Raw genomic sequence first — 273540 nt, 5'->3', positions numbered from 1 at the left:
CTTATCATTTGATCTCAAATTCAGATTTGGGAAATCCAGATATATCATTTAAGGCCTAAGGTATCCAGCAATTAGGTAAGGTTGTAATGGCCCATTTCTCAGACCTGCTGTCAGTTTCAGCACATTGTTGTTTACAAAATATATGTACAACTCAGATTGATACTCACTTGATATGATCACCTGAAAGTGTGTCTGAATAGCAAAACATTATTAAATATTACTTTGTTTTGATAAGGCTGAAAAAAAAATGAGAAAGTGCTAGTGGCAATCAAAAGATGTGTGGGAAACTCTTGGTAGCTGTTCTTCCCAACAGGAAGATTTATGTATGACCTCTCAAAGGAGTTGCAGAGGGACTTCCTAGCTCTTACATCCAGGCAACGAAACACATGGTGCTGAAAAGTGGTAGTTGCTAAGAATATCTGAAATTAAGTATTCCACATGGCATCCTTTGTGTTTCCACATGGAGCCTGTTTGACCTCAAAAAGCTAGTCCTTGTTATCACTTTTATCCCATGCAGATATAAATGTTCATCTCCATTTCATGAGCATATACACTGAGATGCATCTTCAAGGCAGCCTGTTCTCCACAGGCTGAGATGTGTAGAGCATGCAGGTCTGTGCCATACTGCACAGCTACCACATCACTCAGGATATCTCATGATATTTGTTCCAACAACATTTCAAGTACTCCTCTTAACAATAACTTAGTTTTGTGTTTTAATAAAAAAAGGCAGATGTAGGCTGCAACAGAACAATGCCCTGCATGAAACAACTTTGAACTCCGGACAAACACGCTTTAATAGACTTCCCTCACATATCATTTAACAGGATTTTCAAATGTACAGATGCTATCCAGTTACCATCACTTCGCTGGCAGCTGCTTCACAGACTTTTTCTACAGTAAAAACAAGCCATCAAAAAATGACAACGGAAGAAAAATATGGCCAAAATGATAGCATTTGGTAAAAGTATCATCTGCTTATTTAAAAGCAACAAGCATTTAATATCCTGCAGTCCCTCTTGTTTTTCAAACCTTTTACAGTTCTGAGATATTTGCAGAACAAAGGTCCCAGAAATCCCAGGCGAGGAGAGAGATCCACTGCTGCAGAAACAAACCCAGAATGAAACAGCTCGTCAATGAGATCAGCAAAGAAATGTCACTCACTCCACTGTGTCACTGCAGTTAGTGCATAGAGCTGCCTCTTTGCCCATCAAAACCCCCCTACTTAGAGAGAAGGAGGGGAACTAGCTTAAAATCCATGCAAAAAGTTTGGAAAATACTAACTTGTGTCAATTCATGCTGAGCAAAGGTTTCGCTGTAAAGAGAGCAGAGGGACCCAATAGATCTGAACATGTGGAAGTGCTTCTTTGTCAATCCAAAGGTTTTAGGGAAGCTAAACCAGGCTTATTATTGAATTTCTTTTTGTATGCTGTAAATTACTAAAGAGATGTCCCAGATTTCAAAACCTAGCCTGAATTTCAACCTCCCAAAGAGCTAGGCTGATTGATTCTGTGGTTATAGTTCAACTGCTGTCACAGAGCCAGTTGCAAAACTGGCATATTGTTCCAGCCTCAGATTTTGATTATTTTTGGACCAAAAGCCATGTGCATCTGGAGCTGGGATTTTACACTATATCTCTATTAAGTAACATTTTGCAAATGCTCAGCCCAGAAGGAGAGAGTACATACCGAGGAGCACAGACTCTTTTAGAACAAAATTGGTTTTTAAGTCTCAGGTTCCCATCTTCTGCATCCTCAGGACCTGAGCAGAACTGAGAGCTGCTTGCAGGTGAACAGTAGCCGCCTGCAGCCCACAGCTTGGGCATCAGCCTTGACAGAGCAGTCCAAGACCCCATCTGGGTTCTCCTCCTCTCCCTCTGCAACAGAAATTCTACACAGGTATCCCAAGGATGCAGCCAGGCCTCCCAAACTGCCCACATCATGTGTCTAACAGCAAACAGGACCACAGGACTGTGAACCTCTCTGTGCAATCCCACTATGCAAGCCAAATCTTCCAACCTTGGTACAAATGCCCAGCCCTGCCATGCCAGTTATGATCCAAAAGCTGAACCTTAACAAGGGACTTTCCCAGCTTAAAACCCTCTGATCAGGGTGACCCCCATAGCAACAAGCTTGGTGCAAGCAATGGAAAGAGGGAAAGTGGGAAATCTGACCTTCAAGGCTCAGTGCCTTTTTAGCTGAACTGTGTGTGATGATGGGTGGATGAGGGGAATAACAGACCTGTGGGTTTTAATTAAGCAATAAAAAAAACTGTTCTTTGATCAAAGCAATGGGAAAGACTCCACATGGCATTTATTTATCTGTAGGTTAATCTGTCTTAAGGGTCTGAAAAACACATTGCATCTGCAGTAGTTTTTACTATTTCTGGCCATGTGAGCTTTGTCACTACACGGCTGGAGCTCTCGAAAACACATTCAATATGGATGAACTAATCCTCATAGTAGCCCGGTGACTGAGTGTGGGTGACTATCCCATAAAATGTCTCATATTTCAGGAACAGGGTGGGTCCCTGGCATGCAGGCAGTGCTGTGCATTTTCTGTGTATTCAACAAAATGAGGATTTGGGGGCTACCTATGCCCCCGTGGGTGCCTCATAACACCTGTGTCATTTATAAGGCAAAAGACAAAAATCAGTAAATGGTATTTCCCCAGAGAAGGGTCACAGAGGCACAGACAAGAAAAAGTAGGTTCTTCCCCCATGGTAGCTCAAGAGAAGAAATCTCTCTGCTGCCTCACCGAGCTGTGTTAATCACCTGTCCCTGTTCCCTCTTACCGCTAATGAAGTCAGTGCCTCTAATCAAACGAGATCTTAGTGAATTATGATTCATATCTTACCTAAAGTGACTGTCAGAGTCAAGCAGCCTTTTAAAAATGGAGTTCCTTGAAATACTGATACATACAAACATCACTCAATAAAGAGCATTCTTCTAAAATTATAACCCATATTAATTACAATATTTCTTTCCCCTTCTGCCTGCAATAAAGTGCTAACAGAGCCATAGGAAAGTGAAGTGATTTTCAACTCTGGATTGCAAACTATCAACACAGCTGCAGATTCATTTCCAGTTGCAGATGCTTTCTGGCTAATGAAGTTAGAGCCAGAAGAAATGCAGTTTGGCTTTGATGTTTCAAACAGTTTATGGGTCTGATTGCTGGAAGGGGAAAAAATAACCTTTTATTTGTACATTGGGCAAATTAATTTTTGAAATGGCTGAAAGGCAGACAATGAGCCTTGCACCATCATGCTCGCAGAGCTGCTTTTGAGATTGAAGCTAAACATAAAAACTTCTTGGATGGGAGCCTGAAGTGCTCTCCGGGGAATAATTGTGCAACAGCAGAGGGATGAACTAGATGGTAGAATAAATCTTTTTTGCCATTACTGTCTCTAAAATCTGAGTGCTACTAAGGACCTGATAGCATGAGAGACTTATCAGACTCTTATAAGACTTGTGTTGAAGAAAACCACCAAAAAAATCCATTAATTGTAAAAGCCAAAGGCACTGCCAGGCCTGCTGGCACACGCTGTGTAGTTCACACAATATAGCAATTCCATGAATTTTTAGAATTCCTCAAACCACAACAAAAAGGACAGAATAACCAAGTGACAGCCTGCAAAGGGAGAAAATGCTTGGGAGCTGCCATTCACAAGTAGGAACCAGGAGCAACCAAGGTGCTGGAAAAGTAAATCTCCCACTTAGAGGACAAAACCATAGCTCTGCTCTGCTTGCTTCTGTTCATGTCATATTTTCAGTGACCAGGGCAGGTAGATGGAAAATTATCCACTGCCTGAAGGGAACTGAGTGTCTTCAGATGGCAAGGGGAGGAGATGTAGGACAAGGAGAGTGTCCCAGCTCAGAACAGAAGTCCTGCAGAACCACAGAGAAACTGTGAGGCAGGTGAGAGGGGCAGAAGTAGGAAGGAAAAGGAAAGCATGACCAAGGGCTCTGTATCATTTGCTGCAGCTCAGAAAGTCCCTGAGTGAGCTGACACCTTTCTTCCAGATATGCCACGAGGTGCCAGCAGGGACATAGGAGCCTTTTCTCATGGCCTGGTGTTCATGCTCTAACAAAACTTACATTCAAAAGACTTCTGGATCATTTTGGTGAGTTTATTACAGAAAAACAGTCTATAGCTCCTCTGAAGCTCTATGCTCCCTCTCTGGCTCGTAGGAATTTCCATTCAGCATGTACCAGAGCATCTTACTGTCATCTTTCTTCCTTATGATAAGTGAGGTAATCAAAAAGATAAGTCTTGATTTTTCACAGGTAAGAAGAGGTGAATTACAGCCAACAGTGCTCAATGAGTGTGAAGGAAACTTTCAAGAAGAAATTTTTGGCAAAGGGAGATGTGTAAACATGGAGAAAACAGTGGAAGAGAGGGAGTGGAGCTGTCCTCAGACCTCAAGAGGTGCAAACCTGTAGAAAGCAGTGAAAATAGATAAGTGACTTTTGAGAGTCTTGGATGGGAAGGTGGTGTCTGTGGAGGCAAACAGGATCCTATTGCCCAAACTCCTGGAACAAGAGTCACCCAGATATCACAGTTTTTCTGCACATGAGGATCCTCGAGAAAGTTGAAGAGTTGCAAAAAAAAGAAAAAAAAAGAACAGCTCTGCATTTCCCCTCAATGATCTTGCAATACTGTGAAAAGTACCATGAACAACCATGATTTGGTTTTGTTGAAGGTAGTGGTGGGGAAATTTCTCCACCCACAAACACAGAATCAGATCTTGCTTGGTGGTACAGTGCTTTCCTGAATCCACACCTTTAATCATGGAATCATACAATATGCTGAGTTGGAAGGGACCTACCAGAATGATAATGTCCAACTCCTGGCCCTATGCAGGAAGCCCCAAGATTCACACCGTATGCCTGAAAGCATTGACCAGAAACTTCTTGAACTCAGACTGGCTTAGTACTATGACCACTTCCCTGTGGAACCTGGGACTTCACAGCATGTTCAAACAGCACACTGCATCAGCACCAGATGAGCCTGTATGACAAAAAGCAAACTGAACTGTGTAAGGTAAAGGAGAAGCCACAGAGGGAGAACTTAGTGCTGTGAGCTGACAGGGTAGAATATACTATGGCTTTGAGATTTGTGCTATAAAATCTTGCATGGCTTTGGAAAGGTCAAACATAAAGGGAAAAGGTGTTCAGTAGCTAAATGCTGCAGAAAGCGTTTGAGAGGAAATGAGTAGACAGGAAGGGACAGATGCCCTTATAAAGGTCACAGGGATTGGGGACAGGGGCGGGGAACCTACAAATGGTGAAGGTCGAATCAATTTTCCTGTTCCTGAAACAATACAGAAGAGATTTGGTGAAAGTAGGCATCTTGTGAATGTGGTGGTTTTTGCTTGCATTTGATGTGGTCAGAGGATCAGATCAATACTAAATATGGAATAAGATTTGAAGCACAGGTTTCCTGACTTCAAGATGGTTTCCAGACCAGGTGATGTGATGCTGAACCATGTGCCCAGCAGGATGTATGCAGCATAAAACAAACACTCCTTGAAAAGAAGAAAGGGAGAAAGTATTGAAAGGGGGAATGAAAAGTAACCTTATAAAATACAACTAATAGATACGAAACCCTGTAAATGTGCAGAGTTAGTCATGGTCAACTGGGCACAATTTCAATTTTAATTTTTTTTTCCGTACTGCATCCAGTTAGAGTTTTCTTAATTTATTTGGCTTGTGGCACACTAAGTCAAGTGTCAAAAGGATAGGAGTGATTGTGCTGGGGCCCATCACAGGTCTGCCTGGTGACTAGTGCTTCACTGGATCCCAGAAAATCAGAACAATTCTCAGAGATGAGTAGGAGCCCTAATGACATGCTGTGGAGATCACATCTGACTCAAATCCCTTTGAATTTTAAGAGGAAACAAAGTGTGTTCCAGGCTGACCTTTCAAATCTATAGTACTTTGATGTTGCTAGACCAGCATCTGAACACCTTCCAAATTTAACAGTTTTAGCTGTAAACTACCTTTCCAAAACAGGAAAGTTCCATTCTCCCGTAACTGAGCTAAGAGCCCTCGGCTACTTTTAGAGACAAAAGAGAGAAACAATTTTATTCAGTGATTCATCTGACCTATTTTAAACATCAACTTTAAGGAAACTTGAATTGTGACCTACAAAATGGCTTCTCCTCTCCATTGACTGTGAAGAAGTGTTTATCACATTATAGACATCTGCATTTACTCAGCCCACATTGCATCCAGAGAAACTAAAGCCCAGACTAACTCTCTTTATTTCATTGGAGTTTGATGTTTAAATGTTTTCCAAATCTGTGTGTGGTTACACAGGCAGGGGAAGTAAATCCAGGTCTGAATTCCAGGCATTATCTTCCTTCTGGGTCTGGTATAAAACGGGAATGATTTGGTTATAGCTTCTCTTTCAGTTACAACTAAGTTCTCCAAACAGACCAATATGGTTTGAGTTCTTCTGTTCAACAGAACATAAATATCCCCCAGAAGATCGAATCTCACTGTTTCCTCTGTGTTAGAATTCTTGCTAAGAACTAAATTGTCTCTCATTTAAAACTTAATCCTAACTCTGTCTCAAATTTTCACCACACTAAATCTGTCTAAAATCACGTCTGTCCTGATTATTTTGCTTCAGTTATTTACATTTGAATCTTGTCAGAAATCTCTACAGCTGCTTGAGTTGTCATCGTCTACTGTAAGTTGGATGAAATTGTACAATGGGATGAAAATGGCTTATAGGATTTATTTGTAATTATATCATTCAGTTATTAATTTTGTTCAGTAAATTTCTCTTCTAACTTAATTAAAACATAATACTTCCCAGGGAAAAATGTCATCTTGCCTTTCTCTTCCCCTCATGTATGTCTCTTTTCCTTCATGCCAATTTTCTCTCCCTGAAGAAGAGTAGAGCAACTCTTCTTCACTGGGGAAGTAGAAAGCGGTTTTCTGTCCACTTCTAAATGGAACTGAACCACAATTGCCATAACGAACAAAGAGATGTCCAGTCCATCTTTCACATCCTTTTTGCTGCCGTAACATTCCTTCTTCTCCAGTCCTCCGACTACACACACAGCTCTTCCTGGCATTGCCTTCAAAACATTTTAAGCAGCTCAAGAACTCTTGAACTCTTGTCTTAGATCCTCTGCTCCCTAATTCCTGTCAGCTCTCAACTACAAGTCTCAGACTGCCTATTTTTGAGGTTCCCTGCTACTTTCCTTTAGAAGATACTATTAAAAGTCCTAAGATCTTGGCAAACTCAAGCTGTAAGATGGTGATCTTCCTGATGTTCAGCCTTCTGTTCACATATTTCTGAAACTTCATTCATTCCTGGGTTGAAACAAGGAGATGAAAGAGATTGTTGCGCATGTTTAAAAAAAAAAAAAAAAAAAAAAAAAAAAAAAAGGAGGTATAAAAAGACTGTTCCAGTGCTGCTGGATTAGGGAGAGAAACATATTTTAGCAGACCACATGTTTTCAGCCTTATATCTCTCTTACAGTTTTCTAAAAGTCTGCCCAAATCTGACCAAGCTCTACGCTCTCAGCAAAAAACCCCAAACCTATGTTTACATTACAGAAGCTTCTCCTGCGCAAATAACTACTGTCTTTGAAGAATGTCCTTACTGCACATGCTCAAACTTTTCATTTTCATGCCATGTGCTCAAACAATTTACACCCATGAGAGTGTGCTGCTAACCAGGGCCTGGTGTTAACCTGACTGCAAAGGCATCAAATCCACCACACCTCTGTGACTGCTCCAGTTGAAGACAGCAGGGAGAAACATTGACTTTCCCAATGATGAAGAGCAGTGGCTCATGTTGGAACCAAGGGTTAGGATCCGCTCTGCTCTGGGTGACTGGGGCTCCTAAGAGCACTGAGAAAGCATCATTTTAATTCAACATGGGAATGCTTAAGATAGGAGTAGGTGGAAATTTGGGATTAGAAAGAAGAAATGACAGATAAGTTGAGAAGGATCTAAATTTCCATGTGAGACTCTGACTTGGAGAATCTGATTCAGGACAGGTAGTCAAGGATGTAGATAGGTAGTCAATACAGAGGTGACATAGAGACTGAAGAAGGGAATGAGTGGCCAGGATATTCTCCTTTCCTATCTTTGTAGGGAGATAAGGAGCCAGCTCAGACCAGAGGTGATAGGAACCAGCCCAGGTGAAGGGATGAGCTTAAAAAGAGGAGAAAAAGTCAGTAAATGGGTAACTGGCTGTGATAGAAGATGGGACCTGGACTGAGAAGACTAGTGAGTGAGCCTTACAGAGAGCTTTTGTGTTCACTGTCCTGCCCAAGAAATTTGCAGCATTAACTTCAGTTAATGTTTCACATGTGCAGGGGAGGAGTGCATCCCACTGAAACAGTGCAGGGGTGGAGAAGTGTTCTGGTATGGCACAAACCTGTGAACCTGTGAACCATGACCTCATGATTTTAATCTCGAATGCTTTCTTTTTTTCTGTCTGGATGGACTTTTTATTGATTTATAGAACAGCTCCGCCCTATGGTAGACAGGTGGTCTCCAGGCAGAGGCCAACTCTTACCTGTCTCCTTGTCTAGCACTGTTTATAGACACCTCTTGACTTTTACCTTACTCTGAGAAGCTCTTGGTGTTTGGACAGTCATCAATCAAGAGAAAGGGCTGAGTGTCACCAATCACTTTGTGGATAGAAGGTGATGCTCTAGAAGTTGGATACCACAAGACATAAATCCCATGCATTTTAAAAGATCAGGGTCTTGTTTTCAACTTGCTGGTGTTCACACCACACAGCAGCTGGTGGATAATTCCACTTTTTACATGAAAACAGTCCTTGGGCCTGACACTGTGTGTGACACAAAACTATGATTTTGTTTGTGAAAAGGTTTCTCTCTCATCATTTGCCTCTTCTTGAGAATGGATGGTATCCAAACATATTCTTATCTTCCTTCCCTTCCTTGGCTGGGCTTGCTCATGCCCATTGGTATTTGAAGAGTTGTTCAACACTCCAAAGGAAACAGAGCCAGCTTTGTTTCCAAGCTCCTATTACTCACCTTCTTTATCTCTTAGCTAAAAGCTTTAATGGATCTGTTTTGCTGAAGCATTTGAAGTTGGAGGCTATGAAGAACTTCAAAGGTATTTAATAGCAGCTTTGTCGCTGATGTTGTAGAAAGACCACATAGCTTGATTAAAAGTAAACTCTGCTCACAATACTGCATGGAACTCTGTTGATCTATTTTTACTGCCTCACAAATAAAGCCGAGGAGAGGGGAAATCCCACTGACTAACAGGATGTTCGGGAAGGAGAAGCATATCTCCCTTCTGTATTTTCCAGGTACTCATTAACTCTCTGATAACCAGTTTAGACAACACAAAGTGGAACGTCTCCAGCACCAGATGGTAGTGATGAGGAAGAATGAGGAGTGCAGCAGACAAGATAAAACTTGGCATGCAAATACGCAGAGGAATTTCTGTTCATTAGGGCAGAGATGGGAATCTGAGAATCCTAAGTTTTACCATTCCTTTGTTGTCAGGAAATATTTGAGAAGTATAAAAACAAAGAGAACTCCTGTCCCTGGCCACATAGTTGGCCCATCCTCAAAATACCAAACCATCTAGTGATGCAGTTTGTGCTCAAGGGATGGAGTGTCTGTGCTGTAAAACCATGCTCCACGTGTGCTGCTGACTAGCATAGGTACCAGATGGATCCCTGTAAAGCAGTCTAAGTTTGGAATCTCTGAACTCTTTCTGATTTCAGGAATGTGAGGATCCTCTTGGGCCATGCAGCTTTAAGTCAAGGTTCACATACATTGATAAAACATCTTAATTAAACACTTCCATGTGCTTTCCCCAGTGTGTCCCAGAGAATTACAACATAGCTTCATTCTCTGCTACACAAAACATTCTTGTAATATTTTTTTAATAAACAAAAGGCAAACTTGGGCTGTAGTAGTGTGAAAGGCTGATTAAGAAATAATCAGTTACCTTCAATAGCCTTCTGGATGAGTGAAAGTAAGACATCGTAATGAGGAAAGCATTTTCCCAAACAAATGGGAAAAGCATTTTCCCTCTTTGAGTGAAGTAGAAGAATTTTATTGACAAGGATCCTATGTAGGCTTTCAAACCCTCACTGTGTAGATAGACAGATATTTTTGGAATGCATCTCCTGATGAGATATTAGGGCTGTTATTAATTCTGCCTGTCATTTTTACTGAAAGCCAAACAAACTGCACATAGTATATGAAAAGCAAATGTAAACCTTCAGTGGCAAGTAGCACAGGAACCCCCAAGATCAAAGCAAGCCATGCTTTCTCTTTGACATGCCTTGTAATATACCATGTTCTGCCCTGGTAAGAACATTTAGCAGGCACATAAGCACTAAGCAGCAAAAATATGCAGAGAACTCAGCATTTGCAGACTTTGATTTCCCCGTTTATTAAAGAATGTAGTAGCAATGGCCCTTGGTCTCCTGTGAAGTGTTGTGAGACCCAAAGCCACCATATGTATTAAATTCACTGATCATGTGAAATAGTTCATTAAATCCTGTAGCCTGTTTTCATTTCACCTTCAAATTACAGATCTTTCACAAAAGCAAGTGTGTGTTACTGGGTATATGGTTTCCTGTGGCTTGTACCTCAGTAACAGGACTTCTGGAAAAAAATAAAGCACTTGAAAGCAAATGATTAAGTGAAGGTGCAAGTGTTTGGTACCAATGTAACAAGAAGTTTCCCTGCACGTAAGTCCCAACGCTGCAATTCTTACTGTATCATTAGAAAAAACATCATTACAGAAATTTGGGAGCAGCTAACAACAGAGATGAGCAAAACAAAACCCAAACCAAAATAACCCAAAAATTTGCCATGGAAGTACCTTAGTCAAACCTAAGAGCGATCAAACAGGATTTTCTCAAGTCAGATGGGTACATGACTCTGGCTGTTGCATTGTGATGGTGTTGGAAAACACAAATCCCAGCTGGGTGCTGAGAAGCCAAGACTATCCAGGTTGCTCCTTCTGCCCCTTGGCAGAGGAAACAGGAGTCCTGGCAGCCCCTGGCTATTCCAGGTCACACCTGTGTGCTGGAGACCCCTCCAAGGCTGTGGCAGAGGCAAGGTGGTGATACAGGGAACTGTGACCCTCTCATCAGCAACAGCTTCGAAAGAGTAGGGGATTTTGTGACCTAGTGCTGACAATAATCCTAAATTTGATTTCTGATTCAACTCTTCCACTCAGATAAACAAAATATTTCACACCCTAAACAGAGGATTTCTAGGAAAGCCTTCCATAAACTGACTTCACAGGTTGTTTTTGTAATCTTTCCAGATTGCAAGAGTCCAAACTGGGAAGAAAAAGAGGGCAACACTATTCTTTTTATGGGGTAAAAGAAAAGAATCTTCCATTTCCAGATGTCTCACAGCCCCTTCAAGTGTAGAGGAAGATATTATGACAGCAGATTTTATGTTTCTTGGCTTCAGAATCACATGAAAATTGTGTTTTATCTAACATCAAAAGAACAAGCTGTTTTATCATCATGATGATGCTACAGATCTTGCGTCTGCTCAGATTAGTAACAATGCAAATAAGGCAGCTATAGAACAAAAACCATCCCTTTTATGTCCTTAGGCTTTATCTGTGGTTTTTCAGCTTCTAAATGATCAGCTTTATGAAGAAAGAGAAGCAACACAGTATTTATGCTCTGGATTAGAGTTTAAGAAAAATGAATGTATACAATCTTTTCCTAGGTTTGAAACCTAGATAATTTTGAAATTTTGTCTGATATGACCCTCAGTTATTTTGATAGCATTACACTAAAAGCTATGCCCCAAAATTGTAATCTTAATTGCTGTGGGTTTTTTTCTTGTGAACATTAAAATAAAGATTAGAGTGAGCATGATGAAATAGGCCATCTATTTTGCACATAATTTACTGCAGATTCTTAGCATTGCTCAAGCAAAAATTTAATTTATACTAATTGGTTTTGGTGGACCTCATCTTACTGGATTTCAGCAAAGCAATTAAAATGGTGCCGTATAGGGAATTATTAACAAAAATTTCTGGCTGAAGCAGAGACAAAAGGTGTTGAAAGGGGAAGCGTCAGGGAAGAGAGAGGTTACAAGCACGGCTTCTCAAGCATCACTCTTAGCCTGTCTGAACTAAATACCTTCACCAGCAACACTTGCCCAAGAAGAAGGAGCACATTAATGAAATTTGCTGATGACATAAAGCTAGGAAGAGCAGCATAATGTCTCACAGGAAGAACTCAGGGAGCTGATTACTGAGAAATACCCTAAAGATATTTCATTATACAGAGCTTAAGATCATGGACTTAAAAGGGGATTGTGTTTCCTGAATGAGGTCTGGTGGAAACAAGGAGACAGAAAGTCTGTTTTTATTGTGAGACCTGGGAAATGGGAATTTCTAAAGTGGATGTCTCCACACTACCCACAAGCCTCAGTCCAGCCCAGGCAGTCAAGGTTTTTAGCACTAGCAAGAACAGCAATGGCCACAGCTACCTAGAAAAAACATGAGTATTTCTAGGTACCTGTTTTAATCAGTTATTTAAGTGGTACCAGGGACTGAACACCTCTCAGCTTCTTTCAAGTTTTTCTCTCAGTTTCCATCAGTCTTCCAATTAAATAATTACTTCCTGCAGGAGACAGGTGACAGATATCGAGTGGTTCATCCATAAAGGTGAGAGTGTAGCAATCCCTCTCCTGCTCGGCTGTTGCCAGAGATATCTCTGGGCATGCAGAGGGGGCCTGCTGAGCAAAGCTGTCCTCCTTCCACCTGTACAGCTCAATAAATCGAGCTCTTTACCTCAGGGAAATGACTTTCCAGAGTTTTTTGCACATCTGATGTGTTCCCAGCATGAAGGGTTGCTTTTCTGCCACCCACACACTCTGGAAAAGTCTTTCCTGCCCTTTCATTGCCCACAATGATCCCTCAGAAGAGCTGGCTGGAGAGAAGTGCTCCCACACGAATGGTGACATTTAAGCCATGTGGCAAATCCCTTTGCGCACCAATCCTGCTCCCACCCAACACAATAGCAGCCTTGGTGGGTGCAGGATGAAGCCCAGTGTGACATTTTCTTCCACCCCACGCTTCTTTGGTGAGTGAAGCTTTTGTGAGACAGTGGAGGCCAGAAAACCCCTGTGGCTCCACCTGTTTCTGTAAGCTCCAGTCCCACGGTGGTCTGGCCCTTTGCTGCAGTGGTGAGAACCTCCTCACATCCTCCTTGGCCCACCAACAGTGAAACAAGTCCCCGTGTCCTCCATTCACAGCAAACAAACCTGCAATTAATTCAGGAAAAACAAGACTTTTGGACAAGAGAATTTTGGTAAATGCTGTTGATAAGATATAAGGTAATCTTCCAAGCAGGGACATCATCCTCATTTCCATGGAGACCAGAACACAGGAGGAAATATTAACTGAAGCAGGGTGTGATTGGAAATTCATTAGAAAAATAGACTTTTCTATGAATGGCAATTAATAGAAACCAAACCTTTGTTGAAACATTCTGATTTCAAAAGTGTTTTTATCAGAAAGGATTCTTTGACCCAGGTGGAAATTTTTGGTCAAGATCAAAGCAAGTGTGACCTCCCTGTCCCAGAATGATCAGAACAGTCAAGCTGTTGGGTAGGCTCCCTCTTTGCAGCAGGAAAGCACAAACTTACCAGTTGAACAGGTTTTCCTGAGTGCACCTTATCCCCTCATTTTTAAGGATTTCCATTCTTTTTCATCACAGGAAACTTTATTTTCCAAGGATGGGCAGGAACAGAAAAAGTATAGAGAAACTGGGAAAACAGCTAAAAGGAACCATTTTCTAACTATCTCAGGTTCAAACTCATCTAAAACACCCTACTTAAACCTACTCCTTTCTGTACGATGACAAATATAGCATCATAGAATCATAGAATAGTTCGGGTTGGAAAGAACTTAAAATCATCTAGTTCCAAACCTCCCACCGTGGGCAGGAACACTTTCCACTAGATCAGCTTGCCCAGAGCCCCATCCAACCTGGCCTTGAACACTTCCAAGGATGGGGCATCCACAATTTCTCTGGGCAACCTGTTCCAGGGCCTCATCACCCTCACAGTAAAGAATATTTCCCTAATATCTAATCTAAACCAAATCTCTTTTAGTTTGAAGGCATTCCCCCTTGTCCTATCCCTAAATGTTCTTGTAGTCTCTCTCCATCTTTCTTGTAGGCTCCCTTCAGGTACTAGAAGGCCACAATAAGGCCACCTGAAACCCTTCTCTTTTCCAGGATGAACAATCCCAATTCTCCTTGCCCTTCCTCAACTTCAGCTCAGAAGCCAGACTTCATGTTAGATGAGCCTTGACCAAACTTTTGCAAATGTGAATATTTTTCTGCTCTTCTGACCTGTCCATAGCAGTAAACACATCTGGTTTCAAAGGTAAAGGGATGCAAAAAATAATCTAAATCATCACTAGATTAACTTTTTCATGCACGAAACCTCTGGAAAATCACCAAATCTATGACAATGTGACATAAAACAGTTAGAGGAAGTTGTTTAGGATAAGCAGAAAAAAATTATTATACTTTTCTGCTTATTACTCCTACTTATTACTGCTGTCACTCCTGTATGAACTAACAACCTCCAGACTCCCAAAGTCTTGAACACACTCTTTTATTGGATTTGGCCCTCACCAAATCAGCACAAATTTCAAAAACTGAAATGACTGCAAATAAACAAACATCAGTTAACATGTATCAGATATTTTCATTACATATGCCATTTAAATGGAGTATTTTATTTTATGATTATTTGCTTGGTGAACTAATAGAAGTGTTTAACTTCTTGTTAAACTGCTGATACATACATATCTTTTAAATGGAATTTATTGTAAAAAAAAAAACATTGTCCATAAAGTTTGCAGATGAACATACACCATCTGCCCTTGAGCCATGAGCACTTAATTACTGTTAGAGATCTTCAGATAAAAAAAAGCAGTATGAGCCTGCTTCATGGCTCAACCTATGCCCACTTAGTTAAAAAATCAATCCACATCAAAAGCATCACCGATAATTTTATCCTGGGAATAATCAGTGTTAATAATAGTGTCTGGAGCATGTTAAGATGTTTCTCTTCCCTTGTATAATCATTTACCTATAAAAGCGCACACCACCTTTGCCAGCAGGCACAAAGCATGTGGAGCCTAATAGTCACCATGTGAGACAGGGAGAATCATCTTCTGGGAGGAAAAGATCAGGTTCCTAATGCTTATTTCACTGTCACTCTTCTCTTGTGTACTTATTAGACAAGCCACAGTCTAAACTTCTCATCTGTGTTGCACACTGGCTTTGGAGTTGGCACTGACATACTCATTTGGAGAGACTTAATTTACCTCACCCCTTAAGTTTTTCTTCTGTACCTAGTAGAACAAGGAGTGGAAATTAACATTATTATTTATAAAAACCCTAAACACATGCACATCCACACAGGTCCATATATACACAGCAACCAATCGAGTAGGAATCCTGCTCCTCTGATACAAATCACATTGCTCTTCTCTGCTGCTCTTCTCTGTCCATGCTTCCTTTTTACTCCTGGAAAGCAGAGAAGTTTTTACCCAACACACTTTATCCACTCATTGAAAGCTTCTCTTCTCAAGGCCTGTACATATTGCATTGGCATGCTACCAAAGCCCGCTAACAAATGGCAGATTAAGTGGAAACACGGAAAAGAATTTCAAGCATGTATTATACTTGCTTGGGGTTCAGCGTGCAACTTTAAGACGAGGGCTGCCGTCTAAACAGGCAGGCCTGGGAATTCAGTTGCAAAACAATTACAGATGCAAGGCAAATATGTTTCCTCTGAGAAAGAAACTTGATGATATTCTGCACTCTTCAGTAGGTTAAGTTCAGTGTGTGCTAGGGAAGAGCTCGGCAGGGTCTGTGTTTTCTCGAGACCTCAGCTTCCACTTCTAGCACTGTTCTCCAATTAAGTAAAATTTTTCGTATGGCATCCTCTTACAGATGCAGGAGCAGATTTTAATCCTTTCCATTCACAGCCAAAACAGCCCCTTGATATTCATCTACTGTCTAGCCTTCAGATACAAGAATAATGAGGTATTTCACTCCGTTCTGCAGGTCATTGGCAGTCACCAGTTGGACAATGAAATTTCAAGTGTCATGCCTGTAGACAATTTAGCTACTTGTGTTTCCTTGATGAGCATTATTTTGACTGCATGGGTATCTTTCTCACAGTTTGAAATTCTGGTTTTAAAGGAGCCCTCTTTGCAGCATGAAAGCAAATATCCTCAGGATGCGATTTCCAAATCTGCCTAGCAAGCCCCAGCCTCACTTGGAATGAATACACTGGCAAAATTACCACCAACTCCAGTAGGCAGATGTGAAATTACACTGAACTTCAGCACCACAATTCGGACTATAATATCTGAGATTTCCTTTTCTTTCCAAAACAATCCGGAATGTTTGCACAGGGCATACATTGGAAAGGGACTCTCCCACTCCTGATTACACTAAACTTGCTGCATACTTTAAAAAAAACCCACACAAAACCCCCAAAAACTACCTTAGTCACATTACTCTACAGGAAACGGCCTTAATTTGTACCATGGGAGGTTTAGATCGGATATGAAGAAAAATTTCTCCACCAAAAGGGTCGTCAAGCACTGGAACAGAGTGCCCAGGGAAGCAGTGGAGTCGCCATCCCTGGAGGTTTTTAAAAGACATGTAGATGTGGCACTTAGGAACACCTCGTCATGGTCAACCAGGCATTGTTTAGCGTTGGCCTTGATGATCTTTAAGATCTTTTCCAACGTAAATGGTTCCGTGATTCCATGAAAAATTCTCAGCCTACAGTCTAACAGAGCAGGATCAGTGGGTGCAAAATATGTCCAGTAAGTCAGGACTGACGCTCTCAAGCCCAAATGGTGTAGTGTGCACACCCAGATGTCAGGAAAGTTGTATGGGTAGCAATTTCAAAAAGAAAAAATTTCTGCATCCTGCTTTTCTCTAAAAACTGTGGGTCTCACTGTTAGCCTCAGAGGAACTTTTTTAATACTGCATCAACTAAAAGAAAAAGAAGATGGACCGACCTCACTTATGACCTTATGCTGACTGGGTCAAATTCCTCCAGAGTTTATTTACCCTAAAGTTCATAAAAACAATGTGGCTTTTTAGTCTAATATGTTATTTTCAGCTCTAACTAATCAGAGCTCACGACTGGCTCTGGAACTGCAACTGCTAAGATTGATTATTACCATCCAAAGGCACAAAGTAATTAAGCCTACCAAAAAACAAAACAAAAAAACCCCACCAAAACAAAAACCTCTACAGGTGGGAGCAAAAGAAAATTGAAGGAAAATAAACAGCATTGAGGATTTTAATAAATCTGTATCTGTCTTTATAGGTAAGTCACTGAAATGATATTGAAAGTGCAACCCAGTGTAGTACAAATACAAGAATGTCTGCATTGAAATTCCATAACTTTTCTTTATTCACTGTGATACATTCAAACAAAAGTGCTCCAGATAACAGCCATAGAATAAAGGAAATTAAAATAAAAAGGCAGAAAAAGACCATCAGATACATATGGTGATTATTCATATTTCAAAGCATTAGTAACTGCTTGTATCTGAGTGCACCAAAAGCCCATGAGGGTCCACATTTTTTATGCTGCTTCTATAAAAATAATAATCATAGGCAGCTCTAGCAAAAATGTTTTTCAAAACTAGAGCCAAAGCCACCACAAAGATAAAGCACCATCAGGCATATGTTTACAAATGCCATAGTAATTAGTAGAGTGTAAAAAAGGCTTTGCTGAATTAAGATCTTCCTTATATTTGTATAGCATAGGGAAGCTCTGCTTAGATTCTTTCCTTCTCAGCTTTGCCATTTCATAACAAGGACTTGCATTTGCCCCACACTAAGCACCATGGGCAACTTGGTAAGCTTCAGGAGACAAGTGAGAGATGGGTGGAAGCGAAACTGGAACTGGAGCCAGTGTCTATCCTCCTATTTAAAAAAATAATATTGGCAGGGCAGCATGTACTTAACTGGGCTACTGCAATACAGTGGCACAATCCACCAGAGAAACACTGTTTGTAAAGACCACATTGACTTCCCAATGCTGTTTGCTGAGCTGCAGTATTTGGCTGCACTGATTTTACCTGTAAAAGACAGTTCTTGTTTTAAATTCTAATTCTGCTACAGTAAAAATGTAAGTCATTGCTATCTATAAGAGACAGCAGAGGATCACTTCACAGCAAACTACGGCTGCATCCTACAGTGTGGCTCTGTTCCAGCTGCAGATTTACTGAACTGTGCATTTGCCAAGAATTATTTGTAACTCAACAGTTTCATGGGGAGGAAGATTCCTACCCCAAACAACACAAGAAACGTAAATCAAGATGCCGTACAAATTACATGTCAAAGGGATATGGTTGAGAGACACTCAAAAATCTATGGTCCCTCTACCTGATGTATTTTAGGTAAAACAGCAAGGATCTTCACCAAATAGGGGGAAAACTCTCTCCTTTTGTCCTGCTCTCTCCTTTACGTGCTCTGCAGGCAGCAATTCAGATAGCCAGCAAGACTAAAGACAGGCTTCCTCTCTGAAAATCTGAGTTGCTGACATGAGATTTTCCTTTAAGGATCTAAGTAGGTCATAAACAGAAAAGCCTCTGTCCCCACACACTTCTATAATAATAGTATATTCATAGGGATCCTGCTAGGTGGAAGGCTATGCCCCAGCTCCTGTAGATTTAATCCCATGTGCAATTTGTGTTTCCCAAAGCAGGATGCAATGGCACTGTTCATATGACCAACATCATCTTCACAGTCAAATCCTTGCAACATCAAGGTCTGTTTGCTCAAAAACCATTTTTCTTAACAATGTTACTAATAAAGTCTCAAACCACTCAGGCCAAAAGGAAGTTAGAAGTGTTATGTGGTTATTTACCCTTCACGCTATTTGTGTGGCATTCATCTCCCACGGCGCATGCTTTGCCCTTTTCACACTCCCTTTTCTCATGCAGGAACACAAAGCTTTAATGTTTGGGTTGGAAACACCATTAAATGCCCCTCTTCAGCCCCCAACAGCATAGAAATATTTTCTTTTAAAAGTTCAGATCAAAGCATTTCTACTAATCCTAGGATTTATTAAAACAAACATTGTAGGCATGAGATAGTCAACAGTGTCCCTTTTACAAGATTCTTTGGAGACGGTTCTGTTTTCATACTGTTTACTGATCCGCCTCTAATTAATCTTCAGTTGCTCAGTTGCAAATTCAGCAAGTCCACCTGCTCCTTCCCCACCCAGCAGACGTCTTTTCTCCCCAGTTTCAAGCTGTAATGATAGCACCACACAGTCCCTGTCCTAAGAACAAGGTGGCTGGCTTGAAAAGCTACATATCACCTCCCAATGTTACATGATCACATCACACACATTTGCAGCTCAAGTCTAATCTTTCCTCAGATGAGTAATTAAAACCAGTCATTAAGTGCTTTCAAGGAGTTTCATTGTCTTTATCCTTCCCTGCAGTCAAGGTAGTTGCCTTTGATCCAGTAACAGATCTGTGCGTATTTGAGGGGTGTGATGCGAACAGCTACATTGAAATCCTGTGGGGTGCCATTCATGTCCACCCACTGATGGCCTGAAAATATACCAATAATTTTACGCTCCCACTTGTGATTCTGCCTCTTCCACATCCTCACATACACCCCAGATCCACTTGCACCCGGCTGGGCATCGCACTGCTGGTACAACAGGTCGTATGTTTCATCTTTGACATCACAGAAACGGTAAACCAGGTTTCCTGGACGATCATTGTCATAGCCAGAGAAGTGAATCCTCCCTCCAGGCAAGTGTCTGGCTGGTGGGCTCACACCTATCTTCATAAACTTTCTTTTATGCGGCTTCTTCAGCTCCAGCAGGGCATAGTCATAATCCATGCCAATGTCATTGGCATTGCCTTTGATCCATCCTTTGGGGACATGCGTCCGTTTCACGCGAATCCACTGGAATTTCATTTTCTCAGGCATTGCTGAGTTGGTGATATTGGCCCCTTTGCTGCCATCTTTATGTTTGGGCTTTAGGAACCCCACCCGCAGTTTCTGAGCGCCTTTGACATAACTCTTGCCATCATGGATACAATGAGCAGCAGTAAGAACATGCTTTTCGGCCACCAGAGTCCCCGTGCAACCTGTAGACAGCTTCACCGATGTGGAGAATGGGTAATTCAACAAGAAGTCCTTCCCAAAAATGCTAAACCTGCTGTCATAGCCATAGATCTGCCTCTTAGTTCGAGATTTGCCTTGAGATCCATCAGCGCTGTTGCTCAGAATATATATGCCCACTTCAGTTTCAGTGAGGCTACCATTAGCATACAAGGTTTCGTAGGACAGGTAGTGCTTCACTTCTTCATAAGTTGGCAGCGGAGAACTTTTGTGGCATGCTGGGCCACAGGGAGATACCACTTCCAATCTGGCTTCAGCATCAAATTGTGGTTTGTCCAAGTTCAGGGTAGACTGCGGCAGGATAACAGGAACTCTGTAAGACGGCCAAGTTGGCTTCCAGTGAGAACTGGAGGGCATCACATCTTTAGCAGCACACAAAAGGAGGATTAAAGTGGACAAGCCTGCCATTCTGAATGCCGGTCTGTGGAAAGCAAAAGGAAGTACAGTTATTCACACAAACATATTGCAAGATTAACCTACCTTGCCAAGTAACGGCTTGCTAACCGAGAATAAATATAATAAGGGTCAAGCGATTTGAATGGAGTTAACTTACATTAAGTAGCTCAGATTTCTCAATGTTAAACTAATGCCTTAACCTGTACCTTGAAACAAGTGTTCCAGGTTAACACTGAAAGACAGGGCATTTAACCCTCTGAGCCACCAACTCTCAGCTGACATCGGAGGGAAGTTACAGTATTTGTCTTCACACGGTGTAAAGAAAATTCAGACTCCATGCAAATCCCTGCACTCAGAAACCAGAGCTCCTGCAAAAAGTAACTGAGTCTGCCTTCAGCTAGATTAGCGCATTCACTGAAAGCTCCCCCTTACTCTCTGACTCTGCTGAAAGAGGTCCTAAAATCTCTTCACACCATTTGCTGTATTAGTCAGAGACATCAAGGTAGGGACACGTGGGTGGACGAAGAAGGTGACCTGACAGGGGCTGGATTGCAGAACATGACCACATGGGACACTCGCTTCCCCTTGCAACTCACACTAGAGGAACGTTTCTGCTCCACATAGCATTCACTCTCCCCTAGGCTTACATGAGAAAGGGTGATTCAATTACACAGGGGCAGCTAATGAAGGAAGATTACAATTCCTGAGGGAATTTTCAGTTAACATACTGGCTTATTGCTTTATAAACTCAATTAATTAGAAATGCAAACCAACCCCCTCTGAGCACAGGGAGGCAAATGGGACTGTGAATGTGTTTATGAACCACAGGCAGAGCGACTCAGACTGCAGAGAACAGCGTGCACCAGTACTGTGTCAAGAAAATGTGTAACGTTAGTTTATTTGAAAATTAGCCATACAGCTGAATCGCTGCAGGAGGCATTGTGCCCTGGGCAAGAAGGCAGGCAGGATCTCCCTCACACAAAGATTATTCAAACAAAACTTCACAATTATGTTGAGCTTACACATATTTCAAACCCTGCTGAGGTTACACTGATCACAACTGCAGGATCATTCCTGAAATGCCTCAAATGAGTAAACCAAAGCAAATCATGCAGGAAATAACCACAGCTATCTAAGAATAAAAAAGAAAAATCCTTCTCTCCAATGCTTTTTGTAGGAATGCTCCACTCCCAAGCTGAATCAAAAAAAACCTTTAGAAGCTACAGACTGCTGAAGTCCAAAGGTGTCCAACTCAAATAGTGGGCCTAGAATCTTAGAGTTTTGGTAGCATCCTCTTTGGGAATAGAGGCTACCATTAAAGCACACAATGTCCAAAATATAAATTGACTCATGCAGGATACTAAAATATTTTCATTCCAAGAAATAGATGCAGATGAACAGAGCTGATGTTACCGATACCCACAGAGGCACGTACTGACTCTTCCAGAAGTGATCACACATTCTGTTGGCAACTTTTTCATTAACAAAAAGGACAATTTTAAAGAAACATATTTTTTTCTAGGTTAAGCTTTATAGAATGTGTTGCATTATACCTAACAAGTGAGTCATGCTGGAAAATATAAGCCATTTTAAACATGAACCAGAATTGAGTAATTTTGGATGTCCCAAAATTGGAAAATACTTGGTATTTAAGGAAAACCACCAGCTCCTCTGACTCCTTCCACAGCAAAGATTAATATTAGATGTGGCTGCATTTTGCAAGTTATGAAATGAGAGAGTTTGACATCGGTATAAGAATGGCACACAGAACACCTGCTCTGTTATCAAATACACTTGCATAGCAGTGACTAGGAAAACATAGAAAAAGAAGGTAACAGGGACAAACGATACCACTTCATCCCCACAACAATATACACTGGCATAAGTCAACTGTTAACTGTTCTACTTGTGTCAGTAAGGGGTGTATGCAGCAATGTTTACTGGTTTCACAGTTAGAAGCTGAGAACAAGCTGAACTACAGCTGTGCTGTGCATCAGGTACATGATCCGGTCATTAAGAGCACATATTTCTAAGCAGTTTGCTCTCGCCTGCTTCATATGAAAGTTATTCCCACAATTTACATCTGAAGTTTTCCCGATAGATAGAATCTCTCTAAATTGCACCACTTAAGCCATTTCTTGGGTCTAAACCTCATTCATGCTAATTGAGTCAGTGCTGGCCTTTGGCTGGTTTATTCAGCTGGCAAGGGAAAGTTAGAAGCATCTTGTCAGTTGTTAATTGCACAAGCAGTAAGATTCCCTCGTGCCTGTCAGCATAGCGACCTCATAAAGAGACTGTGTGCCCAAAAGCTTCTCTGCTTCCTCCAGGATTATCATCTGGGCCAAGAAGAGACACCACCTCTCCCTGCAACCTGCCCTCCCTCATCTCCCTACTACCACTACCACAGCAATGCCAGCACTGGAAAGGCAGATTTAGACAGCAGAGGGCAGCCGCCCTATGAAGAGAACACGACAGGAGATGGGACTCGAGTTGGTCCCCCAAAAAGGCTTCAGAAGATGGTATTTGTGTCCGTGCTGCGGTGTGTAAAGCAGTACTTACTCCACTTTATGTCTCTGAGCAAACCTTCCCACACCTCTCCCCTGCTGCTTCTGTGCTATAATCACATTGCAGCTATATGGGATAAAAAAGCCTTTACATCAGTTACAGAACTTTTATTTAAAATGTTATTAAAATCTAACAATAAAATAGAGTTGCGGGTTTACACCTGAATACAGAAGCTAAACAGTCCTCACAAACCAAGGCATTTATCAAAACTTTCAGAATTATATCTCATCTGGAGACATAACTAGTACTAAATCAGCTCTGGACAGCAATAAATAGAATAAATATGTCTTATTTACAACAAAATGCGAATTAGTACAAAGCACCTCTTTCTGTGTAGATTCTTCCTATTTTAAAAACAGTAAAGCAGAAAAATGAAGGAATTGAAAAAGCAGTCTATACGTAAAGAGTGACCTTTCAGTAAGGCTCTTCTTTCCTTTTACTTTCTCTTTTCCTTTTCGTTTAAAACAAAACCAAAAAGCTGCAAAGAAAGCTAGGGTTAAAACTCTCTATGTTCAGCTACTTACTTGTGGGTGACCCTAAAAGGTGTTCTCAAATCAAACAAACTGGTATGAAGTGAGTACTTCGCTGCACGGCTATCACAGAGCAATACTGAATGAGTTACGATGTGCTGCCCTACTGTAGTACTGCTCTTCTGTTTCTATTTAAACTGTGTCATAAACTCAATCCACCCTTTGACTCAGTACAAAGCCCTGCTCTGACATCCAGCCTAGGAACCCCCTAGAAGCGGTTTGTACATAATCACACTCGCTAATGGCATTAAAATTGTTTAGAGAATGGAAACAGTGACAGCTACCCCAGGGCTCCCCATGCCACTAAAATACTTTACAGACACATTTTCCTGCTTGCTCTGGGCACTCATGCCCTGCGATGGATGTTGGTGAAAGAAAACTGCCTTGTTCAGGATGGACATGAATCATTTTCTAATAAGCAAGTAATTTTTCTGCAAGAGTTCACTACTTCAGGGGTGGTTCTTGTAACAGATGGTTAAATAACAATAAATCTTGAATCATCCAGTATGAAAGCCTGTGAACCAAACAGTCTCCATTACATTTTGAAATGAAGAAAGTTTTTCCACTGTGCTAGAAGCCAGAATGATTAACATAGCAAAAAAATGAAGAAAGGAAACCAAGGCAGCGAGACAGAAAAACCTGCCTCAAACCAAATTATACAGGAGAACTAAATCACTGTCAGTGCTGTGCCAAAATACCTCTTCTGCTTTTCTTGGTCACAGAACTTGTTAAAACACAGCAAAAATAATTGAGTCGTGCTTTAACAATTACAGAAGCCTTACTGCCTTCTAACATCTCTATTAACCTGCCTGCAATGCTGAGGGTGGTGTGAGAGTTATACTGCTCTACCTGCTTGACTGAGGGCTGTAGGAACAGATGTCTAGGAAAACGTGAAACAGACTTCGATACTGAAAGGCCAAGGGTGTGTCTATTAACATATACACCGGGCACAGCAGGTGTTTTGACACGTGTGTCAGTGATATGGACACAGTGGAAAGGGAGAACAGTACGTGTTTCTCAGTCCAATTCCTACAGAATAATCTGACTGCCTCCTTTCACCCTCCTTTCTTTCTTCTCTCTCTTTCCCTGCATGTCAAGCAGCTTCGGTTTCATGGTACAAGAGCGAACTGCGTTACAGGCGGACAGTGGCGGTCACCTGGAATAACGGGATAAGCTGCAGGAAAGACCTGCATCCCCAGGACTATCAAACCACCTGAGTGACGGGGCAACCGCGCAAACGGGGTCCTGGCGGGATCTCACCGACCCCCCGGACCCCGCTCGGGTCAGGAGGCGAACAACTGCCCCAAGCTCCAGCAACCGCTTCACTAAAGAGCTCGTGTCATGTATTTCTTTTAAAAAAAACCACCCCAAAACACTAATGTTCTCAGTCATGGCGCGACGAAGCGAAGTAGAGGATCGCAACAGGGCACTCGCTACTCCTGACGCCTCCGAAGCGTGAAACGCAGCAAAGGCGAATTTTTTACCAGCTGTTCCCTCACTCGCCGGGAGAGTTGGTCCCCGGCAGCGGCGCCGGCGGACCCGCGGCGGGGACCGGCGGGGAGAGCCGCGGTCTCCCTTTTGTGGCCGCAGCCGCCGGGGAGGTGGCGCCGGGTGCGCTCCGGTGGATGCGAGCGGGGTTAAACATTAAGCCCCGCGGGGAGAGAGGGCTCGCCCCGGCCGGGACAGCAGCTCCCGCCGCCCGGTCCCCGCACCGCCGGGTGCCCCCGGCCCCGCGCCCGCCGGCAGGTGAGGGGCCGGCCGGGGCACGGCGGGGCGAGAGCAGCGCTCGCCATCCTCCCCGCCGCCCCTTTGTCCCCCGGGGCGACCCGCACCCCGCGGCGCCCTCCCGGCCGTGGGGACCCGCTACCTACCAGCTCCCCGCGGCGGCGGCGTCTCCGGGAGCGGCTCAGGCAGGTGGCGGGGCCGGTGCCGGTCCCATCCCTCCCGCCGCCTCCGCGGGGCCCGGGGCCGCCTCCCCTCCCTCCCGCCGGGCGCCGGCCCTCGGCGGCGCGCTCCGAGCGGGGCGGGGCGGGGCGGAGCGGCGCCTCCCGCAGGTGGATCCTGCCGCGGGGTCCCGCCGTTCCGTGTTCGCCTCGCTCCGTGTTCGCCTCGCTCCGCAGCGCTCCCGGCGGTGCCGCCGCCGCCCCTGCCCGCCCGCGGCCGCGGGGGCCCCGCCGCGCCGCCCCTCCCCGGTTGGGCCGGCCCCGGGCCCGTCCCTCCGCGCAGCTTCCCCCGCGGGCCGCCGCCCCGGGGCACCCTGTGGGGCGTCACCGCCCTGTCTGTTATTATACTGCTGTTTTCGTGTATTCCCCGAAGTAAACCGTATTCTTTTTTTCTTCATCCTTGTTTTCGTTCGCCGTGCCCTGGCACTGCGGGTTGCTCAGGGGCTGCCGTACCCTCACCCCGGTTCAGGGTGGGAGGTTTCGGGGTGCGGCCGTGGTACCTCTGCGGCCCCGACGGCGCCAGGCTCTTTGTCCCCAGTGTCCAGGTCCCCAGGCCCTTTCTCGGAGGGTCCCCAGGAGTGGTGCGAGCCCCCTGGGTCCCTACTGCCATCACAGGACATCAGCTCTGAGAGCTCTGCGGTCAGTCACCCACGTTGCCCTATCCGGCAGATATTTGAGTTTAATTGTCAAACACATTCTTTGCACGGGTTTTAATTACTCATCCTTCTTGAATTCTTATAATGACATCTGGCAAGAAAAGAGGAAACCAGAGCCAAGAAGGCAAAAATCCTGCAATGTTCTAACTCTACAAGAAAAATCCACAAAAAGTTTTGCCAAAATTCCCAGCTGATCACCATTACCCCAGAAAGGAAATATAAATTTCACAGGACTCAATTTATTTGCAGCCTTCTGCTGACCTCTGCACCCTGCTGCTGCCCTTACAAAGGATGAGAAGGGCCTGAAGCATGGCAAAACCTCTGCCTCACCCATCAACCCTCTGTGAGGAGCTGAAATATGACAAGATCTTACATTCTCAGACATTATTTTTCTAATTTGCATTTACTTGGGCCTAGCACCAGCTCCTGTCTGGCTCTGCAAATTTTACCAAATGAGTGGAAAAAGCATGTGCTACCAAAATCATAACTACTCGGACGAGTCTTTCTCAACTGTGAATGACTAGAGAAGAACTGCAGTGTGAGGGAGAGGTCCCTAGAGCACATACGGTAGTTGTGACACAAGAGGCTGCATGCCCATGGAAAGTAAACCCCCCCCCCGGACCACTGCTGCACCCCTGAGTCCCACTCTAACCAAACCCCTCAACATTTTCACCCCCTAAGCAGCATGGGCTAACCCCTCCATACATACAAAACAACAGATGTGTGTGTACAGGGCAAAGTTTCTGAGCAGTGCCTGTGCATCTAGCTGGGAGGTCAGTAGACACAGAGTCCAGAACAGGAAGGGACCTGTGTTTAGTATGGTACTGCTGTCTCTGTATTTCTCATTAGGGGAAAGGACAATCTTTTTGTGTTATGTTTGTACAGCACCTGTATTCCTGTTACACAGATTATAACTCTTCAAGGCCAGGTTGGACTGGGCTTTGTTCAGCCTGGTCCAGTGGAAGGTGTCCTTGCCCATGGCAGGGGGGTTGGAACTGGAAGGTCTTTGAGGTCCCATTCAACCCAAGCCATTCTATGATTATGTGATTCTATGAAGTGTGTCTCTATGTACAACACAAATGGATGAATAGGAACCATAAGGCTTGGTGTCTACAGTACCCCTCCTGAGAATGAAAAATTAAACAAAGTATTGGGCAAAATTTTTTTTCACAACAAAAGGAGTGGAGAAGATTGTTCAGTTTGAAATTTAGTTATGAGACATTTGGTTGCCATAAAAACTTCTGGGTTTTATTATTTTTAGGGCATACATTAAACCATAAGCTCAGAAAAGACAGTTCATCTGGCCTGTCTTCATGTCTGCCTTAAGAGAAAATGAACCACTGCCCAGTTCTATCCGGCAGCTACAGACAAAATCTGCTGTTTTAACTTTCTAATTGAAAAGAGGGAAAAAATACCAAATATAGATTTTTTTTTTTTTCCCCCTGTATGTATAATTATTAAGAAACAAGAGCTCTGGTGAAATTGCGCTGCACAAGATTTTTTTAAAAGAAAGTGAAGTCCAAGATCTGAATGTTACTGTGAGCCATTGTTGAGGCAAAGAGCAGTAAGTGGCAATGTAAGTAAGGGTGAAGAGGTATTAGCTGTACTATATTGTCAAGTGATAACACACAGGCTGACTTTTCAGCACCTTGTGAGTAAGCTGAAAATGAAACAGTCTACAGGTGGGAGCCTTAATGAATGGCACTGTCAGGAGATAATTTCTCATGGTTGAAGAAATCTTTTATTCTGCAGGGAAGTGAAGTAACCTGGCATTATGGGCCTGTGCCAGATTCCGCTGCAGACAATGGAGCGATTTCAGAGGCCACTGCGTCTGGAAGGAAGAATGACAACCCACAGTTGGCTCAAATGAGTCCCCCCATTGCTCACTGCTGATGCAATGCAGCAGAAAAGTCCTTGGAGTTCCCCACTGCAATGACAGTTCTCCAGCTGGCTCCCTCTACTTGCCCTGCGACACAGACCCCTGCTTATCAGTGCTGTTTCTCGAAGTGCTTTTGAACTGCAAGAGAAAGAAGTTAAAGGTGAGAACACTCTATCCCTTTGAAAAAAGTTTTTTTTTGAAGGCAAGGATGATGCAGACCGGCACTTTGGAGAAGCAAGTCCTATCATCATCCCTGCCCCTACTTCAGTTCAGGACTTCAGGGAGGCTCTGCTGCTGTGGTTCCCAAATCTGTGCAAAAAGTGTGAGAGCATGTCCAACCTCAATGCAGTGTTATGATGATAGTTGCAGTTGTGACTCTCCCATGACTAAATGCTGTGCTGACTGGAAGGGGAAGGGCAGACATTTGCCTCAGATGTGCTCCATTATAAGATGATACCACTCAGAAAGAAGGAACTCTCTTTCTCAGGTTCTCCCAGACTGTGATCGCAAGGGTGGTGGGTGTGGCACTTATTCCTAGTTCCCAGAAGCAAGAGGCTTTTACTGTCAAGCTCTTAAAGGAAGCATGCGAGGACTGAGGATCTGAGTTGTTTGGTTTATGAAAAAGATTGCCAAGTGGGAAAACTGACAGCTAAATATATACAATGTCCTTCCTGTGTTGGCAAAAATTTTGTCATCAGCAAGTGTGACACAATGGAGCAGCATGGAGGACTCTAGCCTAGGAGACGATTCCTCTGCACAAATAAAGACAAGTAAAAGCCAGTCATGACCACTCTAGGTTCCTTTTGCAGGTCTTTAGGGGCTTTCTCAGAGGGTGACTTATTACATCCTAAAATGGGATATAAGCTAGGCCAGAGAATCGTTCCTTAAAAGCACTCATTTCCTTCTGCTGTCTTTTAGGAAAGGTTAAATCTAACTTTTTGATGTCTACAGTTACATGAAACAAACCCCTCTCAGTGTATCCATCATCTTCCTAGGTAAATAGGGATACTTGAGCACTTAGTTGCAATTCTCTCAAACAGGAGGTTTTCTACTGCACAGTTCCACCTGCAGACTTAACTGCAAATAAAGGGCTTTGCTTGAGACAACTCAAGCTTTACAGAAAGTTTCTAAAACTATTGGAAAACTAATCTACTACTGTATGGGAAACACAAGAGGTAACACTGAACTGAATATACAATATGTTTAGTAATAGTTTTGTGGTGGTTGTTTCCCCCTTATCTTCCCCCATCCCACTACTATCACCTCCCTCCCCGCTCTGAATTCTCTATTTAAAGGCTTAATGGGATTATCTGTCAGACATGGCATGGCACTCTCTAAATAAATTGAGTATATTGTGTAGAAAGTTTTGATCAAACTATGAGGTGCATAGAAGGAAGAAAAAGATTAATATTTTGAATTCATCTTGGTTCAAAATTTGCAGCTATATATATATCATATATATGCTCTAAACTATACAGATCTTGGGAATTCCTACTATTCATATTACTGAAAACATTTCTAACAAGTGATATTTAAACTAACAGTGCCTCTTTAATTTCATAATAGTGAAAACTTGTTGAAATAAAACAGGCATCTGGACTTGCTCCAGCAAGACTGAGATTCTTGTAAGACACTGCATCTTCACCATTTGGATAAACAGCATATCAAAACAGTGAAGTAATTCCAAAATAACACCTTAAAAATAAAACATCCACTGCAACTGCATTCCCTGAGAACTTCGGGAGTTTCCTGAAAAAGGGAATCTTCAGTGTTACACAAAATTGGATTGAATTAATCAGTACTGTTTTTGTTTCCATGTCAGACTGTGTCTATCTGCTGGGTGTAGATCCTGCTATAAGTTTCATGGTTCTGTCTGGCGGTTTTGAATCCATCATGTACTCATCTAGGAATAGTGAGCTTTGTAAGTGCTGTATGTGACCATGAAGTTCCTGCATACTTATGAGGTCATTGAGGATATTAGTAGATGTCTTTTCAGCTCCCATCAGAGATCGTACCTCATGCCCAGCTTGTTTATAGAGAATCCTGTATTCAAGGCACACAGCAAAAGAGAAGGTTGTCCCCACAGTGAGAGGCCCCCTGCAGAGCAGATGAGTTGGACACAGCGCTTGGTCAAACCGTTCAACATCTGCCTGTCAGCCTCTGCAGTGATTTTGCTTGGCTAATGCTGGGGAGGGCCTTTCCTAGTCCCCTTGTACAGCCAGAATTGGTGGCATTTCTAATGAGATGCTTGAGCTCAGACTGAGTTTGATGCCTGGTCATCTTGCACCAGCATAAAGGCACCCTGAAGTTAATAGTGTGACTTGTGAGTGAGAGACCACATAAAACTTCAGACTATGTTCTAGCTATGGTCCATCTGCTCAGACAGAGCCTGTGCAGTTAAAACCTCCCTGAGGGAGAGGAATGGTTGAAGGTGGTGTTCTTGGCAAGATCATCTTGCAATGGATGTAGACCCTGTGGGGACTTCAAAAACAGGTCTATCTCCCCATCTTAAGGAGGCAAAGAAAAAGGAAAACCAGTCAGGGATTGGGACTACTTTATTGAGCGGTTCTATCTTAATTTCTTGGTCAAGTAAGCCTTTGCTGGTAGAATTTCTCTGAGTCTATATAACCCCCTGTGAATCAGTGCTTGTAAGCGGAATGAACACGGGGGGCCAGGGTGCACAGGATGGCTGTTTAGCCATGACAGCCAGCATGTGGGACCATCTGATAGGGGCCTCCGGTCTGAAACACGAAGAGCCAGGTGAGGTCAGTTATGATTAGCTTGGAAACATGTAAGCAAGATTAACCTTGGCTAATTTTAGCCATCTAAAAATGGTGCCAGTAGCCTAAGGAAGGCCATCTTTAAGCAGAGGAGAGGAGGCATCTCCAGAGGGCAATCCAGCCCACCCGTGTTAGATGCTGATGTTATTATGGAATGACCTGCAGTCTGGAATTATTTTCTGTTGGGCATCAATAGAGGCAGGCTAGACAGCTAATGTGGAGAGGATGTTTGGCTTTTAAAGTTAGACAGCAATTCAGAGTTAAGTGCTCCTCACCAGAGAATTGCACTTGGGTGGTTCTTGTTCACATCTTGTCAAGATAAGCTTGGGTTGTTTTCCAAATCTGGTGTATCCAACTATGAAAACAGTGATGCTTCTTCTCCCAAATAGGCAACATGTTTCACTAACCTATGATTCCCATATGACAGATGACATCTTTCATTTGCAAGCTACTAATTGCAATTTTATGCTTCTTAGCTGTGACTGCAGCTGCAGGACTGCACTTGATTCTGGCTACCTAGCTCCATATCAGACACAGACAAATTGGAGTTAAATTAGAAAAAAAAATACATTAAAGGTGAATGAAGAAAACTTGCATAGTTTATCACAGGATGAATCTAACAGTCTGCACTTGCAGTTTAGAGTATATAGGACCCTAATGAGGAATTATTTCAAATGGCACTAAAGAATATAATGACAAGAGCTTAATGCAGTGAGATTAGAAAAGACATATTTGGGCTAAATGTCACCAGAAAAATTTCTGACTGTGCGAACCGGTTGTGAAATAGTATCCCAGGACGCTTCCACCCACCCTTCCCCCCAAGATATATAAACTGTGTGAGGCAAAACATTAGGAAGGGGAAACTATCCTGAATATCACGTAGCAGTTTAGGTAATCCAATAGATCTTTCCCAGCACTAATTGCTGCAATCTACAGTTCAAAGCCTAAAAGATAAGGAAAGTTTATATTTGATGATATGTCTTGCAGAGACATGTCCCATAAGGAATATTTTTAGCAAGTCTAGATTTCTTATAACTTATTTGTGACACAGTGTGCCTTTCAGTGCATTTAGAATTTAACATAACTTTCTAATGCTCATTGATCTAAGACAAGCAGGGTGTAGGTATCTGCCTGCATTTATCAACAGCCCAAGGTAGTAGGTCTGAGAGGTATCCTGTGTAACTCCACGGCAACATTCCATGGACACCTTGGTAGAAGACTTCCTGGGACAGGAAAGGAGCGAGCAGTGCACTCAAACCAGACATCTACACAGATACTCCCTGAATGATAGTTCAGCTGCTCTCAAAAGAAGTAAACCTACTTACACTGCCCTCATCCTAGTTTATTAGTAGGAAGATCCTATATAACTACTGATTGGAGTTGCGGACCTAGGCCACGAGGAAAGGCCTTGTCCAGAATTACCTTAGGTTCTGCAAAACACTTCGGTGTTTCACTTGATAGTTGTTACCCACACAAAGAGGGGTTTATAGCTGGAAGGAAGCACTGTGATCCAGCCTGACATCCTGCGTTACCCATGGAGTTCTCTGCTCCGACCACTTGTCTTGTTTGAGCTAGAAAGCCATTTTAAAGAACAGTCAGTCTTGAACTAAAAATTACCACAGTGTAGGTATATGTTACAGCCTTTGGTTCATCACTGTCTAGTTATTTCTATTTATACTTCAGCTGTTTAGCAAGATATCTTATGGTCAAAGGCCTTAAAAGTCCAAGTGTACTGTATCAGTAAATATAATATATGTAAAATATATCAATGCTGTTATTCTAAAACTTGGGCTTTCATCAAAAGCAGTATTATTCTTTGACAAAATCTGTTTCCATAAATCTTTATTATACTACTTTGATCCTTTGTGAAATATATTGCCAATCTGATTATGTGATCTGAGATTGAAATCAAATAGAAAAGCCCACATTTATCTGGGTAACTCCATATATCCTATTCAAATACTCATATCACCCTCACTTTCTTCCAGATTTGTACAGTTTTCCTTCTATTTTAGGATTAATTGAAAATTGACAGTAATGGTCAAGAGATCTTCTTGAAAAGTTTATTTAAACTCCTGATTTTAAAATGTCTAATTTTAGAAAGAGCTGTAAGCAATTATATTTAACTCTTGGAACTATACCTTTGTTAACTGGCAAGGCAAATATATATTTTCTGTGTTGATTTTCAGTCTAGGAAACTGTTGTAGGTAATTTTTAGACAGTCCCACTGTTACTGTGGGAAATCCAGAATAGATCAGTCAGCCTAAGTCACTTTCTCTTTACAATACAGAGAGATGTTTTACATAGGTACTTATCCTGTGGTTCAAAAACAGTTGAGATCAATGGTTTCCCTTACCAGTGACAGAAAGAGCTGATGCCATTTTTGACGTACAGTTTCTGCTATTTTGAGATCACTGCTTGCTGGTTTAGTTATAGTAAGTGATTTAAACTGTCTGGTCAAAGAAATCATTCCACTAAATTGGTAATATCAGTTAGGCCAAATTGATGTTTAATAATGACCAGGCAAATTCTTTTTGCTTATTTTCCAGGCTGAGTATTAGCTTAAGGAAAATTAGATATTTTCTTCCTTGCAAGTCTCTTGGTTGCTTTGCTGATTCCCTTCATGATGTTTTAAATTTAAGCTAATGAGTGTGCTTTTACTCTACATTTTCACTTTCTCTTTTTCCATCAGTTTAATGCCTCAGCCTGATCCCAGAGAAGTCCGTATGTCTTTTTCTTGATTTGGAGCCCATACAACTGTAAATTTCCCTGGGAAAAGTAGGCCAATATTTCTCAAAGGTTAAACTTCAGTTATTTACCTTGCTCTTACCTAGATTCTGCCTAGCACCTTACCAGTTCTTCCAGATCACCTGAACATTCTTCTTAGTGGCTCCCTGCTGAAATCTCTGCTCTCAGTAGTACATGGGATGACTTGTCCTTAGTATTCATTTAGACCATCAGCAGTCATTAAATCTGTTTAGAGAGCCATAGAGTACTTCAGGTTGCCTCTGGACATCTGCTAGTCCAACCTCCTAAAAGCAGGACCATGTCCAAAGCTGAGCCTTAGTTTCCCCTTTTAAGTCCAGGAAAGCCCCCCTCTTGCAGAATATCCAACAAGGACCATCCACTGACTTTGAACAGGTTGTGACTTCTTTACAGAAACATGTACAGCCTCACAGGTTAAGACTTCCACAGTGATCTTCACCATACCTTCTGTTCTTTTCTAAACATTTTGTGCATATGTGGCTGAAGGAAACAATTAATAGCATGTTTAGAGGTTGTGCAATTATGTGCAATTCTTGCACATAATAATGCAAGCTTGATTCTGTTCTCAAAGACAAGTGAAAAACAATCAGAAAAACAAAAAGAATGACAGGATGGTTTGGGTTGGAAGGGACCCTAAAGATCATCTAGTTCCAACCCCCCTGCCATGAGCAGGGACACCTTCCACTAGGCCAGGTTGCTGAAAGCCCCATCCAAGCTGGCCTTGAACACTTTGAGGGATGAGGCATCCACAACTTCTCTGGGAAACCTGTTCCAGTGACTCACCACCTTCACAGTAAATAATTTCTTCCTAATATCTAATCTAAACCTACTCACTTTCACTTTGAAGCCATTCCCCTTTGTCCTATGCTACATGCCCTTGTAAACAGTACCTCTCCAGCTTTCTTGCAGAGTCCTTTAGGTACTGCAAGGCTGCAATAAGGTCACCCCAGACCCTTCACATCTCTAGGCTAAACAACCACAACTCTCTTTGCTTTCTCTCATAGGAGAGGTGATCCTTCCCTCTAATCATCTTTGTGGCTCTCCAACAGATTCACGTCTTGTGCTGGGGGCCCCAAACCCAGATGCAGCACTCCAGGTGGTGTCACATGAGAGCAGAGCAGAGGGGCAGAATTGCCTGCCTTAACCTGCTCATCACACTGCTTCTGATGCAGCCCAGGATACAATTGGCTTTCCAGGCAGCAAGCACACATTGCTGGCTCATGTCCAGCCTGACATGAAAACAAGCAACTGTTTTTTCTCATTTTCTTTAACATCTCAAAAAATATTTTCTTGCAGTTTTTCATATGTTGTTTAGCATATTTTATTTATTTATTTACCATGTCGAAGCTGACTTGGAATATCTGTGGCATACAGCAGGTTAATTTCCTGAGAGCTTAAGTTCTTTACTCACACTGAAGAGACGGGTTGGATAAAGTGAAACAGGGTGAAATATAAGAGTTTGTGATGTACAGGAGATTGACTTAGATAATACTGTGCATCTTTCACTGCATCAATCTGAAACTATAAAGGGTGTGGATTATAATAAACATGATGTCCTGATGCAAAAGGTACAACCTGTATGTGTGCCTCAAAGTACACTAACTTTACTGATTTGGAGACATACCATTAACATATTTGAAAATAAATACTTCACAAGCACTTGTTAAATATTTCCTGCATTGCCAGCATGAAGGAATAAGGATACAATTCTCCATTGTACTGCAACAGGCATGATTATAAATGGAAAGGCAGCTTTAAAATAACAATTTCTCTATTATGTTTCATTAAAAGCCAGCTGTTTGCTACCAGCAATGAACACAGAAGGGTCTGTGACAGCAACACTCCAAGTTATACTTTGTCTAAGTGTACACTACTTATAAGTATTGGTAGTAGGTATTGGTAGCTGATGACCTGTTCCATTATATGATTTTCAAACAAACTCTCTTTTACCCTTGCTACAAAGCTAAGTACATTTTTTTTTTCAAAGTTCTTAGTAAATAATTGCCAAATGTCCATTTACATAAATAGAATGGAGCAGAAATTCCTAACTGAGGCTGTGGGGCTGGACAAACGATTGCGAATGTTAAATATTTGATTGGAGAAAAGCCAAATTTTGAATGTCATGGAGAGTGGCCAATGCCAGGCATCCAATTCTTCTACAGGACCTGAATGTTGGAGCTGGAGCTAATTGTTTACCCAGTCTGTCTGCCCAGGCAAACAAGCTCCTCGAAGCTCATTGCTGTGAGTCTGCTCGGATCCCCATTCCTCAGCCTTTATGTACTTATTAGGCTTACAATAAAGGACGGCACCGAAGCAAGCACAGACGTTAACAAAGAGAGGGAAATGCCGGGCCTGGCAGTGTGTCGTGAATGCTCTTATTCTGAATGTGAATGCGGAGTTTCTGTTGTGAGGGCAGGCGAGTAGCAGAAGGAGAGTGAGATGAAGTTGAATCCCCTGTACTGAATTTGTCAGGGAAAGCTGACAGCTGACTGAGCTCTGATTAGGAGTCGATGACCTGATCCTGCAGGCAATATTCTCATTGAAATAAATGGGAGCTCTGTCTGATTAAGAACAGTATTGTATTGTATTGCTACAAATATTATTAGTATTTCTCTGGAATCCACAAGTCCTAACTCCATTTGGAACAGCACTGTGCTATACATTATAAAAATGAAAAATAAAAGCTACTTTCTCACCCTATTTTGCATTCAAGAGATGAAAAAATGGTCTATTTGTCTAAGTTTTCACACTGTGTTTCTGGCACAACCTGGAATAAAGCAAGCATCCCAGAACACCCTTCCAGTAGTTAATATTACTCTAGTTTAATTGGGTTTCTCAGCTACATCCCTAACCTTAGGACTTAACTCATTTTTGAATTTCATGCTCTTTCATATTCTGTATTCCTCTGAGTAGTTTCAGGAGACTGACAGAGATTCCATAATACAACCCCATGTGTCATTCAGTGAAGGACAAGACTTTTAATTTGTCTCTAATATGCTTGAGGAGATAACAATAAATTTGTGGAACTGAATTTCTTTCCTCCGAGAAATGTTTGAGGAACAGAAAACAAAAGAAATATGGAGCTGGAAAACAGCAGCTTTTGAGGTTAAACTGTTTTACTTTTAGAAGTTATCTGAGGAGCTGTTTGTTTCTTCATGGTTAATTAATGTCATAGTTTGACAGAGATCATGGAGTGTGGGAATTAAAGAGAGACTCTCAGTTTAGGAAAAAACTTCTGTGATTTCCCTTGGGAATCACTGGTGTGCTGCAGCATCAGACCCCTTGTGCACCAGTACCCTGCTCCTTTAGCACGTGTCAGTATCCATGTGGAGGCAAGCAGACCCTTGGGTCTTCCTCACTCACTCAATCTCTGGCCTTTCTGCTGAGACAACTGATAAATATGTAAAAAAGTGCTGCTGTTGGAAGATGAATTTAGATTACAAGCCTGTGTCTCCAAATTGCCAGCTGGCGGTAACTCTGGTTGCTGCTGCCTCGATCCTGATTTGAATGCCTGACAAAAGGGGAATGCTCCATGTGCCATTGTCTGGCTCAGTCATAATGTTCCTCTGATTCTTTTCTAACCCATTGAGCAAGACTTTAAAGTGGGTTTGTCTGTGGATGTAGATGAAATCACAGAAGAGACAGGGCCCTGGGAACGCTCTTATGATCTTCAGAGGCAGAGGACATCCTGGGAAGTTCCTGAACACTAATACACTGCCTGGGAAACAAATCGGAGGAACTGTAGGTCTGTGCATACTCTCTCTTCAGGAAATACAGAGAAGATGGGAAGAAGGCTGGGCTCAGTGTCAAGGAGAGCTCTAATGGGCAGGATGACTAGATATCTCCAGAGGTCCTTTACAAAGTAAGTTTCTTTACAATTCTCCATGACACATTTCCCTTGGAGGATTATTCTTCAGCCTCACAGATCCCTCATCAGGAACCCAGCCTACATTGTCCATTTTCCTTTGTCACAGTTTATTCCCCCTTCATTCTGCTAGAAAATTTTTTTCCCTATTGGTCACTTGCCAAAATTAATGATAAAACTTAAATTATGAAGACAAGTTAACTGCCAAGAAGACAAGTTCCTGACACACTTTGCTGAAAAATCACTCGTGTCTGCAAATATCAGTCAGTATTTAGTTCTCATTTTGTTAGTCTCACATTCAATTTCTGCTGCAAGCATTGCATTTCTGGAGGAAAACAGGGCAACTTAGGAAACTGTGATTGATTAAACACTAAGAGTAGAAGCAGGACAGGTTTTCTGCTCTAGAAGTAGGCATTTCAGTACTTTGAAGTATTAGAAGCCCCAAAGTCTGTTAAAGTACAGTCCCAACAAGAATTTAAAGCTGTGGGTTTCATGAAGGGGTGGGCTGGAGTAGAAGGTACTAAGAGAGAGGGGTGGGATAAACAGAGGGAGTTATACTTGTACTGACATCTCCAAGTTGCTTTACTCTTAATTAGACTTTCCTTTGAATGCCTGATGACTTTTTTTTCTTCCCCAGTCCTTCATGTCTCCTTCTGGCCTTCCTTCCTCAGCCCTGGAGCCTTCAGAAGAGGGAGCTTTTGCCTGTGTTGCCCAGAAGACCATAATCATTTCCATGCCCAGCTGCAGGCAAGATCATTCTCCACTGCTACAGCAAATAGTAACCTGGAAAAAAAATTCACTTTGAAAGCTGCTTTGCAAACAATTATTTGAAGGGATACTACAATCAGAGCCATAGCATAAAGAAATCTGAAACCTTATATTTAAGCTTTTCCTTAAAGTGTTTCAGAAACTACCCTGACCAATCACTTTGCATATTCAATTGTATTAATTTACAGCAAATGAAAACTTATGTGCAGGGATAGAAGCAGTTAATTATTTTATTAGACTGTAGTTTCAATGCAATGGATAGGAAGTACATAGTTCCATGCCTAACTGCATTGGGTAGTTCCTACAGCCTTCTTATTATTTGGGTGGGGGGCTTGCTAGACCCTGTCTCAAATAGCCCTCTAGGAGTTAGAGTACTGGAGAAGGAGGTCACTTTAATTCTGCAGTTATATTTTCAAGGGATTTCCAAGGTCCTTTAGGACTTAGCTGGGAATGACTGCAAAGCCTTTTTCACTCAGTGATTACTCTGTGGTCAGAAGATAATTCTTCCAGAAGAGATTCTTCTGAGAAGTGGAATGCATTCAAGTTCAAATGCTCTGTGGAGTTACAGAATTGGACACTGCTCCTGTCTGCCAGCAGAAGAAAGGGAATGGCAATAAGAAAATGTAAAAGCAAGCTATGTACAGGTAATTGTGCTGATCCTTTATTTCTTCCATCTCTGATCTTCCCACTGTGGGATCCAGATCTTCGTATGGAGAAAAGAAGCCACACAAATTAGGAATGATGCACAACACTGCCATAAGGGAATTTGGACCAAGTTACCTGCAGCTGAGAGATGCAATTTGACAGAGTCCATCAGGGTCCAGTGCAGTGCAGGGAGCAGCTGGAAGGCAAAGAAAAGTTTCTGGGATACAGCAGTCGAATCAAAATCACATGTGAACTTGAATGTCTCAAGGACAAGGAGCCAGTGGCCAGGCAGGGGTTCATGCCAACTGTTCTAAAATGTCAGCATTTCTCTTGCTCCGTGGCTCGGGGATACATTATCTTTTCTGGGTCAGGCAGCCTGAAAATATCCCTGTGGTGAAAACAGGTGATTCAAAACCTGGCATCTCAACTGGTCCTATGCCCTATGTATATGCTTCTGTGAACCTGCTGCAACACAAGGCTGAACTTACATACTTGGCTAAATAGCAAGTGGGGAAACAGATACGCAGCTTGTCTCATCCGGAGCTGAGGACAAGCTGTGGCCAGTGCTAATGAGGAGAGCAGCTGCCTCCACAGTCACCCCTAGGTAAATCCTCACTGCAAAAAGATAGCTTATTCCTCCAGCATAGATATTAATGCTGATGTCTCCTCAAAGCATAAGACTTTCTTACTGGAAGTCATTTTGCACTGTCCCTGGAAACGGGTCACTGTGGAAAATTTTTATCCCCCTATTTGTTGGATTTTACCAAGCACCAAGTGTGTTTTTACACACACACATATATATAGGTTATATAGCCCACTAGACTGGGCTGACACCGAATAAAAGCAAGTCAAAGGACATTTTGACTTAGTATCTAGATTTCACCAGGAAAAGACCTGTGCATTTATTTCATCTTTGTCTACCTACTGATACTGTAACTATAATTAAAGCATCTACGACTGCCTGAAAATATTCTGACAGCATTTTTTCCTGTTTCATCTACACTCAAAACTTCCTCTATAACAGTGCTGACTTTGATGATATTTTGGATTGAAGTCTTTGACTAATTTTTCATTTCACAACAACTTGTTGTCTCCAAACATATTTTGTTCTATCCTACATTATATTAATACTCCAAAAAGCTAAAGTCACAATAGCATTCTTTGTTCCTACCATAATAGAAGTGGCACTAAAATGTCAGCATTTCCTGTGGAATGGAAGCTTGAGGTTTCAGATGGATCTAATCCCTTTGTTCTATTCCCTTTATTATTTTAATATAGACTAAAACATTAGGGTCAGGGACTCACACCTGTTTTGTAGAATCCAGCTGTGTTCTCATAAAAGCAGGGAGACATGGTTGTTTCATAAAATGATCTTAACCTCCATGAAAAATTTGGTTGCAAATCAGAAAATGTACTTCCAGCCAAAACCAGTCAATAGAGATTCTGTCTCTGCTGTTCGGATTAATTTGAACTTCACATGTCATAGGGAGGAAAATGGAATACATTATCATTGATGAGCGAGGTTGGCAAGCTGTCTCAGAAAGTTGGATGGAGCCAGGAATGATGTGCACAGCTCCACTTACCACCCCTTTAGCTTCACTGAACGAACTTCCTCCTCATTTTCTGGGGGGATCTGTTGGAGGAATGATTCTGACCAGACTTTTTATTTCTAGCCACGAGAGAGCCAAAGTTTTTGAGCTTTTTTCATTCAGTAAAATATAAAACTCAGTGAGGAACACAGAAGTACAGAGCCTTCTAGTAGATAACCATTTGCACAGTCTTTGCTAGTTGGGAATTGGAAAGAAAAGGTTTTCCCATGCCAAGTAAAGGTGACAGGGGTCAGTAGTTTAGCTTGCATCACATATCTTTTCCACAGTCACAAGACAAACCACTGCTATAGATTTCCCCCCTCCCACTCTCTGGACTTTCTAATGTGAGAAATATCTTTCCATACAAACCAGTGGTTATACAGTCACATGGGATCCTGCCTTACTCATACTGTTGGTATCTGTTTTATGAAACAGGCTGGAGATGCCAAAGTTACCCTCAGGCTGAAATTTATCCTGTAAGCGGCAGCAGAAGTCAGGAGGGAGTAGACAGGCTCCAAAAGACCCTTACAGTCATCACAGAGAATGACTTTTATTTGACTAAACAGCAGGCAAACATCCCATTCCACGTTATGGCCCACGTACTGCCAGAAGAGCAGGGGATATACATCTGAAGACCAAACAGCCCGTGCTCCCTAAAGACTCCGAAATCTTTTCACAAGACAAAGCTGTTCAGTTCTGAGTCTTAGACAAATTCCAACCTAGTACAATGTACTTTTTTGCAATGCTTTGACAGTAGCAGTAGGACACATCTTTCAGTCTCTGACCTTGGTGGCAATATCAATGCTGTTAGAGCACTGCTTTGCTAAGCACCAACCTAGATGAGAGTATTTCAGTGCTGAGCAGAGCATGCTTTAAATATTAGATTTATAAAATGATTTGAGAATGTCACACAATAAATTGCAAGCTTACTGAAAACTATGAGCATATCCATCCAGAACCTGAAATGTGAGGAAGAGGGCTTGGAGAATCCAGATAGCCCCAACATCATCAGGCCATGAGCAGCTTGCTCACTGCTCTGGAAAATGCCAAGAGGGGAAGCACAGATCTGGGTCCTTTGACTGTCCACCAGTTCATCTGAACATTAGGCACCTGCACTGTCTTTGTGCCCAAAGAGGTGGTCATGAGCCTCAGTTACCTGTGGCTTATAGGGCTTGATGTGCTTTATGTGCAGTATCAAAGACTCTGCCATGGATGTGAATGGTCAGGTAGGACATGAGGTACAGAGACAGTAGAAGGGTCTAGAGAGTTCACTCAGGTGCTGAAAGAATGTCTTTCTACAAAGGCAGAGCTGTGTGCTTGGGCTTTAGAAGGAGATAGAAAAGAAAGAAAATAACCTGAGATTAATGTGTGGAGCTCGTCTTCTCACTTCTAGGCTGCTCTACCTTTCCCTCACTGAGCATGACAGCATTTCCTTCAAAATGTGTCCCAGTGGAGATATGGCAGCTGAGGGAGCTGAAGCAATGTGAGCTGATGTCACCCTTACCTGCAGGAGCAAAGGCAAGAAACCTGAAAGTACCAGACAGAATACGGCTATCATCATTAGATGTCATTTACCCCAAACAAAAACAACCCCAAGGGTTGTTTGCTGATGAGTGTGCTGGACATAAAGACAAAATAAGTCAATCTTTCTCTAAAAACCTTTCTCAAAAAAAAAAAAAAAAAAGGGGGGTTAAATGAGGACTATAGGCATTTGGAGAGGCCCTAGCTCTTATTTCCACTGTTCTGCCATGGCTCTCAAATCTTGACAAGATGGCTTTTAACTCTGCTATACATTAATCTTCTGCAGAGGCTGGTACAGACAAAGATAGGATATGAGACAAAGTAGCTGGCAAAAGAAAAGGAAAGCTGCAGGCCTATGCTGTTCGGCATATTAAGCCTTTAGAAGCCTTTCTTTGAGATTGAGGGAGGTGATTGTCCCACTCTGCTCTGTGCTTGTGCAGCCTCACCTTGACTCCTCTGTGCAGTTTTGGACACCACAATACAAGAAAGATATTAAGTTATTAGAGAGCATCCAAAGGAGGGCAACAAAGGTGGTGAAGGGCCTTGAGGGGAAGGCATATGAGGAGCAGCTGAGGTCCCTTGGCTTGTTCAGCCTGGAGAAGAGGAGACTGAGAGGAGACATCATTATGGTCTATAACTTCCTCACGAGGGTAAGTGGAGAGGCAGGCACCGATCTCTTCACTCTTGTGACCAATGCCAAGACTTGAGGAAACAGCATGAACTTCTGTCAGGGGAGGTTTAGGTTGGATATTAGAAAAAGGTTCTTCACCCAGAGAGCGGTTGGGCACTGGAACAGGCTCCCCAGGGAAGTGGTAGCAGCACCAAGACTGACGGAGTTCAAGAAGTGCTTGGACAATGCTCTCAGGCACATGGTGTGACTATTGGGGATGGTCCTGTGCAGGGCCAGGAGATGGACACAATCATCTTTGTGGGTTCCTTCCAAGTCATGATATTCTATGGTTCTGTGAGATCTATAAGGCAGCTCAGGGCAATGAGAACCACAACAACTCCATCACCATGTTCCCTGGAAAGTGTGCACAAAGTAGGACCAGTATGGAAAGTTAAGATACTCTTCATGAGGATACCTGTCCTGCTACACCTAATATCTGTTTTTCATTCCCATTTATTGTTATTGGTCTCTAATAGCCAAACCAGGACTGATGAGTTGTAAAGAGGTATATGACAGCAGTAAGATACATTTTCCTTCCTCATAGGGCCTCTAGATTCACCACCAAGTTCCCAGCTCTAAAACACTTCCCATGGAGACTCATGGATATAATGTGAAATAAATGAGTTTCAGGCTTCACTCAAGGCTCCCACCTTCGGCCACTCTGACTCACAGGAGCCCACAGTATTGCCTACAATACCATAGTCTTTTTCCATTGTTTTCCACTGCATTTAGGCCACAGTAATAACAGTGTCATGAGATCAGCACCAGATAGAAGAAATTCTGCCAAGTGAAGCTGCATTCATGTACAGTATGAAAGCAGCAAGGAAAGGAACTGTCCAGAGACTAAAACATTTCCATGTTAAACTTATGATTTAATACTCGCTTAAGTTAAACATTAATATGGGTAAAGCAACTTTCAAAATAGAGCCAGTGCAGAGTTGATCCAAAAGTCAAGAGGACAAAAGAATCTGGAGCAAAAATTGAAGCCAAACCACTGAAGCTGATAATGTCTGGCAAGAAAATCCATCTTGGAGAAGAGCTCGAGGAGAAAACAACTCCATTAAAAAGCACAAATCAGACCTTGCCCTTTGCTGACTGTCTCTCTGCCTTTATTCTGACCAGATGTAAAAGATTCATGGTCTTGGAGTCCTGGGATATATTTTCTAAGAAGGCTATGCAGGATCAGGATCGCTTCTGCACTTAGGGACTTAGATTTCAGCCTGAGCTGCAGTTGACCCTGCCAACTTGGAGGCACAAGCACAGAAACCTTTAAGTGACTCTGGCCCAAATGGTATATACTGACAGAGAGCTGGTCTTGAACTTACCAGCTATTAATTGTACTTTGACAAATTATAAAGGCTTCCTGTTGTCCATAAGGGTAACTATTTCCCATTATTCTGGCCTAACAGTCTGTAAAATGAAACAGCAAACAGAACTTCATTAAAACAAAGGAAGACACTTCCTTGGCTGGCTGGTTTGGAAGAGTAGGAACTGAGTCCCAGGGCCTGCACTTCCAGCTTCATCTGTCTAGCTATATAGGGGGGGAAAGGACAAACAATGCTTTCATCTATCTGTACTTCAGTCTACACGTTCATTGAGCAGGGACACTACTACTGAGAGTCCTCTTGAGAATGTTATGAAAATTAACTACAATTTAGAAATTGTAGTGACCCTGGCTGGATGCAAATAATAAATTCTTATTCCCAAACCATGCAGATTAGCTTGCAAAGTGCTACATTTTATTATTACAGTGATTGGAGAACCAAGATAGGAGTATTAAAAGCAATATTAATCATTTAATTAATTTATCATCCAGCAGAGTACAAGAGAAAATACACTCCTCTGGTCTAATTCCATATATCTTGGCTACCCTTACTTGCCCAAATTCCTCTGCTCTGACTGTATACCTGCAGCTGGGGCAGCTGCTGAGGAGGATAACACCTAAGTCTCCCAGTGCAGAGAGGTAGACAGACACCTTCAGGAGTGATTCAGATCCTGACTGGACTGGCTCAGACTCTGAAAGTGTCTTTATCTTTCCATATCTTAAACCTGATCTGTATTAGGAAGTTAAATGTGTCCAAGCTCTGACCCTGAGGCCAGATGGCACCATGCAACTGCTATCCAGGAGAGTAAATCTTCCTGCTCTCCTAATCAAGGTGTCTCTGTAGGGACCACCAGCTGGGAGCTAGTGGGCCCCCAGGTCATGACAAGGGACTGTTTGAACATGGCTAGTGCCTTCCACTACATCAATGTCAAGGGCCCTTCTGACAGCAGCAGTTCAAGTCCAGTGCCCTGCAACATTTTCTGGCTTGTTTAATTTATTAGTGGAGGTGTACCCTTAGATGTATGAGGTAAGTTTCTGAAGTTAGCAGAGATATGCTGGGACAACACAGCTATGTGAGGGACAGGGTTAACTCTTTCCATCCTCTAGCTATGTGATGATCCTACTCAGCAGGGGAGAGGGACAGCCCAACACATAAGTTATCAAGGTAAGTCTATATAAGCTAAATACTTCAAAGGAACTCAAGAGAACCTCATTTTGGTGCTCTTTGAAAGTGTCTGTATATTTATAGATTTAAACTCAGTCATTAAGTCCAGCCCTGTACTTGGGACCTTCCAGAGCCAAGCAAGTCTGGCTTGTTTGTGTTTTCAGCTGTTACCAGTTACCTGGGTCAGGGATCCTCATCATTCTCTTCTGACAAATGCAGCCTCTTGACCAGTTGGCAACTGTTATTTCCACCTTCCTCTTCCTGACCATGGTATGTTTAGGTCTGCTCACTAAAATACTTCTCTCTCATCATCTGTGTGCCAGCATCTTTGCATTTATAGTCCTTCTCACCAAAGCATCTCCCTGCCTCTACACACAGCTGGAGAGTGCTATGTGTACCCAATAAACAGGTAAAAAGGAATCTGGGTACCTGGGACTTGTCCATAGCCTGACTGTGAGTCAAACTCAGGAATGCAGGTCAGCTTGACTGAGTCACAGCCCCCTGCCTGAACTAGGAGACTATAGTAGCTCATAACTATAATATGAGCTCATTTGATCCGGCTGCTGTAACCACCCCCTAATGAGTACCAGATACATCAGCCTCCACAAAGAGACAGGGAAAAGGAGGGAGGATTTCCCCTCTAATGCCATAGAAAGAAGAGTAGCTCCTGGAATATTTACCAAGCCACTGAACCAAAACTTTGTTTTTGTATTCCAGCAGACAGTTTTTCAGAGCTTTTCGGCTCCTCTTTTTACTTGATAGCTATTTTACAGCTCAGATCCTTGAGTCTTTCACTAGAAACCCACGATGCAAAGACAACAGCTGCATCTGATGTACCATCATCCAAAAAGCTGCTAGTGGCAGATTGTATAAAGTAAGAGGTGTGGAAGTACTCACACGTCTGAGGAAACTGCTTAATCCTCAGCATTTAAAATACTGCTTTTAGTTTGCCTTAAAATATTAACAAAATTAATTTTACATGCCAATTAGAAAAAACGGCTCTAGATTTGGCCCTTGAAGTGCTTTGCTTTGATTTGAATGTAACTTTTTGGATTGCATGAGTAGCAAAAGGCACATGCCTCAGAGTGGCAGCTTTTATTCATTTAGGGCAATCAGGATTCCCTCAACGCAAAGGATTAAATCAAAACTAAATTAAGAGGCATACTACAGAGAAGGCTGGCTGTGTACTTTTTGATATGAACAAAGCAACCCTTCTCATTCGTAAAAATTCACACTAGTGCAGACACCCAGCACAAAGCCTAGACACCACTTAAACATCCCACTAAGGGTTTAAATGTTGGCTACACTTTGTGCCAAGGATCAGTAATGGAAGGAATATCACCCACAAGAAAGAACAGGCACAAATGGCATTTAAACTTTGCTTGATTCTGTGTGTGATTCTATATTTCCACAGTCCTCTTTTGGTGAGAATTTGGAGTCAGCATGAGATATAGGATGTGGCTTCACATTTTAAGTCATACCTGAAACCTGCCTTTGTAATGGAAGGGGCATACAGATACATTATCTGTAATAATATTTCTTCCGTGTAAAGGGACCCTGCACATAAAATATCTGCACACCAACTACCACCGATCAAAGGTAGTGCCACTCCTCTAAAGGAAACAGTGGCACATGAGTAATTTTGGCTCAGGGTCTCCCCTGTGGACTACACAATCCATGTCTTCTTTCCCACACTAAGAGGCATTGTGCCTGTACCATGGCCATGCAAACTGACCCATGTATGCAGTCCCCTGGCATCCTGCTACAGACGCTATTGGGACTTTGGCTGAGTTGCCAAGACTGGTTCTTCACTTAGGCATCACTATTTTTTCATAAAATGGGTATGTTTGTGTCTCAGATTCTGCCCTCGGGAAAGAGGGCACAGATGACGTTCACAGCTATTCTGAACTTCCCATAATCTATTGGTATTTCCAGCCAGGGCAATCGTACGGGTTGGCTGGTGTAAGAATGAGTGGCTGGGTCTGCCCGTGGTGCCATTTCTACACAGATGCTTCAGCCCTTTCTTCTAAGCTGCTGGTTCTCACGGACTTCCACAAAAGGAAGGTCAAGTGGAAGTTAAAACTCCCCAACTCATCACACCACAGGTATGTTTGGAACAAGATATCGAGATAAATCATGGAGGTAAGATAAGGGACACAGGAGGCAAGCCATGGTATGTGTGCATGGGAGAGACTAAATGTCTTTGTTTAGTTAGGTTTAAATAAGAAAACATGAGAAAAAGCTTAAGCTGGGGATCAGCTGAAGAATTCAGTGCAAAAATCACAACAGACACAGCTTAGACATATATTTCCCACAAGTATAAAGATATCAGGCAGTAAAACTGCCTTACAAACTAAATCCACATTTGTTTCAATGTACCATCCCAGGTGTGAAGCAGAACAGCTTCACTTGGCAGCTTTGTGGCCAATATACTCAGGCCAGCCAATCTCAGTGCTGTAATGGGCAGAAGCCAGCTGCCAGCTTCCAACTGCAGGCTTTTCTCTGTTTAGATAGAGAATGAGCCAAGGAAATCAGAGATCCTGAGAGGTATTTTCACAGTTTTTCCATAGATTTTACCAAACATGTAATATTGCATGGCAATTAGCACCAGGACTGCCATAAATAGGACAGAGGGCTGTCTTGTCCAGCATCCTCTTCTCAAAAACCTGCAGCACCAGATGTTGCCAGGGGAATACCAGAAACTCTGTGCAATCTGATCCCAGAGGAACTTAATACTTTTTCAGTTCAAAAATACCTGATCTGGGGTTTTCTTTGCTTTTGAAATATTTTTCCTGTTCCTCTGGATATTCTCACTGGTCATAAAAATGTACTGGCCCTTTCAAGAATCCTGCTAAACTCTTGATATTAATGGCTGTGTCTAGACCAGTAAAATAAACAGGGCCATGACACCAGTTCTAACACTGCTCCACACTTGTCTATGTTGTTTCATGGTCCCTTGACATGGATTAGCATCAGCTAGCAGACAATACCTGTTAGCACAGTGTACAGAACAGCACATTCTTGGGACCATTCCCAATAAGTAGGCTGGGTGTGGCCACCCTGTTTTTAGGGGGAAAAGAGTTTAGTCATGTGAGTATGAATCATAATATGCCCTTTGGCTTCATGCCAGGCAACAGTCACTGGTCTGTTGCATTTAGTAGTACAGCTGCAGACAGTGGGATTTTTTAATAACAAGCTCCATGGACCAGTTAAGCAAACTGTGGAAAGCATCACCAGGCACCTTTGAAGAAAGCACATAATATGTAGATAGTAGTCTGATCCCCGTCAGGGGAAGAAAACAACATTTCCACCAAGGACTTGGTACTGTGTCAAAGTACATACTGTGCAATGAGGATTTTGACACACTTTTCAAACCTTATCAGCAGCTAAGATTACGCATGCACAAAGAAGGCTTAGCACTGTCCCTCCCAAATACCTTCCATCCCTGTGGGCATGTTCAAGGCTTGTTCAAGACATATTGGCTTGAATCTGATCAGTCATCTTCAAGATAAACACAAAAACCTTCTAACCTGAGGTGCTTTTATGTGAGTAACGAAATGGGAGGGTTTGGATTGCCTCAGCCAGCCACCACCCTGAACACCCTGAACAAGTCTTCAGACTGACAGCACACAGATATTTTCACAGAGGCAAGGAAAACCTCTTTGCTCTTGAGTGCCACTTGTATAAAGAATTTGGCTGCTGGAAAGCATTGACTTGAGGACTCTGGTTCTTGCCAGTACTCTTTATTCTCTCTTGTTTCAGCTGTTGAAGGCCACTGAAACTGGAAATCTGTGGATACAGATTGGGCAGAAGGATGCCTCAGGGTCAGTGGTCAGTCAGTAAGAGGAAAAAAGGCAAACTAGCATCACTGTGGTTTATAAAATCAAATATTGAGATAAAAACATCCATGGCTGAGTTTGGTAGAAATGCACTACTTAATACACAAGAGAAAGTTCATAAATGTCTTAGAAACAACTCCGTAATATTTCTGTTTTGTTTCAATGTTGTGTGTTTGCCATATAAATGTCAGTTCTAGACAAGGGACAAGCAGAAATTATGCACATTGCATTTCAGAAAGCATGGGTGTTACCCTTCCCAATGAGGAATTCTGGTAACGCTAAATGTTCTAGGGAGGCGAAGTCCCTGGCAGAAAGCTGACTGAGCCACCAGTTCCTACTGAACTCCAGCCCGTGCAGAGGTCCTGAGTGTCCACTACAACTGACTGGAAAGGGAGGGATCCTTGTTAGGAAAGAGTGGGAAACACAGAAAAGCTTCTCTGTTCAGTTAGGAGTATGCAAAAACTGGTTTTCTGGAGTGCAGACTTTAAAGTCCAGGTTCATAATGGACTTCAACCACCAAAATAATCATTTAGGTAAACAAGTCCATCATGCCATGATACCACTGGCAGCCTGGGAGGCATGTCAGCAGCTGCATAATACTAAAGGAAAAGTCCTCATTAATGCTTAAGAGGAAATATTTTGTATATGAATAAAGCTTTCTACAGGCTGTCACCACCCCATTGCTCAGGGTCTTTACTAAAGACAAGGTTCTGGTAGGCTCCTTAGGGTGAACATTCCTCTCTTCTTCCCAGGGCTCAGAGCATATCTACTTCTTTGTCTAGTATGAAAACTGGACAGGACAAGACATATGGGAAATGCCTCTGTTTCACATGTGAGGCCCCTTACGTGTAACGCTTCAGCATCACTCAGCTGGGGCAGGGGAGAAGCTCCTGTTTAAACTCTTTGTCTGAATTCATTCAAATTCCAGGTGAGCGGTGCCCTTGAGGCAGGGGCTTCCTTCAATCGCTCCAGATTTTTGTAGCGACTTCCACTTTGTACAACTTATCGTACTCTACATTGGCTCAAACAATTCTATCTGACCTTAACAATATTTTTTTACTTAATAAAATATGGGAAGTAAGTGAGCTTATTACCAGTTTAATAACAACATAGATGATACTCAGCAAGTCACCAAAGGTAACAGCAGCTGGAGAGCAAGTCCCTGCTGTGAGGAGATTGTTCTTTGAATAAAAACATAGCAGATGTCAAGGGAATCCCCAATGTACATTCATTGGGAATCCCCAATGTACATACATCCCCAATGTAGGGGATTCAATGTACATTCAACTACAGGGGATTCAACCACGTTCCCCATTCAACGTACTACCTTCTTCCTTCTCACGGCCTCAAAATGCTCCCTATTCAGAAAAGGGCAGTCTAGTAAATAAATGCTGCTACTAGGAGTATGAGGAATAGCTTCATAAATGCTGAGCCACATCTATCTTGAATCTAATCAATTTTTTTTGGTTTTTGTCCTCATGATATTCCCCTAGTTTCCCTTACATGTCTGTTGCATTATCTTATGACAAGCCAATATGTTTCAAAGTACCTCAGCACTGGTATGCATTTTACTGTTATTCAGTAAAAATGCTTTGGTGAGGGAAGGGCTACATAAGTCTTTTGCTCAGTTATTTCTTAATCGCTCTGAGTTATATAGGTTATGCAGTCTGGTCCTGCAGTCCACTCTGAACTCAGTTTGAAATGCCTGTATCCTAACCACACTTGCACGTATTTTTCTAAGAACAGGAGGAAACTGTCCACAAGGTCACTGTTGACCTTTGTGACACAAATATGAAAATATTTGCAGTCAAGTTAAATAGTAGAAAATGCATCCAAAAGAGTATTGAGTAACCCTGCTTGAGGAGAGGAGTGTCTATAGGGGCAGCAGGAATTGATACTGATGTCTCAGAGGACTTGGGAATACCAAAGACAAGGCAAACAAAAAAAAAGGCATTAGGTAAATATTTAACTGAAGACTGCAAGAACTTTCCCTTTCAGGTAAATCTGAGTTCATCCCAAGGTGAAAAGAGCAGAGGGCAATTAAGTGGGCATCACCCAAATAATTCCAGAAACAAATAGTGTTGCTTATGGGAAAATCATTAACCAAGAGTGAAAAGCAGGCAGTTTGAAAAAGAATTGGAAAACCAATGACATTGTCTTATATGGAGATGAGAAGTGGATGGTTGATTAACCACGTTAACTTGAAACAGACTGCTCCCTCTGGCACATCCCTCTGCGAGCACTTTCCACCAAAATGTAGAGATAGGCATGTTTGGAAGAAAAGACCCTAAGGGATGCATCCAAATACCGTTCCTTGGGAGATGATAGTGAATTTTGCCTCCTGATATCAGTGCAATTCCAGCTTACTCTGAAGCACATGCATCTATTTCCGTCCATACATGCAATTCTGTTTGGTTCCTCTGTTGCATCCACATCCAAGCCCTGGCAAAGTGGATGGATGCTCTGAGGAAAAGAAATAGGAAGCCAAACAGATAGGTCTGTGCCTTGCCTTGATTTAGCAACAGTCACAGGCAGGTGAGCAATGTGTTTGTGTGGTCCTCTGGAAAATCAGTGCTTCATTTCATTAATCTATCAGGATGGCTTAAAAAAATATGTATGACTCTTATTAACTTACCCTTGCAGAAGAGTTTGGTTAATTTGATAGGTACACAATTCTTCCCAAAAGAATTACCAGTAGTGGACGGTAATAATTCAAGGTTCTAGAAAGTCAAAAAGTGAAAAACCTAAAAACTGTATCTCTGTGTAAAACCTGAGCACCACTGAAATCAATTGGAAGGTTATTGCTGCCTTTGATAGGAACTGGAATTCACCTTCTATAGACCTATTTCCTTTTAAAGCATTTCAGATGGAAAAAAAAAAATTAAAAATCTGAATTTACCATTGCTGGTTTTTAAAATTTCACAAATGACAATTTTATAAGAATTTTTTTCACTATAATGAAAAACTCTTCTAGTTCACTTTAAACATTTTGCAAACTCATTCTGGCTAAAAGGGTGGTCATTTTTTGTGTTGGATAGTTCTTATGACAAATAACTAAACTATGCATCTGGAGCTCTTGGGCTTGTGGGACTCAAATCATTAAAATATTTTTATGGGGAAAAAATTATGAGTACAAAATGAAAAACTACACTTTTACTCTGAGAGAAAGTTCATCCAAGGGTACAGTATTCAGGGCACATGAACGCACTATTTAAGGATACATGTGCCTCAGATGCACTACTTACATGTACATTTCCCACACATCTGTGAGCGTGTTTGTGTGTGTGGTGTTTACGTGTCCTCTATTGCATTTGGCCATATTTACTTTTGTATCCAACAGTCCAGTTTGAACTGGAACCCACTGGTATTTGAATATGGGAGGATCAAACTGCTTAAAAGTAGAAAACAGAATGATAGAGCCTTTTTCACACCAGAAAATGCTGTGTAGACCCAAAATTTGATTTACCCATAAGAAGTATTACTACTGGGCATACTGCAGCTTTGGTGCTTCCCTAAATTGAGGAACAATGCAATGATGATTTTTAAAATATCTCTCCATCATAATCTGGATGAACAGGTTAAAAAAAGGCCTAGTGCCACTCAGCTGCATTCCTGGCTCAATAAGATCCCCCACACTTTTACTAGTCCCTTACTAAGAGTGGGTGAGTGATCTCGCCATACACCAGCAATGCTGATGATTGCTTGCTTGGTATGAAGGGTATCCATGAGGTACATGAATGTTAGGAAACATCTGCTGGAATGGCTTAGCTGAACTCAAATATATGCCTAGACCAATGGAAAAAGGGAAGTTTCTAAACTACTCAGAGGACAGACCTTAAAGGGAAAGGTTAGCAGTCCCTGACTCCTCCTCCACTTAAGAGGCTTATGATTTATTTACATGGTGTGTTTTATAACACACAGGGGATGCCTTGTGATCTGGACTTGGGTTAAACCAAAAGGCTGTAGCTATTGGTATGAAACTCAATCCTTTCTCTTGTTCCCACGGCAGTTTCATAATATTCATATTTCTTACAAACACAGGATTCAAGAAAGGAAAAGTTACTTTGAGCATTTTTTCAGTGTGTCTTATAAGGAAAATCCATGGAATGTATGGGGGAAAAACTGACTGTAGACTATCAGTGCCAAAACCACGGTAATTTATATGACTATCTAAATACAAGCAATGTGGTTACTGTGGCTTTGCCATCTGTCTGATAAAATGCACCTCAGGTTTGTTTGTCTGAATAGCAATCAACATGCATTTTCTGAAACTACTCTCATCGTGCCTTGGAAGGAATCCACCCTCATGTTAGGGTCAGTTCACACATTTTGGCTTGCAGGTATGACAGGTGAAGTTGTTTTATGTTACATCAGCTGTGTAGAGCTGATGGACATTCATTAAGCTGCAGCAACGCAGCCCTCTTCTTGCATTCCTACACTCTTGGTTGGAAATGCATGAAATGGCAGCCCCATGTTCCCTCACAAACCCTAAAGTTCAATTCTTCAGTTCTAGTGTGAAACTATGGATTTTAGCCTCTGTGCAAGGATGCCAAGATGATAGAGCCCTTAGTAATACCATTGTCTAAATTTGTCCTTCCCTTTCCCTGCTCTTTCCCTAGCATTAGGATGAAGCTACTTGATATATGACAATTGACTGGTCTTCATCCGCTTGCTTGTGCTGGCTCTATATCATCACTTTCAATGCCCTACTCCTTTTTTAGGTGTTTCTACTGGATTTATCAGGGCAATATATAGAAACTTACTTTCTGTACACTTACCTTTCTTTTTTTCCCTCTCCATGCCTTCTTCTTGACATCTGTCACCATCCTCTTGTTGCTATACCCTTTCTCAGTAGGTATCACAAGCATTTCTCTAGCAAATAGGCTCAGGTTCAGTGTGTTGTTTCAGTGTGTATTCAAATAGTCATGTTGGAGCCAGGAAACAGTAAAAAGAAGAAAGGCATGGAGAAAAGTAAAGGAAGGCTACCAGTGGCTTTCAACAGTTCTGCCAAATGCTGAACCAAGATATTTGCCTCTGTGTAAATCATATCTTAGGGTTTAAAGCATGCATTGGACCTTGCTTCTTTGAGGCAAGTGGCATATGAACCTAGGAAACCATCTGTTGAAACACAATCTCAGTACCTGCTGGTCCCTTTACTCTCAAGTCTCTTAGAACAGATGTTGCCTTCAAGCTATAGTTACTTAGAATTTCACTGCATGAATGAACATGTAGCTCAGAGCTGTACCCCAGAGAAAGCAGACACTGACATACAGGAGAGTCCCTGGTAGCTGTTGGTATCATGGAACTGTGTGACTCAGAGTTCAGGTTCCATCTGGTAGGAGTTGGTGGCCTGGGCAAACGTGTGTAGCTTTACATTAATCATGGTCCTGTTTTACAAGGAGTTCCAGTGTCTGGAAGAATAGCAGTCACTATTGGAGTAAATATTTTTTTCCTCAATGAGGTAAAAGAAATCTTTTCTTAACTCTTACCTAACATAGGAAAATCTTCAAGGGAATAAATAACAAGTCTGCTTCTGACAAGTTATCTTACCAGGTAAAAAACCAGCCCATTTGTATGTGAAAATATATAATTGGGACTATCATTATATGTCCTCTTTCCACTGAATGTATTAAACCAGAATTTTCTATAGTCTGATGTTTTTCTAGAGATGGGAAAGTGATTGAGAATATGATTTGCCAGTTTCCCAGGCATATTCCTGATCAGTGTATTTTATTGCTCTGCCAAGTCTAGCTGAAACTCTGACAAGGGATGGAGTCTCCTCTCGTTCCTACAGATAACACTTTCTCAGCCTAGTAGTGCTTCTTGCATGAGAGTGAATTTTGTTATTACTTATTTTGTATTATTCACCCTTGATTTATTTGTTCATCCCTATACTATTTTCCAGTAATACATTATGCAATGTATAGAACATCTGGCATTTGGTATTTGTTCTCCCATCCCCTCCCTGTGGGTAAAGGTGAACACATTGTTCCACGCTCCAGAAGGAGTTAGGACTGAGTGGACTGAGTATGTTCATGGGTTTGGGTTATTTTTATTTTCTTATAAATGCTCATAATCCTGTGGATTTGGATGATTCTGTGCTTGTGCTTCTTTTTGTTTCCTTACATAAGATAATACCAGTTTAGCACACTTGCCTTTCGGACAATTGTGGCATTCAGGCTTTGTTCAGTTAATGAGAGAAAAGCAACATCAGCAACCAGCAGCAACTGTTGGGGCTCCACAAACCCGTGTGCAAGGTCCTGCTCTGCCACAGCTTCCTACATGGTCATGGGTGAATCAGTTTGTAATGGGAAGGGAAGCATCCTTCTTCCACACACTGCCTGTCTCTCTTTATACCCCATAAGCTTTCAGAGGACCTTGCAACATATATTTTTGCAGCACCAAGCTTAACTGCCAATCTTATCTGAGGCATTTGATCTCGGTTATCCTCAAAATGGGACAGCAGCAAGATCTTTTGGTAGCTGAGGTTCACTTCCTCAAGCTTCTTGGGACCTTCCTCCCTTCTCCTGTTAGCAGCTACATCCTTCAGTTACTGCTCCTGATCTCAGCACTTCTAAACCTTCCCACCACCCCCCCCCTCTCTAGGTAGAGGTCTCTTAAGAGGATGTGGCTCTGCTTTAAGGAATTATTCCCATGTGAGTTTTGTGTCAGAGCCTCAAAGAAATCCACTGGCTCTCCCAGATGACACACACTTAACAGACACTCAGGAGCAAAGCAAGCTCAGTGCAAGCTGAGCTCACAGATGCAAGACTAGGTTACTTACACTGACCCCAGGTTTTTATCTCCATGTAGGGGAGATGAGAACCTGTCCCAGTGACAAAGTGACACAGACAAAAAGATGGAGAGGACGGGATGGCATGTATCCCCTTCTCAAACAGCTTTGAGGAGTAAACAAAAATGCCTTCTTCCATCTTGATTGTTTCTCGCCATTGGCCTTTTTACACCTATAAAAAGAGGTGTGATCTGTCTTGCTGTATCTCTGCCAGGATTGCAGGCAGCACCAGCCACCACCAGTGTTGTTTTTCCGGATATAGCTTGTCAAAATGGAAGGAATGAGTCAGTGTTGTGCAGAACAAGAACAACACGATTAACACCTATTTCATGTGTGTTCCTGTCTCCTTATCTTGCAGATGAGGGTTTTGAATTGTTGGGGTTTTCAGCACTCACATTCCTGGGTATCCTACCTGTGCAGTGGTACTAATGGGATCCATAAACACACACATCCTGAGGTGCAGACTTGCTCTTTAGTTAGGACCATTCTCCTTGTTGGCACCTCTTCAAAGGCTGCTTCCCAGCCCCAACTTTGGAAGGCAGCTAAAACTGGTTGTGAGAGAGGCCAGTGACTGCCTCCTGCTGCAGTCACAGGTTTGTTTTCAGAAGCTTAACATTATTGTCCTGCCAAGCTGGATACCTGGCCCTGGGAATGCAGATGTGATCGTGCCCAGGGGGATGATTATGCACTACAGGCTGTTTCCTATAGATGGAGCGAGTTGTTTAGTGCTTTGTGGTGGCTTTTCACGTTTGCAGGGTAATTTGGTAGGTACAGCATCACTAAGGGCAATCTGACAAACTCATTCCAAAACAAGTTTTTCACATATAATAATAAGAAAAGAATGGTCTTCAGCATTCAGACAGTGGAAGGAAAATTTCCTGTTGAAGGAAGTCCTGAAGACAGTGAGATTGCTACAGGATTAATTAATAGAGGTTTAAAGCAATATTTCAGCTGTTTCTAATCACTCATCATCTCCATCCAGTATCCCAAGGACTCAGGATGGGCAGACTCTCTAGTCACAGCTTATTTGGAGGGGGAAAAAAAATCTAGTTTTTCAGGCTTTCTGCTCTCCAAGACTCCTCCCTTCTTTTCCTTCAAAGCTTGTCTCAAAACTCACTCATTGGCAAAGCAGTTGCTCCCACCCTCTGTTAACATCCCAAATCGTTCACAAGACAAGAATATTCTCTATCTGCTGCTAAAAAGTCCCTGATATTGTATGTTGCAGCAGAAAGTGTCTTGGGCTTAGGCCCATGAAGATGTTGTTGAGGGGTTAGTTGGGATGTGAGTTCACAGAGCATCCAGTAACTGCTGGAGCATCCCGGTAACTGCTGGAGCATACTCCATGGTAAATGTGGCATGATCCAGGGAGCTTGTTCCCTGGCACCTGGGGATGAAGCATGCAAAGCTGTTTCCACAAAATAGCTGAGGTTTTATAAGTTCACGGCTAGTGAACCTCCCAGTCAGTTGTTGTTGTGACCATATCCTGTTATTGTGCTCCCCAGGATAAATCTCAAATATTCAAGCAGGACTTTTATCAGAGAAACAAAATAACCTTGAATAATAGGTAAAACAATCCAAAGGCATCTACTGTTCTGTAATTAGCCTTAAAAAGGAATAGTTTATAAACAAAACTGTATTTTGAAACTAACTTTTGACATAGAGAAGTGACTCCAATGTAATTGTTCTGGGCGTGGACATAAAATACCAGATCTGGCTTTGGTCCTTCCACCCCATTGAATGCCTACATAAACCTGTTTCCCATGTAGAATCATACAATGGTTTTGGGTTGGGATCTTAAAGATCATCTAGCTCCAACTTCTCTGCCATGGTGTTTAAGATCCAATTAGTAAGAAATGCCTCTGCCCGAATTAAGGTGCAAATGAGACCATACACCAAAGTTCCTTGTGTACATTATCAGTGACATATTCTTCTCCCCCAGCTTTGTTAACATCTTCCTAGGTCTGAGGTAATGCCCAGACAAGGGTACCATCTTTATTTCATCTCAACTTCCTGCTGTGGTGGCTTAACTTGCAGTCCAAGTTCCAGGTATCCATGGAGACAAATTTTGGGGGGGCTTTGGTGGTCTTTGGTAGTCACAGATGCCATCTGTCCCATAACTTGGGGGGATCTTTTGTGTTACTCAGGATGTGTTAACCAGATTTCTCCTCTGCCAGGCCTGGATTTAGTGCCATATTGTCACTCCCTTCTGTGCTTATCTCATGCCAAAATCCTTCTGTGGCCTTAACAGTGTTTGAGTCAGGCAACTGTGCTCTTTAAGTCTTTACACATGAGCAGGGACACCGTCCACTAGACAGGTTGCTCAAAGCCCGATCCAACTTGGCCTTGAACACTTCCAGGGATGGGACATCCACAAGTTCTCTAAGCAGCCTGTGCCAGTGACTCACCACCCTCACAATAAAGACTTTCTTCCCAATATCTAATCTAAACCTGCCCTCTTTCAGTTTAAAGCCATTCCCCCTTGTCCTATCACTACATGCCTTTTTAGAAAGTTCCTCTCCAGCTTTCTTGTAGTGTCTTCCCTGAGGTGTGGTTCATGTCAAGTTAAACAAAAGTTCATGGGCAGGTAATGACCAACATTTTTTGGCATGAGGAAAGAGCAGATGAAAGGGCTATTAAACCAAGTCATAATAAACTATTAATTTTTTTATTAGTCTTGCCTGCTATTTTCGGTATGCAGGTTTTGCAGATGATCTTCAAGCTGAGCCAAAATATGTATTGTGAATTATTCTGACCTTGCTCAGAACAGCTTTATATGTTTGCATGTGTGCCTGTAAAAAACACTTTCTCATAGCTCATATCTGAACATTGCCAGATGCATTTGCCACATTGTAAAAAGACATAACATCATTCACCTCCGGGCATTGAAGGCAGCACTGTTTAATGATGGGGACTGAATGTGCTGCCCTTGACCACAGTGGGCCATGCCCTAAGCACTCTGCTGAAAGGGTTTTATACCACCAACAATGGCTCTAGATTAATAATAATAATTAAAAAAAAAAAGGAAGAAGAAAAAGAAGCTGCAACATCACGAGCTTCCCCACAAACCAAAGTCTAAACCCTGTATGCTGCAGGGATGTGTCTTCTTGTTTGCAATCCCTACATCAGTCCCCTTGCTGCTACCATGCTCTGTGCTATACATCAGGTTAGAGTCACCTCTTGTTACTGTGTGCAATTTCCCCAGCTTCTTGTTTAGTGCCACAAGGATTATTTCTATTTGTATCTCCTGCACTTGCAGTCAGAAGACCTATGGCACTCAGCATTGTAACAGCTTGGTGGAAAAAAGGATTATACCTGAGAACAGATTAAAAATGTGGGTGGGGAAGATGGCTTTGCTCTTAGGACACTGTGCTGGACAGGTGAAACTCCTCTGTTTTGACACAGACTTCCATGTAATCCTAAAAAAGTCCCTGTTCAGGTATGGTGCAGGTCACTTGCTGAAAAATGGGAATCACAGGAGGCTGGAGCAAGAACTACCAGGCTGAAGAGGGGAAGGATTTTGACACCATAGTTAGAGAGAGCTCCCCAGAAGGAATACACAGCTAATGCAAACAGGACCATTTCATGCCTGCAAGTTGTTTAATTACAAACTCTGGAACAAGATACTGTGAAAAAGGGCCAAGTTCAAGGTATATTTAATATTTCACTGATGTTTTGTTTGGCAGTTCCTCTAGTGATCAATATACTGTGGAGCAAGATTGTCACTCCTTCTCAGAGTCATTAGGGTAATGCACGACTCTGCAATCTTTCCAGCATGTTATGTGCTGCATAGCAATCACATATGTTCCTTATGCTTGCCTCTACAGAGTTAAAGGTGAAATACATTTTCTCCTGATAAAGGTCAGGGAACCAGTTCATATGCAGACTTTTCAGAGGATTTGAACAGGTTGGACCAGATGATCCTTGAGGTCCCTGCCAACCTGGTATTTTATGGTTCTATGGTTAATACAAATTTAAATTTAATTGTTTGGAGGGAAACTTACTGATATACTAATAGTTATGCCATTAAGTGTATTGTCATGGGTAATTAATCTCTGCATTGGAGATTAGACCATGAAAGGAGCAGATATGGTGACGTTTGACTACTGACATTTGATCGATTGTTGTAATTGCTGGGAAAAAAAACGTGTTCAGAAAGAGAAATAGAGATAAACAGGACTAATGAGGACTTACATCGTCCCTCCATGGTTCTCTCTGCAGTACCACAAATGGAGCCTCCCGTGGTTTCCTTTCCAGGGCTCTAGTTTCTCAACAAACAATTGTCTTGTTCCAAAACAGGATATCGAGGGCAAATTGAATGTCACAAACCAAGTACGATATCAGAGCACCACTGTCCACACTAGTTTAATTTTGTGAATTCTGTGACTCAAGAGATTATTAGGACCTTAATAGCTCAGCTCCAGCTCCTCCAGTGTGTCTATTAGCTTTCCCACACCTGCCACTACTTTTTGTGCCAAGCTGTTCAAGCTTGCAGCTGGGCAGATGGTCAGGAGAGGCATTTCATCTCCTTTTCATTGATTTTATGCCTACTTCATGTAATTCACTCTTTTGTAACTATTTGACTTGAAACTGCTTGATTGTGCATTCATTAGAGCTATGTAGTCCTGTGGACGCCTATAAAATCTCTTTTCTTTCTTCTCTACCTTCTGATTGCATGATACAACCACTTTCTGAAAGGTTTCATAAGTCAGGGCACAAGGCTGGAAGGGGGCAAGCATAATTTCTGACTTGGTTCTTCATAGGTCATTCCCATAATACCCAGAGAACCCACAGGCAAAGGCTGGATGTCACCTCATGCAGAGTAGGATTGGGTAATCTTCCCTGCCACAGTGCAAAGCATCTTAGCAGCTGTTCTACCTAAGCAAAACAAACAAGAACAAAAAATATTAAGACTTTTAGACTTGCTTCTTGTGCTGTAAAAAATAAGATTTTCACCTGTAGTTTGGCTGTATTGTGTTGTGAACTTACATGTTCTCATGGAGAAGGTCAACTCCAAATACTGGACTGAGAGATCCTTATGCAAGCCCTAAATGCTGCAGTGAGTGCTGAAATGATGCTGCGGGCAGTGGGGGACACTTGAACATTGTAGACTCCACTGCAATTTCTGCAGAACCTCAGAAGGAGACATACATCCAATCTATCTAATCGAAGCACCTTAGTGGTATCCATCTAAGAAGCAATCTTTTAGAAGTCAGAACCCACATGGTCTGTGCAGTCAATGAAAAGAGGGAAGTGCCTTTGGAAACCTCCAGTACCTTTGGAAATTAGTTGTCACCTAAATTGGCAATTTTTCCTAAGCTGGAAAGCCTAATAGGGATTTCACTCTGGCAGTCTTCAACAGCAGTTGAACTATACAGGACAACTAGCCTATAATGGACAAGAACTGTTACACTCAGTTTTGGAAATTTGGAGTAAGTCAGTTGCCTAAATTACCCAGACTAAACCCCATCCATGCGCGCAGTGAGTATGAGACTGAGGGGCAATTCCGTGTCAGGTAAGTATAATTTATAGTTCCTCATCCCTTCTACATTATCAGTTTTAAGCTCAGCTGCAGTGCAGATATAATGTGCTGTTAATATTTGATGATCAACACCCAAAAGATGACTGCAGATCAGCAGCAGGTGAATCCCTGTTTCATTAGTGAGGTCTTATAATAATTCATAATGATTGTACATTTATATTTATAAATAATAATTATACTAATGTTTATATTTATTAAAATATAATTTTTATTAATATCACATATCCTAAAGGTGCATCTAGCTATGTAGAAAAAAATTACTGAAGTAACTGTTTCACAGTTCTTCTCAGTGTGAAAAAATAAAAAGGCCATTTTTAAGTAGGTCACGGAAACAGTGATGGGTTCAAGTGATTATCAGAATTAATGAACAGAAATCTGGGTTTTTAATACTGTCATATCACCAGACAAAATGTCACCGGGTGTCTCACCCTGAATGCCTCCCTTTCTCTTTGAAAAAAAAGCCTGTTTTTCTCATGCTATTGTGAATCTTAATTGACTAATATTTTCAAAGCACTTTGTGCTGCTCAGATGAAAGACTTTTCTAAACAAAAAGTATTATTACATGTTAAGTTCATGACTGGAGCGAATTTTTAAAACAAACCATATGAAAAGAAGAATTAAGAGTGGAAATGCTGATCCAGCTATTAATTACTTCGCATCAGAGAGTGGGCAGAGGGTCTTTTATGTTGTTTATTTCAAACAAACAACTCTGGGAATCTCCTGTGGAAATGAAATGCAAAAACCAAAACCCTTTCATGGGTATTTTTGGTTTATCTCCACATGAATCTTAAATTCATCATGTGGAGAGAATGTAGAACACATTTTTTTCCCCTGTATACACTCACTTTCCCACAATGAATAAAATCCATTTTCTTGCACAGTTTGTCTGCTTGTTCACCCTAGGGTAACAAAATAACCCAGAAAGCAGGAACACCCTGTCCCTGAACCCTGTTGAAAACTAAATAAATAAATAAAAGGAAGAGAGTGATGACTTGAAGGGTTCCCAGGCAAACCTACCCTATTTAACATCATGTATACAGTGACCACCAACACATGAACCCCAGAGCTCCTAATTCCTGAGCTATTGCTCAGCAATGAGTAATAAACTCCTGTTCAATGACTCACATAGGCTCTGAAATGCAGCCAAGTGTCAATAAGTGTCCAGGTTTTAGAAAATGTGAGTGGGAAGGGGAAGATCTCTTGTGTACTGGAACAGGGGAGAAACCTGGCAGGCTGCGAGGATACGGCTGCTCTTTAGTTATGGATGTTGGTACACAGACTGTCATACCAGAGGCTCCAGCACATTCAGTACTCCAAAGGAATTTTGCTTCTGTACTTCGTCTTCTCTTCCACCCTCCTTCCAGCACATACGTAGACCTTCTTTTTCAGATTTAGTCTTTCAGTTATCAAGATCTCTCTGCTAGAGATACAGCATCCAACCAGGAGCTAGCTGTCAGCAGAGACCTTTCTGTCATGGCAGAAAAAGCTTAGCTTTTCCCAGGGAGTACTGATGTGGATACATAATAACAGAGGCAGCCAGCTTTAGCAAGAGGAACATAATTGTTGCTGTAACTCAGTGTATAAACTGTAGTGAACAAGGCACACAAACCAGACTTGTCGCAGGTGGTCTCTAAGGGTTAATTTATTCTGCCAGTTTAAATATTAGACAGCAGCTTGAAGATACACCTCCATTCTTTAAGATGAGAAGAGTCAGGCACTTCCCAGCTGGCGATTCACAGCCCACTCTACTCTTCACTTAGGGTGGGAGAAAGTAGCCTCTGGAAATACCTTTGCTTGCTCAAGACTAGACTCAAGATTAGACTCTGCTGACCTGTCTTAGATTATCCATCCTGTTTTCAGCAGTCTGGCAATATCTAATCTCTTAGGAGCATTTTGTATGATTCTGGGCTTCAAAGATCCTTCATTCATTTTGTTATGTTATACATTTTTTTATTATACCACATTGGCAATTTTACACTTAAGCAAGTGATAGTTTGCCTTTTCTTCAGTTTTATTATGGCGGTTCAGTTTTGAGAATCTGTTACACCAACCCTCAGTTGCTCCCTGTGCTGAACTCTTATATATTCTGCTAATCAAATGTCGAAGGAGAGGAGGGTACTTAGGAGTTGGCCATGTTGACATTCACAGCTACATTTCAGTGAAATATTCACTACTGCATACTGTCCACCCACATACTGCTGCTAGATGCAGGATGTATCCTGGGGAAATGTTTTGATTTTAACAGTCTTCAGATTTTAGAGATTATAATTTGTGAGTTCACTTTGAACCTGGAATGTCTCTACCTTTCTCTCCTCCTATTCTTTCCATTGCTCTCTGTAGTGATGTTGGGATACAGACATAGAGTTTTACATTGATTTTGATATGAGTTTTGGACACGAAGTTATTTTGTTATCATATTGCTTTGTGATTCCAGGCAAGTGATTCCTCATTTAAGAATGGCTCACTGCAATCTCTGCTGCTTGCAGATTTCTGTCTATCAGTGATGGATTGTCTCCACTCAGCCCTGGAGAATGAGCTTATTCATCAGCATTGCACATGCCAATAGGTGTTAGTAGAGTTAGTCTGAGCTCCCTAGGGATGGGCCTATGGCTTGCTTCCCTCCTAATCTAGAAGTAACACAAAGTAGTTTATCATTTAAGATTCATTATGGCATAAATTAGCCATTTTGCACAGTTCACCATTACAATAATCTATGTTTTCCCCTTGTTGTATATGGCAATTCATAAAGCATGAACTTTCACATGTGGCATTTTCTATGGACTAAAAAGCTTTTGGAAGCCTCCTAGACTTCTGCATGTATCCAGTAGCCTATATGGATGCACTGGCAGCGTTTGCACATTACAGCTACAAGTAGAGACCGTTCTTACTTTGCTCGCTAATTTTTTCATCCCCTTTGCAATGTCAGAATTCCCCACTGTGACCTAAAGAATGCCTTTTTGCAAAAAAACCCCAACACAAACTCATTTCTGCCTGGGTCAGTGTTATGATTGCTGTTTTCTCCCCCCCCCCCCCCTTAAAAACAAACAAACAAACAAAGAAACAAAAACCAACAAAAAAGTCTCCCTGACACATAGGGCTGGCAACTTGTGCTGCAGAAGTTTACAACATCAGCAGAGCCAGCTGCTATCCACCTCCTTTGCCAAAAGTTAATTTCTCAGAGCAGAGTCAGCAGAAGCACGTATCTGCCCAGTTCCCAGCAGCCTCAGTGCAAAGCTGAGCTTCAGCTGGAGCTTGGCAGGCCATGATTTTTAATGACAGGCAACAGCTCTGATTAGAAAATGAACATATTGATTAAAATTTCTACAGTTGTCCCATGCATGCAGGTTCCATGACATAAACTGTATTACCTAAACTATTGTATGACTATAGTATCTGAGAGAGATTTCTCAGCCAACTATATAGATTAATTGACTTTTAGCAGTGCAAGTTTTCCTGTACTTTTATTAAATGGCCTTTTGAAGTGTTCATTTCCTATTTTGTGGTTTTCTTGCCTCCACAATAAATACGTATTTTTAACTACAAGCACTCAGGAAAAATGCTGTGTGTTTGGAATGAAGTGATCAAGTTAGTAATACAAGGCTACTAAGCTTCTGCTGGTGTATAAATAAGAGAAACACTGATGTCAAAAAGACTATGATGATTTATATCAGTCAAAACTATAGGCCCATTGACTTCAAAAATGTTAGTCCTCATTTATTTTAAGATGCATAAGAGTCTTAAAGTCTCCTAAAATCAGACTCAAAGGCTTTTGGGAAGATTGTTTTGAAGGTTATAGAATTGATTGAAGACTTGATAAACAGATTTTTTTTTGCTAACTTTTGTATTGCCAAAAAATAGCACTTAATGAGAAAACCAGCAAACATTTCTGCTCTACTTATGTAAATAGCAGGCTTTTATGCCACATGATTTAGAAGCCTGTCATTTTTTTAAATTTATTTTATAATTGCACAGGACTCTGCAAAACATTTATGCTGACTTTACAAGCATTTTTCTAAATGGCAGCAAGACGGAGAGCTCTGCTCCAGGTACGAGAGTGTGCCAGCAGCTGAGCACATCTGTACCTGTTCAGCGGTGGTGCAACTGACCTTTCAAGCTACTTCTCACTTTCAGTTGTTTACTTTCCTTATCAGTCCTGTATTTCATCAATAGATGTCTGAAGAGCTCTGTCATGTGTAACTGAATGCACAGCAGAGGTCACTAAGAGGCTCCTGCCCTCTGTGAACTGGTTATCACTCAGAAATTTTGTGCTGGTGTTTTCCCTTTCCCAAAGAGTTTAAAGGAGGCATGCTTTTGGATACAGCACTAATTAGATAATTGTACCAGGTGGCCATGATTGCCATTTGACTTGATAGCTCTTGATTGTTACTGGTAGAGCTAACACAATTATACAGAGGCCAGTCAAGTTAAAGCAGATTTCTAAGAAGGCCTTGTACCATACCAGCACCAGTTTCTCTAAGAGCCCGATAAATCTTCCATGGGTGAATTCTCCCAGTCCTTACTCTTACTACATTTCATTTTGGAGACTTGCCAAATGAGGAAGACATCCTTTGGGATAGGGGTGAGTATAAAGATTAATACATAAATATAGCACTTGGAGAGTGCTCCACCTAACATTAGTAAGACTTGTCTTCTAGGAATGAGACTCCAAAAATGAAGGGATGACAACTGCTTTGTTGTACAAAAGGGTGAAGAAGTACTTTGCATTCCACCATGCAGGCTTCTTCATGATATTTGCTCTTTCACCATATCCAGGTTTACCTGGCTCTGCAGGCATTTTCATAATGTTCACTTATGTACAACCTGGTATTGTTTTCTCATCTTGCAGTGTTCAAAACCAGCTTTTTTTAAACCTCACCTTTACACACACACAAGTAAAAATCACATTGTCAAAGTCACAAATTTAAAAATCACATTGTCAAAAAAAAGCAAATGAATGTGTTTATGATGTATAAATTATCATCTCTCATTAAAAGTTTCTCACACTGTTTTGTCCTTTCATCATATTGATTTGTACTGCCCTAGAAGACTTAGGAATGTCAAAACATGACCTAAAATAATTAGAATCATAGAATCATAGAACAGTTTGGATTGGAAGAAATCTTCAAAGGCCATCTAGTCCAACCCTTCTGCAGTGATCAGGGACATCTTCAACTAGATCAGGTTCCTCAGAGATGTGTCCAAACTGACCTTGAATGCTTCCAGGGATGGGGCATCCACCACCTTTCTGGATAACCTGTTCCTGTGTTTCACCACCCTGATCAGAAAAAAATGTTTTCCTTATATTAGTCTGAAACTATTGAATTGATCAAATGCTAATTGCAATTTTGCACAGTCAAAAAAGATTATTCAGAAACTTGTTATGCTCACTTTTGTGGTAGCAAGTCGCTGTTTAAACCTCCTCTGACCAAACTCTCTTATGAAGATAAATATTTTAGTGCTTTAAAGCCAGGAAGGACTCTTAAACTTTAGTGGCCATGAATTGTTAAACTTCCTGCATATCAGCTGTCCATGTACATATCCCCATGCCATGACAAATGTGAGCTATTCAGAAGCAGGTTAACCCAACTGTCTGTACGCTTGCCTCAGTCAGGCTGAAGGTAACATAGATCACTGCAGTGTACTTTCATTTGTAGTTAACCCACCTCAAACTGCCTTCACAGCAGCAGTGAGTGAGGATGTGCATGGGTGGATCAGTAATTTTACCCCTCAATAACTTGTATAACAGCTCTTGTTCATGTGTCTGAGTCTTTGATCATCTCCTTGACTTCTTTTATACCACAAAGCATGCTTTTTTTTTTTTTTTTGGAAGGTCAGTTTTTCTTCTTCAGATAACAAACTGACTTCAAAGGGAAAAGATTAGCCACCTCTTTTTTGATTTCAGACCCTTCTGTTTAGATATGTATGATGCTACTCAAAAATAGTATTATCATGCTAGATGTAAAAATGTACTCTTTCTCTGTATATAGAACTATTTTCTCATTTAAAATGAGAATATAACTCAAATTTATAGCTGGACTATAGCAGTATTTAAGTCCTATTGAAGCCAACTGTGAAACCTATGCTGCCTTCTATGGGAGGAAGCTAAAAGCCTATGCCTATGAAAAAAAAAATTATATGAACATTATATGCTTGTGTATCACTATAAATTGATTCTCTTCAGTATAAATTAAGATGTTAAACAATGCATTGTCTTTGCCGTTCTGCCCATTTCACTTCCAGACTTTGGACAGTGAGGATCATGCATGTGCATTACAGGGTTAATGGACTATTTAGGATATCTGTAATAAGATGGGAGGAAAACAACGACAAAAACTAAAAGACAGCTTTTATATTAGAGAGGACAGGAGAATTTATTGACTGAAGTGTGTTTATCTCCATCCTCATTTTTCATTTTAAGAGGTGAAAGTATAAACCATCATCATTACCACTTAAAACTAGCCAAAGCCAGAAAAGAGGTCCAGAGATCTGATTAAGGCTTCAATTGCACAACTGCAGATGGTTTTTGTCTGGATAACAGTGAAGTCTCTCACTGCTGGAGAATAACAATGTGAAAGCATGTCAAGGAAGTTAACTGTGACAAAGGCAGCCTAGTGATAGATGACAGAGTAAGCAAGGGACGGACAGCCAGGACACACAGACCCTGTTCCCAGCTCCATCACTGTCTATATGACCATGAACAAGAACCCTCTGCATATCTGTCCATCTGTAATATGTATGAGAAAATATGGAATTAGCACAATGGCATTACCTCTACTTATATTTAAAAAACCACATTTGAGCTTTGCTGTGTGGGACAGGCTGCAGTAATAAAAATTTTTAACACCAGAGAGGATTGTTCTCCCATTGCAGGGATATGCGATTTTACTGTAGCATGCGATCATCTGTGGCATTCTGTCTGTAACCTGAGGTCTTGTTAGAGGTGAACAAAAGGGTTCTGGGTCTGCTGCGTCTGGAACAGACTTCTGTGAATCCTTGTAGATTAAACATCAAGTGTATAATGGGGAAAGCTGGCACAATCATCCCTATGGTGCCTTCAAATCCCAGAAGGAGCAGGGCAGTGATTGTCCCTCTTTACTGAACACTGGTGAGGCCGCACCTCGAATCCTGTGTTCAGTTTTGGGACCCTCACTCCAAGAAAGACATTGAGGTGCTGGAGCGTGTCCAGAGAAAGGCAACAGAGCTGGTGAAGTGTCTGGACCACAAGTCTTAAGAGGAGTAGCTGAGGAAGCTGGGGGTGTTTAGCCTGGAGGAAAAGAGGCTCAGGGGGGACCTTCTTACTTTCTACAATGACCTACCAAGTAACAAATGACAGGACAAGAGGAAATGGCCTCAAGTTGCTCCATGGGAGGTTTAGATTGGAAATTGGGAAAAATTTACTCACCAAGAGAGCTGTAAAGCACTGGAACAGGCTGCCCAGGGAAGTGGTTGACTCACCATCCCTTAAGGTATTTGAAACACATGCAGATGTGGTACATAGGGACATGGTTTAGTGGTGTACTTGGCAGGTTAAAGTTGGACTTGATGATCTTAGAGGTTCTTTCCAATCTACGTGACTCTATGATTCTATCTGTGATCCAGTTGGCTTCAGACTCTTCTGCAGCAGTTACAGTTTTTCTTGCCACTGTTTGTTGTATAGAGGAGTCCCAATCAAGACTTATGACCCGTGTTGTGTTAGGCTTCTTGTGTCACGATGAATTTAAATTAACAGTCTACATGAATGGGTAGTATATAGTCTCTGCAAAATTTAATAACCCAGGAGACAAACAGCTGCACAACAACAAGAATTCTCAAGGTATGTGATTTGAAAATCACTACAATGAAAGTTTATAACTGCAGCTCAATTCATTTCCTGAGAGGAAAGATAATGCCATAGAAGAATAGACACTATAAGGTCTCCCTTTATATGTCAAAGATTCATTCTTTGGTAAATTTAAAGAGTATTTCATTGGCATTCTCTTGGATGCCAAACTGTTAAATGCAAGGCAACAGCACAAAGATGTTTCTTAAATTACTGAAGGAATAAATTGGCTCTTGTAACATGCTTTGTAATTTCAATTACAACCTGCAAATCTCCAAGTGTATATAGAATCCCACTCCACAAACCATTGTTTCCTTCCTGCTGCTGAAAAATAGCTTAAATAAATTCCTAAGAGCTCAGTGATGAATATAAGTGTGCATTTCATTGCTTTTATAGTTGTTTTTTTAATGGTCCTTCTAGTCTTTTAATCCAGAATTTAACCATCTCTTCAATCAAATTTGCATTCAAGAAAGGCTTGCACATTAGACGAAGTGCATTCATTTGCATCTGACAGCAAGCACTCTGCATCTTGGAGATATTGAAGCTAAATCAGATTCAAGCTTTATTTTGCAGTGCCAGGTAAATTTTAGAAGCCCAGCATTTGTAATTTATTTCACACTAAGTTGCAAAAAATCAGTTTGACAGCTACTGTCAACCAATAGGTGGTAAAAGATGAGACGACCTCTGGCAAGGCACCAAAATAGGAAAACAATTTGTGGCTGCAGAGAAAAATTTATTTTTACTATTATAAATATGCAATAAATCCCTGCTTTGAGAAGCATATAAGCTAGAATTTTAAAATGAAGGAAATAAAGTGAGTGAAAGAGTCCATAGAGTAACAATAAAGTCACAAGCATATATATATGTGTGTTTGTATATATCCCCTGTAGCAGTGTGTGCCTGAGCCCTGTCCTATAATCTCAGCAGTCAATAGTGGGAAATTTTATATGCAGCCATTCTTGCTGCCCATTTAGGAGACACTACAGTTACAGCACTCCCCTTACTCCCCATCTTGCACTTTTTGCTAGTCCCTTGTAGAAGGGTTGTGTAGGAATTCCCATCTTTGCCATTTAAACTGTTGTGTAGCCCCAGACAAACGATTTCTCCATTCCTCTGCCTACATTCCCAGGCTGCATAAGAGGAAGCATGGCCAGCAGGTCAGGGAAGGTGATTCTCCCCCTCTACTCCACTCTCCTGAGGCCCGACCTGGAGTGCTGCATCCAGCTCTGGGCCCCCAAAACAAGAAGGACATGGACCTGTTGGAGTGAGTCCTGAGGAGGCCATGCAGATGATCAAAGGGCTGGAACACCTCTCCTATGAAAACAGGCTGACAGCTGGGGCTGTTCAGCCTGAAGAAGAGAAGGGTCTGGGGAGACCTTACTGCAGCCATCCAGTACCTAAATGGGGCTTACAAGAAAGATGGGGACAGAATTTTTAGCAGGGCCTTTAGTGATAGGACAAGGGGTAAACTAAATTGGTAGATTTGGACTAGATATAAGAAATTGTGGATGTCCCATCCCTGGAAACATTCAAGGCTATGTTAGACACGGCTCTGATCAATCTGATCTACTTGAAGATGTCCCTGCCAATGGCAGGGAGATTGGGTTAGATGTTCTTTAGAGGTCCCTTCCAATGCAAACTGTTTAATGATTCTACATTTGTCCTTCTTGCACATATAGACCACAAAATTTTGAGGGAGTGCTGTGCAAGGACCCTGACATATTTCCAGGCACTCTTGACATCATGATAATAATTCTATCAATTCAGGGTCAGGAAAAGAAAACAGACTTCTGACAGTTAACACACAGCTTTATGGTTTTGTCATGACCTTCAATCCAGCACTGATAGGGAGAAGATAGATTTACAAAGTCAAGATTTATACGGCATCTCTCTTCCAGAGATCTAGAGGGTTGTATCCCCAACCAGAGGCTGAGCGAACTATGAGGGGAGCTTTCTCAATTCCAGATTGATGCTTTGGGGGAATGTTGCCTGATAAGCTCCAAAGCAAGCTATAAGGCCCCTCTGTTTTGTTGTGCTTTGGAACAGTATTAGGCAGGAAAAGATGATTTACTTTTGAGAAAACTGTGTGAAACCATGTCAATGATAGTGAATTAATTCAGTTACCTCACTGTGCTAGTTTATGGTCATTCCTAGTTAAAAAAAGAATTCTGCTCATCTTTGTACAAAAAGAAGCAGTGGTTCGCGGGTTCTGAAAAAACACCTTGAAGAACATTAAAAAGCAGAATAAGATTCCCGAGAAGCGGAGCCCAGCCCAAAGAGGTGCCACATTTACTTTCACTTACTGAGGTTCAATATAAAGAAACACTTGCCTGCACCATTCATGAACAGATCAAAGCTGTCAGCCCAGCCAGCAGTCCTGTGGTGTGGGAAATGACTTATTTCCTTCTCTCACAGGTTCCCTGTTTTATATCAAGCAAGCATGGACAATAGTTTTTTTTCATTATTGGTGTGTGCCTTCCATGGCAGCTGTGCTGATGTCGTGCTTTTGTACCTTGTCTTTAAAACAGTACATAGTCATCTACTTCTCTACTCAAAATTAAGTAAGGTCCACCAGAAGGTTTAGAGGATTAGGAGGCTACATGGTTTGTAGATACAGCAGCCAGCAATGTCCTACCCTTTTCCCAGAGAGGGAAGTATTATATCTTTAATATTTTGCTGCAGATGAGTAAATTTAAGCAATCAATACTGCAAAAGAAGCAGTAAAAACTATCCTTGCTTAGGTTAATCTAAACATTCAAGTCTATTTCAGATGAAATTTTGGAACTTATGTTGTTAAATGCATTTTATTTAGTAAATCAACTCAAAACTAAATTCACACAGTAAAGGAATTGTTAAAAACTATGTTCTTAGTAAATTATTTTCTTATAATTGATCTTTTAATTGAAAATTGAGACTAGTTAGGGTTTCTGCTTCAATGAAAACCAGCACATTTCTGTAGAAAGGAAAATATTCTGTGATAACACCCATTTTCATCAGTAAAACAATATTACTCTAAAAAATACTATATTCATTCTTAATATTTTAGACTTTTATAGACCCTTCTGTATTTCCAAAAAGTTGGAAATTAGTCCACTGTAGATCTGAAATCCTCCCAAATTATTAGTTTCGCCTACTTAAAGTGACACAACAAGGGTTTTTATCCAGCCCTGAAATTCTCTCTCTCATGGGGCTGATGTATGTGTCCAGCTGTCACTCAGCATAGACAACGTAATATTCAACACACAAGGAAACCTTTTCTGTCTGCAGAGATTGGGTTAAAAATGTCAAAAGAGTTTGTGAAAATTTGGCATTGAATACATTTCAGGTTGAAGTGGAGATTGTTTTTAAATACTGTCTCTGTATCATGCAGAATTAAAATTTTCCTTTACAACAGAGGAAGCACTGAAGCCCATGCATCATATCCCATGTATGTTCATAATGCTGTGATGCAGGACGGTTTTGACTCCTTACAGTTCAAGATGTTAAAGCTACTAGTTTGTGAACCGGTTTTAACAAAACTAACTGCAATTTTTTCCATCGTTCATAGCAGAAATGACAAGCACACGGACGTCAAAGAGACTTTCTGCATGTAGCATAAAACAGTGTTAGTTAACTCCTAGACATACACAGTCAAATTATACTGAAGTTGAGTTCTGTACTTCTCTAAGAGCATTTTTATCACAAAATTTTGGGGCACTCTTTCCAAGACGAGATGGTATTTTACAAAACTGGCAAAGTGAACTGATTTGAGTTTTTTAAGTGGTGAATCTTTTCACTAGAAAGCACTAGACAGTGGAATTAGGTGCAGCAGATAAGAAGAGCTTGTCTACATTCTCCAAGCCACAGTAAATGCATTTACTCTGAGCCTAAGGGTGGACACTGTCACTAGGAAAGTGGATGCTACTGCCCAAGACACTTCTTTGCTGTGCAAAGCAACCTCATTGTACAGACTCTCAGCTTGGCACTTTTTTCTCTACCACATTAGCTCCTCAAACAAAATAACTATGCACTTCTGCAAAGCAGTCAGGGAAGTTTCTCCTCTGTATCTTTGCTCATTAGGTTGCAATTCAGTGATGCACATAATCCTTATCTCCACTGTCTTGGTCTCCCATTTATGACCAATTTCTGAGGGAAAGACCCAGAGACCAGACAAACAACCTCACTCTCAGCAGGCCTGAACTTCATGACGGGGATGCAAGCACAGAAGCACTGTTGATCTGAAGATGGAATTGAACATGAATCTTCCATTCTTTTGGGGAGTAATTAGGGCACTGTTTTTTTCATATGAGAAGTGGTAGTGGTGGTGATGTTTTCATTATTTTAAAGGATGAAAGAGCTCCTTTATTTGGAAAAAAAAAAAAAAGATACATGGACCTGCCTTCTTCAGTGAAAAGAATTTGTAGATTACAATATAAAGAAATATATACAATACACATAATATTACTACATATGTAGTATATACATTATATATATAGTATACGGCTCGAGCTCTATGGTGAACTTGCCACTGGCTGCCACAAGAGAGGAGCCCCGAAGAGGAGATACAAAGACTCCCTGAAACTACATCTCAGCCTTGGCCATATTGATCAACATAACTGGTCTACTCTGGCCTCCAATCGGGAGGTCTGGAGACACACCACCTATAACGCTGCTGATGCTTTTGAGAAAGCACATAGGATCACTCTCGAGGAGAAAAGACAATGCAGAAAGAATCGTGCCTTGCCAATACCATCCAAGGAGTTTTTCCACTGTGCCTTTTGCAACCAGACTTGCCTATCTCGCATTGGCCTTTTTAGCCAACAGCGTGCTTGTAGCAAGCGTGGGTAGAGCCGTTCCCAAATCTTCGTTCGCAAAGCCTAGCCATGATGATATACTATACGGTGTATATAAATTTTATACAGAGAATTCACTGTAGGTAGATTGAAATGCTTAACCACCCATGGCTGCTCACAGTCCAGGACTGAAAGGTCTGAAAAGTCCTTTGAGGGTGCTCCCTAAACACTAACAACTCCCCCGAGCAGCTTTGCTCCCCCCACCCCGCCCCATGTCCTGCTGTGGTCCCAAGTCCTTGCCCAGGGACCCCATCTCCGGGCACTGCAGCGCCCACCCTCCGCGGGGCCCGGGCTCTTCCCTCCCGATGCCCTTTATGGCGGCTCAAGGAGACAACGCGGACACAGAAGGGGCGAGGGCCGCACCGCCCCGGCCGGGCACACCCCGTCCCTCCGCAGGGCCACCGGGTGCCCGCGGGGGCGGACCCGGCCGGCTCCCCCTCCCCTGCCCTGCGCCGCCGCTGAGCGTTAACAGGTAACGGAGGAGGGGCGGCCCCGCGGGGTCGCGGTGGAATCTGCTTCCTGGGTTTCCTTTCGCTTCGGCGGGTCCGCCGCGCCGGGCACACCTGGGCCGGGCCGGGCACACCTTGGCCGGGCCGGTCCCGCCCCGCCGGGCGCTCTCTCCGCCCGCAGGAGTCCGGGGTGATGGTGCCGGTGTGCGGCGGGATCGGCGGCCGCCGCCTGCTGCGGATGGTGGGTGCGGGCCGGGGCCCGCTGCTGCTCGGCGTGGCCCGGGGCCGCAGCTGCCAGACGGGGGGCACCACCCCCGCCGGCCGCGGGCGCGCCCTGGACGTCAGGAAGCGGGGCTACGACATCACCAGGAACCCGCACCTCAACAAGGTGGGTGCCAGGGGGGCGCGGCCCGGGCGAGAGGGAGGGCAGCGGGGGTGGGGAAGGGGCTCGGCCTGGGTCGCAGGCGTCCAGGTTTGGGGGGCTTGGCGGCGTGCCCCGTGTCCGTCCCCAGCTCCGCTCCGGAAGGGCTGAAATGCTGCTGTGCGGGAAATGGTCGTGGGTTGTCCTGAGCAGAGCACGGGGCGCCTGATAGATGTTCACCTGCTGGCTCGGTATTGCAGCCTTCTTTGGAGTCAGTCCCCTGCCTCTCCTCTGACCGCTGTTCTGCTGCAGTGGCGGCACTGGAAGAGCCTGTGCAGGACAGAAGTGCCTTTGGCTGGGAACTGAAGCAATTTGCCTAAAATCACAAAAAATTGGAATGGAAAAGGCATGGCTTCTCCTCAGAGTCCAGTACCAAAACCTGGGTTATTTATATATGTTGTATTACACATGTAGCAGTGGAACAGGTGTCATTTATGCATTCATGTTAAAACAAGCATGGGGAATTGTTCTTGTTTAAAATCTTCCTAACATACCCATAGCAATGTATACTTTGCTGCCAAAGCAGTGTGTTTTACCAGGTTGAAGACATATTTGTTCTCAATACTGTGGAAACACCAACAATATAATTATAATAATAAAAATAAATAATAATGCTTTAGGCAAAAGTCTTCAGCAAGGTCTACAAGGCATGTAAAATGAGGCTGAGTAACTTAACCCTACACTAGTTTTCTATCTTTTTCTGTAATTTGAAGGGAAAAAAATAATCTGGATGCAAATTTTGGGATCAAATATGTCAGAACCAAGAATGTTGGGTTCCGATTTCTTGTATTAATATTGCTGGAAATAACTACAAATGCATCAATTACCTAAAACAAGCAGGTATTAAACATGGTATTGAGAATTGATGGGGCTGTGACTGTTTATCATCTGATGGTATGTAGTTATTCAGTACATGAGCTTCCTTTGTCTTCTTCTGGACTGGAGACTTCAGATGACAACTTTTATTTTGTGTAAGATGCTGTACACTGAGCTGCATCTCCTGGTACCATTTCACATCCATAGAGATGAATCCCTAAGGACCAAGGCACGTGATGACACAGGATGTTACTGAATGTGCAACAACTTTGAAGGCAATCTGGTTTGCATCATTATACAGTGCATGTCTATAAGGCTGAAGAGAAGAGGAATTGACAACTGTATCATAAATAACAGTAATTTGTCAGCATCAAGAGGTTTTGATGGGTTTTTCTTCAGCATTTGACGTGTTCTTTTGGGTCCTCCATGATGGATACAAAGAGTGACATAGCTAATGTTTTTAGTATTCTTACATATATAGATTTGAACTGAAAAATGAATACTTTGACCTTTTCTCAGTGTAATGCAATAATAACACTCAAACAGTTGAATCTGTCACATATTTTAAATGGATCTGGGTGCCACAGAAGTAGATTTTGAATGTCCTGTTTGATAATTTTGATAATTTTTAGAGGCTTCTCTTTTTCACCCTCCCAGTGAAATATTTTTCTTTAAGTCTAAATGGAATTCTGGTCTTTGTGGAGAGAAGGGTAGAAAACTGCTTCTATTAGAGGAAAAATATATTGTAGTGTGCCATGTTTAATTGGCCATGAGAAGTCTCCCAGCTGGTCTACAGCCTGGGTGTTTGCTGTTTGCTGTATTCCTCAGTCAGTGCAGATCTTACAGTCACCGATACAGTCATTCGTAGAACATCCCAGTGAGGACAGAAATGGCCAGCATCTGTGATAAGAGATAAGGACTGCCTGTTTACTCACCTAGGTAACTAGTCATTACTAAACGCTCAAGCCCTTTTTCCAGACTTCTCTAAACAGGCTTCTATTCCTGTGTGTCTTTTAACAGTTCCTTGTAGTCTCTAAAGAATTACCTGTGCTCCACTGAAATGGTATATTTCAGGCAGTTCATATGTTGACAGTGATTGATGGCCCTTTGGTCTGCTGTGCTGCAGTAGTGTAGGTCAAAATTAGGGATCTCGGTAGGTTTTCAGCTTTTGCACTCTCATCACATGGCAATTGCTGTTTACTCCTTCCGTAACTAAATGTGGGTGTGGGGTCATTACTGTTTTTCTGCAGTAGAGCTTACTTTAATCTAAGTTTTCAGCTGATTGAAGGTTGCTCTGCAGGGAATAGTCCTTACATCTCTCCAAGAAACTCTGAAAAAATTTATTCAGAAGTGAGACTTTGGGCAGCAAGTGTTTTGCTGCGTTATTCAATACCCTGGCTGTTTTATAGCTTTTGGATGAAGTTTAAACTGTCAGTCTAAAGCTGTGAAGTGTATGGTATTTATTCAATGAAGAAGACTGTCCCTTCAGCAGAATTGCAGACAGATTTACGGTCTGAGGTTATTGATCCAAGTCTTTGCTTGCTTACTAGGATGAAGGTGCTTTGAAGAAGAAGCAGACTCAGAAGCCACTGCTGACAGGTCCTCTGTAATACCGTAAATATTAGTAAAAGTAAAAGCAGGCTGTCCTTTGAGAAGCTCTCCTGGTTTCCAAAGCTGCCTGAGAAGAAAAAAAATAAAATGAAAAACTGGTTATGGATGTAAGAAATTTGCAGTTGTTTCTTTCCTTTGGTCATTGTTTACTATGTACTACATTGTTTACTGTTGTAGTATTCAAATACTGTTCCTCCTTGTGTTGCAAAGTGTGACAACCCATGTTCAATGCAAAGGCTGGACTCAGGAAACATCAGCATTTTCCTGAGGGGTACTTGCAGTTTTAAAAGGCAATAAGAGTTGTTCTTAGTTGATAGAACAGTCTCAGAAATAATAGGAGAGTGAAGAAGAGCTTGTTGCGTGCTTTCATGAAGTGCCTCATGAAGTAGTTCTTTTCCAGACTTTGAATGCTGCAAAATTGGAAAACCTACAAATGTTAACAATGTCAGATAACCACAGAGAACTGGTAAGAGTGTTCTGTGATGATCCAATGCAAACTGTTTTTCGGGGGGGTTGTTAGAAGCTTTGGCCATATGTGAGTGGCTTGCCAACAGGGCTGCAGCAGTGATGCACTTGCTGAGAGATACGTCTGTCCTACTGTGGGGCTTCAGCCTTGCAAAAAGCTAATTCCCTGGGAGGAAAGATGGGGCATCCCTTATCCACTACCTTATTCATCAAAGTTGCCTTGTGTTTGGTGTGGTCAAGGCCATGTTGTGTTCTCTCTGACACTGCTGTCAGTTCTCAAGATTTGTGCAATTCTGCTCATCTCAGATGTGCTGCTCGTGATTCCCAGTTCGTCTGGGGACTCCATCAAATCCATGTGCCCTTTCTGTATTTTAGCAAACACAGGCTGAGCTGGACAATTCCCAGTTTGACCACACACCTCCAGGGACTCAAAAATCTTGTCGTGTCCAAAATTGACTGTAACTTTGTTCATGACATCTGACTGGAAGGTTGACAACACTTCTTGCGCTTTGCTGGGAGTCCTAATTTTGAGATAAATCATGCCTACTTGGAGATCTGCCATCACAAACAGATGCAGGACTGGAGGTCACAGTTTGTTTTCAGAATGGCAGGATATTGCTGTATTTGAAGGGTTGAGATAATACACTAAACTTTCTTGCAAGGTGCAGTGTAGGGATCTGAGTTTGTGGTCTCTGAGTACCTCTGGATAAAACTCTCTACTCCTTTGATGCACATGCATGCTCTCCATTGTTTTTCATGGAATGTGTCATAACGAATTACAAAAAACTCCAAACTAAACCAAAAAGAAACCCCGACAACCCGAACAAAACAAATTTACTAGTCTGGATCTGTAAGAACGAAACTTCTCAGTATTGCTGTAGGTTTCTGCAGTGTCTTTGGAATGTACTGCTCTACACATCATTAAAATGCAGAAAGTCTGTTTATCCTTCAGCTTTGCAGGGATTGAAATTGAGCTAACTGAGGGTTCTTTGAACTTAGTGTCAGTAATTTGCCACTGCAGCTGAGAAAAAAATGATACGATCTTGCACATGGCTGCACTTGGCAACTGTGGTGAAACAGGCCTAAAATTAGCTGGATTTGTAAAATGGTTGGATTTAAACAAAGTTTGTAATGAGCACAAGAACAGTGTGTATGAAATGGCAGTTAGCAAGATCAAATGGAGGCAGGATTCTGTTTTCAAATTAATGAATCTCTTCTCTAAATCCACAAGGTTATATTCTTACAACTGGAGTTATTCTTGCAGCTGGAGTTTTCAGTTGGCTAACTTTAGGTCTGGATAGACACAAAGCTATCGAGCTGTGCACATGGCTTTTAGTGGCTGTGTGACTTCCAGCATTTCTTAACTTGCCACCTATTCATGTTTTGCAAAGTAAGCGTGTGAGGTGGACACAGTTTGGAGGTTCCCCTCATATTTTTCAGGAGCTCATAACTATTCGAGCAAGTTTTAGGGGACAAGTTTTAGACTGGACAAGTTCATTAAAACAAAAAAATCCACTGGGGATTACTAAATACTCTAAAACCACGCCTCGCTTAGAAAGTCCACAAAATGAAAATGATGACAGGATAGGAGAGTGCAGTGGTAGAGTATCCTATTAACCTGTGTTATTTACTCTTCTTAAGGTTTATGGAGACAGGATGAGCATCCTGTCTCCATAAGACAGGATGCTCATATAGGTGAACTGACCTGATGAGACTCTCGTGTTTCTAGGGATATTATACAAGACACTTCTGTGGGTAAACCCTGCAGCACACGGGCCACTTCAAACCCAAGTGAAACCAAAGCTGAGAGAGTGATCGTTATCAAATCAGGTTCTAACTGCCCTAGAGTTGAAATGTGAGTGAGCTAGAGCACCATCCAGTGTGATGGTGCCCGGAGCAGAGGCTGTTTTCATGTTTGTGCTTGATCAGTCAAGCCTACATGTATCACCATTGACTTCTGTGGAAGAAAACTCCAAGGAGAGAGCTTTGGCTCAGCATTTTGGAAAATGTGGTGGTGTTTGGAAATGTGATGGCTCAGTTAGATTTGCTTTGGCTATTATCCTGGCATGTGGATTTTCATTTTTGTTTGTTTGGTGTTAGTGTTAGGCGTATCTTTTTCTGAGTCCCGAGTGTCTTTTGGCAAGGGCATTTCCTATAATGTTTTCATACCAAAGAACTTGTTGTTATGGCATGGTCAGCAGACTAAGCCCAGACTAAATCTGTTGGTACTTCTGGTATTAGCAGCAGCCTGCAAAAGTCCCTTTTCTCCCCCAGCTTGGATTCCAGTTATTCTCCATTATCATAGCCAAACTAAGAGGCCATCTGCCTTTCTATCTGCCTGCATAACCTATTACCAACACTGTTGCTCTCCCCTTTGGGAGAGATTAATGCTTTGGGGGTAGAGCTCTTGTGGAAAAGTGTGGAAGTGCAGAGGAAGTCTGTTGATGTGAGGGTGAGCAGGGTGCTGATGCAGACCCTGCTTCTGTGTTGTATTAACCCTGTAATATGTTGGTTCTTATTTTGCCAATGTAATGAAAGGTCTTGGAAATATTGGTTGGGCAGCTTTTATAAGTGCTGAGTTTGTGCTTGCACTCAGTATAAGATTTTAATAAAAATAAATTGATTTGGAACAAAATGCTGTTTTCTGAGCTGTTTATGTTGTAAAAATACCTTTAGAATTGCCTTTGAGGAAATTCATCAGCTTGACAGCTGAAGCTGTTGCTTTCTTTTTATCATGCCCTTTTGTTTGGAGAAGCCTTAATCTTTACACCAGGCATATTTTGGTAAGGCACAGCCAAAAATGAATGTAGCTCTGGTTTTGTAGCAGGAACTAAGTTTTTTTTGGCACTTGCATTAGATTTGCACTTAAGTAACACAAACTCTTTGATAAATAGTATGAAAATTGAGATTGTTGCACTTAGAATGGATCTAGGGCTGAATATTACAGCTTGTTCAGCATTCCTGTTCTTTGCATCTAGTGAAATGTGTGGTACACTAGTTGATTACTTTGGAAACGCTGTAGATGTTGGCAGAAAGGCTGAGCATATTATTTGTGGGGTAAACAGTCTGCACTCCACTGACCTCAGCAGACTTTAAGCTTTGTACTATGTAAGTAGTGTGATACACGATGTTATTGATGTTAGAAACTGTGTGCTTGCTCTGTGTTGAGATGAGTCATTGGTGCTTGTCAAAATTAGTGATGATCTAACTGAACGTGCTGAAAGGCAGTGCTAATTCACAAGATGAAGTGAAAAGCAATAGGTTTATAGTTTGGTTTTGGTTTCAAATGGATTTATCTGGAAGCTTTGTAGTGCTGTGTGGCACATTTTGATGCCTGAATTTTTGATTTTGGTGTGTCAGATCTGACATTCTTTAGACAAAGCTGGACCTAGAGCAAATTCCATTTGACTTGATTTTGGATAAAGAGAGTGTAAATTGAATTCATCTTTAGCTTCTGTGACAGCCACCTCCAGAAGAACGCTAGGTGCTGTTATTGACCTTCATTCAGAGCTGAAAAAGGGAAGGTGGTTCTTTAATGAATAACTGTGCCTACGGATACCCCTTGCTGAAGGGGGAGTTATGATTGTTTATAATATTTAGGCTCCTCCAGGACTTAGGATAGTTTACTTTCTCTGACTTAAAATAAACAATGCTGATTTACCTTCCTGCCCTCATTTGCCTGGCTGATGGGAGATACTGTGCAAATATACCTTTTGACAGCTGTTCTGTGGTTTAGGTGTTTTACTCATTCTTTGCTTCAAAGAGAACCTCTGCCAGCACGTGCCCCTATGCAGGCTGCACTCTGGCATTTCTAGCACTGAGCCCCTCACAGAGTTCGGGCCTCGAGTTTGATACTGGAGCTGCCAGTGCTGCCTGCTGTAGCTGAAAGCTGGATGCTGCCCTGCATGGGAGAAGTCTTGCCTGTACCTCTCTCTGATTAGATGACATGCAGGTGTATAGATTGTCTGATTTTGTTGGGCTCTTTTTTTATGTTTGTTTGTTGGTTTGGTTTTTTGTTTGGTTAGTTGGTTTTGTTGTTTGTTTTTACCAAGGGAGCAGGGACCTAAGGGGCAATTTGTTATTTTAATTGTCATTGAGGTTCTGGATCCAGAAATGCTCTTACACTGGCAGAACCTAGGAGACAAGTCAGGCTGAAAAAATCCAAAGTTTTTGCTTTGTCTCTTTCTTTTCCTCTGTTACTTATTTTTCTCTCTTTTTCTCACTGAGTTACCAGACATGCTACCAAACCATGAACAGCCTATTGTAACGTTCACCCAAATAAATTCTTTCAGGACAGACACAGCTTTAGAACTGTTGTGAGCAGGTCAGACAGGCCTTGGTGCTTGGGGGAGAATAAACACTGTGCTATAATTCCCTCTCTTTCAATAGAAGGCTTAGCACAACAGCAAACTTGACTACTTTCTGTGTATAATGGAGAGTAGAGATGATGAGCATGTTTTTAATTTTTTAACCTTCTCTTTGAGGCCCAGGGGTGACACTTGCTATCTGTCTCCCCAAACAACATGACATTTTGATGAATGACTTATGTATTGTCAGCCTAATACAATATCGTTCTTCTAAAAATGTTTTAAATGGCAAAGCTTTTTATAGTTCTGCAGCTGCCAAACACAAAACTCAGACAAGAACTGCGAAGACTATGGTTCTGACAAAGAAAATAAGGCCAATGCAAGTCTTCTGCATATCAACATTTTCTGCTTTGCAGAACTTTGCAGCTCTCTGTTACACATGTATCCTTTTTCAACATGTGGAACCATAGAACCGAAACTGATTTTCAGTAAACTTCTGTGTTGTACGTAAAACAAAAGATTAGCTCCACATCTTTGAGAACTTTTTTCTGTATGTCTAGCTTAAAAAGTGATGTCTGTCTTGTAGTATGTCTCTATGGATTAGCTATGTTCAACCTCGTAAAACACGTAGTTAAGGCTTCACTGTGTTTCTCATCATAGGTAGGAGTTGGCTGTTTCAAATACAACAGTGATATGTTCTCCTGGACAAAACATCTTGAACTTTGTGTCTTTGGCATGCCTAATGGATTTGCCTAGTGGTTAAATTTATTGTGGAAACTGTTCAATTTTGTTTAATCTTCATTTGAATGGTTTGATGTTAAACCTGGAGGTAATTTTAACTGTGATTATTTGCAAATGAGAGAATGGATTATAGTGCCAAGTCCTGTCATTTTTGGAAATGTCCAGATTATTAAGAGTTTCTGTTGTCAAGATGATCTAAGCATGTAACCAGAGCAGGGGGTGAAGAGAGAGATAATCTTTTTTATTGCTTCAAATGATTTAGAGGCGGGGAGATGGGGAGAAGTAAGCCCAAGGATTTTTGTGTCCTTCTTCTAGCAACTTGTTTTTTCTTATCTCTAACTAGATTAGTTGGTCCAATAAACAAACAAACAAAAAGCCAACCAAAAAATCCACCCAAAATGAAAACTTCTCCCTGATAGTCATTTCCTACCTCGCAAGGAATTAGATGTCTTCATTTTGTCATTTGTGTCTGTAGCTAAATTCTGGGATAAAACAACTGCCTCTGTAAATCAGGTTCCTTGATTACAATTATTGGACAGACTCTCCCGTCATACTGTATGAAGGTTTCTAGATCTAGCCATAAAATGATAAAAATTATTTGCTGAAGTGCTAAATCTGAATATTGTGGAAAAAACAGATAAATCTAAGAATTGTACCTCCCATTGTTTTGATATTTTTTTTTCTAAAAGACTCTCTTTAAAATTTAACCAAAAAAAACCCCACTGGGAGAGCAAATAATTTGTGCTAGCGTGATGTGTGTCAACTCTGAATTTCTGTGGGCACTTTTATAGGGAAAGTGTTGTGCAACAGTCACAGGAGTGTGAAAGACACTTGTACTAGAATAGATTAGCAGTTCTAATGGTTTCTGTGTGAGAGAGAAAGTTTTCACAAGTGGATCTCAAAGTATTTGGCATGATGAGTTTGTTGGGAAGAAGAATTGAAAACTTCTCTCTTCCCCCAGTGCCTTGTGGATGGCTTTGCTTGGTGGCTGGAAGTAATGGAAAGCAATGATAAATGTGTCCATGTGCTCCAGGTAGGCAACTCTACAGAAAACATTTACGTATAAGTTACTGCTGATCTTAATGCAGAGTGGCTTTTGTTCTGCAGTGTCTGCTACTTTATATTCAGTAGTGAATTTGCTGACATTGGTGGTGTCTCACAGGCTTGTCAAGTAAATCACATTCAAACACGGAAATAGTTGCTCAAAGGTAATAAAAGAATTTTTTTCCATCTTGAGTTGGGAGGATTTTCAGTGCACATACCACTGTGACTTGCTTCTCATTGCACACGTGCAACAGATTCCTCTTAGGTTTGGTAACTTGCCCAGGTTTCGATGTGCAGCAGTATTTATTAGAAGGAGATGTGGGACATGCCTTTCACTCCATGTGCTGATGCCAGCAGCTTTTACTTTCTTATGTCTAGGGGGAAAAAAAGTGCTTGCAACAGCACAGAGGTCTGCCTGAACATTGCTCTTTGGTTTCTAAGAGACAGCATAGGCTTAAGTCATTGGGAGGCTTTCAGCTGATTTCAGTCATCTTTACATCAAGCCTTTTTGGAATTTACGAGTAAGCAGCTGCACCATTCAAGATGTAAGTTCATTTTCATCACAAAAGGGTAAGATTAAAGGTAGTATAGTGTGAAATGTCAGCATCTTGCTCTGTTAATAAATGGTAATTAAAATGAAAGCATATGTGAAAAATTGTGCTTACGGATTGTTTAAGCCAAAGTCTCAAAGCAAAAATGGAATCTACCAATAACATCAATTTTTACGACTGCAGAATCCATGAAGGGTCCAGCTGTTCCCATAGTTGTGTGTCCCGAAAATCAAAAGTGCTTTTTAGTACTCTTTATTTTAGCATTTTCTATGTTTCATCTTCTTTGTGAGCTTTGGAGTAACCAACTCACTGATGCCTTTCCAATACCAGAAGCTGTCCTCTAGCAAGCAGGCAAGAAGAGCTGGACTTCTTCACAAGACCTGCTGTAGGAAAAATGAGGGTACTAAGCGAGATACCTTGGAGAGCTTGAAGCTGTCCTGTAGAGTTCTTGCAGCTTAATAAAATTTACAAAAGGGCTTTTGAACTGTGACCTTCCAAATGTCCACTGATCAAGGGCAATGGGGTGTATGAAACCAGAATGAATACGTGACTCATGCTTGCTGAAACTGGGCCACTCTCCCTAGAGGCAAGTAATTGGTTTGGATTTAACATTTTAACTGTATTTGAAATTATAAGATAATAATAAATTTCTATTTATATTTCTCATATAAATAGAGAAGAAGTGATGCAAAGGCACTGGAAAGCAGCAGCAAGACCCTAGTTGCTGATGTAAATTGGATTTGGTGTGGGTCACTTTTAAAAAGCTCATTGCATTTTACAGATAAGCTTTAATGGAATTGGCAGTAAAAGTGCAACTGTAACCAGATCTTGTTGTTTTGTACAAGTGCCTTTCAGGTTTCTCTGCAAGGTCGAATATCCTATTGACTGGCAGCTGGAATGTTTTCCTTGTAGGAATGTAACTGGTATTTGATGCGGTTGCAAAATGAGTTTCCCACTGAAGCCAAATATAAAAGTGTATGAGAGTCCAGCAGTTTCACTTCCTGCAAAGCTGGAAACCCTTGTAGCATATATTAGGATTTCCTGCAGGGAAAGAGGGATATTAATCTTGTTTGACTTATAGAATCATAATATTTGTACTGCAATTTGTAACACGGAGCAAGAAGTTTTCAATTAGTATTTCCTGAGAATTAGTAAATTCAGTAAAGTGGATGCTTTTAATTTTTTTTTTTGTTTTGTCAGAAAATAAATATAACATCTCACAGGACCTTAAATGTTTCATAGTGTTGGAGCAGGAAAGAGCAGTGCTGAACAGGGTTACCGATCATCTAGAAAGCGATGAACAGCTGACACTGTTCTCAAGTCTTTCTCAATGTCTTTCTTTCATAATGTAATCATCATAATGTAATCTCTGAACTGTAGTACTGTATTGAGTGTGCTAGTACGAGGCATAAACTTCAGACTTGTTGATAAAACAGGCACTTGGTCAGTTCATCACTGGTTTTAATTTTCCTAGTGTTGCAAAATTTTTCTCAAGCTCTGAGCTGATTGCAATAAACCCTGATTTGGGCCCCAAACCAAATTGGCTTGAAGTCCTGTGAGCCTCTTCCCTTTCAGATTTGTACTAAGTTCATACTGTGGAAGGTGCTTTATGTTTCTTGAAAACAGGCTTCAACTTTAGCTTTGGGACAGCATTCTATGCAGGCAGAAGAATGCTGCTAGGAGAGGTGAGACACCTGAGCTGAGAATCTGCAAGTATGTAAGACTTTCTAGATCTGTGGTGCCCCCATGGTGGTGGGACCATCTGGATACATTTTGTGCATTGCAGATATTTCTCATTTCCATTCTGATGAGATGGGCCATGTAGCTGGGACTTCTGGGCATCCAGCATCTGCTTTGTATATTATCTGTACATACGCAAAGGCTAATCATGTTTTGGATGCATTGCATTTACTGTCCACCTGCAGACTAACATGTCATGTAAGACTGAAGCTCTGAGCCAGCTTCTGTATTTTCAGAAGTCATGGGGCAACAGCCAAAAATCCTTATTCTCCCTTTTTCTCCCAATTAAAGATCTAGGTAGAAACAGAGGGAATGCCTTGAGATCCCGGCACATGAGAGAGTAGATCTCAAAGCTCGTTCTTTAGGGAGGACATCTCTATACATGCTTGTTAATCCACCTGACAAATGAGAGGTGAACCAAAAAGTAGACTAGGAGTTGTAAAGGTACTTATTTATTGCTTTGCAAATTAAATTACTTTCTAGAATGCATCGCTTATGTGTCGAATTTTCTCCAACTTGAGCCTAAAATGGAGGCACAGATTACTTTTTCAGTCCAATGAGACTGTGGTTAGACACATCCCTTGCTGGGGTTTCCAGATTGTGGCGGAACATAGGAACTATTGTGTTTGAACATAAAGACTTTAAATAAAAAGAAAAGAAAACGACATGACTGGGAGAGATATTTGTGGCTTATTATTTCTTATTACCAATTCTTAGGATTTTGAAGGCATGTATTGTTGTTTCTGCTTTTCATTACTGAGATTTATTCAGACATTCAAGTTCAAGCTGTTGAAGCCCTAACACACTGCTGCTTTTCATCTAACACCACTGCATTTCTTATCAGTTACGGAGGGCAGTGTCTGAGTCACTGATACACATTCGAGAAAGGATCGTCCAGTCATGGGCATCATGTTGGCATATTTCACATTTATTTTTGGAGTGCTTCCCAGTACTTCAGTACTGGGGAGTTGAATTCAACTTGCCCAAAGTAATATGGGACATTTGTAGGTGAACGTGAGTCTCTCAAAAAGAATTCCCTGACCATTCAGCCAGCATACCTGTTTACTCAGTTGTCTTATTATATAAACTCTTGTCTATACCAACAATGATCTCAACTACAGCCTGTTAGGAACACACATGATATATCAACTGCTATATCCCATACAGGCCATCACATATGAGTTGTTGTATCAAATGAAAAGCATTTTGTGAAATATTTCCCAAAAGCTGTGTGTAAAGGAAACAAATGCTGATTAACAGCTGGTACAGGACGTTATTTTAATTCTGTTTACCAAAGTTCACTTATTTTTTCTTAGTTAATCACTTAAAATTTCTAGTTTTATTGTGTAACAATTCAAAACTTCAAGTCACATCATGTATAAATTACAGATGCCAGTACCTGTAAACATGAGGTTATTACCTTGACTGCATAATTAATAATTCAAAGGGAGAATCAAAATAGAGTAAATAGTTATGCTTAAAGCTAGTGGGCCAGAGATCTGGGTGTGATGTGTGGGCCCCCTGTGGCTGTTCCTCAAGTATCTGACTGGACAGATCCTACAAACAGTGATTTCTTAGAAATCAAGAGATTATTGGCCTGGCTTTCCTCTTATTTTATTTAATGACACCTTCCAGCAAATGTCTAGGACTGAATCCAAAGCAGATTGAATTTTATGGGAAACAAACAAGTAATTACAGCCCTTTGCAGTGAAGTTATAGCCTTATTGGCTTCATATTCTTTAAGAAAGTGCTTTGCTGAACTAAGACATAGGTTTTTGATTTAGTATCCCACTGCTTAAGACTCCAAGTGTCTTCTGGCTAAAGCCTGTCTGAAGAGTGGATTTATAGGAGCGCAGCTGGGTTGTAAACAAATGGTGATGCACTCCTGCTCTGCATTCAGAGGGAAGATAAGCAAAACTAAAAAAACAATAACCCATCTGTATTATTGAGTACCAGCTAGAAGAAAATTAACTGCAAAAATGAAATGAACTTGCAGAATGAGCTTCAGAAAGCTTATGATGTCTCCAGTTGGCATTTGCTTTATAAATAAATGAAAGGTAAAACACAGTTACTTCAAGTGTTAAAACTTTTGAATGTATAAATTTCCTCTCAGGTTTGTACTGCTGAGGTCACATGGAATTTTTTCACTGAATCACTTTCTTCCTTTAATGTAAAAAAAAGGAAGAGCAGAAGAGTAGTGGTTGAATAGAAAGAAAAATCCCAAAGCAGTATGACAGACCCTTATATTAATAGTGAGTTTAGATCCTACATTCAGTAGTGCTAGTGTAGGAGTTTGACCTGTCCTTCCTATATATCATGCAGTAACTGAGCAGTAAAATTAAAGTATGACTGATAAAATAGATATAATTAAGGGTGTTTGGAGCCAGGATCTACCTCCAAGCCATGGAGAGCAAACCTTTCTAAACTATTCTCCTCCCCAAATAGTTAGATGTTAAATTTGGGTTCACTGTGTCTTGGTGTGAAGGAACATATTCTGATCCATTTGCTGTTTTGGTTCAGAAATCCCATGACCCAACTCCCTTGTTCCTAGGTTTGGGAAGTTAGGGAAAAGCAAAGTGTAGCAGTAACAAAGAGCATAGTGAGAATTGTCCGTAAGGTATAATAAAAGGAGTAAACCCCCATAACTATGGCAAACTTGTTCTCTCTTCTAAATACCAGACACATTTGCAAGACAAAAGTCCATGTATTTCTTGAAAAAAAAGCTGAGATGAGCAGCATAGTGTAAATGTTTGGGGTTTGATCCTACAGGTCCTCAAATACAGATGCTTCCAGTCAGGAAGTGGAATCTTATCTCCTTGATCCATATAAAAAGACTTACACCAGGTAGCAGGTTCAGCATAAGCACAGATTCTGAGATTTAGTGGGAAAATTCAGTGGTAGAGAGATTTGTGAATAATACAAATGTGGATGACTAGGTCTGTGCAAGCAATACTCCAAGGCATGGATTTTCAGTGAGGACAAAAATAAACCCAGAATGTCTGCTTCTTTCTGTGTCTTAGCAATGCTGTTCCAACATAAACGTAGTTTAGTAGCTTTTGGCTTTTAGAAAAAAACTAATTTTTTTTTTAATATCTCTAAGTTATTCAGGTAACCCCAAGCTTTGCTAAACTCATTAATTTTTTTCTGGGAGTAAAAGGCTTGTAGGAGCATCAGGGCAACTTTTATGCAGAAATTTTGACTGAGACCAGCGTAATTTTAATAGAGATTCCATACATTTGCATGTAATAGGAAGCGAATTTAAAATGTGCAATGGCAGGGACATCATTCTGCACTGAACTGATGTTTTAGTCAGCAGTAGGGTTTTAGTAGATACAAAATATACATTCCCAACAATATGGGACTTGAACAACTTAAATATAATGTGGGTACTCATCAAAGTAGAACTTAATATGAAATTTGTCTGAAACTGCCTTTTTTTTCCCCATAAGCAAGCATAGACATGTGCTTAGACCATGATTTTTGGCAGAATCTGGCCTCTTTATTCTGAGTCCTAATTTGCTCCTGCTGGTCTCTGAAATTCTCTTCTGAGTGTCCTGCAGGAAGAGGCATTGCTGCTGCCATCTGCAAAGCATCAGCACCTACATCTACGCTAAAATCACTCTGACCTCTCAGCATATGATTACTTTTTAAGAATGTTCAAAGGCATATCCTTATCATATGTTAAACAGTGAAGGGACTGAATATGTCTTGTCATGTAACCAACTTGTTAGGTGAGCATCAGCTAATTTATGGTGCTTCTTAGCAGTCACTAATTCATATTTCAGTTTGTGTATTGTGGTGCTGGACAAATGATGTTGTATTAACTCATTATTTTGTGCTTCTGTATTTTACAACTAAAAACATTTCTGTGAAGCAATAACTGCTTTGAATAATACCTTCTAGATGTATTTCCACAACCCATCTTTTTTGGAGCTCTCCTTTTATGAATATTGGATGTAGATCATGAATAGAAATGCTTTGGAAATGCATGCATAGCTTCAAGCCTGAAGCTGGTTTCTTTGTAACACTTTTGAGAAAAGTGTGAAGCATTTCTTGCTATTAATATAACCTTATTTTGAATATGATATATGTCAGAAAACAATTTTAACATAACGGAGGTGTTTTTATCATCAGGAGTACAAGAATAAGGAGATAAGAAGCAAAATCTCTGCCCTATACTAAAATGAAGAGGGATAGCAAAAGTGACAGCCTGTGTTTGTACTGTATTTGTGCTGGCTTGGAGCAGCCCAGATCCTGGTTCTGTGTGTCCATTTATCCTGGTAAGCAGTGCAGCTTCAGTTTGTTCATAAAATTGAAACTCTTGTGCAAACCTGTTGAAAATGAAACATGTGCAGTCCTGTCTGTTGGCACCAGGTCACTGAAAAATGGATGAGAGAGGAGGCATCTGAGCTTCACAGTGATCTGCTGCCCCACAGAAGATAGACATATGCTCGAGTGTAACGTAAAGCACAGATGGTACTTCAGATCTTTTTGTAGTCATAACAACCTGATCATCCTGGTGATGCTCCCTGGAGGGCTTTTGAGGATGAACAAGATGGGCAAGTGGTAAAGCAGGCCTTGAACCTGGCTTTTTGGAAGACATTGTAGAAGTCGGTGGTATTCCTGTTTCTGAAGTCTTGTATAAAATATATTTGTTTCTAGTTAGTTTACTTTTCTGCATCTTTAAGCAAAAATAATCCTCTCAAAATGACTTAAAAAACCCCTGATCCTGTACGGCGGGGAAAGGAGTGAAGTCTGCCTAATGCAGTTTACAGGTATAAAATACCATACAGCTGCAGTACAATGTACTTTGCCTCCTCATTCTCTGTCAGTAGCTCTCTGAATTTGCAGCACAGTAACACAGATATAGGTACCTTGTGGCACCCTGAAGTCAAGGAGAGGATCATTCTTTTAAACTTTATGAATATATCTCAGGAGAGCAAAGATAGAATGAATATGTATGCCTCTCTCTTGCCCTTTGATGACTTAAACATGTGGTGAGCATTTACAATCAAATTTAAGATTTGCACAATCTCCTATTCATCTGGAAACATGTTCAGGTACCCAGGGAAGAACAGAGAAACAATTTTTTCAGTCCAAATGCTTTTAGCCACAAATAAATTCATTCACTGGATGTAAGCATGTAACTACTTTAATTGCCCACAGTTTGCCAAGCCTTCTGATACATCTAGAAACACTTTAGGAAAACATCTGATTTAAATTTGAATTGAGGATTTTCCATTAGAAATACCTGTTTGTCTTCGCTGTGCTTCATTGGACGTCAAGTTTTGGTGGTACGATGGTGTTGAAAGTGGTGTTTGTAACAGTTTTTAAAGGGTAGGTATTGTAGATAATAACACATAAGCTCTTGAAGAAATGGCAACGTGTTTTTGAAACTAGTTGGAGGTTTCTGTGTATGTGATATCCAAGGAAGGTTGTAACTTGACCTCCACAATCAAAATCAAATGTGATCTATTACCTCTCTCAATATCCAGGTAGTCTGCCAGCTCTCAAGTGTTTTGTGGTCACTAGCATACTTTCTTGCACTACTAATTGACAAGGATATCCTGATGCTCATTTAAAATCACAGCTGATGGGCTGCTTTGCCATCTGAACTAGTCTCAATGACATAATTAAATGTTTGCATTTATAATCTGGTTATGGTCTCTAATGCAGGCTTTATAGCTCAAGTTCATCCCTGTCTCATGGGAACACATCAGTCAACACTATCTGTGAATGGGACTACTTTCAGTGTTGTGTTCTACCTGCTGATGTAAAAACTCAGGAAACCCCAAATGACATATATCAGATGTATGCAGTATCTGTACTAACAAAATTAAACATACCCAAGACCGTTCTTTGCCGCTGAGGCCAGCTGCAAGGTCTGTATGCACACTACTAAAGCCTTACCCTTTATAACAATGGGTCTGCTTACTGGATCTGCTCTGTGACCCATCATAACTCCCAAATGGCCAGTCCAGGAATCACTAGTCCTATAAATAACTGCTGTAGAGGTTTTGAATCTACTGTTATTTGGAGACACCATGGGTTCTCGGGTAAAATGCAGTATTAGCAATTACAGCTTTCAATATACTGCAGCTGTTATATATTTAATTATTTTCATACACTTTTTTTTAATATAATTTGTTATGAAAGTGCAATTCTACTTTTGATATTAACAAAAGCACAATTTAGTTTTTATTACCAAAGTCATCTTTAAATCTCAAAATACAAACTAGTGTTTTAGTTCTGCAACTGATTTACAGCTTGCCTTCAATCTTTCATTTCACCCTAGTATTTCCATGTTTTCAGCTAGGGAGACTTTTCATTGATACTGTTATTTTAATTTGGTTTTTTTGGGGGGCAGGTGTTGTGTTTGGTTGGTTTGGTTTGGTGGATTTCTTTTTCTTTCCCCATCAGTTGTGACCCCAGGTTTTAATTTCTTTTGTTCCATGCTTTCTACTTAGAAGCTGATGTATAAATCCCTGTATGAGCAACTTCTGGAAGCAGAAGAATTTCTTTTTGAAGCAGAATCAATATCTAATTCTAGTCTTAAAATACTAAATATGCAAAGCACTTCACATTGTCTTACTGTTCTTGATGTACCTCAGTTGTGATGTTATATCTGTTTGTTTGCTTTGGCTTTGGAATAAGATGTGCAAATTATGAATAAATTATTTTTTGTGTGACAGCATCTTGCTTTAGTAGGACTTAAAAGGTTGTGGCTAAAAGTTTAGAATATGGAAAAGGGGAATAACACCCAAGAGGGTCAGTACAGCTCCACTTCCCCAGATCTCTATGCCTGCACCTCTTCAGTGTGAATCCAGTGTGGTCTGTATGACAGCTGCTTGTGGATTTTTACACTAGTCCACAGCAGAGTCAAAGACTTGATGTGCAAGTAACAGGGATTTTTCCACCCACATTTTTAAAGAATTCTTTGAAAATTATATTTCTTGTGGGCCACCTCAATGTTGGTGAATCATGCAGCACTGAACCGACAAATTATAGCTTGGTTAAGTGGTCTAGAGTAAACAGAAATTTCCGGTATTTGAAGAAGAATTTGTGACCCTGAAAGCTTATCCATTTACTGGTTTTCCCCTGAGTGTATTGCATAGCCACACTCAATGGCAGTGCTTGCCATGTTCCAGGAGCTCATAAGTCTGACACTGAGAATGGCAACGCATATGGTTAATCCAGAATGATTAATGCATTTGCCAGGCATTTCGAATTGGAAAGTTTTCCACTGCCCCATGACAGTACTTTTCTCTTGAACTAATTTTTCATGATCATAATTAGTATGAAAGCTGAGAAAGTAATTGCAGATAACTTTATGTAGTTGCATTGATCTTTTTAGTTTTCAAACTTTTTTAATTCTCTAATAATGTCTTTTAAATCTTGCATTCTTAATTGGTTTGCACTAATATTTAGAATTTTCTCATGTCTTTTGTGTTGCTTCTTGTCTGAAGTGGGCAGCTCTTTCGGAGCAGGATGAAGAACTAGAGCCCATTTATGAGATCTGTTTTCTGAAACAGGGTTGCTTAGAGTGCCATGGGTTCTGGTGATTGCCAGTGCTCTTGGAGTTTTTTGGCCAGTTGATGGAAATTGCCTTCTACCTGCAACACCTATAATGTTGATGTGATTGGAAGGTACATGGAAAAGGTTTTACATTGAGATATCTGTGGGGAAGAGGTCTCAAATACAAGGCAAGTAGTCTGATGGACCTCCAAAAATAGTACTTCCTCAAGCCCAGAATAACCGATGAGTTGTGTTTCACAGAGTAGTTCATTGTCCTTCCAAAAATGGTGCTTGTCAGGAGATGGATGGTGTTCAGTAATCAGGTAATTTGTGTTCTGGAGTTAAAGAGCCAGGTTCAGGAGTTTGGAAACTTAGGTCTGGTTTCTTCACAGTTGAAGATCAGGGGTTTAAGCTTGTTGGTTCATGCTTTATTTGGAAATGGTAAACTCTTGCTCACCTAACTATAAGCAATTCAGCAAGGCTGGACAGTCAAACTGGACCATCAGAGACTAAAAGATCTTAAACTGCTGCAGCAGTTATCTTCAGGGCCTTGTGACACACATTGTACCTGAAAGCCAATGTTCATGCTTTGAAGATAAAGCTTAACTGCCATAGCAGTTCACAGACCCTCAAAGGACACCCTTCTATTTGTGCATTTGGATTTTGAAAGGATCTGTGCATCTGTGAGCCCTGAAGGGGTTCCGCTCATTTATAGAGTGTTGTCAAGTCTCCTTTCTACAAGTAAAGGTCATGTTTCTGTATAATAAGGCAAAGTATTTTGGGGGGTATTTTTTGCAGGCAGATTTCGTATTCATGAAGTACAAAGGAAAGTCTGCTGTTTTGCTTAGCAAGACTCAGTTCTGAAGCGTTGTTAGGTGTTAGCGTGGGGTTTCAGACATATCTGACATGGGGATGGGATATAGTGGACTGACACGCCTTTGCTGTGTTATGCTTCAGCACTGCAGAATGGCATTCAGTTTTTAAGTATATTTAGCATTTTTCAAGAAGCGCTGCATGTTAGTTTCTGACTTCACAAGCTTGTGAGACATCGTTTTTGTCTTGACTGTTTATCTGAGGGAAGCATGCATAAATCCTCTAAGCGCTGTTAGCTGGATACATGTAAACATGTTAGTAGTAGAGGGTGTGTGATAGGGTTCATACTGTTGTTCCAAAGGATGGTTTTGCCTTGCTAGGCTTTCCAGTGATAGGTCATAGCCAGCCTCTTTTCTTGAAGACCCTTCCTGGCCAGAGAGCTCCCTCACAAGCAGAGGTTTGAGAAACACCTTGATACATTTAGAAGTTCTCTGTGTATGTACATATAAGAAAAAAAACACCTCTGGATGATGTAGCTGCGTTTTTATCTTGCTTTCTATAGAGTATAATGTCACAGAATCACAGAATATGCTGAGTTGGAAAGGACCCACAAGGATCATCGAGTCCAGCTCCTGGCCCTGCACAGAACCATCCCAAAGAGTCACACCATGTGACCAAGAGTATTGTCCAGACACTTCTTGAACTCTGTCAGGCTTGGTGCCGTGACCACTTCCCTGGGCAGCCTGTTCCAATAGCCGGACACTCTCTGGGTGAAGACCTTTTTCTAATGTCCAACTTAAACCTTCCCTGGCAAAACTTCAGGCCATTCCCTCGGGACCAATGACCACAGAGAAGAGATCGCTGCCTGCCCCTCCTCTTCCCCTCATGAGGAAGTTGTAGACTGCAATGAGGTCTCCCGTCAGTCTCCCCTTCTCCAGGCTGAACAGACCAAGTGACCTCAGCCTCTCCTCATACGCCTTACCCTCAAGGCCCTTCACCATCTTCGTTGCCCTCTTTTGGAGGCTAACACCTTAATATTTTTCTAATTTTCCTCTGGATAGCCTTGTATTATGGTGTTACATCCAAACAGTTTCAAATAGCAAAAGCACTCTTTCAGTTTTTTCTTTGCAGCCTGTTCATCTAAAGCCATTCATACATGTTTCACTGTGTCAGGCATGCTGTTTCTGTAGCACTACCTATACCATCTTTATTTCAGCATTTATGCCTAGCTGTTGTGGCTGTAACTACATATATCTCGATTACAGAAGCCCTACAGCCAGCGTGGGGCTTTTTAGCCAGTAACTGATCCTAGATGTTATTTGGCTTTGTTGGCAGGGTTTGGCTGGTCACACTGACTCTATTCTGTTCTCCCTCCCCCCACCCTCTGATTTGTTTCCCCATCTTCCACAGTTTGGAAAGGAAAAATATGAAAGTGAAGAAATCTCAGAGATACCACTACTTCATTCCCAGTTCTCTGTCATTAGGAAGTCCACTTCTGCTGTGAATTATAACCACTTCAGTGTGAAATTTGCTATTCAGAAAGTGCAATCTTGTGTTGGTGTTAAGAATCAATTCCGTGATGTGCAGCTACTCGAGTCATTCCTGATGCTGTTTCAGTGCTTTATAAACTATTAGAACATACTTTTGCCTTTTCAAGGGATCTTGTTACAAACCACTACTTGGTAGTTGCAGAACTTTGGTTTCTGCACAAACTGTGTGGTAAGATTCCCTGGCACACGCCTCAGCTCTGCAATGAATTGGCTTTGGAGCATCAGAGCTAAAGATGTGTGTGGAGAACCCCACAGCAAGAAACAGTAAGAAAAAGAATAGAGCAACTTGAACTAATTTGGGGTTTCCTTGTATTCTGCCAGCAAAATGCCTCTTCATATTCTGTCTTCTCTCGTATCTCAGGTACCTTGATAATTTCACTGCTTGGAAATGTCTGTGTGGCTTTAATTAGACCAGACTATTCCAGTGTCCTGTTCTTATAGCAGCCACCAGCAGATGCTTAGGGAAAAACAGGGATGGTCAAGCAAGCAGCAACAGTGTTTCCTGCCACCAGCAGTTTCTGACTTTGGGACCTACTAACTTAAATAATTGCATCTAATGGCCTTCAAAATATTTTTTCCCTCCTGTTTGTTGAATGCTTTTAAATTCTATATTCAAGGAAGTAACATGCAAGGGAAGGAGTTCTTTAAGATGACTGAGTGTTGTATAAAGAAATACCTCATTTATTTTGAAACTGAAGTTTGGTAGTATTCTTGCCCTTCTATTAGAACAGACTAGGAATAATCATGTATTTCTCTGTCTCTCTCCAGGAGAAATATGATTTCCAGCAAATTTTTAAGAGAGACTTCTAGAGAATCTCAGCTCCTGAGGTGGTGATAGTTGAAGGCATTACTAATGAAGGCCTTGAGGTGGTGGGATGAAGGATCTGCAGTAGAACAACATGTACTAGCCTAATTCAGTTTCTCAGACTTAGGGCATCCAATTACTAAGGCTAACTAGATAGGGTGGATGTCTCTTCTTTATGATCAAGTTTTCTGCTTAATATAGTACAGATGTTCATGGCCTCCTCAATCTCAACACCATTTTTTTTTCCAGTGCATGTAGGGAGGAGAATAAGAGTCAGGAACTGCGGATTGCATTTGAAGCAGATTAATTCTGAGTCTTAGCAAGGTTAAAAAATAACAAACAAGCAACAGATACCCCCCAACACCACACAAGATGATTACCAAAAATTAGCACATGTAAAATCATTTTTTAAAAGTAATTGGTTCTCAGACAGCTGCTTAAATTCTCTTGGGGAATGAGTGAAAAATACGAAAGGAGGATGGAAATTTGATATTTAAAAGCCCTAGTGTGATGATATGAAGATGAATTTGAAATATGCATTTATATAATTTTTTTCATTTCATAAGAAGAATTCTAAAGCAATGTCTAGAAGAGAGCTCTGAAATGAAAATTACGACCATAATTTGAACCTGTAACTTCAAGTGCAGTGCATAAGCACATATTCTACAGCCTCAAAACATATTTAATAAATCAATAGGATAGAATTTCTATACCAATCTCTCTGTGAAAGAGTAAACACTACCATGGTGGTAAAGCTGTAAAGATAAACCTTAAGGGTCTTTACAACAGTTTTTATGTGTTGATTTAAAAAAAACCCAACACCACTGTAAAATATACTTTTGCTTAAGGAGACAGTCCTTGCCCATTTTATGTAATAATTTACTCTGAGCCTGGCTTTAATTTAAAATAAATAGCTGTGCTGCCACGGTTTGGGCTCGAAGTTTCCACATGTTTTGAAGTCATCTGCTGCAAAGCAGGCTCTGAGGGTTCATTATTAGCTGGTACGGGTGTGAATACAAAACTAGCTAGTTCATTATTGCAGCCTCAGCGGAAATTCCCTAGGGATGTCCTGTGGAGATGTAGGAGCAGACCCTAAAGCTCATTTATGTTCTAAATCCCATCTACTTTATCTTACTGGGCACTCATCTGATTCACTGAGGAGTATGTCTGAGCTGTGCTGAGGATCTCACACTGGTCTTCAGTTCTGCAGAGAATGTGAAAGTAAGTCTGAGACCTAGAACCAAGGAAAAATTTTGCTGATTGGAGAAATATGGAGATCGAAAGCCCTGTTGCTTCCTTCAGAATTGCAGGGAGGTTTATTCCACTACAGTGCTGGAGATGACACATAAGTATAACCTGAGGAGGGGAGTCAGGGCAGCTGTGAACTTAGCCTTGGGTATTGTCCTCAGAATTACAGTGTGCCCTTCAAGATCCTTGTGAGGACTGGTATGACCAGTAGTGCTTATCTGCTGTCTTGAGAGGTGCAGCTCTGGTAAGGCGTTCTTCTCAGCCTTGGCTCTAAAATTCTTTCCCAACTGCATCATTGTAACTTCAATTTTGTCAACTTTTGCACCCCAGCTAGCTAAGCAGCTCTTCTGGTGTCTATTTCAAAGTTGTTTCTGCAGGAAGTCCTATGGATCTGTACAGTTTCATCTGTCCTGGATATTTGTCATCACTGTGGTTGGGTTTTCTGTTTGGGGAGTTTTGGTTTTTTTCTTTCAGACTGTTATTGGGGCCCATGTTATGGTTGTCATAATTCACCTCACTTGCATCCAGGGAATTTGACCTGTAATTCTTTTTGCAGATCTCTGTTGATTTGTGGTATAGTGCAGGAAGTGAGCTATTTTGTTCTGAAGTCTACTTAGAAGTTGGGAATCAGCTGAAAATTATTAGTCAACTTTTCCAGTAGGGCTGGTAGTGCCAGACAAGGGGTCAAATAGGAAAGGTGAATAGGAAAAAATAGAAATATCAAGTGGTTTTGGTTGGAAGGGTTCTTTAAAGGCCATCTAGTCCAACCCCACTGCCGTGATCAGGGACATCTTCAACTAGATCACGTTGCTCAGAGCTCTGTTCAGTCTGGCCTTGAATGTTTCCAGAGATGGAGCATCTTCCACCTATCTGAGCAGCTTGTTCCAGTTCCACCCTCACTGCAAAAAATTTCTTTCTTATAAGTAGTCTGAATTTACCCTCTTTTAGAATAAGACCATTACCCCTTGTCCTGTTGCTACAGGCCCTACTAAAAAATCTGGCGTTAAAAACTTCTTCCCTTACAAAAGTATCTTTCAAAATTTTTCAGCGAAAAGCTTTTGTTAGAAGTTTTTCAGCTTATGATAAAAAAAATTAAATATTAAAACTCTCTTGTTTTTAATTTAGTCTTTTAAAAAACGGTTTACTTTTTGTCATTAAATACAATAAAAGCCTACTTACTGGCTTTTGTTCTTCTTCCTGTTACCATCCTGCAGGGTTTTTTATTTTAATAGCTCAAGCTAGAAGAATGAAAAGGGAGTTTAAGATATGGAAGGAGGAGGGAACTGATATATATATATATTTATGTTTTTTCTTTTAGAAAGACAGAAGAGGACAGGGGGAAATAAGGTTTAAATAACAAAAGCTAACCTCCTCCAAGGGTCCTACAGGCGCTCCCTGAACACAGTCAGATGAGATTTTCAGTAATTCATCTGAGGAAAAATGAGGCAAAAGGGAAATATGCAAATGAAATCATTCTTAAAGTGAATGTATTCCTGTAATTGTGTTGTCTAGAGCTGTACAGCATATGTAATCTGAGTCTCATTGTGCTAATTCGGTTAATTCAGACAGTGAGAAACACCGTTTTGCTGTTCTCTGCCACATAAGAGAAGCAGGGAATGGGAGAGGGTCCAGTTAAATATCAAGAGGCACTTGACTTTGCTTCCTTCAGGCAGATGAACAATGATGCAGATGCTCAATCAGTGACTGTCAGTGAAGAACTTCATCAGGATGAGACAGTCTGGCATGCCTGGTTCAGGTCACCTGCACAGTGTGCCAGTTCTGGGCAACAGTAAATATTTTGCTTGTCTCTGTTCCTGGTCGTTTTGTTATTAAAAAAACACCCAAACCCATACCAAAACTTGGTTTATTATGGGTATCCAAAACTATGTTCATTTTTCTGTTGTTTTCATCTCTTTTATTCTGAAAAGTGAGTCGAAATGATGAGTTGCGCCCCAGTCACTTTATTCTCTTTGCTCTGTCAAACCCACCTGGTTTTTGCAAACCACTAAGGAGGCATGATCCTGAACAGGCTGACCTGCTCTGAGCAGGGATAGGACTAGATCACATCTGGAGGTCCCTTTCTACCTATATTTGTGACTGTGTGACATACTCATGTAATCGAGGCAGATTCTACTTCAGTATATTTTGTATTACAGTATTTGGAGTTTTACCTCCACTGCTGACCTGGACAGCTAGAAGAGCAGCTCTGTTTGTGTGATTGAAGCCAGGATCTTAAGGGGTTGAAGATTTTCATTTCTAGCTATTAATTTCTAGGTATTAAAACCAAATTGTTTTTTTTTTTTTTTATTTAACTTGACATTAATTGATATTTTATTGCTACCTCAGGGATACAAAATGTAGAATTTTAATGTTCTATAAAGTTTATTTTTAAAGTGAGACCAAAATTAAACTACAACTTTTGGCAGAAGATGTATTTTTTTTAATCTGTGCCAAGAAAATTATTGTTTTATTTCCCCTTCCTTATTCCTCAGCATAGAGCTCTCAAAAGTAAAAAAACCCTGCACATTCATACAGCATCTCTGAAGCACATTGCTCTTACTAGCTAGGTCTTCACAGATCCCTTTAACACACTCTTGAATGGCAAGAAGTACTTAGACAACTTCTTTTCATGCACAAAAGTCTCTCGCTCATTTAAAGCTTGAAGCCAGCTATTTCTGTTTTCCACTAGAAATATCTGGGCCATCGCTCAAGATGAAAGTCCATGTGCTCAGTATAGCACTACATGGATGTGAAAAAATAATTCTGAGAATAGCATCTCCTGACAGTGCTTTGTGTATGTGAAAACCAAGCAGACAGATAGCTGCTGCCATCTCATCTCTCACAGGCACTGAGATAAAATCCTTACAAATAGGAATCACACACAAAAATTAATCCCTACTTTGCAACAATTTTTCATACTTTTTTTTTACTATTTAAAAATATTTGTGCTTAGCCAATTCCTTTGTGTCTTTAAAGGCCATCAGGAAGACCTGTCAGAGGTTTATTTTGGAGATGAGAGAACAGAACAACTGTACTTCCAGTGTTTAGATATCACCTGCCATCTGGAAGGGCTTAAATTAACAGTAAAGTGCAAACCTGAACATGAATTTGTAGTGCTTGAGATCAGTCAAAAAAACCCCACAGAACAGTTTAAAGGTCAGGTTTGATAGCAGGAGTTGTCAGGAATTCTGTGCAACCTAGGTTGAAATTTCATATCCAAATAGGAAGAGAATAACATTGGATCCTTACTATTGTCTCTTCAACCAAGGCTTGACTCTAACTGCATATACAGAAATCACAGGGGCAGAAAATACTCTTGTATGTGGAAAATCCAGTTAGCATCATGTCTGTTGCTTCACATCTTGTCTAATATTTGCCCAGAGGTGAAATGGGAAGACAGTGCCAGTGATTGTTTCCCACAGCAACTGATCAAGGTGCACCACAAAAGAAAATACAGCCCTTGATTTGACATTAAGTAAGGTGCCAGAGCTGGATGAAAATTTTGCAGTTTAAGTGCAGCTCATAGCAGTGACTACAAGGTACTTTAGATTCAGTGTCCCTACAGAGATAAAAAGGCCAAACATCCACCACAGTTGTGCTCAGCTTCTATAAGATTAAGTATGTGTGTATGAGGAAGATTGATAAAAGGATGTGAAAAGGAGATTTTGAGAGAAACACTTAAAGGAGATATGGAGTTGCTGAACGATACCCCACCAGAATCAATAGTATGTATCATTTAACAAGGGCTTAGAAAATGTTCAAAGGAAGCAAATGCAGACTAAACAGCAAAGTAAATTGTGCTATGAAATGATGGGAAGACACTTTTTAAAAAGCTGAAAGCATATCCAAAGGATGAGAAGGGAAAGGTTCCTAATCTCCAGCAAAGGAGATACAAAAATGTACGGCAAAAAGAAGGAACAGTTAGCTAAAGGACTCAAAACCAAGTATTAACTCTTCAAACTCTCAAGAGCAAAAAGCTGACCAGAGAGTCTGTAGGATCACTTTATGATCACTTTATGATCACTTTATGATCACAGTTTAAAAATGATCAGCTGCAGATGATGGACACCCCGTTGCAGAGAAGCCAAATTCAGTATCTGCATTGTTATTCACTATGGAAGAAATAGGTAAAATGTACATAGAGCATTTTGGGTTAAATTCTTGAGAGAATATGCCCAATATTGAGGCTACTGTGGAAGAAGTTATGATGCAGTAGATAATAAAACATGATGGTGTTCACCTAAGAACTCAAGGGAACTCAAATGTGAAGTAGCTGCCTTGCTTACAGTAAAATGTATCATCATTTAAATCTTTCTCAGTTGTCTGAAGACCTCAAGGTGGGAGATGGATGTTCACCCTGAAAGGATTCTAAGGGAATGTAGGGAGCTACAGGCCTGCAACATCAGCAGATTAGCAGAGGCTGTCTTAATAAGGGGTAGAATGAGTAGATGCTTGGACAGTTGAGTCTGCTGAGGAACAATCCATATGGCTTCATTAAAGACTCTTGTAAACCCCTTGTTTTGTACAGAAACCCCTTGTTTCTCTGAAGGGATCAACAAATACATAGATAATGTGGTTTGGTTGATATTATCTATATGGATTTTGATAAGCTTTTGATGCAGCCCTTGCCAAAGGCTTTTTAGGAGGTGAAGCAGTTGTGATAGAGGAGGGAAGATCCTGGCATGGTTATATCAGTAATTAAAAGATAAGAAACAAAGGCTTGGGGTGAATGGAATTATCAGTAAAATCCGGAAGGAGATCTGTCCTACTCGCCTCATTCATAAATGCACTGCCAAAAGGGGTGTCCTGGCAAGGGTCCCCAGAAGGGCAGCAGGGCTTCCATATAAGGAACAATTGACCTGATTGGGAGTGTTTGGTTTCCAAAATTGTGAGTGGCACAGAAAGGATGGACAAAGATGACTTTAGTTTTCCCAGCATGTATGAAAAGGAGAATATAATTTTCATGAAGTATGTCTTGAAAGAAAATCCCCAGGAATTAAAACAGGGCACAAGTTCCCCCTGCATTTCTTAGTACTGTCCTTAACTTTTCACGTCCCAAATTGATGATCCTCAAAATTAATGACAATTTTCAAATTCCTGAGTATTGCTTTGTTGTTTTTTTTTTTTTAAGACACAAGTTGTATCTAAGAAATAGGGTCTAGAAACACTTGAGTTTACTTACTTCTTCTAGAAAACTAGCCAGAAAGAGCATGGCTCCACTTGAGAAATCTGTGGCCACATTAGTCACTGCTGAAGTGGCCTGCTGCTTTATGTCCAGAGTGGAGTCGCTCTGGGTTCGTTCAGATTGGAATGTGAGGACAGTAAATTTGTGTTCTTTCATGTAGATGTCTGGTATAGCTCCCAGATTGCTTGTAGCCTTCTGAAAGATGTTGCAGACTTGCAAGAATAAAAGGAAGAGAGGAAAGTAATTTTTGAGTTTCTGTATTGGGGGGAAAAATATTATTTGAAGCAGTTTGCATTCACTGAGTAAACAGAAGATTATGAGATTAGAAGCAGCCAAAAGTATTTCAGTGGGTGCTCTTTCAAGTTTACTTGGTACCTCTGCTGTGTTGTACATACTTGTTTTTCATGAACAGACATGAGAGTTAGATCGGCTGGGCCAAGCTTGTATCCAATATAAATAAGCACAGAACTTCTATTGCCTGGGGTCCCAAGTCCTTATTTTCACTTAGCCTGATTTAACCCCATTGTTATGTTATTAACATCAGTGGAGTTGCTCCAGGTATTGCTGATAAGGGATATCAAAATCAGGTTTTTAATGAGAGCAAGGCTCACTATTCCAAGGCAAAACTGCCCTTAACTGTAGCCAGAAGAAGAACAGCACTCATTTCAAACCCAGACTACTGACATTTATTTGCTGTGAGAGTTGTTGCAGAAGTATTGGGGTTTATGCTGATCAGTAAAGAGAATCCTGTAAGCCAAAGTATTAAAGCTGTTAACTTACTCTCTGAGGATCACTTAAAAGATTTAATTCATTGAAGAGAGTGGACATTAAGTCACTGCCATGAACATAAAATCCTGTTGTGTTCACGTGCAATACAATTAAAGGTTTCAGGCATTCCAATAAGGATCAGCCCACGCTGATCCGAATCACTGAACAGGAAATGCTGCTAGGCAAGATTGTGAGCTTAACTAAGTAATTTTAATTTATGTATTAAAAGTGTTGATCTAGATAAGGCAATAATTGCAAATGTTTGTGTTTGAAGACCATGAAAATTGCTAAAAAATGAAATTTTGCAATCATCAGACTGTGAAGGTTGGTCACATTCAGCAAAGAAATGTTTGTCTTGTCCCAGGGCAGTGCATCTGTAATGAAGATACAAATAAAGACTCTTGAGTAGACTTAAGTCTCTGAAGCACATACCAGCTTTTAGACTCAATAACACACAACTGTGTAGTCTCAAAAAGGCATATTTTTGCAAGATGCCCAGCAAATAATTTCAAAAACGAACCCAAAGTCCTAAATGCCCAAACTATCCATTCTGTCCTGTGTCCTTCAACTGACTTATTTCTCTTCCCGGGATGTCCAGTTTAACCATAATAATTTTGGAATGATGGAATGAGGCAGTGTTTTCAGGGTCAGTGGCTGATTTCACACTCCTGCTCTTTGCCTTCAAGCAGTGGATTCTCACCCACTAAAGAGACCTGAAGAAGTTTGTCTGTTGTTCCACCGGTTCCTAAATGAGCTGCTGCCAGAGGGGTGTAAAGCATATCTCTGACTCAACTAGTTAGCTTATATCTGAGAGACTTCGTCACTTCACCCTGTTCAATGAATTGCTGCTCCCAAAGGTTCCCCACAACTGTCAGATCACTGGGCAGTTGTTTTAGTACCAGCCATAACTCATGACCTTTATCTTCATAAAGATGATCATAAGTTGCAATTGTACTACTTTGAACATGTACAAAAGAAAATCATGAGAAAATGTCCTTCTGGGGAGTATTTAGCAAATACCTTGCCTTTTCAGTAGCAGTGTCTTGGCTCACTGCAGCTGCCTTCTCTTCCAGCCACCTGAGGCTGCCCTGCCAAAGGGCTGATTCTATGTTGTGGTAGCTTGTGGTCACTCAGGGTGAGATTTGGCCTTCTGTAGATGGGATGATGTATCCTCCTTTCTCTGTCCTTTTAGGTATCTTGTTTTGGGCTTTTCAGTAGGAATTCTGCTTTAGGACTTGCATTAAATGTATGTTGAAAATGTCTTCCTTCTTCTCCTTTTGCGTCTGGGAGAACACTGATTCCCCATGCTGCTTCTAGACTGGAATTCTCTCTGCTTTCCTGACCTTGTGTAACTAATACTACCCTGGGCTCCTCAGTCACCATATCTTTTCTTACTTAAAGCTGATTTTCCAAGTTTTCAGCCTTCAGAAATTCCAGGGTGTTTAAATGTACACATATCTCATTGGATTTCTCCTGTGGAGCTGCAAGCTGTGCTTGCTGCAAGCATTTCATACTTCACACACAATACACTAATGTATATGCCAGATTTGGCACTGAGTCCTGTCCTAAATTACTCCCCCCACCTGCCTGCTCTTGCTTTGTGTTAGTTGGAGGATTTTGCTATTACAGCATCCTGTGCCTCCAGGTGCTCTGTTGCACCTGAGTGTACTCTCCTTAAGGCATAAGAAGATTATGTTCTGCCAGTACCAAAGTTTGTTTCCTTTTGAAGCTGAAAATGCAGATGCTCAACATGCACTGTGAATGTTAAATTCACAGTATCAGACGCTACCTGTACTGTATCTCACCTGTGATTTGTTATCACTTTGCTTTTCATTCAATCTGGCCATGTACATTTGATATGAAAATATAGAGGGTTTCCAGTGTATGGAACATTGAAAATTTAACTGCTTTACCAACAAAAGATCTGAAGGTCATATATGCCTTCTAGATCTGTTTTTCATTTAAAGCCTGGGTATATATGTTGCTAAAATATCTATTGCCATTGAGAGAAAAATTACTATTAGCCAACCATTTTTTCTCGTTCTTAGAGTTTCACATTAATTGTGTTTCCTACCTGCATCCCCTTCAGCAGCTGTGCATGTGCCTGTATACAATTTTGGGAGTAAAACTACTTACACTAGTTAGAACTAGAGTGAGATATAAACTGTGGCCTCATGTCAGCATGGTTTCAGTTCTGCTGAAATTAATTGGAAATTAGTGTGTGCTTCTAACACAAGTGTTTTCTGACTTTGGGTCTGTCTTGCATATAAATACCTATTGCATCTTCTCTGCCCCTGATATAGCCAGGGCAACTCAACACAGAGCTGTGGAAGAAGTAAGAGGAAGAGGGTAAAAAAGGAATTGCTGCAGCATGTCATAAATATGGACAGCGCTACCCAGAGATTTAAAATGGGTGTTTGTTGTCTCCTTTCATCAACTTTTCCTGAAGACTGTTTACTTAAGAGCTCCACAGCTATTGCCAGGAATGCAGCTATCCTATTTTAGGCTATGTATACTCAATAAAGCTCTAAGCCATTCCCACAGTGGGTGAGGGAGGTTTTGCATTGGTGTTATGATGCTGCAGTGCTGTGGTCCACCAAACTCTGTATGTATTTAAAATAAACCTATTTGCTCTAAGGTGCTCACCCTCTCAGAGGTAACGAGCAAACGTTTAAATGCAACTTTGTTGTTTGGTCATTTTTCTTTCATTTGTATAAACTGAAGCTCCTATAAAAGTATATGAAGTTGATGCCTCCAGATAATCTACCAAAATCATATGCTGAGAAAGAGGGAGAAGAGAGGATCTGCAGCACAAGCAGTAGGGAATAGGCAGGAGAGGCCATAAGGCAGATGGGAGGAACTGATAGAAATTTAACCTCATTTTATGTGTATTGAATATCACCAGTGCTTCTGCTGAATCATCGGGTTGTGTGCTTTTAACAAGTTACCCCATTATGGTTGTGAAAACACACCAGATGCAATGAAAATACAGGAAAGAAGGATTTTATACTTCTATAACCTGCTGCAGAAAAGTACTTTCATATTCAGCCATGAAAGCTATGGGGATCATAATGCTTTCACTGCTGTATCTGTGAATGTTTTTTCTATACTTTGTGGCATCTACTCTGAATCTAAATAAACCAACCTAAACTTCAACAGCCTTGTAAGTGAACTTGATTCAGTCTCCCTGCTACAAAGGAAGGCCTCTCTCAGTAGAAATTTCAGATGGAGCAACTTTTCTTTGTCTGGCCTATGTTCTTTGTACCAGGTCTTTATTTTTTCATAACAAGACTAAAAGGTGGAAAAGTAGTAGCAGTATGGGGGGAGGGGTGTCTTTGTACTGCTTGGATCAGATTCAGCGCAGCAGCAGAAGTCCAGACCCAAACAGGACTGAATTTGGCACCCTCAGGCACTACTCCAGTGCCGATGGGGTGGATTTGTCCCGCCTGGAATTTGAGAAACAGGCTGTTTCTTGTGCTTTCTTCACTCTGCTGCTTATTAAGAATTTGACCTTTTGAGAGGTCAGTGTCTTGGTGCACCCGAGAGTCTTGTAGGTGACTTCAAGTTAAATCTTCAAATACAACTCAGCCCTGCAGCTATATTACGGAGCAACATCTTCTGCTTATGGCTGACTGGCTGCCACTCTGCCAGGGCTTTCTATGTTGCACTGTCACTCCTTTCTATGTAAGGCTTTTTGCTGGGACCCAAAACCTCACGTCTGATTTCAGCTCTCAGTTCTGCATTTAGCTCATGTTGAAATCCTTGTGCTACTTCGCTTCACTTCAGTGAAGTCTTCATCTGACACTTATTTCATTTTTCACCTTGCTTTCTACTGGGTGAAACAGGGCCATCTGTTTACAACTATGAGCTTTTCCACTATGGGAATAGTTTAAAACTAACAGATTATTTTTTTTTTTTAGACATCAGCTCACAATCTGATGTCAATGTGCAGGGTTTAAGAAAGACTGTTTTGGTTGGCATAGCAGGCTGTCCGTCTGTGCACATGCCTAAAGTAATCTCCTGCTGGGGGTCGGGAAGGGAATTCCTCCATCAGGAGCAGCACACAAAGAGCCAGGAGCATTTATGAGGGAGGGGAAAGCTCACATTCCTTCAGGGCATCAGCTACCTGCAGCCTTAATAGGAACAGGGGACCTGCCAGCCCTTTGCCCAGGGGACCAGCTTGGTTCTGCCATGTGGGTATCCATGTCTTTGACTCTCTGTGCACCACAGCATTTGTTACACATTCTCCAGGATGAAATCCCGACATATAGTTCCTACCTGCTGTATTAAAGCCCCTTAATTTTATTTCTCTCTGGGTGATTCGGGGGCATTGTGGTCTGTAGCTCCCCACAGTGGAAGATGTCCGGAAATGCTTTAGGCTTCGGTGAGTTTGCAGGGATAGAGGTTGGCTTGGTTTGTAATCTTGGCCTGTTTCACCCTTTGCAGGAGGTAAATTATGTCCCAAGTAATGAGATTTGTTTTGTTAAGTTTGTCTGCAAGGTTCAAAGGAGCAGAGATGCTTGGGTAGCTTTTGTCTCCCCTTTAGGAAAGGGAAAATGCAGCCCTCAAATTCCTGTTGTGCTGTTGGAGAAGGAAGCCTGTCCTGAACTGTCACAGTATATTGCTGAGGCTGGGAAAGGGAATATCTTGCATTAGACGGAATACAACCATGTAGGCATCTGCAAGCCAAAGAATATCCTCAGTTGCAAATTAGGAGGTGAGAGATTTAAAAGCAGGTTCTGGTTCTATGTGGGTAACTACCTTTGGATAATGTTTTACTCAAATGAGGTGGTTAACAATACTCGCAGGTTTCAGGCTGCTTCTCTGGAGAGCAGTGTGTGCTCTTCAGACGAGGGTGACTGGAGAGATGCTGCAGCTCTGCTAGTCCATCCCGGGAAGAAGCTGCTTGGAATGTCCCATGTAGTGTTCTAGCTGATTCCTCAAGTGGGCATGTGCCGCGGTCCGAAGGGGAGATGGGGCCGTGACACAGCACGGGTCCGGGACACAAGGTAGGGTGCAGGTAAAATTCTTTATTCCAACGCGCACGCGGTTTCTTATCAGCGCGGGAGGGGAAAGGGCCAGAAGATGGGGTGGAGTATGAGAGACAAGCGGGGGGACAAACCAGGATAGGGACACGGGCAAAAGGGGGAGAAGCGCAGGAGGGACTGGGGAAGGAAAGGGCGAATGGGGGCTGTCTCCTGTCTGCAGCTTCTCGGCCAATCAGCAGAGAAACAGGGGAGAAGGGGAATGAACAAGCCGGGACACAAATTCTGGGGAAACATACAATGTGTATGTGTATAATAACTGTAAAGTCTGCATCACAAAGTCCGTTCGATCACTGTACATATTTTTCCATTTCTGGAATCGTTCCCATTCTAATTCTTGGTCCTCGACAGGCATGGGATTTGTTGATGACCGAAAGAGAGAACAGAGGCAAGAAGATGAGGTGAAGAGTTGTGCCTTTGTCAAGTCCATCCTGTAGCTGCTGGAAGTGGATCTTATATTGAGACTGGTCTTGAGAGCACTCAGTGTATATGGGGAAGGAATGCCCCTCATGGGACAGCCTTTAGCAGCAGCAGACTTTGTCTAGGATAAGATATCCTCTGAGCTTAAAATTTAGAAAGGTCCCCATGGCTAGTTCCACAGTGTGCTGATAATGGGAAGGACACTGGTGAGCAATGGACTCTGGATGGACTCCTTGAGCCTACGCCGTGGATCTGGGTCTCACAGAGGAGCGTGAGCCACACCCACCACTCTTGACCAAGTGCGTGAACTGGAGATTCAGTTATTTCAATAAGCAGCTACTTAAGTCCAGCGTTTTCCAGGCTGAAGCAACTCAAAATAAGAGTTTTCACAGTTCATGCACTGGACTAACAAGTGTTTGTCATGCAGAATGATCCCACATTGACGTTCCAGCCTTGTGTTTGTTCTTGAGCCCGAGATAGTTGTAAAGAAGAGAAGAGGATGTTCCTCTTAATCTTCACCTTATTATGTTACTGTGATTTGTGGTGGTTTTTTTATGTCTATACCTGTGGATAATGCTGTAAAATGGGTTTAAATATTTCCTCAAAAGTATGATTTACATATTATATTTGGTACTGTCAATCTTAGTTTACGTGTGTGTGTTTGCTGTCACTTGCTATAGCAGCTGAAATAGCAAGCATCTACAGAGGTCAGTGTTCTGTTCATAATCTGTTTTGATTCCAGTTCAATTCCTTGTGTGCCCCAGCTCTGCAACTTCAGCCCTCCATCCCCTACTGCACCATGCAAACAGCAGCAGTTTGCATCTTCTAGTCAGGACAGGTGTCTCTTAGGGAAAGAGATCTCCATGTGGAAAATTTGAGAACCAATGCATTAGCAGTTTAGCATTGAAACTTTTGGACTGCACACACAACAGGAAGATAGGAGTAGTCTGAAAACAGACTTTTTTGACCATTCCTGTTGGGCTGTTTTTTCAGGTCTGTTGCAAACATTATGTGCCTCCAGTTAGTATTTAATTTTCTTTTTTTCTTGTATGTGTATGTGTATATATGTACTTTATATAATGTCTTTAGGGGCAAGGATGGAGGGAAATCTTTCATAAGGATATGGGGAACAACCCCCTAGTATCTCCTTTCAGATCAGTCCTGGCCTGAAGTAGTCTAAACTGTTCCTTGAATACATTTCATAGTGTTTAATTCAGCTGTGATTTGTGCCCCTTGTTTTTTTCCACAAAAGTCATAAACTTAAGGAAACATAAGCACAACAAATCTTTATTTTTGGTTATATAAAATTTACTAAATGTAGCTGTAAAAATTGCTGGTTTATATTCTATGATAACTTTTGAAAAACAGATAGTGAAGGGCTAAATTTAGAGAGTGTGAAAAAATAATCTACAGGAATGCTACCCAACTTGTTTCACTATAATCATATTCCAGTAGCACCAACAGGAGCAGCTGGTGAGCTTCAGTGGGGACTGTGCTTCACACACTTGGGGTTTTCTACTTTCATTAGTACACTGAGTGATTTCAAGAAGCAATATTGTTTATAACCATAAAAAAGCATGTAAAGTTTTGGGTTGTAATTCCATCATCATTGCATCTGTACATTTAAGCGGCATCCCTGTGCACTGCAGTTGGGAATTGGCCACCAGGCACTGAAAACTTGATCATTTCCAGGCAGGTCATGATACAGATCTGTGTCAGTGCTCTAATTCTTGACACAATTTTCCAAAGTTGTAAAAGTCAAATGCCAGTGCCCTGGAAACTACTTTTTGCTACGATGCAGGTTAGTAAGGGGCTTTCCAGGGGAGAGGGTTCACAAAGTACTGAGTATCCAACCAGTCCTGTCTCATGAACTCAGTGCTGTAGTGGAGAGCTGCAATAACATCTTTGCTGCAAGCAGATTTACACAGATACACCCAGAACAAACATTTCCTGTCATTTTTTATCTCCTTTGTTAGATACAAACACAAATGTCTCTGAGGACAATCAAATGGGAATACTTTGAAATGAACCCAAGCGGTGAGCAAGTACATTAACGTGCAGGGTTCCATTTGAGTTTTCTAATTAAACTCAATTGTGTTCTCTGACCTGCATTTTAAATACTGAATATTTTGTGAGATTCATACTTCTTTCCTCCTAGCCTGGCTCCTTTCAGGCTTTGTTCAGCATGTGAATAGCTCCATTAGGGAAATGTGACAGCACTGGACTATGCATTGAGTTGCTATTTTGACATTCCAGAGGGAGATGCTGCTAAGCTGTAAATTACAGAATTGGACATCATTGGTTTGAATTCAGATCAGTTTGGCCTGAAAAGCTGAGTTTAGCTATTTGACCTGCCGTGACCTGTTTCTGTCCTTTGTTTAGTAGGAACCTGAGTTGTTTGCTAATTTCTTCCTAGTCTACTGTGTACAGAAATCTGAAGTATTCAAATGTTTTAGCCCATATCCCTTGCTTTGGTGAAACAAAAATAATTTTGTACTTCCTCATATCATGAGATTTCTAAATATTTTTGTTGCTGCCACAGTTTCAGTAGTGTAGCTGCAAGAAAAAAAAAGTTGCTTATAAAACCTGTGAAACTCTGGACATTGTTGAAGCTAACAGTATTTATATTATGTAGTATTTACAGTTACCTGAGATGAGATTATAAAGGTACTGGACTCCAGGAAGAAGTACAGTAATCTCTGCTTGAGTCATAGCCTAGTGAAGAGCTCTGCTTGCATGTTGGAGGTGTGGAGCTGAGGCAGTAAGACCAGCGCTGATGGATCTATGCTGTGCTTAAGATAGATGCTGAAGAGGCAGCAGTATCTCCTCTGAGATGGAGGGAGAGGTGGAAAGAAGCAGTGAAGTGAAGAACATCACCTGTTTTCTCAAGTAAGGCTCAGTTACAGAAAGGTTGAGATTTAAGAGACTTAGTATAGTTCCCCGGATTTTCCTGTTATTTACTGAACAAATTTGAAGGTTTGGAGCATTGCTGAGTCACAATAAAAATACAAGTCCTTATTTTCTACTTCCAAAGCCTCTTAAGCCAAGTGCATGAACACCTCAGCCAAAATATATGTAAGTGCAGATAGGCTGTTCAGGCATAAACCTGAACCTTCAAAAGGAAACCACTGGGTGCAAAGCAGATGCCCATTTGCCATCTTTGCAAATGATTTCCCACTTTTTCAAACAGCTGGTGCTGGCTGTTGTCAGGAGCCTGCTCTTCTGAGCAGGTTGCTTGGGTCATTGGTCTGACACCATTGCTGTTCTGGCTGTGCCACTATGGTTGCTGTCTATCCTGCCTGCACCTCCTGCCTTCTCTCCAGCTCTGGTAGGAGACATCCCATTTGTTCCCATACTGCAGTTCCCAGCTTTTCAGAAACAGAGACACTGGACTTTTGAGGGGGGCTTGCTGAGGCACTCTGCTGCTGCTTCTGCACTCTTCCCTGAGGCTAATGGCCTTCCAAGCCAAGTGCTCCAACCTCCACAGCTTGCTGACTCAAGCTTTTAAAAAGACAGGTGTGCTGCAGCAGGATCACTTCACCGAGTTGTTTGCTTCCTATTCCCTTTTTGATTTGGCCTTTGGAGAGGCTAGGGGAAATGGGAAAACATAGCTTAACATTGTTTCTTGTTCAGGTCTCATAGGGAGGCAGGAGATGCTGGTTGTTGCTAGTTTTCCTTGTCTGCCACTAGGTTATTGTCCAAATCCAGAGGAGAAGGCCTTTTGAAGCCGAATTATATTGTTTACCCTCCCTATCTGTAAGTTATAGAATGGGGAAATTTTTGTTTTCACTCCCCCAATACAGATCATGGATGCAATGATAGTGTGTCCAAGATTTGGTTTGTAGGTTGGCTGGTACACGGTCATAAAAGGCCTCTGTACTGGACTGGTAAAGCTGATTTAAAATTTTTTTTAGAGGAGAGAGGAACTGGTACCAAGCCCTCTGGATCTCTCTCCGTTTCAGCGCAGGGGATTTGCTGGGGAACTGTAGAAGTCATGGGCTTTGGGTGGCCTTGGCTGGGACTTTGCAATTAGAAACAAGTCCTTCAGCTGACTGAAACAGCCATCAGCTGGATCCACATGTGAGCCCCTTCTGCCTGTAGCCCTGAGCTGTCTTGGCTGATTGCAGCCACAGCTGAGAGAGTTGTCTAGAGATGGAGGGTAATGTCTGACAGCAGTGAACAGCCTGGATGCTGTACACAAGGTTGTGATGTAGACCATGGTAGTGTGAAGAAAAGATAAGAGTGTTCATCACCACAATGTAGTAACATCTACACCTAAACTTAAAGGAATGGGAAGGAAAGAAGAGTCGGGAAGCCAGAGAATATGTACAAAACAGAGATGTACATAGATGCATTTCCTTAACCCATTTTTTGCTTTGTTTCATGCTTTTGGAGACATTTTTCCACCTGATTTTTATAACAACCAGGGACCACAAATTAAACAAATGACTTGTTCCATTTTGCCTTTTCCAGTCCTGCAATGTTCCCCTGAGAAGCACAGTGCAGAGGTTCTCTGGCTATAGCCGCTGAGCTGCTGCTGAGAACCTGCTGCTCTTTCAGTCATCCAGTCTAGGATGTTTTTTCCTGAAATGTGAGGTGTAGCAAACATTTCTGGTAGTTGCACCTGCAGTACTTACTTTTTGTTCAGCCAAACAGCTTGTGCTTTGTGTGGTTTTGATGCAATACATAGAAAAGATACAGTAAAATGACTCCATGGTTATGTTACCTGCCTGTTCACTACTCACTGCTGTTTTGTAGCTGTGGGACACAGGATGGGAAGCAATGAACTTCACTGCAAGTGTGGGCTGGACAAGGAGGTTGGGCAATATGGAACTCGTAATGTGGGAGATTGTGAGAACTAAAGAAAAGGTCTGTACAGAGAGATGTAGGTGTTGCTTATCTTGCCTTATGGTGGAACAGTAAGCCAGATGACCTTTTCATGCCCCCTCCAGCTCCCCTTTTTTCTCTGATTCTGTGACTAAAAGACAGTAACTTTGCAGCTGAGCAGACCTTGGACCCAAAGGGTATATTGTCTGTGGGATATTTCCATGGAGGCTTGAACGAGTGGGAAGGAAATTAATACTCTCCCAAGGCCACTTGATGGGGAATGTAATCTCTTCAGGTAGATCAATAATCATGCATTCCCCTCTCCCCACCCCAGGAGAACTAACAGGGGCAAGCAGCATTTGGCAAAAAAAGTTATCTCTTGACTACAAAATTGTTCATAGATCTCCTTCCAGACGTATTTCCTATCCGGTGCCAACATGCTAAAATGTGCCAACATGCTGTGACATTATGTGGGCTATGCTAGCAGGACACTAGCAAGGAGAGAGGAGCTGGATTTCACCCTTGAAGCATTCAGCTGGAGGAACAGTGTGCAAAGGGAATTCACTTTCATTAAAGTAGCAAGTTAGCTGGAAGTACAAAATTTGCAGAGGCTGCTGCTCCCTGTGGATTTATGTTGGCATTGTAAGCACAGCGTGAGATCAAAATGATGGAAGTACAGCATCCAGAACAGCAAATTCCTGTTCATTGATTTTCATAACCCTTCTTGTTAAGTCTGTACCACATAAGCAGCTCTGAGCACTTGCTTCCTCCTTCCTTCCATGCAACAACCAACTGCCTTTTTAACCAAGAAGAAAATTGAAATCAGGTCAGAATTTACTTTAGAGAACAAAATTACTATTTATGCTGAATACGAAGCAATTTGGGCGTTGCATAGTAGGGAGTAAGATGGTAATTACAGTTTGTCATTTTTCCCTTGCTCATTTCCAAAAAACGAAAGACCCAGATGATTTGGGATTTATTTGGCAAATTTGACACCAATGCTTACTTCCTGACATTGAAGGGATGGAAACAAGGTGGAAAGTTCAGTCTCAGACAGAAAATAAATCTCTAGGAAAAAAACAACTGTGAATCTAATAATTCCATCGTGATGCCATTATGCTGTGCATAGGCTTAAGCACAGTCCAAGGAGCTTTAAAGTCCTGAATACTGATTCAAACATATATAAAGTGGATGGTGTGTCTTAACCATAAATAACAGGGATAAGGGAAGAGTCCTGGAGGTAGTTTTGAGCCAAACTTGCTTTTAATGAAGCCCCTCAACTTTCCGCCTCTAACTTCAGTCAGGTCAGATTTCAACCTTTGGAAAGGATCCTCCATAGAATGAGAAATGGGCTGAGCTTTTATATAGGTGAATGGAGTTTGTCTCCAATTCCTGTGAATTTTCCAGGTTAGTTTTGGGAGTTAAGTTATGCAAGTAAATCAGAAGAAATGGAAAAAACGTGCATGTGGTTTTAGAAAAACATGTTGAATATATTAACACTGAATGAGAGCAGAGGGAATTCATAAAACATTTTACATTCTACTAATTCCTGAGCTACGCAACAGATGTAAGAGTAAACCAAGTGGCACTGGTAGAAAAGGGTTTTTGCAGAGTTCAGTGGACATCTGGCTACAGTTAAGAGATGCTTTTTCAATATGAAATGAATATCCTGATAAAATATGCAGTCTTATAGGTTCAGAATTGGGAAGGGCCTGCATTAGTTTAGAGCACTATAAACAGAGATGTGCGCTATTGGGGGAAGTGTTCAATAATTTCCACATTATGGGTGTTCAAATTGTTTTGGGTCTGGCTCTAAGAATTGCCCTGATGACATGCTCAGAATTCAGAAGGAATCAAAAGAGAAAGAAAAAGAGAAGAACCCCAACCTGTAGGGAATCTCCTCTCTTGACGGCTGCTTTTTGCTGTGACATTGGCTGCAGAATTTTGCTGGCATAGTTTAAGACCTTCCTTCAGATCTCACTGAAGGGATAGCCCAGTATTGCTGCTGGTAGTGGTGTTGCCTTGTTGGTAGTCTCCTTGTTGCTAGAGGTTGATGCAGAGACCTGGAGCTTTCAGACAGGACAGATTCCTCAGCAAGGTATTTGAAGGCTAGTATTTATTTCTAAGGAGTGCAAGACTTCGTACCTTATGGCTGTTTTAAGGCTGATACAAGCCTTTCACATCAAAATGTTCAACCTATTTCCATGGGACAGGAGTTGTGCACTCACAGATTATTGTCATTCCTTTGTCTCTACTTCACCCTTTCTGACGTTTTGCTGTGCTTCTTTTCATCCACATTTCTCCCTGTTTTCTATCTGCAGCTGAGCTGGTGGGACACTAGGAACGAAAGTTAGTGGACCAGATCTTAGTGATATAGAGTTTCTTCTTCTTTAATAAAAGATCAAGTGCAGCATTTCTCTATGATCTAAATAACTATGTGGTACACACTGCATATTCCTGCTGGGAGAAACATTTCTAGTAACCTTTTCTCAGGAAAAACTGGAAGATGGTATTTTACACTCTTCCTATCTGCCACCTTCAACAAAGTGCATGACTTCTCTGTTCTTGAAGTCCCAACATCCTTTGCCTTCTGTGGCTGTTTGCCTCTATTCATACTTCTCTCATCACATTTTATTTTCTTTTCACTGGTGGACTTCTCGGGGAGAGATCTCCTGCCGTTTGTCCCTTTCTTTTCACTTGATCTTTGAGAGACCTTAACCATAACTACAAGTGCAATTACTGTCACCTTGTGTGATGTACATCTTATGTTCATATTTCTCCACACACAAATCTCTTTCCAAACTGCATTCCTTTCTCTCTGAGCTACAATTTAGCCTGTTTCAGATACAATCTTATCTGACCTTTCTTAAGGGCTATCTAGCTATTAGCTCGCTTCTGGGTACCTAAGATGGAGAACTTGATATTTCATTCCCTCCCTTCTTTTTGGATTACTGTAAGCAGCATCAATCTTCATCCCAATGTGAGCAGGCACTCTGTCTCTCTAAAGGTTGTACTCAGTATGTCTGCGTGTTACCAGCTTCTTTTTGCGTAACATCTCTAATGTATGGTCTTTCTTATGCTGAAATGTCCCACAGGTATAATTTCATCCAGGCTTTTAGAATTCTGTATCAGAATGTACCTGAAGCATTTTTGCTTTGTTTCTGGCTTTTCTGTGTGCTGCTATTCTTTCTGCACTTTTCTATAATGAATCAAACCTGTCTTTGCAGTCAGAGCAGTTCACAGGTGATTCTCACTGCATGGCTTCTTTTATTTATTGTCAGATGTTGACTCCTGATTCAAAGCAGCCTGCAACGTGAGCCTCTTTCATTCCCTTGTAATATTTTCTTCTTTCTCTCATTTTCCTCACATTAGAAAGAACTTCCTTTGAGTACCACCAAAGCCGACACATTTATCAACCACCTTTTCAAAAAATGACTACTTGACCACATTAAGCTATTGTTACAGAATCATAGAATCCTTCCAAGTCCACCACTAAAGCTAAGTACCACATCTCTCAAAAACGTTGCTTATCTTGCAAGTACATATTTGTGTTCTGCTGTGTGTCTGGACCTGGAAGCTGGACTTCCTGTCCTTTATAGTATATTTGGGCAGGATTTTGGTCTCTTGGTACCACCCCCAAGAAAACTGCTCTGGGTCTCACTAACAGAGATGCCCCCTAAAGTTCTATGGTAGTTCAAGGAGAGAAGGAAGTTCACAAAATATTTGGTGGACTCCATCTGCTTGCCACTGAGTCCTGGCCTTTGAGTCTTTAACCTTTTATCCAGTATAGAAACAATGACTTAATTAGTTTCTCATTTTAGGGAAGGTGCTGTAAACCTTTAGCCTGTGACCTCCCAGAAGGGCTGTGTTGGTAGGAGTGTTTGTGTGTGCTTCTCAGCCCTTCCTGAAAGGCTGAAACTAAAGATCCATGTTTGGCTGCAGTTCTGCAGTCTGGAAAAACTTCCCTTTGGTGCAGTAAAACTGAAAAGTAATTTTACACATTTCAGGCACAGACTACAAAATTCAGCTTGTGAACTTTGCATGGCAGCTGTGTTGGAAAGCTGAAGTGCCTTTGCATTTGCAGTAAAATGTATACGGAAAGTGAGCTATTGGGGAAATAAGTTAATCTGTAACTTACCATTTACTGCATGTCAGATTTGTAGGATCAGTGGTGTATTCACAAAATATATGAAAGAATGTAATAGGACTCAAATACAATGTCCCTGGTAATGGAATATTACTAGGAGCTGTCTGTATAAACTTGTCCTTACAGCCTCCAGATCCATGTTGTCCTCAATGGAGGTGGTCTAATGCTGCTACTGAGTGGTATTAGAAGGAAAACATCTCATACAATGTCATTATCTACTTTTATTTTGCCTTTCCTGTCTCACACAATTAATTCTGAGGGCAACTGTTGCCTATTAAGTAGTTAATGATGCAGTAATTTATGCTGGTTACATGCCTCCTGCAGCTGGTAATGCATCCCAATTACATGAAGTAAGGCAGAAATCTGGAGCATCTCTTGCTCAGTCTTTCTTGTTTTTACAAAGAACAACACACACTCTTTTCTTCTCTGTTGTATAGATCCATAGTGTCTGCTCAGTATAGCCCCTCAGAGGAAGCATCCCTTGGCTGTCTGTTATGCTACAGCATGATTGTCCTGCTTAGCCACGTCTGTCCACAGCAGGCCTGGTGGCTGCCAAAGCTGGCACTGTGAGCTCCTCATTTGCACGGGGGCCCAGCTGGGTGTCATGCAGCTCCAAGGGAGTAGCTTGATTTTCTATGCACACATTTCAATGGAGCCATAGGCAATAAATCGGTGTCCTATGGCGAGGGTTTTTTCTTCGTGTCACTCACAATAAGAATTCAGCCAAAGATTCTCTGTGTTTTACCTCTGAGATGAATGTCATCCTACACTAAAACGACTTGCACAGAGGATTACTTTAACATAACAAATATTTTTGAGCTAACTTATTGACTTGGCAGTGGGTGTGCTGAGAATACTGCGAGGCTTGAGCTGAGGATGAAGCTCATCATGCTAATCAGTACTACTCCTCTGCTGTCTTCTGCCTCTCTTTATTGGTTGTCTCTTTGGGACAGAGCCCATTTCTTTTATTGCTTTGTTTTGATCTTATTTCTTTTTTTACAGTGTACTTTAGACTGTAAGGCTGTGATATGACAATGGCTATTGTAATATGAATGGTTTTGAGGGTTTGTTTGTAGTCCAGAACAAAACTTTAACATTTATTGAAATGAAATGCACTGCCATTCTTTCAGTCAGTCTGCAACTCACAGTCATCTCCTAGTACCTGGAGCGCATTGAGCTTATGCCTCTGTGCTCCTGTTAAGCAATGCCTGCAAGTGTAGTTGTCAATACTGAGTGCTGCCAGGCTGTTTCTATAAAGGGCTGTGTCTCACCATAATGGTTTTTTTGTTTGATTTGGTTTTTTTTATAAGAGAATTTATGTTGGTTACTTACTTAAACCAAGTAAAATGTTCAAAATACTATAAATTATAGTCTTTTCTCCTTATTTTCAAAGGAGTTTTACTGAGAAATGAATAATATAGTAAACCTCAAATTTAGGTAATAACTATGAAGGAGATAAGTTAAAAGGTAAGAAAGCAAGCCTAGGACTCCCAGCCTATAAAGAATTATGTGTGCACTTGATATTACATGTCAAATGAACGAAAAAAACATGTCCAAAGCCTTTGTAAAATCAGGAGGCCTTAATTTCTGGTGTTTGTAAAACAATTAAGTCAGATGACGAAGGGTATGCAGGGGAATTTTCCATGAGAGAGACAAAATTAGCAAAAATCCAAAGAATCAGGATTAGAAGTCTAGTGTGAAATGGCAGTAGAGGTTAAGGTCACCTGGATACTCAGCACTCATGGACTACCACACTTCCTCAGTTACACCTTTGCAAAACCTTCCCTATAACATTCCCACTCCCACTGCTATGCTGTTCAACAAGCTTTAGACCAGAACCTGTGTACCCTATGTGTGTATAGTATCTGGCACAGGCAGGCATCAGTCTTTGTTGGAGGCCACAGGTGACACCAGACTCCAGGGTGGCTCTGAGCCTGCGAGAGGTGAGGGAGCTGAATCCAGAACCGCCAAGACCCTGCGTGATAGATTAACTGTGGCTTTCTTTATGCTGTGGTGGGAGCACCCAGCTCTGATCTTGGTTGGCATTTAGGGGCTTTCCCACAAACTTAGTAGCACAGGACATGCTACAATGGCAAAGCATCAGGAGCAGAGCTGTGCTTTGTGAAAGGACAGGCTTCAAGCAACAACTAGTACTGAAAGTCAGCTAAGGGCTTCTGAGCCCCCTACCATGTGTGACAGAAGGAATCAGATGTTGTACATCCCAGAGCTTGCTTGGAGGTGGCACCTCAGCATTTTGACCATATGGAAAGGTCCCATTCCTCCTCACCTGGAGTGTTTTTCTTTCTGCAGTTGTTTCTGGGCTAAAAAAGGGAACAAAGGGCAAGCAGTGAAGTGGTGAAAGGGCGTATGTGTATTGCCTCTGGTGTGGGCACTTCTGGATGAACTCCTGGTTTGACCTGAAGACTTCCTTTTTTTTTTTTTTTTCCTTTTCTTTTTTTACCCAGCATTAGGGAATTCCTCACCAGCTTGTTCTTGCAGTAGCCAGGCCAACAATGACAAGAATGTGGAAATCAACAAAGCAATTATATTCACAGTGGTGGTTAACAGCATCCCTTCATCTGAAACAAATCAGTTACACTCCAGTGAAACCTGCTGTACCTAGTGCCTGTACATAATAGCACCCTTGTGCTTTCAGAGCGTGCCAGACCACTTAAACAGTATTGATGAAAGGCAACAGGAGAGAAATTTTGTTTTATTAACCAGAGACACAGAAACCTGGATATTCTCTTATTCAACCCTTTTCCACACAGAGAAATCTGCCATTATATTTATAAAGGTATTTCTCTAGGTGTTGCAAAGTGTCATAGGAATGAAGTCCAAGAGTATAACTTAGAATTAGCTGTGAACAAGAGTGATGAGCAGTTGCCGAGGTAGGAAAAGTTTGCTAGCAAACTTAAAATTAGCGGGAGTTACTGTGACCTTGGTCACCTCTGAAAATCTGCTGTATTTTCTGTATCACTGGTGTTTAATTTACAAACCCCACGAGTCTATGAATTGCTTCTAAGCATGCTGGTGAAGAGTGGTTAGGAGCGCAAGTGCACATCTGCTAAACAGCAAACAATGTAAGGACATTTCTAATACAACATTTGTATCTTGCTGGAAGATTTTCAGTGACCTACAACTCAAACAAGGCTACAAAAATGTAGTGTTTTATGATAGATAGGAGCTTATAGAAGTCAGCCAGGATGTGCAAGAGGCGATTTGGAAGGTCTGCCCTAAAGTATGGTCCCATTAGCATGAGCCCTGACATACCCTAATTTGATCCTTGGTGTTCCCTGACCTAAAGAATGAACTGCTCTTGGAGGTGAAAGACATTTGTGGTCCCAGGCTGTGCACTATAGAAACCCCTTCTGTATAGGTCTTTAGTTGTCTGTTGAAATGAGGGGGAAGACACTTCTGTGTTTTCAGTGACTTAGTGACTGTTAGCAGGTTTGGGAAGATTCTGCAGTGGGGTTTGGCAGTGTCTAGCCAGCAGCCATACAGTTAATGCAGCTAATGCCTGCTCTTACTGAATTTGTTGTTTGAATTGCTCTTTGGTCTGCACAATTATCTTGAAAGTGAAAACAAGCTGGTTCAGAGTGAATTGAACAACAAGGTCCTAAATGGGAGGGCAGTGTGAACTAGAGTAGCAAATTTTCATGGATTAATGGCCAAATTGTTGTCTCATTAAAGTCCAGTGGCAGAATTCCCATAGGGTACAATAGGGAAAGGATTTGACCCTAAGAAAAGATTCTATTTGAAGCATTTGAGTGTCTCCCAAAAGCCAATTATTAAATCAGAGGCACCGTAATAACTGAGCTCAAATTTATTTCGGGACCAGGAAACACAGTTGGGAGGTCAGTACATGCTCATCATGTCATTTCTATGGTGACTTCATTGTAGAACTCAGCACTGGCCCATGTAAGGGGCTGACAATAAGGCTAAGCTGAGAAAGAGCCTGAAAGAATTGCATTGTAACTGATGAAAAGAAGCTGTTTCCATCAGCCACCTTGTCAAGCAACTTGGCAAAGCAGAAGCAAAAAAAAGGTCTCTTCTGGTGACTGACTTCCACCGTGTTTCTCTTCTTTCAGTGCCATCAATAGGCACCACCTGGCTCTGCTCCAGGCTCCAAAGAAAGCTCCAAGTAATCAAATGTTTGCTGACAAAACCACGCTAACAGAATGTGTCTGTCTCCTCAGTACAGTTTAATGTCTGCACATCATTATTTCTTCTTCCTCTAAGCAAACAAACAAAAAAAAAATCAGAAAAGATACAATTCTATGGCTCCATGTGAAAAATGTGTTGTGTATTTACTTTTTTCTTTTTCTTTGTTCATGGTTAAATAGAAGAAATCAACTGGTAGAGGCTCTTTTTGAGATAAAATGCTATTTTATCTTAAGTCCTTTTGCTAGGACACTAACCCCCCAGTGATTCTGGACTCTCTCATTAGCAAAACAATAAATGCCACACACGTGCACATCCTTTTAATATGCTGGGATGTTCTGAGCCTTGGAAATTGCAGAGGAGGCCTCAAAATTAGAAGATGAGGAACTTGGTTGTCGAACAAAATGTACATCTAGAAAAACTCATGTAGCCCCTGCAATAAAGTGAACCCCTGTAGTGGAAGCAACTCACCTGTTACAACTGTGGTGCAGAAATAGCATCCAGCTGGAGTAAATGATCTGGAGGGAAGTACTGGCTCACTGAAGTGGGATGACCTGACGTGTAACCAGCAGGAAACCTTGTTTTGTATTTTGTCTTTATTTTCTTAATGTTCTTTCTCCTTGGCTAACAATGCTTCTGCACATATTTGTCTGTAAGCAAGTTCTTGTTATCAGAAGCCAGCCCCAAGACATTGTTTTTGGTTGAGCAGCCAGGTAGCTTGTCTAGATCCATTCATACATGTTCTCCTTTTTTTCCTTTTCCAGATGCTTTTACTCTGACTTTATATTAGGGCTATTTGGCTAGAAATTAGAGCTCTTTTTTAGAGACGTTTTTAATGGCCCTTTTTTGTAGCTTTTTTTTGTGTGCGTGTGTGTGTGTACCCAGCCCCTCTTAGGATAATGTTATGAGAAAAGTAAATTCATAAAATAAATAAAATATAGTCAATAAAGAATCTGTTGTTTCTTATTAGAGACCTATTTTATTAATGTATCTTTGATAGTCCAAGTAGATGTATTTATGTATCTACAAGTCCCTAAATACTCTTGGAAAGTATTACTCTGTTTTCATGGGGGTTTTTTTTGTAAAAAAACAGAGAAGGAAAACCAGTTCTCCTTTTTCAAATATGAGTTGGTTTTCCAACTTTGTGGCTAACCCAAATGGAAAGAAAATATTGTACCTTCTAGCTAAATTCAAGTCCAAAGACACTAAGTTGAGGCATATCAGAGTAGCAGAAATTAAAGGATTTATATTTTAAAGAGTACACTTCACTGGCATTTGTTACATCCAGTATCTGATACTGGACTTTGCTGATTCTATGTAAATTAAAAAGCATGAATTTTCCTTCCAAGAAATGTAGCATAATAACATAACATTTCTTTTGCTACAGAAACTGTATTTATTTTAAAAACCTGAAATCTATAATATCATAGAATCATAGAATCTCTGAAGTTGGAAGGGGCCCATAAGGATCATTGAGTCCTACTCACTGCTCCTCACAGTATGTCGCAGATTTAATATGTTTAACCTTGGTATGTCTTGCCATTGCTTCAGCTTGCACTTAAAGGGGGTTTTTTTTTTTAATAATAATGGAATAATTGTCATTGTTTACATTTATGTTTTTGTCTAGCAAATGAATTCCAAAGACTTAACATATCTGATCTCTGGATTCAGCGTGAGTTTTGCTGTGTAATTCGCTGGAGCCAGGGTTTTACTACTGGTGTCCAATTTGTCTTAAGCTGGAAAGAAGAGCTATTCTAAGCCAAACTCTCTAAGGAACGAAGGAAGCTTAGTCCACTTTGCTTTCCATTTCAGTACATACAGGGTATGATTTTGCCAGGCCTAAAGCTGACTTCGTAATTTCCAGCCTAGCCTGCTGCTGAGTGAAGGCCTACGTTAGGCTCAGAACTAATCATCAATCCTAGGACAGAAGAGATGGCTTTCAGACAAACTTCTAAAATTCTCTTTGAAGTTTTCATTTTTAAAAGTTATTCAAGCAGAAGGATTAACTCGGTGGTTTTGTTTTTAGATCCTCCTAGTTGCTCATCTTTAGACTTCATATCAGTCATCACATATCCTGGGACTCAGACATGAAGATGCTGCCTGCCTTCCTTTGGGGAGTCCAGACTCCATCTGTGGTTTGGCTCTCCATTCTGCTTTATGTTTTTGAAGGGCTGAGTTGACAAGGCTTTAGGAATAAAAGGTGGTTTTGAACTGTGACGGGTACAGTTGCTGAAGGGAAGGGCTTTTGGATGTTTCCATAAGGTCACACCCAGGATCTACTTGACGTTCCCTGAGAGCCTCTTCCAGAGCTAGATATCCTTGACAGCATGTATGCAGCTTGTAGACAATTTGCACTAGGTATATATGTGGTATGTCCCCTGTCTCGGCAGACAAGATGCTGAGGTGATTCAGAGATCAAGCTCTAAGTCAGAACTCCATCTGTGTAACCAAGGGATCAGTCCATTGAATCATAGTATGGATTGGGTTGGAAGGGACTTTAGAGATTGATTTCTTTAAAAAGCAAGACCCAAGGTGGAAACCAGTATATACACTTGAAGAGAAGGCTGGTGGACTCACAACAGCCACTGTCCCAGAGGGAGCAGGTAGCCACTCTGTGCAAGCTAGAGTTTTTTTGTGATCTTCAAATCAGTGTGCACCAAGTTGCCTAACACAGCCTAGGACAACAAATGTGTAGGAACTGACTGAAGAATCCTCTATATTTATCACTGACATAATTTGTGCACAGAATGCTTTCATGAAAGTATTAATAACAAGTTACTAAAAACTGTGAAAATCACCAACTTTTAGCGCAGGTTTTCTTTACTGTGTGCTGAAGTAGCTGTACGGTTCATCCTGCAGGTTTGGCACTAATGGGATTCATTTCCTTAGCTTCTGGCACGCACATATCTAATATCAGCTAGAAAAAACAAAACCCCTGCTTCAGGAAGTCATCAGAGGAAATACGATGACAGTGTGTCACTGCTGCAGCCCAAACACAATGATCACTGACGTTCTTGAAAAGCTCTGGGTGATACATCCTGGAAATAGCAACTACCATGAGATAATCTGCCATTTGTTATCACCTCTGCCACGTAACTGCTTTGCGTTTTCTGTTAAACAAAATCAGAAGAGAGAGAGATAGGACAGAATGAGCAAGCTACATCTGTGTTGTGATAATGCAGTAGAAACTGCTTTAGGAATGGATATGCAATTGAGCTTGGAAATGCCATTGCCCAAGTGACTCTCTAGGAGCTCCCTTTGGGCCCTGGAGGAGCCAAGTCAGCTCCTGGGGCAGTGCATGACCCTGCTGTGGTGGCTAAAGTATCCCACTGGCTTCCTCCTGACCATTGCATAGTATTAGAGAGCTGCACCAAAAAATCCCTCTCTGTTTGACCACAGAGGTATCAGGACTGGGATTCCATCTTTAGTGCTCATGGACTTCTGTTTATTGAAGAGGCTGCTGATGCAGTTGTATGCACATTCTTAAATAACTGCTCAGTAACTCCCTAGGGTGCCTTCAGCTTCAGGGTTGACTTCCCTCTGAGAGCATCCTTTAGTTCATCATCATCAGTACAGGTTCAGTCAGTCAAAACTGCTGACCTCCTGGGTTTGGAAGGGATGCTGCCATGTGGCAGCAAGGCAAAGACACTGCCAGAAAGTATGTGATGTTTGTTAATGACAGACCTAGTAAAGTCAGCACTTCTGTGTACTGATGGGACAGAAGACAAAGGTTTTTTGAACACACAGAAGACATGCCTTTTGGACACATACTCTGAAAAATATGCTTGTACTGTGAGGGATAATAAAGCAGAATGTGACTTTTTAGGTTTTGTTCAATACTAAACATAATGGTAACCTACAACTTCAGGATTTTATAGATAGTGTGATAACTTCTTTTTTCTGAGTTTAAGCCCTGGGAGGAAGGTGCTGTATGTGACAGAACTCCATATAGCCATTGACAACTGAAAAAATCATACTGATGTTAAATTATAGCCTTGTTTTCCCCAGAATAGAGACTCATGGATTGTATTGGAAGGGACCTTAAAGATCATCTAATTCAAACGCCCTGCCATGGACTAGGATGACACTCATTAGATGATGTTGCTCAAAGCCTCATCCAACATGCCTCCAATGCTCCCCACACTGACATCCCTTTTCAGCCCTTGAATAGTTCCAAGGTGGGGGCATCCACAGCTTCTCTGGGCAACTTCTTACAGTGTTTCACCACCCTCACAGTAAAGAATTTCATCCTAGTATCTAATCTAACCCTGCCCTCTTTCAGTTTGAAGCCATTCCCCCTTGCCATATCACTATGCGCCCTTGTAAAAAATATGAATATTATTTTTTTAAAAAGTTTTCTTTTTGTCCAGTCTAAACCTATGCTCTTTCAGTGTAAAACCATTACTCCTAGTCCTATCACAACAGGCCCTACTAAAAAGTCTGTCCTCATCTTTCCTATAAGTACCATTTCTATTTTTAAACGTCAGTAGAAGGCATCCATCTAAGTTTCCAGCTCTAAATATCCAGACCTTCATTTATTTCAAACACTGAGAAGTTAAAAGTCACTTTACATTTGCCTTGCTCTCATGTTGCTTCATGACTGTGGTGCCAGACAGAGGAGAAACAAAACCTTGGACTCAAAACTGAGTTTGAGGGGTCTATTCCCAAATATATGCCCTGCATACAGGTCTTTCACAGCAGGTCATAAGTGAAAATCACATCAGCCTTCCCAGTATTTGCAGACTCTGGCTCTGCCTCCAATGCTCCCCACACTGTGACATCCCTTTTTAGCAGGGCAGGTATTATTAAGTTGAAACCCAACTTTGAACAGCAGGTTTCAAGGTTTGGTACATCAGTTGGTGTCTCCTGAAAAACAGAGATGCACGAGTGAAATCAGTGCTTTAGCCATTGCCTTTGCTTCCTTATCCATATATCAAATTATTTTGGGATAACACTTGTGTATTCAAAGAGCTTGGGCTCTGTTTGTTACCCTTACTGCAGTCACACTTCATCTTTGTGTCATTTAGCCAAATTGTTTCAGTTACAGAAGAACAGACGTTCTGCTGGAGGAAGGAAGCTGCTGCATTGACCTCAGACAATACTCGTCCAAGCTAGGAGAGGCTGAAGTAACTGTGCCAAGGTGAACAGGCAGCAGGCATGCCAAGAATAATATTATTTGCATTTTAAGCTATAGCATCTAATGGAATCAAGAACTGAACCGGTTTATTTCGAAACTCATGTGAAAGTTTGCCAAAGGGGTGATTTAGAGCTTCCTAGCAGTAATGAACAGTTCAGCTGTCTTGACTAATGTGGTCACGCATGTTACAAACTGACATAAATATTTCATAACATCTTGCTGCAATTGCTGTTTCACAGAAATGTTTGTCAAACAGCTCAAGAAATCAAAAGGGTTTTAATATTTAAATTTCATCTCAGAGTAATTGTACTTTTTTTTCATTCTGAATTTGGATAACTTTTTCATACTGTCCTTGATTTAAAACAGTTGGAAGAGAAGGATGGGAGTTTCATTTTTGAACTTTTTTTGGAAAAATCTCAGGAGCTTTATTAGTTATTTGATTTATAGTCTAGTGTAAATATCTTTCTAGTACAGCATGTGCTTTTGAAACTCGAAGCAGTTAAGCTCAATCTCAAGAAAGTGATAAAAATTAAAGCACTTGTATGAAACTAGTGGTATTTGGTCGCCTGAAATATTTGGACATAGTCTACTCACACCGTATGGAAACGATAGAACTGAAATTTTGAGGAGCAAAGAAAGTGGAAAATAAAAGGACTATATCATTGGAAGAGTATTTAGAGGTCCTGGAGGGGAGGTTTGATAGAAAGGATGTATCATTTTGTATTTGTGTTGTTGTACAAATTGCAGTCCAGATGCTCCGGTATTGGGGCCAAGCGTGCCGAGTGCTGTGCATTCAACTGCGTAGAATTCAGCAACTGCTCAAATCAAGTTGACAGCAGTCAAAGATAGCAGGGTGAGTGCACACAAAGGTGATGAGAGCTGGAGACACGAAAGGTCAGACTGCATGTATGGGAGCACTTCATACATCTTCTTTTTATCCTCTCTGCATTAAAAAGGAAGAAAAAGTTTGAAGTAAAGTATTCAGACAATGGGACGGGTCAGAGGGTAGTCATCGTAGGCTAGCTACTCTCCCAGTGGTGCCAAAAGTAGTTTGGACAGTTAGATGACCGATCCACATGTGCTTAGGAAAAACATGTGCTTGGCAAAACGACATCCCTAAGGTCAGCGTGGAGATCATCTTAGGGCTGGCTGGAGGCTGGATTGGAAAAGGACATGTGTTGACACTAAGTGTGTATATATATATATATGTGTGTGTGTGTGTGTACACACGGAGATATGCATCTCTGTGTGTGTGTGTCTGTGTGTGTGTGTGTGTATACAGCCTTAGCTACCTGTCAGTGTTAAAAAGGGGTTTTGTGAAATGCAGCTGTAGAAATGCTGGAGTAAAGAGGGAGAAGGAAGTTGCTTAATGCTTTGCGTGACAAAACCTGTGGAATGCTGAGAATTGGGAAGAAAAACTTCATCATGGTGCAAAGCACAGCTAAACTCTAAGGTGAGCTGCCAAATGAGGACAGCACAAAGATCTCCCGTTGCCTTTCAAAGGGAAGCTGGACACTCTTAAGAGTGCTGTATGCTTCTCAGCTGGTGTGCTACAGTGCCAGTGGGCACTGCAGTGCGGTTTCTCTGTTGAGCCCCAGCATAAGCTGTCTAGATTGAAGTTCATCAAAGACCTCACTGTGCAGATGAACTGCAGAAGCAGCAAGGGAAAAACAAAAGTTGTGCAAATTACTCAAAAGGGAAATGGAAGCTCACACAGATTTCCTGTGAGGTGCTCTGTGTTTACCTGCATGTTTAATTGCCTTCCAATGGTGGTTGTGGTGTGTGTTTAGTGGGGCTTTTTCTAGCAGATTTGTTTTACTAAGATGACAGATTTCTTATTTAGAGCCTTGTTTATTTCTCGTGTTCCTAATTTTTTCAAGAAAACATTGCCTTTCTCTAGAATCCTTTATCTGAGAGAGTATCTGAATATTTTGTAAACATCTCAAATGCTCTAAAGTAGGCATATGTGGTTCAGGAGCCAAACCTGCTTGTCCTGGATTTGATGAGAATGTGCGAAGAACATCTGGTACTGCTCAAGAAGCTGCTACTGCTGATTCCTTTCTACAGAGCTTTGGTAGAGGCAGCATACAAGGACATATGAATGGTACTGGAGAAAACATCTCTGGTAAAGTCAGTAACAAAACTATTCTTGGTTTCATTCAGATTAAACTTCCATCCAAGCTATTTTCTTGTGAAACAGCTAGTTCTGTGATTGTTCTTTTCAGTCACGTTTAACCAAATACAGCCATCAACAATAACCCATGAACTGTAATCCAGCTCCGACCTACATTTGGAGCAACCTCATTTTCTGGGGTGGCAATAGCAAATGAGATACAAATTTCAGAGAGGCTCCCATCCTCCAAACCCACAGCATGGTGCAGTTTGCGTGCAAGCAGTAAGCGCACAAGCCTCATTTTATGTAATTTGCTGGAACCTCAAAAGGAAATTAGTGCTCTCTATAGCACCAAACCCAAATTATATGCAACCACAATTCACATGATCAGCTGCATGTACAATGGGAGAAGTTTCCAGACATTGTAAAACTGGCTTTTAAAACTGTATTCTCTTAATGTTTTGGATCACATTTAAACTTTAAAATTGCCTTGATCTTTCTTCTCAGACATACTTTCTTGTTCAAATTGATGATGGAGGCTGGTTTTCGTAGGCTTAGGAATGCAAGCATTGTAATTTATGCTGAATTCTTCCTGTCTAGTGGCAACATCATACTGGGGAGAAATGTGTGTCTGCAACACCACAAAAATTGCCATACTCTGGCAGAAGTACTGGGGTTTGTGCTTGGCAAACCTCCTGCAGAAACTGATTTTACCCTGCCCTCTTTCCTCACAAGGTGAAAGAATAGCATCCCCCACAACTGAGATGTAGCCATGTGGACTGTGCTTCTCATGTCTGTCCTGGACTAGCTCATTTCACTCACTGATTGGCATGAAAAGGTGTGACAGTCGTAGCTGTAAAACTGATGTGGAATTACTTATGGACACTGGGAATAATGTAGAGGAGACAGCAGGGAGTCTTCATTTTCTTTGGCTTCAGGAAAGCCAGTCCACCAGAATCTGTGTGCCAGATTCACATGGGATATTTTTGATAGGGGGCTGAGAATTTAGGGGTTGCCTCAGGATTCTGCCCATGCACTTGGCTGTAACCTGAAACCTATGTCCTCATTACTGCGTGCTCCATCAGGCCTCCCTCCTCTACCAGATATTTTGCTGTACGTGAGGAGGAAACCAGCAAGTGCTTCATGATTTAGGTTCATCCAGGCAGGAATAGTCTTTTGCTCTGTTGTTTGCATGTACACAAGCACTGTATGTCCCACCCCATTTGGGATTCTGTGCTGCTCTATTGCTCCTAATAATTTCTCAGGATTTCTCTGGGTTTACTTCCATGACACCTAATTTTCCTGTAGTATGGCAGTCCTGTTCTCTATGCACTGATTTTACTCTTCTCCTTTACCAAAAGACATGAAGCTTGTATTTAGACACTTCATGCATGTAAAGACATTTGTGCATCTAGTCAAAATCAAAAGAAATGTAAGGCTCACCTATTTCTCCGTAGAGCCAAAGAAATATTCCCGTTATCTTGGCTAGAACTCTATGAGAATCTTAATATTGCTTTTGTGGGAAGAAGCAAGGTGTTGAATTTTGTCCAAAATACAAGTTTCTTTAAAAATACACAGCTGTATCTTTTCACCTCTAACTTGGCATTAACTCTCTGTTTTCACCTTTCCTATCAGTAGAGCAGTGATGCTATTTTTAACCCTCTGCAAAGTTCATAGATCCTTCACAAAGCCAGTCTGCCAAAACAGCTGTTCTTTGGGGAAGTTTGTCTCAGTTTATCTTTAAAAATCTGTTTTTCTCAATGCGACAGGATCTTGTTTGCAAACAAAACACATACAGTCTTGAGCTTATAGATTTATTTTTTTCATATGGAGGACAGAATGCTGCCCTGGAGGCTGACAAACTGTGGGAAATCGTAATGAGTTCTCTAGTAAATTTGCTATAGAGCTGTACCCCTGCAGTCTGAAATCACAGTGCAGTGCTTGAGGAGTTCAGCACTGCAGTTCTTCCTATGGATTAATGAATAACTCCCTGGGGACATTTGTCTTATGAGTTGTTTATTGAAGTAAACCTCCTGTAGCATGTGGGAACAGTGTTGCTTTGCTGCTTCTTGCCTGGGACCCTGTCACATCTTGCCTGTCACAGGCCCATCAGGGATGTCCTCATCATGAAAACATTTACTCCTGTGAGGTAAACTGTGCAGGATCAGGTCCCTCTGGCACAGGAGCTTTGTCATATTCCAGTTCTACTCAGTCTGATGTTGGTGTAAGTCAAAAGTCACTAAGAAGAATAATGGAAATATGTCCCTGTAATCCAGTGAAATGAAGTTATTTGCACAAAACAAAAGAGTTACTGGTAAAACCTCATTAATATTAGGGACAACTTATGTTGTAATTGAACTAGTGGACCTCACTAAAGATGGTTCCCCAGGAACTAAAACAAACATGAAGTTGAGTTGCTTAATTATCTTTGTCTTGGAGGTTTTCATACTGTTCCCAGGCTCTGTAGGAGAGGAAGGAAGAATGATATGAATTACAAATCTACTATTATATCATTTTGTAACAAAGGGGATGGCCAAGAGTGTGGGATTTTTCAACTAGTGCCTGTGAACTCAGAAAGAGGAATAGACACTGTGAGAAGAGTTTGTAAATCACAGTCAACAAAAGGTTTGCCCAGCAATAACTGCTGAGAAGGTGCAGTGGGGATTCTTCTTTCCAGGTTTCAGAGATGTCTTCCCCATGCCCCAAAGCATCACAGGTTTGTGTTTCTTCCAAGCTTATGAGCACAAACACGTATGAATTAAAGTTAATATAAAGCTACAAGACATTTACAATGAGAAAATAAAGGATTGCCTCTCTGATGTCCCTCCTTCCCTCTTTTGATTCAAATAATATTTTCAATACAGCTTTTCCAGGGCAGGATGAAGTGCAGGACAGGGCCTGTGTCAGTCCATCCACACTAGCAAGAGAAGTTTGAGTAGCTGAGAAGGAGCACTATGAAGACGGTTATTGAGTCAGCTGGGGCCAAGGAGGCCACAGTAGGATCTGATCTTTGTAGAAAAAATTTTCTCAGTGTAGAAAATGAATGTTTTCTGCCGTTGTTCTCTGTTCCCCAGTTCCTGCGGGCAGTCTCAGTGGGGATTACTTTAGCTTCTGCTGCTGACCCCTTATGCTTGCAGATAGTCAAAGTACATCCCAACCATAAAATTGAACAGATGAAAATATCTATGGAAAACACATTAAAGGAAAAACCTCTATGGAATAAGGTTATTAAGTTCCCTGACTATTAGGTCTTCCTAGACAGGCTGTTAACATATTAACAATAAAGGAGAAGTGGATTAACTTGCAGCCTGCAGTGGTGATCCCCGTGTGTCTGTATTTCCCCTGCACGCCCTTCCAGTACTCTGCTCTTACCAAACTAGGAAGTTCCCAGTTCCAGGGACTGTTTCCAAAGGGTTGGAAATGTTTGCTTGTTTACTCAGCTCGGAGATTGCCAGACCAGCTTTCAGTGGACAAGGAATGTGGTCCCAAAAGTTGGCTAAGAACTGCAGCTGGAGTCCCGGCATCAGAGAGGGCAATGGCCTGGAACTGTACAAACTGCATAACCTCCTTGTTCTGGCCATCCAAGAAGTCCTACAGCCCTCCCTGTGCTGTGGCTGCTTGTTGTTCTCTAGAGTACAGGGATACGTGTAGATGCAGTAAGCCAAGGCATTGCTCCAAAAAGATGCTGAGGAGATGGAGATTGTCTGAGCCACAGTGGATTCTGGTTGTTCTGCACTAACTAAGGCAGATTAAGCACCCATTACCTTAAAAACAGTTTTCTGATACTGTAGAAACTGTCATTTGTGTCTTTGTTCCCACCTGATATAGAATGATCTATAACAGCTAAATTATAAACCCAAGCCATACTAGCATCCCTCCTGCTTGTATTCAGCTCTGAGTGAAACACCCCCTTCTCACTGGTGGAGAGTGATGATAAAACTAATCGTTATCTGTGAATTGACTTTACCCTTCAGTTTCCAAAATAAGTGAATTATGGGCTTGAGCTGCAAAGAGAGACCTGCTACATAACAGGCTACATGACAGGCTTAGTGCTATCAGTGATAAGAAAATAGAAGCATTTGAGGTTCTTTGCAGTAAGCCTTTTTCAGAACAAAACTTAGCCCCTACGTAGGGTGAAGCCTTGTGGGCAGCTGATATTTGTGCCTTTGTTTTTGGGTAGTGACATAGCATCTGCCCTCTCCATGCCAACTCATTTCAGACACATTTAAAATTGAATTGGAGCATCTGGCTTTAGCTCTGCAGGACTGTGGCTCATCATCTAGTCATTAAACCTTTCAAGACCAGAAAAAGAGTGGTACAATATGGCATTCAGGCAGTCTTAAGAAAAAAATTCCAAGCCTAAAAGCTTTAATCTTAAACATAGCAATACCTCAATGAATTCCAGCTTTTGATCTGGAGCAGAATGTGTTTCCAAATTCATTTCATGCTGTGCTGTTTCACAGGATATAACCACTTCACCCAGGGGTCCTACTCCTAGGCCTTCACAGAAACTTCAGAAATCAGCCTTAATGTTAGAGCTGGCAATTTCTATTCTGCTCCTAACCCTGCCACAGAGCCACTGTATAATGCACCAACTCTGAGAAGTGCTTTGAAGATTTAACTGGTTGTGAAGGCAGCAACTTCCTCATAACATGTTTGCAATTGTTCCAGTATGAAGATGCTTATCACTGGTATAGCTCATTCAGATGCAATAACTGCGGAACTGCTGTGAGTTAAAGATGTTATGTGTTACTATTGCTGTGCTTACCCTTGTTAACAGAACAACTGTGGTTGTGTTTAAGCAGTTTAAGATCACAAACCAAAAACATGCATTCGTGCACATAGATCTCCAAATTGCTTAAAATTCAAGTTCAGGGACTTGCATTTGCTGTGTCTTGAAACAGTGAGTTGGCACTGGAGATTGTAGTCCTGGCACTATGCAGATCTAAAAACTAGAAATTAAGCACTGAGCAGAGTTGTGCCCAAGGTGTGCACAAAATATTCCATTTTGATCCTCTTCAGTCTTACACATTGTTACATTAATTGCCAATACAACATCAAGAGGTTTCCCAGCACACTGGGAATAGGCTGAACACTTTCCAGACTGGTGATCTCCCCTCCAAAAGGAGGCTGAATGGGTAAATCCCCAGGGGAACTGAAGGGCAAGTGCCTGACTACAAGTGCTTAACCTTCATGGAAGCTGTAATTCATAGAATCAAAGAATGGTTTGTGTTGGAAAGGGGACCTTAAAGATCATCGTGTTCCAACACCCCTGCCATGGGCAGGGACATCTTCCACTAGAACAAGTGGCTTAGAGCCCCATCCAACCAGGATCTGGCCTTAAACACTTTCAGGGATGGGGCAGCCACCACTTCTGCGGGCAACCTGTGCCAGTGTCTCACCACCCTCTGAGTAAAGAATTTCTTCCTAATATCTTATCTAAACCTACCTCTTTCAGTTTGAAGCCATCGCCCTTTGTCCTGTCCATTTGACATGCCCTTGTCAAAAGTCCCTCTCCAGCTTTCTTGTAGCCCCTTTAGGTGCTGGAAGGCTGCTGTAAGGTCTTCCAGGAAATTCCATTACAGCTTTCTCACTGCCCCTTGGTAAAGGGAAGATGGATGCTCCTGATCTTGTGAGGTGATTGGAAATGTCATTCAGGCAGAGCCCAACCCACCAGAAAACCAATGAGTGGATTACTATAGTGGCCATGCAGACTGCTGTTTCTGTAAGGCATCATGGTATTACTTCTAATAAAAATGAGCTGAAATGCAGAAAGTTTTTCTCATATTGGTTGTGTGATCATCTGACAAAATATTGAAACTTTTCACTGTTTTAGTGAGTGGAAAATCACTGAAAGGCTTTTTTTTCCTATTGAAAAAGTACCACAAGAAGATTTTCAGTGGTTGGATGCAGCAGTGACTAGGAGACAGTGTTTCTGCCTTTTCTATCTCTTTCAGAAGAGTAACCGCCACTGGTTTACTGTGTTTGCTGAGCTTCATTTCTGTTTTAGGGGATGAACAGGAGTCAGGTCTGAGACCCTGATCAGCCAGCCTGTGATGTGACTCTCTCTAGACAAGCAAGTGGAGTATTTATGCCAAATATTTCTGTCCTCCATATTCAAAGGTCACAGGAAATAAATGGCTTGAAATTATATCCTTTTTTCACCCCATTCATTACAGATAAAATTTGAAATTCACAGTAGCTGTATTTTCCCTGACGTGATACAATATTGGCAATGTAAAGCCAAATAGCGATGCAGAGCTGATGTCCAATGTTGATCTTAGTCTGGTATCAGAAGTCTCCAGCCTGGAGAATGCAAATGATTACAAGTTTTTTGATGAGAATGTGTTGCCTTTTATTTTTAATTCAGACATGGTGATTCGCAAAAATTCAAACTTTCTCTTGTGGGAACGTACCAGTTCTGCTATGAAATTCATTTGGGGGAAGGTTTCTTGTGTCCAGGAAGGAAATTTGGGTCAGAAATGTCAAGCACTTCAGTAGAACCAGCCATGTCCTGGGTACAACATTCAACAACAGCCATGGAGACCTCAGTGCTCTTTCTGGGTTTGACAACAAAATCCTGACCTCCTGCCTCCCAGATGACTCCTCATCTGCTGAGTGGAAGGAGAACAGTTTCTCTCTGCCATATTCTTAGAGCAAAGATTTTTGAAAATACTTGCTTCCATCCAGATACAGAGCAGAAAAAATCCCATGAAAATGCTTGTGAAATAAGGGTGTTTTCTTCTCAGATATCCTGGAGGCTGAATAACTTTTCTGAAATACATGAAGACTTGCTTTTTCTTTTAATTTGCACTACTGCACATTTTACTAATGAAAGGAGTGTCACACTATGTACAAAGCATGGAGCTGCCAAACAGGAGAATCAGTTTCAGTTCTTTCCTTTGTCCTGGCACAGATTCCTTGGCATCACTGATGGTTTGACAAACATTTTCACCAGGATCTGCACCACTTACAGGTGAACGTCTCTTCCAGTGGTTCGTTCCCAGGGCTGTATGTCCCCAGTGACTTTGTTCAGGTTTGCCAATGTCTGTAGAGCCATCTATGATGTATCATCAGCCAGGGAAGCTGCTCTGAGATCAAGTGACATGGTTCTTTCTAAGCTAGGTACTTCCTCTTGCTGATTAACCATGTGACTGCACACATGCTCATGCTGGCACAACCACTGGAATGGCACAGGGACAGGAACAAGCAACAGGAGGGGAGGGTGAACCAAGTTCATTGAGATATGTCCTCGTTTTTTTCTTGTGCAATGATAATAACAGTTATTTGCCATAGAGAAGTGTTAAATCCATGGTAGAAAATAGCAGTTTAACAACTATGCACCTATAAATCTGCTCATTTATATCTTGTCAAGCATGTGACTGTGTGCTTGAGTAGATGTAGTTCAATAATTACAGATTTTGAATATTTTACTGCCAGCTGTTTGTCCAGATATGAATCAGTTGGTTAGTTATGGGTGAAGTTTTCATTAGGATTTAAGCTCCTTAGACACTCCTGAAAATGTTTTCTTCTATCCTGCTGTCTAATCTGCTATCAGCATAGCAGAAATACCATTAATTAAGAACTTTATAATCTTCTTCACAGACTGCAGAATGCATTTACCATTGCTGTTCATTGGGCTGTGTCCAGCACTAGTCATCTGGAGCATCAGGCCCTGCATGCACGGGAGCAGGACATGCTCAGGCTTCTGCCTAGGAAGGAAGAAATTGTCCTGTAAGAGCAGGATTATCCTACAAAATCTAGCATTTGGCTCCAGCTGTGGACCAGTGTCAGTGACTTAGTAAGACGTGGCACTTTATGTGCTACTTTCATTCAAAAATAAAAGAGCACTGAGAAAACATCCTACATGTCATATCTGTCTTCTGCACTGATAATTTGCCATTAATACACACTGTGTCTGGTGGCAAACTAGAAGATGATGAGTTGGGTGTACTATTCAGTATCCAAATCTAAATGTTTGCTATCTGGAGATTAGCAAATGTGACACCCATCTACAAGAAGGGCCATAAGGAGGATCCAGAGAACTACAGACCTGTCAGCCTGACTAGATCATCTTGAGAGTCATCATGTGACGTATGTAGGACAACCAGGGGATCAGGTCCAACCAGCAAGTGTTTGTGAAAGGCAGGTCCTGCTTGACCAGCCTGATCTCCTTCTATGGCAGACTGACCTGCTTAGTGCATGAGGGAAAAGCTCCTTTAGTAAAGCCTTTGACGCTGTCTCCCACAGCATTCTCCTGGAGAAACTGGCTGCCCCTGGCCTGGACAGGTGCTCTGTTTGCTGGGTAAAAAACTGGCTGGATGGCTGGGCCCAGAGAGTGATGGTGAATGGAGTTACATCCAGTTGATGGCTGGTTACAAGTGGTGTTCCCCAGGGCTCAGGATTGGGGACAGTCCTGTTTAACATCTTTATCAATGATCTAGACAAGGGAGTCAAGGACACCTTCATTAAGTTTGCAGACAACACCAAGTTGGGTAGGAGCATTGATGTTCTGGAGAGTAGTAAAGCTCTGCAGAGGGATCTGCACTGACTGGATTGATGGACCAAGGCGAATTGTTTGAGGTTCAACAAAGCAAAGTGCTGGGTCCTGCAAGGCCAATGGCATCCTGGCCTGTATCAGAATTAGTGTGGCCAGCAGGACCAGGGCAGTGATTGTCCCCCTGTACTCGCCACTGGTGAGGCTGCACCTCAAATCCTGTGTTCAGTTCTGGGCCCCTCACTCCAAGAAAGACATTGAGGTGCTGGAACGTGTCTGGAGAAGGGCAATGGAACTGGTGAAGGGTCTGGAACACAAGTCTGATGAGGAGTGGCTGAGGGAGCTGGGGTTGTTTAACCTGGAGAAAAAGAGACTCAGGGAGGACTTTCTCACTCTCAACAACTACCTGAAAGCAGGTTGTAGCAAGGTGAGAGTCAGTCTCTAAGTTGACAAGTGATAGATAGACGGGATGAGAGGAAACGGCCTCAAGTTGCATCAAGAGAGGTTTATATTGGATATTAGGTAAATTTCTTCATGGAAAATGTTGTCAAGCATTGGAACAGGCTGCTCAGGAAAGTGGTAGAATCACCATACCTGGAGGTATTTAAAAGATGTGTAGATGTGATGCTTATGGACATAGTTTAGTGGTGGAATTGGCAGTTCTGGGTTAACAGTTGGACTTGATGATCTTAAAGGTCTTTTCCAACCTAAATAATTCTATGATTCTAAACATATTATGTGATTTGTGAAGAAGTATGATTGCTGGACTTCCAGGAAGACCATGGAAACTAGTAGGTGTGACCTACTGAAGTAATATAAGAGCATAAAACAAAAGAAACCATAAGAATATATATACTATTAAGTTGTATACACTATAGAGACAAACCAAATTCAAATGGCAAAAGAAAGTGAGTCATCAAAGCTCTACTGGTGTTGGGACTGCTAATCCAGAATCTATAGGGTCTGGATAGTCTGAGCCCCACAGTCCCTGCAAGACAGGACTGCCTCCAGACCCTCAGGGACTGCATGCTGTTGCTTGCTTTCTTCTTGGATATCCTATCTTATAGTGCATATCATGCCATTTGAATGTGCCTTTCTTTTTTCTTCTCAGGGAATGGCTTTTACACTTGAAGAAAGGCTGCAGCTGGGAATTCATGGCCTCATTCCTCCTTGTTTCCTGAGCCAAGAAGTCCAAGTCCTCCGTGTGATGAAAAACTTTGAAAATAAATCAAATGATCTAGACAAGTATGTCAAAAACGTCTTATTTCCTTCTCCCTCCACCTTTACTTTTCAATTCCTTAAAGCATAAAGGAAGACTTGAGGATCCTGCTTCAAGGCACACATTTCCTTCAGAGTCACTTTTTTCCAACTGCCCATACTCTCCAGCAGCAGGAATGTTTATTCTGTCTAGTCCACCTTCATCTCAGTTACATACCATCCCAGTCCCAAAGCAGAATCACAGAATGGTTTGAGTCTGAAGGGACCTTAAAGATCATCTCGTTCCAACCCCCCTGCCATGGGCAAGGACATCTTCCACTAGACAAGGTTGTTCAAAGCCCCATCCAACCTGGCCTTGAACATTTCCAGAGACAGGGAAACCACAGCTTCTCTGGGCAGCCTGTGCAAGTGCCTTACCACACTCACAATCAAGAATTTCTTCCTAATATCTAATCTAAACCTACCCTTTTTCTGTTTGAAACCGTTACCCCTTATCCTATTGCTACAGGCCCTGATAAGAAAGTCCCTCTCCACCTTTTCTTTAGGCCCTCTTTAAGTACTGGAAGGTTGCTAAATGGTCTCCCCAGAGCCTTTCCTTTCCAGGCTGAAAAACTCCCAGCTCTCTCAGCCTGTCTTCATAGGAGAGGTGGTCTCCAGACCTTTGGTCATCTTCGTGACCCTCCTCTGGACCTGCTCCAGCAGGTCCACTGATACTACTTTTTTCTACCACTACATTACTGGAGAGCTCTGGTATACTTTGGGCACAAGTACACAACAAAAAAGCAGTTCCTGTTCCAGATCACTGGAGGCAGAGTGAACATATGTGCTGCATTTACCTATCTGTACACTCATCAATACACTCAACTAAAATACTGGATGGAAGAACAGAAAAAACCTGTCAATGGGTAGGAAAAAAATAAAAAAAATGGAAGCAATGATATATATTGACTAATCTTTCTGTTCCTGAGTTTCCATTGCATCCAGTATTGTTCATCCAGGTTATCGATAGAAGATGCTCTTTGATTCCTGCTGTGATGGACAGTAGGGTTTGCATCTCCAGCTCCCTCAGCTGTCATTGATCTGGGGACTGAGGCAACAGGACTCTTAGCCTGTAGAGCAATTGCATTGGCTTTTCTGCATCACAAATTCCTGTGTTGATCTTGCAAGTTTTATATTGTTGACCTTTTGATGGAAATTCTAAAATTCTGAGGTTATGCATAGGTCTGACTTCCAGCCCTACTGAGTCTTTGTGAGCTGTCAGTGAGGATGGTTGGAGCTGACCAGGCCGTCTGGGACATTTTTCTCCAGGTATCTGCTCATGATCTAGCACCAAGGAGTGTCATGACTTGGAAGAACTGAGTATATACTGAGTGAGCCAACAACTGCTTTTTGTGAAACTGTTAAAAACCATAAATACTGATATATAACTATTTTATTTTACTTTTAAGGTATATTGTTCTTATGGCCTTGCAAGACAGGAATGAGAAGCTTTTTTACCGAGTGCTGACCTCTGATATCGAGAGATTCATGCCCATTGTTTACACCCCAACGGTTGGGCTGGCATGTCAGCAGTATGGTTTGGCTTTCAGGAGACCTCGGTGAGTGAAGAGACTATGCTTGCCCCTTTTTTTAATTTTATGTGAGTATTTCTTTACGTGGGTGGCTCAAAACATCTAAAACTCAATCTGTCATCAAAAGATGAACCAGCAAGCAACATTGTGTGTGTACATTTGATGATGAGCTGGGGAGTAGAGAATAGCTCTGCCTTCTTCCTATAAACAGAGTGGTTTTGTTCTCAAACAGTGCTGTACAGTCTGTGCAGCTTTAGCTCCAAACAGGTTGCTGAACTTGTGGCTGCACCCATTTCCATCTGCTGTCTCAGGAGCACTGAGTGCCTTCTGCACTGCTGCCATTTGAGTAATTGGGGTTTGGATACATTGTGCTGATTTTGAACTTTTGTATGCACTTCCACAAACCACCTTGCAAGAATCATTTTTATAAGAGACGATGCTCTGCATCAGTGCCTTCCTCTCTGCTCAGAACGCTTACTGTGTAAATTCATGCAACATTAAACACTCTATACCACATTGGAAGACCCTATTCTGCATAATTCTTTTTAGTGATTAATGCTTAGATAAAGCCCTCATTAGCATTCTGAAATACATTTTAGTCCTAGCCTGGAAATTCAATGCTAAGGTTCAGTTTTCTTTGCTACTTTTTATTTTTTTGTCCTTGAAATGTACCAATTGGCAGATAAACATTTTATTTAGCTTATACCATTTTCAAAGCACTTTACAAGCATGAGGTTTGACTGCAGTGTCAGCTGAGAATAGTGTTGTTGGTGAGAATAGTGATGTAGGTAGGCAAGTTCTACTAACTGACTCAACGTCACCAGAGGACCGTGAGGCAGACCTCGAAGATGTAAGGACTCTGCAGACAGATAATGAGTAACGTATTATGGATAGTTCTTGGCAAACATGCTTGCTTCCTGCTTGTCATCAAAATTTCTAGTAAAGCCACTGTATTCCTTCACATGAGCTGCTCCTCAGGATTGCTTTTTGGCTTGTGTCTATCCCAGGTAATTGCATTCTGTGCCCTCATATGCAGTTTCTGGATCTGCTGGGCTGTGGTGTAGTTTATCTAGTCAAGCCTTGACCATATCTCCTTTTCCTCCTCAGTGGATATAAGGAAACCAGAGAAGGAATTACTCTTTGTAGGGGGGGACACTTACTACTTCTGGGCGTGAGTGAAAGGTAGCAGAGATAAGAGAGCCCAGACTGTGTCTCCAGGTGTTGAGCTGTAAGCACTGTCAGGCAGGGAGGAGCACACTGCTGGTTCTCAGCTAATCAATATTCAGGCAGCAATTGCTGCTGTACAGCCACCGTGTCTTTGTCTCCAGGCTGCCTTTGCCTTGCAATAGGTTGAAACAATATTTGGGAGCTTTACTTCTTTTATTTTCCATTAATTGTTATCTTCAGGAAAGCAGGGATATCTTTCCATATACTGAACTCTTTCTGCAGCTGTTGCTGTTGGAGAATTTCCCTTCCTGTAACTCACATCTTCCTCATGTTTTAAATCCACAGTATTTTAGCAGTATGGTGAGAACATCTGTTCTCTTTGTCTGACAGTTTTGCTGCTGAATTTGAGCTGGGGCTGTTTCCAGCCCATGGCTTCTGCAGGAAAGGGCAAATGACCATGCCTTTAGTACACTGGATTTCCTGTGGTGGGGAGTTTGTTTCCCTGAAGATGTAGAGTGAATTTCAGCCTAGCTTCAGATTTGGTTTTCACCGAGATTGTTTTAGCAGAAGAATGTTTTTATTGCAAAAAGAGCTGTTATATCATGTAAAGTGATGAGATTAAAATGGGAAGCATTAATATGTGCTTTTTATTCCTAATCTGACTCTTACTGTCATGGATTATATATTTTCCTCTCCTGAAGCATATTCCATACATTATGAGTTTGCCTGCAAGATATATAGTTCAAGGTAGGATGCCAACACTTTCTGCTAGAATGACTGGGACCTCCAGATTTGGGGAGCTCAGGAGTTAGGATCTAAGTCTGAAGTTTTAGCTCTTCCCATGCTATCCTAAGGTGCACTGGCAGTCTGAAAAGCTGATTCTTCTAGCCTAATTTTATTTGTATTGGAAGGTTTTTAAAACAAAATGACACTCATGTGTCAGTATGTTTCACTGGTGTTTTAGGAAGAACATAGCACCTGGAACTGGAGAGAATGTCCAAGCCATTCAGTTTTGCTCAGCCATGGCAGGAAGCCTTATCATTTAATCCTGTTCGTTAACTGATTATGTTTTATTTTAAATCTGCAATAAAGCTGCCCTATGCAGCCCATTCCAGTACTTAGCTCTCATATAAATTGAAAGTGTTTTTCCCCTTGTATATAACCTAAATGTTCTTTGCCAACATCACCCTCTTGACAGTAGCATTTTCACAATAGAAGAATGGGATCATGTTGAGCCTGGTGGTTTTCTTGCCTGTAGTTTGTGCTGCACTGTCCTGGTGTTCCCACTCTGGAGTGTCCTGTTTGGCTACATTTCTTCTGAAATACACTGCAGAAGAGTGAGCACCACTTTTCCACAGAGGACTGGCAGTGTTGAAGAGGTCAGAGCAGTGAGTTTAGTTCTGCTAACACGTCCCAGCATGCCCTTGCCTTTTTTGGCATTATCAGTGGTCTGGTCACAGTAATTCATTTTGTCATCTCCCTGCAAATCTGTTCTTTGAGACAATTACCCCACCAGATATGTGCCACTCTAGAATTGTGCTTAGCATTTCTCCTCACTACATGTCCTGCTGTGAACTCTGTCCTGTTGTGTTAGGGTCATTCTCTCCATGGAATCAATGTCTTTTGTCCTCTGGAGTGCTGCAACTCCCAGCCCAACTATTTGGGCAACAGAGAGCTGATTTGAATGTTTGCTGTAGCAATTACCTTTTCATCCAAACTGTCACAATTAATGCTGTTAATCAGGGAGGAGAGATGATATATCTCAGTTTTAAAAGCCTGCATATACTCCAACAGGGATGGATGTGCCCATATAGCACAGCTTATGGTGCAGAGGGAAGTCTGCAGAATATGATGCAGCCTGTCAGCAGCCACAGCAGCAGCAATTAGTGACCTGTGGACACAATTAGCTTCTTCCCCATGTTGAGATCTTTCTCAGCCCCATTACCGCTTGGCTTTATATTTAAAGGTTAAGCCTGGAGAGATTAAAGTGCAAGTAACTTGCTTACAAAGCAGCTCTTGTATAACAGCATCCATAACCAGTCTGATGATGTCCAGCAGGGCTTCTCTCATCAGAATACATTTATCAGTGTTTGCATGGCTGCGGATTATTTTTGCCAGATACTGCTGTTGTAATTGCAGGAGTCGATGCCTCTTTTTCTTTTCTTAGTCATTACCTACAAACCCTTAAAGGTTGATCTGTTACCTGCACTTTTATGGGGCTGGTCTCCAGAGTTCTACTTCCAGGTCAGGACTCCAGCATCCTTCCTGCCAGCAGATTTGTCTGCTCCAAATGGAATCAGACACCTGATGTTCTTTGCTTTCAAAAAGCTATCCAGTCAGCAGTCTAAAAGCACAGTCTTTCTCTATTTACCAGTAGAAAAGAGCTACTAGGAAAAAAACACAAATATCCAGCACTTCTCATGCTTATCTGTGATGCCCACAGTGTCTCCACTTCTGGTGGGCCAGGCAGAGCTCCTGATGCCCCTGGTTCCTGCCTCTGCCTTTCCTAAACTCCTACTGCTTTTCTCTTCACTAGTTGCTTTAAATTCTTCAGGCAAGATTGTTTTTCCTTTGGCCTCAGACTTTTTCCTATGTGATGAAGCCTCAAGGATTTAGAATGACTGAAATAGAGGTGGAACCATAAAATTAATAAAAATTACATTAAGACACTGTTGTCTAAGAGCTCTGATTTTTGCTGGATGGTGTCTATGTTGAATACATTTTTCCTATCTTGTTTTCCAGGCAGTTCCATAATGAGTTAACAGTATGTGTTTATTCAGATGTATGCACATTGTCAAGGCCAAATGATATGACTGGGAATAGTGTTCCAAGGTGACAAGACTTGTTTCATGTATTGAACAATATGTCTTTTACAAGATATGATGATCAAGGGTGATCCAGACTTAAGGGAGATTTCTTGCAGAGTTGTACAGCTTCAGGTCCTATGGCTGCACATGAGCAACTTCTCAGTCTGTCTCCTGCAATCCATCCCTGGCATCCCTTCACTCTTCCCTCCCACCACCCCTCCCACTGCCTCCAGAGATGTCCATGCAGTGATCTGGTTCAAGGGTAAATCTGGGTAGATCCAAGCCCTTTTTGGGCCAGACTAGCAGTAATCCAAATAGCCAGTTCACTGCCACCTGCAAAAGGAGTTGTGCTGACATGATGAAAGGGATGTGCTAAAGCAGGAGCAAGCTGCTCAAGGCACATGGATGGCAGGTTTGCTTATGTGCAGCAGCAGTGATAACACAACTAGCTTCAAGCAAAGGACAGGAACTAAGTACTACCTAGGTACTAAGGAACACAGGCCTGGGAAGTGTTTTTTTGCTTTTCAAAGCCCAGGCCCCATCAGAAATTTGGTAGAAGGGAAGAATGAAATATAACAGAGCTGGGCTTGCAACATTCTGAGACTTAATGAGGGAAGGAAGGAGAAGTCTTTGTTCTTCAATCCCGTTAACAGGTAGAGTCACTCTTTCCTTAGGAAATACTTCTGCCACCCAAGCTTTCAGACCGTGGTGGAGAGTCCCTTTTGCTTTAGAGTAAGAATATAAAGGCCTCTACAAAGAAAAGTTCATGGTAATATTTTGATCTTTTTTTTCCTTTTTTTTGCTTCTTTTTTTCAATGTAAGTGTATGTAATTAATATCATGGGGGCCCTTATGCAGCACAGGACTGAACATGTGCAATGCTATTTAAAAGGTATGTTTTAAGCCTGAGGATCTCTTTTAATTGTGAATGTCTTTGAAAGAGACTATACTTTTTCACAAAGAGAAAGCAGAGTGGAAACTTATCTGAGGGCATAGAATCAGGGTTCTATTTCTTCTGTGATAGGGAGGGATAGTTTATTACAGTGGTGTAAGACCATAGTCTCTCGAGACACTGGTTAATTCATGAACATATTGGTATTTGAAAGTATAAAGTTGTCAGCTGCTCCTCAAAAGCTTTTGGCATCCCTTGATAGCAGGAGTGGAAGAGGTTGGTGTATCACCATTGGAGGGAAGTTATGAGGACAGAAGAAACTTGCCTAAGTTCACTCTTTTTTTCTAGAAACACAAATATCCTTGAGGACTGCTTGCAGAACAATGCCAAACATGTTGGGATTAAGCTGAACCTGGAGAATGAAAGTTAACAGGATGCAGATGGTGTGAAAATTAAGTCTGACAGAATAATGATCTGTGTCTCTGATGAAAAATGAGCAAATGAAACATCAGTCAATCTACAGAATTGTCTTGTCAGCAGGTCTGGCTCTTCTGAGTGGCTTTTTTTAATGGTGTTGTGCAGTCTGAGCAGCAGGAGGAAAAGTTCCTGACATTTCTAGACACTTTAAGCCCAAACAAAATGGAACTAGAACAAAGATGTAAATCCCACAGAGTTGTCCCTAACCACAGAATTATCTGCACTCCCTCTTCTATAAAACAATGGAGACAGAAGTGAGTGAGAAGACTGGGGTTTGGATTATTGTCCTGAAAAGTTCTTTTGAAACCCCTTTAGGCAATCTCTACTTCTTATAAAAACACTGGTTGTCACAACTTCTCTTCTTGCCACCAGCCTGGTTCAACCTTCTTCCAGAGGCAGCTGAAATCAGTGTATGAGAAGATGAATGTGTTTAACAGTGTGTTTAGGTAACTGCCACAAACAGACTGGTCTTGTAGCAGACTGAAGGGGAGGGGATGTCTGTGGAAAGTCTCATGGAGGCCGTGTGTAGTCAAGAAGCCCTGAAGAGGTTGGCAGAAGGTATAGATGCGAGACAGTCCTTAGTATGAGACAAGATTATTGAAAGAGGAGGGGAAGACCATGGTTGAAGTAGGTGAAGAGAAAGCATTTAGTGCAGAGGGAGACCAGGGCTGCTGAAAATGGCTCAGCTTGTGTGGAACTTCTTCTGAGAGCTGAGAGTTCAGAGGTTCCCCCTGTGCTCACCCCACTTTTTCCAGGCATGTCTTTTCAGCATGCTGTACCCCCATCCTTGTTCTATCTCTGTTTCCTCTTTGGTGAAGTGTTTCTCAAAATGAGGAGAGGAGGACAGATTGGCTTCTGGGCATACAGAGAGAACAGCTGGTATATCAGTCCTGGTCTGAGATTTCATGGAGGCTGGGGAATGGGATGGACACTGTTGATGTTGGGAGGCCCTACCACAGTTATTACATCACAATGGGAGTGAAAAAGGACTCTGATCCATTTTTTTAGTTAGAAAAACAGTTAGTGCTTCTTATTCTGTATCTCCAGCCTTCTCTCTCTCTCTTCCTTCTTATACTAAGAAAAATATGTGTGCAGGAGCTCTAACAACCACAAGAAACTTCCATGGGCATGAGGTAAAATTTCAGAAGTTAACAGCAAATCTCATGTTAATTTATGAAGGTCAGGCTTTCTGCTGCTGTCAGAGGTTATTTAGATTTAAGTCTGTTGAAATTCTTTGATTTACCAGGAGAAGCTCAAAGGAAAAGGTGGAGTGGCCAAACGAAAGAGATTGACCTGGTGAAGGAAATACAAGAGGATGTGTTTTCCGTTGATCTGGCATAAATCTATGCTGCTGCCACAAGAAACAACCCCACCTCAAACAAAAAATGCCAAAGACAGGGAGGAGGGAAGAGAATTATTTAGAATAATGAATACCAGGATGTAAATTGGAGGGGAAATGATGCTGACTATCATGAAAACCTTGAACAGCAGTATCCATTGGGCTGTGGAATATCTGTGGACTGTGCTTCGTGACTTAGAGACATTTTTTATGAGGAGTAATCCTCTTTTTAACAGTTTAGTTCATGTATCATTTATATTAATAAATTATACATTTTTATTATATAATTTATATTGACTTTTGTATGCCACTGCAAAGTGACTGAGATGCAGCTCATGTTGCTGTGTAATGGCTGTGTCAGAGCTAGCAAGCTTGCACCCTTATGCTCAGGGCATCTGTTTCTGAAAGAGAGGAGATGGGCTGCTTTAAGAGCTGCTTTGCATTTTCCGCATTCTTCCCCAACCCAAGTGAGGGTTTCTGTGCTTTAGCACTGCAATTCTTATATTCCTTAGGTTTTGCTGTGTTTGGGTGTTGTTTCTGGAGAACTCTGTGTTCAAGCACATTGTTCGAACATTTTGACAAGTCAAGCCACACACGTCAGTACAGAGGTGGGCCCACATGAGCCTTGGGAAGTTCAACAAGGTCAAGTGCAAAGTCCTGCACTGGGACAGGGCAATCCCAAGCACCAAAACAGGCTGGGCAAAGGGTGGATTGAGAGCAGCCCTGGCAAAAAGGACTTGAGGGGGTTGGTAGAACCATTATATGTGCACTCGCAGCCCAGAAAGTCAGCCATATCCTGGGCTGTGTCAAAAGCAGCATGGCCAGCAGGTTGAGGGAGGTGTTTCTGCCTCTCTGATCTGGTGAGACCTCACGTAGAGTGCTGCACCCAGCTCTGAGCGTCCCATCATAAAGATGGTGGATAGAGTCCAGAGGAGGCCATGAAGATGCTCAGATGGATGGAGCACCTCTCCTATGAAGACAGGCTGAGAGTTGTTCAGCCTGGAGAAGTGGAGGATCCAGGGAGACCTTATAGCATCTTCCAGTAACCTAAAGGGGTCTACAAGAGAGCAGGAGAGGAACTTTCTACAGGGTCACGGAGTGATAGGATAAGGAGCGATGCTTTTGAAATGAAAGAGGGTAGGTTTAGATTAGATGTAAGAAGCTTCTGACTGTGAGAATGGTGAGCCACTGGCACAGTTACCTTGAGAAGTTGTGGATGCCCTATCCCTGTGAATGTTCAAGACCAGGTTGGATGGGACTCTTGAGAAGCCTGGTGTAGTGGAAGGTGTCCTTTCCCACAATGAGGGGGTTTGGTCTAGATGATGTTTAAGGTCCCTCCAGCCCAAACCGTTCTGTGATCCTATGATTCTGTAACATGATTGTAGAAGACTTCCTTTAAAAGCTGATAATATTTTCTGTATTTGCTGCAATTTATGGCAAAAGTTATATTTTTTTATTAGGTGAGTTTGCTAAGAGTGTGCCAAGTTATATTTAATTTATCTGAAAGCTGATTGCTCTGGTATTGTCAAAATAATCTTTCTTTTCTTTGTCAAACTTTGTCCTACTTGTGTGTTCATTCTTGGGGATCCCTGCAGTGCACTTTTTAAAAGTGAAGGTGTGGATCTTGGAAGAATTTACACAGTGCAGGAAGGAAATATAATCAGATTTAATTTTGCGGGGATTTTTGATCCCACCTTAACCTCTGTGCTATCAAGTCAAACACAATACATTATGTGCTTAGCAGTGAAAACAGATAAGGGCTCCTTGTTCAATATCAACTGAGCAACAGCACTAATTGCCCATCTCAGCTTGTTTCTCTTTGTAACTCTTGATTACTGAGATACTGACAGGATTTAACACACAGACAGGTTTAGGGCTGAACCTCGAAAAAGGCAGAGGAAAATCAAGGCTCAGTCAGATTTTCGTACACTTAACAAAGTGTTTTTGAACAAAGGGCTTCAAGCCCCTTGAGCATGATGAGCTTAAATGCAGCAAAGGATACTGAATTTGGGAAATGCCCACACTTGCTCATTGGTGGAATCCCTGGATGATGGGAACTTATGTCTCACCTTGAAGCCTGATCTTTACCCATCTGCATCTGTAAATTTATGTGTGGGTAACGGAAGTCAGTCTGGTTTCTCCCTCTCCCTCCTGCACATCAGCTAGAAGGGAGCTCTGGGTGCTGAGGGTAAGCCAGAGTCAGACTCCATGATGCAAACCTGCTTGGGCTCTTACCCAGCCCTTGGCTCCAGCAGCTCAGTACTTACATAAATAGACCCTCTCAGAGGCCCTCCTAAACATGAGTATCAAAACACCACTGCTGAAAAGGACACTGGAAAAATTCAATTTGTTAAGCTTTAAAATACAGGGAGAATTTAACGCCTAAATTATGCTATGACGTGACAGTTCTCTGGTTCAACCAGAGAAATGCAGTCCTGAGAATACAGTAGGGACAAGCAGCTCATGACAAGCCAAGAGCAACATGGGTCTGTTTACCTCCTTCCTTAATGCTAGAATGTGGATAGCAGAGATCCATTGGGGACCTGATTACAACCCTCTGTATTTTGAGATTGCTGCATAATGACCAATAACAGTGCTTACTGAGCTGGTCTTTCTGTATCAACTCTGCCCTGGAGAGGAAGAAAGGACTATTTATTCTTTAGGCTGTTTGCTGACTAGCAGAACCAATAAATCCAGGATTCCTCCTGGTTTCTGTCCACTGTCCCCTAGCACTTCATATTTATGACAGCTTCTGTTCCCTTCCACATCTCCTTCATCCCTTTTGCATATCCACCTGTGCTGCATCATAGCCACCCATACTAGCTTGTGCTTCTCCCCTTCCCTCACCTATTCCTTAGGGAACAGCGAGCACAGCTTTCAGTGCTCTGCTTGCTGTCCCCTCTGATTTCCTGTCTGTACCTTTTTGATCCTGCACCATAACCATTCCTTTTTTTCATTTGGTTCCCTCTACAGTCACTTTTTTCCTCCTTTTCTCTGTCTCCTGCTTAGTCTTGCAGCCTCTGAGGAAAGCTCTGATGCTTTACTAGGGCTGAGCTAGGTCTTAGTAGGTACTAGGTGGGAAGCAGCACATGTTGGGTGTACTACAAGCTGTCGTTTTGGCCAACTGTCAGAATAATTATCAGAGGAAGGTCTGTGTTCCCCTCCACGGAGTGGTGGGGACACGAACACCTTTATCTTTTTATCTCAACAGTAATTTTCATAAAAGGGTGTAAGAAAAAACATCTTTGAGACCTTTGCCTTTCTGATAAATTTGCTGAAGTGAGTCTGCAGGAGAGAGAGGACGAAGTGTTATTGTTATAATCGCCCTTTTCCTGGAAAAAAAACCCTATTAAAATTAGTACCTGGTAAATGAGGAGATAGATCCAAAAGCTTTGTTTTAGGCTCTGATCTGGTGTGGCAGGGGTTGGACTACACCAAAGCACGAGGAGGACTACAGCTTGCACTGAAGCCTGTGTGCACTGCTCTCTGCATTTGGGTGCAATTGCTTGTATGTGCTCATTCAAATCTCCCTGTTCTTTGGCAGTTTCCTACAGCTTAGCAGCTTGCCATCCCTTGGAATCGTGGATATTTCCCTGTGTACGTTTGTGGGGTTTGTTTGGATAATGTATCTTTCATTATTGTACCTTGAAGCCTGCGTCTTCTGGATTCCACACTGAATTTTGGGTTTCCTGCCTAAAATGTATGATGAAAACATTAAGAAAATTTATAGTAGTAATGCTATCATTCACCTTGCAGATCATTTGAAATTAAATCTTTTAGTGTACTTAAATTATAGATATATCACCTTATAAATCTCTGTACAGATATCATTAATAGTTGATTGGGCTTGGTTTCTATTATTTTTTCATCAGTACCTCAGGGCACTGTTCAGCATCCTACAATTTACAAAGAAAATTATCTAAAACAACAAAAAGTTCTTGGCTTTTATTATAAACAAATCTGCAAAATATAGCTGATGAATCACCACAGAGATTTTGTCCAATCTGATGATTAATTGTACTGTATTTAGACAAATCAGTGCATGCTAGCACATACTGTCTCTCCAAAGCCTGTAGCCCACAGGCATTTGTAATCTCAAGCTCCCTAAAACAGCCAAGCAATTTCAAAGTTTATTTTGTTATTCTGAAGCTTTTTGTCCTATTCTGGCAGAGACCAGAAGAAAAAAAATCAGCAGTGGGGGTACAGCTGGTGGAAATGTCTCTAAAGACTCATATTGCTCAACATGTATATTTTGTAAATGATTTTTGAAAGTGTAAATAAATAAACCCAAATGTAGGGCTTTACTGTAAGCACATTTTATTGCAACTCTAGCACAGGCTGACCTGTAATCCAGAGAAGGGTTCTCCAGCCTGTTCTCTGGCACAGCAGTGAGAATCCTCTGTGGTTAGTGTGCAATAAAAGCCGAGTCCATCAGCTGATCCCTCCCTCGTGTGTGTCCCTTTTGCAGCCTTGGACAGATAAAATACATACCAGTCAGCTGGGCTTGAGGCATAATCCAGCCAGAATGCAAAGAGCACAGTGGCGTGCAGCACCAGTCAGCATCCTTCCACAGCAGCAAGCCAACTTGTTTCTTAATTTCCTGAGTGTTAAAATAATTTTAATATATGCATTTCAATGTTACTCTGAGGCAGTCTTGCTCACGGTTTTCCAAGAGCGTCGTGCCTTTCTATAAGGCAATGTCTGTGATCATAAGGTCAACTTCTACTATACCTGTCAGAACTGTTTTCTGTCCTGCCTTATATCTCACTGTAGGTTTCTGACTGCTGTCTCACAACTTTTTTATGGCTGTTCAACAGCAGCCCTGGTGCAGGCTGTGATGCTGGCAAAGATCTGACTCATCTCTTTTGTTTGTTGCTTTTTTAAGCCATGTTTTTCCACTGACTTCCTGTGTCTTCTAAGGGAAGTCCAGGCCCTATTAATTAAAACACTCAAGGACTTTTCTGTGCACGGAATTTCCTCACCTTCAGGTTGCAAGTGGAGACGCTTAACCCTTGTCCTGAACATTTTTGTTCTGAGAATGAGCAATTCCTATCCAGATGAAAACACTGACTCATGATGCCTGCTTGTCTGATACAAGTATCGGGAATATGTGCACTTCCTTAAATGCTAACTCACCTAATAGTTTTTATCATCTCCTCACCTATGGAGCAAGTTCCCCTGATAGCACCCGACAAGAAGTTAATAAGTGCAAAGAAAATTAAGTAAATGTAAATGAAACAAAGCCTGACTTTTGTTGCCATATTCATGGTCTAGTCTTGCAATTCACTCCATACTGGTATGGCAGCACACACACAAGGAGCCGGATTCCTTGGAAGGACCATTTGATGGCTGAATGAGAAGCAGTGTGTAAGTATCTAGAGAATCAGGGACCTCAGCTACTATTTTAATCTGCTTCCCTTCATCAGTTCCTCTTCTCAGGAACAAGTAATTATGTAAGGCAAAGCCTGGTAACCCATTAAAGAAGACACCTCTTTTCTGAGATCCAATAAATGATGGACTGATCGCTGTACAGAAAGCACATGGAGTTTGCAGTTGAGGTTTGTTTGTGTTCATCATGCTATATACCAATCCCTGAGCAAGCCTGACCACTGGAGTGTGAGTAAATAGTGAATAATGCTGCAAATACATTCCTCCTTACTGGGGAAGTATCTCTTTCTCCAGGGAAAAGTCCTTTTGGAGGACCGAGAAAGGAGAAGAAGGATGAAGCTGCAATAGTTGAGTTGGGAGGACTGTGTTTTTCAACTCCTGTCATTTTAGGAGATTTTGAGGTCCTTCTAGTGGTGTCTCTTTCCTCCACAGGGACATAAATATATGATAATTTTATATCTCAGCTATTAAGGGAAGTTTTTGTGAAGCGAAGAGTGGCATCCTCATCCTTTTACTTCATGCTACTGTACATATCAGTGATCCAGTGCCACCATCTTTTCTTCTCTTTCATGGCTTTTGACCAGTGTGATGTAAAGTTGGTAGGTATAATTTCTGACTTTTACTCATATATGGTAAGTGTAAAGAGGCCATTAGTTGTATAACTATAAATGGGGAACTGAAGTTACAGGAGTGCTGCCCAAATCCACAGCACAGGCCAAGACTGCAAGAAGAGCATAGCATTAGCCAAATGTGTTATGGAGCTTGATAAAGCAAAGACATTGATTGCGTTTGATTGCATTGAATTTCTGTTTGATTTCATGTCAGAGGCAGCAGTGGGCTAGCAAAGTGAGTCAAGACCACACCAGGAGGGTTGCAAACACAGCCACAGAAGCACTGGTAATTGCCAAGGAAAAGTGATTAGGAGAGGGAGGGAGACTTTGAGTAGGAGAGAAGTGAGGAGAGATTTGGATCTGTGAGGAAAGAAGTTGCATAGTGTTTTTCACTCCCCTCTGTGCTTTGGGAAATGAACATTCCCTGTAAATAAACAATAGTGCTTTAGAGACAGCACTGCTGGCTCCACTGTTTTTTGTAATGGGAGGTACCTCACAGGTTAGCATTGCTAACTAGGAATATCTGGTATACACTACTTAGCCTTTTTAAAAAAGTAACTGCTTATTGAATGAAGGGATTAAAGAATAATTCTGTTTCTAATATCTGAGATGTTAAAACTAATTCCTTCTCAAATGTCTTAAAGAATCATGGAATGGTTTGAGTTGGAAGGGACCTTAAAGATCATCTAGTTCCAACCCTCCTGCCATAGGTGAGGACACCTTTCACTAGATCAGTTTGCTCAAAGCCACATCCAACCTTGAACACTTTCAGGAATGGGGAGTCCCTAGACTCTCTGGGCAAACTGTTCCAGTGCCTCACCAACCTCACAGTAGCGAATTTCTTTCTAATATCTAATCTAAACCTGCATTCTGTCAGTTTGAAGCCATTATCCCTTGTCCTATCACTACATGTCCTTATAAAAAAATATGAATGTTATTCTAAAAAGGTATCACCAGTATCTAGCACCACTTCCTCTGGGCATCAAATGTGCCATGTTTTCCTTGTGAGCCTTGCGGTTAAGGGATTGTCTTCATCGTGAGACTTTCAGAAGGCCATCAGAATGGCCAAGATCTAATCAGTACTGAGGACCAGAGCAGAATTCTTCTCATGGCTCACATGGTACGTTGTGTAGCTTTAGTATTCCTGAAATACTTCCGTGAAGACAGTCAGGACAATACCAGAAAAGAAAAGATGATGTCCCTGGCTTAGGGATGAGAAAAGGTCTTGTACAGTTTGGGTGAATATACTCAATCCCTTTGATGGATTCTGCAGTGACCTGCAGTTTGATGGATCCTGCAGGCCAGTTCAGGGAGCCTGACTGGACTGCCTGACATCCACACAGAAATACTGCCTCAGTGACAAATTAAGAAGCTGTAACTGTCCTTGAAGTTTCCTAGACACTTACAGATGTGCTCAGTGGCACAATAAAATCTAGTCTGACTTCCACCTTAAAAGATGTAGTGAAACCTGTGATGCTGATGAACTGAATATGAGACTGCAGCTCTGAAACCCTAATGGTGCAGATTGAAGCACTCCCCGCTTTTAATTACCCCCACAAAGCTAACAGCTCTCTGAAGGTTACTATTTAACCAGAAATAGTGATACAGTGTCTATATTTTGACTTGAAATTGCTGGGGCAGTTAATTTTTACTAAGCTCTATTTCTTGTATTTTTGTCCTCGTGCATGACTGAACCCATGTAGAATGGCAGGTTCCTGGGCACAGGTGAGTTTTCTGGTCTGGAAAAACAGGTTGTGTCTCTACTCCACACAATGCCCATCTTACATGACTTGATCAAAATTACTTATATTTTTAGCATTTTATTTTAATTGAATTGTTGTTATTAAGTCCCAAGGAGACTAAAGGAAAATTGCTTCATTTCTTTTTGTTTCTTTGAAGCAATTTATCAACTGCAATCCCAAGAGAGATGAAGAAGGCATGATGATAAAGGCCGAATCTGTTGCTGAGGTTTCATTCCTCTTTCAGAATGTTTAGGCTGCATCTTTTCTGCAGAAAAATCAAGTTAATTCATTTTGTTGCCACTTGGATGTTTTTTATTTACTACTGGTCCACACAGACCAACCTGTAGTATTCAGAGCTCTACCTTGCTGTTCTCAAAGGCACAAATAATCTTTTGCTCCTGTTACCTTTCCTATAATCAGAGAATCATAGAATCGTTTGGATTGGAAAGGATGTTAGGGAACATTTAGTCGGAGCCCCCTGCCATTGGCAGGGACACCTTCCACAGGACCAGCTTGCTCAAGGCCATCCAGCCTGGCTTTGAACACCTGCAGGGATGAGGCATCAATAGGTTCTCTGGGAAACTTGCTCCAGTGCCTCACCACCCTCATAATAAAGAATCTGTGTATCCTTGAGAGAAACCTGGCTGCTACTCTTCCCTATTCAGTCATCAGCAAAGCTTTTGCTGAGTTAAGTTTGTGGATCTTGTCTGTTCCTCCTGCCTGCCTTGCAGAAGGGATTTTAGGAAAGATTAACCCTCTGCCAATTTGAGGCGCGTTATTATGACAAGTTGGCCAACTCATCTCTGTGGGTAACGGTCGTCGTCAGGAGGGAGAGCACCACTCTCCTGGGGATCATACAAGAGGAGGACGTACCTGTGGCCCCTGACTCTGAAGTCTGACATGTGTCTAATTCTCTTAGCATCTTAAAACACTGTGAAATCGCTCAACTGCTTGTCAGAGTTGGTCACTGCATACTCATTCTGCAAAGGGACTTCCAGCTCACCACTACCAGGATCCCCTTCTGAATGCTTGAACACCTAATGGGAGTCCACAGAGGCTCAACCAGGTTCAGGAGTGCTTCAGCTGGATGCCTAAAGGCATTGGAAACTTTTGTGTTTTATTGAAACTGGGCCCTTGGCTCTTGGATTCAGCCTTGGTGAAATAAGAGGCTTGCTTAGATACATGCCCACTTCCTGATGTGGTTGTGTCAGCGAGAGGTCACTTTCCCCAGATGGTTCACCATTTCTGCTCCTAAAGGATTCCCTTTCAAAGCTGGTAGTGCCATTAGGGTGTTAATTGTTAGTCCAAATTAAGCCATCTGATTTTGCCTGAAGGAAAGTAAGGAGAAATTAACATCAAATACATAATATTAAGGGAAGGAACGCAAATTCTGAGAGGGGTGTCTACCCATGCTTGGCTTTCAGTCACCAACCTAGTTATCTAAGCCAAGCCAATGACAGCTGTGAGAGTCCCAGTCCTAAGGAGTATAGTGACAGCAGTCATCAGATTTTGGAAAGCCCAGGCTGAACTCTCTCTCCTGGCATATCTGGAGCAGGGGTTGGAGAGCAGCCCACTGCCCTCCTCATACAAGGTCAGAGTCAGGGGGCCATGGGTATCTGCCCTCTCCACTTTGTATGAAACAGCTCGCCGTTCCATTGAGCCACAGGACCAGTGGTGGGTGGACAATTGGGTTCAGCTTCTGCTGTGAGCACAGGATATCTTTCAAAGGTTAAATAGCTGGTGGACTCCCTTCAGTACTGAAGAGATGTGAATATGAGGCACATGGCTAGACATTTAGGTAATAAGTTAACGTAAAACAATACCATTCTTTTTAAAAGCATATCACAACTTGAATTATTTGCAATGTTGTTTCTAATTTATACTTTTCATTCCTAGTTAGTAACTACTTTCTAAATGTAGATGGCAGCAGTACAGTACTCCCTTTTTATGAAGATTGACATCTGTGAATACTGCCTTTGAGACAGGCCATGTGTATGTGATTAGTTCGTTGGTTACTGGCACAGTGTTAAAGAATTATGCTGAATAAATGAACCATTACTTTCCCTTTTTTGCCTTTCTGATCTGTCTGTGTGATTGTGACTTGATCAGTGTTGAAGTCAGCACTTTTATTTTCCTTCTTTTGGAAGTAAAGGGCATTTTCATTAAGAATCCCTCAGTTGACTATGGGAAGATATCTGCCCCCTAGAAGAGTCATGTGAGATAAGCCCTTGCCAGAGTGAGTAGCCCAGTTATGTTTGATTATCCATCACTCTTATGGACTTACAATGGAGGTTATTTTCAAGCTTCTTTTACCTAATATTTCACATTAGAACCCCAAATTTTGACCAGATATGAACTTTCTGGGGCTGAGCAATAGTTGACAGATGTAAGCAGCAAAAATGCATCTTTGTGTTGTTCCAAGTGTTACTAGTTGCTGGCACAGCTCCTGTTTTTGTGAGTAGATAACAAGGCAAGAAAAATGGATGCCTTCTCCTGCCAAGGGGAGTCCTCAAGTTAGAGCCCTTGATTTGTGCTGATTAGACAACATTGTCTAATGTTGTAAGGAATCTTCCCTGAGACAGGTATGGAGGAGGTTGGTTCTTTTGGAGTCAGAGTAGCCTAAAAGGAACTTCAAAAAAAATCCCAAAGTATCAGAGCAGAGATCAGTCAATGTAAATAATGCTGTCCTGGGTATTGGAAGAATCCCTGCTAAGGTTACTATTTTTGGTAACAACAGCAAAGAAGCAAAAAATTAAGCCACAAGTCTAAAACCTGTTTCAAGAATGATCTTTTTCAGCCCCTAATTTTATTAAAAAGAAGGCATTTTTGGTTAAACCTTGGAGACCTCTGCATTGAGAAGTCATTACCCTTAGTGCAATTAGGTATGCTGTTGTCCATGTAAACACTTCATACTGAAGTAACATCCAAACATTTAATTTTCTGTTTCACTTCTCCTAATTTTTCGTGTTTTTCATTTGGTCAGTGTCAAAAACTAGGATCAGATCTTAATGAAAAACACAGAAACAGTGTTGCAAGAGCAGGTTTGGCTTCATCTAAGCAAATGCCATGGCAAGTGATCCAATTGGAGTTCTGTTCACTAGAGAGGGGACCCAAAATCTCTAGCTCTGCAGTAGCTTCTCACTGTGTGAGAAGGATCATGCTTTCACTGTTTGAATGGCCAGCTATAAGCTCCTCAGGAAAGAACATGTAACAATACATATGGCAAAACCAGAAGCCTCCCCTGTGCTCATCAGAACTGGTTTAACTAGAAGACCCTTCTGCACTAAGGCAGAGTTTGCTCCCAAAGCAATGTTTCACAAGGGTTAAATGCAGAGAGTTGCCTGGTTTTTTGCTCAGCAGCTCATTTTCCTGCATTTTCAAGTTCACCTGTTTTATTTTATCTTGGAGTTATTAATTTTATTACAAGACTTATTTTTCTTCTTTCTTTCTTTTTTTTCTTTCTTAGCGGATTGTTTATCACCATCCACGACAAAGGCCATATTGCAACAATGCTAAACTCTTGGCCTGAAGAAAATGTTAAGGTATGTGTCATGCCTTCTGCAGACTGGGAAATTACAGGGAGTTGGATGCAAAATGAGGTTTTTAATGTAACTGCTTGGCATCATTTTCAGAATTGGCTATTTAAAAGGACAAGCAAAGAATTATTCCCTTCCTCAGAGAATTTTCAGGCTGGATTCCAGTTGAGCTTCAGTTTCTAGTCCAGTTGGGACTTCAGAGACTCTTGTTATGTGTGTATGCAGTCAAGAACAACTTCTTCTAAGGTAGCAGGATCTTGGTCAAAAAAAAAATGGGCATGATAATAAATTTGTACAAAATAGGGGTCCTAGTGAAAAGATAAGGTATGTGTGTTGAAGAATTGTGTGGTTAACTTGTAACTTGTCAGATGTACCAAGGCTCTTTAAGATATCTCTGTAACCAATGCTTGTAGGACTCCTTCCCAAATCCAGTGAGTCATGCAGCATCAAGAACACTGGCAACTCTGCAAATCATGTTTGATATCCAGCAGCTGAAAATATTACTGACACCCCACCCAAAATGTATTCTTGTGAAGTGTTTTTCACTAGAGCTCGGGGCTGGGCAAGTCCCTGGCATGAAATAGTCAACACTTTAAGCAGGTCTTGCCAGTCACCTCACCTCCTTCTATCAGTCTGAAAGTACATGTGCCTGGGAATTTCCCTGGCTATTGACAGAGCTTTGGTCCCCTATCAGTCATCTGCTTCTTTCAGAAAAAAAAGTTTGGCAGCTGAGAAAATCTTGCAAGCATTTTCCACTTCTAAGGGGAAAAAAGAAAGAAATTTAACATGTTTTCAGAAAAAGTGATCACATTCATATAACTTTGGAACTGTGGAGAACTGATGCAAACTAGGTATTTTGTCCTTGCTCTGTCCAAAGCTTGCAGTATTTGCATTTGTTTCCAGCTCAGGGCTGTGAGCAGAACTCATGGCTAATAGACATCTTTTTGCAGATGGGGAAACTGGCATAGAAAGATTAGGGACTGTTGTTGAAAGAGCCTTCTCTGACATCAAGAACAGACCATAGGAAGGGCAGTGATGCGTGAAAGAGGTTCAGACTATCTACTTTCCAGATTTGCCAGACTACAGAGGCAGCTAATTTTATCAGTATTGCTGTTATGGACCACGGGGTTCCCTGTATCTTTGTGCACACAATTCTCCATGCCTGAACTGGTAGGCACTGGAACACTCAAGATTTTGAGCTAAGTAGGGAGGCACCTGGACTGCACCTAAGTCCCTGGAGAGACTCAGTTTTTTTGAAAAGGCTGAACACCACCACCTCTAAGTTCCATTAAAGACTGTGCAGAAATACCTGGAGATGCTGCCCACATTTTGCCATGTGGCTCATTAGAGTTTCATGGCAACAGTATTCACTGTAGAGGAGAGAAATCTGGGCCACAGGCCTGCATTTTCTTGCCTGGAAGGGCTGGAAGGGTGCTGGTGCTCTGCTCAGCCTAGCAAAGCTTAGCCAAGCTCTAATGAGCCCTGCCTTCACCCCTCCTGTCAAATCTGGACTGCCCCGAAAGAATCACAGTGCCAGAAGCAGAGCAAGCGAGAAGAAACCATTTATGGATATACTTATGAGGGAAAGAGAGGGGTTTGTGTCTCTTCCAGGATAGCGAATGAATCCTACCATGGGGATTGGTGCTCCAGAGAAATACTTTGACTCATTAAAACTTAATTTTTTTTTAAATATTCTCTTCATAGTTTAAATATTAACTCCATGTAATTTCAGGATAAACCTGTAGCAGTGCATGTGCTTGCTGCTTCCTATTCCCATTATTGCCTTTAAGTCCCAATTGCATCCTCTGGGTGTGGTAGAGTGAGTGCACACCCAAAACCAGATGGAGGCCACTCAAAAGAGACTTTCTCATTGCTAACGCTTCACATTGACTCAGAAGGAAATGAAAATAGAAAAATGTTCAAAAATGGATGGGACGTGTGTACAGTTTATGTTGAATAAGAAAGGACACTGAAATAGACGAGTACAATTCTCCCTGAAATCAGAAAGTGCAGCAAGAGGTTTATTCCATTCCTAAACAACAAAATGCTCCTCCATCACAGCAGCAAACCAATGCATCTTTATTTACTCCCCTACTCCCCAAGGAAGTACATCTATTGAGATAGTTTCTAATCTCCAATTCTCTTATGTCTTACTAAAGTACACACGTGTATGTCCCAAGTTTAAGTTTAGCCTTAACTTTGCAGATCAGCAAATTAAGAACTTATTTGCAGTCTTCTCCTTTGAAATCCAACATAAGCTGTGCACTTGAGTCCCCCTCAGTCTGATAAACCATTTGATGTGAGCACTCTTACCTGAGCTGCTGGGACAGTGCTGAAAGCTGAAGTTCATTATTGTATTTACAGCTTTTCTCCCACAGTGGGACTGGACTCCAATATATGCCTATACTTACTGGATTTCAGAACTGCCCCAAAGAGTTCCTGACCCTGGGACAAAACCAACAAATGGAGTAGTGAACTTAAAAATCGGGAAGTTTAGTCAGATTGTCGTGGTCATTTGCCTCCTAAGGTCTCAATGTACAGTGTGGGTTGAACAACTCAACTTTAGGCTTCTAATTTGGGCAGCATTAAGCCGACTTTTATGTCCCTTCTTGTCACAAAGAAACTATATGATAACAAGAAAAACCTAAAATTATATATCAGAGCTTTTGGTTACGTAGCACCATACAGTACTGCTGAAATGCATAAAACTAGTTGCACAAAGAGTTAAATGGCATTTGTTAACTCTCAGCTGGGTGGGGAAAAAAGACCTAATATCAAATCCACAGTCTGGGAGCTTCTCTGCAGTCCATGGTGCTGCCCATGCTGATGGCTTTTCTCTACCTGTCTCACAGTCAGGGAGACCAGAGGCAAAGGGACCCAGTTACAGTGAGTTCTGTTTTGTTTATCTGATGTTGGCTACTCCACAGCTACTCTACAACTGTGTGAAGACATAAGCCTGTTTCTTCCACAGATGCAGTTCATAAGCACGAACATTTTCTTCTTCTAGAAAAAGAGATGAAAAAACCAATGCCAGATCTCTTTTGTGATGCTTCTTGTTATACAGCTGAGGATGCACAAAAAGCCTTGCTGGTTGGACTTTGCTACAAGCAAATTGAAGTGTTGGCAAGCAGAGCTGCTGCTCTCTCACACTGTGAGCAGCTAGCTACCCATCAACCACATTTTCTCTACCCCCAGAAATGAGCAGCCCCCCTGTCACTAACAGCTAATTAACGTGTCATGTAGAAGGAGCACATACCCACCATGCAATGCATTTGCAAATGGCATTAGTGTGAAAACAGTGGAGCTGGTTTTGCTTCTAGAGCCTTGGCAACCCCATATAACAGTCTTTTTTGATCCTCCTAGGCTATCGTGGTGACAGATGGAGAGAGGATTCTTGGTTTAGGAGACCTAGGAAGTTACGGCATGGGTATCCCAGTCGGGAAGCTTGCTTTGTACACAGCTTGTGGTGGAGTTCACCCACAACGGTGTCTCCCTGTCCTGCTCGATGTTGGCACAGACAATGAGGTAAGACAGTTTTTCATAAATTTGGCATGGGAGGAGAAAGAATTGAGATTAATGCTTAACTGAGTCCAGTTCCCTAAATATGGAGGCAAAGCCGGAGACATCCAAGATGAGACAATGACTAGACCAGCACTGCAGGGAAGTGGGAAGGTTTAATTCCTGTTTAATGCATGAGAAACTTTTACTTTTATGAGGAACTGAAATAAACACTAAATAGACTCAAGGTCCCCCAGTGAGAAGACTCAGAGTGTTACCAGCTGGAGCTGAAGGGTCAGCTCCATCTTTCAGCATGGCAAGGTGAGTTGATAGGCTTTTTGCAGGAAATCCTGGATTTATTCTTCCTCTAGTAATTGTGAATAAACAGGCAGATATTCATGTCTGTGTAGAGGTGACTGTATTCCAGAAATGGAGAATCCCTGGTGAGTGGTTTGGGAATGATTAATTTCACTGTTTTGTCAGATTGCACATGTTACTGCACATGATAACCAAGCAAGAAGACTCCATCTGTTTGCAGATTTTTACCTTATGACTCTGGCTCAGAAAGGCCAAAGTGAAACATTTTAGCAATGCCAGAATGGACATCTGTGAGGATGTGTTTTTTAAAATTAATATCCTATAGCTATTTGTGATGGCCTGGGTTTGTCCATTTTTGTAGAATGTACTTGTGCCTCACATGACCTCAAGTAAACCAAATACAGGTTTCTTGAGAGGAATAATAAATCTGAGGTATAAGAGCTTTAATTCCTTCCTAATGTTGTCCCTTTAGCATAGTGCCTGTCATGGACTTATGGAATATAGGGTGTCCTCATCTCAGCCTGATCCATGGTCTTTCTTGAAAAGGGGGAACTCTGATCTTGGACCCTCTGAGGCTAAAGCGGGAATTAAGTCTCAGTCTCTCACTTTTTGGAGTCTCTAGTCAGTAGAGCGTTGTACTTGACTTTGGGTCCACCATCTCTTCCCTCTCCTCCATGCTGGTCTGCACACCACCAGTGCTAGCATGCTCTCAGCCCCCCAGCTGGAGTTTCCCCCCAGAGGAAGCTGGGTGAAAGTGCTTCCCTTCCCAAGGGAAGCTTCTGATTGTGCATGACTATCTCTTTCTATCTCAGCATCCACGGGACACTAAAATCCAAAGTGGCACCAATGATTTTTAGGCCTCTCCAAGGGTCAAATGGCATCAGAAAAAGGGAATCACAGAGTCGGTGTTGGGAACTTTTGTTCCGCCCAAGATCAGATGTAATTTATGTGTCCAGAAACTTCTTTGTTGAGGTAATTTCTGCATCTGAGATTAAGATATGTCCAACAATATGAACAATATATTTCTTCACAATATAAATAATTCGTTTATTTATGTAATGGCTTTTTTTTGTGCATAAGCCCAGATTAACTGAACCCTAAGCACATCCTAGCCCATCCTGTCCCACAAATAAACTCCTTTATCAGTGCATAAATATGACACCTCTTTTAGGCATTCATCCTGTTCATCTCTGCCTATTAATATCTGGTGAGCCAGGGGTGACCCTGTTGCTAACACAGAAACTTCAGGTAGAACACAGTAAGTACAGCAGTTGTATTATATTTTTAGAATCAGTTGCCAGTTTGTTTTTCTGAAGGTCCATAATACATTGTATATGCTTTCAGCAAATCAGTCTTTTTTCTGAGCTTGGCACTTCTCAGCTTGTCTGTGGGAGAATTTTATACTCTATGAACAGGCCCCGGAGCACCTGGTACTGTAGGAGCAATCAATGAAGGAATACTAGTGGGTCTCCTTCCTGTTCCGTGGCCCTGAAGAGCTAATGTATTAAACTCAAAGGAAAATCTCTTCCATCTTTCCTTCTAAGGGAAAACAGCTGTGGCTGTAAAAACAGATCTGATATTAGCATACCTGCCAATACTTACAGCCATATGGCTGCAGGACAATAGGTTTGAGATGGCTCATGCCCATATCATATGTATAGTTCGGTTGCTGAAATTGGACGGGAAATAGAGTTGCTTTGCAGTGACTCACAGAAATCTTGGCCCATATGTCTCCTGCCACTGTTTGTCCTGTAATTTTCTCCCAAATATAAGCTATTTCCATGCTGACACAGTCCTTTATAGGTGGCTTATGGGTCCTGATTCGACACCTGCTGGATTGGTTGGAGGAATGGCCTGTTTTTATGGTCCTATTGGGAACCAAAATGTAAATTTATCTGTTATATGAAAATACCTTTCCTTGACACCTACCAGATAACCGAGGTGAGTGCTAGGTAGGTGCAGGTCTTGGAAACATTTTGGTAGCTGATCACTGATTCTGGTCAACACTGGGCTGTCACTTTAAAGGCCTAAACTACACATGTAATTTCAAGTTACTTGAGGCGATCTTCATTCTCAAAGCACTGTTTATGGTCAACTTTCCTGGTAACCTCAGTGCAAAATTAAGAACCGAATCCACAGTGAACACTCCTCACACAAGGTCAGTTTTATTCACTAGGAGCAAGGCACCTTGGCAGAGAGCCTTTGGTAGAGCTGTTCTAGGGATGCATTTCCTACAGCCGTCAAGAAGTGTTATATCTCTCCGACTTTATTTACAAGACAAGATAGTCCGTAGCTTCCTATGGAAACACTTTCTGCTTGGGAAGAGATGTGTGAGCTGGCCTTCACTGCATAGTAAGTAAAATTAATATGACCACATCAGACAAACATTTTTGGTAGGCTGGGACATAAATCTCCATCCATCCATGGAAGAGAAGATGTCAACAGAATTGCTTTGTGTCCTAGGCTCTCCTGAGTGATCCACTCTATATTGGACTGAAACACAAGAGGGTTCGTGGGAAACAGTACGACGAACTGATTGATGAGTTTATGCAGGCAGTTACCAACAAGTAAGTGGGGTTATATACATGGCTCCTCTGGGCTGCTTCCATTTAAGAGCAAATGTTGCAACTCGTGAAATAAACATTAGTATAATTGATCATCCAAGCAGAGGAAGGTCATTTCAATTCAAGTCTCCTGGGTGGTCTGCAAATGACTCTTTGTGCTTGAGCACTTCATGTCAAAAATATTTGTCTTCAGAGAACTGAAATGAGACTGACTATTTATAACCATTTCCTGTCCCTATAGGCCAGAGGTGTCAAACATATGTCCTGTGGGCTGTATCTGGCCTCCGTCATGCATTTATGAGCCTCATTCAGCAGAGTCAGAACCTAAACTTTGGGTTGTTTACATTTTATAAAGGAAGTTTCTAGCTCTCACCATTGTGAAGGAAATCATCTAAATGGAAGTGGTTATGTTCCTTCCCACGGTGTGGAGTTTGCAGACTGCCTGTCTATTGCTTTGTCTAAAATAGGAACTTCCCTGCTGGCGTTTAAGTCTGTGGAGTGAGAAGGCCAGGATTACATGCATTGGCCTTTTAGTGGTGGGACAGACCAACTGCATATTTCCGTTCTTACTTACTACCTGGGATAGAGGGTCTCTGATGTACCACGGAGTTTTATTTGGGAAGAACAGAAGCACCACCTCAGCCCTGTATGTGCACCTCTGTCTGAAAAATAAAAGAAAATGTATTAAAATCTCCATGACTATATGGAGAGGTTGCCATAAGAAAGAAAGTGAGGACAACTGTTAAGGAAAAAAGATTAATATTTGGAAAGCTCCAAGCCCCAAAGCAGCTTTTTATGCCTTCCCTAAAGCAGCAGATGATATTGATAAGGAGCAGCAGAGAGCTGCAGTCTGTGCCTGATTAGCAGGCTGCTGCCTGCCTGTATGTCCTATGGTGTTTTCTTCACAGCTGAAGGAGCTATGTTTGATCTTCCCTCTGTCTGTGTCTCCAGCTGGCTGCTGGATTGCGTGTGTTCCTGCACAAATGGAAGGGAGTGGGTGGTACGTGTGTCATCAGCACGCAGTTCAGCGTGTCTCCTTGGAGGTAGGAAACACTGTGACCAGTGTCTGATGACAGCACCTACCCATCCACTGAGAAGCACGTCTTTACACACACAGTCTGACTGCCGAGCTGGCTGTGGGTGGAGGGATGTAGGAAATAGGGGCAGAAATGCAGAGGACCATTCAGTCACAACTGACAAATCAAGTTTTGAGGAGGGTGAGTGTGTCGTGGAGAGTTTGAGCATCTGCGCAGTGTTATGGTGCACCCTGTGCACATCCAGGGTGTTAGGCAGAAGCCCCTCCTCTGCTGTTCAGCAGCACAGTGTAGACATGTGCCATATGACAGCCAGCCAGTGCATCAACCTGCCCAGCTGCGATTGCCCACTTACTGTGTAAAGATACTTGCTATAGCCCCTGTACCTGTGAATGTGAACACAACAACACTGCCTTGCCTGTTGGATTAAAAATACATACAGGTGACTGCAGAGAGAATTCCTTGTTTGTGCTCTGGTTTGTTCTTCTTTATTTCTGATAAAAAATCTTGACTGAAATGCCATTTTATTACAGGGTAGTCTTACGTTAGACGCTTGTGGGTTATCTAGTGGGAAAAATTTCTTAGAGCGTAGAAAACACAACTAAGAAATCACAAGAGACTCTGCAAGTAGAAAAGATTTAAGAGTCATCAAGGTTGATTTGTGGGGTTTCTGTTTGTTTTGATTGTAGTCACTAATTAATCCTTCAAGGAAACTATCCCACTTCCTTCTGGCCTGAAGACCACGAGGGTGTTGTGGTGTAGGTGTTGATGACAGAAAGGGAACAATAGAATGAGAACACAGATGATGGTCTCAGCCATGATAAATTTGGCTCTGAGATTTATGCTCGTGGTATTGAACGCAAAGCTGATTGCTCCCACTATTCCTGTGCTGTCAGTGAAAGGACCAGAAAGACAATTTGCCTTTTCTGTGTTGCACTTGGAGAGGAAGGATTGGATGTTATTTTCCTGTGTTTCGTTTACATGAGCTAATCTCTACACTGAAGGGAGAAGACCATGAAACAATGAACTCTTATCTTGTGAGGAGGTGATGTCATGTCTAAGGCTTTCATCCAAGTACTGGGAATCAAGTTCCTAGGGCCTCTGTCACAGCTTTTCTGTTTCCCCTAGCCAGGATGAATTGCTTGAATACAGTAAGTGCCCCCAAAGTTCTCAACAAAGTGGGGCTGAGAAATTCTGCTTTACACTTCTCCTTTCACATCTGTAAAGTATTTGGAGATTCTTGAGAGAAAGGAAGCATTACCCTTTATTATCATCCTGACCACCAGCATATTGAAAAGCATTATTGGAGTGTGATCCTCTGGGAGCTCTGGGATGGTGAATAATCCTGCTATCAGCCTGGGTTTGGCAAACTCATATAAAACAGGTTCATTTGGTCTCAAATTTCCACTGGAATGACTGGATTCAACCCAGTAGGAGCTCTTGCTTCTGTTACAAGAGGAAGCAGAAATTGTTCAGAAGGTCAAGAACATACTGCTTCCACTTACGAGGAAACCCGTGAATATGAGCTGCTGTGATCTGTTATGCAAGTCTGTAATGTCACATGCAAATTCAGTTGTCTGGGAAGGAACCTTTTGGGTTGCCACAAATCCTGTGCAATTGGGGAGTTTCCTTTTCACCTTGTTGTTCATGCAGAAATTCTGTCTACTTCCTGAGGGTACTTCAACTTCTCATGGAAACCGTTTGTCACTTCCTCTGCAGGAGTACCTCTCACCCTGTCAAATCACTCCTGGCTCAAGAGACATTTGTCACTGAAGTGGAATGTGTCAGAGCCCACAAAAAAGGCCAGGGGAATGAAGCTTTAATTTTCTAATGGAATAATAATATCAAACAGATGTCAAATTTCTATTGCTGGAGACCTATACAGTCAGTAGAAAGGGCTCCTGGTCTCATAATAGCCACCTAGTAATAAAACAAGGAGTGCGTCAGAGGCTTCAGAGTTAGCACTTCCAGTATTTTGAAATAAAGGGTGATTTCTGGGCAATTTTAGAAAGAAGAGTCCTTTCCGAAAAAGCTGGATAAATTTCTTGTGTTTTCCTGCTGCCTAAACCTCCATTCATTACTCTTTCACCTAAAACATGTGAAATGACTGAGCTCTTTAAGAAGAGCTCCAAGCTATCCATTCTGCTTCTCTTGGAAGGCAACTAAATGCAAAATTTGGCCCATTAGGCCTACCTGTATTTGTATGAAGCAGCCCGACAAATTGCTGTTTTCTCAGAATGAGTAATATGCTTTGCATGGAAAAATGCACTGCTTCAGTTTTCCCTCAGTTACAGTGGCAAAGGACAATTTAGTCTTACTCTTAAACTGGTGCATTTTTGTAAGCTGAAGTAAATATTCACCTGAATTGTCCAAGGATCGAAATATATATAATCGAAATATATAATCGAAATATATATATAATCGAAATAAACCACAGAATTTCTGGATCTTGACTATATGAGCAAATTAATGTTGAAATTAAAACACCATGAGAGATGTGTTGTGCTGAAGTGTGTTCTCTGGGCTCTGAAGGACTTCAGCCCAGCATCTACAGTAACAATATGCATTAATTCTCAGGCTCTCTTTCAAAGCAAACTACCTCTGTAAATGTTTCCCTCTTTCTCCTCTTTTCCTAAACTGGTATGGAAACTAGAGACCAGTTCCACATCTGTCCTATTCCAATTACTCTTTCTCTAGCTTTCATCATACAGTACAATACAACTTGGTGGCTCCAAGGGGCCAGACGTGTTGATGGATGGCCTGTCCCAGAGTTCCAGCCTCTATTTTGAACTCCAGCCTCAGTCACTTGCTGGCAGATATGGAGCGTGCAGCCTGAGACTCTACAAATGCAGTTCCCCACACCAGCAAATTGTGTCACAGAAGCCTCATTAACCTGTCATAACTTCACTCCCCTTTCCTTTCCCATCACTGCTTATTAGCATAGTGACCAGGGAAACAGAAGCTTTCTACCAGCCTGTGCCATAAGGTAGAGCACAGAAGGCATCAGGAGATCAAGCATTCAGTTTCTCAAAATGGGAAAAGAAAGCTCTTCTGAGTTTTTTTTTTTGTTGTGCTTGTTTTATACCTGATTTCTCTTTGTCTAATCCCTTCCCAGTACTTTTACCCACTAACATACCAAGTCAGGTCTCATGTGCTCTCCAACAAGCAGAACCTGCTTGAAAAGAAGCGACTTCTATTTCAGCAGTTCTCCAAGGTCATGGATCACAAATTCACCATCACTTTTCAGAAACAAAATTACCGGTACAGGTGCCCCCATGTTATTTCTTCACATGCTGTAGTTAACTTGGTTAGTTGATCCTGAAAGACTAGACTTAAGTTTCTAGGCTCTGATGCCTCAACAAAGCCCTCGTGTAATACTGCTAACACCCTAAGTTGCTCCTCAGCATCTGCATCTGTTAGGAAACCTGTACACTATCTATCACTGGTGCCCTGGCAGGGCTGGTGGTATAGACCAACTCCAGCCCTCATGGGAATACAAGATGGATATTCCCCTTGCCCATCTACCCCAGTTACCATGGCCAGAGGGACTCTGACACTATCCACGAGGGAGAAGTGGTGATAATGGGAAGAGCCACCCCAGCTGTCCGTTATCCTGCCTAGATGTGGGATAAGATCATCAGCCAGCATCTGTAATCTGCTTTTAGTCACTGGATGAAATTTTAAGTCAAAGAAAAATATTTAGGTTTCATTAGCTTGATTTTCTGCTACTGGGGAATGATTGAGCTCCAGATGTGCTGCAATGGGATCACTGCTGTAATGGACTTTTATTACCTTGTGTTCAAATCCTTTAGGGTAACAAAGTTACAGATGTCACAAAGGCCTTTGCTCCAGGCTTTCTATCTATCTGTGCTTTTCCACCTAAGCCAGATTTAACAAAGCAGTTTCAGAAAGATGCAGCTGTGGAAGCTCTATTTTTGCAGAAGGCAGGTGGTGAGGCTCCATTCCTTGTTGTCTGCCAGAGGGTCGCTCAAGGCTACATCTGAGGGTCAGTACTCATATGGTTGCATCTCCTGCTTATACCCTGCTCATAAGAAACCTTGTACCTTCAGCTGCAGTCCTTCCTCAGGCCCACTGCAAGCAGGATGACATCATTTTGTATAAGAGCACAAGAATGGCCATACCAGCCATTAGTGCTGGTCTTAGTGCTTGGAAGTCATGAAATAGGATGTACAAAATAGTTGTTTGGGAGTTTTTTCTGCTGTAAAGAATATAATGAAAGTTGACTATGATTTTTCAAGAACTTTTTTTCCAAGAACTTTGTAATCAATCTTGACTTGATCTTGCCCTTTATCCTCTCTCTAACAGTAGCTCATAGCAGATGCCCTGGCATATGGCTAAGAACAGCAATCCTTGGCATATCTTCTGGCTTCCAGTAATGTAAGGTTCTGGGCTTTCCTGATATCTCTGTGCTTCAAGGGTCGCTTTCATTGATGTAGGACTCACTGAATCCACAGCAGGCTCTGTGCCTCAGAGCATGGTGACTATGTTTATGTTGCTTTCGCTGCAGCTCAGGACATGTTTGGCTTTCTAGGCTGCCAACACATGCCGTTGGCTCATATTCGGTTCTTTGTCCAGCAATACCTCAAGTTCTTCTCTGCAGGGCTGCTCTCAGCTGGTCTCTTGAGGAGGTGCCTGACCAAATTGATCCCTTAACTGTGGCCAGGAATTGTATGGCAGAGTACTGCTGGTCTGACTAGAAGCCTGCTAAGGATTATGTTAACAATTTAACAGTAAGATTGGCCTCAAGATACCAGGTGCTAGAGTGGACTTTGTTTTTCCAATTCTAAATGCTGATCACTTGCCAAGCATGATATTTTTCTGGTGACAGGCTCCCTTACAGAAAATTTAATTTTTCTTGGAAATATAACTGTAGTTGCTGGTGTGTCGAGCAGCAATAAGAAGATCCCAAGGACAAGGGCAAGATCAATTTGGTTCTTCTCTGCCTGGTTTTATCTAAGACTATGAGTAGTAGTTGCAGCTCCTCAAAGCAGATTCCTTGCATCATGAATGACTGAAAGCAGTGTTACAAACTGTTAAATTCAGACAGGGATTGGAACTTCCTTCTTGTCATTTTTTTCCATAAAGGAACTGGACCTTCTTGCAAATAATTTTTTTTTTCCATGCATGTAGGAATATATTATACCCCCTGATCATTGTCAAAGAAAATGCCCTTTTGGTCAGCAAAGGTGCTGCCTTGAAGTTCTGACTTGTACCGTTTTGGTCAGATGCTTCTCAAATGGTACCTGCTGCCTCATGAATTTTTAACTCTCTGATCTCACGGCTTGTAATGAGTCTGGGTGAACTCAAAGAGGTACATACCAATGATGATGAAAGGATAAAGTTGTGTAATGAGATTGTTTAGGTAACTGAGAAGTCTTTTGAAGAAACTAATAGCAGTGTCATCAGGAAAGCATCTGCCTCCTTCTTCTGGAATTCACGCTCTTTTGTTTCACACTTTTGTTCCTTCACTTGTTCCATGTGGTCATCCAAGAGAAATGTGTATTTTCCTCTACAGGAGATAGAGACTTTGCTAACAGCATCTTTTCTCTTAGCACAGCCCAGAGATTCTGCGTAGCTCTAGGCTGATAGTAACAGTACCAGAACAACAATACAGTGATAATCAAGCATGAATCCTATGTTTGTGTGTTTTCCAGAAATTGGATAATTTTTTAATAAAGATTTTCAGGTGATAATTTTTGCAACAGACTGGTAATATTATAAGTGTTTAGCTCCTAGAGTCACCCTTCATTAGGGTAACTGTCTTGTACTATTATTTTAATCAATAGTATATTGTTTCACTGAAAGCACTGCTTGTACAAGATTTGCTATGCAAAGGCTGGAGATTGGATTAAAATTAGTGTATGGGACCATTATATAAAGCATTTCCCAGGGAGGCTATTTTTACAGGAAGATTTTTGCAAGGTAAGAGAGCCAGAATTCGGGTCATAATTATTTACGGCACAAAATCACAAAATATGCAAACTAATGAGACAGCAATATAATCATTACCATGAAAGACCAGTGTAATTTTTTTGGATGAGGAAGAACTGACAAAGCATATCTTTTTGTTTCCAATTTTATAAAATGGGTAAATTAATTCCAGAGATGGAAGAGAACAGGGTGCCCCAGATGGTGGTCTGGCAGCCAACAGTGAACCAGGAGACCTGGTGATGGTATTAAATAATGACTCTTGCAGTGTCACCAGTTACAAGTTTCAGCATGTCTGAATTCTTTCAAAAACACCTCTGTCCAAGCATCATTTTCAACAACCTGCAAGTGTAGGAATGACTCATGCTGAGGGGAAAGCTCTAGTTCCACAAGGAGACATAACTGCAGAAATCCCAAGAATTGCACACCACAGGCTGCCCAAGAGGAATGGGAATGCTTTGAATCCAAAATCAATCAAGAAATAAAACTTTCCTTTTTTGAAAGGGAGAGAAAGAACTAAGGAATGAAAGAAACCAAAGTGGAGAATGGCACTTGCTCTCTTTTAATGTACCTTGTCAGTCTGAAATCCTGATAGTCTACATTTGAGGTTTCCTTTTAGATAAAGGCAGTCGGATCCTGGCTGTATAACGTCCCACATGCCAAGAAGATGATAGAATGCTCTAGAGAAGATGAGTCATTGACAGTCAGGATGAGATTACTGGAGGGAGCCAACCTTAGCTGGCTATGCCTTTCCTGGACTGGAAAACATTCAGTCCTGATGTGACCTGCTGCTCTTGGCTTCAAAATCTCCTTCAGGCTCTGAGCTGAAAGTTAGGAGAGGAGTCACATGGACTGAGGGAAGAATCTATGAGAACTGGCAACAAGCCAACCAGACTGACCTCAGGAGTCGCTCTCTACCACAGCAGTTAAGGAGATCTCTCTGCAGGGCCAGCCTCAAATCTAGCTGTAAATTTAAGAATATTTATGTGTCTTGGAGGGGATCTTCAGAAATCCTTGTTCAAATACTCTCTTTACAATCACTTTTTCCTGCACCTATAGGCAGCAATCATGTGAGTACTAACTGGGACTGCATTCATATCAAATGTCACAGGTCAAACAGAGCAAAATTTCTTACATGGTTCATTGAAAGCTTACCTCGTTAAAAGTGATTCCTCCAAAAAGAATTCATTAATTTTGGTTTCTTAATAGGAAATACAGTGTTTCCAATGAAACAGCAATTTTGCAAAATCAGTTTTGTCAAAATCCAGTTTTCTTTTTAAAAGTATTATGATGGAAGAAGACTGGCCAGTATTATTAATTCCATCCTCAAGTATTTCTGTGTGTGCTGACAGGGGATCACAAGGGACAGACCAGGGCAATTTCCATAGAGCAGATCAACAAAGAAATTGCAGACTCTGAAGGGCAGCGTAGCATTGCAGTTGAAAGGCTGATAAGCCAGTGACCTACAGTGCATGACGTATATTTAAGATCTTCCTAACAAGTTGTGATAATTAGATAATATTAGATTATCTCTCCTAATTTAGGTGTCTAAAGTTAGACATCTCAATTTAAGTTGGTCATTTTAGTCTGTCTTCACAGAGACTGTGAAGGAAGAAGCATCTCCAGAGATGGTATCTACTTTATTTTCCACTTAGACTACTTCAAAGGAGTTGCTATTGGATGTGCCTTGTCTCTCCAGTGTCTGAGAGGGCTGTCAGAGTTGTCCGGCTGAGCATTACACAACCAACTTTTAGATATGTAAAAGTAGTGGAAGAAATCCCATTCTGCACTGTATTTTGTTGGCTGAATTACAGTACATGTGGCGGCTCTCTGGCTACCCTTTCCCTTTGCAATAACAAGTATTCTCCACCTTCTCACCTGAGTTGGACTTTTTCCTAACGTTGCATATTAAAGGTCTTCCATGCTCCAGTTCAAAGTTGGCTGCATTTTACTTTTAGATACTACCCAAATATTCTTTGGGTATTCCGGGCACACATATATTAATGCTGGCTGAGATCATTGCTTTTGTTAAGCAAGTCAGTAATGTTACTTCCTCAGTGATATGAATAAATAAGACTGAGAAATAGTTTCTATAGCAACTGAAGTTGCATAAAGATTTTCTCATTCTTTGCTATGAGATCTTAGCAGCTGTTCTGGGTGTTGTGTCATCTCCATCTTAGCCACGTTTTCCTTACACATTCAAATGATTAATAAGAGGAGCATCTAGATCTTCAACTAGACCAGGTTGCTCGGAGCCCAGTCTAACCTTACCCTGACTGTTTCCGGGAATGGGGCATCCACCACCTTTCTGGGTAACCTGTGTCAGTCTTTAACCACCCTCATTGTAAAAATTCTTCCTTGTATCTAGTCTGAATTTATCCTCTTTTAGTTTAAAACCATTATCCCTTATGCTGTTGCTACAGGCCATACTAAAAACTTCGTCCCCATTGTGATCCTTTTTTAAAAGCAAGCACAGATAATGTGAAGTAAGTGTAAGAGCCAACCTTTGTCCCTTTTTGAGACCAGGGGGTTTATGAAGTGAGTTTCTCATAATGGACAAATAAAGGAGAACAATGCATGTGCTTATCATTGTCTCCTTACTGACAGACATACTTGAAATGGAAAATAATAATAATAAAAAATTCAAGGCCCTTCCAGGAGAGCCTAATTGCTCACACTGTGAGTGCCATGAAAAGACTTTTTCACGACAGAAGCCACGGTTCTCAAATGGAGTATGTTTTATCCAGTATCAATTTCTAGGCTAAAGCAGTGGTGTCCCTACCTCAGATTTCAGTAGCAAAGGAAGAAAGTCTGAATGGGAGGCATGTAAGGTGATGCTGCCTGTGCGCTAATTACAGTCCCAAAGAGGTTTAGACCTCTAACAAAGTGCAGCTATTTAGAGCCCCTTCACCTGCCTGCAGCCCAGAAGTTGCTGATAGTTGTATTACTCCTTTCCTGAGCATCTCTCACTGCCCTGTCACATTTACATGTGAGAAATGAGGACTTATGGCCCTTTTAGATTTTATTTGAAAAGCTTTAATGCAGCCTAGAGTCACACAAAGTGCTGAACATGTATAGATATGGAGCATTCTGAATATTACCCAATTTATGAACAGCACGCTTGTCCTGAAATTACTAGAAAATTATGGGAAGTTTGCAAATATTTCCTGCTTTTTCACTCTACAGGTCACTAGCTGTCATTGCATGCTGGTTTCCTGCAAAACACCTCAATGGAGAGAAACATTTCCAAAGCGCAGAAGTGTGACTCTGAAATCACACCGGGAAGCACTCAGTCGCACCATGAAACACACACTCCATGGGATCCTATGGGCAGATTTTTTCTCATCTCTTGGCCACCTGCATTTGAAGTGGGCACTTGATGGTGTTCCTTTAGCTGGTGTTCCCTTTGCAGTCAGATTCGCTGTATTGCGACATGGCAGTTGCAATACCAAAGAGCATCTCTTTTGATTTAAAAAGCTCCTCTTAAAATTTTTTGTACCAAAAGTCCAAAGATGCGTATATATAGGTATGCATATTAAGAAGCCACTTGAATTATGAATACAGTTTATTCTTGTTGACTCCACATTTCTTTGTGTGTGGACCTTGGGGAGGGTGTGATCCTGTTTGCTGTTACTGTGTTGCATTTCTCTCATGATACTTTTATCTCTGCACTAGAGTCTCTAGCTACATTGACCTAGTGAAAGATGGTATATATTATCCTAAGTTGTGTAAATATTTTTATCCATTTTAAATTACCCTTTGCCTTGCAGGTACGGCATGAATTGTCTGATCCAGTTTGAAGATTTTGGCAATGCTAACGCTTTTCGTCTCCTCAATAAATACCGCAACAGATACTGTACGTTCAATGATGATATTCAGGGTAAGTACTGTTAGGAAAATCAAATTTAACCTTCACCTTGTCATGAGAAGAGGTGTTTAATATCACAAGACTGTTTATTATACAATAGTCAGTTGTCAAACAAATTTTAGAGTTTAGACATAAGCATTTAAAAATACAACCAAAAGCACAGCTGTCTGAGTTGAAAACTGAGTCTCCATTGCTTTTAGGAATTTAGCTGTTCATTGCAGAGACATTGTTCAAGGGAGAAAATGGACTATGTGCTTTAGATTATTACGGTAACTTAGAGAATTCCATTAATTTTCTATAATTTAGCTAAAACAATGATGACGTTTTAACAGTTTTGCAAGGCTTTCCGTTTCCATGAGCCAAGTAGTCATTAGCTGATCCTGGCATTGTCCCTCTACTGTTATCTTCCTTATTCTCTGAACAAATGTAAAGGTAAACCAGCTTCTTTCCTCTCCATGGATGCTAACTCTGCAGTAATCTGAGAACAGACCTGTTCTCCCCTGGAGTGGTTAACATAACTCTTCCAGCGTCAAAGAGAAATGACAGCAGCAAAGCTGGGGTTATAGCCAGCATGTCTCCCAGGCCCTGAGAGGCTCAGCAGTCAACAGGATTGCTCAAATGCCCAGACGGATGCAATCTGCATCCTGGTCTGGTGCTGACTTTGCTTTAAACTATTGGAAGAGCTGTTTGCCCATCTGACAGGGACAGGATCTTCCCAAGTGATTAAAATCAACCAGTTCTTCTCCTGTGAATCCCTTCATCTCTTCTTTTGTCTAGTACTGCCTGAAATTTACAATGGTGTATTTAATTATTTGCAGTAGATTGAGTTTATCCTCAATTGTACTTGGAAGTGAGTGGAAGAAATATCAGTGTTATTTTTCACACGGTGGTGGTTCCTTTGTGAATAGACTTTCCAGTGCTATTTCTGCATCTTCTGCTTATCTAGCAATATATGGCAGTGTGTGTAGCAGCTTCTTCCTATCTGTCATGGCACAAGAAGGAGTAAGACCCTGGCTTGTGGGAATATGGTTGGTGTTATGGGATGCATGGACCTGCTCGAAGACATTTTTGTGAAGAGTGTTTAGAAGCAGAGGAGCTTAAGGCATTTCAGAGAAGGGGAGGTGGATGCTCCTGTAAAAGAAGATTCATAAGGTATTCTTGCCACTCACAGAAATTTTCAGTGAAGAGGGAAGCACAGAAAAAGAGAACCCAGGGGATACATTTTTTAATTGAAGTCTTGAATGGAGGAACCAACAATTCAAACTTTTCTGAAGATGGGCAGATGAAGGCCCTAATAAGAAGCCAATGTTGTAAAGATTTATTTTGGATTAGTTGCTCTCTCAGCAAATCAAAGGGGACTCAGCAGTGAAAAAGAAAAGAGGCCAGGTGATGTGGCAGGTCACACATCCAGGCCTGGATGTAGGTTTTCTAGGCAGAACTAGAATGAGCTGGAAAACTTTCTTGGTGAATTAGAAAGGTTTTTTGGATTAATAGAGGAAAGAAAAAGGGCATACTAATGCTAAACTGAACATTCTGAGTGGGAAGCAGGAGACTGTATTTTTTATAGTTTTCTTTTGGCCATAATGGCCAGTCTTCGCGAGCGAAGATTTTGGGCATATGTCATAGCTGAATGCCTCAGACAATTCTTGGTAATGACTCCTGCCGAGGAGCAAACCACATCCAAGAGGATGCTCTGAAACAGTATTGCCATAGAATGGACTTTATCTGATTCTCCCCTGTTAAATGTGTGTCACAGCACATGGATGTCAAGTCCCCTAAAAAATCTTAGGAGTTCCAACTTTTGAAACAGTAAGATTTTACCTCTTAGTAGTAAAACTTTGTTATGTTCTCAAATAAAGCATTTAGCTGTCACTGTTTTCACAGTAGTAGATAAGGGAAGAAATCCTGCTGATCTTTTGTACAACAAGCGATGAGTCAAAGAAAGCAAGCCACTGGTTTAGACTTTTTTATGTAGCTGTCAGAAAGAAAAGGGAAATCCAAGTCAGGGTTTTGAGGACCTTTGGGAAGCTGAAGTAACCTGGATCTACACAGTTAACTCTCTTGGAGTCATGGCAGAGATAATAGAGTTGAAGCTAGGATGAGTAGTCTGATTTACCCACCCTAATACACCCCTCTGCATCCACATATGATATGAGAAGGGTAGGAAGTGGCATTTTGTCACTTACACCCTCCAGTTCTTTGAATTTGCCTCAGACTTTCTCTTTCCTAACATGCTGGTGTTCCATGACTAGCCTACTTAAAGAAGTGAGAGAGTTCAATGTAAATGGTATTTAAATTATTAATGAGAATTATACAAAGCCTTTTTTAAGCAGGCCTGATTCATTTTACTCAAGTGAAACAGGAACAGACCTCCTTAAGCCTGAATTATCCCAGCTTCTGAGCCAGTATTGTTTTCAGTATGTTGATTTAAAAACACATCTTAGGTACAAGCAGTGCAAGTTAGATCAGGCCTGAGCTATAATAATTTCAACTTGTTGCCCATTGGTTAATGGGACTCTGGATGCAGTGTGTCTACATACACACAGAGCTGAGATGTGGGAAAGAAGTATAACTTGCTTCTCTTAAGCTCCCTTAGGCCTCCCTCTTGCTGCCTCAGGGCCTACACGAGCAGTTTTAATATTAACATCTACTTTTTTTTTTGTCCTACAAATTACCATATTGCCAATTCCATCCTAACCCCACAGAATGAAAGTGACTCAGACTCATTCCAGTTGGAGCCAGCCTGCTGATGCTGAGCAGGATGCCTGCCAGGTACCACAAACTGGGACAGAGTGATTGTTCTTAGCCTGAAAGCCATTAGCCTGGGAGCTAGCAGGAGCTGGCTCACAGTGCCCGTGTGGGAGCTCCCATTAAGGGAGTGCTTCTCCTTCCTCTATGGGGCTGATGACATCACTCCTTTCCCAGCTCTGTCTGGGTTCATGCAAGGGGCAACAGCTTCAGTTTCAGCTCTGAGGGAGAAAATTGATTGTCACTTCTTCCTTTTTCCCAGTAAAGTACCAGGGCAAGCTGTGAAGCACATAAGAAATCTAAGGGACATAAGAATGCTTTAGCTCCTTCTCTTTCTGCTCTTTGATCCACTTAGTTGTTCACAGTGATAAACAGAAAGTAGACAACTTGAAGTTCTTACAAAGGTGTCAAGTCTGGTGAATCCCTGAAGGAGGCATCTCTGGATTCTCACTTCATACAAAAAATTACGTAAGTTTACTGAAGACATTAGTTTGGAGGGGACTTCTGGACATCACCCAGCTATCACTCAAATAGAAGATGATTTCAAACTTAGATCCAACTTTGACATTAGATCAGGTTCCTCAGAGCCTTGTCCAGCCAAATGTTTTTCAATGTCTACAAGGCTGGGTATTCACGATCTCTTTGTACTGCCTGTTCCAAAGTTTTGTCATCTTCCTTGTGCATGTTTTCCCCTGATATCTATTTGGAATTTCACTAGATGAAACTTGTGTTCATTGCCTATCAGCTTTTTGTTGTGTATCTGAGAAGAATCTGGCTTCTTTACAAACACTCAGTAAGTGGTTGTAAACAGAAATTAGTTACCCTCTTAGTCTTCTCCAGCCCATTCAAACCCAGGTTCCTTGGTCCTCTTTGTATACCCTGGTCATATTTGTGTCCTTCCTCTGGACTTACTCCAGTTTTTCAATATATTTCTTGTGCTGAAAGCCCCCAGCTGGAGATGCTAGTCTAGGGATGACCTCAAAAGTGCTGAAATAAAATAAAACTGCCTAGACTTCTGTTGACACAGTCTAGCAGGCTGTTGGCCTTCTGTGCCACAAGGGCTCATTGCTGGCTCATCTTCAGCTTGCTGTCCACCACTACCCCAAAGTCTTCTGCAAAGCTGCAGGACTTTGCATTTGCTTTTACTGACCTTAATGAGGTTTCCCTGAGCCCCTTTCTCCAGCCTGCTGCTATCCTTGTGATTGTTATATCCACTACTGTATCAGTCACTATCCCTAATTTATGATCATCCATGAATTTTATGAGAGTGAACTCTGTCTTATCATCCAGGTTGTTAGGAAAACTTAAATAGTATTGGCCTCTTTGTACCACTGACCACAAGCCTTTGAGTCTAACAGCCCTGCCACTTTTTCACCCTCTTTATTGTCCACTTGTTCAGTCTGTATCTCTCCAGTTTGGCTACAAGGATGTTTTGGAAGATGATTTCAAAGGCCTCATGCAGATCAGAGAAAGCACACAGAGTCCTAGTTCCGTGCTGAGAACCTTAGGTGTGTGAAGTTACAGGGTTTCTATGGCCTTCTGCCTATTTAGCAGGGATTATTCAACAGGCAAAGTCCATGAGACCTGATGAGATGCATCTATGGATGCATCTGAGATATGTGGCCAACGGCATTACAAAGTCATTCTTTGAAAGGTTTTGGTAATTAGGGAGATTCCTAATTCCTAAAAAAAAAAGGCAAATGTTACACATATCATCAAGAAAGGCAAGAAGAAGGATGCAGGGAATTTTAGCCCAGTCAACCTAATATCTGGGGATTACAAAGTAGATCTTCTGGAAGGTGCACCTAGGAAAATGTAGATGAATGAGAACAGTATGGATCTCCCAAGGCAAATAATTCCTGACTGACTCAGCTGCTTTCTGTGGTGCTCACTCAGTACTGAACAGCAGAAGTTGTTCCGCAAATTTAGTCAGAATTGCAGAAAAACGAAGAAATCTCTGATCTGTTATTTAATTAATTGTATCTCATCATGTCATTCAAAAGCCTTTCATGCATACAGGCAGGGCAGAGAGAACAGTGCACAAAAGCATAAACCATGTTATCTCCTGGCTCTGGCCATCTTTAGCAGTCTTTTAAAACTAGACCTGATAAAAATATAACTGATTTATTTCAAAGAACCACCAGTTTGAGAGTTTCAGATGTATATAGTTTGAGACACTGTAAACAAACTGGATTTCTAAAATCCCAGACATCTACACCATTCAAATGAGACCTCTTCAAGGCACTTCAAGATGAGAACCCCCAAATCACTAGTCACATTAAAAACCCTTGGCCTTTTGTATTTCCCTAGTCCCTCCACAACTAAAGTAGTCTGCAGGCAATATTTAGAGTCTCCCTTTCACAGAACCTCTCTGAGTTTTTCCCTAGTCATTAGAGCAATGATTCCCCTTGTTTGTTGGACAGGTGACTGCTCATGAGCCTCAAAATATCTCTTGACCCACCAACCACTTTTTCTCATTATCCTAGCAGATAACCTTTCCATAACCTTTCCAGGACACTTCAGAAAACAGTGTCTGGGATGAAGGAACAGTGCTCCAGACCTCAGCTGAGTCTGGGAACAGGCTGACTCCAGTGCCTGTGGCTTAAAACATTGGGCAAGTTGGAAATCAATCCTGTGCAAATGCGGCCTGTTTTGCAGTCATGTTTGCATGTGCTGTGAGAAGCAGGTGAAAGGAGTTTTTGGCTCAGCAGTAACTAATTTCAACAGATTAAAATGGTGCAGTTTCTTACTTTGTTGTTTCAGCTGGCATGGAAAATGCATTGGTAATTATCACAGGAAGCTGAGGAGGGGGGAAACACAATAGGAAGGGAGTGCAGTACAATACCAAACTGTAGGACAAAGCAGGCAATGTCCTGCCAGGCAGCTCTCAAGCAGCACACTTTCCCTGGGGATAGGTGTGGAGATGTTCTTAGTCCTGTAGAGGTTCACCATTACCAGTCCCTCTGGACCTGCTGTGCCCTGCAGCAGAGAGGCTCCTGCGTTTTCCCTTGGTGCTACTACATTAACTACTTAAGGGCCAGCTCCTAGGATTGTGTTGAAGTCACACACTGACTGCTGCCCAGGCAGCTCAGAACAGTAAGGAGTCCAGTCTGTAAATGGGCCCCAGTTTCTTGGGCTTGGTGGTGCAGCTCTGTAAAGATCTTCTGTCATTTTGGGGATTATGACATTTGTTTCCTTTCCCTCTCCTGCTTTTCTTGTTTGTTGTTTTTCTTGTTCATTGGATGCCACTTGCAACTCCTCCTTTGCAGTGAAGAACAGCACAGATCACCTCTGTGTTAAGCTGCGATATTTTAAGTCCAGACTAAAGAGGCAAAATGAACAGAAGAACAGGGCTGTGTTCTGATTTAGCTTAGCTTGTGGTTATGGAACAGCATCGACAGAATTTCCGCTGCTGCGATGGGGACAGGGATACTTTTTTGCAAAGTGCTGACATGCCTGATAGCCTCTGCCTGTGTGGCTCGGGGGCTTGGTCTGTGTTGGCACACTGGTGTGCAGGCTGGCACTGCATAGGCTGGAGGGAGGGCAGTGCTGCAGGACAGCACTGCAGTGGCTATAACCTGTGGTTATGGTGAGGCACAGTATTGTCCTAGCACTTTACAGTGGAAGGATTAAAAGCAGGCACCTAGAGATGACCTACATTAGGCATCTCCATTGTCAGGCAGCTCTTCTTCATGCCACCACATCTTCTGGGTCACCAGTGTCCCTGGTGTTATTAAAGAGAGAGTTTCTTTCCTGAGCATCAATGCTTTGCATTTTACCTCTCTTCTTGTTGATGTACTCCACATAATTTCTAGGTTTATTTTCTTAATGCCTTACAGAGGCCCTTTGGGGGGAAGCTAACACTACCCCACAGCCATGTAGGGGAAGACCTCGAGCTGCAAACACTTCGACAGCTTTTTGCTCCAGCTTTGTTGTGTTTGACTTTTAATTATGTATTTGGAGTGGATCTGGACAAGCTCCACTCTGCTTTCCAGTAATAGGCGGGATTGCTGCAGGGAGTTAATGTGAACCAGGATTTGGAAAAGCCCTATGCTTCCTCCTCATCCATAAATTTAGATATATTTTCTTGGCTGCCCTTTCCTGGAGCTGTTAAACTGGAGTTTGCTGTTCTCTGGGCCCTCATATTGGCATGGTTTTGACAGGGCAAATTGTAAGCAGGCAGGTCAAAGGTCAAAAATAAAAGATCAGTCTGAATTTGGCCATCTCTTCCACCAGTGTGCTGTGGAGAAGGGGGAACCACCCACATGGGTGTTGTGTGAAGAAACAGGCAGTGGTATTGCTGTGGTTCCCATCACTGCTGCTGTCGGAAGGATTCAGCATCAGGTGGGGATGCTCAGCTCACCTCAGTCAGCCCTCTGGGCCAGGAGACTGGGCAGTGACAGCCTTTAACGTGAGGGGACTCCTGCCCCCAAGCACCCACAGGGTCCACACTTCCCCCCATGTCCCTTGCTTAGCCACTGGGTGCTGTCACCCAGAGCACAGCTTTGACATCCACACTGGGCTGTACTTTCCCTGGTGACATGCCAGTGCTGCCCATGACTCCATGTGCAATGCTGCTCATCCCTCTGTCTGCTGTCCCCACTCTGAAGAAGGGTAATGTCCCCGGGCATGGGTGCCTCTGTGCTGCACCCTTTTCCATCTGTGCAGTGTCTCGACGCCGTGGAGCAGATCCTTTTCCCGTGTTTTACTCCAGTGTAGCTCTACTGACATCTGCTGGGGCTTGTTTTCACTTAGATGTGGAACATCAACAATATCAAAACAGAGGGGGTTTCCTTATGTTTTACAATAGTCTGAATTTGCCTGAGTGCCAGAAGTTAATTCCAACAGGGATGGCCATGTTCCTGAGTGTACCTTAGTTTTAAATGCCTCTCTTCTGTGCTGGTCCTGTTGCTCTGGACTTCGCAGAGTGTCTCCTGCGGTCTGCTTGCTGTTTTGTGATACTGTGTTGAGTATTCACTTTGAGTCTTGGACAGAAAGGATGATTTGCAAGCACTTTCATTTCTTCTCTCTCTGCCCCTCCATATCTTACCTCAGATACAGACCAGCCAAGCTGGCTCTTGCTAGTTACTTAGGGAAGCAGTTATCCACAACAGCAGCATTCAGTCTCTTAGTAAAACAGATAGACCAACGTGTCAAAGGATGACTGTTTTTTTCTTGACACAACTCATGGTGAGGAGTTCCCTGCCCCAGTCTGATTTTGTCATTCTTTCAGAACTGAAGCACAGTGATTAGCCAGTTCATTACATGAACCAGCTGTGAACTCTCTTCCATAGAGATGCTCTGTTGTTCCATGCTTAGAAATTGTAATTGTGAAAGAAAAATATTGAACTAAGGCCAAGGTACAGAAACTTTATTACTTGGGTAATGGGGGGGAGATGCAGTTTGGGAGATGTGGAGGATTAGAAAAACATTGGAGAGAGAGTAGGAGGATTAGGAGTGGCAAAGCTGAATAGAGTCCTGCTGTTAGTCAGAGCTGCAGTGCAAGTGCAGGGGGATGAGTAATGGCACACCCAGTCCCCCAGGTCTCTGCTCTGTAAAATGCATGCTATCCTGCAGACTGAATCCATGCCCCCTTTTTTTCCATACACCTCACTTCTCAAATTTGTGCTAGTGAAATCTTTAAAACATACCTCAAGTCCCTCTACTGAATCTCCCAAGAGCATTTTCCACTTAAATGGGTTTGCAGATGGCAGCATTTGTCCCATCAGACTTCTTGACAATCACAGGGTATAAAGAAATTTTTCCTGAGTCAGGACCAAGAGAAACAAGGTATTTCTCCAGTTACATTTCCTTCTTTTAAATACTTTCCTGGCATTTATTGCTGCTCTTGCTGTGACCTGACGCACTGTCACACTGTAATTGTTTTATTTCTGGATTTTTAACTCTGATCAGTTTCCCACTCCCGCCCCCAAAAGGATGTGGGGATTTCTAGGCAAAGTAAGCCTGGGAGATAGTATGTGAACATGTGTGAGTGTACATAGATGTTCGTACTCTACTGCCTGTCGCAAGCTTGGCATGGCTGACAACTGTGGGACCCTGGTCTCTCCCCATTTCTTTGCAGTTAAAACTGCCACCGTGGGATCCCTTCCTGCACAGTTCAGATGTCTGCAACAGAAGCATCTACATGTATTGCAGTTATCTCGTCTCTCTTACAAAAATATGGTGGTAGTTACTCTTCTAGGGTGCACTTCATTTGACCCAGTTCAGGTGTCTGCTTCAGCACAAGCATGAGCAGGATAATATATGTTTATTTAGAGTCCCATCCTTAGCATCTGGCATGGCAGCACACCAAGCAGTCCTGCCGATTACAGACTTACCAAAATACAAAGAATGAGCATGGACTAGATATGTGACACCCATAAAACACAAAATCTAAAAACTAGGCAATTTTGTGGTGTTCTTTTAAATTCCTTGAATATTCATTATCTTTTCCTGTAATTTTTCTAGTCCAATGGCACTTCACCAGGCAAATACATTACTCTAAATATGGCTTTAAGAGGCAGAGATTTACTGCTGGAGAAGCAAGAGGAAATCCTTTATACACTTGCTTCAGTTGTCTGACATGGTAATACTGAAGCAGCAGGGCACACAGTGGCTTGTTCCCTCCCAATCAACTCCCTTTTAAAAGGACTGGACTCAGGTTGTCTGGATCTGGAAATGTAATGATACAAACTGTTTTCTGAGCTAATGGAGGGAATTCATCCTGGGTGCTGAAGCAAGTGTCTCAAGTGATTCATCGCAAGAAAGAAGCTTACAAAGCTGTCAACTTTTAGTCTTAGTCTATTTTTTGTTTAAGACATGAATTCTTGCAGTGCCCTCGTGAAGTTGTGGATGCCTCATCCCTGGAAGTGTTCAAGACCAGGTTGGATGGGGCTTGGAACAACCTGGTCTAGTAGAAGGTGTCCCTGCACATGGCAGGGGAGTTGGAACTAGATGATCTTTAAGGTCCCTTCCAACCCAAACCATTCCATGATTCTGTGAAGTGATGCTGCCATTCTGCAGCTGGTGTACCGGTGTGGATACCATGGTAGTAACATTTGCTGCAGGAATGTGGCCACTGTCACCTCTGCTAAACCAGAATCACTCTTAAGGGAGGCTAATTATTAATTTTTGGAGAACTAAACTCATCTGAGTTATAAGCACAAAATGTTGGAGAACAAATGGTACTAAACAATACTTCTGGTCTGTCCAATAAAGATTTTCTTTGTCAGAGTGGCTTATACAGGTTCCCTAAACAAGATGAGCAAGTCAATTAAATTACGTTTCTGGCAGAGTAATTATGCTGCCACTAGGTTTTCTGCTTGCATGGAAATAATAAAAGAATGAATCATTCCCCAGTGATATATCAGTAGATTCCTCGCTTAGCTGTAGTTTTTACACTAAAGAAAAGGAGCAGGTAAAGCTGAATTTGTTTTCTGGGTCCTTGAGAGACAAGGCAGCTCCATCTGCTGGTGTCACTGCTTGTGGTCATGTCTGCTCATGAGCTGCTGTTTCCCAGCCAAGCTGTTCCTGATGCCTGGCAGCACCCCAGGCCCTAAGGATCCGGCAGGGGACCTCACTGAAGCACTGGCTGCTTGAAACCCTGATGCACTGGCTGATTACATAGGCAAGAAAATAGGAAATGCTGGAAATTTGGTGAAATCAGGTTTTTAGCCTAAAAGTGTTTGTTGCCTGCCCTACCCATGACCACCCATGCAAAACTCGTTACTTGTGGACTCCCTGATTTCTCACAAAGCTTCTGAAGATGAGACTGTAGAGACCAGCATTAGAGTTGGGGATAGATCAGAACTGGGGCATATCCAAACTGGTATCCTTTAAAATGCTGAGGAATAAAACCCGTGGATTGGATGATCCTTATGGGTCCCTTCCAGCTTTACATATTCTGTGATCAAACTTCCTCTTTCATTCCCAGATCCCCTTTAACACCAAGTTCTGCATCCAGCTTGCCCAGGTGACCTGAGATACCACCAGTGCTTGAATCCTTATTAGCTTGTGCCTTATTTAATTTCTTCCCACCATGTTCCTTCATCTGGGATAGGACATTAGATTAATACTGCATGTGATTTATGTGAGGTAAAGAAAGCTTTATTCTATCTGGACATCTGCCTCCCTTGAAGGATGGAAAGCTGTAGATATCATGGTGGCTGTAACAGCAGGACTCTGCATTCCATTTACTGCAATATTTCTCATTAATGTGGGACCAACTCCTTTTCTGAATGACTCCTTAATGCTTGGCAGCAAGGCGTGATGGCTTTGAGTCGGGGTATCAGAGTGTTAGGGGAGTAAAAAAAAATGATGCTGCTGGGCTGTGAAGGTAAATAGGAGAATAGGAGGTAACTCCATGATCACAAAGGATTTTGAGACAAGGGGCCCCAAGTTCTGCTACAGATGTTTTACGTGACCTCAGACAAGTCACATGCATCTTAAACCCTTGGGAGTCAGGTATTAACTTCTGACATTCTAGGATTCAGTGTCCCTTTGACTCTACATCGAGGGAAATTTGTGTTCTTCTGCCTTGCAGGGAAATTTGAATATTAATATTTCAGCATAGGGAGGGCAGCTGATCTTTTAATGACAGAATCTAAGAATGGTTTGTACCACAGTCTTTCTAACAGTGTGTCAGCAGCGTAGACAATCCATTTGCCAGCATGTCCATCTCATGGTGTTTCTCTCTTTCAGGCACAGCATCTGTTGCAGTCGCTGGCATCTTTGCGGCCTTAAGGATCACAAAGAACAAGCTCTCTGACCAGAGGTTTGTTTTCCAGGGAGCTGGAGAGGTAGGAATGTTTTTAAGCTCATTCCTAAATATGATCTAACTTCAAATTTAGAGAGAGAAAAGTCAACTATGAAACTTCCTGTAAGGCTTGACTTCTTGAAAACAAAGCACAGAAGCAGGTTCCTTGTCACTGGGCGGGATTGGGCCCCACAGGTGGATCTTGCTGCTAGGTGGAAGTTACCAACCATCTTTCAGTGACTTCTTAGCCCACAAGTCCTGAGCAGACTCCCTGGATACTACGAGGCTGCCCATGCAGTGACTACCTTTATAGAAGTCATTTATGAGGCAGAGTGCCACAAGAATATTAAGGAGGCTGGTTTGAGTCCTCAGGGTTGGTATCTGGGGTAAACCAGAACTTCTTTAGTGGTAGAGTTCAAAGGACTCAGATTCAGAGGACTGTGAGAGCACAGCTTGCTTTTTGGAGTCAGTCATATTGCCCTATGGCAGACGTCAGGTAGTCTGTATGGCACCTTGCTCAAAGAGAGAGGGGGAAGAAAAAGCCTCTAAAGCCTTGTCCTGTGGACTAACGGTTCAGGACCTATCTCAGCTCTTGCCCATGGTGGAACTTTGGGAAGCTCTGTTACTGTTTTTCTATCCCACAGTGAAACAAAGCTGGCTTGTTCTTTTTCTTCACCCCTGCTGGCAGACACGTCTGTTCTGGTCACTATCTCTGTGGCACAGAGACCCTACTGCTTTGTTATAGTCCCCCCTGGGGCAGGAGGGCCAGGCACAGCTGTAGGACCACAGACACCAACACAGCATGTTCAGGGCTGCTTTCCCAGGCAGGAATGGGAGAAAGACTTTCCTCTTGCAGGACTCCCACTTGGCTGTGAGTTCCTCTGTACTTGGCATCTCCAGCAACATTTGTTAAGTGTCTGCCCCTTTTCCCCCCCTGCAGCAGCTGGTTCAAATGATGGAGACAGCCTCTACCTGTCAAGGTGCCAACTCCACTGCTCCAGCTCCACCTGCAGCCTACTCTACTGAATGATTGTGAGGTTTTTTATTTATGGCAGCACCTACAATGCTAAAATCAGCCCCATGCCATGGCGCTGTACAGCCATGGAGCAGAAAGTCTCCCTGCTTTGTGCAGTGCTGGGGGATGACCCAACCCATCTCTCATTTAAAATCTTCCCCCACAAAAGATGATGATACCCCAATGAAGTGTTTATATACTGTGTTTCAGGCTGCAATGGGCATAGCTCATCTCATCCTCATGGCCATGGAAAAGGAAGGAATTTCACGAGATGATGCCATCAAAAAAATTTGGATGGTAGACTCCAAGGGACTGATTGTGAAGGTGAATTTGTCTTCAGAGCTGAGCCCCATTTCCCTGCCATGCCATGCCAGCTGAAGAGGCCAGAGCAGACAGATACCTTGGACTCCTGCTCAGCCCTAGAGTAAAGGCTGCAGTTTTATTGCAGAGCTGTTCCTGCTTTCAGAGGACTAGGTCTCATGGGGACAACAGTGTGCCAGCAGCACTGGTTGCTCTAAAGGCAACGCTTTGGGCTGGGCATCTAAAGTGGTACACTGCTAGCCATAGTCCCAAGAAGTGCTGGAGGTATTGCATGTCATATGGGGTATTAGAACAGCGACGTCGTGCCCTGCTTGGTGACCCAGCCTGGCCCAGCTGCATTTTGGACTCCCTGTGTCCCCTCAGAGTTGTCCCTCCTCAGACTTGAGGAGACTTGTATTTTATGTACAAGTGTATGCCAGCCACACAATGTAGTTTGGTGGGTGAGAGGAGCAGGGACCAGCCCAATGTGACATTACACCAACACCTCAGTGCCTGACTGGCTGATGCTGAGGTCCTGCTCTGCGGAATCTGGTTTAGGTAGAGGGCCGAGAGATGAAATGAACTGAAGAAGATGAGTTACTAAGTTATGTCTCCAGCTTTTGCCAACAGACCAAAGCTTGACTCCTCCTTTTTCCTCACAGGGCAGGAGCCACCTGAACCATGAGAAAGAACTGTTTGCCCAGGATCATCCCAGTATGGACTCATTGGAAGAGGTTGTGCAGAAAGTGAAACCTACAGCAATTATAGGTGGAGTTCACTTAATAAAAATTTTCTTGTCAATTCAGTTCTTAGGAGAGTTTCTGTCTTTCTTCTAGAGTCTCCTTTTGTTTTCGTAGTCAAAACAAAATGAGCTTCTTTTACCCCCATTTTTTTCAGTTGAGTTCTCCATATCCTTTCCCCTTCAACCTTGGGGCACAGGCTTCCTCTCCTTTGGAGCTGTAGGAGCCCTTCCAGAAAGGGCTGTAGAGGGAGGTGCTAGGGGAGGCAGGATCTGAGGCTCTCAGCAACAAACATGGCTCTGGCAGGCTGGCCAGGCACCTCAGGCAGGTCTTTGGGAGTCAGAGTGATGCAATCAGACTGGCCAAAACACTGTTACCCACTCTGTCCAGAGGAGCAGAGGGCTTTGTTTTGAGACAGGCTTTTAATCTCACCATAATATGAGAAAGAAACATCTTCACCTCTATCTCCAGAGATTAAGCCTGTTCCCTCCGATGGTTCATTTTCCAGTAGAGGCGTTCCAGTGGGATCAGCCCAACGCACTAAAGTCAGACAGTCAGAAAGCACTGCCTCACTCTGCTGTTGTTGTTTCAGGTGTCGCAGCTGTTGCAGGAGCTTTCACTGAGAAGCTGTTGAAGGACATGGCAGCCTTCAATGAAAGGCCCATTGTGTTTGCCCTGAGCAACCCCACAAGTAAAGCGGAGTGCACAGCGGAGCAGTGCTACCGCCTCACCGAGGTACTTTCTGGTGGTGCCCAGTGACAGGAAAAGGAGAAGTGGCTATAAACTAAACCACAAGAAATTTCACCTCAACATTTGGAAGAATTTCCTTATGTTGAGGGTGGCAGAACACTGGAACCAGCTGTACAGGGAGATCATGGAATATCTCTCTCTGGAGACATTCAAAACCCACTTGGACACGTTCCTGTGTCACCTGCTCTAGGTGATCCTGCCTTGGTGGGGATTGGACTAGATGATCTCCAGAGGTCCCTTCCAACCCAAACTATTCTGTGTACTGGACTTAAGTGGAGGGAAGCTGGGTGCTCTGGATACACTATGGTCATGACTGTACCAGGGAAAACCACAGTGGTACATGGTGGGCAGACAAGTGACAGTGTGCCTAAGTTGAAATAAGAGAGGTTCAAGTTGGTCACAAAGAAAAAGGTTTACACTGTGAGGAGGAGAGTCAAGAGGTGGAAGAGAAGCCCAGATTGTTTCTGCAGTCTCTGACCTTTCAAGTTTTTAAGACCAGACTGGATAAAGCCCTGAACAACCTGGTCTGATGTCATAGCTGACCTTGCTGTGAGCAGGATTTGGGTCCCTACCAGCTGAAATTACTTTGGGTAAAGAAAGTGTTTGCCTCCTTCACCCACAGCTGTCTGAGATGTCTCATCCTTAGCAGTTTGTGTCACATAATTGTTTATGTAATGGTTTCATCACCCAACTTAGACCCAGTGTCACTGAAGAATTATTGTCATATGGATTGACTTGGCATGAGAGGACTCCTTGTCTCAGTGTTTCCTTTCCCTCCCCACCACCTGCCTATGGCCAGAGCAATCACACAGCCCCAGACCTTTATCCCTCATGAGTCCTTCTTCACACTCCATAGATGGTTGATAAATGGATAGAGAAACTCCTCAGAAGGTCAGAGAACTTGCAGTGCAAAAACCCACTCAGTGCTCAGTGGCCCTGTCCATGGCCCTGTTCCTGTCTCTGGGGATAAGGTACTCCAGAAGTGTCAGCTGGTGGTGCCTCCGGTGGAGATGCCTCACACTGACTGGTTGGAGATTTGTCCACTTAGTCACTGATGTCCCTCAAGCACAGTTCATGGTGAGCAGCAAAACTAAGATTTCTCTTCTGAATCTGGATGCCTCTTTCTCTCTCTTTGATCAGGGACGGGGAATATTTGCAAGTGGGAGTCCGTTCCCAAAGGTAACCCTGCCAAATGGAAAGACCTTCTTCCCTGGCCAAGGAAACAACGCCTATGTCTTCCCAGGAGTGGCACTGGGAGTCACTGCCTGTGGAGTCCGGCACATCTCTGATGATATCTTCCTCATGACAGCAGAGGTTTGCAACTGGCATTTAACTAATATTTTAAGAAAAGATAATAAGAGACACATGCACCTACTTCAGGTGTTTTCAAGAAGCTGGCCCAGGGCAAGGAATGGAGTGGAAATGGCACAGCATAGCAAAAAGCTGCAGCCTTTTTCCAGCTCAGGGAAAGTTCAAGTTTCCATTGCAGGTGCAAGAGCCATGACAGGATTCTCCTCCTTCTCCACAACTGCTGTCCTAGCACAGCACCTCCACCATTCTGGCTCCACTTTGAAGTCTGTAATGAAATGAGTACACGCATATATTTTGAACAGGTCACAAGTTCCCACTCAGAAATAGTCCGAGCTCTGATGCTGCTGAGGTTTCAGCCACATACCATATGCTAGGGAATGTGGTACGTGCTTGAGTCCATCTCTATAAACTAGCTTGCTTTTCTTTCTAGGCTATTGCTGCTGAGGTGACTGAGCAGAATCTTGCAGAAGGAAGACTCTATCCCCCCTTGGGCAGCATCAGAGATGTGTCTCGCAAAATTGCTGTGAAAGTGAGTACTTCCACTCTTACTTCCACTTTCCTTGGTAGGGAGGGCAGGAATTGCCTTGGCATCATTTTTGCTCAGTGGTTTTTTTAACTTATTCTAAAGCCTAGAGCAATGATTCTCAGGAATTCTTCTAGCCAGAATTGCTGCTCTGATTTCTTCCATCATTAAAGCTCAAATGTGAAAAATATATTCTCATTCTGGGTGCCTCAGCTCACACAGCTCTGCTTTATTGCTTGAAGCTGTGAGAACTCAGCACTTCAAAAAGTGAGATTTAGAGTCAAATTCAAACATGACACAAGTTGCCAAAAGATTTTAGGTTCCAAATTGCTATTTTGAACCTTTCCTCCTCTATTTAATAGGGGCCTAAGTAACTAAATGGGGACCCCCTGGTGGTCTAGTGGTTAGGATACAGCACTCTCACTGCTGCGGCCCATGTTCGATTCCCAGTCAGGGAAACTCCCCCGGGCACATGGAGCTCGTCAGCCCTGTAAGGCCATCCATCTAAGAGGTCACTCTAAACAAACCTACGTCCTGAGGACCTCGCTGCCACCGTCCAAGCTCGCTCGGCCCTGGTAGATGAACCTTAGGATTAAAGGGTGGGCTCAGTTCAGCGCACACTGTGTCTCACCTAAAAAATCCACTGCGCAGGCTCGAAGGGTAATGACCTTTCCCAAATCTTCATTCGCGAAGACTGGCCATACATACTGATACAAGTAACTAAATACTATTTCAGATCTGGGATTGTTGTCTAATTATGGATTTGGTTCCCTGTTTACATCAAATTTGTAATTCCCATTCAGAGACACCCACTGAGAATCACATTGGCCTGCTAAGATTACTGACGGATGCATAGCGTAGCTGAGGAGCTTCAGGGTGCAAGTGGAGGTGGTTAAAGGGCTGGTCCCCTTCAATTGCACACCCCAACCATTTTGCCAGGGCTGGGGGGTGCATTTCTTACCAGCCAGTAGTTGCAGGCGGCTTCCATTCCCTGTGAAGGCCTGAAGTGCAGCTGACTCAGAGTATTGCACAGCGAGAAAAAAAGCAAAAAAGGGCACAATTCTGAGAGAAGGGAAGAGGGAAAATACAGCCAGGGCCAAACTGCAGTTGGTTTCAACTTCGTAACATGCCAATGTTGTTTTACCAGTTCACTTTGCTTATCTTTTTGCAGATTGTTGACTGGGCCTACAAGCAAGGCCTCGCTTCTTGGTACCCCGAGCCAGCAGACAAGGAGGCCTTTGTGAAACAGTTCATTTACAGTCCCGATTATGATTCGTTTCTTCTTGATGATTACAGGTGGCCCCCTGAAGCCATGAAAACACAAAATATATAAGGTTTTGCGAGAACTGTTTTCTCATTTTTGCCATCAGATCCCATGGCTCATGTCATTGCTGATATAAATGCACCTCCAGGCTTGCAGAATGGTAAAAGTAAATTAATCCAAGTAGTTTTTTATTTGCTGCTGCTTTTTCTCTGTGGGAACATGTCAGTAGAGAATAAAACAGATTCCAAGCTGGACAGGGGATACTCCAAGGAGAGAGCTGCAGCCCATCCCAGTCAGTCAGCACTGCATATTGCTGACTGCTTAACATACTGCCTGTTCTCAGCTCAGCTGCCTTGGGATAAGCTACCTGGGCCACCTCAGAAGCACATAGTCCCATTCCTAGTGGAAGTGCCCACAAGAAGTTCGGACCCCCACTTCCATAGGTGGCAGCTGTATGCATGGTCATCCCTCACACTCGACAGCCACACTTTGCCTGTGGCTCTCTGGATGTGATAGGAAGTGTGTACATTGCCCTAGGAGAGCTGCACACTTGGGGAGCATTACCCTTTTCTGCTTCCAAAGTCCTTGATGTTTGGGGAGTTTCAACCAACCTAAGCTAGTGCATGGGTCACACAGCCTGGCACTGCCATCTGCCACCCACCATGGAAACAAACTCCAAAACCTCCCTCAGCCCCATGGGGACAACAGACTCCCTCCCCTCCGCAAGTCAGGTGGCTCTCCAAGGGAACAGAAGTCAAGGGACCCACAGGGGATAACCAAGCTATCCCCGAACCCAGTTACAGCCATCACATCATCGGTGCATCTCCTGCTGGACACTGCTAAGGAAGCACTGCAACCAGCCAAGGGCCCTCCTCAGTCTGTCTGTGTCACAGAGTTCCAGGGAGGCCTCTCCCAGCCCTGCAATATTTTTATGCCCCACTGAATACTGTCCCAGTGGAATGCCAGTGTTCCTGACCGTAACTGGGATAGAACAGAGGGATTGCTGGCAGCTCTTCCCTTCCCGGTTCTCCCTGCTCACACGGAGCAGGCCTGAGACTGGTTACCACAGATTCTGTTTAGTGTCTTTAAGTGACTTTTTAGTACCAGGAAATGCACCTCATCCCTTTGAGGATGAGTCATAGTCTCCCCAGTGTGCATATGCTTGTAATGCCAGCACTTTTCATGCTCCTCCCATAGGTATGACTTGTCACCTAGGCTAAGGAAGGAAAGACAAGACTGTCAAGTTTCAGGTTCAGGGAGAGACACCGACAAATACATTTCCTGAGCAAGAGATCTTGAAACTGACATTTCCTTGCCTTTTCCATGGCTTTTGGAAAGAGCTCTGTTTTTGAGAAGGGAGGTAGAAGGGTGACAAATTCTTTCTTTTGTTTCAGAAAGATGCCTACACCGCTTCTCCTTAGTTCCTCCCCTCTTCTCCTTCCCATGCATCTCCCCATTGCTCAGCTAAAGGTTTGACCCTTCTGCGTGTTTGGCTTGTGGGCTTGACATCTCAAATATTAGGCAAGAATGAAAATAAAAAGGAAAACTCAAACACATGTGAAGTGATCCCCAGAGCATGTGGCCCTGTCCCCACATAATTACAGTTAATGACTGTAGGCAGCTAAGTACCATAAAACAGCTCGCTCACTCCCTGGTAGTGGCAAGGAGAGAGTGAGAAGTGTAAAAGTAAGAAAACCACTGGGCTGAAATAAAAAGTAGATTAATAGGTAAAGCAAAACCTGCACACACAGGCACTCCCAGGAGCCAACACGCACATTACTTGTTCTGTTAGACTCTTTCTCCATCCTTGCTTCTCCCTTCTTTTCCTTCCATCTGCCCCACAGAAGTCTGAAAAGGCCCTTTCCCACAGCTCTCCCAGGTGCTACATAGACCCCAGTCCTGGAAACAAGAAGACAATGGGATCTAGTCCTTGGAAAAAGTCTCCCTACAACTCCTTTCTGACCAGTGGGCATGCCCTGGCACAACCTGGCCCAAGAAGCTGAGAAAAAGGGTCAGCAGTGACAGAGTCAGCAGCCAAAGACAGAAGAAGAAAACATTTTTACTTGGGAAACACGCAGCCAATAAGCCATCTGGGAAAGGTGTTCTTTCTGCCTGAAACAGCCAAACCCATTGTCCCTGGCCTCTGCAGGAGACAGCTCCAGGTGAAACCATTCCCAGGAGAGAGTTGCATTGCCAACCAAGGCAGTGAGCCTTGGGCTGCTGAGGCAGGAAGTTGCCCTCTGTCAAAAGCTTGCTCTCCTCAGCATCAGCCCCTCTTTATTAGCAGCAGGAGCTACCCCGTGAGCACCTGCACCTGGGCAGTAGCACTGCCTGGCTCTGTGCAAGGGCAAGGCACAGCTGTCTCCAGCAGGAGATGAGTCAAACCCACAAGGGGAAGTCAGTGCCAGTGGCCTTTCAGAGCACTTCCCAAGAACCCATGGCAGTGCTGGTGGAGTGGAACACACCAAAGAGAGGTTTCAGCAGGTGGCCAATGAATCCAAGGTGCAGAATTTACAAATTTTGCAGTAAAACACAATTCCGTGGAAGAACAGGAGGACAATGTCCTTACAGATTAATTCAATGCCTGCTTTTTTTTGCCAGACTGTAAGACAGAAAAAGCAGGGTCTCTTGAGCACAGTGCAGTACAATGTTCTGAGGAAGGCAGGAACAGGCAGTGCTATATCATGTCACAGGAATGCAGTTGTCCAAGGTTACTGAGCCCCCAGCTCCTGTGGCAGAGGCCACAGCTGTTTTGGGGGAAATCTGAAACTGCCTCCTGTGCCTGGACCCTCTCCCTCTAAAACTATTCCCTGTGACCCTGGAAATAGCCTAGAGACTCTTCTCCTCTCTTGCTCTCTATTGCTGCTCCTTCATGAAACATGAACACTAATGACACAGACACATAGGAGGTACTCTTCCACTTCCCTTGTGTCCATCTCAGACAGAGGTCTCCATCCAGGCTCTGTCCCTTGCTGCCCTTCTGGCATCCCACAGGAGCCCCATGCTGGCAGCAGTCTGCAGACACACAGCTGGAGGAGTCTTCTCCTCAGCTTGTGCTCCCCGCACGGTGAGACGCTGTGCAGCCGAAGGCACGGGGTGCAGGGGGACGGTGCGGGACAGCGCGGCAGCCCTGAGCTGTGCTGTCAGCTGTGCGCTGGCACCCGGGGCGCTCAGGGGCAGGTGTTCCCTGGGACTGATCGGCCAGTACTGACCGTTCACAGACAGGCGCCCGGGATGGGCATCCGTCTTCTCTTGCCACTTCCGTGAGACACCGCTGGGTGGTCCAAAATGCTGGGGTAGGTTCCTAAGGGCGATTTTTGTTGGGTGACAGGGCAAGAGAGGAAGCGATCTTGTGTAGGAAGTGGTCCTGCCATTGGTGCTGCTCTTCTTGTGCCTGCCACAAAGATGGGTTTTCCTTGAAAAAAAAAGCCTTACCTTTCCTAAAGCCCCAAGACCTCCCTGGCCTTGGCCAAGAGAACAAACAGGGAGTGATGCCAGGCTACAGGGACAGGTCAGTGAGCAGCTCAGGAAGAAGAGAGCCTGCTGAGCCAAGACAAAAAGCTGCTTGGAGCAGGATGACAGGTCCACCTGGGCTTACTTGCAAAAAGGAGAGGCCTTTCAGGCAACTGTTATATTGTGGTACTCCACACATTGGCTTCATCCTATACAAAAACCTGTGGGATGGGATGGGGGATTGATAACCCATCTTCCTTTCCCAGTCCTGCAAATAAATACATTGCAAAACCCTCCACCTGGTAGCAACTCTGTTGTTCAGTAAGCCGTGGGATTTCTTCCTAGGAAACACTCGGGATGCACTCCTCTGCTTACAGCTGGACAGCTGCAAGAGGGCAGCACTGACTCCTTGGTACTGGTGAGAAGGGTCTTTTGGTACTGGGAAGAAGACCTCTGCAGGAGAGACTTCAAACAGAACAGCAGCTCCTCTTCAGCCTCCCTCAAGAGTTCCACAGCTCTGCTCTTGTATCTGCGTTCCTGCAGGGCTTCCTTTCTCTTTTCCAGTTGCCTTCCCACATGGATGCTTCACACAGGGAGAGAAGGCAGCAGAGAACGACCCTGTCACTTGAGCTCTCACTCCTCCTGGCTCTGCCCGCCCTCAGCCCCTGGGGCAGGCAGCACAGCCCCTTCCATCTGGTATCCATGACCAGCAGCTCTGGGGCAGTTTTAGCCCACGGCACTCGGGCTGCTGGAGGACAGCAGGAGTCAGAGGCTCTTCCTATCATTACCTACGAGAAGCAGCCAGACTTGGAGAGCCAAAGCCCACAGTCTGGCAGCGTGCACACTTGTTCCCTCAGGTATCCTGCTGTCACGTCACTCTCTCACAGTGGGCACACACTGACCTGGTCAGTGACTTGCCAGAGCAGCTGCCTCTGTCTTCTCCAGGGGCTTGAGGAGGTGCTTTGCACCTCCATCTGAAACTCGTTCTGTGCTTTTGCTTGTCCTGTAGCTGAAGAACCTGCCGGGAGACAGCGCATCCTGCCTGCGCTGGTGGGGCTGGAAGGGAAGGGGAGGCTGGGGACAGTGAGTGGGACACTTTTCTGGGAGGGAAGGCTATGCCCCCTCTGGGAGCTTCCTTGCCAAAACCTGCGGCGATGGGTTCCCACCGTACATGTAGGATGCAAAGTGAACCACTTGAGGGCTGTAGAGGACTTCTATCCGCAGCTTTTCCCCAGCTGAGAAGCTCCCGTCGGTGGTAGCTCACATTTTACCGGGACTTAAGCGGGGGCAATGAATATTTTTTTCTTGTCCGGTCTTGTACAAGAATAATGTCCTGCAGAGGGAATACTTACTGGAATCAGAGTTGGTGGCTGCCTGCCCTACAAGGCACATCTCCTAGTAGAAGAGACTAAATCAGTGTAGGAAAAACTCAAGTTGAATACTGAAGGACTTTTAGCTGCTGTCTGTGTTTTGTCTTCTAATTTAAAGCAAGGATAGTTCTAGCAGCTCATTTTGGGTTTCTCCGTCTGCTCCCAATTCTTCTCTCAGCACCAGGACATGTCTCTATTCCTAAGTTGTTTTTTTTTTTCTTCTTTTGAAAAATGAGGTGATTTGAAACCAGTGATAAAAATAGTATAGGTACAAGAAAAATATATCAATACAGGTAATAATGTGGCAATATTAATACCTATTTCAAGTTTAGAAAGGATCATTGCGGCATCCAAACATGACACTAAGCCTGATATCTGAATTACCTCTGCCACGAAAAACTGTTCACTTCTCTTTGCCTCACCACTCGAGTCTCTCATCTTATTTAACAAAATTGTATCTTACTTATAATCCTATCTGGTCTGGATTAGTCATTTGTAGGTAGCATTTGTTTCGTAGTAAAACATGTTCTTCCTTCCCTGGCAGGGCTCATCTATTGGCCTAGACAGCACATTTCTTGGAGTTGCCACAGGCTGTAGCACGGGCTCATCCAGGAGCCAGCGTGCAGCTCTGACAACCAGAGGGGCTCTGAACACTACAATGAAAGTAAATTATATTGAAGTCAGGGCCATGCTCCTCTGACCTGACTTTTACTTCAACCCCTGTGCTTGATGTTCTGTCAGCTGGCTCTAGGCATGAAGGATTATCTAAGCCATAAAAAGATCATCACAGACTTTTGGATAAAATTCAGGCTGTCTGGCCATCACCTTTGTACTTAGCACACCAGGCGTGTTCTTACAAGCAGTGACACCAAATTAAGCCTCTACTCTCTAAGGCATATTCTGAGGTTTCTTCCTCACAAGCCTTGACTTTGTGTGCAAGTGGGAGACATTTGTTTTGCTGGCGCTTCAAGGGTGCACTGACCTTTCCATCCTGAAAGGAAAATCTTGATAAAATCACTAATTAATGACTGAGTTTGAATCATTTGTCCCAGATATGTGGATAAACAAAGAAGCTAAAGGTCTAGCTGTTAAACAGGAAAGAAAGGTTTTTCTTCATAGAGCAAGCTGTTCAAATACCTAAAATGGTGGTAATTGATTTATATTCAATTATTGGAGTGCACAGAAGCAATTATAGCTGTTCTTTAGAGTTCAGTTCTACAGTGAAGTGTTTCTATGCAAAAAATTATTCCTTATTAGTTACCTGCTGGTGAAAAATGGTGGTAGAAGGATGGAATTTCCTCTTTATTTAGACTTCATACCAAATTTTACCCCTCTGATCTCTGCTTTCTGTATATTGAGAATAACACTGCTGTTTACTCCAGAACTAACGAACCTAGCTGCCAAACCAGTGACAGGGAAGAGACTGCTGGAATGGGAGGGGAACACTGGCTAGTATTATTGAAACGAGATCTGCTAGAGTCCAGCTCAGCTCACAATCACCCAGGTTGTGTTCATGCAGTCAGCAGTCAGAGCAGTAAGTGTTATTTTAATCTGTAACTCCTGCAGCTTGTTCTGGAAAATCACTGGAGTGTCCAGAGATCTCACAGATTGACTGTGAACCTCAAGCACCTTTCAGAGCGCTCAGCCTCAATACCCAAAGAAGCACTCCAGCTAGCTTAGGAGCTGAACACATCAAAGAGACATGGGAGGAGAAGGAAGTATGGATGTCGTGCTACAGGAGGGTCCAGGACAGCTCTCAAGGCCACCCTGGAGTGATATCTCCGCCTGAACCCAGAGTAGAGATCTGAGTACACTCGGCTCAGGCTTGAGCTTTTTACTGTGCAGTTTGGATGACAGAAAGGGTCATGTCTGCTACGTCATTGAAATGAGTCATGGGGATCAGTCCCTATAAATTCATCCTTCGTTGTTTGGTATAGAAGAGCCTGTATCACATTCTGCAATTAAGAAAATAAAAAGAGACAAAATCTGGCCCACTGCCTCTCCTGTGCCACTGTCCCTGGTCCAGCAGCTTCTCAGGCAGGATTCTTTTGTTTGAAGAGTATCTTGGCAACATCAAGTTAAAAAATCATTCACTTAGTTTTCACCACTGTGGAGGTACACAGAGGGTTGAAGCAGCGGGCCTGTATCCTTTATAAAGCTGAACAAAAATAAAATTTGTAACAATTATGCCCTGCTTCTCCAACAGAAAGCAGTCAGTATTCCCTATATTCTACTAATAGCTGTAGAGCTATTAGTAAAGTGATACTACTGTACCCAGTGACTTAGGTTTAACTCACTCCCAGTCTACCAGCAGATTTGCTTCTCTGAGCTGTGGCTGAAACAGCTGAGCTGAGCTCCGGCCATTCCTGGGCTGCCATGCAGCCCCATTCCTAGGCTGCCATGCAGCCCCCAGTTCACTCTAACTCTTTCTCGAAGATGCACTTGGGCACTGATCATAGGTTGGAGTAATGGAGGCACAGGTATAGTTCCCTTCAGCACTCAGCTAAGGGTAGGCACCTACAGCAGAGGCAGGGTAGAAAATGGGGACAGTCACCTCTTCATCTGGCACAGCAAGATGTGCCAGAATTTGTTCAGCAGAACCTACAGACTGAATTACAATTAGCTGCTAAGGCTGAAGCAGTCTAAAATGCCCACCAGGAGACATCCTAACACACAAAACATGCACTAACAGAAGCAGCAGAACCCATTACTACAAAGCTTGAATGCTCTCATCCCTCCCTTACTACTGACAAGTCCACATTTTCTTATATGCCCAACATTGTTGTGGAATACCTAGAGGGAGCACAGGGTTAATCATGGAGTTTTAGCTGCCTCTGGAAGTGTGACATAGATTGTATAAATAAGATGTTATCCCCCATTTCAGAGAAGGAGAGATGAAAGATCATTTGGGAAATGCTGCATATTCCTCAAATCCCACACCAGCCAATTCAAGCAATTAAAAATACTTCCCATTGACAGCAATGCAGTGATGTTGAGTCTGTGATCTCTGGACAACTGTGAGTCTGTGGACTACAACCTGAAAAATAAGGCTTTGACAGTACATTTACCTTTCATATGGAGGGGATCCAAAAAGCTTAAAAACCTACAGGCTGGTGAAGTAGTTCTCTGCCAGCAAGAGAGGGGATAATCAAGGTTACAGTAAGATATTGAAAAATATCATAAAGCAGAGAAAATAGTTCTCCCCTCACCTTCCATATTCATAGCATCACCTTTCAGCAATCCTCTGCCAATCTTTATCCACACAGATTTTGGGAGAGGGGGTCACTGCAATAAACTGTATATTTACTCTTTTCTATAGATGTGTTACAAAAACCATTGGATTTTAAGCAACTGTTCACAAGTCTCTTCAGCTGACACAAAGCTATCCTAAAAGCATTCCCAACTCTCATTTCAGAGAGGTTTGTAGTCTTGAACTCTCACATTCCCAGCTGAATTTCTTGCACATCACTACGGAATTGCTCCACCACGTTTTTTCTCTCTCGTTGCCAATAACTACAGAATTACCTTCAGTTTTTGCACTGTTGCCAAATGCAGTTTATTTAAAAAGTCAGAAAACAAAAAGAGTTTACAATAAACTTCTGTATCTTTTTTACTAACATGATTTTATCAACTATGTAAGCTCATCCCAGGTGACCAACCATTGATGGTCAGGCTGTATTAGAGCAATCCCAAGGTCAGGCCATGAAATAGTTAATGAGCCTGTTTTAAAAAAACATTTTCTGGAAGTTGCTTTGGGAAAAACACAGATGTTTAAGTCACAAAATCCTGAGATGCAGTAGTCACTATTCATGGTGAACCCTTAAATCACCACTAAGAAAAAGTAAGATTCCCTAATTTAAAAAGAGAATGAAGGGTTCTTGTCATTTCCCTTTATCAACTTTGACTGCACATGAAGTTAATACATGTATGCTTTATCATCAAAATCTCCAGTAAAATTAGGTAATATGTGTAAAACACACCCACAACAAAATGCAGTTTAGTGTATCTGGGGAACTCAGTGCAGGCTTTGTAAAGTGAAATAGTTTGGTAGTCTGACCTCGATCCAACCAAACAGTACTCATTTCCTTTCAAAGGGACACGCTTTTTTTAAGACAGAAAAGCTAAAAAGAATCAGCTTTAGTTCATTGGGACAGACTCCTCGTAAAAGTGCATCAAAAACCCCAAAATATCTTGCGCAACTACAAAAGCTTTTATTCTTGCAGATTCTTAAGATGATGCTCTTCAGTGTTTCAGAGCAGAAAACAATTTCTCAAGGGTGTTTCTGAGTGAGACTGTTAGGTGATGTTTTCAGTGCCTGCACTATTCAAGCTGGGGGGGAAACAACCAACAAAAAGAGCCCACACATGCACAAAGGAGATCAAAGAGGTAGCCTCACTAGATGGCAACCCCTGGGCTGGTCGGGTGCCCTCACCGCCTCCAGAGCGTGGAGAGGGGCTCCAGTGCTCCTCATGAGTTGCACAGAAGTCCTTTGTTTGGTCTGTGTTGTCAGCTCCTTTCCAGCCTTATTGGACTTCTCATGCCAGGTACTCCTCAAATACAAGTACATCTTCTGGCAGAAATATAGCCATACTTCAAAGAACACTGATGCTGGATTTCTTTTTTTTTTATTTCACTGCAAGCTCCTATAAACTAAACATCCCCCTCTGAGGAACTGTTGCGGGACAGAGGCTAAGCTGAAGAAACTGCTGCTCAGTCAGGCTGACTCCTGAATCCTGCTCCCAACTTCTTGCAAACCCACAAAGAACCCTTCCAACCTGGCAGCACTGGGAATGGGCTGCCACGCCAGCCTTGTACCAGCCCAGCTCTGCTGAGACCCATGGAGCCACTTCTCCACTGGTTTTAGACAAGGTCTAAGCCAAGAAGGCTGATGATGTTCAGCTTCTGAGCACCACAGCACCACCTATAAGGCAGCAGAACACTAAATGAGTGAAAAACATTGGCAGGTCAGATACATGGCACTTCATGGCCCCTTGGAATAAAAGGCTGAGACTTGAGGGCAACCAAACCATTCAGGTTTGCAATGTCTATTCCCAGAATCTATTCCTGAAGACCTCTTTTTGACATTATTTGAACAAAATCCTGCTGAAACCTGAGAGTCAGTGAAAGACACCTGAAACCAGAGATCAGACAGGACAGGCTGTAAGGTCTATTAGGATTAGCTCCCCAGTTAATACACATCTGCATATTGAACTTGTGAGATGAATACATCCTAAGTGAAAAAAGGTTTCTTTCCTTAGCAGTGGCCACTGCATTATCAGCATCCCCATCCTTTGTCTGTTCTGCTGAAAGCACAGATCTTGGGCACACAGCTCAGATGAGAAAACTGGGCAACAAGATTTTTAGCACAGCACCATCAAGCTGAAACACTCCAAGCAGCTGCCAATATGTGCTGCAAATTCACAGGTGTGAAGCAGATGCTAAACAAACAAAAACCCAAACAAACAAAACAAAACAAACAAAGAAAAAAAAAATCTCCATCTGAAATAACAAATAATCCCCTAGCTAGTCTTGCCTAGGTAGTCTCAAATGCAGTTAGGCGCAAGCTCTGCTGGGAGCTGGCAGCACACAGCTCCCGAATGCAAACTGGGAGGTTTGCCAAAATGAAGAAGGCAGGACCGAGCTTGCAGAGTAGGACATTGCCCCATCATCAAAACCAGCAGCAGGGTAGGATTAACCTAATATGTAGCTACCTTGGCTGGACAGGCTGCCCAATTATCCTCATACACGCTCTTATGAAGCTTAGTGAAATAAACTACTGTAAAACCATTCTTGAAAAGTGCATTTCCTTAACAGCACTCAGCTATCAAGACGCTGGAGTGTTGTGGACCTTCATCCACCGTGGTTCCTTTGCGTACAGCTTGTGGAGCCTTTGGGCAGCTTTTGAGGAGGAAATTGGCAGCAGCAGTTACAGCTCTTGCTGTTTAAAAGTAAAATTAAGCCATTTTCTGAAAAAAATTACCTCAGTTTATTTCCAAAAGATTTTGCTTCACCACTCAACATCTTGACCGCAAGTGCCTGAAAAGTTAAATCTGGGTTGAAGAATGAAGAAAACTGCTTTACCTTCCACATTATCTTTTAAAAGGCAGAAGGCACAAGGATTTGTCACCACCGAAGGTAAAACCCCAAGCTGATCCGTATGTGGATCCCGTTTCAAAAACAAACAATCCACTTGGGGCTGGCAGGGAGCCAGACTGCAGGATTGCCTTTGAAAACTTGCATCTCAATAGGAAACCTCTGAGTATTTTGATCTGTTTTCATAACTGTAACAATTTTCATCCCTTGGATTTGTAGTGTATTATTGCTCCTTTCTTTCTACTAAGTTACAGAAACAGCCGCTACAAATGAAGGCAAAACAAGCACGGGTCGCTGTGGATAAAATACGGCATTTCAAAAGATTTAGGAAAGACAAAACCCACTGCCTGTCTTAACTCCTGCCAAGAAACCATTACAGAGGATGGAGGCGCGATGAAAGCCCCGTGAGCGGAGCGTTTCAACGGCAGTAACAAGCACAGATCTCGGATCTATTGTGTAGCTTTATTTTTATAGGACCTATCATAGACTCTTTTACATAACTTAAATGATTATCAAATAATCTCCTGTACATAATGAGACCGAGCCGCATTGCTTTCTGAGCTTTGACACATTCCTGGAAGAAATCCAGCAGTCTGTAGGAATCACATGGCCACAGTGGTTACAGTAAATTTTTGTCCCGAACTTAAGCCATCAATTAACTTACGTATCGCTTTAAACTGCCGTTTGCAAGATCCTGCAAGACGTTGTTAAAATTTCAGGACACTGAGTTTTGGTAGCAGCATTTTAAATTTTGCTTCACTTTCATTTTCTTGCCTTTGTGACCTCAGCTGAACACCTGCCAGCACTTGTGATGAACACGAGCCTGGGAAAAATGTTAAACGCACCTCAAGTGTTGACGTGAGCTTTAGGCTTAGACTGAAATCACTGACGAGCGGTCACCACGGCCTTTGAGGAGCGCAGCCCCCGTCCCCACATCACCTACAAGTACAGCAACGCGTCTGCCTAGAGCCAGCCAAGTCCTGGCCTGGAGGACGAAAATGGGGGGCACCGGCCGCTACAAAAACACCTGAAGGAACCCAAAGTTTCACATTTTATTTGCAGCGTCCCCCAAAAGGCAGGAGGAAGCGACTGGCAGTGCACAAGGGTGGATCCTGCGGGGGCCGTGGCCGCGGTTTCGGGTGTGCGGAGCCCCGTACGGCCTCCGCGCTGCCCCAGCGTCCGTCAGCCCGCGGGCGGGTTCCGGGCTCCGCTCCCCGTCCCGGCAGACCCCGAGCCTCGCCGCCCTACAGCCCGGGGTAGCCCGCGCGGTGGTACCCAGCGCCGTAGTCGTAGGGCGGCTGCGGCGGGGCGAGCGGGCACTCTGGGAAGAAGGGGGCGAACCCCGCGGGCAGGTGCCCGCCCGGCTCCTCGGTGCTGCCGCCGCCCCCAGGCACCGGCTCCGGGCCGCCGGCGTAGAGCGGGCGCAGCGGCTCGGGCGGCGCCTTCCTGGGCGGGCTGCAGGGCGCAGCCGGGCTCCAGGGCGGCTCGGGGTACAGCAGCCCGCCCAGCAGCGGGTGCGGGCCGGCGGGCAGCGGCAGCTCGTACAGCCCGTGCTCCAGCCCCAGCTCGGCGGGCAGGCGGCCGCCGAAGGCATCGGGCGGCGCGGCGTGCTCGGGCAGCAGCGCGCCGTACTCGGGGCAGAGCAGCTCGAAGAACTCGGACGCCTCCGCGGCGCCACCGCCGCCCTTCTCCGGCTCCTTGGCGGGCGGCCCGCGGGCGGCGGGCGCGGGCAGCGCCGGCTCCGTGAAGAAGGAGGGAGGCAGGTTGCGGTCCCGCAGCGGCACCTTCCGCGGGCCGCCCGCCGCCTTCTCGCCGCCGCCCGCCTTGGCCTCGGCGCCGCCCGCCGCTCCCCGGCCCCGCTGCAAGGAGCCGAAGAGGGCGGCCAGGCTCTTGCTCTGCAGGCTGCTGCCCGCCGCCTGCGCGGGCTCCCGGCGCGGCGGGGGCCGGGTGGAGCAGGCGGCGGGCGGGCAGGAGGCGGGCGGCGGGGCGGCGGCGGCGATGATGCCGGTGCAGCGCTTGATCTGCTTTTGCAGATACTTCCTGTGGTTCACCTTCCGCCGCGACTTCACCGGCCGGTCCAGCGCCAGCTTGATGTTGCTGGAGGCCGAATCGATGAAGCTCAGCAGGTCTCGGGTGGCTTCTCTAAAGTCCCCCGCGTCGCCGCCGCCGCCCTCGTAGCCCTTCTCCAGGTCGGCATAGCCCAGGAGCCCGCCGGCGGCGGGGAAGCAGAAGGACAGGAGGTGGTGGGGGTTGAGCAGCGCGGCAGGCGCGGCCATGGCCGGCGGCGAACGCCGCCGCCCCGAACTCCGACGGGCTCCGCGCTGCGCCGGGCGAGCGGCGGCGGCGGCAGCAGGGAAAAGGCGGCGGGCGGGGAAGGAGGAGGAGGGATCAGAGCTGGGCTGGCCCGGCCCTCCCTCGCTGGGTACCCGGGGGCCGGGCCGGCTGCACCCACCCACCCATCGACCCGAGCGGCAACATCGGCCGCGGCGGGGCGGGATGACTGTCACTCCCGGGACGGAGACACACCCTCTGGGACAGGTACACAGGCGTCCCCTGAGCAGACACATACAGTCACTCCGGAGCAGGTGCACAGCATCCCCCAGACCCCATCAGTCTTGTCCCCAGTCCTGCAGCTGCTCAGCTGGCAGAAAACGTGTTCCTCACCTGGGGTCAGCCCGGTGGTGCTGGGTCACCTGCACGGCTCTGGGTGCTGTGGCATGGGGACATGCTCTTGCCCTCACGGCCGCCAGGATGCACAAACCAAAATTACTTTGTAAAGGGTGTTTTTTTCCAAGCTCATTACTAGGCACATTACACGGAATATTGTATGTTCCTAGGCAAGTCCTGAGAAAATCCAGTGCTGTAATCCAGTAGAGATTTTAAATTACTAGGGTGCATTCAGTTAAAATCACAGAATACTGGAATCGTTTGGTTTGAAAGGGACTTTAAAGATCATCTAGTCCAACACCCCTACAAAGGGTAGGGACACCTTCTACTAGACCAGGTTGCTTATGGTCTTGCATGGATTTAGTGAGACAGTGGTATAAAACTATCACGTGGAAGGTAGAAAAATTAGTGAAGTGGCTCCTGAAGGAACTATCTTGTCTTTTTTTTTGGGGGGGGGGGAGGGTATTTTTTCTATTTTCCTTCAGAAAACTCTTACACTGATGCAGAACAACCCTCAATTCAGCTCTGGATTTATTTGCAGTGATTTTATACATCCAAATTTGAATAAAAATCCATATCTGGTTGTGAATGAAATAAAATGAATTTTCGTGGTCTATATAAATTCATGCAGCAGTTTTGTACTGGAAGATAAAAACAGAAAGCAAAACTACGCAGAAGAAAGGGAAACAGGCTCCTAGGATTGTATTTGGTGGTAAAATGGAAAAATCAGCCAAATTCACCTCACTGTGGTTTCAAACACTTGTTGAACGCAAAGCAAGTATTACAAGGAGAAAAGAAGAGAAAGCACATATGTCCTGAGAGGAAAAAAAGGCTCAAGATCCTCTACAAAACAAAAATGCTGATTTTCTTGATCTCTCACCAGCATCTCAGCAGGTCTCAGCAGGGTCCCAGCGGCAGGCAGAGCCTTGCAGTCCCAGGCAACAGCCTTGGCTCTGGTGCCAGCAGATCTGGACCGAGTGTCTTTTGCAAAACCTTTGCAAAACAACTGGAACCTCCCAGAATCACTTATCTGGGGAGTTGCCCTGAGCACAACTGTGTAATTGAAGCAAAAAAAACCTAGTAGGCAGAGGGCTATGGGAAATCTATATATCTGTCCATGTCAGAATGAGTATGTCTACACAGAAGGTGGATTTAAACTACTTAGCTGGAATACAACTGATGGGGATTAGTGACCCGAGCTGTTGCCCTCAGGCCCTGTCAAGCCCTGTCAAGCTTTGCAGCCTGCTCCAAGCTCCCTTATTGATGGGGAAATGTAAAGAACAACACATATATCCCCTGTGTGCTCCACTAGATAGTTTTGTATCCACTGTGAGGCTACTTCAAACTGCACATGGGTCTAGAAAATGGGGATTACTATTCTTCGCTGGATGTACAACCAGTTTGGGACCCTTTCTTATGTAAGCAACGTGAAATGACTCAAATAGAGTGGCAACGAAGTTGTCCTCAAATTAGTATCCGCTTCAGCATTATAGCAGCAATATTCCAGCAATAACCCTGTCTAAAGGGTTTGTTAATGAGTCTGGGTGGTATTATATGCAGAGTGGCTAAATATCCGGTGGCTTAGATAAAAAAGAGCTGAAAGGCCTGGCTTCTCTTCTGTAAGGCTGAATTCATTCAATTAAACAGCTTTGAGAGCTCAGCTACGGTTTAGCAGGAGACTTTATTACCTCCTAAAACTTGGAGAGTATTAAAACAATTGTCAGGCATGCAAAGGAAAGTTTGCATTCACTTGTGCTAAGCAGCCAAATTTACATATTCTCAACCCAATCTGGAGATTTAAAAAGCCTTCATAATTGCATTAAACATGCTTATTCTCTGTGTTCTCTCAGGCAGAGCTGATTACCCCAAGTTGGGCAATGCCTGGAGGGAAATTTGCTAAGCCACATGATGTCAACAACTTGCAAAGAAACTTGATTTTTTTTCAAGAAAATAGCAGTTTGGTTATTTCTGCAAAACATCTCTCATTTCCATCAACTGTATGAGTGAATGCTTGTCTTCTGCCTCTTCTCTCTCAGGATGCTGATGCTCAGCCCATGCAGGGTGACTCTCAGGCCCCATCAGCAATCTATCTCAGCTCGCTGGCAGAGTCTAATGTCCAGGAAGTGCTGGGATCAGACCCACAAAATAATCCCAACCCTAAGTGAAATTTTGGACCAGAATATCCTTGTCCCTCCACTCTTCCCCATCTGACTGAGGTGAGTGAAGTGGCTGCAGAAGCGCTTCCCTCCTCACAAACCTCCATCCCACAGGAGAGAATTGAGCACTCACTAAGGAGCTCCAGGGGCTCTATTGCTATTTTCTTGCCCACTTTTGTGTAGGATGTTTATCCGTTTTTTTTTTTCATTTTCTTGCTCATTGTAGTGAGCATCATCTCAAGCAGTTTTGGGAATTAAACCAAGGCTTTCCAGAGCAATGCCCTTGGCACCAATCTTAGCCTTTTTTAGAGAGAGTGGCAGCACAGTCACTCAGTGAAGCAAAGGGAGCAGTGACATGCCGTGGTCACTAATGCTTTGCACAGGACACAGACTGAGCTCACGCCCACATGATCAAGCCCTTCGCAAGAAAGACAATTTGTTATCCTTACAGACCAAGCTGTCCAGAAAGAAGAGAGCAACTTAGAGAAGCAAGGAAGCCTTGCACATCTGAGGGCTGTGTTACAGTGCCAGCACTTGTGGGGAGCAGTTCCTCACTATAGACAGTTGCAGAATCTCTGTCTGCCCTTCTGATGCTTGTGGGACTGCCCATCTCAGTGTCCAACACCAGGATAAATCCTTTGCCATGCAAGGGCAGGATCCCACTAGGATTCAGCCTGAAGGAAATGTCTCATGCTGTGCATCATCACTAAAAGCAAGTAGATTCAGGTTGATATAAGGAAGAAATGTTTTACGATGAGGGTGGTGAAACACTGGCACAGGTTTCCCAGAGAGGTGGTGGAGTCCCCATCCCTGGAAATATTCAAGGCCGTGTTGGATGGGACTTTGAGAAATCTAGTCTCGTTGAAGATGTCTCTGCTCATTACAGGGGTGTTGGAACTAGATCTTTAAGGTCCCTTCCAACCCAAAATATTCCATGATTCTATGAAGACTAGCAAAACCTTCCCCTAGAGAAGGCAAACCAAATCCAGCACTGAGCCCAGCCCTGACAATTCACAACACTCATTTTCCTTTCATCATGGCATCAGGAAGGCAGCGTGAAAGTAAGAAAATCTCTGTGACAGGGGAGGGAAGACTTTTTTTTTCTCTTCCTGGTCGTATGGCCCATATGGTTGTCGAGTTATGGGAAAATCTGGCTGCCCAAACAGGTGTCACCACTCCCAACCTACAGTCTCATTTCCTGATCGTGTCTTAATCGGCGAGTTGGTTGTGAAAGTTGATTTCTTGCACATTCTTATATCAGTGGGAATTTCTGCCCTTCCCTGACAAGTATTATAGGCAGCCTTTGACATACAGCCCTACAGGACCTAAATAGGCTGCTATTCTTTCCCTACACTGAAAGGGAGCTTTGTGCCAGGGATTCATTAAACTGCACTGCACAGCCCTTCATAAATGGGCTCAATAATGAACAGTCGATTTAACTGGAAAAGCTGCTGGAGCTGTTAAATTAAAGGGAAATAAAGTGCACTTCAGGCTCAGTCTGCCAGAAGAAAATGTTGACCTAAAAAAAAAAAAATCTTTATTTTACTCAATCTCTTGCAAACAGGCTAAAATCTTCAGGAAGTTTATACTCACAACAGTGGGAACGATTTTAAAACATACCAATTTTCTTCCCCACTAATAAAGATAGAAGAATTGCAATAAAACATTCAATAAAATCAGAAGGAGGGATGAAAGGCATATTCTACTTAAGCCAAATTTAGTCCCCTTAACCTAAATTTAGTATTTTTTTGTAGATATGAGATTGTGTGGCTTATGTAGTTCCAGTCTTTACTTGCCTTAAATCACTGTAGAACCCTTCAAGTGATGTGTGTTCATACATGGTTCTTTCCTTAACAGTCTTGTCTTTTTTGAGATGCTATTTTATTCAAATTAAATTATTAGTGAACACAGGATTGAAGACTTAGCACCCTGCAAACAAAGCCCTGCTTTCCACTTGCAGCTTCTGGCTGCCGTTGTCTCATTTCCTTTCCCCTGTTTCAATCTCGGTGTTTCAGGTTCTCCTGGAATATATTCCCTCCAGAAGAAAGGGCAAAGCAGGTTTTGGTAACTATGGTGGCACTGGTGAGTGGGTCATATGTGTTTGTAAGCCCTGCATCACACTGGAAATAGCTGTACAAGCGTAAAGCATGAACCTGTATTGTCTGTTTAGGGGATCAGTGCTCCATCAGTAGATACTGTATAGGCTCCTGTGGTCCTTGCCCAGATGGGGCTGAGCTCTGAGATGTCACTGGAGTCTTCTGGGTTTCAGCAAAGTATTCTAAACTAAACACAGGTGTCTGAGGTGGACACATTTAACCTGAGGGGTTTTTATATGCTTATTGTCAGCAAGAAAGTTAAAAAAAAAATATTCAATTTAGACTTGAAAAAGAAATAATGTGTCACTCCAAGCCCTTGTCCAATCAACTTCGTATAGCCAAAGTTTCCGCTGGAGCTGAGTTCATAAAGTCATTAGGGAGAGACTTTATTTCCAGTTTGTCAGTATTTCCTGAAATTTTGGGGAGTTATGCAATCAAGTCCTTCAGCCTCCAGTTCTGGGATCATGTTGCTCATAAGGCAATAGTTGTTTTGTCCATATCAGGTGTGCAGGAATCAGCTCGAAAACGGACACACATGGGGGGATTATATTTAATCTTCTGGATGAATAGGAAAGTCCGTCATTCAGCTGAGCCTGACCCAACTCTTGGATTTAGAAGAGTGGAATTCCTTATTTCAATGAGGTTACTCCAGTGTAAAAAGTGGGGTTGCTTAGCGGTGAATCAGCTCTTCCATCACAGTCATCTCATTCTCCTTCATCTGGGCATTTACAAATACTGTTCCACAGCTCTGTTATGTACTTCATATATGAAATATTGTGAAGAGAATCTTTGTGAAGGTAGACTGGAAGTTTAAGGACAAGAAGATCAGAAGAAGCATGCACTGGAGAAGGGACCATGTCCAAATTTAATTCCTGGGGTAGCTCATCTGAAAAGAAACCTCACCATGGCCTTAAAAAAATTGTGTTGCTTTCACTGTCTCACAACTTAGCTATTTTTTTCATTATATAAACTTCTCGATTGCAGAAACCCTCATCTTTTTCATACTAATTGTGATTTTTGTTCCAATCTTGTATATAATATATAAGGTGATGGCATCAGGCTTTCAGCTTTTCACTGAAGTTGCCTTCAGCGGGTTAAATATTTTTTGTACTCTCTCAAAATAGAGCATTCGGGAAGACTATTAGCTGAAGTGTATCAGCCTTCCACCTAAATTTCCATAATTATTTATAATTTGATTATAAATTACCTGGTGTAGATCAAAATCCCACAAAACTTGTGAAAACATGAACTTGTCTACCAAAAAAAAGCGCAGTTGATAAGTTGATAAGCCACCTCTTGTGCTGATGACTCTGTCACCACTGCAAGAGCTGTGCAAAAAAAACACCACTTGCTTCTTCAGGGAAGAGTTTGGGGATTGAAATTGTAATTTTGTTTAATTAGGTCCTGCTCATAATCTGGCACTTAACTACTGGTGGAAATACACTTTGAAGAAACATTTAGAGATACTAAAAAATAATAAGAAAAGTAATCACTTTTCATACTATTGAGAAATATTTCTTCATGTCTTTTTCCCTCAGTCCATGTGTATTCTTTGGAATGTTCAGGGGTTTATCTTCACTTAGAGACATTTCTGAGGGTAAATGTGTGGGGTTTGGGATCAAAATCCTTACTTTATTTTTGCTAGTCATGCTGCTTGGAAGAGCTGAGTAGAAAGAAAACATGAAATGCAATGAAACAGCAAGTAATATTAAGTACCATCTTGTTTGCTGCAAACTGTCCTTCCTCTAGTCTCTTTTTGCTTGTCAGGAACCAGTTTGTTTGATCTCATTGTTCCTGACAGGCTTTGGAGAGGTGCTACATGGCTTTGAGAAGAGGCAGCATTCCTTTGGGGAGGACAAGGACTCCTCAAATCTTACCTGATGCAAATAGTGAGGATTTAGCAAATGCTGCAAAATAGCCTTCATGTGTCTCCAAATGGCCACTGAAACCAAAGGCACTGAGGTGTTTCTCAGAGATCCATCCACAACACAGGGTAGAGCACAGGAGGGCCAGGTACTGTCTGGTGTATGATCCTGTGGTCATACACAGCTTGGCAACAGCATTTCAGAAAGAAGTCTTCTCGTGACATCTTCCCTCCATGTAGCTATGAGCTGAACTGTGCTTGTCCTTCCAGCCCTCTCATGGCCTGGGTTCAGCCTTCTCTCCCACTCTAGGTAACTCCCAAATGATGCTTCAGCCATGCTGACTTGGAGGTGACTCCTCTTTGACTTGGAGGTGACTCCTCTTTGACTTGGAGGTGGCTTTCAGGTATCTGTGATCATGGCAATGCTACTGTAATTCTTCTTATGCCTTTATGTCTCAATTGAACCTGGTGCTGCTCAGTTGAGCCTGCTGCAGGGAGACCTTACAGTGCTTTCCATTACCTGAGAGTCCTACAAGAAAGCTAGAGAGGGACTTTTTATGAGGGCATGTGGTGATAGGACAAGGGGTAATGGGTTTAAACTGGAAGAGGGCAGGTTTAGATTAGATATTAGGAAGGAATTCTTTACTCAGAGGGTGGTAATGCACTGGAACAGATTGCTCAGAGAAGCTGAGACTGCTCCAACCCTGGAAGTGTTCAGGGTCATGTTGGATGAGATCCTAAACAACCTGGTCTAGTAGGAGATGTCCCTGCCCATGGCATAGGGTTGAAATTAAATGATCTTTAAGGTTTCTTCCAACCCAAACCATTCTGTGATTCTATGATTCTATGTGTGACCTCATGGCACACAACAACAGATCCCAATTCTCACAGGTATTTACCTAAGGGAAAGTTTGCTTTTTGTCTTACAATTATGAGATATTTGCAGCACAGAGTCATCTGTAAAAGTGTTGTTCAGCACCATGTACCAGTACCTAAAAAAATTAGTTTATTAAATGAATAAATAAATACATAAAGACAGGTTAAATCCTGTTTCTTTCCAAGAACATATTATTTGTTAAGAAAAAAAAAGACAATTGGGAATTTTTAGTTGTTTTCTTTTTAATTGAAAATGCTATCAAACTGTGTCCAGTTTTGCCTGTTGTAAACTGCCCAGTAGAAAATTTTGAGCCATTTTTAATAAGCTTAACTGAACAGACAAATATGATTTTCTGCTTCCAGACTTGCCACCCATTTACTCTAACACTGGGCTGCTCTGAGGAGCCCTCCAAGATCTGGAGCTTGACCAGGAATATGTTTTTGCCATATGTCAAAAATCATCAGGTGTAGGACAGCTGATGCTCCTTATGGAGCTGCCGTGGGGAAATCCAAATCCCAAATTAATTCCGTGCTCTTCTGATACCAGCCTAAATTTTACCAACTCTCTATTTTTTTCACTATTTATTTTTTCCTCTGCTGAGATACATCTGTAGGGAATTTAATCTTATCAGGAGCAGAAATTTGTCCCAAGACCCCTTTCTTGCAGCAAAAATAACCTTCTCAGTGGCACAGCACAGTCTGGAGGCTGAGACGGCCACTGGTCTGCAGGACTTGGGTACAGCAGGAGACCCTGCTCCTGCACGAAGAGCTTCCTTGGTCCAATCTTGGCCACAATATGTTCTCCCATGGAAAGCCCCAGACCCTAAATCCACACAACATGAGCGTCAGTCACCCAGGTCAACCTCTGTGTTTCAAAGGGTTTACTCTCATGCTTAGATTTGGGCATACCTTGTGGAACAATAGACTTTGTTCACAGCAAGAGGGGTTCAAAACCAGTTTGTGGGGCACAGCTACCTTTTAAATGGTATCTATCACAGGATTCATTAAGCACTTAAATTCTAATATCTTATTTGTCTATAAATTTTCTAGATAAATACATAATAAATCATTGTATACACACATTTATACCCACAGTGGGAGTATACTGTGTTTAGGAGCATTGCATATAGCCAATACTGTATATAGACTAAAAATACTGTTAAGAAAAGGTCTTTATTTTAAAGCTATCGCTAACACAAGTGCTGGATTCTTGGTTACCAGAAATGTTTTCTTAACCAGATGTTTTCAGTCTTTTCTTAACAGAAAGACACTCACAGATTGTTCCCTTAATTATTTCATGTTTAGAAATGGTGTCTGGTTAAAAGAGAGAGGGAGACGGAGGGAGAGAGTTGCACAAACTTCCATTATCATGCAAATAGCTCCAGAGGAAAAAGGACAGTGAAAATGATAGCACTGATCTAATTATCTGCAGGCCAATATAGCTAAGTCACTGAAAGAGGCCCACAGAAAAGGCTGCCACAGAAACACAAAAAACAGCCAGAAAACAATAAGGAACTTAGCAACAGTATAAAAACGGACTTCTTTCTGTGCACAAAGACTAGTTTTATGAGCATTTTTCTTGCTTTCAGTTTGCAGAAAAGGTTAGAGCACATTTTAAATTCTATGCCAGGATATTCCCCCCCCCCCCCCCCAGCTCCCAAAGATCTTTTGGTGTGCCGTCATATCACTGCGCACCCGGTGGTGGGAATGTGGCTGCTCCTGCTCAGCATGTCCGGGCCACTGGGCACACTGGGGGCTGCGGAGTTTGTGCGAGGTGGTCTTTGGCAGCACCAGTCTCCATGGCTTGCATTTCGACCATGAGATTCAAGCTTTGCCCTTTTTGTGGTTAATTCTCCTGTCTTCCTTTTGGTGCTCCCAGGGTGTTCCCAGCTGGAGGATGGAAGGTTTATTAGCTGCCCACCTGTCCTCAGGTGACCTGTGTGAGGGTGTCAGTGCTCCTCCATGGGGAGAAACAGGAGGAGCCCAGCTATGACAGCCTGAAGGGGCACTGCCATCCCCACAGCCGTAATCCACCTTAGCAAGGACCTCAGTTAGGACCACAAGATGCTTCCCACCAGATTGCCAAATACAGGCACTGGCAAGCAGTCAAAAAATACCCCAAAGCTACTGATCGTGGTTGTCAAAGAGAACACTACATGATCTTCTCATCCTCAATCTCTTCTTATTCATGGGAAGAAACAGGCAGCTCCAGAGTAACTTTTCTGCCCTGTTTTAGTGATCCTGCTGACCCTGTTTTCCTGCTGAAGAATGAAAGAGAGCCCGTATAATCCATCTAATCAAATTAATCCCAAACAGATCTGAAGAACTCAGGGCACCTGCCAACTTGTCCCAACATCCATTGGAGCTACAAGCATCAAACCAGAGCAGGCAGTTTCCCAAAATGTCCTGAAAATGCTTTTTAGAAATTCAGAGATCACAGCACTCCTTTTTGAGGGGAGAAACTCCCATCCAGTAACTGCTTTTGTTCATTGCAGGTTTAAAGTGGACTGGAACCAAAGATGAAAGGGGAAAAAACAAAAAGCATCTCTCTCTCCAAAATCTCCAAGTCATCTAATTCCTCCTACTCCCATTGTTAGGCTTCACAAGCTTATTAAGATATCAAAATATCCATATTTAGCCTACTGTCAAGAACGTACAGACACTATAACAAATAGTTGCCAGATGTGTTAAGTCTTACTCATACAGCTGGATGCTCTAGGAAAATGAAAGTGAGGAAGGTCAATATCTTCCAAACACCTTTCAATTATTTCTTATGGGCTTATGGAAGGGACTTTTTAAAAGGATCTAAATGGGAATACAGAGCAATCATTTAATTTGGGTGGGAAGACTCACCAACATCAACAAAATTCAGTCTTCTGGTGGCATTACAAGGAAGAAGAGAAACCACTGGAAAACCCTGAGGAATGAGAGGATTCAGGTTACATCCTGAGACACAGACAGGGTGGGAACTTTTGCCAATGATTCAAGCCACTTCTGAGCCTGGCACCCTCACAAACAGCCAGACATGAAGATATGGAAAAACAAAATTTTACCCAGAGGAGTTTATTTAGACCTGTTTGGAGTACATATGGTGGTATTTTTTGTGCAAGACACCATCTTTGAGCCATCTCTCTGCAGCCTGGAGCCTTCAGCTCTGATCTCCAGGTGAGGACCACTGGGTCTGGACCACTGCAGATGGCTTAGACACATGATGGCTTAGATGCACTATTTAAAGGTGCATTTTCCTTAGAAGCATATTGGTTCATGGGATGGTAGGGGCTTCTTGGAGGAAGAATTAGAAGGAGAAAGAGGGCAGAAAGACTCAAAGAAAACACTATCAACATAATTTTGTAGTTTTGGAAGTTTTGGAAGGAATGGGCAGATTCACTTGAAGAATTCAGTTCTTGAGAAAGATCAGGTGCTTAAAAATTCATTGTGTTCCCATATCCATCCAGCAAGGGATCCTTGCCCTCCTTCCCAGTCTGTGTCCCAGAGAATAAACTGGGGATTTATAATGCACATGACTTGAGTGAAGATCTATGGAAACATGGGTCAGTAGAGGGAATTGGTCTGGGCAGCAGAACCTTGTTAGATTAGAAACATGCTGATGAGCCACAGCCTCAGTCCTTCCTTCTTCTCCTGTCTCAAGCCCAGCTCCCACCACTGTCTTTAGTCAGCATCATGTACAGCCGTAGGGTGAACAGCCCAAGGAGCTGATAAAAGATAAACCTGTCCTTTTTCAATCTTGACAGGTTCATCAGAACACTGATGGATTCCCCAGTGTCCTGCACCACATTGCCGAACACTTGTACCAGCTTTTCCTACCTTACAGAGCTCTTTGAAATACAGAATAGGAAATCCCAGAGGAAGAAAGACCAGAAGTCAAGTTGGCATGAAGAGTATGGCAGGCAGCTCATTCTCCAGCGTGGCCATCCAACTGCATAAAGCCTTCCTATATCCAAAGATGCAACACACAACAGCAAGAGAAATAAATCAGATGAAGGAAACTACCATTAATATTAAGACGAAGAAACCAAAGGCAGTCAGCCCATCCACGTAGCTCTCTGGAGTACTCATTACATCCTGTTTTGACTTTGTAGAGTCCACAAAACCCATCTATTTCCTAGGAGAGCTTTATCAGCATTTATACTATTATGGGGGAAGCTGTCATGTCTGTGAATAGTCAGTTAAGGTCGGAAAACAGATTTTGGTTGCAAAATTGGCTGCGTCAGATAAATGTTAGTCATGGTGATTATCTGCCAGGGAATGCGAACAGGCTACAAAGTGATAAGAGGAGCTGCTGGCACTAGAGATCCTGTTTAAATTTTTTCTGTGTACATGGAATTTAATTTCTGTCATCTTTTTAAACAGTATCTGATTGCTGTGTCAGATGGTCCAGCATAAGAACAACAGCCACCGAATTGGTACCCAGTCAAACTCACCTCCTCATTTGCTGCATCTGAGAGAGATGAACTCCTTGTGCACTTTTTGGTCTTCCACATAGCAAGTCTCTCCCCACTTGATCTCTGTTTGTGGCAGTATCTACCCTTCTTCCCTCTCTGTTTTTTTTTTCACTTGCTGCTTCCCAGGCCACTCTGTTGGAAAAAAATACATCATCAAAGAATGATCTGACATTTCAGCTGATCTAAATTCAAAATACTCTCAGTGTTGGCACAGGACACAAACAGAACTTACAGACAGGCCATAGCAGATACTTCAGAGATGAACCAGCTCAAGCAGTACTTTGGTTAACAAGGGCCATGAAAACTAGACTTCATTTTCAATATCTAAACCATACCCTTAACATTTCAGTAAGTGATGGGTTTAATTCCTTTCTGTGTTTCGCAGCTGCGGAATACACATCAATAATAGGCTGTGATAGAGGCATGGCCATGACCCTCACAGTCTGATGCCCACTGTCCATGATTTCCACCATGACATGAAGGGCTGTGTAGAAAGGTCCAACAATAACCAACGGGGTACTGCTCTTTAGGTCTCTGAGACCAGAGGTGACTTTGTGAGGATTTCCTGGGTAAGGCACCATCAGCACGACATTAAGAGCTGCCTGTCTAGGAACTCTTCCCATCACCAAGGAAAAATATGGCCTTTTTTAAAGCATCTGGGATACACAGGTCCCTTTCTGAGCACAGGGAAGATATGTCTGTGTTGGTAGTCCAGGGAACTGGTTTCCAGCCACTTTGACTTATAGTCTCATATCTGGCTTGTCCTTATCTTTGCCCCAGTTGATCCCACTGGCCCCACTCCACAGTTACTGGCCAAGGAGGGGATGGTTATGCCTCTATAACATTAGTCACAGTTGGGCACTTGGGGCCACAGAGGCTGCTTGGGATGTTAGGAGAGATGGCATTTGTCTTCCCAAGTCACCATTATGTGTGATGGAGCCCTGCTTTTCTGCAGATGGCTGAACACTTGCCTGCCCATGGGAAGTGGGGAATGGACTCCTTGTCCATCCTGCTCTGCTTGCATGTGCAGCTTTTTCTTCACCTATTAAACTACCTTTATCTCAACCTATGAGTTTTCTCACTTCTACCCTTCCCGTTCTCTTCCCCTGCTGCTGGGCGTGGGGGGGCGAGTGCACTGCTGTGTGGGGCTGAGTTGCTGACTGAGGTTAAAACACAACAGAATACTAATTTAGGAACACAGTGCAGAAGTTGACTTGTATCTCCGTTATGATGTGGTTACTAAAATTATTAGAGAGGTGCCTATGCCTGAATTAAGATGCAAACAAGACCATATGCTGAAGTCAATAGTATGGATTTTTATTTAACAGTAAATGTGAGGAAGAGAGAGACAGAAACAAATAAGAAAATGAGTCGGGGGGGAGAGGAAGAGAGTGACAGACAGATTAAGTAGAAAAAATATCACCACTCCATGGATTCTGATGGCATCCTGTTGATCTTCTTCTTGTGGTTTTCTCAGTGGTCTTGTTGAAGTGATGGTTGCAGTCTGGAGCTCTCAAGGGAAGTCCAGGGTGGTGAGGGAAGGCCCTGTTATCTTATCTCAAGTTCTCATCACAATTATTAGGAACAAATTACTAGGAACATCCAGGGAGGGGTGGGCTTGAAAGAAATAGGAAAACAGCCTCCCCAGCTTAAAAAGAAATAGTGAAAATGTTTATTTTGAGAACACTTGGTAAGAACAATCTCATTTAGAAGTTTCAGCCAGCTTTTGGTAACAAGCTGCTCTAAGAGTAGTGCCATCTTCCTTGGTCCATCCCTGTGGCAGTCACATGGGCACATCATTCATGCTGCCTTTCTTCCTCCTTGACATGCAGCTCTGCAGAACATCACTACAATGGTCAGGGAGAGCTGCTCATGCTGCCTCCCTCCACTGGCCACTGCTTTACGGATCAGGGTTATCATGGAATCATAGAATCATGGAATAGTTTGGGTTGGAAGAGACTGGGTTGGAAAGGCCATCTAGTCCAATCCCCCTGCAATGAGCAGGGACATCTTCAACTAGAGTAGACTGCTCAGAGCCCTGTCTAACTTGGCCTTGAATGTTTCCAAGGATGGGGCATCCACCACCTCTCTGGACAACCTGTGCTGGTGTCTCTATACCTTCATTGTAAAAATCTTATTTCTTGTATCTAATCTAAATGAACACTCCTTCAGTCCATCCTGGCTGCGTGCTCTGTGCATGTGTGTGCACGTGTAAATTCCCATGCTAAGCAAGGGACTTTCTCTCAAGGAAAGATGTGCACACCTCACAACTTGCTGCTCCCATTATCCTCTTTTTTTTCCACAAAAAAACTTGCCCAAAAGCAGTTGTGTAAAGATGTAATCAGCTAATTACTTGCAACTGGGATAACCTGGAAGGAGAAGGGCTGGAGAACTGGTAAGGTGGGACCCTTACCCATCTTGAGGACACAGCTGACTCAGGGAGCTCAAAGCCACGAGCACATTTTCAGGATCTAAAGATTTCCAGGCCACCGTTACCTAAGGATTACCTAAATTGCTAAAATCCTGTCCTTCACTCTGGATTTAAGCCTACTGTGACCACGGTGGGAGCAGAGACTCTGTGACAGCACCAAGCCACAAGTCCCAGCCCCGGAGTAGGCCTATGCATGCAAGCAGGACATCACTTATGTCACCCTCCCAGGCTCTCAGGGCTGTTTCTTCAGGAGCCATTTATTGACTCGCCTAAACCCAAAACAACAATGTCCCTCATCATTCCTCTTCCCAGCTCACCCCCCTCCCCTTTCTGGAGTAAGGAAAAGTGTCGAATAATCCTCCTCCTTTCGGTGTGTGGTCTGGTTTTCTGTGTCGTCATGCAGACAGTACAGAGACAGGGGGTCAGGCGGGTCATCAGAATGCTAATAAGAAATCTGATTGATGAGCCGGTGCCTCGGGGATGAATGGGATACTTAATTAATGACTTTTGCTCTGTTTAAGAAAAAGTTTCCCTTAACTTACATCCCTCCTTTTCTTAAAAAAAAAAAAAAAAAAAGGAAAAAAAAGAAAAAAAAAAAAAAGAAAAAGCTCTCTATAATCCCAAGTTTTCCAAACAACATAAAGGGAACTTCAAAGACAGACGTGGTCAGTTTTTATGTGTTGAGTTGGTTCAGTGATTCTTTCTTTTCTTTGTTTACAAGGGCAGCCAGGCTTGATTCCAAGGCTGAAAAATAAAAGGCCACATTGTTCAACCAGATTCTAGATTTTTACAAGAAATTTCCTCCTTCCCAGTAGGGCAATTAACTGCTTCACTTCTGGGTCTGCCAGTACCAAAATGCACCGCCAGGCCTGTGAAACTCAGCAGCAGTCGGTTCCTGCCAAAACACTGCTCTGCTTTGGAAACAAGACGTACTGTGGAGATGCTATTGTCCCATTAAATCTAACCAGCAATCCAGGACTGGGTTGTTTTGGGGTATTTTTACAAGAAAATAAAAGCCCATCGGGAAAAATACCTGGTAGGCACTTAGCTTAGGAACACTGGACTGTGTATTCAGGGCAATTCCAACAGGATTTCAAACCAGCAATTAGCGATGTGAAAACAGCAACAGTTTCAAATGATCTCTTCCGGATTGATTTGGAAGGTTATTTCATGCTAAATGAATAGCAGCAGGAAAGAAGATGAAAAGGGAAGAAGGAAACCCACACAAATGAATTTTTTCCCTCTGAGGGTTTTTTTTAGGAACAGGCTCAGCTGCAGCATTGAGTGCAGAACAGGCTGCTCAGTATCGGTGACGGGCAGATGGGGGATGGCAACAAAGAAATGCAGGGGGAGGTATTGGTTGTATTGGGTCCCCCGTGTTTCCTGCCCAAATTTAGTCACCCCCAGCAGACAGCTCTTGGTTATCTCATGGGCCCCAACACCACAGCATGGAGCCAGGCCCACAGGCTCAGCAGATTCACAGGACCTTGAGCCCCTTGGTGGACCCAAGCAGGGAAGGAAGCTGCATCCTTAGCCCCACATGGACTTCACCAGCCCTTCTCTGGGCTATAAGAGTGTCCTAAATGTTAAGCCCACTGCAAGCCCATTTTGGTGGGCGAGAGCTGCTCATGTACTAGAAGTCAGCGTATTTAAGTGCTTGGTTGATCTGAAACTCATGGGAGGAAGGGAAGGATCCTGACCAAGTCTGTGGCTGCCCCTGGCGGTGGTGCTTAACCCAGAATCACAAGACTATCAGGCTGCCTTCTGTTGGATTGCTGGAGCTGAATTTTGATGCTGTCTCATTTTTAACTTTTCCTTGTAGTAATCCTGTGTGCATTTGACATAACCTGTAAATATGTTCAGCTGTAGCTTTAAATACAATTAAAAATAATGTTCTTTTAAAAAGGCAAGAGACTCTGAGGGCTTAAAGAACTGGCATTAGATTGAAAATTGGGCACATAATAAAATGTGCCAAATGGGAAAGAAATGGCAGGCATGGATTTAACCTGGCAGCCTAGTTTACTGAATATTCATTCTTTTTAAAAAATTGTGCATGAATTTTCTAAGTGAGTAGACACCTGCTTTGGCCTGAGGGTTTAGAGCACTGGTTATTCTCACCAGCCTCACTAGTTAAAAATCTCTCTTGTTCAAATCCCACTTATGGGGTTTAGGAGTCACTCATTTAGGTATTTTATTATCTAAAGATCACTGACTTATTTATTTAAAGTGATGGGAAAGTTCACAGTCCTTCCTCCCTCTGATCAGACATAATGTCCAAGAGATTTTGTCCAAGAGATCAGCTGTGCAGAGAGGCAACAAAGCAGGAACATAACGGCCCAAATGTTCTTCTTTGGAACCAATGTGACCACCTGACCATTAACTTTAGGGAATTTGTGTGAGTCCTGGTTTATTTTTAGCCCTTCAGATCTTTTTGCACAAGGGTTAACAAAGACACAAGTTGGGCAACAGGAGGAAGAGGAATAGGAGGGCAGAGATGTGGGAATGGAGCAGGTCTCTGACCCTCCCGGGGACATCCCTTTGGACACACTGGCTAAAGGAAGGGAAGGAAAAGAAAGAGTGAGAAAAGACCTGCCAAACCATGCTGGCCAGACAGGAAAAAAAAAAAAAAAAAAACCAAACCAAGGGCCCAGAGCTGATTTGCATTTGTATCGGGCACTTGGGGAATACAGATAAAACACTCTTTATTTTTCAGGGGAATTCAGGGAATATCAGTAGCAACATCCGTGCATGAGCACAAAAGGGGAAATAGAAGTATTTTGGTAATCCTGTTCTTAGGCAGCAACAGTGATAACATCAGAATAACACATCTCTCAACTTTTTTTCCTGGATCTCTTCAGGAAAAGCAGCACTGGCACAAAATTACAGTAACTTCTGGCAGTGGCGCACTTCGGAGAAGTCAAGGAGGGAGATTAGACAGGGAGTGGAGGTCACTAGCAATTTATTGCTAAACTGTGAACAAAAGGAAGGGCCCAGAGTCCAAAATTAATATCAGAGTGCCCTTATACTTCCTGTCATCAATGCCTGCAGTGCTCTGTGGTCCCCCTGCCTGCCTGCCTGCCTGCTGGGCACTAGCAGCATAAAAGCAAAGCAAAACTGAAAATTAAAGAAGAGCACTGGTCAAACATTGAAAAAGGCTACAAGAAAAAGAGTGATTTGTGGCCAGTGAAACAAATTGTATGACTGAGCTGCTGCTTAAACATCAGACTGTGCCTGCTCACCATGGATGTTGGACACACTCATCCTAGTCCTCCCTAATTTCCAGTCAGAAATCCCATTTACATGTGTTTCCATAGATCGGATCGGTTGGGTTGGAAGGGACATTTAAAGAGCACCTAGTCCATTCCCCCTCGCCATGAACACAAGCATCTTTCTCTAGATCAGGTTGCTCAAAGCCCCACCCAACCAGACCTTGAACACTTCTAGGGATGAGGCTTCCACACAGCCATAGGACTGTCCATCCCTGCATTGCCCAAATAATAAAATGCCTGCCTGCTGGGCTTCTCTCAGCCTGGTAGCTTTGCAAGTTCAGGGACACCTCTCCTGGGCAGATGGACATCTATCAGCTGCTGGACCTCTGCTTAATTCTGATTAAGTTAAACAGATATCTGGATTCTACTGAAGCTATGAAAAAGCAGTGAATTGGCCACAGCTGTGACAGCTCTATTAATGTGTTACAGGAACAGCCCTGGGGCTAAATATCTTCTGCTATAGGCCAACATCTGCTATTTATCCCTGAAATAATGGCCAGGAAACCTTCCCTGATGCTTTAAATGCCCTTGAGAAACATTTACCCCCATGTTTAAATAAACTATGTGCTCCTCTGCATGAGGAAGGATCAAAACCAGAGGGGCTTTGCTTGTTTGTTAGCAGTGTGTACCAGATCAAAGCAACGTTACAAGTAGCCCTCCACTGTCATTTCTCAGCTGTGAAACAACTCACAGGTTACTGCAGGCTTGATTCCCCTCAGGCTTTGCCCATATAATTCCTTATTGCACCTTTGCAGCCACCTTAAGACCTCATAGAGCTTCAGCTGAGAGAGGAAGGGCCACAAAACCCAAAGTGGTGCTGTAAAATGATTTAAAAATGCAGCTGTGCCAATGCTACCCTGTCAACACTTGCATTTCCTGACCCCCATGTGCCAGGATCTGTAAACATTGCAGAAGATGCTGTCCTCTACACCCACTCTTCAGTTTTATATGCATCCTTTTTATCCAGGAATTTTCCATTCATAAAAAGATATTTCTGCTTCCATTTATTGATGTTCTGGAGGATGGGGGGTGGGAGGGGAAGGGAGAAACCGAGATAGCAGAGGTCGAGCCCCTGGCTTACTCTGCTGATCAAATCCTGGGCTGTGGCATTACCTTCCCTTTCAGCTGACCCAGTTCGAGCGCTGCGACTGCCTATTCCCACGCCACGTCAAAGGGAAGGTTTACATTGTTCAATGGATATTAATTTAAATTATTCTGGGGGTGCTTGGAAACCACCTCCTCCCCCCTTCCCCTTCAGTCTCCATGGGGACTATCACAGAGGCTCGGAGATATAAATGAGCAGCCACTGACACAGTGATCTTCCTCCCCTTCTGTTGCAAACTGCCATCAGAGATTTCCACTGTCACAGGGGAGACATTCATATTTTGCTGAATGACCTGCTAGAACAAGATAGACAGATCAGGTTTTTTTTACTTGTTAGGTACAATATCCTATTAATACCACTTTCCATTTGTTCCTTAGGTTCACACACTGGCGGTGTAGTTCTTTTCTTCACACCAACATCCTGCTGCTTGTTGATGGTATTAATAACACCCACAGCAGGAAGCTGTGCCCCCCGGGGTCTGGGCTATCAGAATAATTATTGAATGACATTAGGGTTGTTCTGTAAATTACTTTGTGACCCAGGAATTCAGCAGGTTACCGCTATAACTCAGGCTCTCGCAGTTGATTGCACTCACCTCCCGCTGCCCTGACATTTATTAGTCTAGTTTGCCTAGCAAGCACTGACTTCATCTGTTGGGAGGAAAGTTGGGAGCCTCTGCTATCCTCCAGCATGACCTGGGAGGGCCTGGCCCTTTTTAATGGCCTCATTTGTGGTGATTGAGTCTTGGGTACTGGTCTCCACAAGGAAATTATATCCTTCACTTCCTCTCCTGTCCTCTCTGGCACACACTGAAATGTTATAGGGCAGCTGGAGAGCCCAGTTTGTGAGGCTGGGCACATCTGCAGGCTGTAAGGGGGGAGAAGAAGTTAATTCATTTCCTTCTGGAGGAGGAACATGATTTTTCCCCATGCATGCTCACACATATATGCATATTTCATGGGGGGGAACCTACCATTCTCCCCTCGGACCAAAGGAACGCGACTCAGATCACCAGAGCCTGCCTCAGCCAAGGAGCTAAGGGCAGACAGTGGATCTGTGAGATGTTTGGAGGAACACCAAGGGGCTTTAGACACTGCAAGAAGTTGGGTTGCTTCCTATCAGACTGATGCACGTGCAGGTGTGGAAACAGAGCTCTGGGTGTTCAGGGAAGCCCAGTGTTGGAAATAGTGACACACTGAACTGTGCCTGCCATCACTCCTGATGACTCCTCAGCATCTGCCCAGATGTACTGGATAGCTTCCCTGGGAATGCTGAGCACCACTTAAGATTAGGGCAATGATATCACATTAAAAAGTTTATAATTCCTCTTGAAGAAAAACAGTCAAGACCTCTTTGGTCTTATTCTGGTCCAAAATTCCTACTTACTAAATGCTTATATAATACCTGTGATGAAACACTGGAGATCTGGTGCATAGTTCTCTCAGATTCGTTTGATCCTATGAACCACTCTCCAAAAGAAATCCCTTGCTCTTTATATGGAGGCAGCCCAGACCATTCCTCTTCCTCATCCCAGTTGCTTGGACAGTGATTAACTGTTAGACGTGTCCCATAGTTTCTTTCGGAAATTACTGGGTTCTGTTTTCATTGCAGCAAGGAAGCTGTGGGGACTGAGCATCACTTCTAAAGCTCAGAGCAGCATACGTGTTTCCTCCCTTGTCCTGGCAGCTGCTCAGAGCTCAAATGCAGAATCCGTGGCAAAATTGATATGGGGATGCAGACAGCAAGAAGGTGGTCAGGAAAGATGTAAACCTTTCAATGCTGCAAAAACTTAGAACAAGTGCTTTCAAAAAACTCGAAGTCGAAGCATGTCTTCTATAACAGAGACAAAAGAAAAGCTACGTTGTTCTCAGGTTTCTTAGTCTTGCAGATGATGCCAAGTTAAAGGGAAGCATTGATACATTCAAGAAAGGATGGCCATTCAGACAAATGGGCTGAAAGAAAGAGACAAGAACCTCATGGAATTCAATGAGAGCAGGCACAAAGTCCTGTCCCTTTGGAAATGAAGGACTCATTATGGTGTCAGGCTGGGCACTGGCAACCTGTGGAGCAGCTCTGTGGAAAAGGTCTTGGGGGTCTTGTTGCACATCAAACTGGGCATGAGCCAACTGTGTGTCCTGGCAGCAAAAACCAAGAGCCTTCTGGGCCATATGAAGAGGAGCAGAGCCAGGAGATCCAGTGAATGGATCATCTCCCTCTAACTGGTGCTTGGTGGCCAACACCACAGCCAGTTTGGGGCCTCCCAGTAGAAGTTGTTGATGAACTGGAGCAAGTTCAGCAGAGGACCACTGAGATGGCTGGGTCTAGAACACTTGACCTGTGAAGAGAGGATGGGGGGACCTGGACTCATTCAGCCTGGAAAAGGAACAGCTTTAGGGACACCTAACAGAAGCCTCCAGTGCCTACAGGGCTGATCGAGAAGACACAAAGGACTCTTCATAATGGTGGATGGTGGGAGGAATGAAACACATGTAAACTTAAACAAGGGGTTCAGAACTAGATGCAAAACCTTTCCATCATGTGGACAGATGAGCAAGATGCTCAGAGAGGCTGTGCAGACTCCAGCCTTGGAGATTTTCTGGACCCAAATGGATAAATCACTGAGCATCTTGGTCTGACCCTGTAACTGACCCTGCCTTGAGCAGGAGGGTGGACCAGAGACCTACTGAGGTCCCTTCAACCTGAACTATGATTACTGATTGTACAGCAATGTGCTGGGGAGATGTCAAGGCCTGATTTGTACAAATTGCTTTTCCCTCCTTCCAAAACCTCAGTTTGATACAATCTGGGACCAGTTTTCAGATTGTGCACTAAGTTTCTGAATACATTCTTTCCACAGCAGAGAACCCAATGCCAACTTGACAGCTGAGGTAGCCAGAGAAGCACCTAGAACTATAGCTGAGTGCCTGTCTCTGTGAAGAAGACACACTGATGTTGAGGTACCTCTTTTCCCTGTATTGTTCTACTGGGTGGTGAGAGGACACAGTGTGTTTCATTCCAACTGGGAAGGCAATAGCTCCACATAGTTTTCCTCCTGATGTGCTGTTTTGAGGATGCTGAGATAACAAATAACAAAATGCAACTTATTTGTCTCTGCTACAAAGCCAAATCCATGTGCTAAAGAGTCCCAGAGCCAGAGTTTGTTAAACTCTTCAGCAAGGTGGGGGGGTTCTACCAACTGTTGCTGACAACAGGATTTCCTAATGTTTCTAAGAACTATGCATCCACATGGACATGCAGAAATCAAAGATTCACAAGCACAGATCTACGAACAGCACAGGTTCCAGCTGGGGTCAAGCTGTGTCTGCATCCCACAGCACCACCCCTTGGTGCCGTCTTCCCCGTCCAAGCACAGCTGTGTTCACTCCTGCTCAAGTATCACTCTGCAATAACTTGTCAACAGATCTAAACCTTTCCAAGGCTTAATATGGAAAACAGGACCTTTGGAGAATTTCCTAAAGCCATGGATCCACGTGGGAAGGACTGCTCATGCAAAGCACAAAACCAGACAGGGTCTTGTCATCCAAGTAACTGTGGGTAACCTCACCACATGCTCAGAAAGGAGAAAGAGTTGCTGTATTTCACGTTGCAGGGAATGTGGTTTTGCAGGAGGGCAAAAAGGAGGACCCTCTATTCAGGTGGCAGTCAAAGGGAGCAGAGAGTGCTCAGCCGCCTGTCGGAATTGGCCCTGTATTGGTTACACCCCCAGCTATTTGAGGTAAAACTTGGCCTCTCAAAGCTCTCTGCCTCTCTCCTGCGCCTTTGTATTCTCTAGAAGGTGAAGCGTAAGGGTATAAAAAGCTGCAAACAAGTTCCTACCTCTGGAGACCAGGCATTTACTCTAAGAAAGAAAGACCAATTGCTTCCCAGAGCATTGTCCACCCACATTAGAGAAAGGATTAAGCAGATACATTCAGCTATTCTAACAGATTTTCTTTAAACCTTGAATACGCCTCTCACACTTGGTAAGATAATCACATTAGTTTTGTCATTAAAAGATCCCTTTTATAGAAAGTACCTAAACCGCTTAAACCACCCAGAGAGGTCGCATACATTAGAAAACAACAAGACAAACGGAAGGGATTTGCTATTCCCAGTCTCAGTGTTTCGCTGCCCCTACTTTCTAAACTGGGGGATGGAACGAAAAGATTTTGCAAATCACCAGTGGGGGGAAAAGTCCCGGAGAGCTGGGCAGCCCCCACCCGCCCTGGGGAGCCCTCACTCCCCACTGAGGAAACATTTGGGCATAGCAGTGAGGACTATGGAAAATATATTTTTTCATATGGGGAGGCCCACAGGTTACACCTGAAGCACCCCTGGTCTGAATATCTGGCACCCAAAACCCAACTGATAAGCAACAGCTGATGGAACTTATTACTGCCTTGGAGGGCACAACTATAAGGTGCTCCATGCTAAAGGAGCACATTCTCCCTCTTCCCTGCTGTGGGCATTGCTCTCTCTGCATCACACCCCAGGACTACAGGGACCACCATCACAGGGCTGCAGAGAGGACAAAGCAGGTCCCCAACTCAGCAATGCCCAGGGTAGCAATGAAATTAGCTTTCAGCAATCCAACTAATGTTGTAAAGCAATTTCTTCGCTGGACCTGTATTATTGAAAGGATACAGAGAAGGAAACTGCCCTAAAGCATGTGGATCAAATAGTTTCAGATTTGCTGGTAAAATAAGTTGGGCTGGGAGGAAAAAAAGAAAAAGAAAGGCTGACTTAGGGCTGCAACACTGATGTTCGTGCAGCTGGAAGCAGTCCTGTGAAATCAAGGAATCAAAATAATACAGGAGCACAAGTCTACTCAGACCAGTAGAAGCTGCAATGCTCAGCACCTTTACATGATAAAACCAGAATTTTTTAACAACAAAAGGGGAAAATTGAAAAGCACTTAAGCACTGTGAATTTACCCCAGATATCATCTTTGGTTCATATCTTCTGCCAATATTTCATCATCTTCAAAATTAAAATTACCCTATAACAAAGTGAGTTGCAGAACATATTTAGCTTCCTCCCTAGACTCTGCAGCCTTAGCCCTGCCCTATTAACACTTTGGGCTGCATAGCTCAATTAAAACCTCTCCTTGCCAGGTCAGAGGGCATTACAAATCTGTCCTAACAACCTTCCTTATCATGGACATGTAGGAAGTGCATGTTTGCTTGGGACTGAAATAAGCTTTCAAAGTGAAAGTGGACTTTTCCCCATTGTAGGTAGCTTGATTGCATTCACTGTGGTCACCTATGGAGAACAACCAGCTCATACACCTGCTCCTCCTCACAGAGCCAAACCTCTGAAGTAAGAAACTACCAAAGGAGTGCAGAGCCTCACCACCTGTCATCCTGACTGCCACTCCTGATTTCCGTAACTAGTTTTCCTCCTGCTCCAACAGAGTCAAATGCAAAGAAGACAATGTCACTTGCAGAACTCTGAATCTGCCAAAGGATAAAAATCCATGTCTTTGCAAAACAAAATCCAGTTCCAGATACTCCACATTCCATTATTCTAACGCATTTTTATCGACACAAACTGCAGGTTCACCGGTAAGATTCATGCTTGGAGGAAAGCATTCATTCTTTTTTTGTTTTAAATGTCATTTCACACAACTAAAAGTTGAAAAATGGCATGTTGTTTTAAGTGTTACTGAAGGTAACTTTTTTGGCTTATGAAAGGAGTGAAAAGAGAAAGAAGAGAGGAATGAAATTCTAAATTACTTATGCTGCTTGAAACTAAAAAGTGTTTTCCAAAAAACAAAGCAGCAGCTATTTCCTGAGATGATAAGTTCACTAGCAGGGAAGAGAGAAGACACAAGCTGATTAAGAATATAGAGTTAATTTGTTCACAGCCCAGTGCATGAATATGCCCATGTCTTTAATCCATATAACATGAAAATGCTTATCCCAAAATTTGCACTTGGAGTAGCAGTCCGAGCAATTCATGGGAACAGTTGGACCAGGCTCTTGCTTGCTCAATTAAATCATTTCTGATCCCCAAATTTATATTTACTTTTACCAGTTTCATTCCTTGGTTTGCAGTAAACCAGGACATCAATTAACATGTCAGAAGATACAACAGTATTTCTACGAACTTCACTGTAATGCACTTAATTAAAAAAACAATAATTTTTATTAGTTTCAAAAAAGATCAAGGATATCATGTTACCATAAAGTCCATGAGTGAGAGAATATTTGAAGTAAAAACTGGAACTATTGGACAGCTTTCAGGCAAATCCTACATAGTTCTTCCTTCACCCCTGTGCTTCTTCTCTGGTCTTGTTCTCTACAGTTTTTCTAAGTAATTGCCTTGCTCAAAAGCATGAAAGGTTCAGATTGCAGAGTCTGAACATAAATTACATGTTTAACACAAGACAAGGAAAAAGATGTTGTGTTGAAAAGAAGATACACAGGAGCGTTTGAAAAGATAAAAATTCAGTGTTGGGTTCGCTTTGTTCGCAGAGGATAGGAGGAGACTGGAAACAGAAAAGGCCACCTGGTGTCTTAGGAAAATACTCAACTATCAGGCATATCATCAAAGCTGAGAAAACTTTTCAACAGAAATGGAATTTTAAGAGTTTGGGGACACGAAGCCTAGCCTGGGTCGTTCTAAAATGGAGTTGTCCTTTAAACTGCAAAGAATCCTTTCTGAAGAAGGGCTGCAGTGTGAATGAAGCCAAAGCTGGAAAATGAGGGGACTGCCCCAGCCATTTATTAATGTCAAATATGCTGTCTCATGAATCAGGGCAGTTTGTCTGGTTTGGAATCCTTACAGAAAGCCCAGTGCACCTGGCTTGGTGAGCTCAGCATCAGGCTTTAGGCTGATCCAAGGGGATAGCTGCATTCTGTGTTTTCAATAGTTTGTCCAGCAAACAATTTTTTTAAAAAAAGGCTTTTATTGAAGAGCCATCAGCAAACAGATCATGTAGAATTTGAACAATACACAGAATGAAGGGGAGGGAGGAACCCACACAAGGCACAGCCCCAATTATTTGTCACTTCATAAGATCTAGCCAGCACAAGTGTCACATTTGCTCTTCAAGAGAATAGCTTCAAAAGCTTCCTGATTTAAAAAGCTAAGTGTTTCTGGGGGAGACACACATATACACACATACAAAATATACTCAGTTTTCTTTGGCAACCATCATCACAGTGACAGATCTTTCAGCATTAGGACAAATAGCAAAGGAAAAAATAAAACCCCGATGCAGATTGTGCATGCTCAGCCATTTATCAGCAGAGTGAGTCTGGGCCCAGCCCTGACCATTCAGTACAGCACAGAATACAAAAGCCACCTGATTAATAAGCCACAAGAAAACTAAGGAGAAAAAAAATTATATATTTATTTCTATTCCTGAACTGATTCCAAAGGGCAAGGGCTGTTTAGTTTCCTTACAAACAGCACAGCCAGCTTCCCCATGCCTTCCCTGCCTCTCCACTGAACATCACAGTAAGATATAATTTCTGTTCCCCCATTATCTCCACCAGCTGAGGATGTCTGAAATTCAATCCCACTGGAGGCAGCAGGAGTTTCATCAACACCACTGCCATTTAATCCACTGTACGTACCAGCAGTTGGAACAATCACTCAGCTCAGTGAGGAGCAAGGCATCAAGCCTAGAACAGGAACCTGTTACTACATGGTAAAATACAGCATTTGAGAAGAGCAGAAGAGGAAAGCAAGGCAGAGCAGGCAGCTCAATCCATGAACTTGGACTGAAGTTCATCATTTGAGAACGCTCTCCATCCCTCTGCTGCCTGCTTCTCTCATGGGCACAAGCAATGGTGAGCACTGCAATGCAGGTGAGGAAGCAGGAGGGAAATGCTCAAATGACCACATCGTAAGGCCTGGTCCTACTCCCAGCAAAGCCAATGGAGGTATGATAGCCACAATTGTTGCAGTATGACTTCAGTGACTGTGCCTGGCCTCTTGAATCCATTGCTTCATGTGGTAGATTTCCAAGGCTCGAGCTTGCTGTACAGATTTGGGGTCCAAAGGGTTACGGCTACGTAGGTCCAGGTGATGGGCTCCATCTGGGATCACAACTGCCACAAGAGAATTGGTGATGTTCTGGGTCACCCCACCTGCAGACCACGGGTCCAGGTCCCCATTGCTATAAGGAAAGAGTATTTCATCAGGATACATGTGCACAGCAGTCAGCAGTGAAGCTGCAGCTTCACATCAACATATTCACCCAACTTTCAACTAGTTTTGCATATGCAGCAACAGAAACAGACCTCAGCCCTGTCTCAATGTCTTGTGCCCACCCCTCTGCTGAGAGAAGCCTTTTTGACAGAGGTATGGAGCTATCTGCATCTTAAGCTAGGCTACACTTCACAATTATCTGTAATTCAGATAATAATCTTTAACAATGCCAAAGTCTCTGGAGATAAATCTGCTGCCACCTGTAATCATCATAAAAGGTTCACGTTCCCCTGTAAACAAGACATCTCCAAATTCCCAAATCAAAGCACTTCACTTTCCTTCTTCACAGCCTGCCATAAACAAATAACCTACTGAACCCCTTTAGAGCTGAACTTTCAGGAAGTTCTACATTTGCTGTCTCAGCTGGGTGCCAGCCTGGTTTTGCAAAGAAATGCTTGGACAGTCCATTAGTCCACTTATTTCTAAAAATAACCATATTAAAATGAAGCTTTTATCTCCCAAAAAACTGTCTAAAATGACTCTTCCTCTGTAATAGGACAATTTAATGCCATTTACTCCCCCTCCTCCCTCACCCCAAATCATTTGAAAGGATTCCTTGCACTATAGATATGGCTCCAAATAACAGACCCTAGAGCAAGTCAATAGCTTAGCTGGGGAGAGAGTTTTCCATCTCTCATTCCTAGCATTGGACTTGATCCAATAATCCCTACTACATTTTATTTTCCTTTACTGCAATGCTCTTCCCACACATGGTCCATCTTTCTGCACAAAGAAAACAACATCCATATACTTGTGGAACTATGCAAATCTAGATCTGTTCCTCACTCAGAGCACTCACTCACTGGATCTGCCCACAAAAGGAAATGTCAGAGATGGGCTATGGTATACAAGGGTAAACTTCTAGAGATGGATGTAAGAAATTAAAATATCCTTGGACATTAAGAGATATAAAGCTAGAAAAATACCACAATGGCAGCACTAAAAAACAACAACAACAACAACAAAAAACCACAAACCAGAAAAATAAGGAGTAAAAAAAGAGGTTTTTTAGAAATAATTAACAGTAGAAACCTGATGAGGTTTGAACTAATACTATACTTGTTTTACACTGAAAAAAACCCCAAGTATCTTGAGTTTCTGTAGTTCTTTACTTCCAGTGATTCTAAATATGACTTCAGACAAGAGAAACATTTTGTATCTGCAAAACAAAAAGCATAAAGAGCTGCCCAATAAACCAAATGCATTGGATTTAAAAGGTCACCTGAATCAGCAGAGCACCTTGGCAACAGGGGGATGAGTTGCTGAGAGACCCATGATGTACATGAACTTGGATCTTTTGGTCCTAGTCATGTGGAAACTAAGCATGCCACAAGGAAACAACACAGCCTCCGGCTTTTCTGCAAGCTGCTGGCTGTGTCCTCTGCCAAATGATGGCACTAGAGGCACTGACGCAGTTTGGCAAGTGAGACTTGCTGAGAGGAGGGGGGATGGAGGGCTCACCACAAAATCATAAGTCTTAACAGTTTCTATGGAATAACATAATTCAGTACCAACTAGAATGAATTACTTATGTGCTAAAACTAAGCATGCATGTAAGTACTCAGTTGCCCATCTCACGGGACAGGAATTTCCCAATGTAAACCAAAGAAGTAAAAGAAGAGAAAGAATAAAAAAGTCAGCCATTCCATTCTAGCAGTGGCCAGGCAAGTAAGACTTTCAAAAAACAAAACAAAACAAAGAAAACCTAATGAAAAATATGAGCATTCTAGTCCTGTTTTCAATTGCTATACTTCCCTCACAGCATAAATAGGGTTCTGCCTATCTCGCAGCAATCCCTTTCCTATATTCTCTTCAGTCTCCTCAGCCCTCCAGCCCTGAGTTTTACACAATCTTAGCAGCACTGTCTGTGCATCCTTTTTAAACATGCTGGCTCTCCACAACTGCCATGTTTCCTTTTATTAACTTTTTTCTCTCTCCTTTTCTCTTCAGTCTGGCATAGTTGTACCTTCTCTTCATTGCCACCCATTCCCTCCTTTTGTGCTAACTATTCTCCCTTCTGTACAGAACTCCAGTACTTCTCATAACAGAGCCTTCACTTTTGGCCTCTCCCTGTGCAGAACTGGGTAGGTGGGTGCCCTAACTCAGAAGGATGTATACAACCTAGGTGTGGTCCATCCAGACTGAAAAATACTCATTTTTAGATTGTGCACACTAAATTTTGTACTGTCTGATATAACCTGGGCTGATTTTGACTACCATAGTATGCTGATGATGAGACATTATAAATGCTACAGGCTCCTTGCCACTGCATTCATGAACAGTGTTAAAAAGTCACTTCCCACCACTGCACAGCCCTTCCATACCAAGTACACAGCATGTACCACTAAGAGGAGTGAAAATTGCTGTAAAAGAAAGGGGAAACAGTGTTCTGAAAACCCCAATTTCCTCAAACAAGTTTTAATAAAGATGCGCTGCCTAGGACAGGTAAGCGACACCTGTGCACAGCCTAAACCACTCACACACTACATACATCCAGGAAGGTACCAAAGTAGCAATGGAGTTTCCTGCATTAATATCATACAGTCCATTCAAGACTGACTCTGCAGAGTGATGTACTGCTCGCAGAGGGAGAAGCAGCAACACCAGTTTAAGCATTCTGGCCAAACCCCACTGCGTCTGGATAAATCCACCCTACAGTAGTTCTCTTCAGATGTAGTATTTTTCCCTTCCTGTGCTACACTGTTGTGCAAGTTGCCTGTCACTTGAAACACAGTCCTTTTCAGCCCACAGGGAGCCACATCCCAGGTAAACACTGGGATATTTTTTGTAAAGCACTCTTCAGTGTTTGAGGATAAAAGGCTCTTATATAAAATGTACAGTGTTGACAATGTATTTGTTTGAAGAGAAACATCCAGCTTGAGATCCAAAAGCTTTGTGTGTACAGCACTAACTTCTGCATTCATTTGGTTGCTTTCAGGCTTTTCTCATTTCCAGGTCCTTCAGCTGGCATAAATTCTTAAACACTTGGATTTGTTTGCTTGTCTATCACTTACAAAGCAGATTTCTACTGTACAGAGCTGTGAGACCTTGGAAATAAGCAACACTCCACAGAAATTAAGTTAAACCAACAAACTTCTTTTATTAAAAAAGTTTTCCAAAAGAAGGTGGAATTTCTCACTCCAGAGCAGATATTCTGCTAGGACAGAAACAGCAAGAGGCATACAAGAGGAAAGCAACAGGCCTTTGGAGCCAAACAGACCAATGTTAAGAGCTGCAATCCAGAAAATAACCCCTAATTTAAGTAAAAACTTTATACTGTTAAAATGCACACCTATCTACCAAGTCCAAAAGTCTAATTGTGATCTTGTTTTATAGAAGTGGTAGGGTTTTTTATGAGAAGGCCTTGCACAATTTTAACAAAAGCACAGAGAAATATATATCCAGGAGCTTCCCACAGCAGGCAATTGGTACAGTAAGTCAGGACTCCTGAAGCACAGGCCTCAATGGGTGTACTGAACACCTCCCTACCACATAAGCACCTGATGAACAGACAGTACTCATCTGTATCACCACACAGCAGAAGTACAACTACATGAATCTTCCTCTAAAGATAGCAGAGTTTAATCTTAAAAATAAGGAAAGTGAAGGCTGAATAGAGAGCAAGCAGCAAGCCCCCGTTTTTTGAACTAGACTGAAAAATTTCTTACACCTTTATATGTGGACAAAAAGTGATTCAGAACAAACTTTTGTTGTATTACCAGTATACCTTACTAAAATGGAAATGTCTTTGTATTTGCATCTTACACAACTGTGTTGAAACTTGCCTAAATACCACTAAAAGAAAAGGACTATTGGCAGTAATAGAAACTCCCGAAGTTACTTGCCTTTCTTTCCTGTATCAAAGGGATAAGGAATGTCATACCAGCCCCTCCACAAGGCTATCACTCAGAGCAATCATTTTGGTACTGAGATTCTGTGTTATAGCTAGAGCTTGTTTAGACTTTCCTTTTCTGTGGAAGTGACAGTGCTTTGGGTTCATAAAAGCTAGATGAATTTAACAGCATGGGAAACCTGGATTTTGGCCACAAGATAAGAAGGATTCTTCCTTCCAGATTCTTCCTTTAGAGTCACAGAGGCGGTAACAGAACAGTTGGCTTCTTTAGCCGCTGCACATTGACCATTTTACTCTCAGTAGCAACACAAAGCATTCCCATCATTTATTCAGCTGGAGTGCTGTAGACAGATCCTTTTGCTACTTGGGCCAACTTTCTCTTCACTGACAACCCAAACTGGTGGAAGACTCTACACTGAAACAGGGCTCACCTGAAGATGATGTTGCTGTGCGAACTGATGTTTTTTCCTCCATACATAGAAAGAATCCAAGAGGGGCGAGGCCTCACTCCCCACAGTCTGTAACACTCTTCTGAAAATGCATCAAAGTCCCATTTCTCAGGTTCAAACATGTCATGGACACCATCTGTGCAGAAGGGCATCACCATCTCAGTGCAAGCCTGAAAGAAACGGCAGATCAATAAGATGTATTCCCAGGAGACTGTCCAATAGCTGTTAGTGCAGTATTTAAAAAAGAAAGCTTAAACTGCATTTGATCAGTAATTACTATCAAACTATCACAGAATCATTTAGGTTGGAAAAGACCCTTTAAGGCTGAGTTGAACCACAAACCTAAAACTGCCAAGTCCACCACTAAACTGTGTACCTAAGTGCATAGTGTCTTTTAAATACCTCCAGGGATGGTGACTCCAGGACTTTCCTGGGTAGCCTGTTTCAATACTTGACATTTTTCCTAATATTCAATCTAAAGATCTCCAGGTGCAACTTGAGGCCATCTCTTTTCATTTTTTTGCTTGTTACTTAAGAGACTGACCCCCACCTTGCTACAATCTCCTTTCAGGTAGTTGCAGAGAACATTAAGGTCACTCTTCAGCCTCCTCCTCTCCAGACTGAACACCTTCAGTTTCCCCAGCTGGTCCTCATAGGATTTGTGCTCCAGACTCTTCCCCGGCTCTGTTCCCCTTCTCTGGACATGCTCCAGCACTTCAATGTCCTTCTTGCAGTGAGGGGCCCAAAACTGAACACAGGATTCAAGGTGTGGCCTCACCAGTGCCAAGTACAGGAGGATGATCGCTGCCCTGGTCTTGCTGGCCACACTATTGCTGATACAAGCCAGGATGCCACTGGGCCTTCTTGGCCACCTGAGCACACTGCTGAATCACAGTCAGCTGCTGTCAACCAGCACACCCAGGTAGATTTCCTCTGGGCAGCTTTCCAGCCACTCTTCCCCCAGCCTGTAGCGCTGCCTGGGGTTGTTGTGACTCAAGTGCAGGACCCAGCACTTGGCCTTGTTGAGCCTCAAACAGTTGGCTGCTGTACGTAGTTTTCCAGTCTATATGAAGAGCAGAAACTTAACAACTAGCTAGATAATGAAGATATAACCTAAACCTGCTTCTCTTTTCTGCCTTGCCCTCACCACTACAATCATACTTGGTTTGTCACTATATTTCTCACCAGTACATCAATACATCTGACACAATACATTGACAGGTAAATGACTTGACAACTCTTACCAGCTCTAGCTCAAAAAAACCTCAGTGAGTTGCAATTTAAAAAGGCTACTGTGCATACCTGATAGTACCAACCCGTTTGGCCCAGATTCTTTGTTGCAGTCTCAGACACATCTAAGCATAAGGCTTCTCCTGTATAATTGTAATATAAATTTACTGCCTGGAAAATATTTTGCAGTAACAATTTGTCAGAGAGCCTGGGATCCTTCAAGAACTTGCAGACTTCCTGCAACAAAGAGAGAAGGGGAAGTCTAAATCTATAGGTATTAAATATTAGGACATGATACCTGCTAGGATATTGATTTCTTGTCCAAGTACAGTCAGAGCAATTCCAGAAAACATCTTTATATGTGATGATATATCCTGAGCATTATCACAAAAAGCATACACAAATTGCATTTGTGTAGTGCATGCTACTATCAGGAAGCTGAAACTTTATATTTCCTGACTAAAAAACTGAAAAAAAGACCCAGTGCCACGTTAATATTTCATTTACCAAATTTTTCAATCCATTTACCACACTTTAAAATAGATTATATTTAATAAATCGTATTTAGCTCCTCTGTAATGAAAGACAACACATACAAATGTATAACAAAGAAGCTCCAGGTATAGATTGGGGTTCCCTGCAGTTTGATGTGGGCAGCTCACAACAGAGATTAAGCAAGATACACGTATATCCAGCTACTCTACACATAGAATCATTAAGGTTGGCAAACACATCCAAGATCATCTAGTCCACATTTTCCCCCCTTTGTCATCCTCAGAGCCATATTAGAGCTTCTGTTTCAGAAAAAGAGTATCTGAACAGCTTAAATAACTCAGATTTCATATATTAGTACTGTCCAGATGAATAGCAGCCTTTTCTATTTTAGATTTATACCTCAGTCAGAGATAACATGGACAGTGGTGGAGGTGAGCCTGTTTCTCAGGTTCTGTCAGACTGACAACAAAGCAGAACTAATTTTCAAGGTGTTTATACTGCCCTTTGCAGACAGCCACGTGGACAGATGAACGTCCCTCTCTCCTCCATCAGGCAGCTTTACACAAATGAAAATTTTTGTTTTATAATTAACTGCTGCTTAGTAGCCTGAAATACTAATTATCTTATCTGTCTTACCTACTTTACACAGTAACACAAAGTCCTGCAGGGAAATTCAGCCAGGGTCTTAATGAATAAAAACATTCCAAGAAAATGGAAATCTTGGAGAGAGCACTGTGGATAAACAGAACTGCACAAGTGAAGGTTTGCAAGTGTGAAGAGGTTCTGCTTTGAGAAGTGACCCTGCAAGGAATACATTTGTGGAGATCCACATTTTGTCTCACTGGTTTTCTCACATCAAAAAGGACAGAGGCTCAAAACTTTCTCTTCAGTTGCAAGCTCTGTCAGCTAAGCCTGGCACCAGAATCCCTAATTTTGTGTGCTTTTTTCTGCAGCATTTCTGCTACTCGAGAGCAGCTCTGCAGCACAGCTGAAGCTTTTCAATCATCCCTGACACTTTTCTTCTTCTAGGCTCTTGATACAACCTATTAGTCCTACAAGTGGCAGTTAGTCAACCAACCAGGTCATGTACACAAAGATGTTACCCTGGTTGTGTTTTCTCGTCATGTTGGTTCTACAGAGCCAAAAAAATAAAGGAAAAGGTGCAAGTTAGGAGGAAAGGAGAGAATTAGTTAAACCAAATGGTCAATTCTACAAGATATTAGTTCTGAATTACCTGTATAGGCCAAGCTGGCAGAGGCTGCAAGAAGTCAGCTTTATAAGGATAATTCACCATAGCCAAGTTTACCCATGTTTCACTCAGCCAATTTTTCAATACAGCAGCATCCTGCAGATTTTTTAACGGGCTGCACAAATGAAATGTGCTGGAAAGCCACTGCAAACCTGCATCTTTAATAAAAAGAAATAGATAAAATAATGGTACAATACTCTAAATATTAACACATAGGTCGTTTGTTCCCCTGCTAAAATATATTTTCATTTAGTATAACTAATTTAGTGAAATTATTCCACATACATACAAGTATAGCAGATCAAATATTAGTCAGCACCTGACTACAACCTCCTTTCAGGTAGTTGTAGACTCACAGAATCACTTAGGTTGGAAGAGATCCTCAATATCTTCAAGTCCAGCTGAGTCCCTGTCAGTCCCTATCGCTGAGTCCATAAGGATTGCAGTCATTTTCTCTACCTGAGTGTCTCCGTAAACAAACTTTTTTTTTATAGTAATGACTATCAGGCCTATTTTGTCAGAAAGGAATACAAGCCTTGAGGTTCTGAAGTCTGCTTTTGTCTGACCTTAGGGATGTTTGGATCTGGATTCTGCATCCCACCAGGATGAAAGAAGCTTGTGATACAAATAAAACAGGCATTTAAAAAAAAGCCCGCTAAGTTCACTTGGCAGTTTTCAGTACTAGGCATATAGTTTCAAAAAACCCAATACATACACAAGTGAAAGCCATAACACAACCCCGAATATTACTATTCTTTGAAAAAAGTATTGGTGAGGTATTACCTGTTGAGGAAAGGTGGTTAATAGCATTCCAGGAATTCCGGATGCTTTCTGAGCAGCCTGTCCCACTCTTTTTGAAATCATTGGTCACTATGCTGAAAAAAGCGCCACATGGAACCAAATCACCAAACTGCCAGACTGGGGCGGAGGCTGCCACAGCTCTGCAAAGGGACATAAAAAGATCCTGAACCTCTGCAAAGTGAACTTCCATCCTCTGGTCAATACCCTCCCCACAGCCACTATCTAAGTAGCACTTGGACACTGCGCTCTAGGTGAACTAACCATAATGCTGCAAAACTATTCCATAGGTCTGCATGCAGAGGCTGCTGAAGGATATAAGTCTTGGATATTAGTACAAAGATATCAGTAAATACATGAAGTAAAAATTCAGACTCGATTAGTTTATTGTTCTTCATTCGTATCTAGCAACTAGGTCTTTCTCACTGGACATTGTGTAAACTCAAATGAAGAGAGCCACTGTCCACAAAAATATACTCTCTCGCAGAAAAAAGTTGGGAAATTACTATTCTTTTTTTCCAAGAGGGTAACTAGGGCATTGAAGAGATTAAAGACCTGCCTAAAGTCATTAGGAAGTCTGGAGACGCTCAAAAAAATTAGATGCCGAGTGAGTTGTTTATGTGCTGTTTTCACAAATCTAACAGATAGCTCTGAAAATATACATAATCCAGTACCTGCTGACCTACAGTTGCCTTTATTAGGCAGATGTGCCTCTTCCCAAATTCAAAGTAACTTGATTCCTTCTTCCAGTAGAGAAAAATTCAAGCCAGCTTGAATTATGGTACTTCTCCCAGAGCTGTAATATTTATAGCATGGAAGTAACAAATGCCTGCTCTGTTTAAGCAGGATGAGTACACTCACCCAACTACCATATGGGGATATTTCATCCTAAACCAGGCTGCAAGCATTCCTCCATAAGATCCTCCTATAGCTATGACTGGACTGTGACGGGCGCCTGCAATAGTCGTCTTTAAGTAGTCAACTAGTACTGCAAAGTCTGCCAGAGCTTGTTCTGATGTCAGGTAATTCAGATGCTTGGAATCCTGAGAGGAAAGAAAGCAGGTTATATACAGCACGAGAGACTTCCAGCAGCAGTCTTTCTATTCCCCACAGCAGCTGTAAAGGTTTAAATCTATGCCTGATAACAAATAAAATATTCTTTGCAGGTGTCTCTTGAAGCACTAAAAAAAAAATCTCAGATTTTTTTTTTTTTAATCCTAGAATTGAGAGTTACAAAAATAGGATAGTTGTGTTCTTCTAGCACATTCACATCTTACTCAAGTTAACACTAATTGCCCTGACAAGGATTACAACATGCAGAATTATGTTTGTATAGAACACATCTATAAGGAAGACAAAAGATGACACTTACGCTGAAAGACTCATTCCCAAAGGGCAAAGATTCTCCATAATATCTGTGTTCAGCAAACACCAACATAGCATTAAGTTCTTCAGCCACATCCCACATAAAACCCTGGTTGGAGGGAAATAGACATTGAAAATAATTGATTCAACTTGTTTAAAAGTCTCTACTTTCCGTCTAGTGTATTTCAACTCTTATTCTTGGATTAGAAAGATGGCACTATCAAAATACCAGAGAGTGCAATTTGGTTTTAAAGTATCACTGAAGTAAGAAAACACATAAAACAGATACCCACACAGAGAAGGTGATAGATGCAAAGAAAGTATGTATATTTTAATGCTGCAAAACATTAGGTAGAATTGTTTTGTGATTACGCACAAGCAATCCTGACAGAATTCCTATGACATGAGCTTCATCCACAGCAAATAAAAACGGCTACAGGAGAAAACCATGCATTTGAGTTAGGACTACATTACAGAAAACACAAAACTTGTTTGGCAATAAGCAATAATCTAGAGCATTGCAATACACTTATTTTCAACTAATAAATAAGTACAACGTGATGGTACTCGATAACAGCTTGTTACCACCAGTTATGGAAACAGGCAGACACAGGTTGCCTGCCGACAGAACAAAGTATGTAAGCAGGCCTTGATTGCTTTGAGCTTGGTCTTGTGTTGCTGGACTTTGTAATGAAAGGTTGAAAAATACTCACACACTCCATTCTGCATTTGTATCAGCCAGGGAAGTAAAAACTTCCACAGGTATTGCAGAGAACAAGAATCATCCAGCCCCCTTGATTTCCAGCCTCTTTCATTTCACTTCACACTTCTCTTAATAGTGATAAAACATAAACATCAAAACCTCCCATTTTACTTGGGGAATCTAAAGTACTAGGATAAGTACTAGGATATGGTCCAAAATTCTGAATTCTTAGCTCAAAGCACCTAATGGTGTTTCCTCTAGAAATTTTCTTCACTACTCTAAGAAGTTAACACAGTGCATCCCTTTGGTTTCTTTGGGCTTCAAACAACACCCTGAACTCCCTAAAACTTTTTCTGTACTTCTGTTCTGCTTCCTTTTCCTCCTATAACAATCAGAACAATCATTAACTGGAAGAAAGGACTGTAATTCAAGAATTTATTTTCTACATACCGTGTTGTTGCAGAACCACGTGATGTCTCCTTCATTGCCTGTATAAAATAGTATTGGTCCATTGTCTTTCTTCCAGTGCTGATCTGCTACTAGATACCGCTGCCGGAATGTACGATCTTCATCAAATCCAAAGTGATCAATCTGTAACAACAAGGAACAACGTGTTCAGAAAGCTAGAACTGATCCTGGAGTCCACTGGGAGTGCCGACAGCCACTTTGCGGATGGAAAATAAAGAAAAGCAAAAAAAAGGCAAAAGTTTTACTAAGATTAAAAAAAAAAATGATTCATTTATATTCCTTATACATCAACATTCTTCTGCTTTATGAAGAAAAACAGCAAAAATTACAGGTGTATATACTGAAGGAGAAATGCTATTTTCAGCCATTAATAAAAAAAATCATGCCCTTTTTATAGTATCATATTTAACATGAGATATTCTAATATATTTAGAAAGATGGACCAATCTGCTAAGGGGTCAAAAAGTACCTCATGCAACAAAACTGTATCAACAAAAAAAAAAAAAAAAAAAAAAAAAAAAAAAAAAAATATATATATATAAAAAAAAAAATATATATATATATAAAAAAAGATCTTCCCACAATGTTTTGAATCTTAGGAAAACCTTACTAGCCTAGTCTTGCTATTCGAAAAACAAAAAATCTGAAAAAAAACCCCTAAAGCCCTAAAAAACAAATGAACAAACAAACACCAAAACATCAACCCACAACCAACTAAAATCCCACCTCTTCCTTCTCTCCTTCCTTTGGATAATTTCATTCTCCATAAGCATGAAATTTAAACAGATTCTTTTAGAAAATGAGTTTTGGTTGCTTTTTTGTTTGTTTCTTTGTTTGGCTTTTTGGGAGTTTATTTGTTTGGGGGTTTTAATCTTAGAAAACACTATTTCTCTGTAGTTCTTGTGCTCTTGGCACATTTTTCAGATAGTTTTGTGGAGCACTTCTTTTCCTCATTGCAACTTTCACTAGTCCATATAACCTCCCCAATTCTTTCCATTGCCCTACAAATATTGCAGGCCTATACATCATATCCCTTTACCCAAACCCCACAGTGTTAGCTTTATTTCCTCATTAGAAATTCAATTTCTAACATCAGTTTTTCAACTTCTACTCACACTACTTTGTATTCACTATCCACCTCAACCCTTCCCCAAGCATTCATCTGTATTGGAAAGTTTATCAATTTCTTTTACAAGGTAACTCCCCACATGGGTATAATCTTATTCTGGAATATCCATGCAGGCCTTTACCATAAAATATTTTAAAAAAAAAAAAATCAAACCAAACCATGGAACACTCCAGAAGACCTATGCTATGCAATTACCACAGGTCATCACTGCTTTTATTCATCAGCTAAAGATGACTTGTAGCTTCCCAGTTTTGACTTCCATCAGCACACATTCACCTTTTCCTTTCCTAGCTCTTGCTGGCAGTAACAGCCTGACATCTGCTGGCTTGAGGATCTCTGCTCAACCACCCATCCACCTTTATACCCACAATTCTGTCAAATCTCTCACATGCTCCAGGAACCAACCTTTCACATTCCCTGTTTTGGAAAAATCTGCAAAGTAATGTTGAGAAGCAGCAAATCACACTTGCTGCTTTGTAGTGACCTGTCTGCTAGGCAGATTCCTCCAGACACCTCAGGAAAGCCTAACTCTTGATCTGCAGGATCCAGCTACTCCACACCATGTACTTATATTTGCTTTGGGTCAAAGAGACCACATGAACTTATTTCAAAGATACAATCTGCTGCAGAATGTCTTTTCTAAATTCTTTCAAAGCTAACTCTCTTTTGGACTGAAGTGGGAAGCCATGTGCCACAGCTCACTGCTACAACAGCAGGAGCAGTCAGACGTCTGTGCATAGTCTGAACACACGAGAGACAAGGTCTTTGCCCCCAGTAAGTATCTTCATTGACTGCTTCAGACCCAAGCAAAAGTAATTTATGTACGTTCTATAGTTTTCCTCAACGGGACCATTTACTCTTACTCATAAGTACATGCTGATGTTACCATTAAAGGGCTCTTTCACTGAACTCAAGTGCTGACAACATATGCTGGGATTATTCTACACTGACAACTCACCTGCTCCTTTTCCATTTGCACAGTTATTATTAATTTTAGTTTCATTTTCTACATCAAGCACAATGAAGAGTGATTAGATGTAGAAAGGCAGAACAAGGTCAGCAAATGAAAAAAATCTTTGGTCAAGACCCTGGGACGATTAAAAAGATGGATCAGTTAGGGCACATCTAAAAAGTCAAAGTATAGTTTTAATACACTCCAACGCTATTAGAAAGTGCAACTAATACATATTTTGTTCCAGGTCTGTTTGTAAAGGGGAGAAGTCTCTCTTTCTATTTAAATTTTCTGGTTAGGCTGCTAGCCAGAGATAGGAAAAACAAGCTCATGTGTTCTGTTTGCCTTTAATGGAATCCTCTAAAATTAAACATTTAGTTTTAAAACTTGATTCGGCATCCTTCCTGCCTGCAGCCAGAGTGCTAACTACAAAACCACACCCCAAAAAGTATTCAACTGTGCAACAGAAAAAAGAAAAAAAAAAAAAAGAGTGGAGGGGGAAGACTAAACAAAACAAACAACCCCTCCAAAACAAACAAACAAACACACCCCCCACCAACCAAAACAAAAAACAAACAAAAACACAACCAAAAACAAACAAACAAACAAAAAAACACACAAGGAACCAGAGAGAAAAAAATTTTGGCACCAGGCTGAGCTTATCCAGTGAGGTATTGTGCAGAACAGATTCTAAAGCCCATTTTATTGTTCCTTTCCACAGGTACTGGAAAATTAGGATAGTGATACTCCGATATGCATATATTTTCCCAAATTAAGGCTACTTTTCTTTAAAGATATGATTTACTGTGTTTTTTCTTTGATGTGATCTGTCAATCTACTTCCCCAAAACAAACCCCAAAAGCCCAATGATCTAGTGAGTCTGCCTCTCAATACTGACAGGGAGAAAAATACAGGTATTTAAGTTCTTTTTTAGTTATCACATTGATCAAAGTGCCATGTTTCTCTGTCTTGACTCTGACACACGTTGGAGACTCCCTCATTGCCATCAGCCATGTTATACTTTCCTATTCTCCCTCAGTCTGTAAAAATTTGATAGTCCCACAGCAATAAACTGCCTCTGTTCATCATATTCGTAACACATCAAAACATGGACACATGTAAGATCCCTGGCAGCACAGTCACAAGTCCAGGCTTCTCCAGACAAAAAAACCAACCAACCAACAAAAAAAAAAAATCACAAGTACCTATTACTCAACTGAAGAGCAGAAACTCCTTTATTGCTACATGATGGGGTAACTTGTGTTTGCAAAGGTAAGACACATAACACAAGTAAAAAGAAAAAAAAACCACCAAACCTAATGATTGTAAAGCAGACAGAGACTGCAGAGCAAACCACGACTGCTGGTTATTCAAAGAAATGCTGAATCCAGAACGTCAAAATCATGGTGTGGAGGTGTCCCCAAGGAGTATCTCCTCACAAGAGTAAAAACTGTGTGAAAATGTGCCAAGTCAGAGGGAAGAGGCACAAGAATCAATATCAAATCTTGAAGTGAAAGGTTTGGACACGCAGGGAAAGCTGTAGTTCAGGAACAGCAGATGGAGCTGTGGTGTAGCCAAAGTGAGATGCAGAGGTGCACACAGGAGCTGTTGGGTCTCATTCAAACAAGGGCTTGCTTTCACCATTCTTTATCGAACAGGTATACAAACAGGCAATAAACCCCAGTAACTGCGTGAAGTATACTGTACAATATAAACCAACTAGATAGTTTTTTGGCTTTTTTTTTCCTCCTTAAGTCAGATTTCATTAAAAAGCTGAACCAGAAAGGTTTCCCCCCCCACACACACTTATTCAAAATGAGCAAGATAAAGGCAATGACTTTTGCAACCAGACTTAATTAGAACAGACCACAAAGCAAAAGAAAAAAAGTGGTTTAGTACAATACCTTAACTGCTGGTTAAAACAATGATAATGATAAACTAGCATATATATGGTTTTTCTAAATACAATCTTCATAATTACAACTATGGTCAGGATGTCAGTACAAGGTCCAGAGCAACCTAATACAACTCTCAAATCGGCCCTGGTTTGAGTGGGAGGTTCGATGAGATGACATGCAAAGTTCCCTTCCAAAGCTAAACTACACTAGGATTAACCCAAAACAGTCACTCAGCCGAAAGTTTTAAGTTTCTATACATGTGACTACCTAGCAAGTTTGGCTAGAACTAAGAACACAGTCATCACCTGTGATGCAACAGCAATGTTTTACAAATGAAAATATGATCTACTAACACAGAAACAGTCATTCTGATACTAACAAAAGGAAGGATAAAATTAGAAAAAGAAGCTCTGAAAGTGGTAAATTATTAATAAGTTTAAGAGAAACTCTCCTCAGATGAGGCAGGCAGGATAGGAAAGCAAACAATAAAGTTTCAGTTACATGTACAAAAACCTTTGTGAACACTGTTTGATTAAGAAAGTCTTGTATTTTCCTGCACTGTCTTTGAGAAAATTTGAGAGGCAGATTGCTCTGTTGGAAGACTGCAGCCACTACCTCCAGCACAGCAGCTGGAAACTGCACTCCCGGAGTTGGATTTCAAACAGCAGTAGGCAGCACAGGGCATTCTGCCCACAAGGCTAATCAGAGCTCCAGACTGAAGGCTCAAGTCAGCAGCTTTGATCCTTTAGCTCAGAGAAACTTTCTACAGAGAAGAGCAACTCAGCTCAGTAGAAAGAACCTTCTCTAGACTGGTTTATTGAACAAAATCATACTGGAAGGAAGGGCCAAAACCCACCTTGCTGTTTGAAATATAAAGCACATTTCTATCTCTTTACCTTATAAGTGCACACTTCTCACATGCTTTTGTTAAGCTCTCAAAGATGACTTATCTCAGAGTGGGGCTTTTTTTAATGTGCTTTTTTGTTTTTTTGGAAATCCATTTAAAATAGAACAAGCCACTCTGCCACACATTTCCCCTGGGGAGGAGACAAAAAAGGCACAGCAGATGTTATTGTACAGATGTTAGCCTGTTTAATGGACTTCTGGAAGTATTCAGGAGCTATAGCAATGAGTAGAGTACAAAGACAAAACAGGACATGTGGGCTAAAACCCACTTCCTTCTCAGCAGCACCTAAGGTCATCAGTGATTACAGACACAGGGAAGCAAAGCCAAGCCTTTACCAAAAAAGACTATAATTCACAGGGCAGTTTCTAACCAAAAGCATTTGATACCATTTGAGATGGTAAATCAGCACCTGATGGTTTTATGCTTTTGAGTTTCTGGCAAGACTGTGAGCACCTGAAAGCCTTTCTGTCATGCCTTGAATTTCAATCCTCTGTGTGACAGCTTTATTTTCCCAAATTGGATATTCCCTGTGCAATCAAGCCAGTTGTTTTACTGGTGAGAAGCCAGGGGATTTTAAGAGTCATGCTTCACTCTCCACATGTTCATGGAGTTGTTTTGAGTGCTCATCCTGTCTGAATTATTTCCTGGGGACAGGAAGATACAGGATAGTCTGAGGATATCCTCCTGCATGAATAGCAGTGTCCTAATGAATAGATGTCCTAATCTCCTTGGGATTTCACTGATGTGTTTCGATTCCTGCTTTTACTCCTGTCAGGCTGTGAGACTACAGTTCAGTCAGCTGGCCCTATTAATTTTGTTTCCTCTTATAATCTTTGCTTCCTCCATCCAAATTTTAACTTCATGAGGCCAGGGATTGCCTTGTCATCTTTGCATAACATCATATTCAAGAGTCTCCTTTTCTCCAGGCTAAATAAGCCAAGCTCCCTCAATCGCTCCTCATAGGATTTGTGTTCCAGACCCTTCATCAGCTCCACTGCCTTTCTCTGGACACACTTCAGCACCTCAGTGTCTTTTGTTTACTGAGGGGCCCAGAACTGAACACAGGACTCGACAAGCAGCCTCACTAGTGCTGAGTACAGGGGGACAATCACTGCCCTGATCCTGTTGCCACGCTAATTCTGATACAAGTCAGGATGCCACTGGGCTTTCTTGGCCACCTGGCCACACTGCTGGATCATGGTCAGCTGCTGTTGACCAACACCCCCAAGTCCTTTTACCCTGGGCAGCTTTCCAGCCATTCTTCCCCAAGCCTGTAGCGATGCATGGGGTTGTTGTGACCCAAGTGTACCTGGCATTCTGCCTTGTTGGACTTCATACAATTGGCCTCAGATCATTAACCCAGCCTGTCCAGATCCCTCTGCAGAGCCTTCCTGCCCTCCACCAGATCAACACTCTATGCCAACTTTGTGTGATGTGCAAGCTGACTGATGGTGCCCTCAATCCCATCATCAGATCGTTGATAAAGATATTAAACAGGACTGGTCCCAGTGCTGAGCCCTGGGGAACCTCACTTGGAACTGGCCAGCAGCTGGATTTACCTCCATTCACCATCACTCTCTGGGCTTAGTGATCCAGTCAATTTTCTACCCAGCAAAGAGTACACTCATCAAGCCAAGACTGACTCTATGTCATTGTCATTTTCCACATGCCCCATAATACAGAGGTTTTGCTTACCAGATTTGTTAATCCGTCACATTTACCAAAACATACAGACAACAATATATATGCTTTCTGCCTATTAATTGTTTCCAACTTCTATTCAACTATTGAGATGGTCTAGAGCAACTGTCACCAAGTTTTCCATGACTGGAATCAGCTTTCAGCCAAATATGCCCCCCAAAGCAAATGCAGGCTTACGATCCTAGTAACAGAAGGATGTCTATCATTCCAACATTGTCCTTGAGAACACACTGGCCTTTGACTAGACACATGGTTTAGTGATGAACTTGGCAGCGTTATGTTTACGTTTGGGCTTGATGTTCTTAAAGGCCTTTTCCAACCTAAATAAGTCCATGATTCTACACTTCATGTATCTTACTGAAGGTTCTCTTATGCTACAGAAGTCACATCACCTGCTCTTGGGATGCCATTTAAGGTAGTCTGATTTTTAGCACTCATTTATCTCTTCGGTGATTAAAACACACTGACAAGGAAAGCTTCCAACAGGAACTCTACCCCTGCCCTGAGTCACACAGTTTGGACAGGCACTTGAAAAGACCAAAGAACATTTAAACAGCTACAGGATATGCCGCAGGAAAGCCCCAGGGTACTCAGGTCAGCCCTTGTTAGAAACAAACAGTACATGATAAAAGGTTATTTTTATGTCGGAAACCTGAGCAGCTAATGAGAACACAAACAAATTAGTTTCAACTTCCACAAACCATTAGTACGTTTATGCTGCAATTGAATCTCCAGATTCTGCTTACCATGTAAAAATGAAGTCCATAAACAAATTTAGGCTTTAATTACTTATATGTAAAATCCCCCAGCAGTCACAGTGAGGATGCTATTCCCTGTTAAAACACCTCCAGCTGAAAGGACAGGTCCCACAGGGCATCCCAGCATTTTCTGTCCCAGACTTGAGAGTCACAGAGCTCCAAGTGGGAGAATGGGTGGGCAACCAAGGCAGAAGATGGCAGGAATCTCTTCAATCAGCTTTACTACTGACACTCCCTAACCACACATTCCCCTGGTTCTTCTCCAAGCAATGGAGGGCCTTGTGCCACTCAGAATTCACCAGCGACATAAATCTGTAACAAATTATTATAGCAATAAACACTCCAGATGTTCACACCATTGATGCTTCCATTCAAGGCATTATTATCCTGGTGAAATTCTTCCACAGGACATGGGATGGGGCAAGGCATAGATAACAACCAGATCAGAGCTATATTACCCAAGGTGCAATAACTTGCAAGGCTGAAAAAAGCACCAGCAAGAACAAAGTTACCCCTGTGCAAGGTCTCTCACACCCCTAACAGGCAAAGGCCACTAATTTTTTCCATGTGCCTTCCAGATTGAATTACAAATCCATCACATTTGGAGGATTAACTTCAGAGGAGAGGAAAAAACTGGACATGAAGCTTCAATATGTCACAGACGAAGCAGCATTAAAACATTCCAGTTTTGCTAGGAGTGTCCTCAAGTTTTGAGGAGGACTAACTGTTTAAACAAAGACTTTACAAAGTTTCATCTTCTCTAATCAACAGTTTTCATTTGAAAAAGGGCTTCCTCAATTCTTTTTTTTTAACAAAGACACGGAGAATAAAAGCATTTCAGATTAAAGATAATATTTTTATTTAGTGAAATTACATATTTAAAACACCTGTATCCCTAGCCCCAAAAGGGTTAGAACTTTCTACTTTGACAAATATTTTTAAAAGGTTTAATTCAGGCTGCAATTGTTTTACTTCCCAGGGTTTCAGAACTACAACTTAATAATTCTCCCCACCTTAGTTCAACTACTATTATTTTTATTTTTTTCTACAGTTAGTCCTACAAGAAGACAAAGGATCCAAGGAAGAAGAGACAGACAGTGAAAGCAAACAGGTAAACTGTCCTGTCATCCATCCAGGTAGTCTTCTGTCTTCTAATTCGGCAAAGCATGGACAAAATTACAAAAGGTCAGTGCAGGGATGGCAATTTATGACTATTAAAAGGTTATGTATTTTACACATGCCACTGTGAATCATGTATTTAAAAGCCACCAATTCTGATGAGCATCAAGGTGAGGTGGGGGGGAAAATTTCAGAAAACAAAGCATCAAAGCAGCAATTACTCATACAGCCCTGATGCAATAGCAAAAATACCACATAGCAACTTCTGCTTTGGCAAGCTTGCAACATATCTGAACACTGAAGAACAACTTCTGCTTTCAGGGCTGTGAGATGTTGGTAGACAGGATGACGAGGGAATCAGCAACATTCAGGGAAATAACACCCACAGCTCCTCACAAGTGAAAAGTTTTTCTACAGAGAAATTGCTCTACTTTACAACAGAAACATCTAGATCTATTGTCATAACCATTAGAAAAGTTCTCCAGAGGCTGAAAAGCTCTAGCAAACATATAGATAAATGAAAAGTCTTCATACCAGTGTAGTTAGCACCCAGAATCAAGCCAGACCACAGATGCTTTTCTTCTCATAGCAAAGCAACAGTTTTCTCATCTAAACAGAAGCACTCAGATTTTCATCCCAAAAGCTTTTTTTATTTCCATTTCTACTTTCCTTTTTCCACTTAAAAAACATAAGCATTTTGTTACAAACTACCCTGCTCAGCACAGACTCTGAAGAATTCCACGGACATTGCTAAAAACCATTTTCCATCATCTTATAGAACAGAAGCTCCTGCTTAGGAGTCTAGGGAACTCTACATTCCCCTCCCCATTAGCACTGACTCGCAGGACTGAAAACTGCACACTTGTAGGTGGCCAGCCATTTATCACTGTGTAGGAAGCACCACAGAAAAGCCAGCACTTTCCAGAGCAGCATGTGGTTCTGAACAGCTTTTATGGAAGACTTCGTTTTCAGGGAGTCACACAGCAGGGCAAAGCAAGCTGTTGCTTTCAGGAACACATCAAATGTTTTGTTCATGCTAGTTTTGCTTTCACCCACTTCCCCTAGTTCACTCTAGCAGGACTTGGACCCCAGCCAAAGCCAAGGGGCTTGATGCCCATCACTTTCTGTTCCCGTTGTCTTGAAAAGAAGTTCCTGAATGGAAACTACCATCTAAACCTACCTCTGACTGGTTTTGGTCAGTTAGTATGGAAAAAAAACCTGAGAAAACAAAGTCCCTTTGTGGATGCTTTTTAAAAAGGTTTTTTACTTCACAATGACAGAAGAACTTATTCCGTTTGGAAACAGCATAAATGAACTAGGAAAGAAAACAGATGCGCCACTAAGTGTGTCTGAATCTGCAGTCAGAGGGAGAAGACGTCACACAGTATCATAGCTCCCTGCTATCCCATGGCGGTAGGATTTTCAGTGAACCCTCTTCTCTTCAGGAAAGAGACACTTCTCAAATTTTACTCTACAAACACCTTTTCCAGACAACCTTCACATAATCACTCTGACTTTAAGCCTGACACAAGGGTGAACTTGTACATAAACTCTGTATCTTCGCTGTAGGAGTGAGTAATGGAAAAAGCTCTTACATTGACTTGAAGTTAGAAATAACAGCCCACAAGTATCAGAAGTTTTGTTCTTTGCTCACTATGTTCGTTTAGAGAACAACAACCACATCACAGCACAACTGACCACTAATGCCACTTGGCAGTAGCACTATAACAGCACTGAGTGTCAGAAAATACTACACATGCATGCTAGAGCTGAACTAAAGCATAGGAGACAGCAACTAAAAATTTAAAATAAAAAAGAAAATTATCCCCCTACGCCACAGGCAAGGAGTATCTACTGACTGTGTTGAAAAGAAATGCAATGCCCATTCTTCTATCTGTATTTAATTCTCTGAATTCACATGCCTGGAAAACAAAGAAATTAACCATTTTCACAGAATATTCGTAAGATGACTGAGTACAGCCTGGTTTACCCCATTAAATTTCTTATAAGTTTCACTACTTTAGATATAAAATCCAAATATTCCAGAATTGATTAAATAAATCAAACTATTTCTTCAGTTTTTGAAGGCTTAAAATGAAATAGTCAAGTCTGATCCCTGGTCTCTAACCAAATTGGCATAATGCTACAAATTATCTGTGTGGTCTACCACAATTTATTATGCTGATGGCTGGTCTTGATCTCCTCAAAGTCAGATGAAGAAACAGATACAGAACTCATTAGCATCAAGTTCCATTTTCCTTCATTATATATTTTACTTCATTTTCCTCCATATATCCCCACTCAGTCCCCTCTTCAAGAAAAAAAAAAATCAGCTCTTAAGACTTTACTTCAGCTTCCAGAAGCTCCTGATACAAGTCCAAATTCAATGAAGTTAACAGGAGTTCTCATGTATATCTGGCTTATAAACAGCTTGCTACTTCAGTCATATGCACTTCTGCTTATTGTTTTGTTCTTTAGACTTTCTGTAATCTAGACAGTCTACCAGAAATCTTTCAGTGGACTATTACAGCTTTTAATGATTAAAGCTAGTGTGATAAGAAATGCTCAATTTCAGAGGGAGAGTAGTGATCACTGATGTTTTTTGGAGTCACTAGTATTAACTGCTCACTTGAAGGAAGAGGCTGCAAGTAGTGAGGAAATTGTTTCCTGCTTAATTTGAGAAGCTGATGTCTGCATTGTGACCCCACAGATAAGTAGTGCATAAAAATAAAAATTCACTGACAAGCTTTAACAAGTACTTCCCTGTTTTCCTGTCCACTGAATAAGAGCTATTGTTTCTGCTTATGGACCTGGTTTATAGCTTACAGCTCCTGTTTTAAATCACGCTATGAAATCACAGAGTAAGAGCTGCCAAGTACTCTTGTACTGCTTGATGATTAAAACATATATTCCAAGTAATTCACCTCAGAGACAAACATCACCATCACTTCTTCTCTAAACACCAGCATAACTTTTAATTGGTACCAAGGGGCTCTTTTTTCCTTCACCAGAAGTCAAAAGTGCTATTGTGTTATGGTGCCAGGCATGGAAAACAAACCCATCTTAACCATTCCCGACATCTGTTACTATTCTGAGACACCAACCTGAGTCACAATAAGATGCTAAAAGAGCTGCTAACCACAATTAAAAATGATAACCTCAATCTGTCTCAATACCTTTTTAAGCAAGTTTTAGACCTGTGGTTGAAAACTACTCCCTTAACTTTAAAAACATTTATATATAACTGTTGTATACACGTTTTTAGTGCCACTTTTACCAACAACAGTGAAAATTTCAAATACTGAAAAATGTTCAATTGAATGAAGGATATGTTGTTCCATAAACGCAAATTTTTTTCTTGTGAGTACAAGAGATGGAACATTTTTTTAAGAGAAAAACTGCACCCTTAGTTTTGATTAATTTGACAAATTAAGACATCAAATTGATTTTTGATGTAGTACTTATTTCTAGTTAGAGCAGGAAAATGCTTTTATTCATGCACTTCCTTTTAATTGGTTCTTTCTGTAAAACAGAAAGAATCATGTCTGGAAAAAAAAATATCTTCCCCTTTGTAGTCCTCAAATTCTTTTCTAGCTTGAAACTCGTGTTTTAATTTTCGCATTTTCAATCAAAGCTTTCATTTTCTATGCTTCAGAACTTCAGCCTGTAACACAAAATAGGGTATTAAAGACTCCTGATATAGCCAGAAAGGATCAAATTGCATTACGTTTTCAACTTCATTACTTTGAAGCTTCAAGATAGCTTCCTTTTATGTACACACAATATGAAGTGTAGATGCATTTCAGAGCACAAAGCCTTGCATGTGAATTGACTAAGCTATGAAATACTGACATAGGTGTGAAATATAGGAGGTTATTAAATGCAATCAGAACTCTTCTTTTGGAAAGGATGACACAATTGACATGTATTAGTTCAATCTGATTGAAGGACCAGGTTCACTAAGTTGCTGAACAAAAATTACTTTGTACTTGTTACATTGGTTCTTAGACAAATTCATAGCAGTTCACAAAGCAAAGTGTGTGCTTACAAAGTGTGATTGGGGTGAAGGGTCTAAGAGCACATTAAGGCTCATGCAGCCATCAATTATCAAATTGAGTGAAGAGATACCTCGTCCACTCTCTTTTCTAAGATGACAGTTGATCAGAGAAGCCTTCAAATATCAGGAAATTTAAGGTTTCATTCTCTCAGCGGTACCACACATAAACCACCGCAAGCTCTCAGGCTATGGTTTTTGTAACACTGGTATTTGTGCTAAACACAGCGATACAGAAGTACAAAACAAGGCCACCCAAAGGTCAGAGCAGCTGCCTGACTCAAGACCCTCCCCAGTATGCTCTAAGATTATTTCTACTTGGGTAAAGAGAAGTAGATGGCTCTTGGATGCCTCATCAAATCCTTCCAATAAATTTGAACCATGGTCACAGACACAGCTGCTTACAAAGAAACCATCCAGACTGTAGTGGTCTTTCTGCAGCTCTATACTTCCTACGCTCTCTCTGTAAAGCTCAGTTTTAGATGGATTAATTTAACACACAAATCACAAGCAATCTTTTAGCAAGCAAGCAAAAAGTGGAAGTGAGAATAGACTTGCATGCAGAAGTCACACTAGTACATCAGTACTCAAAAAGAGACCAATATCAACGTCCCCAATATAGATACAATTTGTTGATGTAAAGATGAGGGTGATTGCAGAGTTTCTGCTTCAAGGGCCATCTACTGATAAGGGTTGTTAAGGACAGACAGGCCAGCAAGCAAAGGCACTCATCACAGACGCAGGCATTGCTTGACCTATTTCTCAATATTCTAGACTTTTAGCCCTGTCATCAGGGATGTCTGACACTTAAAACTGTAAACAGGAGGAAGTTCAATGCAAATCAGCATTGAGCTGAATTCTGACCATGTTATTTCTCCATTTTTATAAAAGTAGACTTAAATATCATTGATTCTGAGTAAAAGCTGACCCTCAAGCAATGCTACAGGTCTATAGCCCTTCATGCCAAGAAGCTCCATTTAGAGGTTGGAACTGCACATGAAAATTCTCAGCCTCAGTTCTCCAATGTGCAACATTAATAAATTGTTCACAGTGCTCAGGAGGTAACTTTTTAAGCAACAAAATTCATGCACAGAATCTGTTTAGACTTTTAACCTTTTCTTTTGTAGAAATATAAAATATTTAAAGACTCTATTTAAATATATTTTTAATATAATAGGTATAAAAATGTTTCCTTTGTGAGCATAACATTTTGCCACACTATAAAGTATCTTTTATATTGGATGGTTTTATATAAATTATTTCAACTTATAATGTAAACCATCAGAGAGAGAAACAAGAATCAAAACAGGATGCTTAGCTAAGAAGAAAGACTTAGCAGCATGGAACACAAGCAAATGATTCATTCATGAGCTCTAAGTAAATATAATGTAAATAATTAAAGCTCAACAATCCTGAGAGGTGGCAAAGTATCACCACCCCTATTTAACATGTTAATCATACTATTTATGTTCCACTACAGAATAACAATGTAATTACAAATTCCCAGACAGCAGCTTTCAGTGCATGTTCCATAAGGAGAGAATGCCTATCAGCTCTCCACACTATGTTACTGATAAAGACTAGTCTTACACCCCCTGTGTGATCAGACCTCTCACGCTACCCCTGTATCTTCCAAGTGCCAGGCAGCAGCAAACAAATCTTTGGTGAATATGAAAAATACATTAACATATACACACCTCCCACCCTGTTCAACAATACTAGTAAGTTTTCTGACAAGGACAACAAGGATGTCAAGGCCTGCACATACGCTCCCTCTTTCCCGCAGCAGCCACTCTCAGCCGACATGATTTTGCTTGAAGCATGAAAGGAAGAGAACAAGGAAGAGACTGAAGGGAACAACGTGTGGCATCAACTTTACAACACCATGTTACTGTGGCACTTTCCTCCCTTCTCTCCACACCTACCTATGTCCCAAAATCCACATATCTCAGCTACACAGCCCCTCTGCCACTTTGCTGGTGACTGGAAGGCACATAGGCTGTCTCTGTCGAGAGCTGAGGAGAAAAACCAGGTGACACCACAAGCCAGGGAGGAGATGAGGACAGAGGTGTCACAGCATGGTGACAAAGGGCGGTTCAGACTGCAGCACAGAATTAGAATCACTGATACCATGCTAACAATGTGTAACAACCGGTGTGCCAGAACAATTAGAGTTACACCACCACTACAGGATTGACATCCTGGCCAAGGTTGACCACACGCTGAGGAAGGTATTTGCAGTATGTTACAAAAATAAGATTCAGAGCTGTTAGAAGGGTTAATTGAGAGACACAAATCTCAAATCACTACCTGAGTAAGCATTAGATAGAGATGTTTTCAAGAGACAGAAATTCCATGATTTATGCAGGGAGATCACTGGAACAGGAGCATTCCAAAGCCAGTAACACTGTCTGTAGAAGGTTATAACCTCAAAGGATGGATTTCTCACTTAAATTGTTCCCAATCTATCTCTCATCTCAAATAACAGGGACCTTGATTCTCAAATTATTCCATAGCTATTCAGGATAACCTTAAAAGGGTTCTCTGTTTTCTTCATGTCTATTATCTCTCAAAGTGTAATCTTCCCATCTTGCTCACTCCGTCATTAAGTTCACCTTCTACAAAGCTGAAATAGGAGATATTCAATAGGAGATATCACCCAAGATGCCCAGTCACAAGTTGCACCAGCAGAGGTTTACATAAGATATTAACAAAAAATTATTCACTGACACAGTTATCAAGCACTGGAACAGGGAAGTGGTTAAATCAACCACCCTAGAGGTGTTTAAAGGAGTGTAGACGTGGCACTTAGAGACGTGGTTAGTGGTGAACATGGTAGTGCTGGGTTAACAAATGATTCCATGCCTGTGAATTAAACACCTCCTTCCCACCACTCCCTATGTAGACCAGAGCATGAAATTTAGATGCACGCTACAAGCCTGATACTAAACAAATCAAGAGAATGCTAGAAAAACCTCCTCTTCTCTTACTGTACCTCCCAGTACAAGGAATCATTACCTCCCCCGTGAAAACCAGGTACAGCAGAGGTGACAACAGAGATCTGCCTCAACACATCAAAGGATCTGTTGACTGTTTTTGTGAAAACCTATGAACAAGCAGGGCTCCAAGTCTTACCCAAGGAAACCACACCAACACTTGAAGCCAGTGTTGCAGAGCCCCGTGTTCTGTCCGTGAGCTATGGATTTTGTGAACAAATTGTGAGAAGGCAGGATGACAAAGATCAGGTTAGTAACAGAAATCTCTTCCATATTTCATCTAGTGAAAGGTGTCCCTGCCCAGGGCTGGGAGAAGGGTTAGAACTACATGATCTTTAAGGTTCCTTCCAACCCGAACCATTCTGTGATAAAGAAAACAAAATAAATCACACAGCTGACGTTCGCAAACATCACCAGGGCACAGCCGCGGTCCCCGGCCCCTCGCTGCCGAGCAGGATGCGCTGGAATACGGACCCCGAGGTCAGGATACAGTGTACAGACACGCAAGGGAGCAGACTACGTAACATTTTAAATAGTTGCACTTTTAAAGGGAATATTCAAGGCTTGGAGCATTTTACCAAAGCGACTGAGCACTGAGTGTTTTTTTATAAATAATTAGTAATAATAATTAGTAATAATACACTCAGAAACCTGCGGATAGTCCTGTCCCGCCTGTGGCTCAAGTGAGGCTAGTGACAGTGGACAGTGCCATCCGCATGCCCACGAAAACCCCCTCCCGCCCGCCCCCGGCTCCCAGGTACCGGCTGGCTCAGGTAGCGCGTCAGGTACGGTCCAGCTGCCGGCGCAGCGCCCCTGCGGAGGCGGGGAGGGGCGGGCAGGGCGCCGGCCGCGCCGAGGAGCGGGAGAGCCAGGAGGAGCCGCAGCATCGCCGCGGGCAGAAGGAGAAGAAAGAGAAGGAGGACGAGAAGGAGAAGGATCAGCGCTTTATCCTGGCCCCGCTCCCGGCCGGGGCTGCCCCGAGCGGGACCCGGTGGGGGGGGCGGGGCCAGCCCGGCACGTGCAGGGGCCGGCACTGAGCAGCGGAGCCTTCCGATTGGCTGAGCAGTCGGGGATGAACTCGCGCGCCCGTTCGCGGTTGGCTGAGGCCACTTCAACAGGTGTTTCGGGCGAGCGACTTCCCGCGAGGGGACAACGATTGGCTGCGCGGAGCACGTGATCCGCCCACCTCGGCGCTGCCTGGTGGAGGCGCTCTGACCCCTCCGTGCGTTGTGATTGGGCGAACCGAGGCGCCCTGCCGTCGCGCTGAGTCACGATTGGCTGAGCGCCGCCTCGTCCCGCCCCTACCAGGGGCCCGCAGCAGCCCGCACTTCCGCCCTTCCGCCGGGGCCTCAGTGCCGGGGCGAGCAGGGGGCACTGAGCGTAGCCCCGGCTCCGCCCCGCCCCTCGGCCCGTGCAGGGAGGCTCGGGGGGAAAACTGGGTGTGAGACGTGTTAGCGACTCGCGTTGTGCTTTTCCTCGGGAAGAAAGCGAGGCGGAAGGATCACTAGAGGGCACTAGGCACCGGCGGGAGCCGCGGGGAGAGCCGGGCTGCCGAGAGGCAGCGAGCGCGGCGGGAGCACCTGGAAGGCTCGTGGTTCCCCGGCCGAGCGCTGAGGTTTGGGTTGCTTTGTTTATTACAAAAAATTAAAGTAAAACAGATTTGTTTGTGCTGTGCTCTTTTAACTTGTGTCGAGACAACGAGTTTTGTATTTCTTCCAAAGAGGAATAGAGCTACAGATCTTGAGTCTCTTTGCCCTTGCCAGAACCTGCGTGAGCGCTTACACGCTGCGTTATATCCCTTGTATTTCAATGGAATATTTGCAGTGTTTTCTGCTTTTTGGGATGCGTTTTTGTTTTTTTCTAGCGTCTTTTAAAAGTGCAGGTAAAAAAACCCGTAAGCTTTGTTTCTCTAGTTCTGAGTTGAAGACCAGTGTTTGCAGAATTACAAGTGTAGAATCATTTCAGTTTTTAACCCCATGTTGTGACTTCACTCTAAATTAAGGAAAAAAATCAGAAAATGATTTGCCGTAGTGCTGCATTCAAGGTTAGACTAAAGATTCCCTAAATACGAATGAGAATTTGTATGATCTGTCTGCAATAGTGTGCAATGCCGTGAACGCTTCCTTCTTATTACATAGCTTCATCCTTTTTTTTTTCTCTTTTTAAAGAGTTAATTAGGAGTAATAATAGATGTTACTTTAATTGAGTTATTATTCAAACAATGGTCACTTTTTTCCTGAGGGCTGCTTTTCAGAGTGTTCAAGCAACCCAACTAAAAGCAGTTAATATTAACATCTCATAAAATGAGAACTCTTCAAATCATTTCAGCTTACTCATTTCAGGTGATGCTGTGAGAACATGAGTAGTGTGAAGGGACTTTTGGCTGCCTCTGTGATTTCCATCCAGAATTCCTGCTTCATCTATCCTGCCTGTCAAAACTGCTTATCTAGGCTGATGCTGGATTCTAGGAGGTATGTCCTGTTTTGGGGATCACTAACTGTTTTCCATTGACTTAGGAATCTCTGTTAGCTGAACACAAGTTGAAGGAAATTGGTGAAAATCCAGCTGTTGTAGAAAAAAGTGCTGGTTTCAGATATTTATGTTGCTTATCACTATTTGAATCTCTTTGTATTCCAGTAGCAGCTTGGAGATCATTGTGGAGCGAGGATTCTATTGCATTTAGTGCCATGCAATATCAAAGGACAGTTTAGCAGAATAAATGATGTGTGTTAATGGCTTCCAAGTGCATCCCCTACAGTCTGTCCAGTCCCTCTATGCTGTTCTTAAGTTGGAAAGCATTGACTGAAAGCCCCTCTAAATGAAATTCTGATTTGATTTTTTTTCATCTCGTTCTATATGTGCAACCCACCAGGTAGTCCTATATGACTCTTCTGCTGACTGTGTGTCCAGAAATGTGTGAGCTTTCCTTTCTAATTGCAGTGTTGGGTGAAGAACAGTAAATCAATGAATGTCAGCACTGAGTGGAAGGAGCTGACTTTGTAAAGCAGGGATATCTCTTGTTTCAAATGCTGAAGTACAAGGTAACAGTGCTGGGTCCTGATGATTTTTTTTAAACCTAGATATTTATACTAATGCTGCAGGATGAAAAATCCCAACCCAGAATGAAACTTGAAAAATCAGAGTGCAGGGAATTGAAAATTACACTCCAACAGTCACTCAAAGCCCACCGACTCTCCAATTTCACAAGAGGGTAGCATTTAATACATTAGTAAAAGAAGCCAGAGGCATTCTGTCATGATACAGACACCTTGCTCTGAGCCTTTGGTAAGATTAATGCCTCAAGAAGTACAGAAAAAGAAAAACCATCTTACAGCTTTTGATGGAATATTTGATACATTATAGTAGTACTACAGCAGGTAACTTCTTACCTCAGCAGTAATTAACAGAAGTTCATGTATTCAATCTTTTTTATCCTTTTACTATCTTTTGTCAGGTTTAATTGTCTAAAATGTGGCTGCACAGGTGAAGCTAAAGATGCAAGCTACAGATATAGATTGTCCCTAAAGATTGCTGACACTAGTGATTTGTTTGACATCACTGTTTTTGGAAGTTGCTTAGATCCATTCTTTGGAGTCACCGCAGAAAATCTGCAGAGGTAAGGAATGGATTCTGTCTGACCATATAGCTGCTGCTTTTTTATTTAGCCTAAAAAAATTGAGATGAGCCTAGATGGTGGGGAAACGAGTGAGAAGAAGCTGCTGAAGTGCTCCAGCATTTCCTTAGTACCAATCACCTTGAGAAAATGCTGAAATTTGATTTTATTTTTTTTCTCTGAAACCTTTGCATCTTGAGATGGATTGCTTCTAGGTAGTAGAAGAAATCCTCCACCTGTCTGCTGAAGGCAGCTACTACTTGCTAAGTGAGCTTCACAGTTTGGTTGGTTTGACTTCTTCCTTGTGTCCTTTCTTCTTTATTTGAGATAGAGCCTCTGGGTTTTGTTTTTTTAACAGTTTGGATGCACTTGTGACTTTTCTTTGGTATGATCAGATTTTCCTTTAGAGAGAAGGGATTTCTAAGAAAGCCTGTTAGTCCTCAGAACCTGACAATGCACATTATAGGCTTCAGATTTTCTGAAATGTGAAACTGCTGGGATAGGATATTCAGATGCGTTCCTTGCTTCTTTCTCTAGTCTATTATTTTCCAGTGCCTTGTTTTATCACTAGCTCAAAGACAAATGCTTTTTTAATCCCATATTAGCAGCATAAATAACATACTCATGGCAGGCATTCTGCCCTGCACTGCTGTACTGCTGTCAGCCGTGAAAAGCAGTTTTTTCCATGTATGGATACTGGTGTGCTGTAGAGGTCTGGGCAGGAAGGATGTGTAAGCAATAGCAGCATATTGACAGCCTTATACAGTCACTGTGTTCATCAAAAAATCACAACCACACAGGGAACACTCAAAAATTGTGAGTGTATTAAACCTACTCAGAGTGGTTGTTTTGTTTGCTTCTGTTTCACTAACAATTTGAGTGACCAAAGCAGTTGAATTCATAGCTTCCTGTTTTCATTCTGTGTTTAGTTTAAACTACCACAAAATTTTCTCCTTAATATGTGTCCTCTTTAGCACTATAGTACAGCTCAAATACTATGTAGGGCTTCCTCTGTCAGTCCAGTACTTCTGTATGTTTTTACTCAAGGTATATTCAAGACTTCAGTCAGCTGTCGGGAGAAACAAATGCAGAGGCACCTACAGGATTATTAGTTCAAGCAGTGGAAACCTGTTTCATTGGAAAAAGATTTATATTTGGATTGAAGGTAATTTTAATCCATGTTACTCTCTTTTAATGAGTTTTTTTCACCAGGTTTTGTAGCCAATAAGGAGTATAGACTGAGTTATCAATGAATCATGTACAACATCTCTTGGGAATTTGAGAAGATTTAAGGCTAGGACATGAGAAGGTTTCTGCTTCTTTTCCCCAAGACTCCTGTGTTATTTCAGATGAGTCACATCCAAAAGTCATCTTGAATGGCAGTAGTCGGCTTGACAGCTTGTCAGAGTGCTTTTCAGAGAGCCTGAGCAGTGCCAGCTCCTGTGCATATCAGTAACAGCTTGGAGTCTGTAAAAAACCATATACGGTTTGAGCAAGAAACAAGACTGTCTTTCCAAGCACTGCCCTACCTTTCCCATGCTGTGTGGTCTCCTAGTGTCTGAAATGTAAAGAGAAATGCATCCCCCTGCACCCTTTTAATATTTTTGGATTTAAGAGCACGTTTCAAATTGTTGATAAAGTACAGCTGTTCAACATCTGTGTGTGTGGCTCTTCTATGTGTTTAACAGACTTTGAAATATTAGTTCTTAGTAATCCTTCCACAGAAACAGTCTTCTGAGTCCTCTTCAAGTGGTGCTGGTGTGAGACATTCATTTTATGAAATCTGTCAACTAAATACTACCTGGCAGGGGTTTTTCCTCTCCCACAGGTATCATGAGATTTGTATCTGAGCTTAGATTTTCCTAAAGCACAGCATCTTAATTAATGGAAGTTGGAGGAGTTAATGGATTAACTTTACTTGCCTGGAACCCTTCACCAGGTCTCTGTGCCTGATGCCTTTACAAATCTTACATATCAACAGCCGTATCAAATGGCTGAACACACATTCAAAGACCATTTGCTCAGCCCTTGTTTGTAGACATTTCTGTGTAGTTGTGTTCAGCTATGCCTACAGTTGTACCCTCTCAGATAAAACTCAATCAGCTTACCACACTTTTTTAAGACTTGCCTTGGAAGGGTGTTGTCCTTGGCTAACAGCCTTCAGCCTCAACCCTTACACAGATTCAGGGAGGAGGAGGGTTGTTGGAGATAACTATTTTTGCTTTTTGGCCTCTGGCTTTGCCAGACCTTGAGGGGTAGATGAGAAAGGGTTTATCCACTTAAAATATTAGATAATTCCCTCTGTTTTAAATGTAATTTTTCATCTGTAGTTTCTGTGTAGAGAGAAGCAGGTTTTATAAAGTATTGTAGCTGAAGCTCCTCTGAAACACTACTCTCCATAAAAATCTGAGAAGATAAAGATTATAGCTTATTTCCCTTTCACAGGGGTAGTGCATAGAAAATATCATGCTGGCTTTGATAGCTGAGCTGCCAAGTCAAGTATCTGGCACAAGAGTGCTTTGCTTCAAGTGCTGCCCAGTGCTTCCTGGATAAAAGCGTTGGCCTGAGGCAGCGAGCTGTTGGCACTGAACTGCACTGGAGGAAGCCCGGAAGCATCCAGTGCCCTAAAGAGAGGAAAAAGTTTTCTGTGAAGTCCTTTCTTACAATTCTTGGTTGCTTTTCCAGCTCCAAAACTTTGTGTAATTGCAACAAGCAATTACCTCTCACTGTGATGCCCTTTATAGCCCTTGCCAGTGCTTATTTCCCAGGGACTGCTTTGTGTGACAGACTGTTTTGTATTCTCTTCCCTGCAGATCCTGAGAAAAAGTGAGACCTAAATTTAAGCCTGACTTAAAAGGCATGTTAATTTTTTTTTCTAAGTTGGTTGGTTTTTTTGTTTTCCCCCCAGGGTTGTGCAAGGGAAGATGGAGGGTGTTCTGCTGCCAGCAGCATCTTGCAAAACTGTTCCAGAACTAATAGAAGTACGAAAAACCTTACAGCTTGCCAGATCTTCCTGCCAAATGCTGCTGTTACTGGCTTTACTGTTATCAGCTACTTAGATCATCTCTTGCAGTCGGCAAAACTCAGGAGTGGTAATAACACCTCATATTTACCTGATGCATCATCAGCTCCAATGGATGAACCTCTCAGTGAGCTCAGCAGCTTGTCTAGCCTGAACAGAAACTCCTGTTTTGTTCAGTCTAGTAGCAGAGAAAGTTTTTTAGGGTCCTGGCAACAATCCTTCAGCCTGACTTCATCTGTTGCTTGGGTAACAGCGGAAGACTTTCCCACTCTGGAAGTGGGAAAGCTGGTGAGTGAACAGCATGAAGAAGAGGCGAGGACCGTCTCTGCAGAATTGTGCAGTGTAAGCCTCAGCAATCAAACTCCTTGGGATTCACAGTTTTGCAGCTCTTCCGTGAAGGAAGGAGATAAAGAGAAGGATAATGAATTAAGTTCTCAGCTTAGTTGGATTGACAGTATCTCTGTAACTGGTAAATTGGAGAGAGTACCCTCTCCAAGGAGTGAATGTTCACAAGGAAACTGTTCCAGGTTGTTACAACATCCCTTGGAATCTGAGGTAAAACACATTTGCCTGAAGACTAATAGAAATTGTTACCCAGAAAAATTCCACAACTCCTTTGTTTACAAGAAAGGTGCCTCAGCTCCTCATCATGTAACTGTAGCTGGAGTGTCTCAGGTGGGCTCTATGTTTTGGGAAGAGCTCCCGTTCTCGGAAAGCCTAAATGATTTGTTAGCCAGAATAGAAGACAGCAAGGATATTGTAACATCACCCAGCCTTGATGCAGGCAGATATGCCCTTCTTGAACATAGAAAGTTGAGTGTAAATCTTAACAAATCATGTCCCAGGCAAACCCCAGTGGCTGGTGATTTGCCAAGGAGCATCTCGGGGAGGTTCTTGCCACCAGCAGAGAATGATAGTTGGGATAGTTGGGAGAACACACTGTTGGCTTGTCTTCAGTCAAATCCTCCAAGTGATGAGGTGCCACAATGTGAGTCTTCCTCTGGTATATTTTCTTCAACCATTAAGGAATGTGGATCACCTTGCTTTATATCTAATCCCCATCTACCTCTTATGTCACTGTCCTCACCAGTTACATCAGAGCCTTCTGTTTTTGAGAGCAGATGTGTGCAATCCAAAGAAGCAGATAGTGACACTGCAGATTCATCTTGGTCTTTTATTAATCTGCATGGAGAAACCTCCTGTTTAAAAAGGAGCAAGGCAGCTACCTGTGTGCATTCTGCACATGATAGCTCTTTAGCTGCTTGTGAAAATAAAGAAAATTATTCTTCTACAGCAAGCCAAAAAACAGGTCTTACATTCACAGGAGCCTGGGACTCTGATCCAACAACTCCGCACAATACAAGTAGGATATATAAAAGAGAATTAAAACCATTGACAATGCTGTCAGATAATACCTTCAAAAGTGTTAGAAGGCGGGAAGTGCAATGGAACAGTGTCTTCCCTGAAGGCAGCTACAATGCTTCTGCTGATCTCTTTGATGCAAGTGCAAGAGAGGTATCAAAACCTGTAGAATTTCTAAATAAATCATGTAATTCTTTAATACAGGAAGATACTTTGACAGAGAAGGTCACAGCTCCTGAATTGGTGCTTTGTCCTGGAGCTGTTCCTTGTAACAGTTCAAAACTGAGCTCATCCCTACACAGGTCCCCTCGTGCTTTTAGTAAGCACAGTACGCCCATAGCTTGCTCCTTTCATGACTCAGAATGCAGTTCAGTTAGTGCTCAAGACTTTGTTCCTTATTCACAGTCGACTCCTGTGACAAAACCTCTGCAGAAAGTGTGGCCAGGGGGGGAAAGAAGTTCTTTTGTCACCCTCTTCACCCCTAAAAATCCCACTAAAGTGCATTCCAAATGCAAGCGATCTAGGTCTTCCTTTCAAAACACTCTGCTGCAGCAGCTTACTGGCAAGTTAGTGAAACGTGGGAGGCCAAGTAGCAGGGAAGACAAAGAAAGTAGTAGCTCTGCTTCACAGCAGTTCCTTAACAGCCAACTGCCTGCCAACTTTGAGGAGTGGATCCCTCCCTCTTCAAACAAAAGGCATAATCCAACTGTGCCTTTAAATTTAAAAAGAATGTGCCGGGCTACTGACTTGCAATCCACCTGTGGGCACACTGGCAGGGACCCTGTTCCTGAAAGCAGAGAGAACAGTGAAGATTATGAAAATCTTGCCCAAAATGAGAGACTAAGCCCTGGGGACACAACTAGTATTGTAAGAACTCCTTTATCTGCAGGTGTCACCAATGCCTTATTTTTGAAAGATACGGTCCTGGAAACTTTTTCCCCTTCAGAATGCAAGAATCGCCTTTCAAGTGGAAATTATTCAGGAGGTATATTGGAAAGGCCGACTGGCTGGTCTCCTGAGTTGTTCTTCCAAGCACGGACCCCTTTTTCCAATAAGCCAAAATACTAGAAAAAGGATATTTCAATGCTGTGTTCTTTTTAATTATTTCTGTTAAACTTCTGGGAAGGATCCAGCAGGATAAAAGAGCTATTTAAGAACTAAATTGTTTATACACCTATTGGCATATGTCTTGCTAAGATGAGTTGTGTTTGTTTGCAGATGTTTGTACCACAGAAATGGGGAAAATCAAAGCTTGAAGTTACTTTATTTTATTGTAAATTAACTCGAGGATGTGCAATAAAAACTTTTGTAAATATGTGAGTATTGAATAGATCTCACTTTATCGAGTACAGGTAAAGTGGAGTGTTTTAATGTTGCACTATTGTCTTTTCATCATAAGAGCAGCCCTGGAGTCTGTGTCCACTCCAGCTTATTACCTGATGAGACTCTCTGGAGAAAGGCCACATTTTCATCGAAAAATTTCAAATGCCATATGGGCGCCTTGTCTTTGAGCCCATTTGGATCTGTGACAGCCTTGAATTGGGGGGAGGGCACCATCCTGAGAGGTTGGTAGCAGGTCCCAGTTTTCCTGTAAGATTTTTTCAAGTTAAAGATTGCTAGTGGCAGATTCCCGGCAGTGTCTTTCCTCTCCCTTGTTTTGGGGTCTTCCATATCCCTCACCCAAAACAGCTGCATTTAGGGTCATTGAATAGAGAAATCTTAGATGTGTTGCTGCAAGTTTGTATGTCAGGTCCTGCAGAAGGGTGTGGGAATCTGGTAGCACAGGATGTTGTCAGCCTGAAAAACTGACATTTTGTTGTAAATGAGTGTTTTTAAGGTCATAGTGCAACTCGAAGGGGCCGGAGAGGATGCACCATCACACTTGTAGAACCAGATGCAGACCTAAAAGTACCTGCTGCGACTTTTTATTTTTTCTTTTGAGGCATAAAATGAATGTGCACCATTCACATTGTGACTGGTGACAGGGAGGTGTTACTTGGTTCATTCTCAGCTGCAAGGTGGACATTTTTGCATTCCTGTGTTTGAGGCCTCACCTCATTTTTATTGCACCTACTTAAGCCCCAGAGTCAGTGTTTGTTCAGAAAAGTTTTGTGTCTCAGCATGCAAGGAACAAATTGTATCAATACTAGTATCTAAAGCACTTTCAGGTTATAAAGACAGCACTTCTGCCTTAGGAAACCTGAGAGGCAGACGTTGCTGGAAGTTAGAAGAGTATTGTGGGAATGTATCATTTTGTGCTCACTTTGTTCCTATGTATTTTACTCACTATATGTTGTTGATCATTGTTGGATTCAAGGCTAGAAGTGTTTCATGTGTGACTGAAAGGCTTCTCTAACTTCACAGTCCCCTAGTCTCACAATAGGTACCTCAGTGGGGCATCCACACAGACCACCAAATTCAGGCAGGACCTTCCTAAGGCAGCCAACAGAAACCATGTTTGGGATAGATGGAAAAAACACCTTTGGAATTTGAGCTGTAATCTTTGTGTGCCTTCATATCTCTTCTACGAAATAATTATGTACCTGTTCATTAATTTTAGGAAACTTGGGGAAGTATGAGGGCATTTACTTTTGCCATCTTGTCCCTTACCTACTATTTTTAGCATGGATCACCATTACAAAGCATATAGGTAAACCTTTTTAGTTTCTCAGTCTCTACCCTAAGTTCTGCACCTTCTAATCAAATGCATTTCCCGTTGAGGGATGGGAAGGAGAAGAGTGTTTGAAATCAAACAAGCTGCTTCTGCAGCTGAGCAGGGTATAAATGAGGTACAGGCTCTCCTGCAAGGGTATGGGTGTACTCAGACTGCAGGCTGACCAAAGAAAACAGCAAGCAGCAAGTCTGTACAGGTAAATTCCCTTTACAAAGAAGCTTTTACAAAGAAGCTTTTTCCACTCAGCATTGGTTTGTTGGTTTGGTTTTTTTCACTACTTACAGTTGAGGAAACCTAGGCACAGGTTCAAAGACTTGCCTGACATAAAACCAGGGAGTCCAGCTCTGGAGACCCTAAATTACCATCTTTTCACTGTCCTACCCTGCAAGTTACTAAAGCACACCCCAAAAGTTCTTTCCAGTGTTTAAGGATGCTGCAACAGCAGATGGCAGTGGAAAGAGGCTCAAGATTTCTTCTTATGAGTCCAAGCCTAGATCCCCACAGTCCCTGAACGTCAAATAAAAGAGAAAGGAAAATCTAGTTATAGCAAAGAAAGAGGCAAAAAGGAGCAGAATTAGACATCACAATTTGATGATGTTTACTTGATAAATTGATTATGTTTTTAAGAGAGAGAGGGAAAGTTTACTTTAGATATGCAGAAGAAATCCTTCACTATGCAGATGGTGAGATACTGGCACAGGTTGCCCAGAGAAGTTGTGGTTACCCCATCCCTGGCATGTGTTCAAAGCCAGGCTGGATGGGGCTCTGAGTAACCTGGTCTGGTAGAAGGTGTCCCTGCCCATGGCAGGGGTGGTTGGAACAAGATGATCTGTAAGATCATTTCAACTCAAACCATTCTGTGATTCGCTGACCAAAGTAACCACAAACATCATGCCTCCAAATGGAGTCACTTGTTAAGTGTGGTGCCAGTGACACCACTGCTGCCCAACACAGCAATGCTGCACTGTAAGGGACAAACAGCTCCATAATCAAGGCTTCTTGGCACAGCCAAAGGGACGTGAGGGTAACAGCAGAAGCCATATGGACTTTGCAAACTGTTGATGACTTACCCAGCAGAGCTTTAGCCCTGCATTTGACAGCAAATCAAGTGCACCAGAGCTGCACCATGGTTGCTTCATTCAGGATAGTGCAGGGCTCCGGAGTGAGGCCAAGTGAGACAGCCTGTGCCTGCACCTGTATTTACCAATGCTATGCCTGTTGAAAAGATTTTATTTATTGCAAATAAAATCCTACTTGATGAATCCTTGGGGCAAGTGGAAAAGGAGTAAGAAATGTTTCCTGCCTTGGTAAATCTGCATTTATAGCTTATGTAGAAGAAATAAAAGGAAAAGCAACATTACTCATACTCAAATCACTGAGCACAGGGAAGCCAATACAGAAAAGGTTTTAAGACATCATAAAACTTGAAAACTAGTTGCTTCTAGTACAGCACATAGTAGGAAACCGCAGTTATCATTGGCTCTCTAAGCACTCCCTTGTGATGAACTAGACAGACACCCACTTTATCACAGTGGTTAGGCCTGATCCAAGTGATACGCCAGAGACTTGATGCAGCTATGAAACTGCCAGAGCTTCTACATCATATACCTGACAGCATCTTGACATGAAATGTTTGGTCCAGCATGAGTGATTTTTCTCAGCAGACAATTCATTCACATACTATGGTAAGCGATAGCTTTGGTGCAAGCTGATGTGATTATAATTATAAGCTTGTACAGAAAGACTAGAGCTCAGCATGTTTAATTCTGAAGGTAATAAAACTCCTGGAAATGGATACTGACTTTGTGATTGAATCCCTTTGCATAAAAATCCATAAATCAAGACTAGATTTTAAATTAGGTAGGACTTTCTGTGGCATACCATTGAAATTAATGTAGGGCAGTCAGATCTCCAGTGCTTTGTGCAAGAGGACTGCACACAGAGTGAGGAAAAAGTACTGTTGTGTGACAGGCCCCTGTCAGCAAGGTGACATCTTCTGGACAGAGCTCCTCATGTGCTCGGTAGGGAGATTGACCATGAGAGGGTGGAAGAGAGGCAGTGAAAACTCTCTTGGTTTTTCTCCTATAGTCTGTCAGTCTTGTATTTTTTCCCCTGGGCAGCTTGTTTGCTTTTTACAGGGAGCCTTTGTGTGCTCACAATCCTTTCACCCACAGCAAAGCCTGGCACAGGCTGGCCCTTGCTGCTACACCTGATGAACAAGAAGAAGGTTGCACATCCCACTGGTTAGAGGCTCCTTGCAAGGAAGGGGTGCTACTATTCACCTGCCCTTTACTTTTCCCCAGAAAGAGATTAGTCTCCCTTCTCCAGCCTTCACCCCCACAGGCAACACACTCCATCCCTCTACTCACCTCCTGAGCTGTCTGAGTATTAAGGATATTTCCTTCTCCTCCCTTTGTTCCATTCCTTCCTAGAAGCATGCAGGGACTTTTCACTATCCAAATATCTCTCTGTTCTCTCAGTGCCTCAAATTGCCAGCTTCCTGGGGAACATAGAGCAGATGGCCCAGCACTCATGACAGACATTGACCAAGGAAGGAGCTTCAAGGTCAGCGGAAGAGGCAATAAAAGACACATGGTTTCTTCAAGCTTCACAGCTTGTTCCTCAGCATAAGTGTTAGCACAAGTCATCTTTGAAGTGGAGCAGAGCACAGGGGAGGAAACTTGATCCCCAGAATGAGTCAGAGCACAAATTTTATAAATATTTACCAAAAGACTAAAGGCTTAAAATGAGAGATCTTGCGCAAAAGAATTCTAGGCCTTCAGGAGGGCAGGTCATTGGGGAACACCAGGGGAGTTCAATGGGCACAAAAAGAG

At 42.3% G+C, this 273540-nt stretch overlaps 6 protein-coding genes across 12 annotated transcripts; 3 read left to right on the top strand and 3 right to left on the bottom strand.

Moving 5' to 3' along the window:
* Positions 1–17436: 17436 nt before the first annotated feature.
* Positions 17437–25703, bottom strand: PRSS23 (serine protease 23). Of its 2 annotated transcripts, none has more exons than XM_064645000.1 (2): positions 25564–25703; positions 17437–20622 (listed from the first exon to the last, which is right to left on the bottom strand). In XM_064645000.1, exon 2 carries the CDS (start codon positions 20607–20609, stop codon positions 19491–19493), a length of 1119 nt encoding a protein of 372 aa, XP_064501070.1. In that variant the 5' UTR covers positions 20610–20622; positions 25564–25703; the 3' UTR covers positions 17437–19490. The 2 variants fall into 2 exon arrangements, with proteins under 2 accessions (XP_064501070.1, XP_064501072.1); XM_064645002.1 differs by lacking the exon at positions 25564–25703 and adding an exon at positions 22646–22730.
* Positions 22944–26844, top strand: LOC135409450 (basic proline-rich protein-like). Of its 2 annotated transcripts, none has more exons than XM_064645004.1 (2): positions 22944–23116; positions 24794–26844. In XM_064645004.1, exon 2 carries the CDS (start codon positions 25318–25320, stop codon positions 26347–26349), a length of 1032 nt encoding a protein of 343 aa, XP_064501074.1. In that variant the 5' UTR covers positions 22944–23116; positions 24794–25317; the 3' UTR covers positions 26350–26844. The 2 variants fall into 2 exon arrangements, with proteins under 2 accessions (XP_064501074.1, XP_064501073.1); XM_064645003.1 differs by having other exon boundaries at positions 22944–23136.
* A 47615-nt stretch (positions 26845–74459) lies between these two features.
* Positions 74460–194031, top strand: ME3 (malic enzyme 3). 4 transcript variants are annotated; one of them, XM_064644998.1, is made up of 15 exons: positions 74814–74922; positions 77322–77489; positions 139576–139709; positions 141131–141280; positions 159142–159217; positions 162575–162736; positions 165491–165594; positions 176345–176454; positions 187891–187988; positions 189171–189284; positions 189923–190028; positions 190593–190735; positions 191891–192064; positions 192492–192590; positions 193756–194031. In XM_064644998.1, the coding sequence occupies exons 2-15, from the start codon at positions 77484–77486 to the stop codon at positions 193915–193917; spliced, it is 1638 nt and encodes a 545-aa protein (XP_064501068.1). In that variant the 5' UTR covers positions 74814–74922; positions 77322–77483; the 3' UTR covers positions 193918–194031. The 4 variants fall into 4 exon arrangements, with proteins under 4 accessions (XP_064501069.1, XP_064501066.1, XP_064501068.1 ...); XM_064644999.1 differs by lacking the exons at positions 74814–74922; positions 77322–77489 and adding an exon at positions 74460–74557; XM_064644996.1 differs by lacking the exon at positions 77322–77489 and having other exon boundaries at positions 74599–74922.
* Positions 194032–205207: 11176 nt separating this feature from the next.
* Positions 205208–207121, bottom strand: FAM181B (family with sequence similarity 181 member B). The gene has a single exon (XM_064644995.1). The coding sequence runs from the start codon at positions 207038–207040 to the stop codon at positions 206009–206011; it is 1032 nt and encodes a 343-aa protein (XP_064501065.1). The 5' UTR covers positions 207041–207121; the 3' UTR covers positions 205208–206008.
* A 13311-nt stretch (positions 207122–220432) lies between these two features.
* PRCP (prolylcarboxypeptidase) lies at positions 220433–261062 on the bottom strand. Of its 2 annotated transcripts, none has more exons than XM_064644980.1 (9): positions 260797–261062; positions 244504–244644; positions 243358–243459; positions 242847–243028; positions 241971–242128; positions 241173–241345; positions 239516–239680; positions 238196–238383; positions 220433–220534 (listed from the first exon to the last, which is right to left on the bottom strand). In XM_064644980.1, exons 1-9 carry the CDS (start codon positions 260920–260922, stop codon positions 220465–220467), a joined length of 1305 nt encoding a protein of 434 aa, XP_064501050.1. In that variant the 5' UTR covers positions 260923–261062; the 3' UTR covers positions 220433–220464. The 2 variants fall into 2 exon arrangements, with proteins under 2 accessions (XP_064501050.1, XP_064501049.1); XM_064644979.1 differs by lacking the exon at positions 220433–220534 and adding an exon at positions 233025–233819 and having other exon boundaries at positions 260797–261058.
* A 291-nt stretch (positions 261063–261353) lies between these two features.
* Positions 261354–269347, top strand: DDIAS (DNA damage induced apoptosis suppressor). The gene is made up of 5 exons (XM_064644973.1): positions 261354–261650; positions 262378–262506; positions 263490–263651; positions 264696–264813; positions 266557–269347. The coding sequence occupies exons 2-5, from the start codon at positions 262394–262396 to the stop codon at positions 269098–269100; spliced, it is 2937 nt and encodes a 978-aa protein (XP_064501043.1). The 5' UTR covers positions 261354–261650; positions 262378–262393; the 3' UTR covers positions 269101–269347.
* The last annotated feature ends 4193 nt before the right edge of the window (positions 269348–273540 follow it).

Source organism: Pseudopipra pipra, chromosome 2 (assembly GCF_036250125.1).
Source record: "Pseudopipra pipra isolate bDixPip1 chromosome 2, bDixPip1.hap1, whole genome shotgun sequence".
In the NCBI taxonomy this organism is placed as follows: domain Eukaryota; kingdom Metazoa; phylum Chordata; class Aves; order Passeriformes; family Pipridae; genus Pseudopipra; species Pseudopipra pipra.
The sequence above is the reverse complement of the archived record's forward strand: the minus strand, read 5'-3'. Positions and strand labels throughout refer to the sequence as shown.

What these genes read in the sequence shown, in the direction of transcription:
- PRSS23 (XM_064645000.1), bottom strand. Translation starts at nt 20,609, where the DNA reads ATGGCAGGCTTGTCCACTTTAATCCTCCTTTTGTGTGCTGCTAAAGAT.
- LOC135409450 (XM_064645004.1), top strand. Translation starts at nt 25,318, where the DNA reads ATGCGAGCGGGGTTAAACATTAAGCCCCGCGGGGAGAGAGGGCTCGCC.
- FAM181B (XM_064644995.1), bottom strand. Translation starts at nt 207,040, where the DNA reads ATGGCCGCGCCTGCCGCGCTGCTCAACCCCCACCACCTCCTGTCCTTC.
- PRCP (XM_064644979.1), bottom strand. Translation starts at nt 260,922, where the DNA reads ATGCTGCGGCTCCTCCTGGCTCTCCCGCTCCTCGGCGCGGCCGGCGCC. An exon ending in TATCCCCATATGGTAGTTGG is followed by an intron (nt 242,129 to 242,846) that starts GTGAGTGTACTC and finishes GTCCCTTTGCAG; the next exon opens with AGCTGTGGCAGCCTCCGCCC. An exon ending in AAACGGGTTGGTACTATCAG is followed by an intron (nt 238,384 to 239,515) that starts GTATGCACAGTA and finishes CGTTTCTTTCAG; the next exon opens with GCTTGCACTGAGATGGTGAT.
- DDIAS (XM_064644973.1), top strand. Translation starts at nt 262,394, where the DNA reads ATGAGTAGTGTGAAGGGACTTTTGGCTGCCTCTGTGATTTCCATCCAG. An exon ending in CTGATGCTGGATTCTAGGAG is followed by an intron (nt 262,507 to 263,489) that starts GTATGTCCTGTT and finishes ATCTTTTGTCAG; the next exon opens with GTTTAATTGTCTAAAATGTG. An exon ending in GATTTATATTTGGATTGAAG is followed by an intron (nt 264,814 to 266,556) that starts GTAATTTTAATC and finishes TTTTCCCCCCAG; the next exon opens with GGTTGTGCAAGGGAAGATGG.
- ME3 (XM_064644996.1), top strand. Translation starts at nt 74,728, where the DNA reads ATGGTGCCGGTGTGCGGCGGGATCGGCGGCCGCCGCCTGCTGCGGATG. An exon ending in GTTCAATGATGATATTCAGG is followed by an intron (nt 176,455 to 187,890) that starts GTAAGTACTGTT and finishes TCTCTCTTTCAG; the next exon opens with GCACAGCATCTGTTGCAGTC. An exon ending in GAAACCTACAGCAATTATAG is followed by an intron (nt 190,029 to 190,592) that starts GTGGAGTTCACT and finishes TTGTTGTTTCAG; the next exon opens with GTGTCGCAGCTGTTGCAGGA.